Here is a 257400-nt window from a genome sequence, read left to right on the forward strand (position 1 = left end):
TGGCACGTGTTGATATGTGACACAACCTTAATAATTTGCTGTGTCGGGTGGTGGTGGGTTTAACGACGCGTATATTTATGCGATCTAACCCCCAAAATAACCTCTATTATGGATAATATGGATACTTTTTTTAATAAACGTTTTTAAAATATCATTTTATGTAGGAGTCGCCACAGATGAGACTGAGTCACGCGGGTCCGTGTTTGTTTTATTAATGCTTCAGTGTGGACATTCGGGCATTCGCTGCAAGTGCTTTGCGTGCGGTGCATATTTCGTTGTTTGTTTAATCCGCGCCGAGAGCCATTCCCCACTCTCCCCCGTTGACAAAATGTTGCCGCTGTCATTTGCAACTCGCTCTGCTGAAGCCCTCCTCTCGTCGTGGCGAGAGTACCTCTCGACGTAGGAGGGCCATCTATAAGCTCATTGAACATATTGTTGCTGCTGCTGCTGCTGCCATCCTACGCGAGAACAGAATTGCTTGACCGGGCATGTCGAGGAACGACCTCAACAGCTGCTCGGTTCCAAGGTGTCATCGACGTGGAGGATGGTGGGAAATTCAGTGCGTTGAACTTATTTCGCTCCGCACGACACATTTGTCCGCACAGAGGCTTTGCCGTCCGTTATCTGCGACGCACAAATGCTCCACCCGTGCCAAGATGAGACGCACAAAACGCTTGAGCGAGTGAGGCAATTCGTAAGAATCCCAAAGTCCACATTCATAGCAAGTTCACGCACATGTACAGGGCCTGCTGCAGTTTCATTTCAGTTTTTCATTTATTTGGAATAACCCTGTGAGCCATTCGGCTGTTGATATGGGTGCAACCGCAACCAGCAATAAAATTACAAGATACATTTAAAATCTACTGTGCGCAAATTGAAACTTCCCCTACAAAAACAATAACATCTTCCAGAAAAAGCACAATTTGTTTATGCTGCGTACAAAAATGTGCAACAAAATCCCATTTTGATGTGAGATCACAATAACAATCATAATACAATATAGATTAAATGTTTAAGTATAACTCTATACTACATAAAAAAAACATCAGGCTAAACTAAACCTTTTTAGAAATTACTAACATAATGCTAAAAAAACAATGTAACAGTGATCATAATCGATCATTTTGAATGTGTACAGGACACTGCATGAAAATTCAAGTCAGCCAGAGCGCATCTTTTGTTATTTCGACTGATAAGATATTTGTTTACGTGATGTGCTTTCCTTCCTAATTTGCATCATCGCTACAGAATCGTCTCCCTCTGGACATCAGTCGGCCCCTGTCGCTAACCTCGAGATTTCTTTCCAACCGCACAAACCCGCTCGCCCTCTTCCCTCCGCCGAGTTTGGCCTCCTCCTCACCCCACCGATTTCAAGTCCTGCAATGATGGTGGCGAGGTATAGGAAGTCTCGATTTAGAACTCACAAACCGACGTTTAATTCGCGCAGTCTACTTGTAGCGACTCTGACGACGACATAGTAAGAGACACTTTTTATTTGGACACAGCCACAATAAATGACCATAGGCTTCGTGCTTGTATTCCAGCTTCTAACTTCCTTCAAGCGTCCCACTCCTCGTGCTCTCCGCTTTAATATTCATCAGGCCCCCTTTCTGGAACCTTCTTGTCTTTGCTTCTCCCTTAACCAATCCATGTCCTTCCCTTCTAATGGATCCTCTCTGTTTTCCGATCGATCTCGTTCAAACCTCATTCCTCCAAACCCTTTAAAAGTCTGTCTCCTGACCAATCACCGTGGAGGCCTCTTTCTACCAATCGGAGACCTTTGTTTATTTTCAAATATCCGTTTGGATGCATATTGGCTTGGGGTAATGTTTCCGTCATTACATACTCGCGACTGTACATCACACCCAGATGTTGTGCACAGCAGAAGTGAAAGCACGAAGCCTTGGTGGAGAACCAGAGGATGGGACAGTGAAAGAGGTGGTTGGCAGTGGTGAGACCACGACGTGTACTGTGGTGGGCAGGGCATGGAGATGTCTGTTGAGCTTCTTTCGCACCATATATAGCCAACCGTGCTAATCGGAGGTGTGAAATGATGACCCAGAACAGGAACGGGGGGAGAGCTGCTGAAAGGCAAGGGGCCTATGGAGGATGACGTTCGATGTCATTCATTTACCGGGCAATTGTCAAGAGAAGGGTTGTGCATAAGTCTGAACATTAGTTACCGCACACTTCAGAGTCCAGTGCCAATAACGACTCTATTCATTAGAAAAGCCAATGTTAGGAAGCACCTGGATGGGTATTAGGAAGCCCCCTGAGCTATGCACTCTGAAATCTAGATTGAAAACTCATTTCTTGAGAACTGCTTATTGTGTTTAGTTTGTTGTCCTTCCCCGGCACCTCCGACTAGCGCGGTTGGCTACGCAATGGTGTGAACGAAGTTAAACACACTCAGACACTGGACGACCAGTCGTGTGCAAGGGAGAAAATCCCAGCGGACACAAGCAGAGCAGGACTGGAAAGCAGCGGCACTGGCTCGCACATCTAAAGGCGACCACGCGGCCAACGGAGAGGTTTTGTTTTTTTGGCAAAGGGGTTTGACAATCGGGCGTTGTGACTTGAGGGGGCCATCCATTTAGCACGTACGCAAAAATGTGTCAAAACTTTACCCCATCCCCCCTCTCTGTCCGCTTTTTTTACACCCCCTCCCCCCTCCATGCGTACGTACTAAATGTATGGCCCCTTACTCCCGCCCAGCAGGGACCCGAGGCAGCGCAGTGGAGCTGTGTACAAAACGAAATGTGATCGAAAAAAAGTTATCTCCCACGTGCGCTTTACTCCCCCCACGCTGCTGCGGCTCGTAGCCATTCAGGCAAAAGCCTCGTGACTTTAATGGCTTCGTTTTTTTTGTTGTTGCCGAGTTATGAATAACCAGGTCAAGGTGCTTTGTTTTGAGATTTCAGGGTGGGACTGGGACTGGGACACCCCCGCCCCCCCAAGTGGAAATTTACCAGCTCCACAGCTGAGCAGGGCTTGGGTGTTGCCACCGATATTATGGCCTCCCGGCATTTCTCTTGAGATCGTTCCATTCCATACAACCGGGGTGAGTGTTGGGCCGTTCCCACGCGATGCAGCGATAGCGGTTAAGGTTGCTCAGCGGTTTAAATTCCCGGTTACGGGTTCACTCGGCCCCTCGTCCCTCTGGGGTCGATAACATTTATACCACTTTGTGGTTTATTGGTTTCGAAATATTTCTTGCTCAAATCAGCATTGAGGCATTGGTGCATATCCCTTGTTTACAGATCTGTCAGTGACAACATCCCTCATTTTTTTTATGCAAGAGGCGAGTTTAAACACAGGACAACAACTTTTGACTGCCCCGTAAAGTGGTGCTCGTTTTATCGACCCAAAATCATGATGGGCTGAGTCAACCTCCAAAGAGGATTTGAAATCGCAACTTTACAATTGAGAGCTGCTCGCTCGATGTCAGGGGCACGTGGTCGCAACGTGCAATAACTATACACAACACGTGCACAAAGTACCCACCAAAATGATTCTGGAACACGGAGATGGAACCACAAAGTGCACGAGACTCCCCAATTATTGGGAGAGAATGTGCCCTTTTTGGAGGCTGTACAGCGTGTTTTTAGTAAGCTCATGGGTTCGGAGTCTGAGTTGTTTATTCCCACTGAAGCGTAATCGTTTTTTTATTTTATTCTGCATGTCAAAAAAAATCTGAAAATAGGAATTAGCTAACATCGGGCATGTAATGATGTGCCCACTCGGCAATTAAAATGTATCCTAGTGCCCGTGATTCGGGCATGAAATTGCATCTAAGAACCCATTATTTACAACTTTTGCGCATTATACGCTGTTGTATTCAGGGTAATAGAGCAAACAAAAATGGATAAACGTCATAGTTTTAATAGTTATACCACGCCTTCGCGTAGAAGAAATCTATTAGCGCCAAATTGGGCACTTAAGACGATTACAAGCACAGATCTTCCAGCGCTGCCTATTACAATGCTGCCTCTTACAACGCTGTTTCGTTATAACGCTCTTTGTCCTGGAGGAGCATTCCTGCGTGCATCAGCCACTAAATTGAAGTGGGCGTGGGGTTGCCTGTAGGGGGCGTGTATCTGGCCATACGTCGCCTTGTGGAACCGAAATCGAGGTGTCTATCCATTCTGTTCATTGTCAATCCGAGAGCAACGTTAGAGTATCGAGTTATTCACTGAATCGCTTCATTGGCAATCCATGGATCGAGTGATTCCATTGGTTAGTACAACTTCCACGTGGAACGTGTGTTTATGGACGACCGGTCATTAACATACCTGTCAACCCATGCGGTATGGGGCCGTCCATAAATGACGTCACGCACCTGGGGGGGGGGGTTCAGACATTTGTGACGAGGGGGGGGGGTGAGAAATGTGACGTCACGTCAAAATGCGAAACTTTAAATAAATATAGACAACGCGTTCTACTTAATTAAATACACTTTTTAATAAATGTTTTATCCTACAACATCAGAGTGCAGCGCCACATTAAATACGCACTACAATGACAATAGTTTAAAGCGATTTGAAGCATGTTTTATTGGGGGGGGGGAGCAGAACTTTGTGACGTCATATTTGAGGGGGGGTCTGACTTTTTGTGACGCCTTGTGACGAAGGGGGGGGGGGGTCAAAATCGTAAAAAATCGCGTGACGTCATTCATGGACGGCCCCTATACTCCGTGTTCTTGTACAGGGAATTTTAGTTTTCAGGTCGATACAGCGAAGAGCCGTTTGAATACGGGCAATTTTTTTGTCTATTTGTTTGTGTTTCTCCCTTGTGATGGGACTTTGTAGGATGAACGTTGAGATTTATATTGGCACGGGGTGACCAATGAGGTCTGAAGTGGTCTGTAATAAGGTAGGGGCACTGATATAAAGTCAACAGGTATGGGTTTGTTGATTCTGCACCAAACTGGTTCGTCGTGTCGTGCTCGCGGCGGGCGGCTTGGGAAAAAGAAACGAGAGAGCACGTGCTCGTAGAACACACCACACGAACCGCGAACAGAACATTCGGCTCGCAGCGAGGGTTAGCTCGACGTTGATAAGTACGGCGGTGACGCATTAATTAGACCCTTACCCCTTTGGATTTGCCACAATTTACGAGAAATTTCTCGTTAGGATTTTGTATTAAGGAAGAACTTCTTGGATGTGGCTTTGTCGCACGATGGCCTACTGCGCTGGTGAGTGGTGATTTTATATTTTTCGATAATTTTTGAGGCCAGGCTCGCTTGAACCAATGCTGGTGAACTGCTCACATGTCCTTTGGATTGCACTCTCATGCATTTGGATTGCATTCTCATGCTCACATGCCTTTTGGATTGCACCACTCTTCGATTTCACATTAACATGCTAATCTCTCACGTTAACATAGCCACTTCCGTGCCCTAGTCCAGGAGGCCGCTCTCCTCCTATCTTACAGTTACATGCTAATTTATCACATTAACATCACTAGCCCCGCCCACTTCTTTATGACCCTTGGGCTACACCCATTTCAAACCTTTTAAAACAGTCTGCCTCAGCAGCAGATCATGATTTCCCACCTGATGACAGACGCTTGTGTTGCGCCCGAAACGTCGTGATTTATTTTATTTTATACCCACGTGACTTTACCGAAAGAACCAAAGAGTATGGATTCCTGCAGTCACGAAAGCTTCAAATCGATTCTCATATAAAAATGTAGTTCGTTGTCCTTCCCCCACACCTCCAATTGGCACGTGTGCGACAAAAAGTTCGACATACCTACGTGCAATAAGGACTTGACAGCACAGACCCCAAAGTGGCCGTAACTACGCATCGACGAACGGACTTGAGGCACCGCCTGGTAGGTATCCTTTAGTCAGGGCCGCTGAGCAGGCGTCTTCTCTCGCCCGCACGAGTCCTCCTGCGGTGCAGTGGATTTCGACACTTTTAGCAGCAGTGGCGGCGCTGCCACAGCGCTGAACTCTGACGAAGCAGCAGACGCGGCCTCATCGTGGCTGCGTAGACAGCGAGGGCAGCTCTCTCCCCGTCAGGTGACACAGTTGAAGAGACATCTTCGCCCTCGTGATAGTCCATGGACCTGTTATATGATCCTCATGGTGATACCCCGGGGTGCCAAATAATACAAAATGGCCGAGGCAATTAAATATTTTATTTCTGGGACACCATTTTTTTCCAGAGGTGTACTTAAGTCCGCGGCTGGGGTACCAATCAATCCGAACTCAGTGCTATTCCGCGATTTCGAAACGCATCAAGGACGATTACACTGAAACCCTGAACGCTCGTACGCGCCGTAGTGGTGCATTGTGTACAGCTCATTGAGATGAGTCGATTGCCGCATCGCCGACCATCAACAGACTAAAAAATTAACCCGTAAAAACAAAGTTTTTCACTCTAAATCCTTTATATGCGTGGCGGCTAGAGTCCTTTCGTCCTATGGCTTGAGATGGCTGCCACATATGGGTTAGATGATTGTCTGTCAGCATTAAGCAATTGGTAATTAAATATTTTTAAAAAATTCCCTAAACAGTGTCAAATTTTGGAAAAAAAATTTCACGAAAATTAATTGTCACGCACAACGAGTCTGTGTGGAAAATGTCAGCTCGATTGGATCACGGGAAGTGGGTTAAAAAACGACAGAAATATTTGCACGGTCGTAAGCAAGCAAGCAAGCAAGCGAACTTAATATAAAGGATTTAATGGCTGCATCACGGACATCATGCGAGAGCCGGGGTACTATGGTGCCCTGGGGTACCGCCATAAGCCTCATATGAAGTCACGATTTAGCGCGTGTTGATCACGGCCTGTGAATTGATGGGCGCAGTTCTGTGCCAGTAGATGTTGTCTCTTCCTCTCCACTGTTTCTCCTCTATCGCCTTCTACCTTCCCCTCTACGCTGAGTCTTCTTATCTCAGACGTGATCTGTCATCTCGCTCTACTTTATTCTCCAACGACTCTTTACGCAGTTTAACACGTAATAGGGCATTCGCGACCAATTTTATCCATAAGAGGTTTCTCCAGAGTTAGATCACGTAAATATATGTGTCGTTAAACCCACCACCACCCGACAGCCAATTAGTAAGGTTTGTCACGTAAACAGAACATACCAATTCGCTACGACATCAGCACACCAATATGTTGAAAAGTAAACCCACATGTACAATTCGAGCACGAGGTTTCACCGGTAACTAGAACAACCAGCCTCATCTATACCCCTATAGAGTGGGGCCTCTCTCGAGACTTACCATCGCGTGGAAATGTACAGCAGCAGCCATATACTTTAAACGCGTGATGTTGATTCGAAATGTGGAAGGAAAAACAGGAGGACCTGGAGAAAAATCCACGCGGCCACGGGGAGAGACACCGCAAACTGCAAATCTACAGCACGCGTCGTCAGCGTGGGGATCGAACCCACGACCTCCTGTAGACCAGGCGAGGTAGTTATCATATCCTAGCCACTGTGATGATTATGAGAGACACGCACACTCTATACAGCAGGCGTCGTCAGGGTGGGGATCGAACCTACGACCATCCTGTATACCAGGCGAGGTAGTTAACACCTCGCCACCGCGGCGCCCATGCTCGAAGAGATTCGTCAAAATATCGTGGATATGGGATTCTCAATAGCAGCCGCCCTCTCGTGGAGGCCCTCCCTCGCTCCAGCTCCTTGGCCTTGGCAGCTGCGTGGGGGGTCCCCGGCCAGTGGGCGTCGGCCTCTGTGTCCCGCCACACGCGGACACGAGAGGGCAGTGTGGTCACGGCGAGTTCGGTCGTTCGAAGAATACTCTTGAGACTCTAACGCAATTGTCAGTCCAGCAACACTGGCTTAGAAGAAAAGATAAACAGTATAGAAGACGTTACGGACAATGGCCCTTCTTGTGAAAGGGCCATTGCCTGAAATGAGTATATGGGTCCCTGTGAGTCTATGGGTCTCTGTGTGAGTCTGTATGTCTCTGTGTGATGCTATGGGTCTTTATGTGAGTCTATAGGTCTCTGTGTGAGTCTATGGGTCTGTGTGAGTCTATGGGTCTCTGTGTGTCTGGACCTCTGAGTGAGTATATGGGTCTTCGTGTTAGTCGACGAGCCTCTGTATGAGGCTATTGGTCTGTATGTGAGTCTATTGGTTTATGAGTGAATACGGATCTCTATGTGCGTCTATGGGTCTATGTGTGAGTCTATGGATCTCTCTGTAAATCTATGGGTCTCTATGGGTTTCAGTGTAAGTATATGGTTGCCAGCAGCCTCCCCCAGTCTCCTCCACCCCCCAGCGGCTCCGCCTGTGAGGTCGCGCCCTCCCCACTCCGTGAGTCTATGGGTACACGTGAGTCTATGAGTACACGTGAGTCTATGGGTACACGTGAGTCTATGAGTCACAGTGTTATTGATTGAACGTGCTGACTTGTTTTGCTGTGTGTGCTTGTGCACCACTGCCAACGCAGAATCACCAAACGGTGCCTTTAGTCATGTAGAATAGTAGATACACCGATTTATGTTTTTCTATTTTGCTTGTTTACCCAAAAGAGCCGCTGGGTAGTCTCAAGACTTTTTTTCAGGAGGACCCCAGCTAAAGTGTTTTAGGTACGGGCGATGGTTGCCGTGCATCATCCCAACTGAGTCGTGAGCTGTGTAATTTCTTTTGATTTATTTTTAGACAATTTTGAACCGTGACGCCAGCACTCGGCGGTTCACTCTCGCCAACAACGTCACGAGATCTTTAACGGGCACCGTGAAGCAGACGGCGCGGACTCGTAGTTAGTCGTCGTCATGTTCTTACGGTGAATTCGCTCGCAGTGTTAACAGAGCGGCCACTGGAGTCGGATCGTGAACCTCTGGACCAGCGGTTCTTAACCTTTACTGCAGCCTTGTAACCCCTTTGGTTCTCAATCGTTAAATATGAATGAATGTTAATAAACACATAGGGTTTGATGAAACAAAATAGTTGAACTTACATGCCCGTGCTTAATTTGTGTTTCGATTAGTTATTTTCTAAAATAAGTAATATTCTTAAAACAACTTTTTTTAAACACGCTATTAAGAAATGTACGAGTAATGGAAGAACTCCACGACTCCAGGAAGTGGCCCCGAAGCTTGCCATAACGTAAGGGGCCGTGGCCAATTACAGCCAACGTCAGTTGACCGTGGACAATTAGACCTAAGCCGAAATATAACATGTAAAAAATAATTTTTAAAAATATATATATATTTTTATGATAGAATATAGTATTGTCATCAGTATGACATAAGTATACCAATTTTGCAGTCGATACCACATTGGGGAGTGGGATAACATTGAGTTACAATAATTGAGGATACAACAACGACAACAACAGAGTGAGTAAAAAAAAGCGTGTAAAAAAGCTTGCAATGTCTGGCATCCTCAGAAAGGGCATCTCGCACCCCCAGGAGGTGCGTGCACCCCTGTTGCAGGTGACGAAAGCCTTGGTGGGTTCTCAACTGTAGGGAGTTGACATCAACCTGGTCACCAATGAATACTCAATTCAAAGGTCAGTCCCATTCAATTTGCTTTGCCACTTTAAAATACAACTCTCAAAATTCAACAATTGAGTCCATCCGCCATGTGGCAAACATTTTACTCCTTGGCAGGGCTTGTGGGAAAGTGAGGCAGCCGGTTTGGGTGCGGGTACAAATGTTCACTTGAAAAGCTCTTCGAAAAAAAGTTCCGTGAGATCTGCTTCTGCTGGCCATTCTCCGACACGCGAGGTGCTGTGACTTCACTGCCCAGCGAGCGATCCGAGTGGACCTGCTCTGTGTCGTACGGTGACGTGCCAACGCAACGGGAAGGCGACTGGGAAGCGTGGATGATTGGAGAACGTACTCGGGATACAGATGCACCTCAAACTGCTGAGGAGCGCGAGTGGGCCTGGACAGACAACAAGAGTAGTCAAGGCTAACGACGGAGTGGCAGCCCAGGAAGAGAATGCGCCCTAGTGGATGTCCACCCAAGAGGTGGACCAATTGAATCATCTCGTTTGCGGGCGCCAGGTGGATTTTTCGTTTAAAAGCAGGGCCGCAAAAACTATTGACTAAGCTATTTCTTTTTCTTATTTTACCAGGTAAGACCCACTTAGCTATGTGGCTCTATTTCAGAAGCGACCTGGCTATCACAAATGATAGCTCAACGAAGCGGCTTATCGTCGTGTGGAAATGTATAGCAGCTAAATACTAAATGTGGGGGGGGGGGGGGAAATCCGGAAGATCCGTAGAAAAATCCACCTGCCCACGAGGAGAGAGACACGCAGACTTCAAATATACAGCTGTCAATGTCGGGATCGAACCCACAAGCTCCTGCATACCAGGCAAGGTAGGTAACATGTTTCCACCGTGACGATGGCTTCGGGAGGCTTTCACGCAGTAGTAGATTGATCAGGCTGACGATGATGACACATCTGTGGACACCCCGTTCAACAAAAATACGCAGTATTCCTTCGTTATTCACGAACTTGCATTCTGCTATCCCCGAATCGCATCTGGAACTCCGCACGTCTGCATCGAGACAGCGAGAGAAAGAAAGTGATGAGAGAGAATATGATGTGAGATAAAGTGATGAGATAAAGTTAAGAGAGATAATTTTACAAGAGATAAAGCGATGACTTCATTTATAAAGTATCGTTTTATGCTTTAACAAAAAATGTATATACTTAATGAAACACATTCTGATAATGTCCATGTATTTAATAGATTATTTATGTATCTATTTAAGGCAATTCATTTTTGTTGGCCAATGCCATTATCCGCGAAATGCATTATTCACGAGCAAACCCAGAATCTGTCGCTCGCGAATAACGAGGGAAACTGTAAACAAGAATTTTGGAACGCGTCCGGGACGGCACGCACCGCGGAGGAGATGGAGCGAAGGAACCCGGCTCGTGTGCACGTGCCGGGCGGGGTCGTAACATCGTGGGGTTGCGCGAAGTGGCGGCGGTGGCTGCGTGGGGAGGCCGACACCGGTCAGCGGATTGGTCATGACCGACAGAGCCACCCGCTGCGATTGCCCGAGACTGCCACGCGAGACGAAATGTCGCATTGATGTCTTATTTAATTATTATTATCGTTTTGCTCCATTATTATGTTGGGGGGGGGGGGGGGGGTAGGGGATTCATTGTTGTTGCAGGGGCCGAGTGTGGACTGGAACATTTTGATTAGCGAAAGGAAATGTCGTAATAGTCGTATCCATTGTTGTGCAGGGGTTGGGTGGGGATTGTTGTTCACCCTCTCTCTCTCATTGTCCAAACTCCAGGTCGGCTTCTACACCCCTTCAGTGCAGAGACAACGAACGGGGCCCCCATGAGCACTGGGAGTGTGGCAAGAGCCCGAGGTACCGTGCGATGCCGAGGCTTCCAATCCAGCAGGGTCGGAGTCACCTCGTGCATCTTCTACGCTCTCTAGCGCCGGTGTATTCGTGAGAGTGACGTCCTGTCGGCTGTGACTGGCGGGTGTAACCACACGACCTCCAAGCACTCTCCTGCCAGTGACAGAGGTCCGTATGTTGTTGTTGCTGCTGTCAGCCGGTAGCTCCCCACTGCTGGGCAAGGGACTCCCCCATTCGCCTCCACTTCCACCTTTCCTGGGTGAGTCTGCGGGTCTCTATGTGAGTAATTGGGTCTCTATATGAGTCTATGGGTCTCTGTGTGAGTCTATGGGTGTCTGTGTGAGTAATTGGGCCTCTATGTGAGTCTATGGGTCTCTGTGTGAGTCTATGGGTCTCTGTGTGAGTATATGGGTATCTATGTGAGTTATTTGTGTGTATGTGCGAGTCTGTAGGTCTATGTGTTTGTCTATGGATCTGAATGTGATTATATGGGTATCTGCGTGAGTCTGTTGGTTTCTGTGTGAGTCTACATGTGTCTGTATACGTATGAGTCACAATATGAGTCTGTGGTCTCTATGGGTCTCTGAGTGAGTCTATTTGTCTCTATGTGAGTCTATGTGTCTATATGTGAGTCTATTGGTCTCAATGTGAATATGGCTCTCTGCGTGAGTCTATGGATCTCTATGGGTCTCTATGTGAGTCTATGGGTCTGTGTGAGTCTATGGGTCTCTATGTGAGTATGAGTCTCTGAGTGAGTCTGTGGATCTCTATGGGTCACTGTGTGAGTCTATGGGTCTCTATGTAAATCTGTGGGTCACTATGGGTCTCTGAGTGGAGTCTATAGGTCTCTGTGTGAGTCTATGGGACTCTGAGTTAGTCTATGGATCTCTATCGGTCTCTGTGTGAGTCTATCGGTCTCTGTGGGTCTGTGTGTGAGTCCATGGAACTCCATCTGTCTATGTGTGAGTCTTTGGGTCTCTGGCTTTTATGTTTGAGTCTGTGGTTGCCAGCAGCCTCCGACATTCACCTTCATCCCCCCTCCACCCGCTCCACCTCCCAGCGAGCTCCTCCTGCCGCCGTCTCTCCTCCGCTTCTCTTCCCTCCACCTCTCCCGCCTCCTCCGCTCTCAAGGAGTTCGTTTCGGTTCTCGCCAGCGGTTCCCACGACGCCTGCTGCCGCTGCTGCTGCCCGTTCACACATCGGGTTCCCTGCGCATTTAGCAGCGGCAACAGCAGCGGCGGTGACCCCGTTGTTTGCTCGTGATTTTTGATATTCATACAGCGCCTCCTTTATCCAAGGCGCTTTAAAGGGCCGTCCATAAATGACGTCACGCATCTGGGGGGGGTGGGGTCAGACATTTGTGACGATGTGTGACGAGGGGGGGGGGGTGAGAAATGTGACGTCACATCAAAATGCGCAACTTTAAATAAGTATAGACAACACGTTCTACTTAATTAAATTGACTTTTTAATAAATGTTTTCTCCTACAACATCAGAGTGCATCGCCACATTAAATACGCACTACAATGACAAAAATTTAAAGCGATCTGAAGCATGTTTTTTTTTTGGGGGGGGGGCAGAGCTTTGTGACGTCATATTTTAGGGGGGAGGGTCTGACTTTTTGTGACGCCGTGTGACGAGGGGGGTGGTGGTCAAAAATCGTCCAAAATCGCGTGACGTCATTTATGGACGGCCCCTAACAAGTGGGTTTGTAAGTGGTACAACGAGGGTAGTAGCTCAAGGTGACGCGGTGACTCGGGTATGGGGTATGGGGAGGGGGGTTTAGTGGGTACTGGGGGTGGGTTAGAGGGAAGGATTGGCCAGGGAGAAGAGGTGGGCGTCTTGAGGGAGGAGTGGACACTGGACACGGCCAGTTTAACACGTAGACAGGGTGCTTCTCTACTCTTTGGCTCTTTCGGTAAAGTCACGTAGAAATAGAAAATAATGAATTAAATCATACCATAAGACGTTTCGATTGCAACACAAGCAATCTTTGGAAGAACGTAATCAACCAGGTAGGGTGTTGACTGTTATGTTAGCCGACTCTCTTTGTTCTATTACGTTCTATTTCGAAGTTTACTAGGTTTTTTTTTCTCTTTCGTTTGTACCTGATGATGATTGCTTGTGTTGCAATCGAAACGTCTTATGCTAGTATTTAATTTATTCTTTTCTATTTTTACGTGACTTTACCGAAAGAACCAAAGAGTAGTTCCTGCAGTCAAGAAAGCGCCAAATCAAGTTTTTTATATAGGTACCTATATAACCCCTTGTTACAGCAGCCCTTTTGCCCACTTCAGCAATTGTTTCTTGCTGTGGTTGTCCCACCTGATGACGGACGCTTGTGTTGCGCCCGAAACGTCGTCATTTAATTTATTTTATTTTCTACTCTACGTGACTTTACCGAAAGAACCAAAGAGTATGGATCCATGCAGTCACGAAAACTTCAAATCTAGGGCGCGTCTCGCTTCATGTGGAGGGGGAAGTTTCTTCAAGTTGCAAGGGGGCGATCGCGGGAGAAGGAGCGGAAACGGTGGATTGTGCACAAGGAGAGGGGGGGCGGTTAGGGGGAGGGGGGGATTGAGAACGTGCATTGCTGTTGTGATTAGGCGACGCTCGTGCTATTTTAATTTGTTAATTTGGACTTTTTTTTTATTCCGCAGTAAAAGTCTCGGAGGAATTTCATTTCTTTTGGTGGCGCCGGCGATAGCGATTTTGTTATTGTTTTTGTTGTGAAATTCGGCTGCGTTTCAGACGCCAGCCAGGCAGGTCACTTGAAATTGTTTGCCGTTGGCGACGGCGAATACGGGGGAGATCGAAGGTTATCTTTGCACCTTGGGCACTGCGGCCCCTTCACACAACTCTGTGGGTCGTTGTAGTCGGGTCAACTCCGCACGCAGCCTGTATGTGTGGCGACAATGAGGCAACCGAGCGAGCGGTGCAGATTGGCACAACATAAATAAATAAGATAAGTAATATTTAAAAATATTTCTTTTTAAACACGCTTTAATGAAATGTACCGTACGAGTAATGGCAGAACTCCACGACTCCAGGAAGTGGCCCCGAAGCTTGCCATAACGTAAGGGACTGGTGATGTACAGCTAACGTCAGTTGAACGTGGACAATTAGACCCAAGCCGAAACATAAGATATACAAAAGATTGCTTACAAATATATATATATATTTTTATTTTCAATGATATAATATAGTATTGTTATCAGTATGACATACGTATACCAAGTCGATACGACATTGGAAAGTGGGTTAAAATTGAGTTACAAGATGTGAGGATGCGACAACAGACAAGAGTTGAGGATACAAACAGAGTGAGTTAATTAAAAGCGTGTAATCAAAAAGCTTCCGTCTCCTCCTCGACCGCGCCACACCGCAGACTCTTGATTCAATTTCCCAATACTACAGCAGACGCCGCTCTTGAGCGATAGCGACGATGACGATGTTAAAGTCAGCTGGGACAATGCACACGCCCTGTAGTCCAGCACTGCCGGAGAAGTCCTACTCATGGATAAATTCATTTCAATATAATCAACGTGAATCAAAGTAACACACCTGATGGGGCGCCACGGTGGCTAGGAGATGTTAACTACATCGCCTGGTATACAGGAGGTCGTGGGTTCAGTCCCGACCCTGACACCTGTTGGTTATTTGGATTCATAATAAAGGTTTTTGGATTAGTTCGAGCTATTTACAAATGTGGCGTAACCCTCCACCACCCGACACGGCCAATCAGCAAAAAAGTGTCACGTTGACAAAAGACAAATAGTTCACTTCTTTATCCCACCGGTGTGTTGAAGAGTGAATCTACAACATTGACAGTTTTTGAGTACGACGTTTCGCTGGTAATTACATCCAGCATCATCGGGCAATTCGCCAGAATGGTGAAGCCCTCACTTGCTCCGTTTATACTGGTAGGAACCCACTGGTTCTACCAGCCCACAGGGGATTATTGTGTCCGTCGTGCAGGGAGGGGCTGGGTGGAGAGGGAGGGGCTGGGTGGGGAGGGTGGGGATGGGCTGGGTGGGGCGGGGCTGGGTGGGGAGGGGCTGGGTGTGGGCTGGGTGGGGGTGGGAGGGGTGGGACTGGGTGGGGAGGGGCTGGTCACCCCGTGGTGCCCTTATAAAACTCAACGTTTAACCTACTCACGCCGGCTTGTGCCCGCCCTCACAGTCGGGCATATTTGCGGAATACACCACGCCGCCGTTGACCCTGGCCATTGACCGAGCAACCCAACGTTCCTACCAGCTCCCTCCGCAGGAATGTGTTTATGAATAATATTGGTCGCGAAAGCCTACGTGTTAAACTGGTTATTTGGAGTTGGCGTGTTTTCTCTCTCCCCGTGGTCACGTGGGTTTTTCCCCGGGTCCTCCGGTTTTTCCCCTCCACATTTACAGTCAAAATCACGAGTTCAGAGTATTTGGCTGCTCTAAATTTCCACGTGATGGTATCATTTGTTTAATAGGCCAGGTCGCTTCTGAAAAACAACTTTATTGCTCGGTGATAAAGTTAACAAACAAAATAATCGTGAGTTACGATCGTCGCACAAATGTTGTGAAACTCCCTTCCCACGAACAGGCATCGATGAAGGCCCGTACCCCTGGATCGCTAGAAGATGACGGGACATCACAACTGTGGTCTCCGCCTGTTCGATTTGTCTGAGCTGGAGTGTCTCTCCTGGAGTGTCTCTGCTTCGCACGCGTCGGTTTTTCTCGCATCGTTTTGCCGATAACATCTTTACGTATGGAGGACCGCCAAAAGCTTTGGCAATAGTCGATAGCGTTGGTTCGCCGTGTTCCTGCTGCCTTTCTACTCGCTCTCTCTACAAGAGTCGCCCTCTCTCTCTTTGTTTTTACAATCAGAGGAAACAAGAAGATGCTCAGTGTAGTCGGCACTTTGCTTCGTTCATCATTTCGTTACCCCTTCACTCTCTCTGCACCCCCTCTCTCTACCCCCTCTCTCTCTACCCCCTCTCTCCCTCCTCTATGTCTATGTTACCCCTCTTTTCTATGTATTTTTTGTTTACGCTGCGAGAGTCACCCTTTCTCTCTCTGCGAGAGCTGCGGCGCGAGTAGTGTGTGGCGGTGGCGCGGCGTTTTCAAGTCGACATTCTTAACGCCCCCAAAATCGTTACGAAGTGACCACATGAATCAAGCTATCAACTTGCGTGTGTGTGTGTGCACACTGACGGGTGACATGGAGGTGGATGCCTGCCTGGTAGTTGGATTAGAAGTTGAATGCTACGAGCAGAGCGGTGGCGCAGTGGTCAACACCTTGCACTATCGTGGCGACCCGAGTTCGATTCCTGTTCACAGCCATCATCAATCAATGGTAAATATCTGAATCGGACCTGGACCCCTTGTAGATCAACTCAGCCTTAAGCAAGTACCTGGCGCGATGTGCGAACATCAAAATTGTGGAGACAAATTCTGCTGGGCATCGCCCTACTGGGCCACACCACACCACCCACTCGTGGGTGCACTGAGCCGGCCTTTACAGGTGCGCTCGCCACCAGCGACATGCCCCAGCAGCCCCTCCGTGCGAGCTACACGGAGGGCCCTTGTTCGATGCTGTAACAACCCCGTGTAAGCTGGACGTGGGCGACGGCGTTCCCTGGCAACTGATCAACAATCGGCGCGTGTAGACGCCACCGCCGTCGACGGCGGCGTTAGATTTCAAAGCGACAAAAGGAGACGCGGCCGCGGTCCGGTTCTCGCCTTTGACGCCGGATCACCGTGTGCCTGCCGCGAGCGCGCGCCTGCGTGCCTGCGCGTACGCACATACCTTGACGCTGACTCGCCTCCGCTGCAGGTTTGCCTGTCAGGCAGCCCCCGACTGGGGGAGGAGGGAGGGAGGAGGATGATGATGATGGCACGGGTGAAAGTGTTATTGGCGGTGGCCGTCTTGTCAGATGCTCATCGCCACCAGTGCGGCTGCTGCTGCTGCGTTTGGCGGTGGTGTACGAGCAATAGTGAGCAACGACGATCACTCAGCGCAGTGGTCAATAACGCTGGGGCACCAGCAAAACATATAATGTGCGACGTTTTGGGCAATTGTCCTTCACAGCGCACAACGGAGAGAGGCCAGAGAGGTGGAGTGACCTGCCAGAGAGGTGGAGTGACCCTGAGTACGATGTTTCGCCAGTAATTAGAACCAGCTTCATCAGGCGACAGCCATATTGGTGATCAGATTGTAAATGTTGTGGCTTTGCTCTCCAACACACCGGTAAGCTGTACTAGTAACGAATTGGCCACGTTTTGTTAACGTGACAAACCTTACTAATTGGCTGTGTCGGGTGGTGGCGGGTTTAACGACACAGTTATACATTTACGCGATATTGGTCGTGAAAGCCTCCCACGTGTGAAGCTTCTTCGTTGTTCTAGATTTTAAGCTTTCGTGACTGCAAGGATTCATATTCTTAGGTTTTTTCTGTAAAGTCACGTAGGTAAAACATTTAAATTAATAAAAGTAAAATAAAATAAAGTAAAAATCACGACGTTTCGGAAGCAACACAAGCTTCCGTCTTCAGGTGGAACCGTCACAGCCCGACAGCTGTATCAAGTAAATGAGAGATTACAGGAGATACCACTCCGTATATATAATGGTTGAGGGGGGGGGGGCAGGGATGGCCCACTCATTATTATGGTAAGGTGCGGTTTGAGACTATGAATAGACTGCATAACAAAAGACTGAGCCTTTATTATGGAGAGGTTCGGTTCGTGACTACGCCTGGCCTACATAATAAAAGTGTGAAAAAAGAAGAAAGCTAAACCTGGTAGAAAGCTAAACCTGGTGAAACAGCTGGATGTCCATCAGTAACCTGCAATAGTTTTCTGTCAAATAAGATGGTTCCAATAAGTATAGTTAAATCTTTTTTGCACCTTTTAATCATTGGAAAGATGTGATTAACCATGTAAAAAATATTTAACTACACTTATTTGAACCATCTTATTTGACAGAAAACTATTGCAGGTTACTGATGGACATCCAGCTGTTTCACCAGGTTTAGCTTTCTACCAGGTTTAGCTTTCTTCTTTTTTCACACTTTTATTATGTAGGCTAGGCGTAGTCACGAACCGAACCTCTCCATAATAAAGGCTCAGTCTTTTGTTATGCAGTCTATTCATAGTCTCAAACCGCACCCTTACCATAATAATAAAGAGTGGGCCATCCCTGCCCCCCCCCCTCAACCATTATATATACGGAGTGGTATCTCATGTAATCTCTCATTTACTTGATACAGCTGTCGGGCTGTGACGGTTCCACCTGAAGACGGAAGCTTGTGTTGCTTCCGAAACGTCGTGATTTTTATTTTATTTTACTTTTATTAATTTTAATGTTTTACCTACGTGACTTCACCGAAAAAACCTAAGAATATACTTCTTCGTTGTACTGAGGAACCGGAGGAGTCGCATTCATGCCCCCCCCCCCCCCCCCTGATGTCTGGACGCCTCCAGTTTTCTTGTTGGCTCACCGATGTGGCGTCGTCGTTTTCAATGAGACGATTTGTCCACACACGCCAGGGAGTTCGTCGTTGCGGGCGCCATGGCGATCGACGTCAAATACGCATCACAACCCGAAAACGGTGGCTCGGAGATGTTCACTACCTCGCTTGGTCATACAGGAGGTCGTGGCTTCGATCCCGACCCTGGCACCTGCTCTATATTTAGAGCTTGCGTGTCTCTCTCCCCGTGGTCCGGTTTTCCACATCTCGAATGAACATCACGCGTTTCGACTGATTTGGCTGCTGCTATACATTTCCACGTGAGAAGCCGCTTCGGTGAGCGATCATTTCCTATGGCCAGGTCGCTTCCTGAAAAAGAGCTGTTACAGCTCAGTGCGCCTTACCTGGTAAAATAACAACAAAAAATTATAGTTTACATCGGAGAGCCGTACAGCACAAACCCGCAGCACCTCCTCGGTAGCATCCTTCACCAATCATGTTCAAACGAAGCAATCGGAGTGACGCCATGAAGCAGATAATCCTTCTTATGCAATTCCTCCACTCAGTGGAGCATCGCGTCACCTCTGTGAATTCGTTGGGTTGCCACCTGTCCTGGGTTTTCCCAGGGACTGTTCCCTGTTTGAGGCAGCTGCTGTACTGGGAAATCTGCCCGTCTTCCCTGGGCATTAAACGTCCCGATTTGTGTCAGTTGCGTAGCGATGATGATAACAATGACGCCGATGGCGACGATATGCCACTCCAGACAATGTGTCCGTGGTGTGCTTTCCGCCCTCTCCCGCTCTTCTGAGAAATGCCTCCGATTAAATGCCGTGACTTGTTTTGTATCTCGGATGTGGCAACCTGAGGCGAAGTGGCCCAAGATGACACCACGCACACAAAACAAAAACACTTGCAAAGTTACTTCAAGGATGCCCTCTCATGGACGGGTAACTCCTCCCTCAACCCGTAAAGAGCTGTTTGCAGCGATACACTCATCCAGCACGAAACATTTAGCAACGTAGAAATGTAACTGTAAAAATAAAACATCCATAGACACATGTTGTGCGGTCAGCTGTGGCAAGGCTCTCTAGTTTTATCGGTAAAGTCACGTAGGTATAAAATAAAATAAAATCTTATTTTATTAAAAATGTTAATCTTATTTTATTTTAAAATTTAATCTTATTTTATTTTAAAATTAAATCTTATTTTATTTTAAAATTTAATCTTATTTTATTTTAAATTTTAATCTTATTTTATTTTTAAATTTAATCTTATTTTATTTTATACCTACGTGACTTCACGATCAGAGAGTATAGATTCCTGCAGTCACGAAAACTTAAAATCAAGATTGTGACCAGACTGTGCTCGTCAAACTCTCGACGTGGCCTGCGCGCTCCCCGTTGGCTCTCCGGAGTCACACTCAAGAGAATCCTAACCAGCCGCACAGGTGCTGCACTGCACGGGAGAACTCCCCTTATCCGCGACTCCCTTTTGATCCGCGGAGAGCCGCAGGTTTCCGCGACCGTCCCGATCACCCGCCGCCCCGACTACCTCCTCCGCGTGCTTCTACAGGAAACCGAATTCGTGTAGGGGGCCGACGCGTCGGACCTCGTGCCGAACGGCGACCCGAATGACGCGCCGGAGAGCCCCGCTGAGGTCAGCTGATGCTGCGAGCATCGGCTACCGATCCCCGGCTTTAACGTTGGAAGCTTTAAAAACATAATTTCGTCAAACTGCAGCAATTTCAGCGGTCTCTGCCATGTTCACTCGACGTCGGTGCGTGAATAGGGGCACCGACATGCGTCTGGATTTGCCCTGAAGTGGAGCGAATTTTCATCTACCCTGATGCAGATTAGCACAGATCAAGGCGTGCGTACAGCCAAAGAGAGAGCTCCACGTTGGTTACGTATGTGTTGATGGTTAGAGCCGTCCCTCCCAAGTCATTGCGCGCCATGCGACGAGCCTCTTTCGCCGGTTTTATTGCTTTTTGTAGTGGGAGTTACATAGATGTGCACCCATACGGTTTACCCGTATTCTTGTACAGGTAAATTGAGTAAATAACATGTTTGGTCTTTTTGTTTGTCACTTGTCGTGGGACTTCGTAGGGTGAAGGTTGAGATTTCTCAGGGCACGAGGTGACCAATACGGTCTGAATTGGTTTGTAATAAGGTAGGGCACTGATAAGGGATTGACAAGTATGGAGTTTGAGCCTGCGGCTTTGCGTCTCGTGCCCAATGCTCCCCAGCACCCTTCCAACCTCCTCCCTCCCCAGGGTAGAACCGGATCCTTCGTACAATCGTCTCGTGCAATTGCGATTTTGCCAACAGCGCTTCGGCCTCGGCCCCTCAGGCTCGGCTCTGGCTTCCATGAGTCTCTGTCTCCCCGTGTTTCTGCCTCCCCGTGTGTTCCTGCGTCTCCCTGCTGCCTCCCCGTGTGTCCATGTGTATCCCCGTGTGTCCCTGTGTCTCCCCGTGTCCCTACATATCCCCGTGTGTCCCTGTACTTCTATGCCTGATGCCATTCGTGCTCAGGATTTCCTTTAGGCTGAGCATGTGTGATTGAAGCAACTTCATGACTCAAGCCTGAGCTGAGCGGTGTTAGAGACCGAGCCAGAATCTATGGGTTTGTGACTCAGGATATGGACTTATATGGTGTAGTGTTACAGTTACTGCGCTACAGCCAGGGATTAATTTTGAGCGGAACAGTCCAGAACGCCGTTCCATTCATTAGTTTGGCACGTCGCTACCACCTAGCCTCATTTTTTTTCGATGTTTTTTTTTTTTATAAACCTATTCACCGGATTATAGAAGCCAGAATATTGTTTTACCCATGGCACACCACGGGATACGCGAGTAGAGGCAATGATATAACGCATGGGGGGAAAAGAGAAAGGAACGGGAAAGGGAAGAGAGGAGAGAGAGAGAGAGTTGAGGGGGAAAGATGGAAAAGGAACAGAGGAACGGGACCGAAAGGGTCAGGAGAGATGAGGATAGGGAGGAGGAGGAAGAGGCTGCATGAGCGTCTTGACACTGCCGCATGGAGCGGAGTCTGTTTTCACAGTGGGCGGCAGGGAGAGGGGGAGGGACTCAGAGTGGGAGTGGCCACACAGAAGTCACGTGATTGAAAGGAAACTTGGGCTGGTTTAGATATTTTGACACAGGGTACAATAATGTTGGGTCATTATGGATATAGATACCTTGCACTCTCCCAGTAGTGCCTTATGCCAATAGTCCTGCTCCAAGCCGGCCTAGCAGCGTTCCGGAAAAGAGCGAGACATTAATTCCTGGCTCGAAAGACAAGAGAGAGAGAGAGAGGGCGGGCGGGTGGAAGTGAGACGAGTTGTGCAGCGATGAAGAGAAGGTGACAGCAGTGGACGGGTGAAAAGGTTCAGATCCCAGGCCGGGTTACCTCGTCCGCGCGTCTGTAGGATCAGAAGTGAGAGCACATTCTGGTGAAGCTAGCCCCTCCCCCCCCCCCCTTACGGATGGACATCCATTAGTTGTCATGGTTGTCTTCATTCATGGATGGGATGAGTTGCCCCCTGTCCTAGTATTCCCAGATTTGTTCTCTTGATGAAGGAGCTGTTGCTCCTGAGAATGATCTAAGCCAGTTCAATCATGTACTGGATTATAAATGTATTAATATTGCACTTGTTTACCCAATAAAGCCTCACCAAGTCTCACAGTTGTGTATTTCGCAGGGTCCTTCCAAGTGTCGGCAATAGAGGGTGATGGTTATGTACACATCCCAGTTTGGCCAATTTTGACCCGTCAGGCCAGTATACAATGGCCTGCCCTTAAGAACGACGCCACGGGATCTTTACCATCCTCAGTAAAGCTGTGTATATTTCCTTTATCCGTTATGGTCAATACAGCCGCAATAGTAACCAGGGCAGCCGCCTAGATTCAAACCGCGGAACGTCTACAACGTGCGTCCCCTCCCCCCCTCCCCCAACTGAAGATGACGATGCATTCACGGGTAGGGCTTTCCCCTCATTACATAGCGTGAGATGTTCTTCTGACCGTGATGTCTTTTGTTGCTTTAGAATTTGCTTTGAACAAGGTGAGAGTTGGGTCTTTAGAATTTGGTTTAAACTCGGTTATAGCTGGTTAGAATTTGGTTTAAACATGGTTTTAGCTTTCGATTTAAAGCTTTCGTGACTGCAGGGATTCATCTTCTTGGTTCTTTCGGTAAAGTCACGTAGAAGGAAAATAATAAAATAATAAAAATAAAACATAAAATAGACGCTGTCTTTCCGACAGACCTTTTCTTCACCTGAGGACGGCTGCTTGCGTTGTGGCCGAAACGTCGTGATAATTGTATTTTATTGTTTTATTTATATTATTTTATTATTTCCCTTATACGTGACTATACCGAAAGAACCAAGAAGATGGTTTTCGCTGCGTCTTTAGAATGTGGTTCAAACTCGGTTATAGCTGGTTATTTAGAATTTGGGTTAACCTTACAATACGTGACCTACCGACCGGAGACTGTACGATATACACCAAGGCCGTAATTATAATATATATTGGGCAAATATGCTCCAAATGACCCCCCAATATATTGCTATGAATAGATTTCTGTTTATATGAATGTGGTTATGGTTGTAGTTTATTAATCCCTAATCTCTGCCATTACATACAATGAAACAAGAAAAGGTAAAAAAGAAAAAACAGCAATGTAATACAATACACTATTAGACATTGTAAAAAAAAAATCCGTCCTATGCGTTAGTGAAATTTTAATACTTTAAGCAGAAAATGGCAGGAACTCATTTTTCAAATTTAGATTTTTTTTTCTGGGGGTGACCCCCAGACCCCCTGGAAGATTTGGTCCCCCCCCCCCCCAATGTTGATTCCATGGCTACGGCCTTGATATACAGCACCAATTCATACCACACCGTTGTTTCAGTTGCGTGCTCAGAGATCGAAATCGGCCTGGCAACCGTTTGGGTTGAAATCCCAGTGTGCTATGCATCACACAACTCACAGATAGCAACGCGACACGTGTGTGCGCATGTGTGCGTGTGTGTCTCTATACAGTATGCGAAGCACCTTTAGCATTGTGGGAAATTCTTGTTGATTCCAGTTGGGTTGGTTGGGTGGCTGCAATGCTTTAATTCATTGTTTAGCTATTGGGTGAAAGTTTTTGGGTGAAAGGGGGGAGGAGAGGGAGAAGGCGGGGGGGGAGGAGGGGGAGAGGTGGAAGAGGAGGGGGTCAAGCAGGAGGGTGAGGGAGGAAGATGGGGGGAGATGGGGGAGATGGAGGAGAGATGGAGGAGAGGGGGAGGACGGGGTAAAGTGAAGGGGGAGGAGGAGGGAGAGGAGGAGGGAGAGGAGTAGGGGAGGCGGTGGGAGAAGGAGGGGGTGGGAGGAATGAGAGAAAAGGGGGTGTGAGGAGGGGGGAGGGGTTGAGAGGAGGGGGGGAGGAGGAGGAGAGGGGGTGGAGGAGGGGGTTGGAGGAGGAGGGGGTGGGAGGAGGAGGGGGAGAAGGGGGTTGAGAGAAGGAGGAGGAGAAGGGGGTTGAGAGAAGGAGGAGAGTTGGGAGGAGGAGGGGGTGGGAGAAGGGGGTGGGAGGTAGAGGGGGAGGGGTGGGAGCAGGAGGGGGAGGTGGGAGAAGGGGAAGGTGGGAGAAGGGGGGTGGGAGGAGGAGGGGGACAAGGGGGTTTCGAGGAAGAGGGGGAGAAGGGGGTGGGAGGAAGAGGGGGAGGTGGGAGGAGGATGAGAAGGAGAAGGGGGGTGGGAGGAGGAGAAGGGGGGTGGGAGGAGGAGGGGGAGGTGGGAGGAGAAGGGGAGTGGGAGGAGGAGCCCCTGTGGCTGGGAGGAGTGGGGGGGAGGGCCGGGTCCGCAGCTGGGATGGGCAGTTTTGTGTTGATGTCGCCCCAGAGGAGGCGGGGGAGGAGAAGTGCGTGTGGATGATGTCCATCCTGCGGCTGCTGCCTTCCAGGTGCGTGGGACGATGGCTGGGCAGTGAGGAGCACGTGCGGTCAGTGTCGTGCGGTGAGGACTCTCTCTCTCTGCCTTATGATTGGTTTGTGTGTCTGTGTGTGAGTGCGTATGTTGCGTGCGGGGAGGGGAGCGGTGGTGTCGTAGCGGTTATCGCTGCGCTGCGCTACGACCCCGGCCACCCGAGTTCGATTCCAGCTCACGGCCAACACTGGCGACGATTATCTAAACCGGTCCTGTGCCTCTCCCTAGGTCGACTCAGCCCCAAATGATTACCTGGTTCGGTGTGTAAACATCGCCACTGGGGAGACAAAGGCGGCCGGGCGTGGTGCTCGTCACCCAGCCCCCTCGTGTGCCACCGTGCTGGCGCTTCATAGGTGCTGCTCGCTAACAGCACTTGCCCCAACAGTCTGATAAGGCTACACGGGGGAATCTTTGTGTACGTTGAACTTCTTTTGCACCGTACCGTAGCCAACCGTGCTAATCGGAGGTGCCGGGGCGGTGGGGGACAACCAATTAAACAGAACCAGCAGCATCTTTTTTTCGATATTGCTTCATGATGACTCGGCAATAGTCGTCTTTTTGTGTGTGTTCGTTTTCTGAGATTGTCAAACGCTGAGTTTTGGGGCTTAAGATCCCAGCTTGAGTAGGCGCTGCGGTGCGAGCGAAAACGCCCGTGGGTTGAGCGCAAACTTCTGGCGTACGAAGCCACTTTGAAGAGAGACGGATGCCAGGGGGGGGGAAGAATATTCTGAAACCGGAGTTGCTTCCCCACCGGGTGACTCGTTGTGCTGTCAACCGCCTGCGCGCCTTGAATCGTCCTCGCGTCGCTGGTGTCTCTCGGTGTTACAGCGTGGACGGATGATAGATGCGTGGATGGGTGGATGGGTCCGTGGATGGATCCGTGGGTGGATCCGTGGATGCGTGGATGGGTCCGTGGATGGACCCGTGGATGGATCCGTGGGTGGATCCGTGGGTGGATCCGTGGATGGATCCGTGGGTGGATCCGTGGGTGGATGCGTGGGTGGATCCGTGGGTGGATCCGTGGGTGGATCCGTGGGTGGATCCGTGGATGGACCCGTGGGTGGATCCGTGGGTGGATGCGTGGATGGATCCGTGGGTGGATCCGTGGATGGATCCGTGGGTGGATCCGTGGGTGGATGCGTGGATGGATCCGTGGGTGGATCCGTGGATGGATCCGTGGATGGATGGATGGGTGGATGTGTGGATGATGGGTGGATGGATGGATGGGTGGATGTGTGGATGATGGGTGGATGGATGGATGGGTGGATGATGGGTGGATGCGTGGATGGGTGAGACTCGGTGATGCTTTCCTGGGAAACAGACGGAACAGTAACAGACAGAATAGTAACATTACTGTGATCATCATCATTACTGTGATCATCATCATCACTGTGATCACCATCATCATCATTACTTAGACACCCAGAGGGGAGAGTTTCTGAAGAACAATGATTAATGTGTTGCGTGTTTATCTGTCCCTCTGGGAAAATTAAGTTGCTACGGCTAAGAGAATTGAATTATAACAGCTCCATTATGAGTCACGGGTCCATTGTAGTCGAGTGTGTGAAAGTCCTGTCTATCGGCGTGTGCTCTGTACTCTGTCGGGAGCTGTAGTGTAGCGGTTAGATCACGGATATCAACACCGGTGACGATTATCTTCACCGGTCCTGGGCTCCCCTTAGGTTGACTCAGCCTCAAGTGAGTACCTGGTGCGGTGTGTACAATCATCGCCACTGGGGAGACAAAGGCGGTCGGGTGCGGCGATGGCCACCCACCCCCTCGTGTGCCGTGCCGGCCTTCATAGCTGCTGATCGCTGACAGCACTTGCCCCAACATCCCGTGAAAGGCTACACGGGGGATCGTTGTCTTTAGTACTCTGTTCTGCATTGTATTCTCGCGCACAATGGCATCAGCGATGTGTCCATGAGCCAGATGGCAATGTCGAGGTCCTCCTGCTGCTGCTGGCCACGACGAGAGAGAGGGCTTCGGCAGAGAGAGAGTTCGTGTCCGTGTGGGTTCACTGTGCGGTCCGTAGTGTGGGTTTGCATGTCCACAGTCGCATTGTTACTGCGGCTTGTCTTTGACGCGCAGTATATTTACGAGTCTCTTTGTATGCCTATGCGTCTCTGCGTCATTGTATCTCCTATGGGTCGCTTTGTATCTCGAATTCTCTGCGTATCTCTATGGTTCTCAATGAGTCTATCGCTTTGACCGTGTATCTGTATGGAGTACGTATCTCGGAGTTTCTGTCTCTAGAATCAATCGCTGTGAGTCTCTGCCTCTCTGTGTCTCTGTGCATGTACTCTGTGGTGCATAGTTGGAGTGGCATGGCCGCAGTCGCACCGCTGTGGCTTGTCTTGATTTTTTTCCATCGTGCAGGCGATGTGGCGCCCATCGGCCCGTCATTGATGTCCCGATGCGGTTGGTGGTCACACCGCAAAGTGTCTTCGAGGAGGAATGTCAAAGCCACGAGGTTGCCATGTTTGGGCCTCGAATGTCGAGGGTGTTTATTCTGAACGTCCGCGTTGTCCCGCTGTTGGCCGTCGTCCCTCCGGATCTGTACACTCCGCGAGTCCTAAAACGTAGACAAGTCCTTTTCCTCGGCGTTTGTGTAAACTACCAGCAATGTCTCACACTGCGCGATTTGCTGGATGCTGTCGTTTGCTCGTGTGAGACAGTTGCAGAGGCATATATCAGGGCATGTTTTGTTTGCATGTTCACCAGAAGTACTTGTGGTTAATGCAGACTTGCTTCCTTGCAAAAGGTATCCATTTGATGTTTGAATACTTTAACACCTCCTGTTTTATTGCCAGAAAGGGTAAGATCATATTCTTATTCTACACGAACTCTCTCTGCTGAAGCCCTCTCGTCGTAGCCCGCTGCAGACCTCGACATGCAAAATTAGCTCCGGGACATATTTGCCATCGTGTGCTGGGATGGAATGGTTTCTTAAGCAATCAGCCACAGAGTCGTGAGTTAGGAGCAGTCTCATTAGAGAAGCATTGAGTGCACAAAGGCGCAAAATGAGCGTCGGGTTCTACATTTCTATTTTTGATAGGCGCAGTTAATCCATAACTCGGTCATCAGCCCACAGATGTTTTTGCTTACGTACATAATTCGCTGTCTTCTTCCCTGGCTTCTCTTGGTACTAATAATTTCCCAAGTCAAACAGTTACACATTCAGTGTCGTATTTTCTCATTACATCTCCTACAAATCTAACTTTGACTTTCTCGAATAATTCTTATTAATTGCCTTCTTCTTCCTGCGTACCCTGCTGCTATCCATGATACATTTAGCTTATACAGTACTCATCTTGTTCTCGATTTAAAGCTTTTGTGACTGCAGGGAGATTTATATTCTCGGTTCTTTCGGTAAAGTCACGTAGAAGGGAATAATACAATAATAGATTGTATTGTTTTATTATTGTATTACTTCCCTTTAAAGCTTTTGTGACTGCAGGGATTCATATTCTTGGTTCTTTCGGTAAAGTCACGTAGAAGGGAAATAATTCAATAATAAATGTTATTGCTTTATTATTTCACTTCTACGTGACTTTACAGAAAGAACCAAGAATAGTACTCATCTTGTTTCTCCATGAATTGTTTACAATCCTTTTTTTTACGCAATTCTGTTGCTTCTAGTCTCCATATTCAAAACCGTTACATTGTTATTCCTTCTTTTCTCTATCCCTCTCTTTTGAGAGGCTGGCTGAGTCTGCAAGCCGGATAGTCCGCACACGTGTCTCCAAGAGTTCACTCTAAACCGCTTTGCAAAAGGTGAAATTCAAGACGGCGGTTCGGGGAACGCGTGGACTCGCGCCGAGAACCACAGGTCACGCCACTCGCCCGCTGGCCGTGCTCGTTAGCGCGCCGACGAATGAGCTGTAACGATTACTTTTGAAGCCAGTGAAAACAAAACAAAAAATCCTCCGTGACCGGCGGCGTGCGAGAGCCGTCGCTCGCCTCGAGCTGCCCACGCCAAACCAAAAGGCGTGTTTGGGATTCTTGAGATACGTTTCAAAGGTGCGAGATTTTCAAGAGCTCACGAAGGCGAACCCATCGGAAATTCTGACAGCATAGTGAGAGGGGCGTCCGAGCTTGCCCATGCAGGTGTCTCGCAGTGATCACGTTGTCCACTCGCGGAGCCTTGCAATGGGGAACTTTTACTGGTAGGAACCTCCTGGTTACACCAGCCCACAGGGGATTATTGTGTCCGTCGTGCAGGGAGGGGCTGGGTGGTCGAGGGAGGGGCTGGGTGGGGAGGGTGGGGCTGGGTGGGGAGGGTGGGGCTGGGTGGGGTGGGTGGGGCTGGGTGGGGAAGAGAGGGTGGGGAGGGGCTGGGTGGGGAGGGTGGGGAGGGGCTGGGTGGAGAGGGTGGGGAGGGGCTGGGTGGAGAGGGTGGGGAGGGGCTGGGTGGAGAGGGTGGGGAGGGGCTGGGTGGGGAGGGTGGGGAGGGGCTGGGTGGAGAGGGTGGGGCTGGGTGGGGGGGTGGGGCTGGGTGGGGAGGGGCTGGTCACCCCGTGGTGCCCTTATAAAACTCAAAGTTTAACCTACTCACGCCGGCTTGTGGCCGCCCGCACAGTCGGGCATATTTGCGGAATACACCACGCCGCCGTTGACCCTGGCCATTGACTGAGCAACCCAACGTTCCTATCAGCTCCCTCCGCAGGAATGTGTTACTTCAGTAACAGCGCTATGCAGCCTCATCTCGCCGGGTCTCTGAGATTTGCTGCTTGGATGGATGACTCGGGACACGTGAACGTTCCCGCTGATGTAGGAAAGCGATCCTTCCACTCAGTAGATACTCTCTCCCCTCTGGGTGTCTAAGTGGAGACTCTCTCCCCTCTGGGTGTCTCAGTGGAGACTCTCTCCCCTCTGGGTGTCTCAGTGAGACTCTCTCACCTCTGGGTGTCTCAGTGAGACTCTCTCACCTCTGGGTGTCTCAGTGGAGACTCTCTCCCCTCTGGGTGTCTCAGCAGAGACTCTCTCCCCTCTGGGTGTCTCAGTGAGACTCTCTCACCTCTGGGTGTCTCAGTGGAGACTCTCTCCCCTCTGGGTGTCTCAGTGGAGACTCTCTCCCCTCTGGGTGTCTCAGTGAGACTCTCTCCCCTCTGGGTGTCTCAGTGAGACTCTCTCCCCTCTGGGTGTCTCAGAGAGACTCTCTCCCCTCTGGGTGTCTCAGTGAGACTCTCTCCCCTCTGGGTGTCTCAGTGAGACTCTCTCCCCTCTGGGTGTCTCAGTGAGACTCTCTCACCTCTGGGTGTCTCAGTGAGACTCTCTCACCTCTGGGTGTCTCAGTGAGACTCTCTCACCTCTGGGTGTCTCAGTGAGACTCTCTCCCCTCTGGGTGTCTCAGTGAGACTCTCTCCCCTCTGGGTGTCTCAGTGAGACTCTCTCCCCTCTGGGTGTCTCAGTGAGACTCTCTCACCTCCCCTCTGGGTGTCTCAGTGAGACTCTCTCCCCTCTGGGTGTCTCAATAGAGACTCTCTCACCTCTGGGTGTCTCAGTGAGACTCTCTCCCCTCTGGGTGTCTCAGTGGAGACTCTCTCCCCTCTGGGTGTCTCAATAGAGACTCTCTCCCCTCTGGGTGTCTCCTACTGAGACCCTCCCCTCTGCGTAACACTTTGCCCTCCAAGCTCACGTGGGAGACCCTCGGTGTCCCGAAGGCTCAATTTTTGAAAATTGCTCATTATGGCTGCCCCACTTCAACAATTGTACGCCATGAGAAACATATTATCGTCTCGTAGATAATCATCGCTGAAGCCAGCGGCTACAGCTCTTAGCAAAGTAGTCGTCGTAGCTGCAGAGCGACGTAGACTCTGCCTTCAAAGCTCCGGGGCTTTTATCCCACTTGAAATGATCATCTAGAGCGGCTGTCAACGCGTGAGAAAGGGATCCACCACTTTTTTTCCATCTCGTTAGCGTCAATGCGTTATTGGCTGCCGCCATAGGACTGATGTTCGCCTCTCGAGCAGGGATAATGTTTGGATCACGAGATCGCAAATACGGTTTGTGCACGTACAGCCTTGTTGATTTTAACAAGTAGATTTGTGATAGCAATTACAGGAGCACCCCTCTTAACGAGCAACCCCTGTTAACGACTAATCGCTTGACGACGGACGGGCCTCCATTGAGCCCGGTGTGTAGTGTGTAGTGTAGTATAGTAGTGTAGTGTATAGTATTGTAGTGTATGGTAGTGTAGTGTATGGTAGTGTAGTTAATAGTGGAGTGTATAGTAGTGTCGTGTATAGTGTAGTGCCCCCATAGAGCCCAATGTGTTCCTTACCGACCAATTCCCCTGTTAACAACGGGCTGTTGTAGGTACAATAAACATTCATTCATGCATTGATTAACCATGTTTCTTTTAAAATCATGTTTATAATGTTATTAGTATCTCTATGCATTAATATCCATTGATGAAATATTATAAAGTACAATTTTGGGTGAAAAAGGGTAATTCCCTATGCTCGCTTGACGGCCGTCGTTAAGAGGGGTTCGACTGTAATTATGGTTCGGCATTTTTTTTTTCACGCCACGTGGTGGTCTGACGCAGGCAAAGAAGTCGGTTGTCACGTGTGCAAAGTGCGCAAATTTTTGCACGACGCGCCAATGATCATCGTGTCAGCTCGCCGGTGAGTTGACGAGTTTTCGCCACCATAATTGTGGCCACTCGATTAGGCATTTTGTTCGGAACTACGCCACGCAATTTTTCGGGAGCAAAATTCATAAAGCCTGAGGAACACAACCAATCCAGGAAATCAGGGTCACCGTGTCACCTTAAATCGGTGTCATGACCTCACAGGAACAGCCAATCCAATTTAAACAAGACATTAAACCCATTACAAATTAATGGATTATAATCGTATTACAATTTATCTGCACCACTGATGCATGTAACTAACTTGATTCAGTAGAACTACTTTGCTATACACCACAGGGCCCTGACAAAATGCAGTCATCTGGCTGTTGTTCATTTAATCTCTCTGGCCCCTGTCCCCTCTGTTATGAAAAATTGGACATTGCCAAAAAATGTTGCACATTATAAAATGTATCCTTTTTAGGGCCAGTGCTATTGAGGAATGTTTTGGGGTTTTTTTTGTTTGTTATGTGTGCTAAATGGTAAGTTAACTAAAGTGTATGCCTACCGGGCCTGTAAGTATAATTTACGAGCGGGTCCCTGGTAAAGCGGGCAGTGAATCTGAGCCATCTCTTGCCTGGTTAAATAAACAGCATTGCGTGACGCCGCCCCCGCCGATGTCAGGGACACTCTGCAAAGGTTTCTGAAGCTCTGGAAACATCCTCCCGTGCGTTTGTTCCGTCCCAGGGGGGGATGGGCACACGCTCTCCAGAATCGTCGCTTATCATCGGCGGCAAATATTAACTCGTTGTCAATGTGCAACGTCTGGAATCTAGACGTGCGATGGAGCTGTCAATGTGTGACGACAGCCGTGAGTCCGCGATCAATGTGGATTCTCCGAGGAATTCCGCAGACGTGTCCGGGGCTCCGGGGTCACGCAAAAGTCAGCGCAAAGAAGCGAGGAAAAGATAAAGAAACATACCTTTACGCGTGCACAACAATTACAGCTGGAGAGGCATGTTTGTGGTCACCAGCTCAGGCAAGGTTGTTTACCAAATGTTGTTATTTGGCCGGAACAGTTGTGATATCAGAAAGGGTGTCCTGAAGCTTTTGTTAAAAAAAAAATTATTCCCCTCTCGGTTTAAAGTTTCCTGTCCTCATAATCGACTCGTAATATGCAGGCAAAGAGCAGCGCTAGCTGGGCAGTGGGCGGGGATCGCTGAACAGTGGGAGGGGCTAGCCCAGTAGTGGGAGGGGCTAGCCCAGTAGTGGGAGTGGCTAGCCCAGTAGTGGGAGGGGCTAGCCCAGTAGTGGGAGGGGCTAGCCGAGCAGTGACCGGGGCTAGCCGAGCAGTGACCGGGGCTAGCCGAGCAGTGACCGGGGCTATCCTTGTAGTGGGCGGGGCTAGCCTGGTAGTGGGCGGGGTTAGCCAGGCAGTGGGTGGGGCTAGCTAAGCAGTGGGCGGGGCTAGCCAGGCAGTGGGCGGGGCTAGCCGAGCAGTGGGCGGGGCTAGCCGGCCAGTGGGCATGGCTAGCCGGCAGTGGGTGGGGCTAGCTAAGCAGTGGGCGGGGCTAGCTGAGCAGTGGGCGGGGCTAGCCGAGCAGTGGGCGGGGCTAGCCGAGCAGTGGGCGGGGCTAGCCGAGCAGTGGGCGGGGCTAGCCGAGCAGTGGGCGGGGCTAGCCGAGTAGTGGGCGGGGCTAGAACTGGGTGTGGTCACCCAAGAACTGGGTGTGGGCTACAGAAAATATGCATCACTGGGCGGGGCTAGAGGCTGAGTGGGGCTTGTTTGATGGAGGGAGCTTGGTGCTGCCAAGCTCACCTTGTCCCGCCTAGTTGAGCCTCCCGCAAATGTGGTAGTCCTAAGGCTTAGTTCGGAGGATACATTGATGGGCACGTTCACACACAGAGCCAGAACCACTGAGATAATGGATTCGCATTCAAGAGGCCACCTGGAATGAATCCGTGATTCTCATGTGCAGTGAGTGTTACGGTGTCAGCTCGGCTTGGACCTATCCCAACTCTTAGGGCTAATGCAGTCAACGTGAATTCCTGCTCATATGAGCATTGAAATCATGCTTATCTGCTGTTTACAGCCCTGAGTCAGTGGTGGAAATGCCATGTTCCATCGAACACACACCTTGGTACAATTTGTTTGACCCCAGAGGAATGATGAGCCGAGTCAACTCCCCCAACCCCGATTTGAACTCCGAACCTTCCGATTTCAAGCCACTGAGCCACATGGCTCGATGGGGTTCGAAGAGATGGTTTACAACACACAGAGGTGTGCACGCACTGCACGTGCAAAAGCTCTCGGCCTTGTCGAGACCACCAGCTCAAAAGGAACTGGATATGTGGCCATGTTGTAGTTTAGAATCACAGACTCTTCAAGAGTTCAGAAACTGTGGCCACGTCCCAACAACCGGCAGCAGTGAAACAGAGACTCGGCCGTAGAACGGTTTTGTCCTCCTTAGGACTCATCAGTAAAGTAGGAGCACATGCCGGTGTACTGCTGCCAAAATTCCTCTGGGAACCCCATACACAGAGTGGGGTGTTGCCTTCATGCTATTGGGGACCCCCAGTAGCATTTTCCCCAGAGGTGACGATCATTCAAATCTGTAAATGATGAGAAAAGCTACGACAACGGAAAATAGAATGCAACGGACACCTGTGCAGGATCGTCCCAGACGCGGCGTGGATATACAGCTGTGTCGTCTCTGTGCTTTGTGTAATCTCTTCGTTTCCACCCTGCGTCGTCAATTGTTCTGTTCTGACGCTATTTCCTCTACCAATGCGAGACGGACAGCAGCTGTGCGGTACTGCTGATACAGTTAGAGATGGAAACATCCCCCTGCATTGTGAGCGAAACCAATCAAACCTCGCTCCAGGTTGTAATTAGAAAATTCTGGTTTTCTGATTTTTTTTTCCAAGTCCAGAAAATTTTAGACTACGGGCAACGTTTTGGGTCACGTCCCCCTTTATTTGTGTCAGATAAATAGCAAGGTCAGAGAAGACAGAGTGGACCATCTGTTGGTTTGCTATGATGTAGGGCCATTGACCGAAACGTTGCCCATTAAATATTTTCCCTTTCAAGGTTGCGTGGTGTTACTGACGAGTGTTGAGTTTTTGTCTTTGCAATAGCAGCAGCCTGACCAAACGGTTTTTGTATTTGTTTACATGTGGCCTTCAATTTTATGATTGTTAGATTTAGCATTACACTGCAGATACTGTACATACAATATACTAGCTCCTGTTCTCTTTTTAAATGCTTGAATTGGTGCTTTTCTTTTTACAATTAATTGATTATGCTGTTTCTACATATCCGCATGTATGTTTTTCGTCTTGATATTCATCACGGGGAGGCATTCACCAGACAGTGGATGATATCATATCCGCTTAATTTAGATTTCTTGGACATGTAACGAGAAAGACAAGAGACTGAACGTGAATGTTTTTTTTTTACTGGGAATACTATCGGTCCAAGAAGCCAGGGAAGGCGGCCGATGAAGTGACAAAATAAGCATTTTTAACAATTGGATGCAATTGGGAGGAGAGTCATAACCCGAAGTCATTGAGTATGAATACACGGACAAAGCTCGGTGGCGGGAAGGAACGCCGCGACGCTGACCGTCGCCACCGGCGTCTTTGAGATGGGGGCGCGGACTGATTGATCGTGAGACACAGAGAGACTTGTGGCTCATTTCACGTCCTCCGTCGTGGAGGCAGGCCCTGGGAGCTGCATTGTCACTGGGCGAGGAGAGCGCTCCTCACCGAGCCATCCATCTGCGCCCCCCCCCCCCAACTCTGTCCACCGACCTGGACGTGCCGGGGCACGCGGAGACGGTGGAGCTGGCGTGCCGTAGAGCCCTCGCTGGCATCCCGTCACCGCCGCCGCCGTGCGGCGCATTCCTGCCGTGGCGAATGTCTCTTCCAGGATTAATGAGGGCCCAGGCACATGTGGTGTTGCGCATTTGCTTTGGGTTTGAATCCATGTATTGAATACAATCTCTTTCAACTTTATTTTCCAAAACTGATCTCTCTGCTCTGAAAAAGGGCCCATTTTCACAACACGCCACCTATTGTGTGCAGTCCGTACGTTGGTTTTCGTTTGAGGGCCGCAGGGTTATTTAGTTATTTTCCTTTGTGCTTGTGCACCGCAGCCAACGCAGCGTCACGAGTGATGGTCTTCTTCTTCTTTCAAATGGAGTAATAGCAGCAGATTCAAGATGCAATTGTAGATTTGTTATCCACCCAATTGTCTGTTCAGACTCAGAGTGGATCTCGTCCGCGTACCTCCTTTAAAGGAGTGAAGACAGCGATGGAGTGTTTACGATGCGGTTGATGGTTGGGATTCGTATCGCTCACAGACCGCCGAATCTTTGATGGCGTGCCATTTGTGCCATCGGATGGCCTCATTGGCCGCACGCCCAGTCCCGATTCGGTTGGTGATCGACCATTTGCGGAGTGGAAGGTTGAAACGGGGAGGTTCGACAGCAGCAGTAGCGTTCCGTACGAGAGACGTTTATTTTTGAAGAGTGATGGTGATCATCATAAAGCTGTCTGTGGTTTAGCTGTTTGTACATACGCACACAGCTGAAGTTGACTTCATTGATTGCATTCCAGATGACCGAGGGATAACGCTTTGAGGTGGCTCGGCAGCTAGGAAGGATAATAATGGTCGTGTTGCTCTTATACTTGTTTGCCGTATATGGCGGGGAGTTGATGGGGGCATTCACGTGTTCAATATCAAGGTCGGCGAGTGACCAGTGGACGGGTTCTGGAGTCGTCTGTATGATCCAAGCGGGCAGTGGCATGTTTTTTGCTCCGTGGTTTGAGATGTTAGGCTCGCATGGAGATGTCACATACTCACCTAGAAACTCCTAGATTGGCGCAGGCAACCCTTAGACTCGACTAAGGCGCTTCTTTTGCTGCGTGGCGAGGGGCCGATCAGCGACTCGTCTGCGTTCATGTAGAGGTTGGTGGCCAAGGGAGCCACAAGGTGAGTTAATGAAGCATTGCTGGCGATCGATTGAAGCGGCCTGTGGCGTTACTGTGCCACTCCCCGGGTTTTAGGATGGTGACCGCAGTCGTGCTCTGGTGGCGAGATGTTAACTACTTCGCCTGGTATATTGAAGGTCGTGAGTTCGATCCCAACCCTGACGCCTGCTCTATATTTGGAGTTTGTGTTTTCTCTCTCATCATTATCACGGTGGCTCAGAGACGATAACTACCTCACCTGGTATACTGGAGGTCGCTCTCTCTTTACTTCCGCTTTAAGTTTTTTACAGTTCGACTGGGGTTGCAATGCAAATGCAAAAGAATCCGTCATTCGAGCGCATCCGTCGAGCGATCCACACATCGGCGGAATGAGGGCTTCGTATGGTGGGCTTGTTTTCTGCTGCGTTGAAGGAGCACTATTAGTATGAAGCTCTGTTAGACTGAAGCACAATTAGTCAATACCTCATAACATGGCAGCGTGGGGTTTAACAGCAATGCTTTCTCCGTCAGATTCAGAATCATGGACCATGGTACAGTGAGCGGAACAAAACATGGAAAGTGCAGAAAGGGGCATGCATGGGGGAGCGGTGCATGCGTGGGGTGACGCCGAGAGGCAGAGAGAGGAACACGTGGACTAGAGAGCATACGCAATTCGTCGGAGAGATCACTTTGACCGGCCCGACGCGGCGACGGCCGCTGGTCGAGACTCGTGACGGAGTTACAGCTAAAGGAGGGATCGCTCCCCGAGCGAATCCATTCACCGTGGAGATGGAGCTGTGGAATCGGCTCGTGCGCTGGCGCTAGGGGGATCGTGCCGTCAGAATCGAAATCTTCATTTAGATTACGTATCTCAAGAGAAGGCGACGTATCTTGGCGAGGCCTTCATCCAGCAGTGGATAGACCGTGGCCGATGATGAAGATGTGAGCAATGGTTGGTCGCGTTGCTGCTCTGGAGACCGGGAGATCGTTGTTCGGTGTTTGCTCGCCAGTTCGGCGATGGCTTTGGCCGTGATTTCCCACTGAACGGAGCGGGCTCACGTGAAGTCTGCTGCCACCTTTCCACTCCGTGTTTGATAGGAGAGGTGAATGCGTTGTTGCTGCTGTGCAGCTGTGCACACATCGTGCCCACCTGTGCACGGGTGCCAGGTTGCGTGCGTGCGTGCACGCGCTCGATCATGTTAATGCTCACATTCTTATGCAGTGCAAGCCGCGTTTTTTTATTCTCTTGGAGAAATACAAGGGTAGCGTTCGTCAACAAAAGCCATCCTTGCCCCTCCGGTTCCACCCTCCCTCCATTCCCCCTCGAGGCGAAGGTTGGCTGCTGCCACCACAGTAACCCTGCCACCACGGTAATCCCACACATTCCAATCAAATTCCCCATCATCCTCCGTTTCCATCCAGCAACGTCGTCATCATCATCATCATCATAAACAACATCGTCCATGATCAATTGACTACTGGATGAAGACTTTCACGAGCCGTCGCCATCTCTCACGATCTCGCGATATAATAATCCACCCAGCACGAACCGATTTTATCGCTCCATCTCCTCCGTGGACGGTAAAAATGCGCCTCCCGGGCGTTCCGCTCCCTTTCCCGTGCACTAGGGTCACCGCGGTGTGTCGACACCAACGGTATCTCGTACGCTAGAAGCGCCACCATGGATCTAATCGCTCGACCAGCAACGCAGCGTCCCTGTGTCGTGATTGTTACAACAGCGGTCGCCAACCTTTTTGTCGCCAGGGACCGGTTTCGTGGATGACAATTTTTTCATGGATGGGGGGGGTTCATCATTTTGGGTCTTTCCCCCTCTTTCAAAGAAGCTCTCCAGCGACGTTTGTTTTTTACTCATTTTGGCTAGGGGTTAGAGCTTGTGGGCTGACCAACACTGTGACTGAGACAAGTGTGTGCAGTGCGGGAAAGAGGCGCGGATGGAAGTGGTAAATAAGAAAACAATGGGGGCGGGCCACGTGCGGCCTCACCGCTCACCTCCTGCTGGTCGGCCCGGTTCCTAATAGGCCACGGAACGGTACCGGCTTCGGGGGGACGTTTTCATTTGTTAGCCACCTCGCTTGGTGTACAGGAGGTCGTGGTTTTGATCCCGACCCTGACGTATGCTGTATATCTGGAGTTTGCGTGTCTCTCCCCGCGTGGTCGCGTAGACTTTTCTCCGGGTCCTCCGGTTGGCTGCTGCTATTTCCACACGATCAGCCACTTTGTTGAGCTATCATTTGGTGGACAGGTTGCTTCTGGAAAAGAGCTACGTAGCTCAGTGGGCCTTACCTGATAAATTAAAACTAGAATAGTTTTCATTTTAGTTCCCCCCCCCCCTTTCCCGCCCATATTTAATTTCCTGACACTTTTAAGGAAATAACAAAATCGTAATAAATAAAGAGTTCTGCGTAAATATGTAGAGGAAAACCTCGCCGAATGCGGTTTTATTGGAGCGCATGTTTTGGCTCTACACGGTTTACTTTCATGATGTCTTGCATAATATCGCCCTTTGGGGTTAGATCGCATGGATATATAAATGTGTCGTTAAACCCGCCACCAGCCGACACAGCCAAGGGATGTCACGTAAGCAGAACGTGATAATTCGTCACTAGTACAGCACGCCGGTGTGTGTTGGAGAGCAAATCCACAACATTTACAATTTGAGTGCGATGTCTCGCCAGTAATTACAACTAACTTCATCAGGCGACAGCCAGATTTGTGGAGAAGTCCTCCTGTTACGTTCATTAAACCATTCGGTGGCCGGTTTAACGACACATTTATATATTTAGGCGATCTAACCCAAAAAACTATATTATGGATGATATTGGTCGCGAAAGCCTACGTGTTAAACATTCATGATGTTTGTTTTGCGGAACACGACGGCGTTGATGATGTGGCTATGCGAGGTTTGCCGCTGCTAACGTTGTTTGCTTAGAGACAGTTGTTAGTTGGACTTTGCGAGAGGCGAGTGCTGCATTCGTCGGAAGGAACCGAAGGGCGATTTAATCGACTCGACGATGACGACTTATTTGTCTTCCAGGTCGGTTCCTCCGTTTTGTGATGGTTCCGATTGACAAGAGCCTGCATTCGCGACATTTAAACAACGCGTCGGGGCCGGCCTGGTTTCCCCGACGTGATTTAGCGTGGAGCTTTTATTATTCTCGAGCGTTTTGCGCGGCCGATCTTTTTTCTATGAAACCCCATCAACACAACGGCAAAGTGACGCTTCTACCGTTGACCGCCCGTTTTTGTTTTCTGCGCGGCGTTGTAACGAGACGCTGCTCCAATACGCTCAGCAAAATATTCACGCGCATTGCCGTGTGCGTCCAGCCGTCCACTCGTTGAGGACGCTCGTCATGCGGACGTCCACAATAGCGAATCGTTCAAGTGACAGTGCTGGGAGCAAGCAGCAGGCTGGCAATTCAGTGTTAGGGGCCAGCGTCGGGCTGGCAATTCAGTGTTAGGGGCCAGCGTCGGGCATCAGTGCCGTGGTGCGGAAAGAGTGATGCAGACAGGGTTTTGTGTTGAGGTAAAGATAAAGAGTTCACACACACGAGAAATGGAGAGCGACTAAACAACCTTTAGTACAAGGACAAGGGCAGAAATTCTAGATTTGAAGCTTTCGTGACTGCAATGATTCTTAGGTTTTTTCGGTAAAGTCACGTAGGTAAAACATAGCAATCACCACAAATGCAACTCAATTTGTAGACTCCAGGATACTGTAAGTCAGGAACGATTCCATCTGTGAAGGATGTCGTTCCTGACTTACAGTATCCTGGAGTCTACAAATTGAGTTGCATTTGTGGTGATTGCTATGTTTTACCTACGTGACTTTACCGAAAAAACCTAAGAAGACAAGGGCAGAGCTTGTGTAGAATTAGGATGGATGGGAGTGAGTGATGATTTTTTACCCAGGAACTCAACCCTCCTTTTCCCATGAAGTTGATAATTCGTTGAATGCGGTTTTGCTCAACACGGCTTTTCTCCATCAACGTAAACCCCGCGCCTAGCGAGGTTGCCCTGTACTACACGTATCAGCGACCACTTTGCTAAATAATTTTTGGGAGTAATCGGCTTCATAATTTTCCCAGCTCACTGAAATATTTTCCCGACGTGCTATCGGGTCGTGCCCCTCGCATCTCGGCACGATGTCTGACGTTTTTGCTCCATGTGCTGGGCTCATGGCACAGCAGTTGTTATCATTATTACGACTATGTTTTTCTTTATTACGTTTATTACCATCCTCAGGAAGACGACGACGATGATGGTCCGACTGTACAGACCACAGGTGTTCACGTGAACAGTCCGACAATCGCTTGCTCACACCACTGCTGGCGGAAGGACCTCCACCAGAGGACACATGAGAGAGCGTTTGGCCTCCTCTTTCACGCCTGCCAAACGCTCGGCCGTTTTAGATGGTGCCACGGGTGTTTTGTGCGGGGAAAGCAATCGTGTCTTGTTGCGCTGTTGGCTAGATAAGGATACCATGATGTTGCGACAGTAAACTGGTTTTGTGTTGTGCGTTTTAACTTTTTTTCATTTTAATCGGAGAACGATCTCACGGAAAAAAATGAACGCGTTCCTGCCTCTCCTGTGTTATCGTTTCAGAGAATCGAACGTCAAAGCCGCCCACGCCCTCGACGAGCGCCCAGAAAAACACTCCCGAACAGTCCCCATTTAAACCACTTAAACCGATTCGCCAACTCTACAGAATAAAATAATCGCCACACCGCTCTGGCCCTGCCAATCTCATTCATCCAATTCGCTCACCCTCCGCCGTGGAGATGGCAGAGGCGAGAGGTGCGTGCGGAATGAAAACATCGCAAAGTCTTGGCAAAACAGAACGGGCCGCCGTCGATAAGATGCCCAACCCTTCCTCACGTGCCAGCAGAATCGGCGGGATGAGCCAAAATCAGCCCACCGGGCCAAATGGCACACGCGGCGCTCCTGGGCCCCGTGATCAAAAACCAGGGCGGCACCTTCTGATATGCGGAGGGGGCGGCTGTGGGGGCGGTGGCGGTGGCAGCAGGGACGGCTCCATTGCGGACGACGCCCCCGAGGACGTGGGAGGGGGGAGCGGAGTGAGCGGGGTGAGTGGGGGGCCCCGAGGGTCTCCGGAAGATTCGCCTCTCGGCACGTTTCTGCCATTCATCGCGATGGACTGCGTGCTGCTGCACATCGACGACGACGACGACGACGACCACCGCAGTGAGGACAGCGACGTTTGGCAGCCCGACCAAGGCCCTGACGCCGTCACGGAGCGGCGAGCGCCGAGCGCCGAGCTTTCCTCCGCCGCCAGCGAGCGGTCGGAGCGAGCCGGGTGCTGCCTGAACGGTGGGGGGGAGGAGGAGCAGGCAGAGGAGGAGGAGATGGCGGTAGAGGAGTTGGGAGAGGCCCGCGAGACGACGTGGGAAGCGGAAGAAAGCCAGCCGCCGGTCGCGGGGAGCGGCGGCAGCGGTGGCACCTCGAAGCGCCGGATGGATGGGGACAGCCTCCCCATTGTTTGCAGCGCGGAGAAGCTGGTGGAGCCTGCGGGAGATGGGGCCAGCGGCCCTGGCCGGCCAGCGACGGCAACGGTGGTGTCCAGCCAAGAGCCGCAGTCACCCCCTGCCACGGTCAGTGTGCGTGGATCTTCTTGCCGCTCGTGCGGTACCCGCAACAGTATTTGTAATCTCTGCAGTTGAAATGACAAAACGATATTTGTCTTCGTGTGGTTAAACGGAGTGGGGGGGGGGCATAGTGCACGCAGAGTGCACCTTGCCAATAACGTGTGTGGTAACACCCGGGTGCATTTGTTTAACAGGGTGATGAGACACAGATGGGTCGATACCTATCCGGAGGTTTGCTTTCTCCAACAAAAGTGGCTGGGTAATGTTGGCCACCAAAGCCACGATGCCGATGGAGCTAAAGATTTTTTAATTGAGTCCGATGTGGAGACGCAGTACGGGGTTCTCTTTTTCTATCCTGCTCAAGACAATGGAAGACGATGACATACTTACAAACGTGCAATGTCCATCGGATCGCATCGACTTATCATTAAATCACTCGTGCAGGGGTGGAGCGGTGGTGCAGTAGGGTAGCGCACCGCGCTGTGAACCGTGAACCCCGAGCGTCCGGCTGTTCAGCGGAACGCCCAAACGTCTTGGGATCGTTACACGAGGCATGCAAAGTTTTAGACAATTCATTGGAACAAACAACTCGCAACTTGGCTGACATATTGCCTTCGTCGCATGGGCTCGTTGTGAGTGGCCATAGACGCCGCAGCCTGCCTAGGTCGCGTACGGCCGCGATGTCACCGAGAGGTGGCCAATCACTCCGTCAAGCGAGGGCCGGCAGCCAGAGAGCTCTGTAAAGGTCACCTTTGACCCCCCCCCCCCATCCTAGCAAGAGTTCGTGTTTGGCTTTGGTAGCCGAGCCACCACGTTAACGAACCCACGAATTCTCCTTCGCCAGCACCACCGCCTGCGCTTGACCCCACGCCCCCCCTCTACGTCCCGCCCCCCGCGCCCCCCCCACACCCCCTCCCCGCATCCCCCCCCATGCCCCCCCCCACGCCCTCCCCCCCACGCCCTCCCCCCCACGCCCTCCCCCACGTGCCCCCTGTAAATCGATTTCAACCGTTCAGCGCCGTGACGGCTCTCCCAGTGAAACGAGCAGTCACAACGAGAAGTCCCATGATGTTGCTGCTCACCCCGAGCTCTCAATGTGGCATTGTATTTGTGCTGTTCGCCTTTTGGCATTCTCTGGTCTCACACTGTTTGAGACTAGGCTCTAAAGAAAGATGTCTCTGGTGTGGACCAGTTTCAAAGACAATGCATCATCATATGCTACCAGAGCATGTTTTTTTGTTTGCATGTTCACCAAAAGTACTGTGTGGTTAATGCAGACATGATTCCTTGCAAAATGTTTCTGCTTGGTGTTTTAACATCTTAACACCTCCTGTTTTATTGCCATGAAAGTAATTATTTCTTATTATAATCAATAGCGTTGGTGTGATGGGTGCTGTCTCTCGCTCAGCTCACTTCCCCGGCACGCGCTGAGCTGCGCTTGGCAGCGTCGTATTTTTTCGAGGACGGCGTTTCACGTCGCCAGCATGTGTTTGTCATTTGAACGGACGACTGCAGAAATTTGAGGAATCTCAAGATTCTTAAGAATCCTTGATGCCGAGCAGCCGGGGCTGAGACCCATCTGATCGCGGTGCCAGCGGCTCTACTCGGAACAAACGAGCGGACTCTACGTCTCGTTCGCATATCCGTCTCTCCGCAAATGAAATCTAGCGGCATTTTTTTGACACGACCTGTCGGCCACGAGGCCTCTCAAGGGAGTGCGTTCATGTTTTTGTTTTTTGTTTGTTGCGGTTGCACCCGATTCAAGAGCTGAATGGCTCACAGGGCTATACCTAATAAATAAACTTGAACTTGAACTCATTCTGGCAACATTGCTTCAGTGCAAGCGGAACTCTTAGACTGGTCTTTCGACAGACAGCATCCAACCAGCAGTCGAGCCAGCTTAAATCAATGCTGGGGCTCTGCCAGATGTCATATGCAAGGTCATTCTCAGTAAGTTATGGATCTTGCTCAAAGTAGCCTTGCGATCACCTCTATGTGAGTCTATGGGTCTCGGTGTGAGTCTGTGAGTCACCGTTTGAATCTATGAGTCTCTGTATGAGTCTATGAGTCTGTCTGTTGGTCATCGAGTGAGTCTCTGGGTCTTTGTGTGAGTTTTTTTTATCTCTCTGTGAGTATATGGGTCTCTATGGGTCACTGTGTGAGTCTATGGTTGCCAGCGGCCTCCCCCAGTCTCCACCCCCCAGTGGCCTCCGCCTGTGCGGTCGAGCCCTCCCCGCTCTGCGGTGTCGCCCCCCTGCCACTGCTACCGCTGCTTTCACCGTCTCTCCTCGGGTTGTCTCCCTCCACTTCTCTTCCCTTCTCCTGTCGACCTCCACCCATCCCGTTGCATGATTGGCATGCGGTGAATGACTCTTTATAGGCCTTGTGGGAGCGCCTTTACAGTGTTCAACAAGCCTTGTCGGTGTGACAGAACGATGACGGCTCTTGGCACGCTCTGCGAAGCTTACGCTGTTCTCTTCTCCTCTTGCGCACTATTGGCGGAAATCCGTACAGAAGCCAAGTGCCCATGTCGAGATCTGCTGGCCACGACGAGAGGGCTTTTGGAGAGAGTTCGTGTAGCTTTGCCACTCCTCCTCCGTCGAAGGACTCCCAGTGGGTTTACATTATGGTCCATAGTTTGCATCTCTGAGTCAGTGCCATATTAAGCTAGTGCAGAGCCTGTAGCATATGTTCTAAAGGGGTGATACATTAAACAAAACATGTATACAGGTAGTCCCCGACTTACGATGGAGATGCGTTAGACGACCCCATCGTAAGTCAAAAATATCGTAAGTCGAAAATGGCCTAGCCTACCCAGGAGCCTTAAAGAATGGTGATAATTTAGCAAAAGAGAGCAATTTACAGTACCGTACTGTATAAACTATATACTGTATGTATTTATTAATTACAATACTGTATTGCACAGTAAATTTTTAAGTAAAAAACAAGGTAAATTCTTAGCCTACCTTTGAGGAAACAATCCTATCTGCTATAAAAAAAACTTTTAACATGCATTGAACACCGAGAAAACTGAACTCCGTCGACCGCTGGTGAGAGTGAGAGGCATCACACAAGGCGGGAGATGCATTCAGAACATCCCGGTAGTGTCCCAACGTTCAGAATTGTACCTCGTACGCTGCTGCGTTTGCCTGCCGCGCGAAATATAAAATATTTTACAATTTTGTCATATCGTTATCGCCATCGTAAGATCGAAATATCGTAAGTCGGACCATCGTAAGTCGGAGACTGCTTGTATATTAAAACACACATTTTTTACTTGCATAGGAAAGTAATTGTATTTTTTCATTTGCTATACAGCCAGATAATACGACAAATCGCTCACCTTAAACACCCAGTCATTCGTAAAAGTTGAAGGCAGTATAGTACTATAGTAGTAGAACAAGTGCAGAATCACTGAACCGGGATTTATAGCTTCAAAGCATTTAGCGTGGGGCCTGTAGCATATGTCGCTACTTTTGCTACTAGGATAATCCGGTATTTCTCTGAGTCTCTATCAGTTTCTATAGGCGCATCGGTCTGTCGTAGAAGTTTTGATGTGGGATCATGGCTACACCACCGGTGTCTTTGAGGAGGAATGTCAAAACCATTCAGTTATTCACAGGCTGCTGACGTTGATGTTGTTATTTTTATGTGGTTGATGTGGTTGATGTCGTTGTTGTTGTTCTGATGTCGTTGTTGTAATTTTTCTGATGTGGTTGATGTCATTGTTGTTATTGTTCTGATGTGGTTGATGTCATTGTTGTTGTTGTTCTGATGTGGTTGATTTTCTTGTTATTCTGATGCGCTTGACATTGGGTGCGAGGCGGTAGCCTTCTCGCGATGGCTCCACCTCGTCACGTCTTTTCGCGTTACCTTCACATCATTCGGGCGCAGCGGACGTCGTTAACCGGAATCCAGGGTGTGGTGAGAAGCGGAGCCTTGAGCAGCGAGGCTGCACCACACCGAGGATCCCCACTATGGGTGAATTTAGCCTGATGTGTCTGCCGTTCCTGTATAAAACTAAAACGACCACGGCGTCGTACTTGCCAGGCCCCTTCAGAGTTTAAGCGACAGGATGGTGAGTTTTAAACTCTTCTACCATGTAAGGCACTCCTCGACCTACGAACGCCCGCACTTACGAACGCCCGCACTTACGAACGCCCGCACTTAAGAACGCCCGCACTTAAGAACGCCCTCACTTACGAACGCCCTCACTTACGAACGCCCTCACTTACGAACGCCCGCACTTAAGAACGCCCGCACTTAAGAACGCCCTCACTTACGAACGCCCTCACTTAAGAACGCCCTCACTTACGAACGCCCTCACTTACGAACGCCCTCACTTAAGAACGCCCGCACTTAAGAACGCCCTCACTTATGAACGCCCGCACTTACGAACGCCCTCACTTAAGAACGCCCGCACTTACGAACGCCCTCACTTACGAACGCCCGCACTTAAGAACGCCCTCACTTACGAACGCCCTCACTTACGAACGCCCGCACTTAAGAACGCCCTCACTTAAGAACGCCCTCACTTAAGAACGCCCGCACTTACGAACGCCCGCACTTACGAACGCCCTCACTTACGAACGCCCTCACTTACGAACGCCCGCACTTACGAACGCCCTCACTTACGAACGCCCGCACTTACGAACGCCCGCACTTACGAACGCCCTCACTTACGAACGCCCGCACTTAAAAACGCCCTCACTTACGAATGCCCGCACTTACGAATGTCCGCACTCATGAACGCCCGTACTTACAAACGCCCACACTTAAGAACGCCCGCACTCATGAAATATGAATTTGTTTAACGTCGACTTAGAACGCAAACTCGCGCTTGCAAACTGAACTGCGAGAAAATTTTGTTCAGCAGAGCGATCCTCCGTGAGATGTAATGAGTCAGCCTTGCGCGGGGGAGTAAGTGTTTGTGTGTGCATGGGTGAGAGTGCACATGCGAGTGTGTGTGTGCTTGCATGCATGTCCCCGTGTGTGTGTATGTGTGTGGGGAGCGGTAGTGTAGCGGTTAGCGCACTGCGCTACAAACACAGCAACCCGAGTTCGATTCCCACTCACGGCCAACACCAGTGACGATTATCTCAACCGGTTCTGGGCATCCCCTAGGTCGACTCAGCCTCAATTGAGTACCGAGTGAAATTTGTAAAAACATGGCAACTAGGGAGACAAAGGCGGTCGGGCGTGGTGCTGGCCACCCACCCCCTCGTGCGCTGTGCCGGCCTTCATAGGTACTCGCTAACAGGACTTGCTCCTACAGTCTAATAAGGCTTTATGTGGAGGATCGTTGTCTTGTGTGAGGGTGTGCGCGCGTGTGTGCATTGTGTGTGTGTAATTGTGGTGACTCGTTGCGCCCCTTCCCGACAAGCAAGCGAGCATCAGGACTCAAGGGAAGTGAAAATAAAACATAACTTTTTTTCTGTCCATCTTTATTTTATGTTTTATTTGCTCTCCTGTATTTATTATAGTGTCACCTGTAAATGCACAATATTTCTTCTTATTTATGAGTTGAACCATCCTTCCCTTTTTTGTTTATACCGTAAAACATTTCATAACACCGACCGCGCAGGTATTTAAATGTGGTGCATTGTTGTGTTCCGACTTATAATACGCTGGCTCACGAGCCGGCGTTCTGCTACGACCGCCGCTCCCCGGTGATTTTTATGGCAAAAAGAAGCCGTGGTGATGGTGGAGGTAGGGGGGGGGGTTTGTCTCTGCCCCGTCGTCTCAGACGCACGTCGAGCTGCTCCGGCACGCGGCAGCTTCTCACGGTTACCTCCGAACGCCGTCTCGCGATTCGACATTTGGCTGCCTCCGCTGCGCGGCATTCCCCGGAACGAGGAGAGCGCCGCGCTTGCTTGGTTTGAGTTATGTGTTTCTCCCCCCCCCCCTTTCCTTCTTTGCCTTTAAAAAATGGGGATGGAAACGTCAAACGTCCACGCGAGCCCGGCGACCCGCTTCCCGCCGGAGGAAAGCGAATATATATACGCGGCGGCAGAGAGGGGAGGGGGGGGACTTCCAGTAAATCGGCAATCTGCGTCCGCTGCACGCCAGCCGGTCCCGATGACAAACTGCTTCGAATCTGCCGTAGCCACTGCACGCATCCGAGGCCACACAACAATGAGCTCTGTTTAAACTGGAGGGAGCAAAAGGCTCGTGACGGAGCCAGTGATTTGTTTTGGACAGTTTTGGAATGCCTTCGGGCAAGTTACTTAATTATTTACGGAATTTCTTTCTGTTTTGTTGGTTTCAATCGCTTGTTGACCACCACCACCCCACACGATTTTACAAACTTGCACGCGATCGCAGCGGCAATGAGTTCAGGAGCTGGGTGCTAACGACGTGCTCTGCTGGCCACGACGAGAGGGCTTCAGCAGACTTTTGACTTTTAAACAACTTGCATTGCCGCCAGCAGCAACAGCACTGGAAGCGATTCCGATATGAAATACAGTCACCAGCAAACAATCGAATAAACGCTATAAATCCACGCGCTGTGGCGCTAAATGCAGCGCGCACAACACGAAAGAAAAGTCACGTGGTGGTGGTGGTCATCGCGCACGCCACGGTGACGAGAGAGCGCTTCAGAAGGTGAACACCACGAGGGTGCCGTCCACGCTGATACAGAGAGATTGTCCGGCTCCCCAGCGTTCGAAGAAGACGTGCACATCACCGGCATGCGTGTGGTACGCGTGCTCCAGCCGGAGCCACGCCTTCAGCAGGCCCCTGAACACTGGAAGCACAGAGCAGCTGTTGGTGTCACCTTCCAGCATCTTTTTCCTCGTTCTGTACGCCGCCATCTTTGCCTGAGCACAGAGAGTTCGCCGAGTTTGTCTGCTTCTCCGTTTGAGCGCAAACTCCAGTCCAGTGGTATACTGTATGGCCCATAGTTTAGGTCGCATGCCCACAATAGCACCGTTGTGTCTCGTCTGTAATGAATCACGATGCATCCCGATGCATCTCTATGTACCCAGATGTGCCTGTACGTATCTCGCTGGGTCTCTATGTATCTCTATGGGTCTACGATCAGTATCAACATGGGTCTCTATGGGTTTAGTATGCGGCTCATAGTTTGGGTCGCATGCCCACAATAAAGTGCGTTTCTCTTTTTTCATCCCCATGGTACCGCTATGCAAGTGAAGTGGAATATGCTTGATTAATTAATTGGCAGGAGGAATGAACGAGCTGTTGCTGCTGCTGCTCATGATGAATGAACAATATTATTTTGGCCCTTTGTGAATCCACAGCTCACACGCATGGATATTTATCGCCACCGAGGACAGCCGTGGCCGTAGCGCAGTGCACTGACCACTGCACATTTAACGAGCCCAACTGGTCAATGCATTTGTGTAAGCAAGACGCTTTACTCTTTGTAAATAAAAGTGTCGCAAATCTGTGAACTGTATTCGACAATAGTATAATGTAATAAGTAACTTTTTAAAAAGAATAATCGGATGTGTAGCAGCGATTAAATCAACACCACGATCATTGTCAGCCCATGACCTCTCCGCTGATGGATGGAATGCGGTGCTCGATATTTTCACGATTGTGACCTTTTCTTGCCAGTATCAAAGTATGAAAAAATAAGAATAGGTTTTACCCTTTCTGGCAATAAAACAGGTGTTAAGATGTTCAAACACCAAATAGAAACCTTTTGCAAGGAATCATGTCTGCATTAACCACAAGTACTTGTGGTGAACATGTAAGCAAAAAACATGCTCTGATTATGAATATATGGGCATTGTCCTTGAAACTGATTGGCCTACACCAGAGACGGCCTTCTTTAGGGGCTAGTCTCACCAATCTCAGACCAGAGAACGCCAAAAGGCGAACAGGGACGATGCATTTATAATTATCATAGCATTTGTGGTGAGTGCAGACACGATTCCTTGCAAAGGGTTGGATTTGGTGTTTTGACATCTTAACACCTGCTTTATTGCCAGAATGGGTAAAACCTATTCTTCATCATAGGGCCTCCTTTGCCAGTACCAAAGTATGAGAATAGGTTTTCCCCTTTTTCTGGCAACAAAACAGTTGTGTTAAGATGTTAAAACACCAAACTGAAACCACAATATTTGTGGTCAGAATGCAAACAAAAAACGTACTCTGATAATATATGCATTGTGGGATATTTCCCATCCGGAGTGACATATCTGCGCAGTCAAGTGTCTGTCGCTAAATAATAATATAAATTATAATAATAAATAATAATAATAATGCTGCGTCGTTTTCATTGTGCCCACTGATCTGTGGCGGTGAAGATACAAAGCCCAACAGTGACCAGGCATTCACTTTGTGTGTAGCCCCCTCTGCCCGTTTGTAATGAAGTCGCCTTCTCCGTGAGATCGTTACAAAACAAGCCGTAAAAATTCCACGAAGCACCCCCCCTCCCCCCCGAGTTGTTGCTTTGGGAAGAAAGAAAAAAGAACAACAGCAGCAACAACATTCCTAACCGTGCGGCCAGTTACCCAGTGTCGGCCACGCACGCAACCTGAACACTGCTGATGAGATACTAAATGTCGAAACCGGCCCCCGGCGTTTGCCTGTCCGTTCGTGCTCTGCCGCTCAAATGGTGCGCTCCTCCCAGAAGGCCGTGGAGGGACAGATGCGTGAAGGTTGACGGATTCTCCGGTTCTTCACTTTGTCACGTTGTCCCTAATGACACTGAGCGATTACCGTCGCCAACGATAACCTCAAGGGACTGCTGTTGGCCAAGCGCTGTTAGCGAGCAGCAGCGCCTATGAAGGCCGGCACCGTGGCACCAAGCCCGGGCCGCCTTTGTCTCCCCAACGGCGATGTTTACACCGCACCGGTTACTCATTCGAGGCTGAGCCGACCTCGGGGAGGTCTCGGACCAGTTCAAACATTCGCCACTGTTATTGGCAGCCAGAGGAGGGAATCGAACTCAGGCCACCGGGTCCGGGGTGTGTTGCGCTAACCACTACACCGCGACTCCTCCCCCCCACCCCGATTTACAGCAGCGGAGAATGACGACTCGGTGGGCATTCGAATGCTTTGAGGGAGGACGCGTGGTATTGGGCCGAACAACTGCAGTATGAAATGTGCCGATGAAACGGCTTCCTGGGGAAGGGAGGAGGGGGGTCGGTGGTATTCCAAAAGAAAAACGTTGCAACGAGTCCCTATAACGCGCGTGCGTGGGAGTTGATTATGATGATGATGAGAGAGGAGAATTCTTTTAAAATTAGACATTTTTCATTTTTTTTTACCCTTTGATGGCTGTCGGGGTGGGGTGGGGGAGTTATGACATCCTCTGTTGTTCTCCTCCCGCTCGACAATGTTGTGGTCTTGATCCGGGCAATAATCGTTGCGCTTTCATCTTTCCTGGGAAGGGCAACCAGAGCCACGATGAGCGACGCTTCTTTACACAACAACACCACGGCGCTCGTGCCAGGCTAGGTGCACGTTAAGGCCACGTGAAGTGTCTACTGACTGAGATGACACACACACAACGTCTTAACACACACACGCACACACGTCTTCAGACACACACACAACGTGCGCCTAGAGGTTGGGGCTGGTGTGAGGCATCACAGCTGAGACGTGTGGTTTAAACCATGCCCAGTCGCGGGGCCTCATCACAGAGCCTTGCGAGGGGGTCTCGTAGTGGGGCTTCGTTGCGGGGCCTCGTCGTGGGGGCCTTGTCGTGGGCCACATCTCATCACGGGGCCTCGTCGCGGGGCCTCATAGTGGGGCCTCATAGCAGGGCCTCGTAGCGGGGCCTCGTAGTGGGGCCTCATAGCAGGGCCTCGTAGCGGGGCCTCATAGTGGGGCCTCATAGCAGGGCCTCGTAGCGGGGCCTCATAGTGGGGCCTCATAGCAGGGCCTCGTAGCGGGGCCTCATAGTGGGGCCTCATAGCAGGGCCTCGTAGCGGGGCCTCATAGTGGGGCCTCATAGCAGGGCCTCGTAGTGGGGCCTCGTAGTGGGGCCTCATAGTGGGGCCTCATAGCAGGGCCTCGTAGCGGGGCCTCGTAGTGGGGCCTCATCATAGGGCCTCATTACGGGGCCTCATCATGGGGCTTTGCGAGGGGGCCTCGTAGTGGGGGCCTTGTCGCAGGGCCTCGTCGCCACAGACCACATGGGGTTGGTCGCGCGCTCTTTGCCTCCTCTCTCCCTTTTTTTTATCTGAATGCCGCTCCCCAAGACGTATTGACGACGTAAACTATTCCACGCGAGAGAAGTGCACGGTCAAGGGTTTGGCTGCCAAAATATTGCCGAAATCATTGGCGTTTTTGAGTTGAACGTCCCTCGTAAGCTCAAGGTTTTTCGTCTCCGGCGTGTGCTTCACTAACAAAGTGAAAACCAAGTCGTCATTTGCATGCCTTTTGCCAATACGCTGCTGGATGGAGGCCTCACATCGTTTTCGTCGGGGGGGGGGGGGGGTGTTGTTTGACCAAACTTCACCAAGCTGGATCATTGCGGCTCGATGAAGTTGGAGTTGTTCAGGATCGTTTCGGATATCGCTCCCAACCGATGTTAGCCGTGGCGAGGAATCAAACGCTGCTTGATCACTGTGCCGCATAATCACCATGCTCATTGGCGCTCAAGAACTGCGCTGGTCAGCTTTGGATTCAACAGAAGTCCGAAGAGAATAAACAAACGTGGGCATTGCGTGTCTGTGTGTGCACACATGCTCCCAGACACGCGTTTGACCTCGGCACGCATCCCATCAACATTGATGATGCACACATCCGCCGACGTCTCGCTGGCAACTGGGACGTCGGCGGATATACGTGAATAGGTCGGATTTTCTGAACATCTCTAAAAATGTTCGATTTAAAGCTTTCGTGACTGCAGGGATTCATCTTCTTGGTTCTTTCGGTAAAGTCACGTAGAATGGAAATAATAAAATAATAAAAATAAAACATAATAAAATAAGATAATTATTTTATAAATAAGATAATTACTTTATTATGTTTTATTTTTATTATTTTATTATTTACATTCTACGTGACTTTACCGAAAGAACCAAGAAGATGAATCCCTAAAAAAGTAACAGTTGCGTGTGTTGAACTTCTTTCGCATAGTACGTAGCCAACCGCGCTAATCGGAGGTGTTAAACCATCGCGCATACACGGCACTTTTCAACCTGCCCAGGGCCTCCTTGTCTGGACGGTGATCATTAGGTTTGGACGGATGCTGTTACCCAGCCGGTGTGAGTGGCAACTTCCTGCATCTGATATGGTGAAACAAATAAGCATAAGTGTAATAGGATGTATTATAATAATATTCAGCCATTTCTCAATTCACTGCTCAATGGAGGTCGCTTTTATCCTGTGTCAGGCAATATAACTTGATTTCTTCATGAATGGCCTCGCTCGTCGGAACCCAAAATCTGTGCTGGCTCGGGCTGTGCTGGTTAGGGTGGTGGAGCTGGCTCGGGTGTAGCTGGCTCGGGTGGAGCTGGCTCGGGCTAAGCTGGCTCCGGCAGGTGTGGCTCTGGCGGCGGTCCCCTTGCAGCCACCGTGCCGTATCAATTCGTTGCGACCTTTGAGACTCCATCCCCTCCGCCCAGAGCTCACTTCCTGCGAGGAAACAAACGATTTTGGTGGTGGCCGCTACATTGGCAGCTGTGCAAAAGCACCCCGAGTAGTAACAACAACTGAACAAGGTTCCGGGAATACCACCGTGTGTAGCCTTGAAAGGAAAATCTATGACTTGACGTTTCTAGCAATGGGTCTTCTTAGCACATAAGTAGAGAGGCGAGAAAGAGAGGTGCCATGGTGGCGAGATGCTATCGCCCTCACCTTGTGTACAGAAGGTCGTGGGTTTGAGCCCTCCGGCTACTCCGCTTTTTCCCTTCGCATTTAGAATCGACGTCACCACGCGTGATAGCACACTTCGTTGAGCTATCATTTGCGAAAGGGAGGTTGCATCTGAAAAAAAAGCTCCATAGCTCAGCGGGGGCTTACCTGGTAAAATAAAAAGTAGATGTATCGATTGAGATAAAGAGTTGGAGGCTGCCCCTTGTTCACGCCGTGGGGCCCTGATTAGATGCACATTTGAAAACCTTTTGTTTATGATTAACTGTTTTCAAATCGGCTCGTGAACAGGTGACCTTTTGGTTGCGTGCTTCCTGCGAGCATCGCCACCACGGGCGGGCACCACCACCACGGGGCGGGCACCACCTCTGAATCAGAGCGGGGGGGGGGGGGGCTTCCCGGAGTCGCCGCTAACCCCCGGTGTCACGGCCGGCCGCGTGCGTGGCCAGTCGCTCCTCATTTGCGAGTCTCTCCCAGTAGAAGAACTGCTTCCCGCGGCCACACACAATGCGGTGAGATCACCCCGAGAGGAAACGGCAAAAGTGTTTGTGTTGGCTTGTGCCGAGAGTCACCCAAGTTTGTGGGCTTCCTTCCTTGCCTCCCTCTTCGTACGGAGAGCAACAGCTGGGATTGCACGGGGAGGTGGCCGCTGGGTCAGACGATTGTGTCATGAGCAGCGGATTGGTGCAGCGTCATCATCATCATCGTTGTGATGATGCCCTCGGACCTTGAGTCGGTTATCCGTTCCGCCGTTCTGTTCTGCGTGGCTACAGTCTCCGGGCACTGCCGGAGAGTTTTTTTGTTGTTGTAATTTCCGACGTGTGCATCGAGTATTTGGATCTGCTGCTGCCGTGGTTAGTGCAGTAGATGCGGTTCAGTCCGGGGTTGTGGTCCCCATGAGCTTCACTGTGGGAGATCGAAGCCAGCGGATCTTTTGCGTCGTTGGATGTTTTTGCGACTTGGCGCTCATTACACACAAAGTACTTGCCACGAATGAACCACAGTAACCTGCTGACCCCAACACCAAGGAGCATAAACCAACACGCAAGCTCCGGTCATCCTCGCAGCGAACTGGCCAACTCGAACAATTGCCTGAACCTTGACAACATGAAAAAGAAAACCGAAGCAATGATGGGAAAGCCTTTTAGGCCAAGGCAATGATGCCACACGCCATGTGCGCACTTTCACTTTCCCTCCCCGATGACGTCACGCGCGACGTCATCCTACAAAGTCGCCCGCTACTGTGTGACGTCATCACGCCAGTCGACGTATCTGCCGCGAATCGAATGCTGCGTTTGCAAGGAAGAAGCACGCGTGTTGGAGAGCCGTGTGGAGGAATCCACGCACGTGCATGCTTTTTCTTCCCCCGTCCATTTGCGAAACGGAAAGATTCCACCTCGACGCACGATGGGCTCAAAACGGTCAACGCAAACCCAACAAGGCGACGCTCTCGCCGTTGCCTCCTCCTGTCCTGCTACCCCACCACGCGTGGTGTCCGCAGTCGACACATTCCGAGAACCCTCCCTCTGTCCGCGAGCGTTTTCAGCATGGGTGGAAAAAATCCGATTTTTCCAGCGTCAGGCATCGGGTTTTTTCTTTAATACAATTAAACCCGATTTCGGGGAATTAAAACCTGGTTTAATGAATACGAAACTCTGATAGGCTGCTTCCTCGTCGGTGCTGCTATCGTACTCGGGGCTGTCGGGAACGGGGTAGTCGTAGAATGCGGCGGGCAGGTTGGTCTTGATGAACACGAGCTTCTCCACAATCGTGGGCGCCAGTGAGTTCCTTAGCTTGGAATGGATGAAGCCCATCGTTGAGAAGTGCGGTTCATAATTAAAACCAATTAAACCGGATTTCTCCCAATCTCAGATGGTCGGGTTTAATATAAAAAGACAATTAAACCCGATTGTAAAAAAAACCCTACTGTGCCACCCTCAGTTTTCAGGAACATAACGCTGCAGTAAACCTCGTTCCAATGGGGAAAAACGGGGTTACGGTCCCGGTACGAGTGAACACGGGGGAAATGGTAAATTAATAATGCATGATAAAGAACAATGTTTTTTTTGTATTACTGATGATGATTTGACGACGATGAGGAATTCAGGAGGATGACTTCTCGGGAAGACGCGGGGCGTTTGACAACAACGCCGCATGGCTGTTGTCATTTTAGCACTTTGGGGGGGGTGGGGGGGGGGGTAAGCGTTTAGCCGCAACACTTTTCCCGATTGCATTCGCGGTCTTTTTAATGGACCCCCTCGCCCCCTCCACGGTCGACTCGTTCGCACCAAAACGGCACCGAATCGTCGTCGGCGGCTCCGTGGTTCCGCATTGGGCGGTTGACGACCACCGTCTCCGCACGCTGCCGGAGAGTTTGTAAAAAAAAAAAATTTTCCCTTTGTCCATTTATCCACTAGGAGGCAACAGAAGGCCTTTCATTCCTTGCAAAAATACGAGCTGGCTGGGTTGCTTGGAGGTCGCGGTGCCGAGCTTGGTGGTACCCTGTGATCAACCCGTCTTCTCGGTTGGAGTCGGCTTATGGGTCTCATTGAACTGCACGCAAAAACCCATCGCGTTCAATTCTTGATTCCGCGCTTCATCCGTCTCAATTTTGGATCGGAGAATTGAGAATATCAAGTTTTGTGAGAGCACGGCGGACACTGCTCTCAGTGGCAGGGCGGCTGGGAAAGCTTTGCTCCTTCCATGTGCGCACCGGAGGTCAGTTGGAGAAGGGATCTCCGGAGGTAACTCTGTGATGTCCACTTCCATGGGCCGTAAAATAATATGTTGTCTCGAGCAAACAATTAAATTGATGTCCCTTTGTCGGTTTACTGCTGGATGAAGGCATCCCCCCCCCCCCCCCACAGTGTTTATCATGAGAGGTTGTTTGACCATACTTCACCATGCCGGTCGGTGTGGTTAGCAAAGGCATGGGGGGAGCGGTGCCCAGGTCCAGTTCAGATATCACCGGCCTCGAATGTTGGTCGTGCACTGGAAAGTGAACCCGGAGCTCGCGGGGTTCACCGTGACATGCCTTAGCTGCTACGCCAACGCTATTCATAACAGCTATAATTGTGCGTGACAATATACGCACTGTCCTCGCGAGCCCGTGACTTGAACAGCTCAGTCAAATTATTTTTTTCCGCCCCGTTCCGAGGCCGCTCCGTTCCGAGGCCGCTCCGTTAGGCGCGAGTGTGAGCGCATGCATGCACTCACGCTCGCGCGTGCGCCTCTTTGTGGGCTTTGCCGGAATAAGAGGCCGCCGTGTGCATGCGGGTGGAGGAGAGGGAGATTCGGGGGTTTGCGGAGGATGGGAGAGACGATGAGCACCGTACACCGCAGACAGAACACCACGGGCCCTTGAAAATAGCCCCCGGGTAAATTGAGTCTCGTGAAGAATATTGTTGTATGCGGGGGGGCGGGTAGGGGGTGAATGTCCGTGGTGTGGCTGTGAATGGGCTGTGAATGATCGTGGTGAGGTGGTGAATGGCCGTGGTGTGGCGCTACTGAACACCGAGCTCCCTTTTTCGGACTTTCTAGTACTCTGCACAGTTTCGGTGTCAAAATGTGTCCCGTGCTGTTACGTCACAGACATCCGTGGGTCCTCAGCGAGAGCAGTCAGCACAACGCGCCTGGCAACCCTAACGCACCGTGCACGCAAGCTTCTTTGCACAGCGCCGCACACAGACAAAGATCCCCCGTGTAGCCTTAATAGACTTGGTGGCAAGTGCCGTTAGCGAGCAGCACCTGCGAAGGTCGGCACGGCGCAAGACACGTGTGGCCGGCGCCACGCCCGGCCGCCTTTGTCTCCCCAATGCTGATGTTAACCACACACTGCGTCGACTTAAGGAGAGGCCCAGTACCTATTCGGATGTTTGTTACTGTGGTCGAACCAATGCGCCACCGCTCCCCACAACAGTACCATATGCACTCGCCACCGCACACACGCACCACCTCGCACACTCACCACCACGTGTGTGTGTAAGTCTGTTATGTCGAGCGGTGGTGCGGTGGTTAGCGCACAGCACAACGAACGCCCAGCGATCAAAGTTCCATTACCGACCACGGCTGACATCAACGGCGGATGTCCGAACCGGTCCCAGTGCCAGTGGCGTAACGCCCTCGTGCGCCGTGCCTGCCTTCATGGTGCCGCTCGCCAATGTCCCTTGTAAACTTCAAGGCCTCTCCCGCGGTGAGCTGCTTGGTCCGGCCTCAAATGTGCACCTAGCCCGGCACGGGCACCGCAGCAAACTCGGCGCCGATCGGTAGCTAACGGTGGCTGTTGCCTTGGCCATCGTCCCTGCCTGCAGATGGTGGAGGGAGCTGAGCGGTCGTTCTCCAGGCAAGACTCCATGGTGCTGCTCATGAAGAAGCTCGACCAGCTGGACCTGGACATCGAGGAGGCTCTGAGCGCACCGTGCACGCCCAGCGGGACGCCCGTCCTGAAGAGACGCAAGATGCCGGTGTGTACGCTCCCCCCGCCACTACACCCACCACTCCCCCCGCCACCACACCCACCACTCCCCCCACCACTACACTCACCACTCCCCCCACCACCACACCCACCACTCCCCCCACCACTACACTCACCACTCCCCCCACCACCACACCCACCACTCCCCCCACCACTACACTCACCACTCCCCCCACCACCACACCCACCACTCCCCCCACCACTACACTCACCACTCCCCCCACCACTACACTCACCACTCCCCCCACCACCACACTCACCGCTCCCCCCACCACCACACCCACCACTCCCCCCACCACTACACTCACCACTCCCCCCACCACCACACCCACCACTTTCCCCACCACTACACTCACCACTCGCCCCACCACTCCCCCCACCACTCCCCCCACCACTACACTCACCACTCGCCCCACCACTCCCCCCACCACTGCCCCCGCCACTGCCGGGTGGCTCAGTAGTCAGAGACGCTAAACCAGCACCGCTAGGATGCTGGGTTGCAGTCTAGGTTACAGCCGCTGCCTGTGATTGAACCGGGTTCTCAAGTTCGATGGGTCTCAGCCCTGACAGTCACCAACGACCGCACCAAGATAATCATGACAAATTTTTTTATTGGTTCTGCACTCAATTTGGCTAAATTCCCGCTCCGAAAATGAACGCGTGGTTTTGCTGACCGCCATGCGACCAACACTGCTCCTGTGCGGCACAGTGAGTGGGAAGTGCTGTCCTCAACTCTGTCTGAACTAAACCATTTATATTCTTGGTTCTTTCGGTAAAGTCACGTAGGAAGGGAAATATTTAATTATTTCCCTTCTACGTGACTTTAGCGAAAGAACCAAGAATATGAATCCCTGCAGTCACGAAAGCTTTAAATCGAAATTTAAACCATTTATTTTATTCTACCAGGTAAAGCCCCACGGAGCCACGATGTAGCTCTCTTTCAGTTGCGACCTGGCAGTCATAAACGATAGCTCATTTAAGTGGCTTATCGTGCGGAGAATTTATCGCAACCAAATACTCTAAACGCATGATTCTAAAGGTTACTTGAAGAAGAAGGGATCTTCGTGGTAGCCCTGTGATATCCGCTTCCGTGGGCCGTTCTCCAACATAAATGCATCTCCACTGCTCTGCGAAAGATCCCAAAGGATGCTTCATCCCGTGGCGTGACTGCCAAAGCACCCACAAATATCTTAGACCAGACTGGTGTAGACCAGCCTCTTGGGGTTAACTACCTGCTGCCTTCCCGCTTGTCCGTGGTTCTTCCTCTCTTCGAGAGCGAGCGAGATCTGTGCGGCGGTGGGGGCGGTGGCACGTTATCAGCTGAAGCTCTTCGACATCTTAGGAGATTCCCAATGTTTCTACTGAACCGGCGATACGGGGGTGGGCTGGGGGGGGCACCTTAGTACGAAGACACGTACACAATAAAAATGCGTTTGTGGCCTTAATTGACGTAGGGCCGTCCCATCGTCCCACCTGCACCACCCCGGATCGCCGTGCATTCAATCGCACGGCCGTGCCGGTGTTGCGAGCGCTCCCGCACAGTTGACGAGCGGAGGCCACGTGGACGTCGTTTCTCATCGCGGGCCCATCACGTGTCATCCTCCGGCTCTCCCCCTTTCCCCTCTCAAGGTTGCCGTCGAGCAGGGGCAGAACATCCTCCGCGTCAAACAGAAGCCGCCGCCGTCTGCACGGAGAGCCGTGAGTCTTGCTCGCATTCCCTCGCTTGGCGCACCTTCATCGATGTTGTTGTCGTCGTCATCGTCGTCGCTGTCCTCACATTAATATAAACGGTCATCGTCATCATGACAGTCATTGTCATCACATTTGTGTATGCTATCATCATCATCATCACTGTCTCTATTGTCACATGTATATATGCCTGCTGTATATTTGGAGTTTGCGTCTCTCTCTCTGTCTCTCATCATCATCACGGTAGCTAGATTTTAACAACCCTGCCTGGTAAACAGGGGTCATGGGTTCGACTCCGACCATGACGATGGCTGCTGCTGTATATTTGGAGTCTGCATGTCTTTCTCTGTCATCACCATCACGGTGGCTAGGAGATGTTAACTACCTGGCCTGGTGTACAGGAGGTCATGGCTTCGACTCCGACCCTGACGATGCCTGCTGTATATTTGGAGTCTGCGTCTCTCTCTCTCTTATCATCATCACGTTGGCTAGGAGATGGTAACTACCTCGCCTGGTGTACAGGAGGTCGTGGGATCGATCCCGACCCTGACCATGCCTGCTGTATATTTGAACTTTGCGTGTTCTCCCCGTGGTCGCGTGGACTTTCCCCCAGGTCGTCCCCATTTAGAATCGACGTCACGTGTTTCGAGTACTTGGCCACCGCTGTAAATTCCCACGTGGTGACGATGAGCCACTTCGTTGAGGCCAAAGGCGGCGCGGCCCTGCGGCCGCTCGCTCGCATTCCGCCGAAAGGGTCGCCCACAAAGGGGGGAGCCCCGCGCAGTGCCGCTTGCGGGCGGTGCTTTGGCCGACTCGTGCATGCCGACTGTACGTCTAGGGAGCAGTGGGAGCGACCCACGCTTTACCCCACAACACGCGGCCGTGCCGATGCGCTCGCGGCGGCGTAGGACACCCGCACTGCAAGGGCGGATTAAAGGTGACGGGGAGGCAGGGGAGGTTGGAGGGAGGGTTTTAAACTTTTTGGTTTTACTGTCGTAATTTTTTATTTCATTATATTACCAGTCAATGCCCGCTGAGCTATACAGCTCTTTTAGAGAAGCGACCTGGCCAACGAAGTGGCTTATCTTTACGGGGAAATTGAGAGCAGCCGAATACTCCAAATGCACGACGTTGATTCTAGATGTGGAGGGAGAAAACTGGAGGACCCGGAGAAAAATCCACGTGGCCACGGGAAGATAGACCCGCAAACTCCAAACATAGAGCACGAGTCAGGGTCGGGATCGAGCTCGCCACCTCTTGTATACCAGGCGAGGTAGTTAACATCTCCTGGTGCCCCCTTTTTAACAAACTCGCACCGGTGTTGCAACTGCTGCGCCTGGAGATCAAATCGGCGTGTGTGCGTGTCTATATTGACAGTGTTCTGTACTTTAATGACAACAGAACGTGTGAAGCCTTGCACTTTTTAACCAGATGGTATTGTGATATGATACATTTGGCAGCATATCAGCACGTTCATCATGTATGCGCAATGAAGAAAGGCCATTGCCTGAAACGTCGCCTGTTATATGCACGTTTCCGTTTACGGCCGCGGAGTTTTTCTCCGGCATTGTTGATTTGGCACCACCTGTAGCCGCGTCGTTGTCCCTCCTGTGGGTTGGCACAGCGAGTAACATTTTTCTTGTGACCGTTCCCCTTGATGGCCAGGTGTCAGGTTAGACGTTTTTGTTTGATGAGTCATTGTACTTGGCTTAGTGTGACGGTAGAGTTTTGGCAATGATTATCTGACCCACCAGGAATCTTTGGCTTGAATTCAGTTCCGTAATTTTTACACTCGTACGGTTGAAAACTGGCGCCTCATATTTGTCCACAGTAATAATGTTGTTCGGGCCATTGTGAATCTGTTAATGGCGACCAACGCACCACCTTCGCGCTATTGCGAGCCTTTATTTGTCAACAACGGACGTTTCTACGAGCGCGTGCTCTGTTCTCTCCCAGCGTCCCCTCGCCCTTGTGCTTCCCCTTTTTACATCCGTCGAGCCCCCTTTCTCGAAGCTTCCCTCGACCTGTCTCCCTCAGCCAATCCCCGTCCTCCTTGTCCAACGGTTCTTAATCGTTCCCCTCTCAGTCGGCCTTCGTTTTCCCGCCCTTTGCGTTTTGTATCTCTCCTCTAGTCCCTTCAGTTAGGTAAGTGGTCTGATGTGTTTTGGTCTTCACAAATTTACTGCTGGATGAAGGCCTCATGGCATTTCCGTACATTTTTGGTGGGAGGTTGCTTGACCATAGCTTCACCGTGTGACTAGAGTTCAGAGGTCGCTCGGCACCACCTCTGCATACGGCCGACGTTGCTGTGAAGCTGTTAAACAACATCCACCGTCGGTTCACATCGACGTGGCTGCGCCAGATGAACGAGTCGGGAGCTGCGGGGTGACGCGTCGCCACGGCGATGCCTCCTCCGTTTTGGTGAATGGGCCGTTGAGTCGTTGTGGATGTTCACCACAGATGGCTGGCAAACAAACTCAGCCTTGCTGGCTTCGCAGTGTGCCACTTAACCGAATTTGACTTCGGTGGCTGAAGGAAGCGTGGAGTAAAACATGGGACACCGTGCCAAATGGCACGCGGCACAACCTGACGGCGCGTTGGGCGAACTCCTTCTCTGGCTCGTGTCAATGACAACGCTCCGAGCGCAGTTTCACTCGACGGTGTGCGGTGACGACGAAAAGAGCGACAGAAGCACGCAATTGGGAGCCATGTCTCGAAGCGCGGACGCCGTCAACACTCGCACGCCACTTCCCGCTGCCGTGCGCAGACACGCAAAGTCGGGCAGCAATCCCAGCGGCATTCCTCAAATGCTTTGCGTACAAGTTTTCACGGACGGCACATTCGTCACCAAATCACTTTTTAAAGGCGGTGAAGTGGTGGTGGCCGCCGCCTCTGAGCGCAAGTGCACTCCCCGCACAGCACGCGAGGCGTGGATAATGACCCCACTATTTGGCATCAGAGGGAGGGGGGGGGGCGGAGGTGCCGATGGCGGTGGTGGGGGGGGGGGCGTGGACACTGAGCGTCCTTTGTGCGGGGGGTTGATGGCTCCACGGTGAATGGCTCCCTTCACCGTACCAGTGGCCCAATGGCCCTCGCTCCCCCGCATAGCCGCGAGCGATCGCGGTCCGGCATCCTTCGCTTCAGAGATCTGCGGCGGGGCCCAGATGGGCCGCGGCTAGGAGGGCACTCCGGGCGTCTCGTAGAATCGAGGTGGCGGTGGTGACGATGTCATAAATGACCGCCTCGTTTTACAGGCTTAGTCGAGCCCCCACCACCTGAAAACTCAAGTTTGTTTCTGTTAATTCCCACGCCTGTGGGTTACTCAAAAAAACGTCAATAATATTTGGGCCAAAATGTAAATCGTTACTTGTTTTTTTTCTATGGTTGCTTGGCAACGTCCGGCTGACGCGCATATGGCCCCGCTGTCGGTAAACGCCGATCGACCCGGCGCCATTCAATGACCGCCGTCGTTTCACGGGTGGCAGCACGCGACCGTCGAGAGGTGCCCCACTCAGGGGCAGCGACCCTGTTCTGTTCGCCTCCCGCTCTCGCCTCCGTACACGACGGCTGGCCCTCTACGTCGTTCCTGCGAAAGTGCCGGATTTTGTGTGCGCGTCCGCTGACCGCAAACTAGCCGGCTCGGATCTCTGCCAGTGCCAGGAAATGAACTGCGGTGCCTTTGGCCAAGATCTCGGAGATCTGATGTTGGACCATTCGTGCAATTGCCTCTTTGGACTGAAGGTAAGTTCACTTTGAATTTTCGTTATCTGTTAAGAATAAAACGCAGTCGCACACACGCGAGCGACCGTTGTGGAGGAGTGGACGAGCAATGAAGCGTGTTGGGTCTCGTCTAAAGGCCGACATTGAGGCCGGCCCGTTTGGGTCGTAGCGCGCGCCGTTCGGCACAACACCCGACAATTCGCTCAGCGTGTCCGGGAACGACTGCGGCAGCCGCAATTGAGCTCAGTCGTTGGTCCCGTTGTCCAAATGCCGCATCACCAAAGGCTGGCCCGGTTCGTGATTTTGTGAACAGATCCCATCTGAGGTCGATCTGTCTGTCTGTGGCTTTCTTCCCCACCTAAGACTTGTCTCTCAGTCCGTGTAAAAAAAAAAAAAGTCAAACAGAATCTGGTCTTTGAGTTTCTTGAGTAAACATTCCATCAATGGCCAATCTCTCTGTGTTTTACTGTATGCTAGTATGTATGTTGAACTTATTTTGCACCAATACGTAGTCAGCCGTGCTAATCGGAGGTGCGGGGGGAAGGACAACAAACTAAACACCAAAAACCAGTTTACAATCTAGATTTAAAAGTGCATAGCTCCGGTGGCTTCCTAACATCGGAAGGAAGAGCGTTCCAGACGGCCGCAGAAGCGCATCTGAAAGCGTCGCGCGATGATGCGGTGACCCTCCTCGTGTACCGTGCCGGCCTTCACAGGTGTTCGTCAACAGCACTTGCCCCAAAAAGTCTGCAAGGCTATAAGGAGGATCTTTGGCTTTGTGGCTAACTTCATTTCGCACCGAATGTAGCCAAACGTGCTAATCAGAGGGATTGTAATATTGTAATGTTTCCTCATAAACCAAGCAATTGGTTTTACTTAATAAAACTGCATCAAACGCCGATAGTCTGTCTATAATTGATTGTTAATATTTATGCTTGTTTACCTCAAGACACTTTCTGCCAAGTTTTCGTAACAGGAGGTGATGGTAGCTGCTGCTGCTGTGTAATTGAGTAATTTGCAGGTAATGTTTCAGCATTCGGATGTTTGGCCAATGCCGATTCCACTGCGTGTGGGCTTGGCTATGCGAGGAAGCCAGAGAAGTCTGAAACGGGGGAGAACGTACACACACACTCACTCACACACTCACTCACACACTCACTCACACACTCACTTACACTCACTCACACACACACTCATTTACACACTCACACTCACACACTCACTTACACTCACTCACATACACACTCACTTACACACTCACACTCACACACACACTCACTCACACACTCACACACTCACTCACACACTCACTCACACATTCACTCACACACTCACACACTCACACACACACTCACACACTCACTCACTCACACACTCACTCACACACTCACTCACACACTCACACTCACTCACACACTCACTCACACACTCACTCACTCACACACTTACTCACATACTCACTCACTCACACTCACTGACACACTCACTGACACACTCACTCACACACTAACTCACACACACACTCACACACACACTCACACACACTCACACACACTCACACACTCACTCACACACACACTCACACACTCATACACTCACTTATACACTCACTCACACACCCTCGCACACACTCAATTACACAAAGACAAAGATTTCCCGTATATCCTTAACAGACTGTAGGGGCAAGTGCTGTTAGCGAGCACCTATGAAGGCCGGAACGGTACACGAGGGGGTGGGTGGCCAGCACCACGCCCGACCGCCTTTGTCTCCCCAGTGGCGATGTTTACACACCGCACCAGGTACTAGTTTGAGGCCGAGTCGACCTAGAGGAGGCCCAGGACCGGTTCAGATAAACGTCACCGAGATTGGTGGCCGTGAGCCGGAATCAAACTCGGGTCGCCGGGTTCTTAGCGCAGAGCGTCGCGCTCACCGCGACTACACTAACCCACTCACTCGTGTGCAGCACGTTCGTTCGCTCACTCGCCCCATGCGTGTGTGTGTGGGGGGCGGTCTCAGCAGCGAAGCGACGAAATCGTGCGGATGCTCCATTTGACGCCGGTAAACCGAACCTTTAAGCAGCGCCGGAGAACGGCGGGGCCCAGCGGCCACGTGCGTGAGGGTCCCGGTAGTCGGGTCGGGGTCCAGTGACTGGGGAGTCCAGCGGGAACTCCTCTCGTCCGGGAATCTTTGCGCGTGTGGCCGACCAAGAGCAACTCTTAAGAGATTCGGTCCTAAGGGATATCACCGCTTCGTCTGAGAGTTGGGTGGACTGCTGCTTGGCCCCACTCGCTCACTCGCCCAACCGCTCGCCCACCCGCTCACCCAACCGCTCACCCAACCGCTCACCAAAACCGCTCACCCAACCGCTCACCCAACCGCTCACCCAACCGCTCACCCAACCGCTCACCCAACCACTCATTTGTCCCAGTCACCGACTCTCCCACTCACATAATCACCCACCAACTCAATCACCCACTCGCCCACTCATTCGCCCACTCCCACTCACTCGTACAAATACAGAGATCCCCAGTATAGCCTTGACAGACTGTAGGCGCAAGAGCTCTTAGCGTTACTCTTTGGTTCTTTCGGTAAAGTCACGTGGGTATAAAATAAATTAAATCACGACGTTTCGGGCGCAACACAAGCAATCATCATCAGGTGGTAAAACCACAGCAAGAATTGTTTTGCTGAAGTGGGGGAGAGATGCCGTGGTGAGAGGTTATATAGGTAAGAGAAACGTCGTGATTTAATTTATTTTATTTTCTACCTACGTGACTTTACCGAAAGAACTAAAGAGTATGGGTCCCTGCAGACACGAAAACTTCAAATCATGATTGAGCTCTTAGCGAGCACCTATGAAGGCCGGCACTGCGCACGAAGGGGATTGGTAGCCAGCCCATACCGTGTCAACCCACACGGTTTACCCCGCATTCTTGTACAGGGAAATTGAGTTTTCAGGTCCATACAGCGTACGGCCGTTTCAATACGGGCAACAAGGATGACATAATTTGTCTCTTTGTGTTTCTCCCTTGTGATCGGACTTTGTAGGATGAACGTTGAGATTTACAAGGGCACGGTGTGACCAATAAGGTCTGAATTGGTCTGTAATAAGGGAAGCACTGATGGCACCACGCCCGGCCGCCTTTGTCTCCCCAGTTGCATTGTTTACACACCACACCAGGTACTCATTTGAGGTTGAGTGGACCTAGGGGAGGCCCAGGAACGGTTCCGATAATCGTCACCGGTGTTGGCGGACGTGAGCGGGAATCGAACTCGAGTCGCCGGGTTCGTAGCACGGTGCGCGAACCGCTACTACACTACCGCTCCCCACTCACGCTCGCTCAGCCGACCCACGTGTGGATGTGGGGGCAGCATCAAGCTATGAGGCCCCGCGCTTGTGGAGTCCGTAGCCGCAGTCGCATGAGGCGTCGGCGTCTCCCCTGGTACGTGCCGATCCGGCAAAGCGCTGCCCATCGTTTGCGCTTGATATCGAAGCCGAGCAGTGGCTGTGGTGGCGGTGGTTGTGGTGGGTTCGGGGGGTGGGGGCGGTCTGGGGGGTGCGGTGAGATCAGGGGGATTGCTGCTCACATGTTTGCTGGGCCCCGTTGAATGATCCACAGTCAAACGGGGCGAACTTCACAGCATCCTCTCGGCAATCTCAACCAAAGTAGCCACCACAGTCCTGCCAAGCGATGCCTACACCCCCACCCACCCCCCACGTCTCGCGCTGCGCCAACAACAATGGGCCTTGGTTGAGCCGTGATGGCTCAACAATGCGCAACTGTGTCGCAACACAGCGGCAACAAAGTTGCAGTGTTTTATAAACGTGGCGCTGCGGCGCTCGGAGGAAGGAGGAGGGTGCCCTGTGCCCGAGGAACATTGCCCCATTGTACAGGGCCATCCACTCGTGGCCACGCGTGTGGGTGCACACGCGCACACACGCGCGTCCGAGTTGCGCGCACACACGCACGTCCGTGTCGCACGCACGCACACGTCGCGTGTCCGGCCCCGTTTCGTGAATCTACTGCCAAGCGAGGGACGCCCAATTCCTTGGGACTGTTTCGACCGTACTTCACCACGCTGGTCAACGCGTGAGGGTGGATGGGGGGAGTGTTGAACAGCAATTGGTGTGTCGCTCTGCTGCTCCTGTCCCTTGCGTACGGCGATCGCCCATCCAAGCGTTGCCCAGGCTCCACGCCGCTTAGCTTCTGGGATCTTGACGGGATGAGTTGATTTCCAGGTGTTATTTGGTCTTCGGGCGGTTTTAAAGACTTGCCGAGCAATGAGAGAGTTTAACGGGGCTTTGTGCAAATCCTCTGTACGTGTCGACCACCAAGGCTCCGATCCCAATGGACCAATCAATTTTTTTCCCGCTCTCCTGTAATACTTGGAGCCATTTGTTTCACAAGGGCGCCGCATCTCGCTGCGTGTGGTGGTGTGGAGGAGTAGACCGAAATTGTCGCTCTAAAATAATATTAATTACACAGCCCTTTGTGCAACCACTGCTGAATGAAGGCTTCCCTTTGGCATATCACCGTGGTGGCGAGATGTTAACTACCTCGCCTGGTATGCACGAGGTAGTGGGTTCGATCCCGACCCTGATGCCTGCTGTATATTTGGAGTTTGCGTGTGTCTCTATCTCATCATTATCACGGTGGCTAGGAGATGTTAACTACATCGCGTGGTATGCAGGAGGTCGTGGGTTCGATCCCATCCCTTTAGCCTGCTGCTGCATATTTAGAGTTTGAGTGTTTCGCTTTTCTCTCCGTTGTTGCATGTATGTTTCTCCGGGTCCTCCGGTTTTCCCCTCCACATTTAAAAACGCGTGCTTAGAGTATTTGGCTGATATAAATTGCCACGTGATGATGATAAGCCAACTTCGTTGGGCTACATCATTTGTGATGACCAGGTCGCTTCTGAAAACGGCTCAGTGGGGTCTTACCTGGTCAAATAAAAACAATAGTTTAGTTTAGTGGAGTCCTCTGACCTGGGGCACTGGTCTGGCTGTCGGTGGTGATGTTGGCTGTTGTGTGGAATCCCAATGGAGTAATGTAGAACTTGTCAAATAAATGGGCGTAAGTCGTCAAACAGGCAAAACATGGGATGACAGTGCAGCGGTAACATTTGTGCCTCGTGTCAAGGAAATCCTGAGTTCGAATCCCGACCTGCGTGCAGTTTGTGGGTTTATCCACCTCGTTTTCAACAATCGGTCTCGCCTGGGCAGTCTCTCTTTTCCTCCCAAAGCCAACCTCCCCTTTCCCCCGCCCCCTCATACTAATATATCGGTTATTGATCAACCATCCCGATGGCGAAAATTAACTGAGAGTTATTCAACTCGATGACGCTCCGTACCATCACTGCCCCCCCCCCCCCCTGGCCTCGACGTACCAGCTGCGGTGTCAATTCCGCGGGGGCTGTGTGGGTGAATGAATGACGGCGGCGTGATTTTATATAGACGATAATTATCGTGATTTGAAATAAAGTTACGATCATTATCGTCATCGTCGCGGTAGCAAGAGGGTCATCGATTGGCCGCACCCTTATTGATCGGAGCGGCAGTGTGTATTGTTGTTATCCATAATAGAGGTGTTTGGGTTAGATCACGTAAATATGGTGTAGTGGTGGGGGGAGTGGTGGGGGAGTGGTGGGGGAGTGGTGGGGGGAGTGGTGGGGGAGTGGTGGGGGAGTGGTGGGTGTAGTGGTGGGGGGAGTGGTGGGGGAGTAGTGGGTGTAGTGGTGGGGGGAGTGGTGGGTGTAGTGGTGTGGGGAGTGGTGGGTGTAATGGTGGGGGAGTGGTGGGTGTCGTGGTGTGGGGAGTGGTGTGGGGTGTAGTGGGGGGAGTGGTTGGTGTAGTGGTGGGGGAAGTGGTGGGTGTAGTGGTGTGGGGAGTGGTGGGAGTAGTGGTGTGAGTAGTGGTGTGGGGAGTGGTGGGTGTAGTGGTGGGGGGAGTGGCGGGGGCAGTGGTGGGTGTAGTGGTGGGGGCAGTGGTGGGTGTAGTGGTGGGGGAGTGGTGGGTGTAGTGGTGGGGGAGTGGTGGATGTAGTGGTATGGGGAGTGGTGGGTGTAGTGGTGGGTGTAGTGGTGGGTGTAGTAGTGGGGGAGTGGTGGGTGTAGTGGTGGGTGTAGTGGTGGGGGGAGTGGTGGGTGTAGTGGTGGGGGGAGTGGTGGGGGGAGTGGTGGGTGTAGTGGTGTGGGGATTGGTGGGTGTAGTGAGATGCTAGAAGTGAGAGGTGTAGTGGTGTGGTGTGATGACAGGTGCAGTGAAATAAGATCATTGTAGGCGAGCGTGGAGAAGCGGAGAGATCTTCTTACCCTTTCGTACGGCTGCTGATGTAGTTGCAGAGACAATGACTAAAATTTCACACGCCGGTGGTCAAACCAGCAGATGACCGCGTCAGGACCAAGCCAAGTGTCACAGCCGCGATGCCTCCTTCGTATTTGTGGATCGGGGCGTTCCGTCGTTACACGTTGTACTCAGGTCTGTTCTGGATAACCACAGTCGCACCACTACGACTGGAGAGTTTTTAATTTTCCCATTTGTGCATCAGGCATTCCGCATCTGGCATGGTTTGTGCTGTGGATGCGGTTTAGGGTGGACCACGAGAAGCTTCGTGGAAGATCAAACCCCCAGAGATCTTCTTCGTTGGGGCTTTCATAACAAGGCGGTGTTTGTGAGTTGTTTTCAACTCCATTCAGCTCACCAAGTTTCATCGGGGGTTGAACTGGCATGGAGATGAGAGATGCGGACACGGAAGAGATGGGAGAGATTAATTGGCGTCCGTGAATTTGGGATCCCCTTGAGCTGCTTACAGCTCCAAAGATTTTGATAACTTGGCTTATGCCTAGCGCGGCCACCACGAAGTTGAGTTATCAGCTCCACACGCATGGTACCGTACATCGGTAGATGCGTGCGTACGCGTGAATCCGTGTGTCTGTGTTAAAGCCTTGCGTCCACGTGTTGTAGACCCCGTGTGCGTATTAACGCATGAAATTATGAGACATTTCTGCGTTAAAAAGTGCCGTGCAAGGCATTTCAATTTCATACATCGGCGCTTGTGACCAATGTTATGATTCATAAGTAGTCGCCTATATTGGGTTAGATTGGCGTGTAGGTAGCGTATATATTATTATTATTACACTGGTCAACACACTTTTTCTGGCATAAGGTATTCCAACGGTTTTAAGGTAATTTTGCGGTGCTGATTCCAAATCTGGCGTCTATCACATCAGGTTTTTGAGATATCAAATATTGCATTTTCAATAAAATCTGCAGAAGAAAAATATTAAATAAATGTGGATATCTACATAAAATTATATTATAAACACACTATCCTAAAAATACAGCACCATATTACAACACTAAAGCAGTCACTGACTCGCAACAACTTGCAATCATAAGTGACAGAGTTAATTTCAAGTAAAATCAATGAAAATGGGGTATGCCGATAGCATAAAAATGAGATGTGATAGAGTAAATCTGAGATCAGATTTGGAATCATCACCCTGAAATTAGTCGAAAACATCTGCAAAAGTCCAGGCCAGGAAGAAAAAAATTGTTGACCAGTGTTATTTTTAACGGTAGCCCTCCACCACCCAGCGACAGCGCTAATCGGATCGAGTTATCACGTCATTGGCAAGTGGGACGTATTGGCGGTACCGCACCGGTGCAGCATACGAACTGAAACAGTCGGACGATACTCTTTGGTTCTTTCGGTAAAATCACGTAGAGTATAAAATAAAATAAATTAAATCTCACGACGTTGCTGGCGCAACACAAGCGTCCGTCATCAGGTGGGACAACCACAGCAAGAAACAATTGCTAAAGTGGGCAAAAGAGCTGCTGTAACAAGAGGCTGCTGTAGCAAAAGGCTATATATATGGCCTCTTGTTACAGCAGCCCTTTTGCCCACTTCACCAGCTGTTTCTTGCTGTGGTTATCCCACCTGATGACGGACGCTTGTGTTGCGCTCGAAACGTCGTGATTTTATTAATTTGATTTTCTACCTACGTTACTTTACCGAAAGAACCAAAGAGTATGGATCCCTGCAGTCACGAAAACTTCAAATCTAGTCGGACGATGTCGCTGTTGCCCCTTGAGTGAGCTGCAGAACTCTCCGTCAGAAGTTGCCACTTCGATTCAGCGGTTGCTTTCCCATTCGAACGTACGGTGGTGACCAATGGCAGAGCCAGGATTTTCAGGTGGGGGGGGGGGGGCAACCCCTCCAGCAATGAAAAATGATCGAGGAGTTGTTAGTAAGTAAGGACTTGTCCCTTGCTTTTTATTTGACGCGTGTGCGGCGATGGCGCAGCCATCGATCGAGGGTCGAATTTGCACCGCGTTGTGTGATCGGCATCGCGCTCGCTGAAGGTGTTGATGCCTTCAGGGAAGTCGTGTACTATATACGCAACTGCGCACAATTTTGTGAGTCTCTTATCACTGATTTGCCACCACTTATTGCCAATTATGGATTCAGACTATTGTCCTATCATCTCATAGAGTTCCTGGTACGTAATAATATGCTACACAGTGGCAGTGGGGGTCGCAAAATGCCGATTTATTGCTAATAAACCCCAATGATCCAATCTAAATTAGGGATTTCGATCGGGGAGGCATGTGCCACCCCACCACCCCACTGGCTCTGCCAGTGGTGGTGACACCACCACGAGTCGTAATCTTTGTGACGCCACCGTCCCGCCTTAAAAACGATTCCGGAAAGGAATCGAGGAACCGATTCTCGGGCAAGATGAGTGAATTCTTGCCTCTGGAACACGGAGGCAGTCAATGGTCATCAGGGCTGGGCGCTGCTATACGGCAACAGACTGGGAAGCTTTGTGTTCAGCCGCTCCTCCTTATAACACGGTTGGCTACGTACGGTGCGACAGAAGTTCAACATACATACGTAACATTCGTCTTGCGACTGCTTCGACATGACGAGAACTGATTTTGACGCACCACCACCACCCCGCAAGATTTTCTGACCATTGGTTGCGAATCGCCGTGGGAAAATAAATAATCATTGCTAAAAAAATGTGCCTTTTTAATTTTATAAAAACCGCGATACGTTCAAACGTGCCCCAATTGAATTGGCTCATCATCGAAAACCGGAGGAGGGAGGAATGTTGGAACGGCTAAGAACCTGCTGCTTGCCCGAGCGAGCGCTGAGCTTTGTGAACACCGCATGGGGCCGGGGGGGGGGGGTGCAGTGGAATTCAGAAACGTGCCGAACGTTTCAACAGCCGCGCCGGGAGATGGCATCGAACCGGCGATCACCCCCGGCCCCAGGATTGCAAGTCTGGTGATGCTACTGACCGTTAGTCCACGGCAGCCGGTCTTAACGAGATCTCCCCTGACAGGGCTTGCCCCACCAGCCCTGGCAGGCTGAATGGTGGGGGGGCATCATCGTCACCGCTGGTTATTGTCACACTTTTATACAGGGCGGCCCAGAAATTCAGGACACACGGGGTTATTATTTATTTTAGCGAATGACGTATGGGTTATTTACTTTGTTTTAACAAATGTTCAAAAGTCACGTAGAAGGGAAATAATAAAACTATAAAACAATACAATTCTCACGACGTTTCGACTGCAACACAAGCAATCGTCATCAGGTGTGAAATCCACAGCAAGAAAATTTAGAAAATTTTCTTGCTGTGGATTTCACACCTGATGACGATTGCTTTCACACCTGATGATGATTACTTGTAAAGATTACAGCTGCCTTCCTTGAGCACGTATGAAAGTGAATGGAACTCATCCCCCCCTGCGTACATTTTCTTGCCATTTCGAAACTTCATCTGAAAAGGAGAAATAAGAAAAACGGGGGTATATTGAGAACTATAACAAATAAAGTATTCGCTTACAGGTAAAACAATTAAAGCGTGTCGATGGCAGTGTTAAAAAATCAATGAAGTAAGCTGGTGTGTGTCGACAATTGGGCCACCCCGTACAGGCCAAGCGGACTGCGCTTTGTCGTCCGAGCACGTTGCGTGCTCGCTATCACGAGCCATCGGCAATTAACGGTGCCGGAAGCCTCTTTGGTGTGACCGAGTGACCTGGAGAGGGCGTGACGCCCCGATGGTGCCGGAGCGCTGATGCTTCCGGAGCGCCGGCCCTCCCCGGCAGGCCGACAGGGGTCCTCATTCACCCCCCTGGGGCGAAACACTCGGGAAAAAAAAAAGTTTCCCCAGCGGCGCAAATCCACGCGGCGAATAGACTGGCCATCTCCAGCAACTGGCTGTCTCCTGAAAGGACTGCCCATCTCCCCAGCATTGATATTTGGACACCGCACCTGGCGCTCATTTAATGCTGAGTTGACCTAAAAAAGAACAGATTCAAATCTCAATTGCCACTGGTGCTTAGCAATAGCTGGGAATAAAACTCGGGTGAGCAGTCCCCATAGCGATGATGATGATGATCCGGCAGCGGTGGTTGGTGGTTAGCACACTGCGCCATAAATCCCCCGGGACCTGGGTTCAATTCCTGCCCATTCCTAGACCGCCATTAGGTCATCTCGGCCTTAAATAATTATTTTATGCGGAGTGTGAACGTCAACACTTCGGGGCCAGGCACCAGAGGACGTCCACGGTGGAGATGGAGTGATGAAATCAGTTGGTGTGTAGATGCTCGGCGGATTTTAACATTGCAGGGCCGTAAGAGAAGGCACGATCATCCAGCAGTGGATCGATTTTGGCTGATGCTAATGATGAATGGATAAAACAAGCCATGATTAATACCATTTATAAACTCTAAAAGACTGTAGCTCTTTTAATAGCCAAAGTAGCATATTTTAAATCTCTAGGGATCAGATTTCCTAGGGAGTGTCGACGGCGTAGCATGTTACGAGCAGCTGGAGTTTAAACTCAACACGGGGAAAAAATCTAAAATCCGCTCGGTACAATTTCACGGCAGATTCCTCACATTTTTTTCTCAATATTTTACTCAAGCGAGGTTTTTATTTTATTTTTAAACGAGAATTTCCGTTGCAATAACGGATTCTGGGGGAAACATTCGAACGACAACGTTGCAGTGATCACTTTGGGCCGACGAGAGGCGTCCGTGCCGCAACGTACGAGGTCGCCGCACGTCCGCCCGTCGCGCGTCCGTCCTGACCGATGAAGCCGCCGCACCGATGTTCACAAATCTAACCTTAGCAGGTTCCCAGTGTGCACGTGTTGCAAAAGCGAACGTGGGGCATCTCTCGTGCCAAGCCGATCGGAAACGGTGACTTAAAATGTCGATTCTCACCGGAGTTTCAGTGATTGCGGTAGCGTGGAGTTCACACCTCGTGCACACGTTCCGTTTCGTTACAAGTCCTCGTGAACGATGACGACCTTGGAATGATTTCTTAGTTGCTGATAATTCTTAAACATCGCACCGTATGTGTGTACGTTGGAACTTCTTTCACACCGTACGTAGCCAACTGTGCTACTCAGAGGTGCGGGGGAAAGGATAACAAACTTAACATAAAAATCAGTTCTAAACAAATGAGCCTTCACTTTAGTATAGTGGAGCAGTGTATGGTAGTGTGGTGTGTAGTGTAGTGTAGAGCGTAGTGTGTGTAGTGTAGTGTGTGTAGTGTAGTGTGTGTAGTGTAGTACGTATCATGGGACCTCCCTTGCCAGAATCAAAATATAAGAATAGGTTTTTCCCTTTCCGGCAATAAAACAGTTGTGTTAAGATGTTAAAACACCAAACAGAAATCTTTTGCAAGGAATCATGTCTGCATTAACCACATATACTTATAGTGAACATGCAAACAAAAAACATGCTCTGGTAGCATATGATGCATTCTTTGAAACTGGTCCACACCAGAGAGCCTCGTCTCAAACAGTGTGAGACCAGAGGGTGCCAAAAGGCGAACACCACAAATACATGTGGCTAATGTAGACAGGATTCCTTGAAAAGGGTTTCTGTTTGGTGTTTTAACATCTTAACACAACTGTTTTATTGCCAGAAAGGGTAAAACCTCGTCTTATTTGTAGAATGTATGTTGAACTTTGTTCGCACCGTACGTAGCCAACCGCGCTAATCAGAGGTGTGGGGAAAGGACAACAAACTAAACACAAAAAGCAGTTGTAAAGAAATGCGTTTGTCAATTTAGATGATTTAAAAGTGCATAGCACCAATGGCTTCCTAATATCGGAAGGAAGAGCGTTCCATACGGCCGTAGAAACCCATCGGAAAGCGCGCAATGTGGTTTGCGATACAGCAGTGACACACAAAACCTGACTCTTGTAAATGATGTCACAGGCTCTTTAACCATCCACATTACAGATTATTGGATTGCAATGCACTTTGGGTAATCGCGCACTGGTAATGAAAACCTGTCAATGACTAATCACCCGGATTGCTCGCAGTCCCATCAGATCCTGAAAGCTAAGCAGGCTTGAGCCTGGGTAGTGCTTGGATGGGCAAGCCCCGTGCTTAATAGGTGTTATAGGCAGCTTCAGCAGAGCGACATTTTCATCAAAGGGCTGTGCAGCAAAATCCATTGTACTGTACTCCGCTTCAATGTCTATGCTGCCTACCTTCATAAACTCGCGCTGATCAGCGTGCTGAAGTATGGTAAGGAAAAAGCCATGACCACACGGCATGGGGAGGCCCTTCCTCATCCAGCAGTGGAGTGATTTAAGGTCCGTAGTGTGCAATCTGGCCTGGTGGGGTGACCATCAAACGGCTTGATTCACAATCGCCATTCAAACCCTGGCTAGGGATCAACTCAAACCCCGTCACTCCTCCGGGGATCGACGAAGTGCCTATCACTTTGTGGTGAGTCGAATCAAATTCAGTGCCCAAGTCCCTCCCCTGACGCAGCCAGAAATTGCGCCGATTGCCGTTCGTGTCCTTTGTGGTGAAACAAAGTGACCTTCGACTCGCGGGGATGCGGTGACGTGGTGACGCGTCAACTCAGCGGCCCGTCCACGTGCGCGTTGGCCTCTGCCCCGTTGCCCGGTTTCTCTCTGCCCTGGGACCATGGGACATCGGACTCGGCGGTCTGGCCTGTGCGCCGGGCAGCTCTTAAGACTTTGTGGAAACACGCCAGAGGCTGCACACACGAAAAAACAACGCCGCGGTTCCACGTAGCCTGGGGGTGTTCAGGAATGCAGCGTTTTTAAACGCCTCGTGCGTTTTCGTCCTTATGCAACGAGGGTCAGAGTTACGTAATAGGAGCTGAGTACCTCGGGGGGGGAGCCATTCTACAAAAGAATAGCCGAAAGTCGGTTCACAGCGACGCAAGATCACCCGTGGCGCACGTCGCTCGTAGGGGTCGTGCTCGCGGCACTGCCGGGGAGCGTGGCTGTTGGTGCGGCCGGGATCACCCGCACCTTGCCACCTTTGTCTCCCCCATAGAGCATTTTTTTCCCCTGCATTAAATTGGGTCCCGTAGTTTATATGGAGTTGCTGTTGGTAAAACAAAACAATGATGTCTGGGCCTGAACACCAGATTCTTTGTGGGGCGGATGAAGCAGCAGATTGAGAGTGTATGCCACAAAACAAAAACCCAAAGATTAGTTTCACAAATCGACATCGTTCATTCAAACCGCATCTCATGACCGCCGAGGAGGAACCGCAGGCCAAGCTGGAAGGCCGCCAGGCGATGGAGCTGGCGCCAACAATTTGACCCGCAAAGTTCTCTAATTCGACCGTTTGCCGCGGCTGGCTGCGTGCGTTCGGTGCGAGAGGAGGAGGAGTTCACCGTTAAGATGTCTTTGTGGTTAGTTTCCCCGACAGCGCTTAGCAACGTCGGCAAGGTCTCATACCACGAGAGATTAAACAAATTAACTGTTGCAGAAGGGCCATACGTGGAATGGTGAGAACCCCCACACTGTGTTGCCAAGGCCACAAGCTCCCAAAGACGTCGCGTGGTAAAAAAATCTGCCATTCCTAAACGGCGAGGTGACGTGCCAGGTAAGTGTGACCTTTGCCGCGTGTGGAAATGTCACCATTCTAGGGCTGCCTTTCGCTCAGTCACTCTCTTTACTCTCTCCCTCTGTTTGCCCCCGCTTTATTCCGACGCTTTGTTGCAACAAGTAACACCTTCGCGTGCCGTTGCACAATAAGAATGTAAATTGTACTCGCCTGTTTCGCAGAAAAAAGGGTAACAAGCGGCGATTGAGTACAGTGCGGGCCCATGTGCGAACTTGGCTCAAAACTAAACTAAACTATTCTTTTTTATTTCACCATGTAAGGCCCACTGAGCTATATAAAAAAAATTCTAAATCAACCTGACCACAAATGATAGCTCAACGAAGTGGCTTAAATTCTTGGTTCTTTCGGTAACGTCACGTAGAAGGGAAATAATAAAATAATATAAATATAATTTAAGGTCCGCTGTGAACCAAAAGAACCAAGAATATTAATCCCTGCAGTCACGAAAGCTTTAAATCAGAAGTGGCTTATGTAGAAATTTATAGCAGCCAAATACTCTGAACGCGTGATGTCGATTCTGAATGTGGAGGGGAAAACCGGAGGACCCGGAGAAAAATCCACGCGACCGCGAGGAGGGAGACACCGCAAACTCAAATTATACAGCAGGCGTCGGGGTTGGGATGGAACCCACGACCTCCTGCATACCAGGCGAGGCAGTTAGCAATCTCACCACCTCGTGGAGGACAAAATTAGAGCAAGACTCTTAAGCCGATTATGTAAATAATCGGATCACTCTACCGATTATTGGTTAATATTTTTTGGAAATTCATCGATTAAACCGGATTCGTATGCTTGCCGATACACGCATAAAATTGCGAGCGTGAGAATCAATTGTTATCAATTGCCAGTCGAATGGATATTGCGTGCCGGTGTTACCAGTACGCTATTCGGACGAACAACGTTGCAGAAACGATGCAGAACAAATAAAAATAACAACTAATTTTTATCATTGAATCGTGACAATTCAATGAATAACACTGCCAGTCATTCATTTTCAACAACGTCCACACATATAACAAATATTCCCATTGGGAATTCCGTATGCTTTCTACGAGATTTCTCCAACTCCGTTACGTTTGGAGGGCGTGGCTGCTGCCGCGGGGTCTATGGGAACGCGCGCCTGCCCCCGAAGCAACGGTGCCGGTCTCTTACATCCCCCGCCGCCGCCTCCTCTGTCCAGCCAGCGGTGTCAATGGGTTCAACCGTGGCTCGTTGAATGGCAGGTCTTGCACGGCTGGAGTAAGGCGTGGGTGCTCCCAAGACGTCTGGCCTGTGCGGAAGAGTAGGCCAAAACCACCCTGTCGAGCTGCTTACACTGAGCCCTTGCCCAAAAAAGCTTCATAGCTCATCGGATTTCTCCTCCTACAGTCTAAATCAAGATTCTGATACCCCATTAATCGCTCTATGTATGTTGAACTTCCGTCCTGTATACTGCATCGGAATTGCATCAGCAGTACAAATCTGCACACCAGATGGATTGATTCACGGTATCTATGCTGCATTTATTGTGAGATGCTTAAAAAACCACCACCACCAACAACAACCACAACCGTGCCTTTTTTCGGTAAAGTCACATAGGTATCACTTGATACAGCAATTTTGCTGTGACGGTTCCACCTGAAGACGGAAGCTTGTGTTGCCTCCGAAACGTCGTGATTTAATTAATTTATTTTTTTACCTACGTGACTTTACCGAAAAAACCAAAGAGTATGGACCCTTGCAGTCACGAAAACTTCAATTCTAGAACCGTGCATTTCTTGACGAAACCCAAATTCCTACATATTCAGGGCGAAACTCGACACTTTGGTGGGGTCATACTGTAGCAGCAGCAGCACCCTGCTGAGAGTCACCTCTCACCGATGTTGTTGTCTCTCTCTTTGCTCTGCTTGTAAGTAGGGGCAGGCGGACGGGGCAGTTGCAGCCTGTGTTTGACCTGAGGCTTAGCGGCTGCATACACAACAGGGCAGCAGTGTCCCTGAGTGGTGGGCGGGCGCTGAGCTGTGATTGGGAAGGGAGTGTGAGGTTCGTCCGTCTGTCCGTCCGTACAGCAGCTCCTTTTGTTTGGGAAGGCAGGAAAACGCTGGCCGATGATAAGAACAAGAAAAAGTAGCGGGCAAACCACGCTCGCGCACGCGCACGCTTCCTTCCCGTATATTCGTCTCCGCTTACCATAATCAATCAACAAAAGTGATTCTTTGCACTTCTCGCCAGCCACACGGCGGCGTTCCGGGAGTGCGCGGTGTCAGTGGCGTTGGTGCGCACGCGGCGTGGCGCGAAGCAAGCCCAAGGCCCGGTTTTGACAATTCATTGTCTCATCGTTAGACAAGACGCGCTTTGGCGCTGCTGCTACTGCTGCCACCGCTGCTGTTGAGCTGGGCAGTGGTGCACAAAGCGCGATTGACGAAGCGGCTCGCCACACGTGGTTCTACATGCCATGAAGAAGGCCCATTGCCCGAAACGTCGCCGATTTGATAGCATATTTTTTGTTGTTGTTGTTAATTGTCTCGTCAGCAGAGCAATGTCTTCTGCAAGCATTGTGTGTATGTGTGGGGAGTGGTGGTGTAGCGGTTAGCGCCCTGCGCTATGAACCCGGCGGCCCGAGTTCGATTCCTGCTCACGGCCACTAGCACCGGTGACGGTTATCTGAGCCGGTCCTGGGCATCCCCTAGGTCGACTCAGCCTAAAATTAGAACCTGGTGCTGTGTGTGGTAAACATCACTACCGGAGAGACAAAGGCTGCCGGGCGTGGTGCTGGCCACTCACCCCCCTCGTGTGCCGTGCCGGCCGTCATAGGTGCTACTCACTGACAGCACTTGCCAACAACAGTTTGTTGAAGGCTATACGGGGGATCTTTGACTTTGGGCCGTCTAGGCACGGAAAAAAGACATCACAGCTACGGTCACAGCCGTAACGATTTGAGTGGCCACTAAGGTCGTGAACCTTAGTGGCCACTCGTGACTTTCGGGGCACGCGAAACCCATTAAACTATAAACTATAACCGAAAATATTTGTATTTTACTAAGTAAGGCCCGCTGGGCTGTGTAGCTCTTTTTCAGAATGCGCGACCCTGGCTATCACAAACGACAGCCCAACGAGAAGTGGCTTATCGCGTGGGAATTAGTAGCGGCCAAATACTCTGAACCCACGATGTTGATTCTAAATCCGGGAGGGAAAAACCAGAGGGCCCGGATAAATGTCCACGCGACCATGGGGAGAGAGACACGCAAACTTCAAATTTACAAGCATCAGGGTAGGGAACTCACGACCTCCTGTATACCAGGCGAGGGAGTTAACATCCCACCATCATGGAAGATTAATATTTGCATACAGCGAATGTGAATCTAAGCCATGGATTATTACACACGTCACTTCACTACCTGTGCATCGACAGCTTTAAGAGCTTAGACGAATATATTAATTTAACGCGACATTAAATATCCACAACCGCTCGTCGACTGGCAGGTCGCTGGATGTGGTTGTGTAAAGTGCGGGTACACCTCGAACAAGAAGTCCGGCCAGTGTGGAAGAGTTGATCGAAGTTCTCACTCTAAAATAATATGAATGCGCAGCCCTTTGTCCAACCACTGCTAAATGAAGGCTTCCCTCTGGTATATCACGGCTGTGGCGAGATGTTTACTCCCTCGCCTGGCGTGCAGCAGGTCGTGGATTCCGACCCCAACGCCTGCATATTTGGACTTTGCATGTCTCTCTCCACGTGGTTGTGTGTGTTTTTCTCCGGGTCCTCTGGTTTTTCCCTCCACATTTACTATGGCTATCATTTATGATGTCATTTATGGTAGCCAGGCCACTTCTGAAAAATAGCTATATAGCTCAGTGGGCCTTAACTGGTAAAAAATGTAACCAAAAATGTTTTTAGTCGTTTAAAATATCGGTCATGGGAGCTGTTTGACCATACTTCACCACACTGGTCAGGGCGGGTTAAAGTGGCTTCTCGAGCTGTCTCCAGGAGAGAGGCCCCTCCCGTCGGCAGTGGCCTGAGCAGGGAATTGCAGAGCTGCGCCTTTACCTCTTAGATTTGCTGTACAGGTACCGTAATAATGATTGTTTTTTGTGTTGTTGTTGTAACGTTCTAACCCCGTGTCCCCCTACTGGACATGTGTGAAATAGAGCTTCATAGCTCATCGGATTCCTCCTGCAGTATAAACACAAGATTTTGATTCAGAATTCACGTTCCCCTGTTCGTGATTTGCAGCCGCCACGCAAATCGGTAACTCCCCCCCCCCCCCCCGGCCATTTCCCTTTGAACAGGAAAATGTATTGACATTTCTTAAACTGATCTGTGCGGCATTGTTTCGAATGTTATGCACCCAAATGAGTCTGTTTCTCCCTGGGCCCATCAGGGTTTTTTCCCAGATGATGACGTGATTTAGAAATTCAATTTATTTGCTCTCGCAGAGCGAGAGAGGCGAGGGATTACAAAGGGAATTGGGCAAACATCCCAACTCGGGCTCCTCCTGAAGATGACTCCAGAGGCCCAGGACAGGCCTTTCCTGGCAATACAATTTTAAAAATAAAATATATTCTCATAATGTCCGTCAGCAACACTGTGGCAACACGGGGCTAGAAGACTAGAAGACCTCAAGCCTCTCTGGCAGGGAAGGCGGCAGCAGTACTCGTGGCTTGGGGAGACCTTCATCTAGCAGTGGATTGACCATGGTTGATGATGATGATGATGATGAAATCTTAATGCCAGCTCATGGCTCTGTTGTTTTCAGGGTGCAGGGAAACTCCCGCAGTTTCACTTTGCACTGATGGCACGCAAAGATCCCTCCCTGTAACCTTCGCAGACTTTTTGGGGCAAAGTGCTGTGAACTTTACGAAGGCTGGCACGGCACACGAGGGGTTGGGTGGCCCAACACCACCCCCGGTCGCCTTTATCTCCCTCATGGTAATGTTTAGTACACATCGCACCGAGTATTCATTTGAGGCTGAGACGACCTAGGGGAGGCCCATAACCGGTTGAGATAATCTTTACGCCGGCGTTGGCCATGAGCGGGAATCAAACTCGGGACGCCGTGCTCGTAGCGCAGCGCGCTAACCGCCACACCGCCGCTCCCGACTGGTAGCGGCACGCGGATGCATGCGCTCATGCCTCTATAACCACCCACTCTTATCACTTGTCACAAAGCGACGCTTGTCATAATCGTTGGAGTGGGCGCGAGTGTTATCATAACGCGTGCGCAGGTGCACGGCAGCTGGTCTGTTGAGTTTAAAGAACAAAAAAATCTTGTTCATTTTCTTGCGGAGTCTCGGAGGTGGGGGGGGGGGGGGGGCGCGGGTGGGCAGGGGGGGGGAGTCTGGGAGGTAATGGAGTCGCACGCCAAGAGACCTTCATCCAGTAGTGGATTGACCATGGTTGATGATAATGTCGATGATGAAATCTCAAGCCCAATGTCGTGCTAGGGGGTTGGCCCCCACCCATAGCAGATGACGAAAAATCCCTGACCCGGGCAACTCGCACATAACTGGCTCAACTCTGGTCAGATTACTGCTCCATGCTAGCCGATTACCAAAATCGAATCGACCCAAACGCCCCAAACTGCTGCCCTTTGTGCCAAGCAACGCCAGAAGACATCTCCCATTTTCTCAGTTGCCCAAAACGCGTACCAAAAATGTAATCGATTGATCTCTGGCTAAACCCTTCCAAAGTGGCGACACAACGCCACCTATAAACAGAAAGTGCGAGGAAAACAACAACATGATGAAATCTGAAGGCCAGCTCATGGCTCTGTTTTCAGGGTGCAGGGAAACTCCTGCAGTTTCACTTTGTACTGATGGCACGCAGATTTTTGGGGCAAAGTGCTGTGAACTTTACAAAGGCCGGCACGGCACACGAGGGGGGTGGGTGGCCCAACACCATGCCCGGTTGCCTTTGTCTCCCCCGGATGGTGGTGGTGACCGTGAATTTTCCCGGCCTATCCGCGGATCGCAACGTGGCTCAACGCCGCACGTAAGCTGGCCCCGACAGTCGTCATCAGCAGTGGCCATGGTCGATCTATTGCTGGATAAAGGCCTCCCCGCGCGTTCCTGTGATTTAAGATTCAAGAACATTGCCCGTGGTGAGCAAGGCCCGTGGCACTAACCATCGCGCCGCGGCAGCGTTCTCATAATTTCAAGCGGTCGGAGAAATATCCCACGAACCTCTTTCACGGCCGCCTTGCTTTCAAATCGTCTCGTGGGGTCGGACTTCATTTGAGACATCTGAACAAGCTAAATATGCCCTGCGTGGCATTTTCACCGCCGTCCAAAAAAAAAGAAATGAGCGGAACGCAACTCCAGTTGTGGCTGAGAGTGGGAGGAGTGCGCGCGTTTGAGCACATCGTGAGTGACGCGCAGCTTGCATGGGGATGCGTGGCCCTGGCGATCGCTCATGGCCCAGTGTTGACTGAAATATTACCCCACTGTTTTGCTCCGTTCAGCTGTTCACATCATTCCTCTCCGCGTGCCTCATCACCGTGTCCACACGCTGTTGTTTCAGTGTGCAAGTGCGTGCCTGCGCGCATGTCCTTGTCTCTGCGTGGAGGGCGGTAGTTGTCTATGTTGGCGCACTGCGCCACGAAACTGGCAAACCCAAGTTCAATTCCTGACTCGGCCTTTAAACCAGTACCTAGTGGGGTGCATGAACATCGGCATTGGGGAGACAAATATGGTTGGGCGTGGTGCTGGCGACCCACCTTTCTGTGTGCCGTGGTAGCCCTTAATAAGTGCTCGCTAACAGCACGTGACCCGACATCCTGTGTAGGCTACATCGGGGACCTTTTTCTTCGTGTGTGTGTAGAGAAGGCAGTGGCACATTGAATAGTCGACTCCGAAAGAGCAAACTAAGTGGTACTTCATCAGGCCGAGGAGCGTTTCATCACAAGTCGGTGCTGCATCACAGCAGCACCTGTACGCACACTCCTTAATTGGCTAAACACATCTGAACGTCGAGAAGACAGCAGAGCTCGCTACTTGACATTCTCGCCTGCACTGTTATTTGATTATTATTATCCTGTTGCAGCGGGGATTTTTGTTCTCGTTGTTCAGAGATGTGGTTAACCCCATGTACGCGCCGCTGCGCGTGCACGGTTCATCTCCGCCATGACCTCACGGGAGCGGAGACGATCATCGTGGTCAGTGTAACACGGAGGCTTTCGCTGCCGTGGATCATCGTGGTGTTTGTGTCGGTTTGTTTTTTGTCGTTGCAGGTGCTGCCGGGAAAGATGGACAAGGACAAGGCCGGTAGGTCGACTTTAATTTCTCGTGTCAATAATTTATCGGACGTATTGCAACGTAATTTTTTTTGCCCTTCGCGGCTTCTTGCCCCCCCCCCTCACACTCCCCCCCCCCAACACCGTGCCCGAAAGGTCACGCGACTAGCGAGGCACGCTTCACGTGACGCGTTCTGTTTGAACGAGGAAGAAAATAAATGTTGCTAGCGCGTGGTTGCTGCAGAACGTTTGTTCGGCGCGTCCGTCACCTCGGGGGCGGTCCCGGACAGCGGCGGAAAACGCCGCGGACGTCGCGCGCGATGCCGTCACCGGATGGCCAGGTCACGTCGCCACGTGACCTCATCGCACATTGTCAAATGATGACGACGACGATGACGACGATGACAACGATGACGACGATGATTATGACGTCACCGCGAGTGCGATGAGGTCACGTTGCCACGTGACAATGAAAACGACGACGATGATGACGATAACGATGACGATTGCGACGATGACGACAATGATTATGACATCACTGCCCTGGCTGGCAAAGCATGTATAAACGCTTGTTAATTTGTTAAAAGCATCTTGATGTATAGAGGACTGCCGAGCGTGGACAACATTTGGTGCCAGCTGACTGCCTGGCCCACTGCTTTTCATCTTGTCTGTGGTTCCTCAGAGATTGTGCGAGAGAAGCAAGTTGCATGAAGGATGGCGTAGCTCTAGATTCAAGGTAGATTTGGACCGATCTTATTTGTTAATGGCAAGAAGGGCTCAGTGAGCTGCTACGCTCTATTTCACAGTAGTGTCGTGTGATGGTACAGATGGTAGACGGTACACAACGTAGCGACACGAGCGTGGTTACATAGGTTGTGATACTAAACAGTGAGTGTCGGTACGTGCTCCACATGTTATATATATAAAAGGGAAATTTGTGAATATGTGTGTCTGTTCAAAATGTTTAGCATACTTCCCGACATGCAAAAACTTGAAATGTGCCATGTGGGTACTTTCCAGACTGTACACCATGAAAAAATTATAAAAATACACTTTTTTATTTTTTTTGGGGGGGGGGGACGCAATAATGCATATATTTTGCACGGCAAGTGAGCTGTGACGTCACATCTGTCATGTGACCCGTATGCGGAAGCGTAACGCAGTGTGCCTGCTCATGTCACCCCCCCCCAACCCTCCGCGGGTACAGTGCCATACAAATGTGTTGCAGGCCTAAGGCATTCTTCGCGCAGCATTGCTTTATTATTTCAGTCGTTTACTGCCGTACCCACCCTGAAAGTTGTGTGTGTCTGCAGCAAGCGCGTTTGTGTACCTATGGACGCACGCGTGTGTGTGGGGGGAGCGGTGGTGTAGTGGTTAGTGCGCTGCGCTACGAACCCGGCGACCCGAGTTCGATTCCCGCTCACGGCCACCACCGTTGACAATTATTTGAACCAGTCCCGGGCCTCCCCTAGGTCGACTCAGCCTCAAACGAATAACTAGTGTGGTGTGTGAACATCGCCACTGGGGAGACAAAGGCGGTCGGGCGTGGTAAATTCAAGTCCCGGGCGAAACCGGGTAGTAAAGCTCGTACATATATATACAACTCAACATTATTTTTAAGGCGAATACTTTTAGCGTTGCTTTGTGTCACCAGATTTTTGGGGCGCAACCCATCATGGCAGACGTGAAATGGTCGTGGAAATTCCACATTCCCATGGCAGGGGGGCCACGTGTTCACGGAACATTTTTCTTACAAAACAAATAGCTATTGTATTCGAGAGCCGGACCTTGGCTGAGAGTCACGCGTCTTTCAAAAGTCAGCGAGAGTTCAATTACCGTGACCGGGAATTGAACTCTGGCAGGTTTAAAGCGCAAGTGCGCCGACCACTGCGCCGCCACTCCACTCACCCCTGCCCAGCCAAATCCCCCCATCCCTCGAATCTCGTTGCACTTGGTCGATTCAGCCTCTCGAACGGCGGGCACCGAGGTCCTCCACGGGGTGGGTGGTGACGGGTGGGGGGGACGGGGGAGGAGGGGCGAGGGGGCGAGAACGCAAACACAACATCCAGACGACTCTGCGAGTGGGTAACGCGACGACTGGCGGTGGGAAGGCAATCTCGGCGGGGAATCTCGGGGCGGTCGAATAAAAAAATCCGCTCGCCGTCTTTTCTGCCCATCGCGCCGTCTCAACGGCACCCGAATCAAAAGCGGTTGCTGGAAAGGCACAACAGTGTGGCGGGCGAGCGAGCGGCAGGAGAGATGAAAGGTGCCGGGTGGCGCACCGCACAAAGGTGGCGTGCGGCGTGACGGCCGTCCGCCCGTGACGGCGCGAATCAGGTGGGGCCACGGTAGACAGCGAGGATTCCTCCCGTGCCATGCATCCTGTTTGCGGCGAGCGCGGCCGCGATAAGGAACCGGTCGGCGCGCTGCAGCTTTGGCGGCGGCGGCGGCGCCGTAAGCGGGTGGGCAAAAATATCACCGCAGCATCTTGGCAAAGGGCGAGGCGCCGTTCAGCTTCACGGAGATCCATCCTGGAGCGCGAGGTGAAGTTGGGAGAGTAACCCATCCGTTGCCATGCCGCTGCAGCTCGTCGCCGTGTCGACGGAACACGCCGGGTGTCGTTGCGCTGTTCGGCACGTGCTCCGAGAAAACAGCATCTCGGTGGCTCGGAGATGTTAACTGCCTCGCCGGGTGCACAGGAAGTCGTGGGCTCGATCCTGACCCTGACGCCTGATGTATATTTGGAGTTTGCGCTTCTCTGTCCCTGTGATCGCGTGGATTTTTCTCAGTGTCCTCCGATTTTCCGCTCCTCACTGATTTATTTGGCTGTGATAAATTTCCACTCGATGATAAGCCACTTCGTTGGGCTCTCAGTTGCGGTCCGGTCACTTGCGAAAAAGAACTACATCGCTCAGTGGGCCTTAGTTTAGTTTAAAGTTCAAGATTCAGTCAGCGCTCGGAATACTCCATTCGATCACCCGTTGAGAAGAGATTGAGGATGGTTGTTGGGAATGAGTGTGGCTCGGTGCGGGGGGCGGGCAGAGTGGCAAGGGCAGTGTGGTGACACTCACGCGCCTCACAAGCAAGAAGGGCGTGGGTTCGATTCCCGACCGCTGCATGGGTTTCCTCCCATAGCTCAAACAAACACGACGTGACTGGCATCGGCCAAAACATCTCGGCAAACGCTAAAACGCTACTTGCAAATGGCTCGCTTGGGATCGCACGCGACAGCAGCGACATCGGCCCCCTGCCGCTGCGAAAAGCGGGCAGGGCCCTCTTGAAGTCGAGTCCTGAGACTCTACGAGCCCTGCCTGCGTAAACAAGTTGGAGTCGAGATGAATGTCTTGAGTTCTGCAAATTCCACTTTCCTCCCACGCACAACAAAACGTGCCGAGCCATAACCCTCCTGAGAGCAGACCGGTGAAGCTGTTCCCGGGTTACATAACTTGCCGTTGAAATGCGACTCAGAAATTGCGTGTCGTGACACGCAGGGCTCGCGCCGATTTTCGTGAGCCGCCGGGCCAGTCTGCGGACTCAACGTGGCCCTGTGTCAGCCTGCTCGTATCTCACGCAGGGAGAGGTCAAGGGTCGCAGCCCTGCAATTGCCCACTCACTCCACCGCTGGCCGAAGGCGCCTCCGCTTGAGGGAGCGGGTAGACGGCACCTCCAGCGGGTGCTTTGGCCTACTCTTCCACGCTGGCCCGGTCGTCTTGGATGAGGTAGAGGGGGGTAAGCGCACTCTGACCCGTCACACGCGACCTGCCGGCCGACTTAACTGGGGGGTGAACCCATTCGCAGCGCTGCCGGGTGGTGGACGGAGGCGGTGGGGAAGGGGGATTTAAGGAACGTCCACCGTCGTTTCAACCGCCGCACGGGGAGATGGAGACGAACCGACGACCTCTGGAGTCCGACTGCCGCCTCCTTCGCATCCGGTCCAGCTTCTGCTGCGTCGGTGAATTCTCCCGGCACCTGCGGAGCTAATTCCACGCATTCCACGTGCACTGTTGCCCATTGCACTTGGCTCTCCTCAAACACGGCACAGTCTGTCCTTAAATAGGGGCGCCTTGGTGGTGAGATGTTAACTACATCGCCTGGTATACAGGAGGTCGTGGGTTCAATCCGGACCCTGACGATGCCTGCTGTATATTTGGGGTCTGCGTGTCTCTCTCTCTCTCATCATCATCACGGTGGCTAGGAGATGTTAACTACCTCGCCTGGTTTACAGGAGGACGTGGGTTAGATCCCGACCCTGACGATGCCTGCTGTATATTTGGAGTTTGCGTGTCTCTCCCCATGGTCGCGTGAAAATTTCTCCGGGTCCTCCGGTTTCTACCTCCACGTTTAAAAACAGCATCGCGCATTTCGAGTATTTGGCTGCTGCTATAAATGTCCACGTGATGATGATGATGAGACACTTCGTTGAGCTATCATTTGGGATGGCCAGGTCGCTTCTGAAAAAGAGCTGCATAGCCCAGTGGACCTTGCTTACCTGGCAAAAGAGAAAGAAAGAAAAGTGTGGTGCGTGGTGACCAGCTAATTGGCATTCCGCGCTGTGACGGCTCTGCGGAGCTGCGATGGCTCCTCGGGCTGCGGCCCCAGAGGCTGGTGAACCACAGTGGGCAGCAGCAGGAGGCGGCGGCCCTTCTGCCAACAAGTGGCAAGAGCAAGCGGTTGCAGGGCTGTGCCTTCGTACCGCCCTCCCTGTTATCCTACACTGCAATTCGAACCCTGTAGGATTCGATTAAGAAAACATTCTGTCGGGAGCTAATCCGCCGGTGTTGGAGCCGCTGGAATGGAACGCGATACCGGCGGAGGCCATAGTTGTTGCCGGCTTCACGAAGGACAAAATAATAACTCCGCGAAAAACCCTTTGGAGTCCTTAATAGCTATTTAGGGAAATCCTATAGGACTGGGAAAGAGAATGGCGCAGATCTCGTTGGGGAATGCGCTCGGAATGTTAAACTCTGTCCTCGTTGAGTCTGGGAAGCTCCTCTTGTAGGGTAAGCCGGTTACACGCCAACCCCCCCTCCTAATGTTCATTGTTGCCGGCTTACTCTTCGGCTTATTCTTTCGCTTCGCATATTTTCCACATCCTCTTCCTCTTTTAGCTCCAAAAGACCCCAACCCCAGCAAACCCACACGGGTCACGGCCCCGGCCTTGCATTCTGAGCAGGGGGGGGAGAGGGGGGGGAGAGGGGGGGCAACCCTTATCAGCCAGTCCTTATCACTAAGAAGGGCACAGATACATTTTTTTTGAAGGCATGTGTGTGTGTGTGGGGAGCAGTCGTGTTGCAGTTTGCGCGCCGTGCTACGAACCCGGCTACCCGAGTTCGTTTCCCGCTCATGGTGACAGCTCTGACGATTATCAGAACCGGTCTTCGGCCTCCCCTAGGTCGACTCAGCCTCAAATGAGTACCCGGTGCGATGTGTAAACATCGCCACTGGGGAGACAAAGGCGGCCGAGCGTGGTGTTGGCCACCCACCCCCTCGTGTGCCGTGCCAGCCTTTACAGGTGCTCGCTAACAGCACTTGCCCCAACAGTCTGTTGAGGCTATAACGGGGTATTGTTGTCTTGTCTTTGAGTGAGCGAGCGGGGAGTGGGTAGTGTAGTGGTTAATGCCCCAGCAGTCTGTTTTTGGCTACATGGGTGATCTTTGCCTGTATATGTACAGTATGCCGTATCTATCGGCCACATACCAATACATTCCTATGCCTTGGGCAAGAAGGGGTGTTTCCTCTTTCACTTGGTGGGCTAATTGTGTTTCATTCACCAGAATTGTTGTGGTCGTTTACCCAGGAACGCTTCGGCGAGTCTCACAACTAATTTTGAGGAGGATCCTGCCAACCGTTCGCAGTAGCAGGAGGTGGCGATGCTGCTGCTGCTGCGTAACTCCAATTTGGGCCATTTCCAGGTACATTGTTTCAGCATTGGGATTGTTTGGTCAATATGGGTTTTTCTCTTTTTGTAGCCATGGGAGGAAACTCATCCAGAACAAGGGGGGAGAGCGTACAGACTCCGCACACGCACCAAGGTGGCCAAGTTGGGAATTGAACCCAGCCCCCCCCCCCCTCTGCTGCCCTAATGATGCCGCAACCAATGAGACCGAGGTTTGAGTTCTGGCCATCGCCCAGGTGACACCAGGAGGTCCGTTCAGTTATTCTGAAGCACGATTGGGATTTCACGGGGAAGCTGAATGGCGTTCAAAAACAAGTCGCAAGCGCCGTCACGTTGTGTGAGAGACCCCATTCGCAGAAGATCCCCCGGGGGTTTCGATCGTCCACGGAGCTGCCCGTGGTCGCCACCCCTCAACTGCATCCACTGCACAAACCACGGCAGCGGCAGAGGCGGATACCCGATGATGCACGAATGGAAAATTAAAAACTCTCCGGAAAGGGGCCGTCCATAAATGACGTCACGCACCTGGGGAGGGGGGGGGGGGTGTCAGACATTTGTGACGATGTGTGACGAGGGGGGGGGGGGTTTGAGAAATGTGACGTCACATCAAAATGCGCAACTTTAAATAAATATAGGCAACACGTTCTACTTAATTAAATAGACTTTTTAATAAATGTTTTCTCCTACAACATCAGAGTGCAGCGCCACATTAAATACGCACTACAATCACAATAGTTTAAAGCGATTTGAAGCTTTTTTTGGGGGGGGGGGGGCAGAGCTTTGTGACGTCATATTTGAGGGGGTGGGTCTGACTTTTTGTGACGCCGTGTAACGATGGGGGGAGGGTCAAAAATCGTCCAAAATTGCGTGACGTCATTTATGGACGGCCCCTTAGCCCAGTGCCTTCTTGCACAAGAGAGGGCCTCGTAACAAATCTGTAAGCAACGGGGCTGTGTTTTGTTGTAATTCCGATTTTCGCGGTTGCCTACGTACCGTGGCGGAGGAGCGTACGCGCGTGCATTGTAACAAGCGCAAATTATTCTCCCCTCGGGTCAAGGGGTCTTTAGTGTTCAAAAACCAAAACAAAAATTGGGATATTGCTTTGGATGTCGCGGATCGGTGGGAGGGAACGGTCCGAGCCAGACGGCGAAGCTTCCTCGTTTCCAGCCGACAGGGAGGATATTTTTACTGGTTGGAACCTGCTGGTTACACCAGCCCACAGGGGATTATTGTGTCCGTCCGTCGTGCAGGGAGGGGCTGGGTGGGGAGGGAGGGGCTGGGTGTGCTGTGTGTGTGTGCTGTGTGTGTGTGTGCCCGCTGTGTGTGCGCTGCAAATTGCCCCCCCCCCCCAACTTCAATATTACGGGATGCCTGCAAAATACCCCCAGAGGCTTGAGAGCCTTCCGGGAAAAGGTGGCCTTCTCTTTGTTTTGACGGGTTTTGGTTCGCGATGAACGGCTCCGATTCTTTCTTTTGATTGCGACCGTTTGAATTTTCCTTCCCTCATTTTTCTCTTTCGTTTTTATTCGTCGCATTCCTGAACGTGACCCCCCCGAGCACGACAAACAGAGAAACGCCTTTTCGTGAGCGCCCGTTCGAAGCGCGGTGCACGGGGTGGGGGGCGGGGTGGAAACGCTTAAAATATTTGAGGATTCTAAAAATAATACGTTTTAAGGGATCCCCGTAACGAACGTGCTTGTGACGAATGTCATCTCCACGTCGCGCTCGCTGCCGGCTCTATTAACTTTTGGTGGGGCGGTGCTATTAATCCCGAACCGCGCGGACGCCCTAGGCACCCAACTCTGTCTCTGTGAGCCACAGGCAGTATATTCTTCGGCTTTTTCGTTAAAGTCACGTAGGTAAAAAATTTAAATTAATAAAAGTAAAATAAAAATAAAATAAAAATCACGACGTTTCGGAGGCAACACAAGCTTCCGTCTTCAGGTGGAATCGTCACAGCACGACTGCTGCATCAAGTAACAACACAGGAAGTGTTGAACCCCTGAAGCACGACGGATCCTGGACGGTGCCTCGGTCACCCAGAGGTCACCGCTTCAACGCGACCTCCCCGGCACGGCAGTTTGAAGCGACTGTTCAAGTTTCTTCGTGTTTTGATTCTCCTCCCGACGTCGTCCACCCCATGCACCGAGTGCCAAACGACGCACGCCGCATTTAGTTCGCCGGCTGGTCGCTTGCGATGGGTGGAAGCATGGGGCTGCTGCCACCGCTTCAAAGACGCAATGCTGTCTCCAGCAGGTGCCTCTGTCTCTCGAGCTCCCTGCGGTAAAAACCCTTCCGCCCATCGTGGTGCAAGCAGGTGTGTCTCCCTGTGTCTCTCCGTGTCTCTCTGTGTCTCTCCGTGTCTCCCTGTGTGTCTCTGTGTGTCTCTGTGTGTCTCTGTGTGTCTCCCTGTGTCTCTCCGTGTCTCTCTGTGTCTCCCTGTGTGTCTCTGTGTGTCCCTGTGTCTCCCTGTGTGTCCCTGTGTGTCCCTGTGTGTCTCCCTGTGTCTCTCCGTGTCTCCCTGTGTGTTCCTGTGTGTCTCTGTGTCTCTGTGTCTCCCTGTGTGTCCCTGTGTGTCCCTGTATCTCCCTGTGTCCCTGTGTGTCTCTGTGTGTCTCTGTGTCTCCTGGTGTCTCCCTGTGTGTCCCTGTGTCTCTGTGTCTCCCTGTGTGTCCCTGTGTCTCCCCTGTGTCTCCTGTGTCCCCCTGTGTATTCCTGTGAGTCCCTGTGTCTCCCTGTGTCTCCCTGTGTCTCCCTGTGTCTCTCCGTGTCTCCCTGTGTGTCCCTGTGTGTCCCTGTGTCTCCTGGTGTCTCCCTGTGTCTCCCTGTGTGTATCTGTGTGTCTCCGTGTCTCCCTGTGTGTCTCCGTGTCTCCCTGTGTCTCTCTGTGTCTCTCCGTGTCTCCCTGTGTGTCCCTGTGTGTCCCTGTGTCTCCCTGTATCTCCCTGTGTCCCTGTGTGTCTCTGTGTGTCTCTGTATCTCCCGGTGTCTCCCTGTGTCTCCCTGTGTGTATTTGTGTCTCCGTATCTCCCTGTGTCCCTGTGTGTCTCTGTGTGTCTCTGTGTGTCTCTGTGTCTCCCGGTGTCTCCCTGTGTCTCCCTGTGTGTATCTGTGTGTCTCCGTGTCTCCGTGTCTCCCTGTGTGTCTCCGTGTCTCCCTGTGTCTCTCTGTGTCTCTCTGTGTCTCCCTGTGTATTCCTGTGTATTCCTGTGAGTCCCTGTGTCTCCCCTGTGTCTCCCCTGTGTCTCCCCTGTGTCTCCCAGTGTCACCCTCTGTGTCCCTGTGTCTCCCGGTGTGTCTCTGTGTCTCCCTGTGTCTCCGTGGTCGCTCCGCATGATTTGATCCACGCCCAGGATTTCCCCGAGCCGAGCCGTGGCTGAGCCACTCCGTGCGTCTTCGGAGGCGAGCGATCGGCTTGAGCCCGAGCTGAGCCATGACGATGAACACGAGTGACCGGTCGCTGTTCGTAATCTCAGGCGGTTTTTTTTTCTACCAGGAACAAAAATGAAACTTACTCGTGGATTCTGCAATGCTTCACGACATTGCGTTCGTATCCTTGGAAGCACGATTCTGCTTTTAATGAGCAGCAGCAATGTTCCCTTACGAAATTACAAAATAAAACGACTCCGCCGCCATGCAATCGCCACGCATGATGGCGAGTTGGACAAGGGCGTGTGCCATCATCGCCTTGGCCAAATATAACGCTTACACCCGCTGTCGCTGAGATTCTATCACCAAAGTATTCCAGTTTGTCTTCTACCAGCAAAACTTTAAGCAAAAAAAATCATTCATATTCTAGGATCATCTTCGTGAGACCTTTAATAAACTAAAACCAGAAACCAAACAATTTTATTTTATATTAACATGTAAGGCGGCCCATTAAGCTGTATGGCTCTTTTTCAGAAGCGACCTGGCGATCACAAATGATAGCGCAACAAAGTTGGCTTATCATCACGTGGACATTTATAGCAGCCAAAATACTCTAAACGCGTGATTCAAAATGTGGAGGGAAAACTCGGAGGACCCGGAGAAAAATCCACACGACCACGGGAAGAAAGAGAGAGAGATGCAAACTCCAAATATACAGCAGCAGTCGTCAGGGTCACGATCGAACCCACGAACTCCTACATACCAGGCGAGGTAGTTAACATCTCCCCGCCACCGTGATGATGAGAGAGGGAGAGAGAGACACGCAGACTCCAAATATACAGCAGGCATCGTCAGGGTCGAGATCGAACCCACGACCTCCTAAATACCAGGCGAGGGAGTTAACATCTCCTAGCCACCGTGGCGCCCGCAATGACACCGTGTGGCAGACAGACACATTTACGGGAGGGAGAGACGGGGACGGACTTTGATGCGTGAATGCCCTCAGCCTCTCAACCCCTTAGCCATTCACTGCCAACGATTAAGTGCAATATTTGTGGGGCATTGAACGGATTTTAATTTTCTGTCAATAAAATAGCGAATCATGCACCTGTGTGCCAAATTTACTTTCAAAAGGGACACTTGAAAGGCGTTGTAATTGTCAGTTTACGAGGGCATTTCTGTGGCTGTTGGAATTTGGTGGCGGGTTGAACGACACATTTATATATTTACGCGATCTAACCCCCCACAAGAACCTGTATTATGGATGGCGTTTTAGTCTTCAATAATTGCTGTTGTCAATAAGTCCCAAATTCAGTGACTCCACTGCTGGCTTGATGGCTTTCCCACGTGTGGCGAAGTTTGGTCAAACAACCCGCATGGGTGTGACGAGGCCATAATCCAGCAGAGGATTGACATAGGGTTGAATACCCATACAGTTTCTATGAACATTGTTATTATGAACTTGGGAAATAGGTACATTTTTTGGTGTTGACTTGACGGTCCAGATATGACTCTTCTTGGAAACGATGAGCTGTAACGAATTGAGGAAGAACGGCGGACGGGGAACTGGGGGTGTGGTGTGCGCTGCGCGCGGCGCGTGATTGGGGCGCTGCGGTGGCGAGGAGGCGTGAAGGTCGAAATCGACGCCACGACCTCCCGCATCCCGGGCGAGGGAGTCAACATCTCGCCACAGCATGCAGCATCTCATCAGATTCCTCCCGTCTGAATTCTGATTCTGAAGAAACCAAGGAAGAAGAATCCCAACACCTTGCCACAACTACACCATTGGAACCTCCTTTGCCAGTAGCAAAATATGATAATTGGTTTTTTTACCCTTTTATCTGGCAACAAAACTGAAACCTGTGCGCCTTTTGGCGTTATCTGGTCTAACACCATGTGAGACTATGCTCTAAGACAAGCTGTCGCGGGTGTGGACAAATCAATTTCAAGGACAGTGCATACATTATCAGAGTTGTGCTTTTTGTTTGCATTCTGACCGCAGGTATTGTGGTCAATGCAAACATGACTCCTTGTAAAAAAGGTGTCAGTTTTGTTGCCAGATTAAAGGGTATAAAAACAATTATCACCTTGCCACAAGATATACCTCTACATGGGGCCTTTCAAGTGTGCCATTCGACGAAGGGCCCTTCCACCAGCAGTGGAGTGAGCGAGCAATTGCAGGGCTGCGCCTTCAGCGCCGCCACCTTGCGGTGGCCGCGAGCTGTTTTCTGACCGTGGTCCCTGCGCCCCGTGCGTCGTGGTGGAATGTCGAACACCTCTTGTCCGTGTCCTCTTGCACCCGGCAAAGTTGTCCTTTCACCAAAAAACAAACACCGGCATTTTTCTGTTGTTGTTTTTTTCCAACGCGTGTGTATAATAATAATAATATCGGCCAGTCATCTTAGTCGGTCGACCCCACGGCACTTGGGTCTGCCCCGTGACCTCTTGCCAGCGGGCGTTCGACACTTCACGTGGCCTGAACGTGAACATAGCCTGGCACAAGCGCCGTGGTGACGTCACCACCAGACAATGGCCACAATGTAATTGATAAACATGTTGTGCTACCTATTGTAACTGGATGCGCTCATCATGTCTATCATGTTACCCATATTTGTCCAGTCATTTCTGGATGTCGCTCAAAAGTGGACCCACAATGCAACGTGCTGGCATTGTTATAAGGACATTCATTTTTCGCAGAGTGACCCAGATGTGGCAGGAATATCCACCCTAACGCCCCCCCCCCCCACCCACCTGTTTTCTAAAAATAAGAACAGGTTTTACCCTTTCTGGCAATACAACAGGATGTGTTAATATGTTCAAACACCAAGTAGATATATTTTTGCAAGAAATCTAGTCTGCATTAGCCACGCCTACTTGCAGCGAACATGCCAACAAAACACGCTTTGAAAAAAATGTCTGCATTGTCTTTGAAACGGATTGGCCTACACCAGAGACGGCAGCCTTCCTTATGGCCTCGTCTCACCACCAATGTCAGAGCAGAGAACGTCAAAAGGCGAACAGTGCAAGGACAATGCACGCAGCGGAGCATTTCTAGCTTGTGGTGAGCAGCTCCATCATGGATTCCCTTTTTGCCGGGATAAAAGTATGAAAAATAAAAATGGGTTTACCCTTTCTGGCAATAACGGTCCCATGATTATAGCTGCTCACCCCGAACTAGAAATTATCTGATACGTCCACCTGTGCTCATCTGCATACCAAAGCCGTAGCCATGTAGTCAACATTGGGCGGGACCAAATCTTCCACGGGGTCTGGGGTCCCCCCCCCCCCCCAGAAAAAAAATCTAAATTTGAAAACTCATTTCCTGCCATCTAAAATATTAAAAAATTCACTAACACATAGGATGGACTTTTTCTTTATTTTGTACAATAATGTCTAATAGTGTATTGTATTACATTGCTCTGTTTTTTCTTTTTTTTTACCTTTTCTTGCTTCATTGTATCTAATGGCAGAGATTAGGGATTCATAAAATACAACCAAAACCACAATCATATAAACAGAAATCTATTTTATAGCAATATATTGGGGGGGGGGGGACATTTTGAGCACATTTATATATATTACAATTACGGCCTTGCTGCATACAGCCGCGTGGACACCACGGATTTCACGTTAGCGGAGAATGTCCCACCAATAGCCACCACTCTGGTGACAAATGGACCGAGCGCGACGTTGGCGTTGAACTCGGTCGCGACGAGTCTCAATGCATTGGCAACGTACAAATGAACCTCATGGCGGGACCCCCCTGGGGTCCCATAAGCCCCCGGTTCTCGCATAAACTGCGTTGCGACGTCATTTTATGTCTGTTGAAGGCGACACGGCGATCTCTTCACCTCGACTAGCTCTACACGATGCGCTAATCAAAGTTTCACAAAGTTTTGTTTCATCTGCGCATTAGTCCTCGCTGCTGCGCTTGGACACGACACGACAACAGAATGATCCGCGCAAGGCGGGTCGTGGCGTTTGTGAGACGGAGTCGCCAAAAACAAATGAATGAATCACGATTTTGACTTCGGGACCCCGGGGTCCCGCCATAAGATGAAAATGTTGCAGCGGGTTTACTCTACAACACACAGGCGGTGTGCTGAAGTAGTAACGAGTTGGCACATTTATATTTACGCAATTTAACCCCCTCCCCATCCAAAAAAACCCCACCTTTATCTCCATATATATAAGGCAAAGTTGTAATTATGTGTGTCTGTTCAAAATGTTTAGCGTACTTCCCGACATGCAACAAACTTGAAATTTCCCATGTGGGTACTTTCCAGACTGTACACCATGCAAAAATTATAAAAAATACACTTTTGTGTTTTTTTTTTTTGGGGGGGGGGGAGGGAGCTCAATAATGCATTTATTTTGCACAGCAAGTGAGCTGTGACGTCAAATCTGTCACGTGACCCGCGCATGTGGAAGCGTAACGCATTGTAGTGTAGTGGTTAACGCGCCGCGCTAAGAAACCGGCGACCCGAGTTCGATTCCCGCTCATGGCCACCACCGGTGACGATTATTTCAACCGCTCCTGGGCCTCCCCTAGGTCGACTCAGCCTCAAACGAGTAACTGGTGTGGTGTGTGAACATCGCCACTGGGGAGACAAAGGCGGCCGGGCGTGGTGAATCCAAGTCCCGGGCGAAGCCGGGTAGTAAAGTTAGTTATTCATATAAATTATATATTTGTGAACGTCACAATCTCGTCAGTTGAGAAGTGTAACGTTTATGACCTTACTCACAAATATAGCTCATGGATTACGGTACTTTTGGATCGCACCATTAAAAGTATCATGCGTGTGACTATTTCGACCTCGCGTTTGTATTTTGAATGATCGCTTTGGCATTTATTAACTATTTACACATTTATTAACGGTGTTAAAGCCTTAAAAGAAACTCGGGCAACCTTTGTTTACTTGTTTATTTAAATCCTATTAAGTCCCCGTGTGTTTATTTACATCTTACGAGTCTGGTGCCAGGGCAGTCCAGAGTCGCGGGGGGGGGGGGGGTGTAGCTTTTGTTGGAATGCAAATAACAGGAGTCGGCATTCAACATTCATGCCTTTTAGAAAGCCAGGCCAAGGTAGATTTCTGACAATCTATCTGCGCTGTGTGTGAATGTTAATCCCTCGTGCGATAAATGTTTTTTTTTTCCTGGGCAAGTTCAGTTTCCTTCCAGTTGCCAAAAAACGACTTTAAATGAGAAATTACCGACAGAACATTGAGTCTCGGATGATTGTGCGTTTGGTTCTCGAGACTCAGAGAGGCTTTTCTGGGTAAATAAAGGGACATTATTAAGATTTGTGTTCGTAAAGTAATTGTATTTTTTCATTCGCTATCCAGCCAGAAAACACGACAAATCTCTCGCCTTAAGCACCCAGTCGTTCATAACAGTTGAAGGCGGTATAGTACTATAGTGATAGAGCAAGTGCAGAATCACTCAAGCGGAATTTATAGCTTGAAAGCATTTAGCGCGGGGCCCTTGAAAGTGCGGGGCCCGTAGCATATGTAGCTACTACTTATGTAGCTACTACTACACATGTAGCTGCTACTACACGTGTAGCTGCTACTTTTGCTACTAGGATAATCCGGCACTGGGAGTGGCGCTTTCTCGCTAACCCTGGCTACCCAAATGTCCCACTGGGCAGCAGTCGGGCACCGAGAGGGCAACCAATCGGAACGTGTGACGTGGCCACCCGGTGATGTCGAGCGGTTCAGCACTGCCTCGCAATTCAGAATGCGCTGGTTGGTGTTGGTCATCGCTGTAAGCCGAGAGCAGTGGCTCTTCACCTGGGCGTGAAGCGAGATGCCCTTTCTGAGAACCAAAGGGAGCAGGCTGCAGTTCAGGTTAAGGACCACTGGCGGAGACTTTCCCACTCCTAGGCCAAGGCCTCCCCCCCCAGCCATACTCCTCAAGTTGCTCGTGTCCCATAGTAGTCTCGGAGCATTGTGGTTTCATCTCTTCTGCCCGTCTTGCCAGCTGCTCTTTAATGTTATGTTTCTAACTGCATCTGTTTTTTTTTTATATATGCGTGTCAAGAAAAGTCACTGTTCAGGCAATTCACACTTCAGCATCCTGCATTTGTATACATTTTTAGATGTTTTAAAAATGTATATTTTATAAAACAAAAAATTGTGCGTTGGAATGCATTTGCTATTTGTACTGCATTGAAGCCCCAAGTCTCCACCGAGGAGCGGTGGCGCAGCGCTTTACGCCGCCGCTTTGTGACCACGGCCAGCATCGGCGACGAGCGATTTCTGAACGAGTTCTTTCTCGGGTGCCCCCAACAGCCGGGGCTGCACTCGCCAGCGTGGTGAAGTATGGTCGGACAGAGTCCTTCCCTCGAAGCGCGGACCCAATTCCAATGGCACCCATAACTGGCTAGAAGGCTCGCCCTGCCAACAAGTGCGTGGTGTTCAACCATCGCCACCATCGGCACGCGTTGCTTACACGTGAACGCAGCTGGGCGTAATCGAGAATTATTCGTGACTGCGAATAATTATCGGTAGAGCGAGCGGCTCGCAAATTGGTAGGTTGCAAGTTCAACTCCCGGTTTGGGGTTGACTCGGCCCATCTAATCATCATCATCCGTCTGGGGGTCGATACATTTGGTACCACTTTGTGGAGAAGTCAACGGCGGTTGTCCTATGGTTAGACTCGCCCCCTTCCCCGGCCATGGAAATGTGGAACTTCCAGCACTGGCTCAGGATTGTAAACGCATGAGCAACCGATGCCCCCAATGCTGGCTTTGAGCGAAACGAACAAAATCACCTTGGATGTTGCCTTGAATCATCGGCACGACAGACGTCGCTGGCTTTGAGTGTGATAGGTGGTGGGGGTGGGAGCTGGTGTGTGTGGGGGGGGGATAGGGGAGACACTCCGCCCACAATGGGGAGAATCGAGAGCGAGTTAAGCCCTTGCCTGTTTATGATTAACTCTGGGAGGTCAATCCCAAACACAATGCATCGGGAAGCTCCAGTGGGCCTCTCAATCTCGCGTGCGTGGCAAGCTCCCGCCCCCCACGAATAGCCTCGTCCGTGATTCAACACACACACACGCGCGCACGTTATGTACGTTTCTTAAAACATTAGCGTCGACGAAAACACGACAATAGCCGGAGCACGCCTGGGATGGCGCTCGGCTTGGACCTCTACCCTCTGGATTACCCTTGGAGTTGTTGATGTCGTCGGCCGTGCCGAAATTTCGAGGTCGTATCCAGCGGATTAGAAGAGGCGGTGGGTGAACCCGTGCGGGTCAGTCACCTCCGTTTTTTGTTTTTTTTAAACAACAAGCGCGGGGGGTTACCAGCGGGTGGGACAGGTCGCGGTGCGTGTCCTAAAATAGTCAAATAGCACCGTTACCACGTTCAATTTAGTTGTGGTTGAGGTGAAGGTTTAAAGGGAAGGGTTGGCTCCGGGGGGTTGTGGGAGCTGTACGTGGCAGGGGGAGGGGGGGGTCCCTGACAGCCCAGTCAGGCCGGGATGGAGAGCCCAGGCCCCGCAGCGGCAGCAGCAGCGAGGAGGAGGAGGAGGCCGCCACTGCGTCGCTCTTTCAGTGACCGCGTTCGCACAGCCACGACGCGCGCCTGGAGGAGCCTCCTCTGTGGCATGCCCAGCAGCAGCAGCTACAAGGCCACGGGTAAAACACCACCGCCGCCGCTTTGCTACGGGGCAATTCCTCTCGGTTCATTGTTCGGCCGATCGATTGTGCAACCCCCTACACCGGCGTTGCTTGAGTGTCTATCGGCCACGAAATTAATTCAACTGTGTTCATAATATAATTGTGGGGGTTTTTTTGTGTATTCTGAGTGTCTGCTGCTGTGTTCTGTACAGCGCTCTTGAGATCAATGATGAAAAGCGCTCTATTAATGGATTTATTATGATGATGAAGACGACGTGATTTGGTGATGTTGCTGCTGCGTGCTCTTCGTCTGGCTGATGTGCAATTGCAAGTTTACATCGACGCGGTAAATGAGCCCCGTGATTGCGTCAGGGGTAGCGGAGTGTATCGCTGTGACGATCCCTCCTCCATATATAGAAGGCATCTGCGTGAGCCTTGGGTTGTTCTTGCACGTGAATCTATACATCTGTTCGAGTCGTAGCTTCTCAGTGTATGTACACCTGTAGGTCTATGTATGGGTCTCTGAGTCTCTATGCGAGTCCTCGGTTCCCAGTGTAATATACGTCTGTAGGTCTACGTGTTGGTCTCGAGTCTCTATATTTGCAGTGTGGATCTATAAATCACCGTCTTCGTCTCACGACTGATGTTAATATCGATAAAGAACCACTCACCCAACCACTCACCCACCCACCCAACCACTTACCCACCCATCCAACCCATCCACCCAACTAACCAACCACCCACCCAACCACTCACCCACCCAACAAACCACTCACTGACCCAACCACTCACCCATCCAAGCACTCACCCAACTAACCACCCACCGACTCACACACCCACCCACTCACCCACACACTCACCCACCCACTCACCCATCCACTCACCCACCCAACCACTCACCCAACTAACCACCCACCTAACCACTCACCCACCCATCCAACCCATCCACCCAGCTAACCAACCACCCACCCAACCACTCACCCACCCAACCACTCACCCACCCATCCACCCAACTAACCAACCACCCACCCAATCACTCACCTACCCAACAAACCACTCACTGACCCAACCACTCACCCATCCAAGCACTCACCCAACTAACCACCCACCGACTCACACACCCACCCACTCACCCACCCACTCACCCATCCACTCACCCACCCAACCACTCACCCAACTAACCACCCACCAAACCACTCACCCACCCATCCAACCCATCCACCCAGCTAACCAACCACCCACCCAACCACTCACCCACCCGCCCGCCCGCTTGCCCCGGGAGTGTTATGTGGACCGCTGATGTGGTTGGTTAGCGCACTGCGCTACGCATGTGTGTGCGGGTGTGTTGAACTTATTTCGCAGCACCGTACGTAACCAACCGCGCTAGTCGGGAGCGCGCGATGGGGAGGGGAGAGGGAGGGAGGACCACGACAAACTGATAGACAAATAAACTCGTTGTAGAAAGTTTTTAAAACAACTGTTTTATTAACATCTTCGTCTAACTCACGGTCGATAAGTACGTCAATGGCTCCTGCGTTTTGTGGGAGACAATTCCACCGTTTAGGGACCACGGAGTTTTTTACCTACACAAATATATAAATAATGCGTCCATACAAAATGTTAATTTCTTTAATGTAGCGAATTAATTGATGCCGATTTTTTTTAACAGGCATGCATTGTCACGGGATCTGAGTACGTGGGCAAAATGTGGAATTGATTGGACAACGGGAAGTGGACGAAATTTTAATTGCAAGATTTGACCCAGACAGACAGAGAAATCAAGTGAAGTGAAACCGTTGAATAAGTAATATTTGTATCAATGTTTTTTTTTTAAACACGCTTTAATTAAATGTACCGTACTAGTAATGGAAGAACTCCACGACTCTAGGAAGTGCCCCGAAGCTTGCCATAACGTAAGGGACTGTGGTGATTTACAGGCAACGTTAGTTGAGCGTGGACAATTAGACCCAAGCCGAAACATAACATATAAAAAAGATGTTTTAAAAATATTTTTAACAATATATATGTAAAAAATATTTTTTTTATGATAGAATATAGTATTGTCATCAGTAAGACATAAGTATACCAAGTTTGCAGTCCATACCACATTGGGAAGTGGGTTAAAATTGAGTGCCTCTCCCTAGGTCGACTCAGCCTCAAATGAGTACCTGGTGCGGTGTGTAAACATCGCCACTGGGGAGACAAAGGGGGTCGAGCGTGGTGCTGGCCACCCACCCCCTCGAGTGCCGTTCCGGCCTTCATAGGTGCTCGCTAACAGCACTTGCCCCGATAGTAAGTTAAGGCTACACGGGGGATCTTTGTTGTGCGCGCGTCGAGGTTAATGGGCCATGGAATCGCCTCGGCTTGCAGGCATCAACCTCGCCCCCCAAACTCCCCGCTGGCCTCGTGTAATGGATCACGATCTCCCACGTGTGTGGATCACGATTTACACGTGAATGGATCACGATCTCCCGCGTGTATTTATCACCCACTAAACATAATTGGTTCATAGACGCGGAGTTCCCGCCAACGGAGAGGGTGGTGTTTAGATGCAGACGAAAAAAGACCCCCGTGTAGCCCGTACCAGACTGTCGGGGCAAGTGCTGTTAGCGAGCACCTATGAAGGCCGGCACGGTACACGAGTGGGTGGGTGGCCAGCACCACGCCTTTGTCACCCCAGTGGCGATGTTTACACGCCACATCAGGTTGCCCATTTGAGGCTGAGTCTACCTGGGGGAGGCCCAGGACCGGTTCAAATAATCGTCACTGGTGTTGGCCGCGAGCGGGAATCGGGTGCATAGCGCAGTGCGCTAACCACTACACCACCGCTCCCCATCCCCCCCCCCCCCCCAACCGAGAGAGGAGGAGTGAGATTATATGCAGATCACACACACACACAATTGCTGTCTCGCACCCTTGTGAGTCACACAGACTTTTTTTCCGTCTGGACGTTCGAAAATCAACGTTCCCATCCAGAGACCCACACATCACACGGCTCCTCCTACTCGAAGCCTCCGGGTGGTGTAGCCCATCATCAGCCGCGTCAGAACATCAACAGGCAGATGCTCGCGACCATCCCCCCCTTCGTGAATTGAAAATTAAAGACACGGTGGGAGGGGGGAGGCCACAGTGGTGTGATTGTGTCCTTGCAACCCAAACTTGGGGCTACACAGTAAACCCACAGTGGTCTGTGCTGCTTCAACAGAGGAGGAGGAAGAGCAAAACCACACAAACTCTCTCTCTCTCACTGCTTAAGCCCTGCATAAATTTGCTGCCCGGCGCAATTACTCGATGGAATAGCGTTGCCCCGTCTGGCAACGTGCTGATTGGCTCGGAGTGTTCTTTATAGCTGCAGCCGGGTCCGCCCTGGCAGGATCATTGGCAATCCACAAACACGGGGAGACGTTGTTGCCTCCTCCCGACTGCCCTCCGCCCATCCGTACAGACTTGACTGGTGGGCTGGCAATTCACACACTGCACCTGGTGTGGCGACACTTGCTTCTGATTCTTACGCTTTCTGAATTTAGTCGGCAGCCTCACCTTGGTTTCGAGGTGTCCTTGTTGTTGTGTGGTGACGCGTTGTGGGCGCTCTGTTTGACCTGTGCGATTTGGAAATCAAACTTGTGATTTAGCTCAGGGACACCCTTGCCAATGCGATCATGTCCAGTCCTAACGGATAGTTTTCCACAACACTTCCTCGAACCATACTCTTTGGTTCTTTCGGTAAATTCACGTAGTTATAAAACTAAATAAAATAAATCACGACGTTTCGGGCGCAACACAAGTGCCCGTCATCAGGTGGGACAATCACAGCAATAAACAATTGCTGAAGTGGGCAAAAAAAACAAACGTGATTTAATTTATTTTGTTTTCTACCTACATGACTTTACCGAAAGAACCAAAGATCCCTGCATTCACGAAAACTTCAAATCTAGACTTCCTCTAACTATTACCATATATTTTAAATTAACAGTCGTAATTATATATACAATTCGCATTTGTTATTTTCCTCTGTGTGTGTGTTCTTCCCCTTGCTGTCCATCGGCGGAATTCCAAGCGTGCTCTTCTCCACGCTGCTTTTCACACTTTTCTTCGCCAGTGCCCCCTGTATCTGATCCACGTGTCATTGGGCGGCGGCTGGGTGGTGGCGCAGCGTGTAAGGCTCTTGCCTCTCACGGCAATAAGGGCCTGGGTTCGATTCCCAACCTGAGCCCCTAGCCTGTGTGGAGTGTGTACGTGTTCCCATTCTCTTCTGCGTGGGTTTCCTCTGAGTATCTCCGTTGTGCTCCACACGGTGGAACTTGTATCGGCCAAATATCCCCGTGCCAAAGCATTGCCTGCCAATGATTCGATTGAGATCACAGAGCGGCAGCAACATCGACTCCTGACTGCGGCAACTTGGCAGGACCCTCCTGTAAAAGAGTCTTGACACTCTGCGAGGCCTTGCTGGGTAAACGTTACGATTGTTATTTTCTCAGCTGAAGATGGCCGCTTGTGTTGCGACCGAAACGTCGTGTTTTCTTTTATTATTTTATTTCTAACCACGTGACTTTACCGAAAGAACCAGACAGTATGGATTCCTGCAGTCAAGATTCAAATCAAGAATAGTAATACTAATAATCATTAGTCGATCCATGAGGCCAGAATACTTTCAACCGGGACGAAGCTCCGATCTTCACAAATGCTTCCAAGGGGACAGATGGAACCATCGAGGACGGTTCTGGCCATGCGAGGACGTTTGGTTCATCCATCACAGTACCTGCGTTCATGATGCACCAGTCTCACCACCTCAGAATCTGAATATTTGTTTATACTGCGAGGAATCCGATGAGCTATAAAGCTCAGAGATGTGCAGTAGGGCCACGGGGTAGGAACGTGACAACAACGAACAGTACACAAACACAACATGAGTGCAAAGTACAAGAAAGGTCAACAAATCACCCACACACATTCAAATACGACACTAAACCATCCCCTATCATGGGACCTCCTTTGCTAGTATTTAAATTTAAGAATAGGTTTTACTCTCTCTGGCAATACAACGTGTTCAGATGTTAAACATCAAACATAAACCTTTTTGCATAGACTATCAAACCATGTTTTTGTTTGCATGTTCACCACAAGTATTTGTGGTGAATGCAGAGATGATTCCTTGCAAAGGATTTCTGTTTAGCGTTTTAACATCTTAACACCTATTTCATAGCCAGAAAGGGCAAAACCTATTCTTATATTTTGATACTGGCAATTTAGGTGCCATGATCCGTACTACACTATACACTACACACACTACACTATATGCTACACTATACACTACACTATACACTACACTATACACTACACTATACACTAGACACACTACACTATACACTACACACACTACACTATATGCTACACTATACACTACACACACTAGACTATACACTACACTATACGCTACACACACTACACTATACGCTACACTATACTCTACACACACTACACTATATACTACACTATACACTACACACACTACACTATACTACACTATACACTACACACACTACACTATACACTACACACACTACACTATACACTACACTATACACTACACTATACACTACACTATACACTACACACACTACACTATACACTACACACACTACACTATATACTACACTATACACTACACACACTACACTATATACTACACACACACTACACTATACACTACACACACTTCGCTATACACTACACACACTTCGCTATACACTACACACTACACTATACCTACACTACTACACACTACACTACACATACACTATACACTACCACACTACGCTATACACTACACACACTATGCTATACTACACACACTACACTATACACTATGCTATACACTACACACACTACACTATACACTATGCTATACACTACACACACTACACTATACACTACACACACTATACTACACACACTTCGCTATACACTACACACTACACTATACACTACACATACTACACACTACACTACACACACTACACTGTACACTACACACACTACGCTATACACTACACACACTATGCTATACACTACACACACTACACTATACACTATGCTATACACTACACACACTACACTATACACTATGCTATACACTACACTATACACTACACACACTATACTATACACTACACACACTACACTATACGCTACACACACTACGCTATACACTACACCATACACTACACACACTACCCTACACACACTACACTATACATTACACACACTATACGCTATACTACTACACTACTATACACAACTCTACTATACACTACACTACATACACTATCAGAGCATGTTTCTTTTTGCACGTTCACCATAAGTATATGTGTTTAATGCAGACATGATTCCACGCAAATGGTTTCTGTTTGGTGTTTAAACATCTTAACACAACTGTTTATTGACAGAAATGGTAACACCTATTCATATAAACCATCCCCATCCTACCAGGCAACCCCCACTGAGGGCATTCACGTCTTTCTCATAAGCGACCTGGCCACAAATAACGACATCTCAACAAAGTGGCTTATCGCGTGGACATTTACAGCAGCGAAATACTCGAAGCAATCTCAGGGCACGTTTTCCGGATTACCATTCCTGGAGTTCGAGACGTGCACCCCGGCACCAAGGTGCCTTCACGAATGTGTCGCTGTCGCAGGTAAAAGAAACAAAATTCCCAGTTTAACAGGTCGGCTTTCGCAACCAATATTATTATTCATGATAAAGGTTTTCGAGCCAGTACGCGTTATTTATATGAAAAATCCCAGCATGCATTTTTTTTCATGAAGACTCAGCTCAACCTGCTGCGGTCGCGCACAAAATTTTGGCGAGTTTCACACGAACCCCCCCCCCCCCCTCCCCCTGGGCTACTCAGGCCAACATGTCCCAGCCTCCAATCTGTCAAAAACACGGAGATCGACTGAAAATAGTCAATGATTGATGTGGCGTAAACACGCAGAACTGGTGCGGCTCACACACCTACACACGCCCGCTCGCCCGCCCGCCCACGCCACTCTCACTCTGACACCGCGTGCTTCTCAGCCGTGTCACACGTGTGGGCGTTTCCCGGGTTCTCTCTGCCCGCTCCCTGGCGCTCTGTGGCACCGCGATTGCGAAGCCGCCGCTGCCGTTTGAGCAGCCGAGCTCCGTGCTCCGAGCAACCCGGTCCGTGTTCCGTGCGCTCCGCGCCTCCCCCACGATGCAGCGGTCGCGGAGGAGTTTCCAGCAAGGGCAGCGGCGGGCGGCGCGTCAGGCATGGATGGCGTACGTTTGGGCAGGTGCGTCGTCGGACCCTGGACCACACACCCACCCAACAACTCACCTAACCACTCACCTACTCACCCAACCACTCACCTACTCACTCAACCACTCACCTACTCACTCAACCACTCACCTACTCACCCAACCACTCACCTACTCAACCACTCATCCACCCAACCACCCATCCATCCACCCACCCACCCAACAACTCACCTAACCACTCACCCACCCAACCACTCATCCACCCAACCACTCATCCACCCAACCAACCACTCACCCAACCACTCGCCCACCCACTCATGCCCCCAACCCTTCACCAAACCACTCACCTACTCACCCAACCATTCACTGAAACCACTCATCCACTCACCCAACCACTCACCTACTCACCCAACCACTCAACCAACCACCTAACCAACCACTCATCCAACCGCTCACCCAGCCACTCACTCACTGACCCAACTAGCCACTCACCCACCCACCCACTCACCCACCCACTCACCCAACCACTCACCCACTCACCTGCCTCCCCGCGGAAGTATGTTATGGGGAGCTGCAATGTGGTGGTTAGCGCACTGCGCTATGTATGTGTGTTGAATTTCTTTTGCAACCTACGTAGCCAACTTCGCGAATCGGAGGTGCGGGAGAAGGACAACAAACTAAACACAAAAAGCAGTTCGAGGGAAACGAGATTTTCAATCTCGGTGATGATTAAAAAGTGCAAAGCGCCGGTGGCTTCCTAATTTCATAAGGGAAGAGCGTTCCAGACGGCCGCAGAAGCGCATCTGAAAGCGCCGCGCGATGCGGTGACCACCGCCTTTGTTCGATGGCCGAGCCAAAAGCCGCTGTTGCTGCTGCGAGGATGACGACCGGAGTTCGCGTGATGATGCTTTATGTCCCTTGATTGGAGAGGTATCGTGGTTCAATTTGTGTGTCGTGAGTGCGACCTTAAACTCTTGAGGGGCTACCTCCTGCTATCTGTGGGTGTTCTCCAGGCACTTGCCACAAGAGTGGTGGAATTCTTGCTCACAATCCGCCACAGGACTCTTCTAAAATAAGATTTATGAGACTTGTTTGAAGCTTTTCCAGATAATGAAAGGCCATTAACATTGTTAATCGTCACCACATTTTCCCCATAAGGTCTAGCTGGAGGTACAATATGCCAGCGTGTTTCAATTACATTTTCCAGCGAGGCCGCATACTATACATTTCGGGTGTCCTGGCGGGCATCACCGTGTCTCATGTACAGATGATGTGATGACGTCTCTAATCTGCACGTCTCGTCTCCAGCTCTGTCGTTTTCTCTTGTTTATCTCTCTCCTCACGCCCCTCGCTAATCTTAATTTTCTCGTCTACAGCTCTCTCTAATCTCCATTTTGGTCCCTTTTCTTTATCCCCTCACTTTCACCTCCCACTAAGTGAGGCCTCTGTCTCTCTCTCTTCGTCTCGCTGGGCCATCTCTGGTCAGGCCACTCCAAGAGACCTGCGCATGCACGGGGGACGGCGGCAGCGGCGTTTGGCCCGTGGTGGGCTGCCGGTTCAGAAACCCAGCAATTGGCACTGCACTTGGTTGACCCACGCCACGCAATCGCGCCAGGTGCAATTACGATGCCAACGCAGAGTGACCTATAGACTGCGTCAGTCTATGATAGGTCACTCTGCGAGTCCACGGAATCTCTATGGTAGTCTATGGGCCTCCGTGCGAGGTCTATGGGTCTCCACGTGGCTCTGCGGGTTGCTATTGGTGAATCATTACAATGTTGGGTGTGCTGTACAGTGACTGTGGTGGTGGTGGTAAAGCTGCTGTTAAACTGAAACCACTTTAAAGTAGAAACTATTTTTATTTTTCCAGATGACGCCCACTGAGCTTATGCAGCTCCTGTTCAGAGGCGACCTAGCCACAAATGATAGCTCCAACGAAGTGGCTTATCACGTGGAAATGTATCGCAGCAAAATACTCTACCGCGGGGACAGACACACGTAAACTCCGAATGTACAACAGGCACCGGGGTCGGTATTGAGCCCCACGACCTCACGTCGGCGAGGAAGTTAACGTCTCGCCACCACGGCACCTGCTGTTGCTGCATAGCGGTTGTGGTGGCGGGTGGCGTTGCAGGCATCGCAAGCCACCCCTGTCTGTGGCTGTTGTTGTGTTTGATGTCCCGTGGCTGCAGCTTTACCCGAGTGCTGTTCAACAGCTGCTGTACTTCTTCCTTTGGTCCTCTGATGGTAGCCGTGGCCGGGAATCAAACTTTGGTCAGTGGGTTCACAGCAAGGCCGTAATTAGAATAAATATTGGGGGGGGGGGGGGGGGGGGGAACACATCCCCTCCAATATTCAAATATGCTCAAAATGTCCCCCCCCCCCAATATATTGCTATAAAATAGATTTCTGTTTACATGATTGCGGTTATGGTTATACTTTATTAATCCCTAATCTCTGCCATTACATACAATGAAACAAGAAAGGGTAAAAAATAAAAAACAGAGCAATGTAATACAATACAGTATTAGACATTATTGTAAAAAAAAAATCCATCCTATGTGTTAGTGATTTTTTTTATTTTAGGCAGGAAATGGCAGGAAATGAATTTTCAAATTTAGATTTTTTTTTCCTGGGGGGTGACCCCGAGACCCCTTGGAAGATTTGGTACCCCCCAATGTTGACTCCATGGCCACGGCCTTGGTTCACAGAGCAGTGAGCTAAGCCACTGCAATGCCACTCTCGCTTCCTCTACGCGTCTTTCAGCAAGCTATCTTCGTACGGTATATGTTTTCTGTCTGCCTATTGGTTGCGGTTTATTGTTGGGCACTCGTACACTGTTCAGTAACCTTATTTGAACTGTTAAATAACGTTTGAGGCATACATCCCGTGAGTGTGAATGTTTAAGCCACACCTCTTTGTTATGTATTGGTACGTTCCATGAAAACGTTTAACTGTATACTTTTGAATATTAAATAGTATTCTACAGGGACTCCTCTACTTACGAACACTCTACTTACAAACATTCAAAGATATGAACAAACCTGTCCATATGTCCAGTTGCCTGTTCGGACCGAGATTCGTAAGTTCATCCGCCGCGCAATAGATGGCGGTGGTGGCATCTACATCTTGCAGAACGTGCAGAACCAGTGGCATCTACGTCTGCAGAACGTTAATAACCAGTGGCATCTACGTCTACGGGAGATTATACAATTTGTAAAGCCATTCCCCGTGTTTAGTGTACATGCCGTATACCATGTTAGGAATCGACAGAAGTAAAGTTGGACTTTGCGGACAAATTGACTTACGAACAGACCTGTTGGAACCTAACTCGTTCGTAAGTAGTGGAGTCTCTGTATTTACATTTACACGTGATAAAAAAGAAAATAAATTACATTAATTGACACTTTGGCTGATCCCTGAAAATAATCCTTTTAAAGCGCTTGAAAGTAGTAAACGAAATAATTGTATTTACCAGATACAGCCCACTGAGGCTTTTTTTTAGAGGGAAACTGGCCACACGTGACAATAGCTCATCGTCAAAGTGGCTTTTATCATCATTATCGTCATCATCGTCGTCGGGAATTTATATCAGCGACCGAATAATCTTGAACGCACGTGGATTCTAAACGTGGGAGGTGGAACAAAAGCAAAGGAATCCCCGTGGAACAGTCCACACGACCGCGGGGAAAACATGCGGCCTCCAAATATACAACGGCAGGTCATCATCTTCGGGGTCAGGATCGAGCCCATGATCCTCTTGCGTAGCGGGCGAGGGGGATACGCGTGCGTGCGGGTGGTTTGGTAAACGATGTCGCAGGGCTTTGGCGGCCTGGCGAAGGTGGCCGCGGTTTGCAACGCCGCTCCTCTATTCACCTGAAATTGCGGTTCTGTCGGGATGAAATGTTTGCGCTGAAAGCAACGGGACCTGTGGTAAAAGCCCATTAAAGCGGATATGAGTTGTCATGATACGTGCATATCCAGGGCATCATTTTAGCCGCAGCTGCCCAGGACCGAGTTCTGTAAAATATCTCCGTGCCGACTGGGGGTGTGGAGTGCGATGGGTTGTGGGTTTGTGGGCTGGGAGACCCCGGAAAATATTCCACGAGGAATGAATCCTTGCATTTATCCGTATCACTGCAATCAGGGTGCTTTCTGTACGCCCCACTGTGTGATACTGAAATTCCCCTTGAGTCATCCCAAAAGTCACATCGTGTGCAGTCGTCCGACATACATTTCGAAAGTGTCACTGGTAAGTGTGGGTACGTTCCTTTTTTGAGAAGTGACAAATGAGGAAACGTGTTTTTTGAGTTGGCGGGAGCCACGGCTTTTTATGGACTGCGGAGATTTTTTTTTTTTACATTCGGCGTGCGTTGCATCATGAGCTCGGAAGGTCAAGGTGCCGGAGATCAATAAACGGTGAGAATCGACGGTTTTTAACGACCAGGAAACACGCAAGGACTTCTTTCTTCCCTCTCTACCTTTTGAGCAACTTTCCCGTTGTCTAAACTATTGAATTGTAACGCGCCCCCCAAGCCCCCACCATGAATAAAAATATGCGTGCCGCAGGCTTCGGCCTATCCCCACCATCCTCGATCTGCCACGTTCGGAGAAAGCGTCCCTTTGTCCCATCGATCCGTCACCGACATTCCTTCGAAAGCCCTTGCCCACCGCTGCCGCCACCGCGCCCTCGCCAGTCGCCCGCCGCACCCGATGGATTTAAGTCGCACAACGCGTTCCCTGTGAGCGGCCGTGACCTGCAGTGTCAAGGCTTCTCCTGTAGCCCGGCGGCATTTCGCGTCGCCCTCCCCTCGGGCGGCCGTTGCACTCTTGGGTTGACGATGCAGGTCTCGGCACCAGTGCATTTTGGGAGAATTGAACGTGGAAAGAGGGGGGGGGGGGTGGAGGGGCCCGGTGCCGCAGCATCGGGACCCTCAAGTTCACGTTGATTTTTGGTTGGTCCAGGTGGGAATGTTCGAGGGGGCCAGGGTAGAGAATGTGTAAACAGCCACGGATATATCCGAAATACAATCGCCCTGATTTCTTTTGGCGCCCTGCGGTGGCTCGGAGATGTTAACAACCTCGCCTGGTATACAGGAGGTCATGGGTTCGATCCCGACCCTGACGACGCCTGCTGCTGTATATTTGGAGTCTGTGTGTCTCTCATCATCATCACGATGGCTAAGAGATGTTAACAACCTCGCCTCGTATGCAGTAGGTCGTGGGTTCAATCCCGACCCTGACGACGCCTGCTGCTGTATATTTGAAGTTTGCGTGTCTCTCTCTCGCCGTGGTCGCTTGGATTTTCTACGCTTCCAGTTTGCAGTGAGCCCTGGCGGTGGGTTTTGTGTAAATAAGAATCGGTGTTTTACCCTTTCTGGCAATTAAACAGAACACCAAATAGAAACCTCTTGCAAGGAAGCAAGTCTGCATTAACCACAACTACTTGTGGTGAACATGCAAACAAAACATGCTCTGATAATATATGGGCATTGTCTTTGAAACTGACTGGCCTACACCAGAGACAGCCTTATTTATGGCCTAGTCTCACCAGTGTCTAATCAGAGAACGCCAAAAGACGAACAGTACAAGGACAATGCCACTATCAGAGCATTTACAGCTCGGGGTGAGCGGCTACAAAATTGGAATTTCTTGCCGATATCAAAGTATGAAAACATGAGAATAGGTTTTTTTTCCCTTTCTGACAATACCACGGGAGGTGTTAAGATGTTCAAACACCAAATAGAAACCTCTTGCAGGGAATCATTATCAGAGCACGTCTGTTTGCATGTTCATCACAATTACTGTGTGTTGTTAATGCCAATATGATTCCTTGCAAAAGGCTTCTATATGGTGTTTGAACATCTTAACGTCTCCTGTTGTATTGCCAGAAACGGCAAAACCTGTTCATGTATTTTCATACGTTGATACTGAGAAAAAAAGGTTTCCATTTCGTGTAAACAAGTTGTTGTTTTTTTTTGCTCTCTTTAGTCCGTACGTTCTCTCCGGCCTGCGATGCTCTGCCGTGGTTCTGTGACTGCCGTCACTGTCACAGGCTGTAGACATCCCCTCGCGACACAGATCTTTGGGGGGCCTCTCTTGTAACTCTGAAAATACCGCTGTCACTCGGTGAATCTCTGTGTGACTCTGTCGATCTCTTTGCAGCTCTGTGTCACTCTATGAATCTCTCTTTGAGAGATGCGGGGGTTGGGGATTGGGTGGTGGGGGGGAGGATTCAACACGGGACACTGGTCCATAGGCTAGCGTCGAACTCGCTCGGCACAGCGTATGTAGGTTGTGGTGTATGTTGTATATGATGTTGAACTTCTTTTGCACCGTACGTAGCCAACCCCGTAATTGGAGGTGCGGGGGAAGGAACAGAAGAGCGTTCCAGGTGGGCCGCAGAAGTGCATCTGAAAGGGCCGTGCGGCAACTGGATCCCTGTAAAGTGCGGAATCCACTTTGAGATTCTTCTTCTCGCATGCAAAGGCCTCAAATGAGTTGCCTCCTCTAAATATCTCACCACCGACCTGCATAATTTGTCTACTCCACTGTAAAAACTTAGATCTGCTAATTCTGGTCCACCGCCACACCCTTGCAGAACCATAGAGACCTGTAGAGACCCATACAGACCCACAGAGACCCATACAGACACACAGAGACCCATACAGACCCATACAGACCCACAGAGAACCATACAGACCCACAGAGACCCATACAGACCCACCGTGATCCATACAGACCAATACAGACTAATTGAGACCCACAAATACACTTAGAGACCCATACAGACCCACTGTGATCCATACAGATCAATACAGACCCATAGAGACCCATACAGACCCACGGAGACCCACAGAGACCAATAGAGATAGATAGTTTCCCAGTGTCAAGTGGATTCTGTGTGACCAGAGTGAGAACTCTAGAGAGAGGCCAGGATAGGGAGTCTCGTTTGCAGCGAGTGACCGGGCATCGAACCAGCGAACCTCCTGATTGCCGGTCCAGCATGCTACGCCGTCACAACCCAGGGCAGCTTCTCTCTCAGCACAGTGCACACACTTCAGTGTCCGGCGCTGAGCTCGGCAAAGTGAAGTGAAAACCCGAGTTGAATATAAAAGGGTGTACGGCCCGTTGTTGTTTTCATAGCGCGGATTGGATGCAGCGCGACGATGAATGTGTCGGGGGACACATTTTTTTTGTTATAACCTCTGGATGCGAATTGGATACGATGCGATCGAGCGAACGGAAACCACGTCGCAGCGCGAGTAGGAATAAGCGGTCGTAACGGCTGCCTCGGCGTAGCATCGCACGACAAGGAACTGGGATGCTGCTGGATGCTTCTAGATGTTACCCACGCGCCTCGGGCCTTATTCGGCCTGCGTACGCATCTCGTGTGCTATCGCGGACCGCGCTTTACTTCAAAATGATGTCTTTTTTTGTTACAACGCGATATTTACATAACGCCGTGTTCTTCAGGAACGCAACTGCCACCACCGCGGTACAGGAGAACAACAGACTCTGTGTGTAGCCTTTGGTGGCTGGGCTAAGTTTTGGATGGATTTAGAAACTATGGTTCTGAGCCAAGACGTGAGCAATGCCGCATGGCCATTCTTCACACGTGCCTCACCCCTCAGCAGTCTCCCCCTTCACATTCGTTGACTGAGTCACATTTGCATCATTGTTTCTGTTGCGGCAATATTGCATAATTATGACCGCCGTGTCTTATCGAACATTGGAAGCACAGCAGGTGTTGAGCCTGGATAGCGATCGGATGGGTGACCCCCACCCCCCGAGTGCACAGCAGGTGGGCGCAGCGGTGGCGAGATGTTCGCTACCTCGCCTGGTATGCAGGAGGTCGTGGGTTCGATCCTGGACCCTGATGCCTGCTGTATATTTGGAGTCTGCGTGTCTCTCACTCATCGTCATCACAGTGGCGAGGAGATGTTAACTACCTCGCCTGGTATACAGGATGTCATGGGTTTAATCCTGGACCCTGATGCTTGCTGTATATGTGGAGTCTGCATGTCTCTCTCTCATCGTCATCACAGTGGCGAGGAGATGTTAACTACCTCGCCTTGTATACAGGATGTCGTGGGTTCGATCCTGGACCATGATGCCTGCTGTATATTTGGAGTTCGCTTGTTTCTCTCTCTAGACCCGTGGTCGCGTGGATTTGTCTCTGGGTCCTCCGGTTTTTCCCCTCCACATTTAGGATCAAAATCACGCATTTAGAGTATTTAAACTGCTGCTCTACATTTCCACGTGATGATGACAATAATGAGAAGCCAATTCGTTGGACTATCATTTGTGGCGGCCAGATCGCGACACAGCTCAGTGCGCCTTGCCTGGTGAAAGAAAAAAATATATATTTTACTTGAGGTTGTTACCCAGGCTCGAGTTAACGCAGGTGGCAACAGAGGGCAGTGCCGTGCACTCGCGTGATCTCTCGCGTCTACGCCGCCCCGCCTTCGCCGACCGGCGCTGAGCGGCGCGGGTGAAGTACGGTGCACAAGAGCCCCCCACGACGACCCGCCAAGCGGCGGTGGAGCAGTGCCCTCGTCCAGCGTTGGAGGAGACGGAGGGCCGTGTGCGTGTGACTGTCCAGCGGCGGAAGTGTCGCCGACTTGGGCGCGGGGCGGTCACCGGAACGGTCGCTAGGTCCGCGCCGCCGGTGCCCCCCCCCCCCCCCCCATGGTTGCCAGGAGGTTTAACCCTCCTGGAAATCTGTGTGTGGACAAAGAGCTTCATAGCTCATCGGATTCATCCAATCTAAATCAAGATTCTGGTTACTCTGCCCATCCCAATCTTGCAGTGGGCGATACAATAAATAAAAAACTAAACTATTTCAATTTTTCGCAGATAAGCTGAGCAATGTAGCTCTTTTTCAGAAGCGACCCAGCTACAAATGACAGCTCAACAAAGTGGTTTATCATCATGACGTGGACATTCACAGCGGCCAAATTACTCTAAACGCACGACGTTGATTCTAGATGTGGAGGGCAACACCGGAGGGACCCAGAGAAAAATCCACACAACCAAAGAGAGAGAGACACGCAAACTCCAATTATACGGCAGGCATCGTCGGGGCCAGCATCGAACCCGCGACCTTCCGCATACCAGGCGAGGCAGTTAACATCTCGCCACCTCCCACAGTCGCCGCCAATCGACCCGCCAGGAGGTGTCTCACACCGAAGCATGACGGATCGCCCGTTTATTGGCGGGCATTACGGCCACCGCTGGCCAACAAACCTCCACCCGTCGTAGTTCGTTTACTTTGGGTGACGGGCAAGGGGGCGGCCCGAGTGTTTGTGTGCGCGCGTGTGTGGGCGGGAATGCCCCGTGTGACGCGAGTCCTCGTGTGACGCGAGTTTTATGAATGGGGCGGCACCAGAATGAGAAGGGGGGGGGGCGCTCGCTCGGTTTGGCCCTTTAACCCCGGACCCCCTCCGCTCGTAAGCGGCAAACGCGCGAGGACAACGGCGGGAGAGAGGCGCGAATGAATCGTGCCACCTCCGCCGGCATTTACGACCGTGAAACGTGGGATAATCGTTTCACCTTCACTTTCGGAGCCTTGCCACTTTCTGTCTCCTCCGCCGCGAGAGTTCCGCCGGCGGTGCGGTCGAAGAGGGGGGCGGCGCTGCTCTGCGGTTGCGTGTTGCGCTCTGCCGGGTGAAGGACCACTTCGCTGGACGCTCGCGCCGTCGCCGAGGGTAAGGCGCGCCGCCATCGTCACCGCGGCACGCACCGAGAACGTCGCGGTGTCTAGGAGAGATGTTCGATCTCGACCCTGAAGACGCCTGCTGTATATTTAGAGTCTGCGTGTCTCTCTGTCTCTCTCATTATCATCATCATCACGGTGGATAGGAGATGTTAACTACCTCGCCTGGTGTACAGGAGGTCGCGGCTTCGATCCTGACCCGGACGACACCTGCTGCAAGTGCCCCTCTCTCCCCGTGGTCGCGTGGATTTTTCTCCGGGTCCTCCGGTTTTTCCCTCCACAGTTAGAATCGTCACATGTTCAGAGTGTTTGGCTGCTGTCAATTTCCGCACGATAATAATAATCCGCTTCGTTGAGCCATCATTTGTGGGCAGGTTCGATTTAAAAAAAAAGCCTCGTATCAGCTCAGTGGGGCCTTACCTGGTGAAATAAAAAAAAATTGTTTCGTTTCAGTTTAGAGTTTAGATCTTGCACCGCGGTGCTTCACGCCGCCTGATGACGTGCCAGAGTGAGAGCCCGCTCTGCCGGCACCGCCGGGATGCGTCGCTTCTCAAACCCTGAGGCCCGAGTCTCTCTCAGCAGACATTAATACTTGGCCATGTCAGGATGCTCAGTCGGCACCGCTCTCATATTGGTTGCGTCATTGTGGCACGAACCAGCAGCCTCTGGCTGTTTTTTGCTGCCGATTTTTGTTTTGTGCACGTTGAACTTTCTTCGCACCGTACGTAGCCAACCGTGCTAATCGGAGGTACTAATGGGGAAGGATTACAAACTAAACACAAAAGGCAGTTCTAAAGAATTATTTAAAATTGCATAGATCCAGTGGCTTCCTGATATCGAAAGGAAGAGCGGTCCTGGACGGCCTCACTGATGTCTTTTCTTCATGGGACCTCCTTTGCCAGTACCAAAATATGAGAATAGGTTTTCCCCTTGTTTCTGGCAACAAAACAGGTGTTAAGATGTTAAAACACCAAACTGAAACCTTTTACAAGGAATCATGTCTGCATTAACGACAATACTTGCGGTCAGAATGTATGTTTTTTTTCTGTTTATCAGCCGGTGGTCGTGCAGGAAAGGCGCGCTTTCCCAGCATGATGGCTTTACTCGGATAGCGGAGCAACAGTAGACCTTGATTGAACTTGATCTTTTCACGGACAATTTTTTTTAGAAGCTCGAAACATTTGTCAGTAACGCCACACATGGCCTGAAAAGCAAGTTTCCACAGGCAGTTTTCTCCAATTACGAACGCCCACACTTACGAACGCCCTCACTTACGAACGCCTGCACTTACGAACGCCTGCACTTACGAATGGCTTCCACTTACGAACGGCTTCCATGAAATATAAAAAATGAACGTCAACTTAAAACGCAAACTCGCGATTGCAAACTGCACCGTGGAACTATTTTGTTCAGTGGAGCGGCCGTATGGGCAGTTAAACGCGCAGTGCATTACCACGTTCCAACTTAAGAACCGCTCTACTTACGTACGGCTCTCGGGAAGGAGTTAAGTTCATAACCTGGGGACTGCCCGTGCTCATATAATAGGCGACGTTTCTTCACAGCACGTGCGTGATTGATTTATGTTCATTTATGTTGATGTATGTGCTGTGAATATGAAGGCCCATCGCCCAAAACATCGCCTATGATATAGATTTTTTTTCGTTTAAAGCCTACACAGTGTTATTGACGAATGTGTAGATACGTTCCTGTTGTTGTTGTTGCGGTGGTTGTTGTGTTCACCACCACAACCAGCGTCACCGGCTGATTCTTAAAGGAACGCGCGCACTTATAACATTTTCTCCAAAGCCGTTGGTTTACATTGCAACTCGTATACAGGAGTTGTTATTATATCCAGAACGTGTGTCTATGCGAGTGGAACGACCGGTTCGGTGATCACGTTGGTTTTCCACCATCTGGTTATGTATTATATGTTTTTTTACCCCTAGTGGACTTTAGACCCAACATTTCTGGAGCCGCTGGTGCCAAAATAATTTATCGGTACAACTGAGGGTGGGCAACAGCTCACAGTGATTTTCTTGAACACGTAGTTTCATCCCGCGAACACAGATACGTACGTCTAACACGTCGGCTTTCGCGACCAATATTACCCATAATAGAGTGTTTTTGGGGGGTTAGTTCGCATGAATATAAATGTGTCGTTAAACCCACCACCACCCATAAGGTCGTATCACGTAAACAGAACGTGACGATTCGTTACTAGTTCAGCACCCCGGTTTCGTGTTCCAGAGTAAACCCACGTGATCTAACCCCAAAAAAAACACTTATTGACAGATACGTATGACAGCAAGGTCGGCGTGGTAGCTGGCGTGTTTGAGATTATGATGTCGTTAAAACGTGTACCATCTTATAATTGATATAAGTGGGGAATGCTTTGGGAAAACAAAACAAATGGACGTGTGTTGCGAAATGTCTGCGGAGAGCGAAAAATTAATCAGAGGAGTGTCCACGCACGGCAGACACGGTGCTGATGCCGCGATTTCTGATACGCGGTTTGAGCCCTCCCACGCTACACATTGGGAACATTCCCCTCGACCTCAAAGCGGTGCCGAACCTGCGCTAGCGCTGTAGCTCACCTGCCTGTGTAAGCAATCATTCGTGGTTCCCCCTCGGCCGTAACCACCGCAGAGAGCTCTCAACGAATCCATGGTGCCCACTCCGTGCGGGGGGACGGCGGCCGTTGATGCCGTCCCCAAACCTGCTCGGCCATCCTCTCGCATTTGTCCAGGAGCGCACGCTTTTTGGCTCTCGTTGCCATGGCAAGCGGTCGTTACGGTGTGCTCGCCGTCGCCTGGAGAATCGGAATCGGGGATCTATTATTTATCCTGGGGACTATGATGAAGCTCCGTCTCTCTTTCACGGATGTCCAGTAGGGGCGAGGCCAGAAGGGTACAGCAACAAACGGTACAGAACCGCAAAGCATAGGAGAGGTAAGCAAAGTTTGTCCTCCGTACGTCTGCCTTGGGGAAGGCCACGTGGGCAAAACATCGAGGCCTTCTCTGTCTGTCGATCTTCATCGTCGTCAATCAATCCCTCAAGCCGCCTCCGATGCAGCAATCCGCTCATGGCCCAACCCGCTGCACAGCGAGCCGATTCCATCGGCGGACGTCCTCCCAGGGTTGCCGCTGCCATCGTTTTTTGTCGGCCGTAGTAGTCGTCGGCCCGGTGTGAAACGTCTACCACCGTCGTGGTCGGGGTTCGGGTGGTGGGCACAGGACCCTGTCGAGGGGAGGAGGTGGGGGGGCGGGGGGGTCGGGGTGGTGGCCATGCTGACAGCAGCGTAATCCACAGTCTGACCACAAAGCCCAACTGTGGTAGAGACAGCCGCCTTCAGATGAGCCTGGGACTTGGGGCCTGTGCGGGGCGAGGGGTGGGGCGAGATGGGGATGTGTATTGAGATATTGAGAAGAGACGGGAGTGGTAAATGCGGGGGAGAAAGAGGATCAGCTTTCTAAGTGCAGTGGGTTAGAAAATGGAGCCACGTGAATTGCTGGCCACCTTCCCCTCCGTGGGTTGCGTGCTCACTGAGGCCGTCACTCCGGTGAGAAATTACAAAACTACCCATCGGTGCAGTCTGCCACCCGTGGATCTCCACGGCGTCTCTCAGGCTCAGTCAGAGACTGCCGTGTCCACCCATGGCATCTGTCCGGCTAAGTCAGTTAGAGGTTAACGTGTCCACCCACAGCATCTCACCGGCTCGGGTCAGAGGCTGCCGTGTCCACCCACGGCGTCTGTCCGGCTAAGTCAGTTAGAGTTTGCCGTGTCCACCCACTGCGTCTGTCCGGCTAAGTCAGTTCAAGGTTAACGTGTCCACCCACGGCATCTCACCGGTTTGGTTAGAGGTTGCCGTGTGCAACGATGTCACGGCAGTAAGAGGCCTGCCAGTCTAAGTTTTGCCATCAAACTAGAGTTTAGATAAGTAGCATTTGTCTGAAACTGAGAAGTAAAATCACGAGCATGAATAGCCTCCAGAAAGTGACATGTTGAGAACATCACACGCAAAGTCATTTGCCGTGTGGGGTACATAGTAGTTCGTCGGTACGTCCAGAATAAACACCTCATCCAAGACGCAAACATCGCACCCTCCCGGCTCCGACATTCCTCCTCGAAGACGCCGCGTCAGAACGTCAACGACGCGCCGATGCATGTGCACCCCCTTCGTGAACGGGAATATGAAGAGACACACAAGCCCCATTGGCGCGATCGTGGCCACTCAAAACCGGAGTCGCCTCGTGCGGCGGCCCTTTAAGGGTGGACCGCTCCCTCCGTGATGTCACTCATTAAGGGCCTTACCGTGTCTCGTCTCGTACATCACACGGCAGCGCATTGCGGCTTCATGAAAAGATACTTTTTTTCCTGTCAACGAATTCGAACAAAAAAATAAACGGCTGCCCTCCGCTTTGTGACGTCGGTCGCCGACCGCTCAAGCGGAAGGCCACGTGGCCAGGAAGGGCTTTGGTTGAATCGTTGGGTGGGCCACCCAGGTCCACGCAGGCCGCAGCGTCTCCCACGTGGCCAACCCTGGCGCCTTGCAAGCCGGCCCCTTCTTGGCTGTGAACGTTTTTTCAACGTCAAACATCCCACGTGTTTGTAACAGGAGAGGAGACAAATAATATTTTTATATTCTTATAAAAATAAAAATAAACACCCCCCCCCCCCCTCCCCACGTACTTTTCTTAACAGCTGCCAGTCATTTAATATACGACAGGAGCAGATGGTTCAAATTTGTCCCCCGGTTCTAGGATTAATTTACTACCTCCCGTTTAGCTATTGTTAAACACACCCAGACGGAAACACACAGTGTGCCCTGTCTGACCGACCTGGCTGCTTCCGGTTAATAATTAACCGGCCCATGACTCTTTCCGAATAAGTCCTGAAACACAGTTTTACCCCTCCCGTGATGTCGCCCAGGTTACGCGGCTTTATCGTGCGTGGCGTTAGTTTCCGGGCGGTTGGTGGTGGCTGCGCTCGCACCTCCCCACCTCTGATCTAGCGCAGTGCGGAGGCAGCGGGCGAGGGTTGGTGGATCACCGCAACGAGTTTTGCCGAAACTCCCTCCTAGCCCGCGGGCGTTGGAGTTAGTCCTGTACCCTGGCGCGCCGGGCGGTCCGGCAAAAATGTGCACTCCACCTGTTCCTTCTGGTGGTGATTGAGCGTTTTGCCCTTGCGTAGTCGAGCTGCCACTGCCTTAGAAGATTGGAAGTTCAGGGCGAGGGTGGTCGCGGTGACACGTAACGTTTCCGCAGCCGGTGTTGTTATGGTTGATCTTCGTGTCAATCATCGCAGGTCAGCTCACACTGGCCACATAATCTCTTGGTACACGCAGCAAAGTGGCGGCACGGTGGTGAGCGCACCGCGCTCCGATCCCTGTGACGGGGTCGTGCGTGTGTCACGATGAAACAACAACAACAAGAATAACAGGACAAAAGCGGCAAAGCAGAGGGAACAGCGGGCGATTTGCAACGATCGCAGGCAGTTGACGTGGTGGCGTGTCTCGCAGGGAAAACCAGGAACCAGCCCCGGAGCTTGCGCTGGGCTTCGTTGTTGGAGCCGATTCGCAAGCGGCATTTGCAAAACCGCAGGAGGTGCAACTGGCTGCAAGGTGCTGAGCGAAGAACGGGAAGGGGGGAGGTGGTTCGTGTTTACAGAATCTCGGGAGCCAGTGGGCGAAGTTGGTGATTGACGCGCCACGCTACAGACCCGGCAGCCCGAGTTCGATTCCCGCTCGTGACCAACACTAAGTGGCAATTGTCTGAACCGGTCCTGGGCCTTCCGTAGGTCGACTCGGCCTCAAATGAGTATCCGGTGCAGCGTGTAAACATCGCCACTGGGGAGACAAAGGCGTCCGGGGCTTGGTTCTGGCCACCCACCCCCTCGTGTGATGTGCCGGCCTTCATTAGGTGCTCGCTCACAGCACTTGCCCCAACAGTCTGTTACGGACTACACGGGGGGGGGGATCTATCGATCTATCTGGTGCTATTGGGGCGAGCGGTGGAAGAGCGGTTGGTTGCACTGCGCTCCGAACCCGGCGTCCCAAGTTCGATTCCCGATCACATCAAACATTTGGTGGCTGGCGAGCGAGTGAGCGAGCGATATCCGAACCGGTCCTGAGCGACTTCACCACCTCGCGCTGACCGGCGTGGGCCAAACGAAGCATGGGGAGGCCTTCATCCAGCAGGGGGGGGGGGAATGATAACTGGCTGCTCACCGGCGTGATCGTAAGCAGGCCCTGCCGGGCGGGTGATGCGCCGAGCGAAGGGTGAGAAGTCACCGTCGAGGTTGGTTGCCGTGACGAGCAACAACCCCGCAACAGGTGCTCATTTTAGGCTGAGCAGAGCCAGATGGCCAACGGGGAGAGGGGGGCGGGGTGGAGGTCCATGTCCGGATTCGGGGCTTGGTGACGAGGCCCGGTGCCAGGCCGGCCGTCGTTCGTTGCCGAGGTTGCTCGTGGCTCTAGTCCAGCGGCCGTCCTGGTTTATGGCCGTGGCGCGGTATCGATCCTGAACAACGACGACAACAATAACATTCCATGTGCTTCGCTCGCAGCGGACGCTAAAGAGCCCGCGGCGTCATTGGCAACGAGTCGGCTGCTTTGAAGAATCGTGCCGCAAATTGCTCGATTGGAGCCTCCCCGGCAATGAACAGTGCGCACGTTGAACTTCGTTCGCACCGTACGTAGCCCACCGTGCCCATCGTGGGGTGCAATCATCGCTCCCCCCTACGGCGACAACTTGGGGCGACAGGACCCCTCCTGCAAGAGAATCACGAGCCTCGGCTGACACTTTCCCAGTTAAACGAGCGCAACGATTATGACGATGATGCTCACCGAGCGATGGATTGCCCCACGGTTTGCCAGCGCGGGAATCAAGGAGGCGACACATTTTGGCGAGGTTGGGCGAGCCGACGGCTCGGCACTGCGCTATATTAACACGCCCTGCGCCTGTCGGGTCGGATGCCTCCGACCCACAGGTCCCGTCACCCAATCCCACGGGGAAAAAATAAAAAACTAATATTTAGCACGCGGTGAATTTTCCCAATGCCGTGAACGCGTGCAGCATTGCGAGCGCGCGATGGCACCGCTACGCGCGCGGCCCGATTATACGCACGCGTGTGTGTGCGTGCGAGCGTGTGTGTGTGGGTGTGTGAGCGTGTGTGTGTGCGTGTGTTCGGGGAGCGGTAGTGTAGTGGTTAGCAGCGACACGACTTCGATTCCCGCTCACGTGCCGATTATCTGAACCGGTCTTTGGCCTCCCCCTAGGTCGACTCGGCCTCAAATGAGTACCTGATGCGGTCTGTAGTAAACATCGCCACTGGGGAGGCAAAGGCAGCCGGGCGTGGTTGCTGGCCACCCACCCCCTCGCTAACAGCACATGCCCTGACTGTTAAGGCTATATGGGGGATCTTTGTCTTTGTGCGTGCGTGTGGGGGTGTGGGCGTGCGATGCCACGGCTTCCGACAATGGGAGCCGCTCCCCGCTCGGCGGCGTCGCGTTTCGGAGAGGGACAAAACATTTATAGACGTGGATCCGTGACGGCTGGAAGAGGGCTGCCTCGCGAGCTGCGGCGGCGGCGGGAGGCACCTGCCACCCGAGCCGCTCACCCACAAGCGGCCGCCACCCTACGCGGGCGCCACGTGCCACGCACGCTCAGCTGCCCCTGTAGAGTGCCGCCCGCATCATCACCTACCACCTACGCCACTACCAGCACCATCACCTGTAACATCACCCACCACCTACACCACTACCAGCACCATCGCTTGTAACATCACCCACCACCTACACCACTACCAGCACCATCACCTGTAACATCACCCACCACCTACGCCACTACCAGCACCATCACCTGTAACATCGCCCACCACCTACACCACTACCAGCACCATCTCCTGTAACATCACCCACCACCTACACCACTACCAGCACCATCTCCTGTAACATCACCCACCACCTACACCACTACCAGCACCATCTCCTGTAACATCACCCACCACCTACACCACTACCAGCACCATCACCTGTAACATCACCCACCACCTACGCCACTACCAGCACCATCACCTGTAACATCGCCCACCACCTACACCACTACCAGCACCATCACCTATAACATCGCCCACCACCAAACCCCCCCCCCCATATAGCCTTAACAAACTGTTGGGGCAAGTGCTGTTAGCGAGTAGCACCAACACCACCACCACCAGCAGCAGCAGCACGATCACCTGCCCTACCACCAACGCCGCCTCCAGCAAAATCATCGGGGCTGGCAGCGACATCACGCAGTACACTACCTCCCATCACCATCGATGCCACAAACACCATCGCTATCATCTCTGCCGAAGGCACTATCGGCGCTACCCATAGTGCTACCACCGACACCACCTCCAAGTGTCACCAGGACCACCAGCACCCCCGGCAATACCGTTAATACCACCACAATTACCACCACCAAATGCAAAGACAAAGATCCCCCATATAGCCTTAGTGCTGTTAGCGAATAGCACCGATGAAGGCCGGCACAGCACACGAGGAGGTGTGTGGCCAGAACCATGCCCGGCCGCCTGTGTCTCCCTACACACTGCACCAGGTACTCATTTAAGGCTGAGTCGACCTAGGTGAGGCCCAAGACCGGTTCAGATAATCGTCACTGGTGTTGTTCGCCATGAGCGGGAATTGGACTCCGGTTGCTAGCGCAGCAAGAGCACCACCCGTGTCACCAGCAGCACTACAGTGCTCCGCAAACACCGCCCCCTACATCAGCAGCGCCACCGCTAATGCCGGCGCCGACACAAGGAACCCCGCATCCACGCAAATGCTCGAGAATCGAAAGAGACTGACGGACGGAGGGGCGGGGGTGACCGAGCGACGCCACAGAAGCAGTTTGAGACGCATGGCGGGCGGGCGGGCAGCGCTGCTTGGCTGCCCTCACGTTGTTTTTCTGCTCTCGCTCGCCGGCTCGCTCCGGCTGAAACCGAGCGTCGCACGCCGTGGCTGGAGGAGTCATTCCACCTGTGAGCGCAGAGCCGGAGGGAGTCAACTCCCTCCAGCGCTGAGCAGCAGCAGCAGCGTTCAAGCTGCTGCTTGCAGCTGGAACTGAGTTGCCCTGCGGATTTTTCCCCCTCTGGTTTCTGATTGTGCTTCTAAGGAATCTGTGTAATTTCGTAACTAAATATCCTTCTACAAGTTGCGGTGTGAGTCTCCGCGTGAAACCCAAATCGTTTTATATGGCCCCATCGTCCGGCGTGCCTCGGCGGCTAATTTTACGCGGCGGTGATCTCTCCGCTATTGGCGCGGTGGTCTCCCGTGCGGTGCGCCTCGACGTGCCGCAGCCGGAGGCATTTGAGAGACCCGCTGGCCCGGGTGTGGGGGGGGGGAGTGATTGCCAGACCAACAGCAATTAGCGACAGCACCGCAGCGAGCGACGTTACGCTTCGAGCGACGCGTGGCAGCGTGTAGACAGCAGCTCCGGCGTTTGCTCATCGTACGGAGGCGATTTGAGCGTTTCCGGAAGAACCGCGTTGTGCCATGGTCCCTCTTGTCTGCAGTCTGAGCAAACGTTGTCCGACCGACGGGCGATGCGCAGACGGTCGACTCTGAACTGGTTGGAGGGCTAAGGTAGGAAGGATCACACATTTTTCGGTTCTTCAGGAACTGCTGATGGGGGTTTTTTTCCTCTTCATACGCAAAGGCCGAGCTCTTTTGTGATCATCGTCTCACCCCAGGCCTCGCGTCACGCCAGTGAACGTGCTTCAGGGGGTGCCGCCACAACCGTGAGATTTGGGTAACTTCAGCAGGCCCCTGTTTCTCTCTATCACAGTACGCCAGGCCGCACCGTTCTCTGTCAGCAGCGACTTTCCAACGTACCAGTCATCTGATGCACTTTATTTTATCGATACATTCGTGGAATTGTTTTTTGATTGTGCTGAGATGATCGAAGATAACCTCCATTCAAGACATCGCACGCCTCTTGGCGTTGCCAGTCCTCCTCCCTCCCTCCTCGAAGGCGCCGGTGGTGGAACCATCAACCATGTCAGAACATCAACAAACCAATGTGCACACCTTCATGAATGGGAAATTAACAACACGATGTAAAGCAGTGTGAATGTGGCCATGCTATCCAAACTACGGACCGGCATAGTGAACCCGCTGTGGTCTGCGCTCCTTCAATGGAGGAACAGAAACACAATGTGCACTCTGTGGTCGTGGCCAGCAGCAGCAGCGGTTCTCGACACTGGCTCCTGAACAAATTGCTGCCGTATGCAAAACATTGAATAGAATAGCGATCAGCAATGTGCTGATTGGCGCACTCTTCCACTATACCTGCACAATAATAGGGTGGAATCGAAGAACTTTGCTTAACATTGTGTGCAGCTGGGAAAATCTGTCATGAGTCCTGGCTCAGTGGGCCCGGGGGGGGGGGGGTGGGGGCTCCTGAGTTGCGCCGCGCGTTTGTGCCGTCTCTGTTGCTCTGAGTGGCGATGTTTCACGCCACACCGCGGGTACTCATTTGAGTCGGCCTCGAGGAAGCCAGCCAGGATCGTTTCAGAGAATCGTCACTGGCAAGATTTGAACCCGGGCCGCTGGGTTCATAGCGCAGCGCGCTGAGCCGCTGCGACGCCGCCGCTCGCCAAGAGACTACACGGAGAGAAGGCGGCACTAACTGCGAACGCCCGCGCCATGGTTTCAACCTCATTGCGCTCACAATCTAAACGCAGTTTTCGCTCCCTGGAATCGCGGCGCCTGCGCTAAGCGGATTCACCCGCCGGACGTCGGGCGGCTCCAGAAGTGCCGGTGTTCGCTAAACTTCCCCAAACACGGCAAGCGGGAGAGCGGGTTGGTTGGGCACGAGTCGGCAATACTTCGTCAGACCACGCAGTGAAGATGAACTCCACAAACTACTAAACTATTTTTTATTTCACCAGGTAAGGCCCCACTGAACTGGGTAGCTCTTTATTTCAGAAGCGATGCCGACGCTTTACGAGGCTCGCGGCGGCCGGCAGCTGCCGTGGGGTCGCCGGGGATCCCAATGGCGTCCGGGTTCCGAGTGCGGCGTCTACGGCGCAATTGATGGCTCTCCGCGTGTCAAGAGGGAGCGTGGCTGTGTGAACGCCCCAGCCGGCCCGCGATGCCTCTGCCCTTCGAATTAGAGGCAGCCCCGCCAACCGAGGTCATCAATGGCACGCATTGTTCACGAATGCTCGCTCGCGCGCACACAAGCATGCGCGTGTGTGTGTGTTTATTAATGAATGGACAATCGACCTAAGTGATTGTACTTTGGTAGCTTGAATTAGTCAGCTCCCCACCCCCCCGAGTGAAACCTAAGCCGTGTTGTTTAACCCGGTGACCCGAGTTCATTTCCCGCTCACGGCCAACACCAGTGACGATTATCTGAACCGATCTTGGGCCTCCCCTAGGTCGACTGGGCCTCAAATGAGTACCTGGTGTGGCGTGTAAACATCACCACTGGGGAGACAAAGGCGGCCGGGCGTGGTGTCGGCCACCCACCTCTTCGTGTGCCGTGCCGGCTTTCATAGGTGCTGCTCGCTAACAGCACTTGCCCCAGCGGTCTGTTCAGGCTATACGGCAGATCTTTGTCTTTGTCAATGAATGGACGATTCAGCGAAGTGATTGTACCTTGGTAGCTTGAATTAGTCAGCCCCCCCCACCACCCCGCCAGTGAAACCAAAGGCGCGTTGTTTAAGCGGCGCAGACGTTCGGGAACGGCCCTTTCTATCTTTAGGAATTTCGCTAAACAAAATAGCGTGCGCCCACACGCTCGCCCAACGTTGATCCTCGCACACGGTCGGTCGTGGGGAGGTGCAGTTCGGGATTGCCTATTAAGGCCGGCACGGAGACGCACGAAGTCTGGGGGTGGCGGTGGAGCCGGCACAACGCCTCACCCAGCCGCTTCTGTGTGTTGGTGTTGATTATGCCACATTCACTGGGTACTTAAATCAGTCTCACCGCGATATAGATACAGATGCAGCGGTTCCTTCATTTACGATGCCATCGATATTTCGAGTAGCGATCCGCCTCCCCGTAGGGGTCCCCGTTGTTTCTGTTCACGTTACATTTTCCATTGACGATGTGCGGTTTACGCTATAACGCGGACCCGGCTATTTGGGACAATCGGAGCGCTCCTAAAGTGGACTCAGAAGCAGACCTTGGCCAATGAACGACGGTGCCCTTCTGTGAGCATTTTGAGAGCAACCGGCTGCTCGCTTTTCAGTTGTTTGATAGCGTGCATTGCTTATGGAAACAGCTCTCTTGAATACTTAGTGGGGGTTTTTTACTCCAAATTTTAATGAGATCAATAATTCATGTTCTCCCACCCCAACTTCTCCATCAACCCCTTACGCCATCCATCGTCTTCGGCTAAGAAATTATACGCATGTGTGTGCTCTATTTATTAATTATTTATCCCTGTTCATCTTAACGTGAATGCTTTAATAGGTTATTATAACGTATATTTATTAAGATTGCGAGTTTAAATATTACAAGCTGTGTTATAAGCGAGGTGATAGAGATTTGAAGTTTTCGTGACTGCAGGGATCCATATTCTTTAGTTCTTTCGGTAAAGCCACGCTTGGCTCTGATTTAATTTATTTTATTTTATACCTACCTAGCTTTGCCGAAAGAACCAAGTAGTAGGTGATAAAGGGCAACTTCCGATCGCTTTGGAACACACTAAGCCCTTTAACACGCATCTCCTACGTGCAATTGACAATCATTTCAATGAACGACTTTTTTTTCATGGAGCCAATTAACACCTTCTTGGTTCTTTCGGTAAAGTCACGTAGGTATAAAATAAAATAAACTAAATCAGAGGAAGTAGGGTTAGCAGTAATAAAGGGAAGGAATTACTGCTAACCCTACTTCCTCCCTTTGTTGCTGCTAATCCTACATAATGCACGAGCATAATATGACTTTGAGACCCCCCCCCCCCCACCTCCTACGCATTCCACAAGTAGTGACTAATCCCATATCTGCATTTTCCATAAATATGCTAAATTCCTGGTGATATGCAAATTCCTATGTCAAGGCTCCCTCCTCCTCTAACCCAGCTTAAATAGACGCTGCCAAGCTTGGCGGTGTTCATTCAGACGCTGTCTTTCCGACAGCCCTCTTCTTCACCTGAGGATGGCTGCTTGCGTTGTGGCCGAAACGTCGTGAGAATTATATTTTATTATGTTTTATTTTCATTATTTCATTACTTCCCTTCTACGTGACTTTACCGAAAAAACCAAGAAGATGAATCCCTGCAGTCACGAAAGCTTTAAATCGAAATCCAATTGACATCGTTAACCGTACACAAGATCGAGGATCCCTTGCCTCTTACATCTGGCAGTTTAACCGGCATTGATTCCCTGAGTCACTTGAGCATCGAAATCGGCCCCGGGGGTTGTTATTTTTCACCTTGAACTCAATCAACGGCCACCGGCAATGAACGCGCACCGCCAGAAAGACCGGCGGGGCTGATTGGTCGCGGGAAAGATGGGTCTTTGTACGAGTCGTATCGTCTGCTTTGCTGTTTTGTTCTTTTAAGTTCATTCGGCCGGCTTAAGATGCCAATTGCCATCGGTACTGCAGCGCGCTAACCGCTACACTTACGGCTCCCCATTATGCTGAGGAATTGGGCCCAGGTTGGCAGTTCCCACAGAACAGAGTAGCCCTCTCAGTAACTAAACACAGCTGCGCCACACACACGCACGCCACGTGCGTCCAGGGATTCAAAGCCACGACCGGCGAACGAATGCTCCCGACATCGCTGCCGTCACCACGACGATCGCCACGCTGTGTCCGCGATCTTTTAAGGCCGTGCTTTTTCTTAAGGAAATGTTTGCCGAGTCGCGCTATCGTCGTCATTTTGGGCCCCATTTTGGGACGATTTTTATTGGGCCCAAAGATGGCAGAGAATCCCCGTTGTTTGACGATTTGTAGGCCATATAAGAGAGATATATAAAGATTCATACAGACTCATAGAGATACATAGAGAGCCATAGAGATACATAGAGATAGATAGAAATACGTAGAGACCCATAGAGGAACATAGAGACTCATAGAGATACATAGAGATAGATAGAGACTCACAGAGAAACATAGAGACTCGTAGAAATACGTAGGTAGACATTAAAGGCAAGCTGCATGAGTGCAATTGTGGCCAAGCAACCCAAACTACGGGCAGCATGGTAGACCACTCCCCATGGCCAACGGAGGCGGAACAGCAATGCTCCACCAACTCTCCTCTCTCTCTCTGAAGCCCCACGGTCTTCTGTCGCAATCGAGATCGAAGACTTAAGTGCGCTTAGGAGACCACATGACCCATGAACATTTCCAGACCTCGTGGTGGGGACAAGATGTGGAGAGAGCCTCCCCGGTGACACGGCGCGACCTCAGACGCGTCCCGAGCCTGTGACCTCACCCCGGGCCAGCGGGATGGCGCCAACGCACGCAGAATTAAAATCTCGTCTTCGGTTGTCAACTTCACTCCTCATCTCCCCCCCCCCCCCCTCCTCTCTCCTCTTGCTCGTCGCTGCGTCGTTCACTCTGTAAATTCAACTCTTTTGGAAGTTGTTTTAGCCGCCGCCCCAAGGCGTTGTTTCTGGCGCCGTCTCTCTGACAGTGACCACAGTGGTGCCATCACTCCAGCGGTGACCACAGTGGTACCATCACTCTAGCGGTGACCACAGTGGTACCATCACTCTAGCGGTGACCACGATGGTACCATCACTCTAGCGGTGACCACAGTGGTGCCATCACTCTAGCGGTGACCACAGTGGTACCATCACTCTAGCGGTGACCACAGTGGTACCATCACTCTAGCGGTGACCACGATGGTACCATCACTCTAGCGGTGACCACAGTGGTGCCATCACTCTAGCGGTGACCACAGTGGTACCATCACTCTAGCGGTGACCACCGTGGTACCATCACTCTAGCGGTGACCACAGTGGTACCATCACTCTAGCGGTGACCACGATGGTACCATCACTCTAGCGGTGACCACAGTGGTGCCATCACTCTAGCGGTGACCACAGTGGTACCATCACTCTAGCGGTGACCACAGTGGTACCATCACTCTAGCGGTGACCACGATGGTACCATCACTCTAGCGGTGACCACAGTGGTGCCATCACTCTAGCGGTGACCACAGTGGTACCATCACTCTAGCGGTGACCACCGTGGTACCATCACTCTAGCAGTGACCACAGTGGTACCATCACTCTAGCGGTGACCACAGTGGTACCATCACTCTAGCAGTGACCACAGTGGTACCATCACTCTAGCGGTGACCACAGTGGTACCATCACTCTAGCAGTGACCACAGTGGTACCATCACTCTAGCGGTGACCACAGTGGTACCATCACTCTGACAGTGACCACAGTGGTACCATCACTCTAGCGGTGACCACTGTGGTGCCGGCTTGTTGGCTCTCGCTGCGCCGGCGTTTATGAGAACGGACCGGGAGGGAAACGTTTGCGCCGTGCATGTCCAACTCGCTTGGGAATGCCGCCTCCAGTTCGTGGGAACTGCGGCGAGGACTGCGGTAAGGGCTGCGGTGAGGGGCTGTCCCTTTCACCCAGAGCCGGGGAGGCACGCCGTGCCGTCACCGCGGCGACGTGACACCTGCCCGGTGCGTCGTGGAGCGATGGACGCGCCGTTTTTATGGTAAACACACAAATGGGTCGGGCGTTGTTCCACTCACCGGATCACCGCAAGACCGTAAGGGGCTGAGCCCGTGTCTGTTTATGGCCCGTAATGTTCGCTGTAAATTCCGGCGTTGCTACGGATGGGACTTATTGATGCGCGAGAAGCCTTCGCGCATCAACAGGCCGCTTTGCACATCTGAGTGACTCGCGGTGCCCACATTTTCGCTTCGAGCGTGCTCGTGCGCTGCTGAGCCGCACTCAGCACTGGGCTGCTAAAAAAATGGGCATCGGTGTGCCAGTCGTGTGCGACGTTGCTTTTGTGTTTTTTTTTTCTTTACCAGCTAATCAATCTGCGAGCGGGTCATCGAATTTGGCGAAGTGTGGCCCAACTACGACGTCACGCGATCTCGTTTAGCCGGAAATGCCTCGCCAAAGTTGCCCAAGGCGCATTCTCAGAAGGGATGTTGAATGTTTGGCCAATTCACGATTTTTATAATTATGACGAACAAAAATTTTAGTGCAGCGCCACATTAAATATGCACTGCAATGACAATAGTTTAAAGCGATTTGAAGCATGTTTTTGTTTGGAAATATGGTTTTGGGGGGGGGGGGGGGCAGAGCTTTGTGACGTCATATTTCAGGGGGGGGTCTGACTTTTTGTGACGCCGTTTGACGTCCAAAATCGCGTGACGTCATATATGGACGGCCCCATACCAGGCGAGGTAGTTAACATCTCCTCGCCACTGCGTATTGCACGCGTACGTCACGAGGCCACGCGGGCCCGTGAATTGTTGTTTGTTGTTGCCTCGTCCGTCGCCAAAAAGAAAAATTAAATCTTCCATCCGATGGACTCGCTCGCCTCGTTGAACTTTAAACTCTCGGGCCGGAGCGGCGAACTGTCTGACGTCGGTGGGCCCCCCCCCCCCCCCCCGCGTTGCCACGGGCGATGGCCTGGTCCGGATAAGCGTGGTGCGGATAGGCGAATGTTCACACTCGACTTCCTCTCGCCGCCAGATGCTGCGATGTAATCAATGAAACGACTGCCTCCTGAGATAGAGTCACAGGAACTCTGATGAGTCATCGACAATGGGGTCGTGGCGGCAGAGTGGAGGGGTGTCTGTGACGTGCAGAGTCGTGGTGTCTGTGACGCGCAGAGTCGTGGTGTCTGTGAGGTACAGAGTCGTGGTGTCTGTGAGGTGCAGAGTCGTGGTGTCTGTGAGGTGCAGAGTCGTGGTGTCTGTGAGGTGCAGTGTCGTGGTGTCTGTGAGGTGCAGAGTCGTGGTGTCTGTGAGGTGCAGAGTCGTGGTGTCTGTGAGGTGCAGAATCGTGGTGTCTGTGAGGTGCAGAATCGTGGTGTCTGTGAGGTGCAGAGTCGTGGTGTCTGTCAGGTGCAGAGTCGTGGTGTCTGTGAGGTGCAGTGTCGTGGTGTCTGTGAGGTGCAGAGTCGTGGTGTCTGTGAGGTGCAGAGTCGTGGTGTCTGTGAGGTGCAGAGTCGCGGTGTCTGTGAGGTGCAGAGTCGCGGTGTCTGTGAGGTGCAGAGTCGCGGTGTCTGTGAGGTGCAGAGCGATCTGTGTGGGGAGCGCAGAGCGTGAAGGGCGGCAGCGTTGGAGGGTGTCGGGTCGCGAGCGAGTGAGCGGCTGAGGCGCTCCGGGTATTTGTGGTGTGTGGGTTGGCGTTTGAGAGCCACGCCGGTTTCAAGGCCGACGGAACCCATCCGGCATCTCCCGTTGCCGGCGCGCGGCGTATGCGCCCCCCCCCTTCCACCCCCCACTGGCACGGATTGCGCCGTGTTGCCCTTCCCCGTCCGCTGATCGAGCGCGGATCTCTCGACCGTCGTGGCTCCCGAGTGGCGATCCGCCGACGAGAAGACGTCCCGCGGTGCGTCCGTTGCGTTGTGTTGCAGGTGAGCGTCTTGCGTGCAGGTGAACGTGTTCACACGCACGTTGCACGGTGCACTGTGCGCGCATTGCCGGTATCGCGTTGCTTGACTTTTGAACGGGACGAATTCGTCCCGGGTTCCATCAGAAGGACATCGCATCCACGCCGCCTATCAGGCATTCGCGACCAATATTACACATTCGAGGTTTTTTTGTGAGTTGGATCGCGTAATCATGTAAACGTGTCGTTAAACCTGCCGCCACCTGGCACGGCTAATGAGTAAGGTTTGTCACGTGAACAGAACGTGGCAATTCGTTACTCGTTGCTAGTAACCGTTCGTTGCTAGTAACATGTTGGCGTGTTTTGGCGTATTCTTGGTTCTTTCAGTAAAGTCACGTAGAAGGGAAATAATAAAATAACAAAAATATTAAACAATCAAATTATCACGAAGTTTCGATTGCAACTCAAGCAATCGTCATCAGGTGTGAAAACCACAGCAAGAAAATTTGGAAAAAAACGCCACTTTTTTCTATTTTCGTCGTGAGAATTTTATTTAGATTTTTTTTCTTATTTCCCTTCTACGTGACTTTACCGAAAGAACCAAGAATATGAATCCCTGCAGTCACGAAAGCTTTAGATCGAAATGTTTTGTTTACGTGACAAACCTCTTACTAATTGGCCATGTCGTGTGGCCGCGGGTTTAACGACACATTTACATATTTACGCGATCTCACCAACAACAAACCTCCGCTGTGGGTCGTTGCTATTATTATCGCCACCGTGCGCGCATACCCAGGAGACCCCTCGCTCGTGAGTCTCAATTTCCTCAGGAGGGACCTGCCAAGTCTCTTTTTGCGGCAGAGGGCAAATGTTGCAACGTGCAAAAAAAGCCAACAGGCAATTTGCGGGCGAACTTTTCCCAGCATTGGGAATGTTTCGATTTAAAGCTTTCGTGATTGCAGGGATTCATCTTCTTGGTTCTTTCGGTGACTTTACCGAAAGAACCAAGAAGATGAATCCCTGCAATCACGAAAGCTTTAACTCGAAGGTGAAATCGTTTGCACTCCGAGGACCAACGCGCGTGTTGGCTGTCCCGTCTCGTAGCTGGGACAGATCTGAGTTGGTTTTCTGCGGGAGCTCGTACAAAGTGGAACACCTCCTCAGCCGAAGAGGCTTCTTTAGAACCGCTCGTTGCGTTTAGTTTGTCGTTGAAGGTTGAGTGCGTGGGTACAAAAGGGCTTGCTGTGTGCGACTTCGTGCGGCGGTGGTGGTGGTGGTGGTGAGGGACGTTGTCGAGATCCTGGTGGTGGGTGGGGAGATTCGACGTTTCCCACGATTCTCTGGACTGTCCCGGAGGGTTGCGGCAAGCGAAGCGGCGGCCAACTGGATGGGGACATTGACCCCCACGCCGACCCTCTGACCCATGCTGACCCTGGCTGACCTTCTCTCACCCACGCCGACCCTCTGTGACCCATACTGACCCACGCCGACCCTCTGTGATCCACACTGACCCACACTGACCTCGCTCACCCTCTGTGACCCACACTGACCCACGCTGACCTCGCTCACCCTCTGTGACCCATACTGACCCACGCTGACCTCGCTCACCCTCTGTGACCCATACTGACCCACGCTGACCTCGCTCACCCTCTGTGACCCACACTGACCCACGCTGACCTCGCTCACCCTCTGTGACCCACACTGACCCACACTGACCTCGCTCACCCTCTGTGACCCATACCGACCCACGCCGACCTCGCTCACCCTCTGTGACCCACACTGACCCACACTGACCTCGCTCACCCTCTGTGACCCACACTGACCCACACTGACCTCGCTCACCCTCTGTGACCCACACTGACCCACGCTGACCTCGCTCACCCTCTGTGACCCATACTGACCCACGCTGACCCACGCCGACCCTCTGTGACCCACACTGACCCACGCTGACCCACGCCGACCCTCTGTGACCCACACTGACCCACGCTGACCTCGCTCACCCTCTGTGACCCACACTGACCCACGCTGACCCACGCCGACCCTCTGTGACCCACACTGACCCACGCTGACCCACGCCGACCCTCTGTGACCCACACTGACCCACGCTGACCTCGCTCACCCTCTGTGACCCACACTGACCCACGCTGACCCACGCCGACCCTCTGTGACCCACACTGACCCACGCTGACCCACGCCGACCCTCTGTGACCCACACTGACCCACGCTGATCTCGCTCACCCTCTGTGACCCACACTGACCCACGCTGACCCACGCCGACCCTCTGTGACCCACACTGACCCTCGCTGCGGGGCTCATCGTGTCCCCGACGGAGAGTGACCCCCAGAGCGGGCGTCGTCGTTCTTGCGCAACAATTTCCCAATCGGGAGATGAGATCCTCCCCTGGCCGCCGGCCGCGGCTGCCCCCGTCGGCTCGCTGCCGATTTCCCGTCTCGCGTTACGTGGCGGATATTTCACCCCCGCGGCAACACTTTTGCCCGTGCCATGACAACACCTCCCCGCCGCACTCAACCCGACGCCTCGGCGCTCGCCGCCGCGAGCCGAGCGGCTTCCTTCGGCGGGACGGGGAACCGGGATAGAACCTCGGGCTCCCACGTTGGGCCCCCGACGGTTTTCCGACCGCGTGCCGACGTTGGCCGAGGCCCAACCCTGAACTTGTCGCCGACTCATTTGATTTATCTTGTAGCGCTTTGATTACCGAGGCAAACGTCACGAGCCCCTTGTCAGGAGCGTCCTACCAACATCCGCGCAAGCGTCCACGCACGCACGTGCACGCACCCACGCATCCACACACGCGCGTCAGCTGCGGCAGTTCGCAGCGCTGGGATGCCCAGGCCCCCCCCCCCCTCCCGCGAGATTGACGCGAGCAGCTGCGGCCGATAGCAGAGAGGAGGGGGGTGGTGGTGGTGGTGTTGGGAAGTGGGGAGCGTTTGGCGGCCGCGAGCGCCGTTCTGGGCAGTCGCGGCACCACGGCGACACGGTACGACACGGTACGACACGGTACGGGGCGGCGGCGGTTCGCGCGGCGACGGAGCGAAGGGCGTGGGGGGGATTGCTCCCCGATGCCGAGTGGACGTCTCTTGAGCGGCTTGCGGCTCGAGGTGGGTGTCGTGATCCGTGCCGGGAGGAGGAGGAGTGGGGGGAGCGGGAAGGCGAAGCGCGGTGGAGACGGGGGGGGGGCCGCAAATGCAGCGGCACACGACGGCGGGGTGAACCGTGTGTGTGTGGTGCGTGTGGTGTGTGTGTGTGGTGTGTGTGTGGTGCGTGTGTGTGTGGTGTGTGTGTGGTGCGTGTGTGTGTGCGGTGTGTGCGGTAGTGTCGTGGTTAGCGCTGCGCTATAAACCCGGCGACCCGAGTTCGATTTCCGCTCAAAGCCAACACCAGTGACGATTATCTGAACCGGTCTTGGGCCTCCCCTAGGTCGACTCAGCCTCAAATTAGTACCTTGTGCAGTGAGTAAACATCGCCACTGGGGAGACAAAGGCGGCCGGGGGCGTGGAGCTGGCCGCCCACCCCCATCGTGTGCCGTGCCGGCCTTTGTAGGTGCTGCTACTCACGAACAGCACTTGCCCCAACAGTCTGTTAAAGGCTACAGGGGGGATCTTTGTCTCTATGTGTATGTACGTATGGGGAGCGGTGGGGCAGTGATTAACACCGCACTCGAGTGGTGTGGGTGGCCAGCACCACGCCCAGCCGCCTTTGTCTCCCCCAGTGGCGATGTTTACACACCGCACCAGGTACTCCTTAGAGGCTGAGTCGACTTAGGGGAGGCCCAGGACCGTTTCAGATTATAATCGTCACCGATGTTGGCCGTGAGCAGGAATCGAACTCAGGTCGCCATGTTCGTAGCGCAGCGTGTTAACCGCTACTGCACTACCGCTTCAATGTACACACACGCACATGTGCACGCGCGTGTGCGCACATTCGGGGTAATTAAACTGGACTCGCCTCCCCGATGCCAGGACCCCGCTGACACAAAGTCCTGAGAGACCCCCCCCCCCCCCCCCCGCTTAATGACGGTGCGTCACAGTATCATTCCCTAACACAGCAACTTTGCGTGAACGCACGTTGGGAAGAGCGCATCACGGCAACAAGGGGGGACCTGGGTTCGACTCCCCATTCGGGAGTGCCTTGTGCGTGCGCTGTGCGCGTTCCCCGCCCTTTGCTCTGCGTGGGTTTCTCTCGCGTTCTCTAGTTTCTCTCGGCTGCTAAAAATAAGCGGTACCGCGCGATGGCCAAAACAATCGCCCCAAAATGCTGAACAGATTCCCTCGCCGCGCGACGACGACGACACCGCGACTACGGCACCACCACCTCGACTGCGGAAACTTTGCAGGACCCTCTCCTGCAAGAGAGGCTTGGGACTCGGGCCTGCCTGGGTTTGGTTGTCACATAGTTAAACATACTAAACACGTGATCATCATCATCATGATGGAACCTCTCGTCTCTTGCAGCCTTTGAAGTGGCACCCACGTTTTGTACTTTGGTCCCGTCGAATTTTCTCGGCAATCTACCCTGACCATCGATGCTTTATAACTCGTACAACCTCCCTCCTCCTCCTCCTCCTCAAACCCCCTCCGAGTGCACTTTGTCAGCACGAGCAACATTGTAAACACTGCCCGCGCGACGTGACTGAGAGACGGAGGGACACGAGGATTTGAGAACATGCCCACGCTAGCGATGCCGCACTGCTGTTGACTCTTCAGTGGGCTTGGGTAGGACACATCGTACACACACACACTCATACATGTATTAGTATTCTGTTTGTGTGTACGTTCAACTTCTGTCGAACCATACGTAGCAAACCGTGCTAATCGGCGGCGCAGGAGGGGGGGGGGGGCAAGGACGATGAGATCAAGACAGAAAGTGGTTCTAAAAGAAATGAGTCTTCGATTTGCATTTAAAAGCGCATGGCTCCCAGCGGCTTCCTGTTGGAAGGAGGCATAGCGCATTCCAGACGGCCACGGCGGGTCGCGCGGGCTCGCTTTCAGGAGTGGGAGGCCCTGTCACGTTGCCTCAGTCGGTGCGGTGGGGGGGGGTCTCTGAATTCTGACCGGGGTTTATTTTGTACTAGCTTTACTACCCGGCTTCGCCTGGGACTTGAATTCACCATGCCCGGCCGCCTTTGTCTCCCCAGTGGCGATGTTCACACCACACCAGTTGCTCGTTTGAGGCTGAGTCGACCTAGGGGAGGCCCAGGACCGGTTCAAATAATCGTCACTGGTGATGGCCGTGAGCGGGAATCGAACTCGGGTCGCCGGGTTCATAGCGTGGCACGCTAACCACTACACTACAATGCGTTACGCTTCCACATGCACGGGTCACGCGACAGATGTGACGTCACAGCTCACTTGCTGTGCAAAATAAATGCATTATTGTGCCCCTCCCCCCCAAAAAATACCAAAGTCTATTTTTATAATTTGTGCATGGTGTACAGTCTGGAAAGTACCCACATGGCAAAGTTCAAGTTTGTTGCATGTCGGGAAGTACGCTAAACATTTTGAACAGACACACATAATCACAAATTTCCCTTTTTTATATATATAGATTTGCGGTGTCAATCTTTCGTTTTTCTTTTTTTTTGGAAACGACAACAACAAAAATGCGGAGCCACGGCGCCGCCGGCACGCCGCGGCCGTCGACGCGGGGTCCTTAATGCCTCGCCGTGAGCCAAGCGGACGGCGCTTGCGATCTGTTGCAACGATTGCCGCGGCCACTGCGAACGTTCAATGTGCGCTGACTTCACGATCAGCTGTGGATTGTCGCCGGGGGGGCGGGGGGGGCTACGCGGGAAGGGATCCGTGACGCGGATGAAACCGAAGCGCCAAGTCGGGGCTCTGCCGAGGCTTATTTATCGATAGCCACGGAAAAACCGGAGGTTGGCTGGAGACGCAGAACGCACCGTTTGTGTGCTGATTGGTTATTGGAGCCATCGGTCATCTCGCGGTAGTTTACCTTCACGACGGTGCCTGCTGCTGTACATTTGGAGTCTGCGTCTCTCGCTCTCTCCCTCATCATCATCACGGTGGCTAGGAGATGTTAACTACCTCGCCTGGTAGACAGGATGTCGTGGGTTCGATCCAGACCCTGACGACGGCTGCTGTATATTTGAAGTCTGCGTGTTTCTCTCATCATCTTCATCACAGTGGCTAGGAGATGTTAACTACCTCGCCTGGTAGACAGGATGTCGTGGGTTCGATCCAGACCCTGACGACACGTGCTGTATATTTGAAGTCTGCGTGTCTCTCTCGCCATGGTCTCGTGGATTTTTCTCTGGGTCCTCCGCTTTTTCCCCTCCACATTGAGAATCGACGTCGCGCATTCAGAGTTATTTGGCCGCTGCCATGAGTGACGACGACGACGATGTTATTCCGCCACTTAATTGAGCTGTCATTTGTGACGGCCGGCTCGCTTCTGAATGAAGAGTTACACAGCAGCTCAGTGGGGCCTTACCTGGTAACATAAAAACTAGTTTGTAGCGTAGTAGTTTAGAGGTGTCAAGTTAACTAGTCGTCTGTCTGGTTGTTAGTTCGTCCAGCGCGGTTAATCCACAACCTGTTCCCTCCCACTGGGATATCCACACCACGAGCAGGGCACCTTCACCTGGAGTGAGCACGAGGGGGAGTGAGTGAGTGGTGAGTGAGTGGGTGGTGAGTGGGGAGTGAGGAGTCAGTGGTGAGTGAGGGAGTGGGTGAGTGAGTGGTGCCGTGAGTGACCAACACACACACACACTGCGTGGTGGGGGGGGGGGCCGTGAGTGACCAACACACACACACTCCGGAGCCGGGGGTCGAGGTGGGGGCAGTGGAGCCGTGTCCCCACCGCCACCAAAAAACCAAAACAACCGAGAGCCACTTTCAAAGTGGCGGTCAGCCGGCTAATGCCAAGATTCCAACTCTCAAATTACCGCGCCGGTCTCGAGGTGCGGCCCCGCCAGCATCGTCTTCTTCTCCCTCTCGCCACGCTCTCCGGCGTTATTACTTCCATCATTGCTTTTTCGTTCTGCTGCTGCTGCTGTTGATGTTGTTGCTGTTTTGGGGTCCTCCCCGCGTCGCCGTGTTTTGTCTATCGCCGAGGTACAAAGACAAAGATCCCAACCCCCCCCCCCCCTCCGGCATAGCTCTAACGGACTGCTGGGGCAAGTGCCGTTCACGAGCAGCGCCTAACAAAGAGAGCGGGTGGGGTGGCCGGTGACAGGGCCCGGCCGCCTTTGTCTCCCCAGTGGCGATGTTTATTGTCCACCGCAGCCGCGCGCGCCTCCGGATGAGCACGGTTGGTGGCTACGGGTGGTGCGAAAAGAAGTTAAAAAAAAAATTCGACATAAACATCCTCACCCGGATAGCCTTGTATATATTATTACCGCATGTTTGTGTTAGGGTTTTTTGACCATACTTCACCATGCCGGTCAGTGTGGGTTGGCGAAGGGGGTAGAAGGGGGCACGAGAGCGGCTCGCAGACATCACTCGACAACTTCCCTGGCCGTGGCCAGGAATTGAACTTGGCTGTCCGGGTTTCAGAGTTCAGTCACGGTTATAAACACCCCGCATCTCCGCTCCCGCACGCACGCCAGGAGATGATTAACGATCATGTTGGCTTGTGGGCTGCATCCTTGACGCACGCCCTCTTTGTATCTCCGACGCCGCTGTCGATGCCACTGCGAGCACGGCCGTAACTAAAAACTGCATATCTCAGCAGGAGTAGCAGAGGCGTTCACGGGCAGGATCAGAGCTAAATATTACCGTGGGAAATTAAAACTAACACTAAAACTATTACTAACACTGTTACTAAAACTATAATTGAAACTATTACTAACGCTATTACTAAAACTATTACTAAAACTATAACTAAAACTATTACTAAAACTATTATTAAAACTATTACTAACACTATTACTAAAACTAACACTATTACTAAAACTATTTCTAAAACTACGACTAAACTTGTTTTAAATTTTACCAGCGAAGGCCCGGCTGAGCTGCTGTGTAGGAGCTCTTCTTTCAGAAGCGACCTGGTCATCACAAATGATAGCTCAATGGAAAGTGGCTTATCATCGCGTGGACATTTATAGCGGGCAAATACTCGAGACGTTGACTCCACACGTGGAGGGAAAACCCGGAGAGAAATCCACGCGGCCACGGGGAGAGAGAACACGCAAACTTTTAATTTACGGGCATCAGGATCGGGATCTATCCCACGACCTCTTGTATACCAGGCGAGGTAGTTAACATCTCCTAGCCACCGTGGTGATGATGATGAGAGAGAGACACGCACTCTTCAAATATACAACAGGCATCATCAGGGTCGGGATCGATCCCACGACCTCCTGTATACCAGGCGAGGTAGTTAACATCTCCTAGCCACCGTGGCTAAGTTGAATCGGGGGAGGAACAGGTCCGGCTGCGATGCCGGTTATCACCGTTGTCACGCATCGCGGTTGACGAGTTTCCACAGTTCGGCCACACGTCCATCCATGCACCCACATACGTCCGTCTGTGCACCCGCACAGCCCTTTTGCCGGACGAGGGTCGAACGATCGCCACGAGACGTTTGCGGCGTGGTCAGGCCCCTCGTCCAGTGGCGGAGTGACAACCCAACGGGTGGCGCGGCGATCGGGAGAGTCTTTCGCGTCATCACCGCCCCGTGCGGGTTGGTGGAGGCGGGGGGGGGGCGTTGGGAGCGATGCCAGGGACGCCGCGCGCCGGTCGCCCGCGCGGGCAGCCCCGCGAACTCCGTCGCCTCGCGGGCGCAGCGGCGTAGCTGGAGAGGTTTTTTTTGTTTTGTTTTTTAAAGCCTTGGCGGCTTTCCACCCCCCGCTCTAGCGCCACGGCTTTCTTCCTCCGCCCGCCGCATCGCTGCGTCTCAGGAATGGATGAGGAGGAGGGGGTCGGTTTCAATTTGCAAGACGTAATCACGGCGGCAATCGCCACGAGAGGTGGCCTCCTCTCGCGGTCTCTCGCTGGGATCTCGCAACGGACCCGTGCCGGAGCCACGGAGCCGGCACGGCCGCCGCTCGTGACCCCGGTAGCTGCCAGAGGTCGCAAACGGGTTTTGATTCCTTACCCGTACCCGGCCGCACAAGGGTGGCAAATGGGTACCCGTACCCGTACCCGGTGGGGTACGGGTGCCCGTTCCCTACCCGTACCCTACCCGAAATGAGTGACAAACGGTGACTCACCAGTGACTCACAGCCTACCCGTACCCGGCCGCACCAGGGTCGCAAACGGCTACCCGGCCGGGTACGGGTAGCCGGGTATCAGGTACCCGGTTGTGACCTCTGGTAGCCGCCGATGATGAGGAACGGATTCGTAGCCAGTGCGGTGAGCTTTGGAGACTTTGGCCCAGTTTGGGGTAATGATGACCGCTCGGAAGCCACATCGTCGTCATCAGCCATGGTCCAACGCGCACTGGTGGATATGAAAGGCGCTTTCCAAGTGGTTGTGAATATTATCAGATGCATTCTGTTGAATACATTTATAAACCAAGAGGTGGGGGGCTAAGCTGACCCGACTCGCGACACGGCAGCCGAGGTTTCGAACCTTTAACCAATTTTTGTTTTTACTTTCTTCAAGCAGAACGGTGAGCTTTGAAAATCGTCATGCGCGGTTTAACACAGCGGAGCTTGAAAGAGTGGCAGCCTACAGCCAGCAGGGTCAGGGTGACGGTTTCGGGGTTAAGGTCACGCCACCGGCTACCGCAAGGATTCGGGTTGGGATCGTCTCAGCTATGGCTTGTTCCAGTAAACGTGTACGCATGTTAGTTCAATACGTCGTAGTAGTTAGTCGTGGTTTTCACGACCAATATGATCCATAATAGCAGTGCCGGATTATCTTCGTTGTAAAAGTAGCGACATATTCTACGGGCCCCGCGCTTTCAAGGTCCCCGCGCTAAATACTTTCAAGCTATCAATTCCGGTTTAGTGATTCTCCACTTGCTCTATTACTATAGTACTATACCGCCTTCAACTTTTACAAACGACTGCGTGTTTAAGGTTAGCGATTTGTCGTATTATCTAACTGTATAGCAAATGAAAAAACACAATTACTTTACCATGCAAGTTAAACATTTGTGTTTTAATATTAATGTTTTTTATTTATTTAGAGCCCATTTATAACACATGCTACAGGCCCCGCACTAACTTAATCCGACACTGCATAATAGAGGTTCGAGATTTGACACACGCTACAGTAATTTTACTGGAGCAGTTACACCTGATGACAGAGACTTGTGTTGCCTCCGAAACGTCGTGATTTAATGTAATTATGTTCATTTATTATTATTATTTTATTATTAGAAAACTTTTTTACCTACGTTACTTTACCGAAAGAACCTAAGAGTATAATAGAGGTTGTTTTTGGGGTAAGAAAGCGTAAATATAAATGTGTCCGTTAGACCCGCCGCCACCCGACAAAGACAATTGATTAGTAAGGGCCCCTCAATGCCAACGCGGATTCCTGCTCATCTCCTGTTGACAGCGCTGAGCCAGTGGTGGAAATTCCACGTTACTACGACGGGGGTGGGTGTGGGTGGGTGGGGAGGTGGCGAGTCGTGACGTAGGTCACGTGCCACGTGTCGCCCACGTCTGTGTGCGGCGCGGTGTCCGCTCGCGCTTCCGAATCCCTTTGGAACTTTGTTTTCGTAGCGTGCGCGTGTGTGTGTGCGTGTGTGTGCGTGTGTGCGCGCAAAGCGCCACTCGTGTGTCGCTGTTGGCAACGTATTCAGGAGCCGGATGCGAACGTCGAGGTCTGCTGTTGCTGCTGTTGGCCCCGATGAGAGAGAGAGGGGAGGGAGAGCTTCAGTTGAGAGAGGGTGAGAGGGATAGGTAGAGAGAGAGAATCTTGACTTTTAAACAACTTTTATTGCCGCCAGCAGCAACAGCACTGGAGGCGATTCCGATACGAAATACACAAAGTCACCAGCAAACAAACGCTATAAATCCACGTGCTGTGGCGCTAAATGCACCGCGCACAACACGATAGAAAAGTCACGTGGTGGTCATCGCGCACGCCACGGTGACGAGCGAGCGCTTCAGAAGATGAACACGAGGGTGCCGTCCACGCTGGTACAGAGAGGGGCTTGTCCGGCCCCACGGCGTTCGAAGAAGACGTGCACATAACCAACATGCGTGTGGTACGCGTGCTCCAGCCGGAGCCGCGCCTTGAGCAGGCCCATGAACACTGGAAGCAGCACAGAGCAGCCGTCAGTGTCACCTTGCAGCATCTTTTTCCTCGACTTGTACACCGCCATCTTCGCCTGAGCACAGAGAGAGGCAGAGAAAGAGAGAAGTAGGGAGAGAGGGGGAAGAGAGAGGGGAGGGTTCAGCGTCGTGCAGCCGCTCGCGACGTGGAAGAGGGAAATCCGTGAAGTGACGAGGAAAGCGGCACTCGTTTCATCAGCTCCCCCCCCCCCCCCGCCGGGGTTGAAGGATCAGGTGGGGACGGCACACGGCTGGGAGAGGTGGCGTGACCGCATCCTCACCCCTGGGGAAACAAAGGCGGTCGGGCGCGGTGCCGACCACCCACCCACCCCCTCGTGTGCCGTGCCGGACTTCATAGGTGCTGCTTGCTGCTACTACTCGCGAACAGAACTTGCCCCGACAGTCTGTTGCAGGCTACACGGGGGATCTTTGTCTTGTGTGTGTGAGTGCAGTGTGTGTGTGTAGAGAGAGAGGCGAAAGTAAAAAGAGTTTCGGCCACATTCCTAACCCGGACCCCGACTCCGAGAGGAGTTGGATCGTCAATAAATGCCTCTGTGGGCCGCTCCACTGTCCCATGTTACGTGGGGGTGTTCGTGTGGCTCTCGGTGGGAGGGGGAGTGTGTGGGTTTGGGGGTTTGGGTTGGGAGGGGGGGGGAATCCCATAAAGGACTTTGCCCCATTCGTTCCTTTAAGTTCGTTTCTTCTCTTTACACGCTTTATTTTAACTCACTCTGTTGTTGTCGTTGTCGTATCCTCAAATCGTGTAACTCAATTTTAACCCACTTCCCAATGTGGTATCGACTGCCAACTTGGTATACTTATGTCATACTGATGACAATACTATATTATATCATCAAAAAAAATCTATATTTTAAAACATTTTTTTACATGTTATGTTTAGGCTTGGGTCTAATTGTCCAAGCTCAACTGGGAAGGTGCGGTGTTTGGCTCTCGCGATCCGTAACGCAAGAATTGATCTATAACGCAAAGATTGATCTATAACGCAAGGATTGATCTATAACGCGAGGATTGATCTATAACGCAAAGATTGATCTATAACGGAAAGATTGATCTATAACACAAGAATTGATCTATAACGGAAAGATTGATCTATAACGCAAGGATTGATCTATAACGCAAGGATTGATCTATAACGCAAAGATTGATCTATAACGCAAGAATTGATCTATAACGGAAAGATTGATCTATAACGCAAGGATTGATCTATAACGCAAGGATTGATCTATAACGCAAAGATTGATCTATAACGCAAGAATTGATATATAACGGAAAGATTGATCTATAACGCAAGGATTGATCTATAACGCAAGGATTGATCTAATAACGCAAGGATTGATCTATAAACCCAGCTATGAAGGCCGGCACGGCACACGAGGGGGTGGGTGGCCAACACCACACCTGGCCGCCTTTGTCTCCCCAGTGGCGATGTTTACACACCGCACCGAGTACTCATTTGAGGCTGAGTAGACCTAGGGAGAGGCACAGGACCGGTTGAGATAATCGTCACTGGTGATGGCCGTGAGCGGGAATCGAACCCGGGATCGCCAGGTTCATAGCGCAGCGTAGCGCTAACCACTACACTACCGCTCCCCACACCACATACACACAGTCACACACACAGACATACACACACTGACACACAGACAGACACACACACAGACACACACAGACACAGACACACAGACACACACAGACACACACACAGACACACACACACAGACATACACACACAGACACATACACACACACATACACACATACACAGACACACATACACAGACACACACACGCACAGACACACACACAGACACACACACAGACACACACACACAGACACACACACACAGACATACACACACAGATACACACACACAGACACACACAGACAGACACACACAGACACACACACACAGACACACACACATACACACACACACAGACACAGACACACCCCACAAACCACACCCCCCTCACCGACGCGCCCGACTTGGACTCGTCCCTTCCCCGGGCGGTGCAGGGCGAGGGGGGAGGGGGAAGGGGAGGAGGCGAATGGAGTCGCCGTCAATTGGCCGCTCGCGTTTAGCGGCCGTGGGGCAGTGAGCGGTGGAGACCCCCAGCCGACAGATCGCAACCACCCCCAGCGGACAGGTCGCAGCTACCCCCAGCCACCCCCAGCGCCGTGCGAGTGATCACTCGACCCCGGGGGGGGGGCTGACGGACGAACGCGAGGGGTGAGGGGGGGTGGTGCCAAGCTGGGTACTGCCGCTAGTGGGGATTTGTGGGAGTCTCTGGGATGCGTTGATGGCTCGTGGCGGCGGCGGCGTCTGCGTCGTCGCTGCCGAGGAGGAGGAGGAGGAGCGCCCCCCTTGCCCCCCTCCATGTGGGCTCCCGACCTGCTGCGGCCCGCGCCGCTGGCGTGCTTCTGCGTGCACCGCTGGGACCTCGGGCAAGGTGGGGGAGGGGATGCGGCATCGTGATAATCATCATCATCACCATCGTCGTGATCGTTGCCATCATTATCATCATTGTCATCGTCGTCATCGTCATCATCATTGTCGTCATCGTCGTCATTATTGTCATCATCGTCGTCATCATTGTCATTGTCATCGTCATCATCATTGTCATCATCATTGTCATCATCGTCATCATTTTGATCATCATCATTGTCATCATCGTCGTCATTATTGTCATCATCGTCGTCATCATTGTCATCATCGTCGTCATCATTGTCATTGTCATCGTCATCATCATTGTCATCATCATCGTCATCATCATTGTCATCATTTTGATCATCATCATTGTCATCATCGTCATCATTGTCATTGTCATCGTCATCATCATTGTCATCATCATCGTCATCATCATCGTCATCATTTTGATCATCATCATTGTCATCATCGTCGTCATTGTCATCATCATTGTCGTCATCATCATCATCGTCATCATCATTGTCATCATCATCGTCGTCGTCATCATCCCCCCGAGGTGGATAGAGGGGTACCACTTTGTCGGAAAGTTTAAACAGGCGGTTGTCCCATGCATGGACGCGCCCCCGCCATAGCAACGTGGAACTTCCACCACTGGCTCAGGACCGCGAGTGGGAGGTGAGCGAGCGTCGTTACCTCTGCGGTCGTGTGGGCAAGACGTGGGGGGGGGGGGGGGTCGAGTTTGCTCTGGGCACCGGACTGGCACCCGCCATGGGAATGTGGAATTTCTGACGTTGGCTCTCTAACCCGTTGCTTGTTTGAGCCGCGAGGAAGTTGTCTTTGTTATTTGTTTTAAAATCTCTGCATCGTGCCGTGCGTAAGCGCAGCAAATAAATCGATGATTGCATAGCCGTCAACCCCTTAGCAGTGCCGAACGTATTACATTTAACTGTACAAGTATACAGGTAAATCGTATGCGACTATACACTACGCTATACACTACACTATACACTATACTATACACTACTCTACTATACACTACACTATACACTACTATACACTACACTACTGTTCACTACACTATGTACTACTATACACTACACTACTATACACTACACTATACACTACACTATACACCACACTATACACTACTATACACTACACTACTGTACACTACACTATACACTACACTATACACTACACTACTATACACTAAACTACTATACACTACACTACTATACACTACACTACCATACACTATACACTACACTACTACGTACCTGTGTACCCTTATCAGTGCCTACTTTATTCCAGTTAGGCACTGAGAAACACAAACAAATAGACACGGGGTTTTTTTCGCCCCTTATTGAAACGGCTGTACGCCGTATGGAACTGAAAACGCACTTTCCCTGCACAAGGAGGCGGCGTAAACCGTCTGGGGTAGTGGACACGGCGCGTTTACTGCCTGTGGGGTGGCCCGGCTCTGGCGCACAGCAGCAGACGCGGCGCTCGAGTGTAGCAGGGCACGTGTGTGTGTGTGTTTGTAGCAGGGCACGCGTGTGTGTGAGAGGTTGTGTAAAGCTGGAGTGATATTGAAATCACATTGTGTGTGTGAGAGGTTGTGTAAAGCTGGAGTGATATTGAAATCACATTGTGTGTGTGAGAGGTTGTGTAAATTCTGGAGTGATATTGAAATCACATTGTGTGTGTGAGAGGTTGTGTAAAGCTGGAGTGATATTGAAATCACATTGTGTGTGTGAGAGGTTGTGTAAATTCTGGAGTGATATTGAAATCACATTGTGTGTGTGAGATTGTGTAAATGCTGGAGTGATACTGAAATCACATTGTGTGTGAGAGATTGTGTAAATGCTGGAGTGATATTGAACTCACATTGTGTGTGAGATTGTGTAAATGCTGGAGTGATACTGAAATCACATTGTGCGTGAGAGATTGGGTAAATGCTGGAGTGATATTGAAATCACATTGTGTGTGCGAGATTGTGTAAATTCTGGAGTGATATTGAACTCACATTGTGTGTGAGATTGTGTAAATGCTGGAGTTATATTGAAATCACATTGTGCGAGATTGTGTAAATGCTGAAGTGATACTGAAATCACATTGTGTGTGAGATTGTGTAAATGCTGGAGTGATACTGAAATCACATTGTGTGTGAGAGGTTGTGTAAAGCTGGAGTGATACTGAAATCACATTGTGTGTGAGAGATTGGGTAAATGCTGGAGTGATATTGAAATCACATTGTGTGTGCGAGATTGTGTAAATTCTGGAGTGATATTGAACTCACATTGTGTGTGAGATTGTGTAAATGCTGGAGTTATATTGAAATCACATTGTGCGAGATTGTGTAAATGCTGAAGTGATACTGAAATCACATTGTGTGTGAGAGATTGTGTAAATGCTGGAGTGATACTGAAATCACATTGTGTGTGAGAGATTGTGTAAATGCTGGAGTGATACTGAAATCACATTGTGCGTGAGAGATTGTGTAAATGCTGGAGTGATATTGAAATCACATTGTGTGTGAGAGATTGTGTAAATGCTGGAGTGATATGGAAATCACATTGTGTTTGAGAGATTGTGTAAATGCTGAAGTGATATTGAAATCACATTGTGTGAGAGAGATTGTGTAAATGCTGGAGTGATATTGCAATCACATTGTGTGTGAGAGATTGTGTAAATGCTGGAGTGATACTGAAATCACATTGTGTGTGAGAGATTGTGTAAATGCTGGAGTGACATTGAAATCACATTGTGAGAGATTGTGTAAATGCTGGAGTGATATTTGAAATCACATTGTGTGTGAGAGATTGTGTAAATGCTGGAGTGATACTGAAATCACATTGTGTGTGAGAGATTGTGTAAATGCTGGAGTGATACTGAAACCACATTGTGTGTGAGAAATTGTGTAAATGCTGGAGTGACATTGAAATCACATTGTGTGTGAGAGATTATGTAAATGCTGGAGTGATAGTGAAATCACATTGTGTGTGAGAGATTGTGTAAATGCTGGAGTGATACTGAAATCACATTGTGTGTGAGAGATTGTGTAAATGCTGGAGTGATATTGAACTCACATTGTGTGTGAGAGATTGTGTAAATGCTGGAGTGATATTGAACTCACATTGTGTGTGAGAGATTGTGTAAATGCTGGAGTGATATTGAAATCACATTGTGTGTGAGAGATTGTGTAAATGCTGGAGTGATATTGAAATCACATTGTGTGTGAGAGATTGTGTAAATGCTGGAGTGATACTGAAATCACATTGTGTGTGAGAGATTGTGTAAATGCTGGAGTGATACTGAAATCACATTGTGTGTGAGAGATTGTGTAAATGCTGGAGTGATATTGAAATCACATTGTGTGTGAGATGTTGTAAATGCTGGAGTGATGCTGAAATCACATTGTGTGTGAGAGATTGTGTAAATGCTGGAGTGATACTGAAATCACATTGTGTGTGAGAGATTGTGTAAATGCTGGAGTGATATTGAACTCACATTGTGTGTGAGATTGTGTAAATGCTGGAGTGATATTGAAATCACATTGTGCGAGATTGTGTAAATGCTGGAGTGATACTGAAATCACATTGTGTGTGAGAGATTGTGTAAATGCTGGAGTGATACTGAAATCACATTGTGTGTGAGAGATTGTGTAAATGCTGGAGTGATACTGAAATCACATTGTGTGAGAGATTGTGTAAATTCTGGAGTGATATTGAAATCACATTGTGTTTGAGAGATTGTGTAAATGCTGGAGTGATATTTGAAATCACATTGTGTTTGAGAGATTGTGTAAATGCTGGAGTGATATTGAAATCACATTGTGTGTGAGAGATTGTGTAAATGCTGGAGTGATACTGAAATCACATTGTGTGTGAGAGATTGTGTAAATGCTGGAGTGATACTGAAATCACATTGTGTGTGAGAGATTGTGTAAATTCTGGAGTGATATTGAAATCACATTGTGTGTGAGAGATTGTGTAAATGCTGGAGTGATACTGAAATCACATTGTGTGTGAGAGATTGTGTAAATTCTGGAGTGATACTGAAATCACATTGTGTGTGAGAGATTGTGTAAATGCTGGAGTGATATTGAAATCACATTGTGTTTGAGAGATTGTGTAAATACTGGAGTGATATTGAACTCACATTGTGTGTGAGAGATTGTGTAAATGCTGGAGTGATACTGAAACCACATTGTGTGTGAGAGATTATGTAAATGCTGGAGTGATATTGAAATCACATTGTGTTTGAGCGATTGTGTAAATGCTGGAGTGATACTGAAATCACATTGTGTGTGAGAGATTGTGTAAATGCTGGAGTGATGCTGAAATCACATTGTGTTTGAGAGATTGTGTAAATGCTGGAGTGATATTGAAATCACATTGTAAATACTGGAGTGATAATAAAATAACATTGTGTTTGAGAGATTGTGTAAATGCTGGAGTGATATTGAAATCACATTGTAAATGCTGGAGTGATAATGAAATAACATTGTGTGTGAGAGATTGTGTACATGCTGGAGTGATACTGTAATCACATTGTGTGAGAGATTGTGTAAATGCTGGAGTGATATTGAACTCACATTGTGTGTGAGAGATTGTGTAAATGCTGGAGTGATATTGAACTCACATTGTGTGTGAGAGATTGTGTAAATGCTGGAGTGATGCTGAAATCACATTGTGTGTGAAAGATTGTGTAAATGCTGGAGTGATACTGAAATCACATTGTGTGTGAGAGATTGTGTAAATGCTGGAGTGATACTGAAATCACATTGTGTGTGAGAGATTGTGTAAATGCTGGAGTGATACTGAAATCACATTGTGTGTGAGAGATTGTGTAAATGCTGGAGTGATATTGAAATCACATTGTGTGTGAGATGTTGTAAATGCTGGAGTGATGCTGAAATCACATTGTGTGTGAGAGATTGTGTAAATGCTGGAGTGATACTGAAATCACATTGTGTGTGAGAGATTGTGTAAATGCTGGAGTGATATTGAACTCACATTGTGTGTGAGATTGTGTAAATGCTGGAGTGATATTGAAATCACATTGTGCGAGATTGTGTAAATGCTGGAGTGATACTGAAATCACATTGTGTGTGAGAGATTGTGTAAATGCTGGAGTTATACTGAAATCACATTGTGTGTGAGAGATTGTGTAAATGCTGGAGTGATACTGAAATCACATTGTGTGAGAGATTGTGTAAATTCTGGAGTGATTTTGAAATCACATTGTGTTTGAGAGATTGTGTAAATGCTGGAGTGATATTTGAAATCACATTGTGTTTGAGAGATTGTGTAAATGCTGGAGTGATATTGAAATCACATTGTGTGTGAGAGATTGTGTAAATGCTGGAGTGATACTGAAATCACATTGTGTGTGAGAGATTGTGTAAATGCTGGAGTGATACTGAAATCACATTGTGTGTGAGAGATTGTGTAAATGCTGGAGTGATATTGAAATCACATTGTGTGTGAGAGATTGTGTAAATGCTGGAGTGATAGTGAAATCACATTGTGTGTGAGAGATTGTGTAAATGCTGGAGTGATATTGAAATCACATTGTGTGTGAGAGATTGTGTAAATGCTGGAGTGATATGGAAATCACATTGTGTTTGAGAGATTGTGTAAATGCTGAAGTGATATTGAAATCACATTGTGTGAGAGAGATTGTGTAAATGCTGGAGTGATATTGCAATCACATTGTGTGTGAGAGATTGTGTAAATGCTGGAGTGATACTGAAATCACATTGTGTGTGAGATTGTGTAAATGCTGGAGTGACATTGAAATCACATTGTGAGAGATTGTGTAAATGCTGGAGTGATATTTGAAATCACATTGTGTGTGAGAGATTGTGTAAATGCTGGAGTGATACTGAAATCACATTGTGTGTGAGAGATTGTGTAAATGCTGGAGTGATACTGAAACCACATTGTGTGTGAGAAATTGTGTAAATGCTGGAGTGACATTGAAATCACATTGTGTGTGAGAGATTATGTAAATGCTGGAGTGATAGTGAAATCACATTGTGTGTGAGAGATTGTGTAAATGCTGGAGTGATACTGAAATCACATTGTGTGTGAGAGATTGTGTAAATGCTGGAGTGATATTGAACTCACATTGTGTGTGAGAGATTGTGTAAATGCTGGAGTGATATTGAACTCACATTGTGTGTGAGAGATTGTGTAAATGCTGGAGTGATATTGAAATCACATTGTGTGTGAGAGATTGTGTTAATGCTGGAGTGATATTGAAATCACATTGTGTGTGAGAGATTGTGTAAATGCTGGAGTGATACTGAAATGACAATGTGTGTGAGAGATTGTGTAAATGCTGGAGTGATACTGAAATCACATTGTGTGTGAGAGATTGTGTAAATGCTGGAGTGATATTGAAATCACATTGTGTGTGAGATGTTGTAAATGCTGGAGTGATGCTGAAATCACATTGTGTGTGAGAGATTGTGTAAATGCTGGAGTGATACTGAAATCACATTGTGTGTGAGAGATTGTGTAAATGCTGGAGTGATATTGAACTCACATTGTGTGTGAGATTGTGTAAATGCTGGAGTGATATTGAAATCACATTGTGCGAGATTGTGTAAATGCTGGAGTGATACTGAAATCACATTGTGTGTGAGAGATTGTGTAAATGCTGGAGTGATACTGAAATCACATTGTGTGTGAGAGATTGTGTAAATTCTGGAGTGATACTGAAATCACATTGTGTGAGAGATTGTGTAAATTCTGGAGTGATATTGAAATCACATTGTGTTTGAGAGATTGTGTAAATGCTGGAGTGATATTTGAAATCACATTGTGTTTGAGAGATTGTGTAAATGCTGGAGTGATATTGAAATCACATTGTGTGTGAGAGATTGTGTAAATGCTGGAGTGATACTGAAATCACATTGTGTGTGAGAAATTGTGTAAATGCTGGAGTGATACTGAAATCACATTGTGTGTGAGAGATTGTGTAAATGCTGGAGTGATACTGAAATCACATTGTGTGTGAGAGATTGTGTAAATTCTGGAGTGATACTGAAATCACATTGTGTGTGAGAGATTGTGTAAATGCTGGAGTGATATTGAAATCACATTGTGTTTGAGAGATTGTGTAAATACTGGAGTGATATTGAACTCACATTGTGTGTGAGAGATTGTGTAAATGCTGGAGTGATACTGAAACCACATTGTGTGTGAGAGATTATGTAAATGCTGGAGTGATATTGAAATCACATTGTGTTTGAGAGATTGTGTAAATGCTGGAGTGATACTGAAATCACATTGTGTGTGAGAGATTGTGTAAATGCTGGAGTGATGCTGAAATCACATTGTGTTTGAGAGATTGTGTAAATGCTGGAGTGATTTTGAAATCACATTGTAAATGCTGGAGTGATAATGAAATAACATTGTGTTTGAGAGATTGTGTAAATGCTGGAGTGATATTGATATCACATTGTAAATGCTGGAGTGATAATGAAATAACATTGTGTGTGAGATATTGTGTACATGCTGGAGTGATACTGTAATCACATTGTGTGTGAGAGATTGTGTAAATGCTGGAGTGATATTGAACTCACATTGTGTGTGAGAGATTGTGTAAATGCTGGAGTGATATTGAACTCACATTGTGTGTGAGAGATTGTGTAAATGCTGGAGTGATGCTGAAATCACATTGTGTGTGAAAGATTGTGTAAATGCTGGAGTGATACTGAAATCACATTGTGTGTGAGAGATTGTGTAAATGCTGGAGTGATACTGAAATCACATTGTGTGTGAGAGATTGTGTAAATGCTGGAGTGATACTGAAATCACATTGTGTGTGAGAGATTGTGTAAATGCTGGAGTGATATTGAAATCACATTGTGTGTGAGATGTTGTAAATGCTGGAGTGATGCTGAAATCACATTGTGTGTGAGAGATTGTGTAAATGCTGGAGTGATACTGAAATCACATTGTGTGTGAGAGATTGTGTAAATGCTGGAGTGATATTGAACTCACATTGTGTGTGAGATTGTGTAAATGCTGGAGTGATATTGAAATCACATTGTGCGAGATTGTGTAAATGCTGGAGTGATACTGAAATCACATTGTGTGTGAGAGATTGTGTAAATGCTGGAGTGATACTGAAATCACATTGTGTGTGAGAGATTGTGTAAATGCTGGAGTGATACTGAAATCACATTGTGTGAGAGATTGTGTAAATTCTGGAGTGATATTGAAATCACATTGTGTTTGAGAGATTGTGTAAATGCTGGAGTGATATTTGAAATCACATTGTGTTTGAGAGATTGTGTAAATGCTGGAGTGATATTGAAATCACATTGTGTGTGAGAGATTGTGTAAATGCTGGAGTGATACTGAAATCACATTGTGTGTGAGAGATTGTGTAAATGCTGGAGTGATACTGAAATCACATTGTGTGTGAGAGATTGTGTAAATGCTGGAGTGATATTGAAATCACATTGTGTGTGAGAGATTGTGTAAATGCTGGAGTGATAGTGAAATCACATTGTGTGTGAGAGATTGTGTAAATGCTGGAGTGATATTGAGATCACATTGTGTGTGAGAGATTGTGTAAATTCTGGAGTGATACTGAAATCACATTGTGTGTGAGAGATTGTGTAAATGCTGGAGTGATATTGAAATCACATTGTGTTTGAGAGATTGTGTAAATACTGGAGTGATATTGAACTCACATTGTGTGTGAGAGATTGTGTAAATGCTGGAGTGATACTAAAACCACATTGTGTGTGAGAGATTATGTAAATGCTGGAGTGATATTTGAAATAACATTGTGTGTGAGAGATTGTGTAAATGCTGGAGTGATATTTGAAATCACATTGTGTGTGAGAGATTGTGTAAATGCTGGAGTGATACTGAAACCACATTGTGTGTGAGAGATTATGTAAATGCTGGAGTGATATTGAAATCACATTGTGTGTGAGAGATTGTGTAAATGCTGGAGTGATGCTGAAATCACATTGTGTTTGAGAGATTGTGTAAATGCTGGAGTGATATTGAAATCACATTGTGTGTGAGAGAATGTGTAAATGCTGGAGTGATATTGAAATCACATTGTGTGTGAGAGATTGTGTAAATGCTGGAGTGATACTGAAATCACATTGTGTGTGAGAGATTGTGTAAATGCTGGAGTGATATTGAAATCACATTGTGTGTGAGATTTTGTAAATGCTGGAGTGATGCTGAAATCACATTGTGTGTGAAAGATTGTGTAAATGCTGGAGTGATACTGAAATCACATTGTGTGTGAGAGATTGTGTAAATGCTGGAGTGATGCTGAAATCACATTGTGTGTGAGAGATTGTGTAAATGCTGGAGTGATGCTGAAATCACATTGTGTGTGAGAGATTACGTAAATGCTGGAGTGATACTGAAATTACATTGTGTGTGAGAGATTATGTAAATGCTGGAGTGATACTGAAACCACATTGTGTGTGAGATATTGTGTAAATGCTGGAGTGATACTGAAATCACATTGTGTGTGAGAGATTGTGTAAATGCTGGAGTGATATTGAAATCACATTGTGTGTGAGAGATTGTGTAAATGCTGGAGTGATACTGAAATCACATTGTGTGTGAGAGATTGTGTAAATGCTGGAGTGATATTGTAACCGTCCATCCGTGGTGTGTGTCACACTTGCAGCAGCATTGCCTCCAGGGTAGTGCCCTGTGGGTTGACTGCGTGCACTCTCTCTCTCTCTCTGGGTTCACTGTATCCGTGCGTGCACTCGAGTCGTGGATTTCCTTGCTGTTATCTAAAAAAAAAGTTACATCTTCATATATTGCGGCCTTCCCCCCTTCCCCGTTTATCCCTCATGACCAAAAAGCCAACGGTTAGATTTGCTAAAATGAGACCTTTTTGTAAGAACGATTCCTTGCAAGAGGTTTCTATTTGGTGTTTGATCATCTTAACACAACTCCTGTGCAATCTTGATTTGAAGCTTTCGTGACTGCAGGGATCCATACTCTTTGGTTCTTTCGGTAAAGTCACGTAGGTTCAAAATATTGCCAGAAAGGGTAAAACACCTATTATTATTTGTTGATACCTGGTTAGATTTTCTCTCACTCTGCGCGTTGGCCATGATTGTGTGAATTTTCACCCTGTAACAACAACAACAATAATCATTATGATTATGGTGCAAGTCGGCATGAGGGGATGTCCTTGCGTGCTCCTTCTGCGTCCTGCGAGGCCTCTGCCCGGCGTCGCTGGAACTGTTTTCCCGATCTGCGTCGTCTAATGTCGTGTAACGTCGCTTAACGTTGTCTACGTCCCCACCACCCGCTCCCCCGCCTTGTCTCCCGTGAGCATCTGCCGCTCGTTCATTCCTCGGCGCTCGGTCGGCGCGATAAGAAGAGGAGGTCTGAGCGGGTCGCGGCGTTTGAAGCGACGCAAAGGACCGTGGTTTTTTTTGTTTTCGGCCGGGGGGCTGTGCACGTGGGGGGGGAGGGAGCTGGAAAGGAAACGATGAAGGCGGGACGAGCGGAGAGGTGCCGGGGAGAGAGCCGGAGGTATTGAGAGGGGGGCAGAGAGAGAGGGGGGGGGGAGTGCAAGGTCTGTGTCAAGTTCCCCGGGCCGCCCCTCTGCTCTCGAACCCGTGAGCTCTTCACGAGGCGCTCCGATTGGATGCGGTGGGACACTGTGGCCTGTGCCGTGGACACGAGGAGACGTTTGCTTGAAATTACGCAACTGAGTCTCGGCCACGCACGTGGATGCACTGTGGTGAAGAGATGTTAACTACCTCGCCTGGTATGCAGGAGGTCGTGGGTTCGATCCCGACCTTGACAATGCCTGCTCTATATTTGTAGTTTGCATGTCTCTATATCATCATCATCATCATCACCACAGTGGCTAGGAGATGTTAACTACCTCGCCTGGTATGCAGGAGGTCGTGGGTTTGATCCCGACCCTGACAATGCCTGCTCTATATTTGTAGTTTGCGTGTCTCTCTATCATCATCATCACCACAGTGGCTAGGAGATGTTAACTACCTCGCCTGGTATACAGGAGGCCGTGGGTTCGATCCCGACCCTGACGATGCTTGCTGTATATTTGGCGTCTGCGTGTCTCTCTCTCATCATCACCACAGTGGCTAGGAGATGTTAACTACCTCGCCTGGTATGCAGGAGGCCGTGGGCTCGATCCCGACCCTGACGATGCCTGCTGTATATTTGTAGTTTGCGTGTCTCTCTCTCATCATCATCACCACAGTGGCTAGGAGATGTTAACTACCTCGCCTGGTATACAGGAGGCCGTGGGTTCGATCCCGACCCTGACGATGCTTGCTGTATATTTGGAGTCTGCGTGTCTCTCTCCCTCTCATCATCACCACAGTGGCTAGGAGATGTTAACTACCTCGCCTGGTATACAGGAGGCCGTGGGTTCGATCCCGACCCTGACGATGCCTGCTGTATATTTGGAGTCTGCGTGTCTCTCTCTCATCATCACCACAGTGGCTAGGAGATGTTAACTACCTCGCTTGGTATGCAGGAGGTCGTGGACTCGATCTCGACCCTGACACCTGCTGTATATTTGTAGTTTGCGTGTCTCTCTCTCTCTCCCTGTGGTCGCGTGGGTTTTTCTCCGGGTCCTCTTTTTTTTCCCCCTCCACATTTAGAATCCACATCACGCGTTTTGAGTATTTGGCCGCTCTACATTTCCACGTCGTGGTGATGATGATGATGAGCCACTTTGTTGGGCCATCATTTGTGGTCCAGGCCGCTTCTGAAATGAAGCTACGTAGCAGCTTGGCGGGCTTTACCTGGTAAAATAAAAAACATAGTTTAGTTTAAAAGCGTTAGTTTAGGCAGGAGATGAGATGCGTGATGCGAAGTCGCTCCTTTCGCGAGGGCGACGCGAGTTTTACATGGAGCCCTGCAGCCCCGAGAGACGGCTCCACTCGCCACCACCGCAAGAAAAATCGAACCGCGACTACCGTATGGTTCGGCTTATAAACCCTATCGTCATTGTCGTCATCGGCCACGTCTATCCACTGCTGGATGAAGGCCTCGCTCCCCCACCACACCGTCACCACGCCTCACGGTCCGTCGCCGCCGACCGCGTTTTCCTCGCGCCGAGAACACAAGCGACAAAATAGATACACGCAGACGCGACACCTCCCTCGCACGAGGAGAAGAGAAAAAAAACTTCTCGGCGGTTTACGCAACCCGTCGACCGTGCAGTGGCCCTCTGGGAGTGCGCGATTTCAGCGCCGTTGGTACGACGCTCACGACCGATCGTCGGCTCCCCAACGCTCCTGCCCTGGCCCGGACGCTGCCGCTCGTTGAGCCGCCGGACCTTCGACCGTTTTCGACGGCCTTCCGGAGATGGGACGGAAGAAACGCGCTCGTTAGGGGACGGAGGGGGGGTGGGAATTGCTCTGAGCCCGGACGCGCTGAACGGCGGGGGCCGCCAATTTTTGTCGGAGCGGTTTTTGTCGCCGTCGTCGCTTCGATGCCCGCGCCGTCCGTTCTCGTCGAGCGCCAGCGGATCCCACGGCACGTCCACGCCGGCGGTCGGCCGCGTCGCGTGGCCCCGCGCCGAGGGGGACGCGGCTTGGGCCTAGTTCAGCGAGAAACGCAGTCACCCCCTTTCTCGACCCCCTCTCCGTGTGAAAGACGTTCTCGACTATAAAACTATGAAGCTGTCTACGTATGTTACCGGGCGTGAGGCCCCACGGAGCCGCTGCGTGGCTCTGTTTCAGAAGGGACCCTGGCCGTCGCGAGTGACGGCTCGACAAAGTGGCCCATCATCATCGTCATCATCATCGTCATCATCGTCATCATCGTCGCCGTCGCGAGTGACGGCTCGACAAAGTGGCCCATCATCATCGTCGTCATCATCGTCGTCATCATCATCGTCATCGTCATCATCATCATCATAATCGTCATCATCGTCGCCGTCACGAGTGACGGCTCGACAAAGTGGCCCATCATCATCGTCATCATCGTCATCATCGTCGTCATCATCATCGTCATCATCATCATCGTCGTCGTCGCGAGTGACGGCTCGACAAAGTGGCCCATCATCATCGTCATCATCATCGTCATCATCATCGTCATCATCGTCGTCATCATCATCATCGTCATCGTCATCATCGTCATCATCGTCATCATCGTCGCCGTCACGAGTGACGGCTCGACAAAGTGGCCCATCATCATCGTCATCATCGTCATCATCATCGTCATCATCGTCGTCATCATCATCGTCATCATCATCATCGTCGTCGTCGCGAGTGACGGCTCGACAAAGTGGCCCATCATCATCATCGTCGCCGTCGCCATCGCGTGGGAAATGTCTCGCGGCAGGCAAATAGCTCTCGAACGCGCGACGTCGTCGATTCGGAATGCGGAGGGGGGAAACCCGGAGGACCCGGAGAAAACTCCACGCGTCCAGAGTGGGGGGGACAGGGGGGAGGGGGGCAAGGTGGTGGTGGTGGTGGTGTTGGCGATGATTTGTTGCGCGCGATCCCCAATTGAGGAATTTGTCACTTTCTAGTTGTGGCACGGCTGGGCCCTGATGGCGGCGACACGCTGGCATCCTCATTGACGGTGGCTCCACCGGGGTGGGGGGGGGGGTGGAGGGGGGGGCTGCCTCTCAGCGCCGGACGGCGCTGAGCCGTCGCGTCCTCACCGTCGAGATGTATAAGGGGCACGGGGTCACCAATACGGTCTGAATTGGTCTGTATTAAGGTAGGGCACTGATAAGGGGTTGATAGGTATGCTCTATACACTACACTATATATTACTATCACGTCTCTCGTTTGCCGCCCCACGGGTATGTAGTGGTGAGTGTAGTGGTGAGTGTACTAGTGGTGAGTGTGGTGGTGAGTGTGCTAGTGGTGAGTGTAGTGGTGAGTGTGCTAGTGGTGAGTGTGGTGGTGAGTGTACTAGTGGTGAGTGTACTAGTGGTGAGTGTACTAGTGGTGAGTGTACTAGTGGTGAGTGTACTAGTGGTGAGTGTACTAGTGGTGAGTGTAGTGGTGGTGAGTGTAGTGGTGGTGAGTGTAGTGGTGGTGAGTGTAGTGGTGAGTGTACTAGTGGTGAGTGTACTAGTGGTGAGTGTACTAGTGGTGAGTGTACTGGTGGTGAGTGTAGTGGTGGTGAGTGTAGTGGTGGTGAGTGTAGTGGTGGTGAGTGTAGTGGTGAGTGTACTAGTGGTGAGTGTGGTGGTGAGTGTGCTAGTGGCGAGTGTAGTGGTGAGTGTGCTAGTGGTGAGTGTGCTAGTGGTGAGTGTGGTGGTGAGTGTACTAGTGGTGAGTGTACTAGTGGTGAGTGTACTAGTGGTGAGTGTACTAGTGGTGAGTGTACTAGTGGTGAGTGTACTAGTGGTGAGTGTAGTGGTGGTGAGTGTAGTGGTGGTGAGTGTAGTGGTGAGTGTACTAGTGGTGAGTGTACTAGTGGTGAGTGTAGTGGTGGTGAGTGTAGTGGTGGTGAGTGTAGTGGTGGTGAGTGTAGTGGTGAGTGTAGTGGTGAGTGTAGTCGTGATGATTGTCTATTGTGATGGAACTTTGTAGGATGACCGTCGAGATTTCTAAGGGGCACAGGGTGACCAATACGGTCTGAACTGCTCTGTAATAAGCTAGGGGGCACTGGCAAGGGGTTGACAGGCACCACGCGCTCTGTCTTCCGATTGCAAATCCGCGCGTCGCCAAGAACCCCGGCGCCGGGCAGCGGCGCACCGGCAACTGGTCGGCACGGCGGTGGCCACCGGCGGCGTGGCTCTTCGGGGCACCGCCTAGCGAGCGCTCTGTCCCTCGGCAGGAGCCGCTTTAGATAGTTCGCGGAACGCAGCCGACGCTTGGGAACGCGCTGCGCCACTCCGAGCAGAGCATGGACTCGCCCCCCCCCCTCTCTTATCTCATTTCCTTCTATGCCCCAAGACGCCGCTCCAAGTGACAAGCTGCCCATCTTCTCGCTGCCCCTCCACTGCCCTGCGCCTAGTCTCGCTCCACCTCTCTGCTTGCCACCGGCACAAACTCCCTCTCCACATGCGACTCTCTGCCCTCGTTTGCCTCTTATTCCCACTGCTCCTCAGGTCCTCTTTTCTCTACTGCCTTTTCACCGTCCTATACCCCCCCACCAGCACCACCCAGCGCACCTAACGCCTCCCCAGCCGCAGCTTCCACCTCGCTCCTTCCACCCCTACTCACTCCTCCCCCCACCACCACCACCGCTTATTTTGCCATTTTGTACCGTAGTCGGTTAGCATTGTCAAGCGCCTTCGCGAAAGGCGCTTTATGAATCCCAAATAGAAGAACGGTCCCACATCAACGCGTGCTCCGCGGGTGCGGCGGTGCACGCCAGATAATAACTATGGTGGTAATAATAATGGCTATTGTAATTGTTAAGTTACTCGGGAAAAACAAATACCCTCGCGGCCAGCGTGTATGATTAAGAGCTGAGGGTCACCACTCGCAGTCTGAGCCAGATGTTTAAGATTTGTAAGGTTTTGTGAAAATGCCCAAACTCAGAGCCAAAAATTAATGAGATGTTAACTCCCTCGCCTGGTATGCGGGAGGTCGTGGGTTCTTTCTTGACCTTGACGCCTGCTGTGTATTTGGCGTCTGCGTGTCTCTCTCACCGTAGTCGCGTGGTTTTTTCTTCCGGTCCTCTGGTTTTTCCCTCCACGTTTAGAATAAACATCACGCGTTTAGATTATTTGATTATTTGGCTGCTATACATTTTGTTGATATTCCGCTGTTTAAATTTTTATCGCGGATGGATGTGCCCGGAATGTTTGACTCTCGTTTTCCCGTCGTATCGGGAGTTTCCGTCTGGGAACCGAGGCTTTTTATTTTCGTTCGCCACGCAGATAAGGGGGAGCCGGTTTTGGCCAAATATTTAGACTCTTTTATTTTTTTCTGCGAAGCCCGCTTCAAGCTTGAAAAAATAAACACTGCGACGAATTCCTTCCAGGTTCCGTATCTGTCAAAAACGTGACATCAAATTTGGCCTCCTCACTATCCGCGTGTCAATACACGCGCTCGCTCGTGTTAAAACGCGCAAACACACTCAGGCGCGCACGCACACTCAGGCGCGCACAAAGACAAATATCCCCGTTATAGCCTTAACAGACTATTGGGGCAGCTGCCGTGAGCGGCCACCTCGGTAAACGAGGCGCGGTTGGGGACAGCACCACGCCCGTCTGCCTTTGTCTCCCCAATGACGATGTTCACTACACACCGCACCAGGTACTCATTTGAAGCTGAGTCGACCTAAGGCAGGCCCAGAACCGGTTCAGATAATCGTCACTGATGTTAGTGGCCGTGAGCGGGAATCAAACTCGGGTTTGCCGCATGCGCACACGCGCACACACGCACGCGTACCATGCGTGCTACGCGCGGGCACACATGCTTGGCTCGCGCGCCGGCAATGAATAAAAACTCACACTCGGATCTTCGTGGTGGTGGTGGCTGGGAGATTTAAAGACAAACGGGAGAAGTTGGTCCGGGCAGGCGGAGGGAGGGATGGATGGAGGCTGGTAATGGCCTCTCAGCTATCCAGCGCCTCTCAGTCATCGCCTCGCTTCCAAAGGCGGGTTCCTCAAGTGACGCCGAGTTTGATCGTCTCAGCTCGCCAAGTCTCTTGTTCTAAAAAAACTGCAAACGGCAACCCCCCCCCGATTTACGTCGTCACGCAAGTCCGTCATCACGTTACAGTTAACGCGACGTTATCATCAACGCCGCTACCGACTCGCGTCGCCCTCAACCCCCACACACACGCTCACGTCGCTGACGGTATCATCGTTGTGTTTTATTCTTTCTCGTTATCCGTCGCCTCTTAACCATCGCCACCACCACCACCACCCACCACTACTACCCTGTACAGACATTATTTCGTGCGTCGTGCGTAAAGACACGTACCGCACCGTAGAGCGCAATCTATTATTCACGTGCAGTGTTTCGGTTTTGTCATGTAGTCTACTGAAATTGAACGCCAGTCTAATTTGTGTTCAAGTTGACTGCCGTTGCGCGGGATGCTTAGTAAGTTCACGTAACGTCGTGGGTACGTCTGCGATGAAGACACGGCTCGTCCCACGCTCCCCCTCCGCTGTCCGTGTTTGTCTCTCGTGGGGAAACGTCGCTTCGGTTTGACGCCGTTTCAGGAATTCGCCCTCGCGCCTTTCAGGAACGCATCCTCCTCCGGAATTAAAAACTGGTTGTTTATCAATCAAAAATATCCAAAAATGTCAATCGATTGGAGGTTCGGTTCATTTCCTGGCCTCACGATCCCCGCCCCTTTGCCCGATGATTCGCTCGCGGTTCGACTGGAGAATCGACGCCGTTTGATCAGTCGTACCTTTTGCAAGCATCCAAATAAAGTTATTTTTCATACTTTGAAACTGGTAACAAATGAATCCCGTGATAGAGCTGCTCACCCCGAGCTGTAAGTGCTCTGCTAGTGCATTGCCCTTGCACCGTTCGCACTTGTGGCGTTCTCTGCTCTGACACTGGCGGTGAGACTAGGCCAATCAATGCCCATATATTATAGTAATTATCAGAGCATGTTTTGTTGGCATGTTCACCACAAGTGTTGTGTGTGGCTAATGCAGACTCGATTCCTTGCAAAATGTATCTATTTGGTGTTTGAACATCTTAACGCCTCCCGTTTTTACTCCCTTTTATTTAACTCACTCTGCTGTTGTTGTATCTTCAAATCTTGCAACTCAATTTTTACCCACTTCCCAATGTGGTATCGACTGCAAACTTGGTATACTTATGTCACACTGATGACAATACTATATTCTATAATTAAAATAAAAATATATATATTTTTGTAACATTATTTTTTCTATGTTATGTTTCGGCTTGGGTCTAATTGTCCATGCTCAACTGACGTTGGCTGTAATTCCGCTGCCGGGATGAAGGCCTCCACATAGTTGCGTCGGTCATGGGGGGGGGGGGGTTGATTAATTAAGACTTTGCCAGGCTGGTCCAGTGTAGGTCGCTGCGAGGTCCGAGACCGGTTCAAAATGTTTCTCTCGCCGCTCGCGTTTGGCCGCGGTGGCGAATGGAACTTTGGGTCGCCGGAGTTCAAAGGGCAGTGCGACACCCACACTGTGCCACCAACTCTACCCGAGGGCACCGTAGGCCAATCTTGAGAGGTCATGCCGTCGTGGCCTTCAAGTTTTAATTGCGGAAAGATGTCGTCATGTACTCCGCCATTGTCGTCATTTTCGTCGTCATTTTCGTCGTCGTTGTCGTCATCATCCTCGTCAGTCGTTGTGGTTATCTTTGTCGTCATGGTAGTCATCTTTGTTGGCATTGTTGTCATTTGTCGTCATTGTCATCGTCGTCATCGTCCTTGTCGTCGTCATCGTCGTTGTCGTTGTTGTCAGTGTGCTGTGCGCGTTGTTAAGGTGTTGAAGTGGAACCACGGTGTTTTTCACTGCTAACTTATTCAGTTACTGCCATAATAATAATGATGATAATATTAATGTCAGATGTTCAGTCAAAGCAATTGCCCCCTCTGTGTTAACCTCCTGGCTTTTAGTGCGTGAGAAGGGGAAGTAAAGACGAGGAGAGACGCTTGCCAGGTGCATTCACGCCACAGTGGCTAGGAGATGTTAACTACCTCGCGGTGGAAACGCGGCTTGCAGCGGCGTCTGTATTGGGTCGCGCTTGGTTCAAACTCGAGCTTTGGGAGTGGCGATTGACTTTCAACTTGTCACCAGTCCGTGTCGTCACCGTCTCGTAGAAGCAGGTCTTGTCGTGGTGATTTAAACGTCTTTCCGGAGCTCCCCCAGTCGGCAGAGACTCGCAACTCGTTCTCGTGCGTGATGATGGCAGTGGCAGCAGCAGTGTGTCCAGGAGCTAAGATGCCAATGTCGAGGTCCGTGCGTGCGTGCGTTGAACTTCTTTCGCCACCTTGCGAGAGAGTCGGCGTCCTCTTCCGCTGAAGGAGCGCCGACTTCTAGCAGTCCGTAGGGCCTCCTCGTCTCGCCGAGGAACGGCTGCTCGTTGTCCGCGGTCCATGCGAACAGCAGCGAGCCGACCTCCAGGAATGCATTTGCAGGAATTCGCTAAACGGTCATGGTGCAGGCAGGCCCCTGAACTTGTCAAAAAGACTTGTTGATTTGGCTGCCAGCGGGGGCCGTTCATCAGCGAAGAGATCAACATTGTCTCCCGCGGCCCATTCTCGAATGACCAGGGGCTTTCATTTCTCGCCGGAGCTGTTTGGGGTTTAGCTGTCTGGGTTGTTGGGGGGTTCAGGCTCACCCTCCCCCAACCCCCCCCCCCCCCCTCCCGAGACGCACTGCAAAGTCGTGGGTGTCCCCGTTCACCCACGTGTGCAGTTTCAGTGCAGTATCCTCCCGCGGTACATCTTCCATCTTTCCGTCTTCTGTGTTTCCGTCATCGGAATATGAAAAAGAAATAACTGGTAACGTACACACACGTACGATGACCTACGCGCACGATGATCTACGCGCACGATGACGTACATGGACGTACGTCATCCGGATGGGAAAGAGTTAAGTCCCGAATATGAGCCACCCATGCCATTCTCTCCGCAACTCCCGCGCCGTGCATTTAGGACCATTTCCTCTTCACCGGAGTGTCTTGCAAGGAGGCCAGCCAGTCGGCAGCAGCTCCTTGAGATGTCGAAGTAGCGGAGAACGCCCAGCACGAGAAAAAAAAGTTTTTAAAATGTTGGACTGCGATTGTGACCATGGGGACCCATAATGCCGTGCACGTCACGTGACATCGCCACGCTGAGCGGGAGACGCGTTTGTTGTCGAGGCAAAAGGCAAGCGAGTGAGGGGGGTCTTAAACGCAGGCCCGGGGCTCGACTCGTCGCCTTGCTGGTGTCAACAAAATTCGTACCGCGCTGTTGGGATATCAACAGCGGTGCCGTGGTCTTACGGGGGAATATGCCCCCTTCCATCGGAATGTGGAATTTCTACAACTGGGCCATTTTAATAAAAAGTGACTTACCTTTTTTTCTGCTGTAGGAATATGCAATTTCCACTGCTGGAGATGATAATGCATCGTTTGAGCTTTTTAAATACCTTAATTATAGCAACAACTATAATTTTACACGGAGGTGGTTGAGCCAGATAATTATAATTTGTGGCAGGAGTGGCGGACGCTCCTCCTCCTCCTCCCGCCTCCCTCCGTATTTGTGAACCGGCCACCCGAGTTGTCGTACGCTCCGTGGTTCTGCTTTGGATGGTGACGCACAGTCTCCACACACTGCCGGAAGGGTTTGTAATGTCCCCATTCGTGCATTGAGTATCAGCGTCATTGTCAGCTGATGCTGCTGCTGTGGTTTCTGCAGCGGATACAGTTCAGAGGTTGTGGCCCCAGAAGCTTTGCAGGAGATCAAAGCCGGGTATCGTCTGCCTGGGGTCTTTTGTTTTACATGTACTGTGTGCTTTATATATATATATATGCAAATAACTAGCTGTTTATTCTTCCTATCGGAGAAACTTAAGAATTTAGTTGACATCGATGAAATGTTTCAAAAGGTCGTTTAACGCCATGTAGTCGTAGGAGTCTTTCACGACCAATATCATCCATTATAGAGGTTTTTGTTGGGTTAGATCGCGTAAATATAGAAATGCGTCGCTAAACCCACCACCACCCGACACATCCAACTAGCAAGGTTTAGTGTCGCGTAGTACAGCACTACACCGGCTGTGTGTTGGAGAGTAAATCCACAACATTTACAATCTGAGTACGACGTTTCGCCAGTTAAATTCGACCAGCATCGTGAGGCGACAGGCAGATTTTGCAGGAGAAAATCGGTTGATTCCGCTCCCAGTTGGACACTGATAATGAATTTATCGTGACGTTTGCACTTTTGGTGTTGGTGCCATTTCTTGACTTGTTTAATAACTTTAGATTTAGCTTGGTAGTAGTAGTAAGGTGTTTATTTGCTTGGCAGTGGCTGTATGTGGGATTTGGTCATTATATACAATTAATGTACAGTGTTACGGGATGCTTTGAGCATGAATGAGCCGATATAAGATTTAATTAGACTCCATTATCTGCTTGCGGTTTATCGCGAGCCTGAGATTTTGACACAAATTTTAAAAACTCGTGGATTTTTCCCTGAAGCCCAAATTAATAATCTAATAACAGTTATACATTTGTTATTCTTGGAAATGTTTATTCCAAGTCACACGGTGCTCAAAGCGAACAAATATGTTAAACTGAAGTCCACGTGAATCGCCTCTACAGTGCAGTAGTTGCAATCTCTTTATAACGGTGGGGTGGAGTTTGATTGATTTTGATTGGCTGTGGCTCTGCTGCTGTCATCCACTTAGTGGGGCCGAGTCTTCTGCTGGGCGGGAGCCAGGAAAGTGTCATCACTGAGCACGCGCATCATCTATTGTTCGTTTTTGGCATAGAGATCCGTGGAGAATGATTATATTCTTGGATTATCCACGAATTTGAATTTGACAATCGACTGGATTAATTATTATTGTCGGTGAATCGGCGCAGGGAGAGAGGCCCGTTCAGCGTAACCGTGGGGCGTGGAAGGCGGTGCCGGTGACGAAGCCGGCACCAGTCTTTGGTTTTCACCCCTCACTGAGATTCCTCTCTCGTCTCCCCTTTTTTGTCTCCCTCGCCTTCACAGAGATCGAAGCCAAGGAGGCGTGCGATTGGCTGAAAGCGGCAGGCTTCCCGCAGTACGCCCAGCTCTACGAAGGTGCGTGCGACAAACCGTGCGCCTCGCACGCGACGCACCCTCTTGATCCAAGCTGCCCCTATGGTTACCTGCTGCTCGTTGTTGTTGTTGTCGACCGGTAACTCCCCTCTCCCGGGCAAGGCCTCCCCCAGTTTCCTTGACCCCCTCCATCCACTCCACTCGCTCCACCTCCTAGCGGCTCCTCCTGTGCGAGCGTGCGTGTGTGTGGGGAGTGATAGTTTAGTGGTGTGTGTGTGTATGATCGTGCGTGTGTGCGAGCGTGTGTGCGTGTGAGCGTGTTTGCATGTCCGCGAGTGTGTGTGTGTGTGTGAAGAGTCCCTCTACCTCCTCGACTCCCACCGGTAGAAGGTTTCACAATGTCTGTGTGCCATCCACCAACCCTCGCTGCGTAGCCACCACCAGTGTATGATGCATTCAATGTTATTAAATGTCTACATTTGCTTCTTGCGATGAGCATGGTTGGCTACGCACGGTGCGAGAGAAGTTCAACATAAAACAAAGATCCCCCGTGTAGCCTTAACAGACTTTAGGGGCAATTGCTGTTAGCGAGCACCTATGAAGGCCAGAACGACACACGAGGGGATGTGTGGCCAACACCACGCCCGGCCGCCTTTGTCTCCCCAGTTGCCATGTTTACACACTGCACCAGGCTGAGTTGACTTAGGGGAGGCCCCGGACCGGTTCAAATTATAATCGTCACTGGCACACTTTCACACACACACCGACACACGCAATTGCACACGCGCACACACACGAACAGGCTAACTCAGTACATCTCACGGAGGATCGCTCCGCTGAACAAAATTGTTCCGCGTTTCAATTTACATGCGAGAGTTTCGCGTTCCAAGTCGACGTTAAAAAATATTTCATGGAAGCTGGATCGTAAGTGCAGGTGTCTGTAAGTGCGGGTGTTCGTAAGTCGAGGACTGCTTGTATATACAACTACACATTATTGTTTCAACCATGAGGTTAAGAATTGATGTCAATCCATAAACCAGTGCATCGTTAAGCAGGTAAGCACGTGCGTCTATAAACGCGCAACCCTTTTGACCTGCATTGTCACGAGTGCACAACTTCTGGATGCTCGTGCAGTGAGCCACACATTCATCGTCGTCGTCCTCCCGTTTTGCAGATTCGCAGTTCCCCATTGACATCGCCGCTGTGGAACGGGACCACGACTTCCTCGACTGGGATTCGTTTGAATCTGTGTGCAGGTGAGAGCAGCCCTCCCATCATCGCCCGGTGCACCACCACCACCGCCACGCCTCGGGGACGAAAGCTCGGGTCGGGTGCGGGACGCGATTTCGCGGGACGCGACGCCGTATGGTTGTAATGCCATGGTGGCAACGACGTGATGGCCATTCCGTGGCGGTAACGCCGTGGCGGTAACGCCGTGCGAAACAAAAGGCACGATCGCAGCCTCTCGACTCTGCTTCCAACGCCGCAGCGGGAGCAGAGGAAGAGCGCTGTGCGTTGTTTTTTGGTTTTGTTCCTCTGGCATCGTTCCTCCCAACATCAAAGCGCTTCCTGAGCGCTTTCCAGACGAAGTTTTTTCGAGGGTTTGTTCATTCGCGCTCTCGTCCGTCCTCGTTAGACCGTCCGCATTAGTTCACGCCGGGGAGACAAAGGCAGCACCGGATGTAGCGGCGCCCGCCCCCAACAGCCCCTCGCAGGCGACCCGGCGCCCTCCCTCTGCGCCGTGCGTGAACACAAAGCGCACGGCCTCCTCTTCCGTTGTGTGGGCGGCCCGCTTGTGGAGCGCGAGCGTGCGGAGCACACCGTGCGTGCGGCGCTTCATCCGCATTGTTCATTAATTCGCTTCACCCGGGCACCCCCGGCGGCAGCGGTTCCACGCTGCGTCGGAAGTTCGTTCAATAATTGCGACCGCGCACGCCGCTAACGAGCCTCCCTCCGTCTCCTCCCTCACTCCATCCCCTCCCTCCCTCACCTCCCACCCTCCCTCACTCCCTCCCTCCTTCCCCTCCCTCTCCTCCCTCTCTTCCCTCTCTTCCCGCCGCCTGCCCCGCCGACTTCCGTCGTGCGGTCGATTGAACGGCACGACGCCATATACAGATGTGTGCGTCGCGTCGTGTGTCAGAGTGCTCGGCCTTATCCAGACCACCGGCTCAAAGGAACTGTGAATGTGTGGCTCAGCTTCCTGAGATTCGGTGGGGGGAACCCACGGACGAGCCGCATGGCAGCTGCCAACAAGCCCTCTGGCCCTCTGCTGGGATGTGTTTGCGACGAGTACGAGCGCAGCTCCGGCATAAGAAATACGTGCTCACGTTACACTGGAGCGGGGCGGGGGTGGGAGGGCAAGCAAAGGGAAAGTTCTGATACGAGCACACGACTTCTAGTACTGCTACTGCTACTACTTTGGATATAAGCACGGGCGGGCGTGCCCGCGAGGGATGCCGCCGGTAGACAAATGTCGGCTGCTCGGCGAGCGACGGGCAGGGCGGCTCCCCGCGGGAGCCTCCCCGAGCGGAGCCCGAGAGCTCGGATGTCGGTGAAGCTCTGGCTTCACGACGCAAAGTGGACGCACGGGGCCCATCGGACGGCTCCACTTCTCAAATCCGTCATTCACCGGCTCTTGGGGTTCGCTCCCCTGGGGTCCATGGGTCCGCGGCGTCATTGGACGCGACGTCCGACGTTTCGCTGCGCGTGCCCCGGAGCTTCTTCGGGGACTGGCCTCCGCCGCCGCAGTGGATTGGCTGCTGCTGTTGTTGTTTGTTGTTGTTTGTTGTTGAATCTCACCTCCTTCGTTTGTGTGAATTTTGGTCTGCAGACGGCTCAATGCCCTTAACAAGTGGGCCTCGATGAGAATCGACACGACCCCGCTCAGGAAGAGAGTGAGTCTCCCATGCGTCCCGACACCCCACCCCCCCCCCTCCCCGTCTTCGCCGCTCACCGTCGCTAACAACCGCGGAGCGACGTCACCCCGCCCGAGACCCCCACGTACCGCCGCAGCGGGGGGCCCCACATCACCACGGTCGCCCCTCCCCCTCTGGTCTCCCCCTCACCAGAGTAACCTCACCGCCCTGTTAGGGGCGCTGCGATGGCTAGGAGATGTTAACGACTCGCCTGGTATGCAGGAGGTCGTGAGTTCGATCCCGACCCTGTACGATGCCTGCTGCTGTATATTTGGAGTCTGCGTGTCTCTTTCTCTCATCATCATCATCACCACGGTGGTTAGGATATATTAAATACCCCACCTGGTATACAGGAGGTCGTAGATTCGATTCCGACCCCTGGCTCCTGCTGTATATTTGAAGTTGGCGTGTCTCTCTCCCCGTGGATTTTTCTCCGGGTCCCTCCGGTGTTTCCCTCCACATTTAAAAAAGTGCGTTTAGAGTTTTTGGCTGCAATACATTTCCACGTGATGATGATGATGAGCCACTTCCTTGAGCTATCATTTGTGATGGCCAGGTAGCTGCAGTTGTGCACGCTACTCCAATACTGAATTCTAAAACGACATTTTTTTATTACAACTGGTAAAGTTTAACCGTAGCGTCTGTCGGCGTTATATGTATGCGCTGTAGCGTTGCATCTAAACTCGGGATAGGTCAACATTTATATTTTTCCCTCTTTGAGCTTCGGCGGCACGATGTAAACGTTGCGAGGGTGTTGCAGCTCGACGCGTTTGTGGCGCCCGCGGCCTCGGCGCATCGTTCCCGTCGCCGCGATCCGGCACCGCCACGGCCGTGCCGTTAATCCGGTGTCTCTCTCCACCGATAATCCGGTGTCTCTCTCCACCGATAATCCGGTGTCTCTCTCCACCGATAATCCGGTGTCTCTCTCCACCGATAATCCGGTGTCTCTCGCCACCGTTAATCCGGTGTCTCTCTCCACCGTTAATCCGGTGTCTCTCTCCACCGATAATCCGGTGTCTCTCGCCACCGTTAATCCGGTGTCTCTCTCCACCGTTAATCCGGTGGCTCTCTCCACCGTTAATCCGGTGTCTCTCTCCACCGTTAATCCGGTGTCTCTCTCCACCGTTAATCCGGTGTCTCTCTCCACCGTTAATCCGGTGGCTCTCTCCACCATTAATGCGGTGTCTCTCTCCACCGTTAATCCGGTGGCTCTCTCCACCGTTAATCCGGTGGCTCTCTCCACCGTTAATCCGGTGGCTCTCTCCACCATTAATGCGGTGTCTCTCTCCACCGTTAATCCGGTGTCTCTCTCCACTGTTAATCCAGTGTCTCTCTCCACCGTTAATCCGGTGTCTCTCTCCACCGATAATCCGGTGTCTCTCTCCACCGTTAATCCGGTGTCTCTCTCCACCGATAATCCGGTGTCTCTCGCCACCGTTAATCCGGTGTCTCTCTCCACCGTTAATCCGGTGTCTCTCTCCACCGTTAATCCGGTGGCTCTCTCCACCGTTAATCTGGTGGCTCTCTCCACCATTAATCCGGTGGCTCTCTCCACCGTTAATCCGGTGGCTCTCTCTACCGCAGGGCGACGACTCCGACGAGGATGAGCAGTGCGCGCTGAGCGGCAAGTGGACCTTCGAGCGCTCGAGCCGGCGCTGGTCGCGCGTCGACCAGCCGGGCACACCGGGTGTGCCGGGTGTGCCGATTGCGGCACCAGTACCGGGCGGCCGCGTGAGCTCGCCAAGCGAGCCGCTCAAGACGCTGTCGGTGCTCGCGGAGGGCGGCGGCGGCGGCAAAGCCGCGGCGGACGCCGCCCCCGGAAGGACGGCGCGACCCGAACGCCCGGCGGGCGGCGCAGCGTTCGGTTCGGACCCCGGCGGCCTCGCCGCCGAACCCGGCCCCTCCCCGGCGAAATCGTCGTCGTCGTCGACGTCGTCGACGGCGCGAGAGAGAGACGGGCGAGCCATGCGCGACCTGGGCGCGAGCACGCTGCCCGCGGCGCTGGCGCGCGAGGTCCTCGGCCGCAAGCTCCCGGACGCCTCCCCGGCGGACGAGAAGCACCGCTCCAAGGCCAAGAGCCTGCTCAAGCGCGTCGAGAACCTGCGCCTCCGCAAGCAGCAGCAGCAGCGGCGCAAGGCGGCGGCGACGCTTCCCTCGCGCAAGGAGCCCCTCGTGATCAGCGGCCCCGTGCCGAGGCCGGCCCCGGACCGCGCCGCGGCGCGGCCGGGCCTCGCCGACGCGGCCGGGGACGGCGACGGGAGGCTCGCCGGGGTGGCGGGGGGGGGCCGAGACGAGCGGGGGGACGACTCCAGCCTGGCGGCCATCGCCGAGCGCAACCGGCGCAACGGCGCGGCGTCGCGCTCGCAGGAGAGCCTCGCGTTCCACCTGCCGCGCGACCACAAGCCCGGCACGTTCCCGCGCGCCCTCTCCAGCGAGAGCCTCTCGCCCACCACGGGCCGGGGGCCGGGCGGCGCCGGCGGGCGGTTCGGCGACGGCGGGTTCTTCCTCGGAGGCCGGCTCGGGGACGCACGCTACGACGGCGACGACGACGGCACGGACGCGTCGCGCGAGTCCCTGCCGGCCGCCGGCTCCCGCCACGCCCGGCACCCCTTCCAGCACCAGCACGGCTACGGCAGCCTCGGCGGGCAGCACCGGCGATGCCACCGCCAGCGCAGCAGCTCGTTCGGCTCCACGGGCAGCCGCCTGAGCCTCTACGACAACGTGCCGTGCGGCGGCGGCGGCGGCGGCAGCAGCAGCGCCGGCGACCTCTCCGACGCGGACGCCGGTGGCGCCGGCGGAGGGGCGTTCAGCGGCTTCGACGCGCTGCTGTCGCACGTGGCCGACATGCAGCGCTCGGTGGACTCGTGGACGCGCCAGGTGTGGAGCGAGCTCGAGGTGACGGAGAGCGCCGGCGGCGGGCGCCGGCTTCTCCGAGGCCCAGTCCGGCTCGGCACCGTCGCTCGGCTCGGCGGCGGAGGGAGCCGAGCCGGGCGGGGAGAGCGCGGGGCGGGGAGACGACGCGGTGGCGGCGTCGCCGGTGCCGCCGGCGGAGTCGCTACCGGAGCTGGACGACGCGGAGGGCGGCGCCGCGCGGGAGCGGAGGGACTCGGGCGTGGGGGCGTCGCTCACGAGGCCAAACCGGTGAGCGGCTTCGACGCGTCCCGCGTGCGTGAGCGCCGCGGTGCGGGCGCCATCGTGTGTCGGTGACGGAGATTTTGAACGGCGTGCGCACGGAGCTCGGAGTCGCCGTCTCTCAGGAGGGATTTTGGGGGGGTTGGGATCGAGCGCAAGCTCCGAAATAGTCTGCATCCTATCCTGAGGCACGGTGTGAAACCAAACCAAACTAGATTCAAAGCTTTCGTGACTGCGGGAATTACTCTTTGGTTCTTTGGGTAAAGTCACGTAGAAAGAGATGAAATTAAATAATAATAGAAGATGACGTTTCGATTGCAACACAAGCAATCGTCATCAGGTACGAATGAATAAGAAAACAAACCTAGTAAACTCAGAAATAGAACGTAATACAACACAGAGAGTCGGCTAACACAACAGTCAACACCCCACCTGGTTGATTACGTTCTTCCAAAGATTGCTAAATTTCAGAGAGAGAGACACACACTGTGTGAGTCTCTCTCTGCTTGCGTGTCTGTCTGTGTGTCTCCGTGTCTATGTTTTGTCTTTCTCTGAAATATAGCACTCTTCGGAAGAACGTAATCAACCAGGTGGGGTGTTGACTGTTGTTAGTTGACTCTGTGTTGTATTGCATTATATTTTCAAGTTTACTAGGTTTGTTTTCTCATTCATTCGTACCTAATGATGGTTGCTTATGCAGCAATCGAAACGCCGTCTTCTATTATTATTTAATTTCATTTTTTTCTACGTGACTTTACCGAAAGAACCAGCACCGTGTCGCACGAGTGGGGAGTGTGGCGATGTTTACGACACACCGCACCAAACTCTTGTTTTTATTTTGCCAGCTGAGGCCCCACCGAGCCGCGTAGCTTGTTTTTCAGACGCGACTTTCAGAAGCCGCGCAAACGACAGCTCCACAAAGTGGCTCATCACGCGGAAATGTTTCGGCAGCCAGATAGTCTGAAGGCGTGACGTTGATTCTAAATGTGGAGGGGAAAACCAGAGGACCCGCAGCGTGTTCGTGTGTCACTGTGTGTGTCACTGTGTGTCACCGTGTGTGTCACCGTGTGTGTCACTGTGTGTGTATCACTCTGTGTGTGTCACTCTGTGTGTGTCACTGTGTGTGTGTCACCGTGTGTGTCACCGTGTGTGTCACTGTGTGTGTGTCACTCTGTGTGTGTCACTCTGTGTGTGTCACTGTGTGTGTGTCACTCTGTGTGTGTCACCGTGTGTGTCAATGTGTGTGTCACCGTGTGTGTCACTGTGTGTCACCGTGTGTGTCACTCTGTGTGTCACCGTGTGTGTCACCGTGTGTGTCACCGTGTGTGTCACTGTGTGTGTCACTGTGTGTGTGTCAATGTGTGTGTCACTGTGTGTGTGTCAATGTGTGTGTCACTGTGTGTGTCACTGTGTGTCACCGTGTGTGTTACTGTGTGTCACTCTGTGTGTGTCACCATGTGTGTTATTGTGTGTGTCACCATGTGTGTGCGTTACCATGTGTGTCACTGTGTGTCACTGTGTGTGTCACCATGCGTGTCACCATGCGTGTCACCATGTGTGTCAACGTGTGTGTCAATGTGTGTGTCACCGTGTGCGTCACCGTGTGCGTCACCGTGTGCATCACCATGTGTGTGCGTCACCATGTGTGTCACCGTGTGTGTAACTGTGTGTGTCACCATGTGTGTGTGTCACCGTGTGTGTCACCATGTGTGTCACCATGTGTGTCACCGTGTGTGTCACCGTGTGTGTCACCGTGTGTGTGCGTCACCACGTGTCTCTCTGTGTCTCCGTGCCGCCGTGTGTGTCACTGTGTGTCACCATGTGTGTCACCGTGTGTGTCACCGTGTGTGTCACCGTGTGTGTGCGTCACCACGTGTCTCTCTGTGTCTCCGTGCCGCCGTGTAGGCGCGCTCGCCTGCGCTGGCCGAGCTTCCAGCGCTCGCACTGCCCCCGCCACGCCGGCTCGGCGGCGCTGCAGCTGCATGCGCAGTCGGTGGCGCAGCTCAACCTGCTGCAGAGGTTCGCCCTGCTGCGACTCACGGCGCTCATCGAGAAGCACTCGCCCTCCAACAAGCACGGCTGGAACTGGTGAGAGAGCGGGCTGCTACACCCCTCCGGCCACGAGCTCGCGCGTGTGTGTGTCCGTGTGTGTGTCCGTGTGTGTGTGTGTTTCCGTGTGTGTGTGTGTGTCCGTGTGTGTGTGTGTGTGTTTCCGTGTGTGTGTGTGTCCCCGTGTGTGTGTGTCCGTGTGTGTGTCCGTGTGCGTGTCCGTGTGTATGTGTGTGTCCGTGTGTGTCCCCATGTATGTGTGTGTTTCCCCGTGTGTGTGTGTCCGTGTGTGTGTGTGTGTCCGTGTGTGTGTGTGTGTCCATGTGTGTGTGTGTCCGTGTGTGTGTCCGTGTGTGTCCCCGTGTGTGTATCTGGCACACACGGTAGTGTAGCAGTTAGTGTGTTGCACTACGAACCTGGCGACCCGAGTTCCATTCCCACTCACGGCCCAGACCAGTGGCGATTATCTGAACCGGTCCTGGGCCTCCCCTAGGTCGACTCAGCGGTGTGTAAACAACGTCACTGGGGAGACAAAGGCGGCCGGGCGTGGTGCTGGCCATCCACCTCCTCGTGTGCCGTGCCGGCCTTCATAGGTGCTTGCTGACAGCACTTGCCCCAACAATTTGTTAAGGCTATATGGGGGATCTTTGTCTTATTTTCGTTGTGTCTGGCAAGCAGTGGCACTTCCCAGAAATGCACGCACACACGCACATGAACCCGTGTGCGTGTGTCTCTGTGTGTGTGTCTCTTTGTGTGTGTCTCTGGGGAACGGTGGCTCTCCCCAGGCACTCCACACACACACACAGAGACACGTGCACACGCAGGCAGCAGCGGTCAGACATCGGTTGGTACCGCCACAGCGTCGCAGCCGTGGCAATGGCGCACTGCCCGCTTCACGGGCAGCGGGGGCCTTGCTTGACCCCCCTGACCTCGTCCCAGAGGTCGCAAACGGGTTTTGTTTCCTTACCCGTACCCGGTCGGGTACGGGTACCCGTTCCCTACCCGTACCCTACCCGAAATGAGTGACAAACGGTGACTCACCAGTGACTCACGGCCTACCCGTACCCATACCCGGCCGCACCAGGGTCGCAAATGGGTACCCGTACCCATACCCGGCTGGGTACGGGTAGCCGGGTATCGGGTAGGGTACGGGTATCGGGTACCCGATTGCGACCTCTGCCTCGTCCGTAGCGAGTCGAACCGTTGCGTGATTCCATAGTGACGCCGGTGGGATGACGCACGCACGCAGGAAGCAGGGTCACCCACCGCCTCCTACCGGGCGACACGCGGACGTGCGGCCTGAAAGCGGCCATCTCTCCCTCTCCCTCTCTGCGCGCGTGCCGCAGGGCCGTGCCGCGCTTCATGAAGAGGGCCCGCGCCCCGGACTACCGCGACAAGGCCGTGTTCGGGGTGCCGCTGCTCGTCAACGCCCAGCGCACGGGCCAGCCGCTCCCCCAGAGCATCCAGCAGGCCATGCGGCACCTGCGCAACCACGGCCGGGACCAGGTGAGGGGGCCGGGTTCGCGCTCCCCAGAGCTTCGGCTCGACCCGAACGCGGCGGTCACGCCGGGCTCGGTCGACGTGGAGACGCTGCCCCCTGACCCCTGACCTGACCCCTGACCCCCGACCCCTCCCACCGGCCCCCCCGCAGGTCGGCCTCTTCCGCAAGTGCGGCGTCAAGTCGCGCATCGAGGCCCTGCGGCAGATGAACGAGGCGTCGCCCGAGGGCGTCGACTACGGCGAGCAGTCGGCGTACGACGTCGCCGACTTGCTCAAGCAGTACTTCCGCGACCTCCCCGAGCCGCTGCTCACCAGCAAGCTGTCCGACACCTTCCTGCTCATCCACCAGTGTGCGTGGCGCGTCGCGACGCCGGCGGGCGGACGGGGGGGCGCTTTGCGGACGAGCGTCGGGAGCGTCGCGAGTGTTGGGAGCGATCGGAGGGATGGGAGCATTGGGCGGCACGCAGAGCCGCCGCGCGTCGTGCCAAACGCCGTGCGCGGCACGCACGGCACCGGCGGCGGTCGGCGGCATGCCGGTCACCCGTTGATGGCACGGTCGTGGTGCCTGGCGCCAGTGTGTGGAGTTCACGTGCAGTCAGAGCCGGCCGGTGATCGCCTGCAGATGGATGCACAGCTTAAACGTCGGTAGTGCAGGGGCCCTAGTTTTGGCCGACGCCGGTGATACGTTGCGTGCGTGCATCCGTACGTGTGTGTGTGCGTGCGCGTGTGTGTGTGTGTGTGCCTGCGCGCTTGCGTGCGTCCATTTTTTGTCGCTATGGGGTGAGGAGGAAAGTGCCGGAGATCCCGGCATGAAACCCGTTGCAGAGCAGGGGCTTAGAGAATGCGAAACTCCCGAGTCTGGAATCGAACCCGGGCTCCTTGTTGCCGTGAGTCGCTTTCAGTGTCGCCGCTGCGCTGCCACCCGTCCGCTGCCCCCCTTCCCCCCGGCCGCTTTGCTCAAGTTACAGAAGTCCTTTGGACGGGAAGAAATCCGGGCTTCGTCTGACACCTCGCGGGTCGTCGGGTTTGGTTGGGCGCCGTTCCATCAGATGCAACGTAACTCCTCCCACGTCGCGCGCTCGCTCAGGAGCGGAGAATGCGGCGTCGCGACGAGTTCGTACGTCCGGCGGGAGCGTTGCTTAAAAATAATGCGTTTTATTTAAAATGTTAAATGGTGCGACAAGTTCGTTGGGCGCCCGACGCAGGGATGGAGGGTCGGCCGTGCCTGGGCCGGAGCGTTTCGGTGGCCACCTGTGAAGAGCGACGCGAGTTCTAAAATCTAGTTGTGTGTTTGCGTGCGTGTGTGTGTGTGCGTGTGTGTGTGTACTCGTGTGTGTGTGCGCGTGTGTGTGTGTGCGCGTGTGTGTGTGTGCGCGTGTGTGCGCGTGTGTGTGTGCGCGTGTGTGTGTGCGTGTGTGTGTGCGCGCGTGTGTGTGCGCGCGTGTGTGTGCTTGTGTGTGTGTGCGTGCGTGTGTGCGCATGTGTGTGCGTACGTGCGCGTATGTGTGTGCTCGCGTGTGTGTGCGTATGTGTGCGTCCCCGCGCAGTCGTGCCCAAAGAGCAGCGGCTGGCGGCCGTGCAGGCCGCCGTGCTGCTCCTGCCGGACGAGAGCCGGGAGGCGCTGCAGTCGCTCCTCTTCCTGCTCAGCGACGTCGCCGCCTGCGTCGCCGACAACCAGATGACGCCGGGGAACCTCGCCATCTGCCTGGCGCCCTCCATCTTCCACCTCAACACCGCCAAGCGCGAGCACTCGTCCCCGAGGTGAGCCCCCCCCCCCACTACCCCCCTGCCCCCTTCCCCCACACGTCAGGCCCGTTCATCGAGCCGTTCGTCCGTGCCTCCGTCTATCCTTCCATTTGATGTCCTCTGGCTTCCCACATGATCGTGAAGCCTTCAATGGCTGTACCGGAGGAATTTCCATACAATGGGAGGCTGATCGATGCCCGGGTGCGGTCAAGGGATGGCTCCCTATTGCTCAACCATGTTATGTATGCCGATGATCTGGTAATTGCTGCTCGCTCAGAGGAGTTGGAGGTGCTGCTGCTGAACCTGGAGCTTGCCACTAACAGGTGAGGACTTACCATCAGCCCCACCAAAACTAAGCACCTGCCTGGGTATTTTGTGCCATCGGACACTCCACCCCCACAACTCCCAATCGGTGATGGGGCAGTTGTGGAGAGAGTGGAGAGTTTCCCATACCTGGGCAGTGTGCTCATGACTGGCTCCGGTTTGACAGCGGAGGTCTCACTCCGAATCAGTCGAGCGGCATTATCTTTTCATCGGTTGCGTAACGCTGTGTGGAAGCTACATGGTCTGTCGCTCCGCACGAAGCACCAGGTCTTCTCGGTCACAGTCATTCCCTCCCTTCTCTATGCTTGCAAAACGTGGACACCCCAAATTGAACATCTTCGCCGGTTATAAACATTTAGGCTGGCCTGCCTACGATCCATCCTGGGTTTAAACAGGCTGGATTGTGTGAGGAGCTCACAAATCCTTGAAAGATCTGGGTAAAGTCCCATCGGTGAGCTCCTCCGGCAGGCAAGGCTGCGTTGGCTGGGCCATGTAGCCGGCATGCCCAGTCACCGAATGCCTAAACAGCTTTTGTTCGGCCGGATCGAGTGGGCTGAATGGGCGCGGCACGGGCTAGAGAAGAGTTGGAGTGATGTGGTACAGGAGGATGTGGAGCTGAGTGGACTTGCCAATGACTGGTACCAGCGGTGTCAAGATTGGCCTCAGTGGAGGAGGCTCGTGAAGGACGCTACTGGGTAGTTGGAGGCAGTCGCTCTCCAACAGCAACGGAGGGGGGAGGAGTGACACTCACAACAATGAGCAGAGCGCCGGGTGGCTAAAGCACAGTAAGTTGGCACAGTAGGGGGCATCAGCCAGTCATCTCGGTCATCTCACTCAGTCGACCCGTGGCACCTGGGTCTGCCCCGTGACCTCCTGCCAGCGGGCGTTCGACACTTCACATGGCCTCACAAGCATCGTGGTGACGTCACCGCCACTTAGTAGCGAATGGCGGTTGTTGTTGTGTGTGTGTGACTGTGGGGAGCAGTCGTGTAGCGGTTAGCGCTACTCTACGCTACGAACCCGGCGACCCGAGTTCGATTCCCGCTCACGGCCAACACCCAGTGACGATTATCTGAACCGGTGCTGGGGCTTCCCCTAGGTCGACTCAGCCTCAGATGAGTACCTGGTGCGGTGTGTAGTAAACATCGTCACTGGGGAGACAAAGGCGGCCGGGCGTGGTGCTGACAACCCTACCCGGGCGCGACTGCTCGCTTGACAGCACTTGCCACGACAGTCTGTTAAGGCTACACGGTGGTCCTTTGTCTTTATGCCGTGCCCCCGTGCGTAACATCAGATCCATCCAGCGCAAGCACAGCATGGGCAAGCCCGACCACAAGGACCTGACGGAGAACCTCGCTGCCACGCAGGGCCTCACGCACATGATCTCCGAATGCAAGAATCTGTTCCAGGTGCGTGGAGTGACGCTCGCAGCTTGCCGTGAGATGCACCGGCGAGCAAACCGGCGGCCGTCAAAACCCGAATTGTGGGAACTAACAACGTCAATCGACGTCGTTAGTTCCTGCACTACCAGTCTCCCCTGGCTCCTTCGTATTCGTCTCTCTCCGCAGAACAAATAAAATAATAACAAACAAAAAATAAGAATTCCCGCAGAGCCCATCGGCCACGCGCACGGCCCCCTGGGAGTCGTGCGACCTTTTCAGCGGCGATGTTTCATGACGAGCCAAACTCCGGACCGGTTTTTTGATTCGCGGTGCCAAGTCGGCGAGTGCCGGCGAAATTGTCGTCTTTACCGCATGGGCTTCCAATTCGGCACTAATTTGTCACCGGTGTCGTTGTGGAAAATGAAAGCGACAAAATAAATACGCCAATGAAACGTAAAGCAAATAAACAGAAAATCTTTTTTTTTGTTTAAATAATAATATTAAAATACAAACTTGTTTTGAAGCACATCATTAACTTGTAACTCGAATGCAGAAGCGAGATTTTAAAATCCGAGAAATCCAATAACAACACCCCCCACCCTTCCCCCACTCCCCCCCCCAGGTGCCGCCGGAGATGCTGAAGCAGAGCCAGGGCTCCGGCGAGCCCACCGCCCGGCCCCGCCGCTCCTCCCTCCCCTCGTCGCCCTCCTCCTCCGCCTCCTCCACCTCGTCCTCCTCCTCCGTCGCCTCCTCCTCCTCGTCGTGCGAGGGCGACGCCGACAGGGAGGCGGAGGGGAGCCGGCGGTGGCCGGCGGCGCTGGCGCCGGCGCCGTGCGACCCGGCGGAGCTGCGCGCCGCGCTGGACGAGCGGATCGAGGGGCTGCTCAAGGAGGCGCGGGACAAGTTCAGGGGCTGGACGGCCGCCCAGAGCCACGAGCACCACGTGGAGCTCTCCTACAGGAAGGTGCGGGCGGCCACGCGGGAGAGAGAGAGAGAGAGACGGAGAGCGGCCGGGCCGCGCTCGCTCCGTAATCGTCGTCTTGATTGCGCCCGCCTGGACATGCGTCCGTCAGTCAGTTCATTCATCAGTGAGTCAGTCAGTCCATCCATCAGTCAGTCAGCCATGTGCGGCCGTCCATCCATCAGTGAGTCAGTCAGGCCATTCGTTAGTCCATTCCGCTCCGTCCTCCTGTCCATCCCGACGATCTGTCCATCTTTCTGTCCGTCCGGTCCACCCTTCAAGCTCTCTGTCCGTCAGCCCACCTGTCTGCCCGCGCCCCGTCTCTTTGCCCGTCGGTCGTGCGGGGGGTAAAGGGCACGGTTATTTATTTGTTAATCAGCCGCTGGATGGAGACCCGCTGGACTTGGTGTCGGATATCGTGTCCGGTGAAACTGACTATCCTGAAAGCATTCAAAACATTCTCGGCAATGCGGAACGCTCCACCGATGTTAGCCGTGGCCTGCAATGTGAACCTACAGCTCGCCGGCTTCACAGCCTCGGCGCTAAACCCACTGCGTTGTCATCGCTGATTTTGCTTTACCTTCAGATTTACCTTCAGATTTACCTCTAGCTTAACATTCCTCTGCCTTGCACTCCTATCGTGTTTGTCATCGTAACTTTCCTACTGGACATACGTGGGGGGGAAAAAGAGCTCCATCGCTCTTCGGATTTCTCCGATTCTGATCCGCGGTGGTGGCGGTGGCGGCGGCGGCGCAGGTGGAGGACGGCGCGCCGCTGCGAGCGTGGCGCGCCAGCGTGGAGGTGGAGGCGACGGTGGCCGAGGTGGTGCAGCGCGTGCTGCACGAGCGGGCGCTCTGGGACGACGGGCTGGTGCAGGAGCGCCGCGCCGTCGCCGCCGCCGACCGCACCGACCTCGTGCAGTTCGCCACGGACGCAATGGCGCCCCAGCCCACCCGCGACCACGTGCTGATCAGGTGCGGCCCCCCACTCGCCGTCGATCCCACCCCTCCGTCCCCGCGCCCGCCCTCCCCCCGCCCCCGACGTCGCCGGTGCTGACGACGGCGTCTGCGTGGTTTGCCGCGTGCCGCAGGACGTGGCGCTGCGACCTCCCGCGCGGCGCCAGCGCCGTCGCCGCCGTCTCCGTGCCGGCGCCGGAGGCGCCCCTGGCCGGCGGCGTGCGCGCGCACACGTACGACGCACGCTACCTCGTGGAGCCCCTGGCGCCCGCACGCTGCAGGCTCACCTACGTCTGCCGCATCGACATGCGGTACGCCGTGCCACCCGCCGTGCCACCCGCCGTGCCACCCACCACCCCACCCACCACCCCGCTCCCCACCCCACCCACCCCACCCACCACGCCATCACGCCACCCACCACCCCGACCCCACCCACGATGCCACCCCCCACGCCACCCACCACACCGTCACGCCACCCACGATTCCACTCACCACCCCACCCGCCACACCGCCCGCCACACCGCCCTATTTAGAAAGCTTGAAACAGTTAATAGCTTGCAAAGTTCGGGCCGGCTGTGCGCCTCGCGTCACGGCAGGTCTCTCGATCCGCCCCGGCTTCAGCTCGGCGGCCGCTATTCGTGCCGGGCGATGGTAGCGACCGCGCTGCGATAGCGCCGAGTGCTCGCGCATTTACCTGCTCGCTGTGGAGCTTCGCGGTGTGGGCCTGGTGGCCGCCCCGGTTAATACCGCGGGGCGTTTTATAACAACATCAAAAAAAGGATACCGGCGCCGGCTGCTTTGCCGTCATTCGGCATCACGGTTCCAAATTTGCCTTACTTTGAGAAATGATTGGGCAAATCCACGTAGCAACATCGCGTCTGACCGTGAAATTACGGCAGGCTGTCTGTGAAGCATAGCGCCTTCCTGACTGCTGTGCACGACGGGAATGGCTCCATCGCCCCATGTGACCGTGGTCGCTTACGTCACCCAGCACTCGTGTGTGAGTGTTTGTGAGTGTGCGAGTGTTTGTGAGTGTGTTTGTGAGTTTGTGAGTGTGGGAGTGTTGCATTTGTGAGTGTTTGTGAGTGTTTGTGTGAGTGTTTGTGAGTGTGGGAGTGTTGCGTTTGTGAGTGTTTGTGAGTGTGTGCGAGTGTGGGGAGCAGTGGCTTAGAGGTTAGCGAGCTGCACTATGAAACCGGTGACTCGAGTTCGACTCCCGCTCACAAATAAAAAAACAGTGGCGAATATCTGAGCCGGTCATGGGCCTCAAATGAGTACCTGTTGCAGTGTGTAAACAACACCATCCGGGAGACAGAGGTGGCCAGGCGTGGTGCTGGCCACCTATCCCACCGGGAGAAATTTGGCAAACTCGGCGAGGCCCAGGGTCCGCCGTGATGATGGCAGGCCTCGCCTTGCCAGTAACCTAGTACCCGTAGCCGTGTCGTGCACAGTCGATCCAGTAGGTAAACTAGGCAAGGCCCAGAGTCCACCGTGATGATGGCAGGCCAAGGGTCCGCCGTGATGGCCTCGCCTTGCCGGGAGCCTCTAAGGCCCACCACTGCGCTGTGACGAGGAGCGTGGTCCTTGGGGGCGGCCGAAGTCGGGGGCCGTCGCTTAGCCCCCGCGGCCACATCCCTGACCTGTCTCTCCCCTGCTCCGCGCCCAGGGGTCGAACCTCCGACTGGTACGTCAAGGTGTTTGGGCACCTCTGCGCGTCCGAGGTGGCACGCATCCGCGACTCCTTCCAGGCGTCCGACGGCCCCGAGACAAAGATTTGAGCGTTCTCCACGACGACACCGCAAGCTCCCAAGTGAGGTGCGCAGCTCGTTGAACCACGCTCGCTATTCTTAACTATTTATGAAACTGTTAAAAGTATTTTTTTACGTTACCAGGTAAGGCCTCGCTGAGCTACTAAAAGCTGTTTTTGTCAGAAGCGACCCTGGCTATCAGGGTCAATGAAGTGGCTCATCACCGTCGTCGCGTGGAAATTCACAGCAGCAGCCAAAACTCTCTTCAACGCGCATTGATTCTAAATATGACTAAGAATAGCTGTGATTGGCCAGCAGAAATGGCTTCATGCTTCTGAGATCGGCTGTTTCAATTGTAACGTTTTTTTTTTCTTTTTAGTTTGAGCTGTGTAGCTCATTTTCATGAAGTGATGTGGCCACAAATGATTGCTCAACGAAGTGGCTTATCACGTGGAAGCTTACGGCAGCCAAATACTCTCAACGCACGATGTTGATTCTAAATGTGAAGGCAAAAACCGGAGGAGCTGGATAGAAATCCATGCGTCCATGGGTAGAGAAACACGTAAATTCCAAATATATACCGGCGTCATGGTCAGGATCGAACCCACGACCTCCTGTATGCCGGGCGAGGGAGTTAACATCTCGCCACTGCTGCGCCTCGGTGTGGTTTCAGGTCGATCCAGACAGCGACGTCCCATCCATCGAGAGACACGAGGGGACACGAGAGACACGAGGAGGACACGGGCGGCGATTTCCGCCCACGCTGCTGCCGCTGCCTCGGGACCGCGACGGCCGATGGCCCAGACTCGGACTCCCCGCGTGGCGTTGAATGACACCGAGAATCCCCTCCCCCCCCCCACCGTCCCGTCTCAGGGTGTGAACCGACACCGCGCGAGGTGACGCCGGCGCCGGCTGGGCGCCTGCACTTCAGGAAGGCCGCTCCCGTCGGGGAACCGGAGTCTCTCCGCACTGCATTGTGGTCAACGTCGCCGTTGCTGGCGTCCTTTTACTCCCGGGCCCGCGACGAGGTGCCACGGAAGGCGGTGATTCACACGCCACGGAAGGCGTTGATTGCGTGACAAAGGAAACCGCTGGACAATCCGCCGTGCAATAATAGTGGTAATGGTGGTGATGGGCGGTGAGGAATCGCGCGTGTGTGCGTGTGCGCGTACGTACGTTTGTGTTACGGTAGCGGTTAGCAGCGCTGCACTACCCGAGTTCGATTCACGCTCACGGCCAACGCCAGTGACGATTATCTGAACCGGTCCTGGGCCTCTCCCTAGGTCGACTCAGCCTCAAATGAGTACCCGGTGCGCGGTGCGTAAACATCGCCACCGGGGAGACTAAGGCAGCCGGGCGCGGTGGTGGCCACCCACCCCATCGTGTGCCACAATGCCGGCCTTCATAGGTGCTGCTCGCTAACAGCACTTTCCCCAACAGTCTGTTACAGGCTATACGGGGGACCTTTGTCCTGTGTGCGTGGAATGGTGACTCGGTGGCAAGCGCAATGCACTATGAACCTTCGGGACCCGAGTTCCATCTTTGACGATCCGGTTTCTAAACCCGGCTCGAACCTGCTCTAAAACCAATACCCGGTGCAGTGTGCAGCGTGCAGCGTGCAGCGTGCAGCGTGCGTGAAACGTCTGCATCGGGGAGACAAAGGTGGCTCTGCGTGGGGGTTACTGTCCACGTGGCTTCCGCATGTGCCGTGCCTCACCTTGACCGGCACTCGGTCACTGGCGCTCACCCCTACAGCCCCGTAGCGGCGATGTCTGGGGGATGTTTGTATGTGGGTGGTGTGTGGGTGTGTGTGGGTGATGTGTGGGTGTGTGTGGGGAGCGGTAGTGTAGCGGTTAGCACTACGCTGCGCTACAAACCCCGTCGAACCGAGTTCGATTCCCGCTCATGGCCACCAACACCAGTGACAATTATCAGAACCGGTCCCGGGCCTCCTCTAGGTCGACTCGGCCTCAAACGAGTACCCGGTGTGGTGTGTAAACATCTCCACCGGGAAGACAAAGGCGGCCGGGCGTGGTGTTGGCCACCCACCCCCTCGTGTGCCGTGCCGGCCTTCATAGGTGCTGCTACTCGCTAACAGCACTTGCCCCAACAGTCTGTTGCAGGCTACACGGTTTGGATGTTTATGTAATTGGGTGGTGGGCATTCAACCTCGATAACCTTGAGCCACGATGTCTTTTTTCCCGAAGAACTCTTGAGAATTCACGCAAACCGATGACGAATCGCACCGGTGGTCGCGTGGAAGCCTTCCCGTGAAAAACGGCCTCGGAGGGGACTTTCCAAGCATCCTTTCTTTTTTTGTTTTACGGAAGTGCTTTTCATTCGACCCCGTGAGAGTGTGCGTGTTCTATCGAGCGTGGCTTCACGGAAGCAACGGTGACGATGTCGACGACGAGGAACGTTTATTTGAAAACAACCAAAGATAGTTTTTTTGTTCTCTTCGTACAAAACTGTTCACCTTTTCGACGGAGCGGCGAGTCGGAAAATGCCACTGCACATTTTTTATTTTCTATATATGTGTGTGTGTACATATAATATATACTAGCGCGCGTGTGTGTGTGGGTGTATAATTATTTACGAGTCTTATTTGGCGGCGAAGCACACTGGGTTTCAAGGGTGCAAGCCGAGCGATCGCAAGTTTCACTTCCTTACCGTGCAGCTGGGCATAAGGGGGTCACAGAGCGCGTCGGTGGAAGGCCGCCGGGTTGCGCTCCCCTCCCCCCCCCCATCTCCACCGCCCCTCTGTCCACCCCCAGCGGCGTCACCGGGCTCACGGCGGCGGGTCGATCGGCGGGTCGCCCACTCTGAGAACCGCCTCCGATTAGCACGGTTGGCTCGGTGCGGTGCGAGAGAAATTCAACGCACGCCGCTCCTCCGTGCGGCTGCCGTGCCGAAGATCCTCCTCCTACCTCCCCCCACCGCCACCACCGCCCCGGTGTGGTCCAGTTTCTCCGTTGCTTTCACCATCGCTCTCGTCTCTCGCTCTTGATCTTCGTCCGGTCACATTTCGTCATTTGTTATTTCCCGCCCTCCCCTCCTCCCCCCCCATGTTACATCCTTGACTCGCTCCCCCTCTTGCTCGTTAAGCGCCGTGATTGCCGGCGGCATGGCGGCGGTTTCCGGCACTGGCAACATTGTCGCCGTTGCGCCACCCCCAGCTCGTAAGTTGACCGAGGCTGAGCCAAGTTGCACCTGAGCCTCGTCAGCCTGTAACTTCTTTTTCTCTCTCTGTTTTATATTTTTAAAATGGTCTATTTAAAACAAATACCATAGAATGTAATAACATTTAATATATGTGTGCGTGCGTGCGTGTACAGTGGTTACAATTAATATAAAAACTAAAAAGTAAAAAAAATAACTCTGAACCGTTGTTACAGTTGATTGCAACTTTTTGCGTCTATTGAAAGAGCCGATCTCGGAAGCATGAAGCCATTTCTGTCGGCCAATCACAGCCATTCTTATTTATATTTAGAATCAACGCGCGTTTAAGAGTATTTTGCCTGCTGCTATGAATTTCCACGGGACGGCGGTGATGAGCCACTTTGCTGGGCCATCAAATTGTTTGATTGTCAGGGCCGCTTCTGAAAAAGAACGCTGCAGATTATAGCTTTTTATGATTTTCATCTCATCGACGTGCCCTCAACTCGACGAAGCGTCCACCGAGGATCCCTCGCAGGGCAGCGCAGCGCGTTAGAGAAGTCGGCCGATGGAAGCGCCTCGAATCCCTCCGAGCGACATCGGACGTACGCGGTCGAGGGGGAAGGGGGGCGTGCTTCCTCGCCTCCTTGGGAGCGATGTTCAGCTGCTCTTAATCCGCTGCTGGACGAGAGCCCCCTCCGTTCGGAAGTCGCCTCGCTCTGCCAGGACGCAGAGCCATCGGCAAAGGCGTCCGTTTGCCACCGGTTCGGCCTCTGTCAAGGCCGCGGCTACTAAGCCCGACGGCCGTGTCGTTACACGCATCGGCTCACATCCTCAACAGCCATCATCTCAGATGCGCTGATGCAGTGGGGACGGTACAAGGAGCTGTGGGCCACCAACGCCCGTCTCAAGATTCGCGTGATCGGAAACGTGTCTCGAGGATTAGCCGATCGGAACGTGTCTTAAGATTCGCCAATGGGAACGTGCCGTAAGATTTGCTGATCGGAATGGGTCTAAATATTCGGCGATAGGAACGTGTCTTAAGATTTGGCTGATCGGAACATGTCTTATTAAGATCCGCCGATAGGAATGTCTTAAGATTTGGCAATGGGAACGAGTATTTTTAAGATGTGCCAATATGAACGTGTCTTAAGATTCGCCGATAGGAACGTGTGCGTGACTCTTACTGCGAAGCTCTCACAGTCCCCGCTGGTGGTGCCACGCACGGCAACACACACGGTGATGTGTATTGGTACCCGCAGCGCCACCACCACGCTGGGAGACCAGAATGTAGAGAGTGTGGTGCCGACTTTTGCTACGAACGGGCACACACGCACAGTAACTCTGCTACTTACTAACGGGTTCGGTTTCAGAGGTCTGTTCGTAAGTCTAACAAATTTTACTCCCGTCGATTCCAAACATGTTGTACGGCGTGTACACTAAACATGGGGCAAGGTTTTCGAAGTTGTATAATCTCATGTAGATGCCACTGGTTCTTCACGTTCTGCAGATGTAGATGCCACTGGCTCTTAACGTGCTGCAAATGCAGATGCCACTGGTTCGTCATGTTCTGCAGATGTAGATGCCACTGGTTCTTCACGTTCTGCAGATGTAGATGCCATTGGTTCTTCACGTTCTGCAGATGTAGATGCCACTGGTTCTCCACGTTCTGCAGATGGAGATGCCACTGGTTCTGCACGTGCTGCAGATGTAGATGTCACTGGTTCTTCATGTTCTGTAGATATAGATGCCACTGGTTCTTCACGTTCTGCAGATGTAGATGCCACTGGTTCTTCATGCTCTGCAGGTGTAGATGCCACTGGGTTCTTCACGTTCTGCAGGTGTAGATGCCACTGGTTCTTCACGCTCTGCAGGTGTAGATGCCACTGGTTCTTCACGTTCTGCAGATGTAGATGCCACTAGTTCTTCATGTTCTGCAGATGGAGATGCCACTGGTTCTTCACATGCTGCAGATGTAGATGCCACTGGCTCTTCATGTGCTGCAGATGCCACTAGTTTATGTTCTGCAGATGTAGATGCCACTGATTCTAAACGTGCTGCAGATGTAGATGCCACCACCGCCATCTATTGCACAGCGGTTGAACTTACGACTCTCACTCCGAACAGGCAACTGGACATACGGACAGGTTTGTTCGTATCTCTGAAAGTTGCTGGATGAGAGCCTCCCCCTACGTTATGGCGGGGCCGTGTGGATGTGAGTTGACCATCCTTCAGCATCTGAATCTTTTCAGCAGCAGGAGGAGGAATAATCTGATGAGCTATGAAAGCTCTTCTATCACCGACGTCCAAGCCTGGGGCACGGGGTCAGTGACTTGGTGAAGGTGAGCGGCGTAGACATCGCGGGCCTACGCCGCCTCTAGTCGTAACGCAGCTGTGTCAATGCGTGGCGGTGGTCGCCCATCCAAGGCGCTAGCCAGGCTCACAACCTGCTTAGCTTGTGAGATGTGACGAGACGGGTCCCGCCGGTGCGTTGTGATGTTGTGGTGGGGCGCGAGCCTGTGCAGAACGACGATCTTCATGGGGTCTTCCTGCTCGGCTCATCCTCCACATCTCATTCCCAACCTCACTGCCTCCCTCACTATCCCCACTTGGGAAAAAAGTACAAACGCAGAAAGTCAAGCCAACCACTTTGTGTGTTCACCAGCTCTCTCGCGTGTTCACCAGCTCTCTCGCGTGTTCACCAGCTCTCTCGCGTGTTCACCAGCTCTCTCGCGTGTTCACCATCTGTCACGTGTTCACCAGCTGTCACGTGTTCACCAGCTGTGTCGCGTGTTCACCAGCTGTCACGTGTTCACCAGCTGTCACGTGTTCACCAGCTGTGTCGCGTGTTCACCAGCTGTCACGTGTTCACCAGCTGTCACGTGTTCACCAGCTGTGTCGCGTGTTCACCAGCTGTCACGTGTTCACCAGCTGTCACGTGTTCACCAGCTGTCACGTGTTCACCAGCCCTCTGGCGTGTTCACCAGCTCTATCACGTGTTCACCAGCCCTCTTGCGTGCTCACTACCATTGTGGCTGGTGATTACCTTTGTTGTGTGTACCTCCAAAACCGCCTTAAATCCAGACCGATCGTATCAACACCAAAGGGCGACTGGCTGTCAGCGTGTTATTGTTCCTTGACTGAACAATGCATCCAACCATGCCGGCTGATAACTTTGAAAGGGCATTGACGGTGAAAATTCAGCCCGGACCGGCCAAAACCTGTCGGGCCTTCATTCACGTATTGTTGGTGGAAGGGAATTTTCTGCCGATAATTTTCCATGCAAATTCAAAGTATTTATATTCTTAGCAATCCAGCTTGGATGTTTTCACCGAAATATTACTGGAACCTTCCGCGCGCTCTATCTCTCTCTCCCCCACCAAACACTGCTCATCTGCGATGCCCCCTGCTGGTGCGAGTTGCTTCTGCAACATAAATAACATCCCAGCCCAAGTGTGTGGAGCCGTGAGGTCACTTCCCCACAGACCAACGTAGATGTCATGGGAAATGCCCAAGATGAAAAATATCCTGTCGCTTGAGAAGAGGAATGGTCCAGGCTGACCCACGTGGCCGGCTTTGTTTTAGTCATGTCGCCCCGCACAGCGGATTTCGGATGCCCAGATAGATTTCTCGGATACCGGGTTTTGTCTCGCTTTACGCCAGGGGTGGGGAACGTCCGGCCCGCGGGCCGTATAAGGCCCACGAAATAATTTAGTCTGGTCCTGCCAAGGCAACCGCACAACTCGAAATTCAATAAATCTAGGAGCTTTTTTCACAGCAACATAAATTTAATTTTGTATGGCCCGCCAATGATGGTATAAATATCCAAATGGCCCTTGGCAGAAAAAAGGTTCCCCACCCCTGCTTTACGCGGTCGCAGTGGCAGCAGTCGTGGTCGGAGTAGTCGATGCGTACGGCACGAGACGGCTGGCGTGCCGAGTGGCGCGTGCAGTACGTCACGGCACGCAAGGCTGTTCAACTTCCGACCGCATAATATCCGCACATGGGTGAATTCATAGGGGCAACACTGGCATGGCGAATTTTGTTTATAAATAGGCAAGCCTCATCATGGGACCTCTTTTGCCAGTACCAACATATACTAATAGGGTTTTCCCCTTTTTTCTGGCAACAAAACTGACACCTTTTGCAGGGAATCATGTTTACATTAACCACAATACTTGCAGTCAAATGAAAACAAAAATAATACTCTGGTAATTTATGCATTGTCTTTGAAACTGATTGGTCCACACCAGAGAGAGCTTTCTTTGGAGCCTCGTCTCATATGGTGTTCGACCAGATGACGCCAAAAGGCATAAATTACCAGAGTATTGTTTTTTGTTTGCATTTGACTGCAAGTATTGTGGTTAATGTAAACATGATTCCTTGCAAAAGGTGTCAGTTTTGTTGCCAGAAAAAAGGGGAAAACTCTATTAGTAAATTGGCAAGCCGCTATATATGTGTGTAGTGTGTACACGCGAAAACGCACGCACACACTACACCGAACCCACGTACAGCGAGGAAAGCCTGCATTGGGAATTTTTGCCACGCCGATGGGATTTCGTGCGGCTGAACATGGCGCGCGCCATCCCTATTCGTCCGCCGTGCGTTTGAATCATTCCCACGCTGTGCGTTTTCTCCGCCCACCCCACCCCACCTACTCCGAGCGAGCGTTGGGAGATTGTTCGGTCGCTTTTAAAAGGAAACTGGAATCGTTTTTTTCGTGTCGTCGCGTTTTTCGGCTTCCTAAAATGTCATTCATTTCATCGGAGCGAAAAAAAAGTATTACCATTTTTCTGGAATTATACGGAGCAAGCTATGTATTGGACTCATCAGTGTTACGAGTTGTTAGTATCGATTGGCGATAAACGACCGGTACGAAGACACCGTCGCCGCGTAGACAAAGTGCGCTGTACGCGGTGTGTGTGCAACAAACCGTCAGAGTTTCACATTGTGGGTTTTTATTTATTTAGATACGTAGAGACCCAGAGATATATGTCGAGGCCCAGAGAGATACATAGAGACCCGTAGAGATACCTGGAGACTCGGGAGAAACGTAGAGACCCATAGAGATTCTTAGATGTTCATAGAGATACATAGAGGCTCAGTGATATGTCGACCCATACAGGAACGTAGAGACTCACAGAGATACACAGAGACTCGTAGAGATACGTAGGTAGACATTACAGGCAAGCTACAGGAGTGCGAGTGTGGCCATGCAACCCAAACTACGGGCCACACGGCAAGCCACAGGAGTTTGCGCTGATTCAACGGAGGAGGAACAGCAAAACGACACGAACTCTCTCTGCTGGCAGGCGTCAACGGTGGCATTTGTCTTCTCCGAACACAATGTGCAGTACGCAAGCAGAAGATACACGGAGATGCACCGATACGCATAGATACGTAGAGACCCAGAGACCAACACAAGACGAAGCCAGAGCAAGATTTTGGCCATGCAACCCAAACGATTGGCCACGTAGTAAACCCACAGAGACTCGTAGAGACCCGTAGATATACTTTAAAGGCGAGCCACGATAGTGAGACAGTGGACTGTGCAGGTCAACCACCGTAGCCCCCCCCCCCCCACGCTCCTTCAACAGTCGGGAGGGGGAATGGCGAAGCTCCACCACCAACTCTCTCTCTGCTGAAGTGCTCCCGTCGTGACCAGCCGTAGCCCCGTGGACATTTAGCTCCCTGAATGTACAGGGCGCTTAAAAAAAATGTTGACATTTATTTGGCACGCTCGTTTTTAATGGGGGAAAAGAATGGATAATAATACACCGTAACGTGCTAACAAATGTCATGTTCGTAGCTTCAGAAAGTCAAATAGTCTCTTAACACAACAGTTTTATTGCCAGAAAGGGTAAAAATCTATTCTGAGTCTCCACTTGTTCGCCATCATTGTCAACGCCCACGCCTGGAATCTTCTCCAGGTTGGTCTCCAGAGCCAGGAGGAGGCACACTGCTTGTGGTCTTGTTGCAAATTCTCAGAAGTGTTAAACATTGTTTTGAAGCCCCCTCCCTGTATAACGCAGTCCCACGTCCTGCTGCCTCCCGCAGGAGGGAAACCTGAGCAAGCCACGCCGCCCAGCGCGTGACGCATTTGTGTTTCGTCAGTTCGTTGTGACTTGGTGTGGTAGAGGTCAGCGCACCGCTTGCTACATAGGCAAGAGAAGTGGAGTAGCCTGTGTGTGTGTGTGCGCCAGAGGTCGCAAACGGGTTTTGATTCCTTACCCGTACCCGGCCGCACCAGGGTCGCAAACGGGTACCCGTATCCGGCCGTACCCGTACCCTACCCGTATCCAGCCGGGTAGGGTACGGGTATCGGGTACCTGATTGCGACCTCTGGGATGAAGCCATGTTGCAGGCGCGGGTGGGTTGATTCTAGGAACTTGAATTGTGAGAAGAGACAAGACGTTGGGAAATGAGTGTCAAACAGTTACTCACCAGTGACTCACGGTCTACCCGTACCCAGCCGGGTATCGGGTAGGATACGGGTATCGGGTAGGGTACGGGTATCGGGTACCCGGTTGCGACCTCTGGTGTGCGCGCAAGGAGTGTGGGGGACCTCCGGCCACCTCCGGCTTTGCGAGGTGCTCACGTTTTGCCTCTCGCCGTGAACTTCGCAGCATTGCCAGCTCACGGTCCGGTCAGCGACACGTTTTGCCAATTGGGCAGCAGTTTGACAGCAGCGCAAGAACCAAAGGAGTCGTCCGCTGATCTATCAAATAAAAGCCAACATGTGAAACTCGGTTTATTATTTTTTAATAATTTTAAAAGAATGATTGCGTACGTCACAGGTTCCCGCGCGTTGCACGTAGGTGCTGTGCACGTGCCGGGGGGGGGGGGGGGGCGGTAACGCGGCGGTGAGCGCTGATTATCTGAACGGGGTCCCCTCGATCTCGAGTGAGTGCCTGGGGTGCGATTGTTTAAAACATCGTCACCCCCCCCACCCCACCTCGTCGTGCCGTGCCGGCCTTCATAGGTGCTGCTCGCTAACAGCACTTGCCCCTGACGGTCTGTTGAGGCTATACGGCGAGGGGGGGATCTTTGTCTTTGTGTACATATGAATTCAGGAACGTTAATCAAGACGTCAGCTGTGCGATGAAAACCCCAGCTTGTAATCTTAATATATATGCAGCTATTTATGTCGCAATTATATCTCGAATGCCGTTGCATAAATCGTGATCTCGCTTCTGTATGTTTGTGCAAGCCGAGTTGTATTACTGCCTTTAAAACAACAACAGAAGAACGATGACTCGGCTCACGTATTTAACGTCCGACCTTTATTGCGTATACCTCATTCATGTAATCGCTATATTCAGGGCCGCTTAAAATTGTAAATACATGTACCACTTAAATTTCAGTATTGAAACAAATGTAATTAATCTGCGCCGTACAAATAAAGATCTTTAAGTCGTCTTTGTCCGCGGGTCGCCTTCCATTTCTTGAACAATGAATGCATTCCTGCGGAGGGAGCTGGTAGGAACGTTGGGTTGCTCGGTCAATGGCCAGGGTCAACGGCGGACGTGGTGTATTCCGCAAATATGCCCGACTGTGAGGGCGGGCACAAGCCGGCGTGAGTAGGTTAAACGTTGAGTTTTATAAGGGCACCACGGGGTGACCAGCCCCTCCCCCCCCAGCCCCTCCCTGCACGACGGACGGACACAATAATCCCCTGTGGGCTGGTGTAACCAGGAGGTTCCTACCAGTATTATTGGCTCCTGGATTCGAGAGAGAAGATTCCTTCCCCCCACCACCACCCCCTCCTGTGCGGCAGATGCACGTCGTGAAAATCGGCGATGGCCGCCCGCTGCGTTCATCCAGCAGTGAAACCGAGATATCGATGTCATGTTCGTGGCGCGACTCGGGGGACTGCCTTTAGGCGCGTACGGCAGTCACGGCTTGAATTCGATGCGCGGTTTTGCTTCACCGAGATTTTGAACAAAAGTGCAGAGGCGCAGTGTCGTGTTTGTTGAGGAAAGGTTTCAATCTGCGTGCTTTTTAAATCCTTTATATTAAGTTCGTTTGCTTGCTTGCTTGCTTACGACCGTGCAAATCTTTCGGTCGTTTTTTAACCCACTTCCCGTGATCCAATCGAGCTGACATTTTGCACACAGACTCGTTGTGCGTTACAATGTATTTTCGTGAAAATTTTTGTTCCAAAATTTTACACTTTTTAGGAAAAAAATTATTATATTTAATTACCAATTGCTTTAATGTGGTGGCAGACATTTATCTGACCCATAGGTGGCAGCCATCTCAAGCCAGAGGACGAGAGGACTCTAGCCGCCACGCATATAAAGGATTTATAGTGAAAAACTTTGTTTTTACGGGTTAATTTTTTTCTTAAACCTGCTTATCGGACGGATCGGACGCACGGACGCGGGCGAAGGAAGCCGAGAGAGCGCAGATATCCAGGCTCGAGTTGCAATAAAAAACAGAAGAACACGTGGCTCGCGATTGCCAAATTAGACGAATCATTGAATGTTAAAGGAAATAAGTGGCACGTTGTTGAGTTGTTAACTACCTCGTCTGGTATACAAGAGGGTCGTGGGTTCGATCCCGTCCCTGACGTCTGCCGTATATATTTGGAGTTTGCGTGTCTCTCTCCCGCTCCCTGTGTTCGCGTGGATTTTTCTCCAGGACCTCTGGATTTTTTTCCATCCACATTTAGAATCAACGACACGCGCTCAGAGTATTTGGGTGCTATAAATTCCCACGTGATAATACAGCCACTTCGTTGAGCTATCATTAGTGGCCAGGTCGCCTCTGAGCATTACCTGGTAAAATATAAAATTTTCATTTAAGTGGGGGCTTGGGAAAGCCACATCCCGAGAGGGATGGCTGGCCAATAATGGACGACGCTGAGACTGCTGACTGAATGACAAATGATCGAACGTGACCACCGCAGGGACTGGGCACATTCGAGTTCGGCTCGCGTCAGAGTGTGGGGATGGATTGTGGCATCGCAGGGACCGTGAGAATGGTGGCGACGGCGTGGCGGAGACCTTGATCGGACGTTGGGGAGGGGGTCACAGGGTGAGGAGTCCTTCAGCAGTGGATAGACCATGGGCTCATCGTGAAGGTGGTGATGGTGGAACGTTGGGGCTGGGTTAATTCAATGGAAATTGCTTTTTTACAGGTAGGAACAAGAGTTCCACACTGCCCACCAGGGATTATTTGTTTGTCTGTTTGTCGTGCATAGCCACGTCCTCGATTTGTATTTCATACAGAGCGCTTCGGGCGGGCTCAGCACCACGTGACGCGCCGCCCCACGCGGCTTGCGCCGCGTGACACGGATCGCACGAATGCGCCGTCCAACCAAGTTCCTACCTGCCCACTCCGAAGGAACGTGTTTCACCAAAACCAAATTCTCGACACAAATCAGAGGCCCGCCCCCACGCAATACCCAACTTCCTGAACACGGGAGCGGTTGGTGGTAGGCGTGGGCAGCCGAGGGATGCAGTGTCGGGGTAGGCGGCGTGCTTCCTGCGCGAGTCCACGTCGTCACTTGAGTCCACCGAAGAGCACGAGCTGGAGCAGCGGCACCACCTTGACGGTGGACAGATCGGCGAGCACGGCCTGCGGACGCCACGGGAGAGACCCCCGGCCACGTAAACAACTCCAGCCGTGGTCACGTTGCGAAACCCGCAACGGCGTGGCCGACCGTCAACACGGGCGCGGGGCGGCACCGAACGACTCGAAAGAATTTTTAACAAGGTCGAGGTTGTGACTCGATTCGGGGGCGAGTTGTCTCGACTGCGTGCAGTCCTCAATTGTGTCGGCGGTCAAGCATGTTACTGTCTCGCTGCTTTTGTTTCGTTGAGCCCATTACCCTGAATGCAATTTTTCTCCTAATTCCTGAACAGATGGTCCGCAGACGAATTCACAGCGTGTATCATGAGCGTAGGAATATTTTTCGGAATTAAATCGTAACGTGTCCACTTTGCGACAAGATCCAAGAGTTCATGGTTGAGTCTTTCCTTCAAGGCTCCAGTCTACGACACACCCACTGCGGTCGATCGCCCGCCCCACAAACCACAAAGATTCCCCCCCCACCACGTGTAGCTGTTTACAGGCTGTTGGGACGAGTGCTGTCAGAGAAGCACCTATGAAGGCTGGAATGGCGCACGAGAGGGTGGGTGTGGCCAGAAGCCATGCCTGCCCACCTTTGTCTCCCCTATTGTTGATGTTTACACACATCACACCAGGAACTTCTGTAAGGCTGAATCGACCTCGGGGACGGGTTCAAATATCCGCCACTGTTACTGGTAGTGAACGGGAAGTGAACTTGGGTTGGCAGGGTTCATGGCGCGGGGGGCTGACCAGCAGCCAAGCACGCACCTCGGCGGACGCGAGAGAAGCAGCCTCCATGAGATTCTCCGCTCTGAGCACAAAGATGGCGACCGCCAGCACTGGGGGAGACACGCACAGTGGGAGCGGCGTGCGTCACAGCGCCGCAACGTCCGCACAACGTCACAGAGACAGCTCATCGGATTCCTCCTTAAAAAAAAATATTCTGAACGTCTTGATTTGAAGCTTTCGTGACTTGCAGGAATCCATACTCTTTGGTTCTTTCGGTAAAGTCACGTGGGTAGAAATATCAAATAAATCACAACGTTTGGGGCGCAACACAAGCGTCCATCGTCATCAGGTGGGAGAGCATGGCCTGCTGCAGACCGAGTCCCTTTTGGACCACCGCAGTTGATTCTCCTTTGTGGCGCATCACCACCACCACCACCACTGCTGTGGGCCCCACACAGCACAGCAGCTCTACCCCCGAGCGGAGCCGGCGCGTACGCACACACGCAGGTCATGGACACGCAGGTGACGGACACGCCGCACGCTACACCACCACCACACGGAGGGGGGTGGGGGTCCCACCTGCCAGCAGCTCGAGCGAGTTGAAGCCGAGCAAGCGGTCCCAGAGCAGCAGCAGCTGGTCCGTGGCCAGGTAGCCGGAGAAGGCCCTCACGAGCCACTTGAAGGCGATGCGCAGCCTGCGCACAAACAACAGCGCGGGGCGCGGGTCGGCGGAAACGTCCAAATGGCGTCTCACGGGGCGTCCCGTTTGGATCCCGCGCACGGGAGCGGTCAGGGGAGCAGCTCACGGAAGCGGGTATCACAGAGCTACCTCGGAGATCGCTTGCAGCGACCCCGTTTGCACGGTTGAGGGCGGTGCCGTTCCCACTCACCCCGGCCGCGGGCGGTCAAGCTGACGTTTTGAATTTAGGGTTTGGGATTCAGCCAAATGAAAACCAAAATGTACGGTTTGAGGACGCGGTTTAACAAAACGGGCGGCCGTCCGGATTTCGACTCTGCGGCGTCGGCGCAGCGCTCCCGGCATTTTGAGTCACCCGACCGCCTCGAGGAGGATTCTTTGAGGCAGGCGGTGAGGGATGGGAGATGGACGTGGCGCGCGGTGGAAGACCCTCGACGGAGCGAGTCGTTCAAAAGGCGGAGAGAGACCGGCAGGGGCGGGAGTCTGGACCGTTATCAGGGTGAGTTGGCAATGCGGGTGGCCAGGGGGAAGGGAGTTCCAGACCAGGGTCAGAGGGCACGGTTCACAGCCATGTGACTCGGCAGGCCGACGCATTGCGAGTTGCGAACTCGGCCGGAATGAGTTCGCCGAGATCCGGCGTAAGGCCACGTGGGTTTGGGCCGCCCCAGTTTGGACCTGTCGTGTTGTTGTATTAGTTGTTGTAACGTTCTGACCACGTGCCCTTACTTGGACATATGTGCAAAAAGAGCTTCATCGCTCATCGGATGCCTCCTGCAGTAGAAATACAATATTCTGATTCTCATTCAAGTGCAGCGAGTTCATTGTCTCAGCCCAGGCACCAGTGAAAAACAAAAACATCATCATTAAATGTGGTTTATTACATAGTTTGGCGTATTTCAACGCTGATGATTCAAAATATTGATTTCATGGCCAGGTGACAAACACTTGTTTTGTTTCTCGAGGCGTATGAAGAACGCGGTCCCTTGTGTGCACGAAGCGGCCCACTCATGACATCGTCTTTCATGGATGTTCACGTACCACGAGGAATCAGAGAATTGAAAAACGAATATCTTTAGATCTGCTGCTCGTTGCTGTGTTTAGTTTGTTGTCCTTCCCCCGCACCTCCGATTCACGCGGTTGGCTACGTATGGTGCAAAAGAAGTTCAACACACATACACACTATACACTACACTATACACACTATGCTATACACTACAATACTATAAAATATACTATAAAATACACTACTATACACTACACTATACACTACACTACTATACACTCCACTACTATACACTGCACTATACACACTACGTTATACACTACACTACTATGCAAAAATTGAAACTAATTTCCCTTTAAAACTGCTTTTAGTGTTTCCTTTGTTGTCCTTCCCCCGCACCTCCGATTAGCGCAGTTGCCTACGTACGGTGCGAAAGAAGTTCGCTTCTGGTAACGGTGGTTGTGGTGAGGCTGATTCTGGTAACGGTGGTTGTGGTGAGGCTGATTCTGGTAACGGTGATCGTGCGGCGACTTACGGTTGCGCGCCGATGTCCCGGAGATGGTGGAAGAGACGCGGCTGGAGCCTCTGCAGAGTCGTCTCAAAGAGCAGGCACAGCGCCACGATGCCCTGCACACAGAGCGCCGGTGAGCGAGGGGTCACGGCAACGACCTCAGCCTCACTTCTCCTGATGGCAAGGAAGCGTGGTTGCTGCATCACGCCAGGAGAGTATTCTCGGCTGTGATCTTAAAAGTCTCATTGGATTGTCAGAAGACGATCAGAATCAGAATATTGTTTTCATGTTGGAGACATACAACGAGCTGTGAAGCTCTTTCTTACAGATGTCCAGTCGGGGCACGGGGTATAAAGAGCGTCACAACGACAAACACAGAAACACAATAGCAGTGCAAAGTACAAGAAAGGCAACACAAATCGCCCAAACAACTACAAACAAAACTAAACCATCCCCCATTCCATCAGTTTTGTTTAAAGGAAATGCTGCTCCGGGGCACCTGGCAATGCCCACGAGCATTATGTTGACGAATTCATTACCTCCGAGGACAAGCAGATTCCTCGAAAGCACCACAGAATCCGTGCACGTGCAGAATCTTCCGCCCTTGTTCGCGACATTGCGCAACGCGGAAAGGGCGGTCGAGCGAGCGAGCGGTCCTGGTGCGAGCGACAACGAGCGGTGAGCAACTAGCGACGACGCTCACCGACGGGTGGGAGGAGACCGAGTGAAGCCGGAAGAAGTGGCGCACGTACATCTGGCGGAAGGCGTAGTAGAGGGTGTGCGGCTCGTGGTAGAGGAAGCACAGCGGAGCCACTGCCGAGGGGGAAAACACAAACCTCGCTCGCGCGCGTACGCACGCGGTAGCCTCGGCATCGCGCAACGCAGGTACCGGCCGGCAATGTTTACGGGGTGGCGGCGGTCATCGCTTACCGTACATCGTGAAGCCGTGGAAGGGAATGACACCTGCAAGGCGGCAGACACGCGTTAATGTCACTCCAGAGACCCCGAGTTCACTTGACTGAACTTGAATTGTGGCTGACTCCCCCCTCCCATCCCCTCTTCCTTCCCCGAAGAAAAGGGACTTGACGACACAACGCTATGGGCCAACACATCCGCGTTGGTGTCTGTCAATGCCGCCTATCCCCACTATGCACCGCTCACCTGGCCGCACATCATCTGAACGGAGAACACTCACTCGTGCTAAATCATACATCTCCGAATACACGTCGCGATGTTGGCTCACCGCTGGGCGGGTAGACGGTCGCAAACTCTTCCACGCCCATTTTCCCTGAAGCGCACGGCACACACAGACAATCGACATGAATACTCGGCAGGACATATTGATACATCCATTGGGACCCAACACGTTGGGTGAGTGGTGCTGTGGACGGCACCGTCGCTAGAGGCCGACCGAAATTCGGTTTCGGCGTCGAAAGTTGAAAAATGGCCTCTTCCGGCATAGTTTCGGTTTCGGCCAAAAGTAAATTTTTTACTTTCGGTTTCGTTTAGTTTTCGGCCGAAACCAGACAATCAGTTTCGGTCGGCCTCTACCATACGCATCTTTCGTCTCTCTAGGGCTATGGATCTCAGGCTTCGTCAACTGGGGGGAGACCCCCGGAGAGGCTGACACACCGATGTTCAGCGAGTATGTAGCGCAGCGGCGCATGAACAGCTGTGCTGGGGGGCGCAATAATGTAAAGCAAGTGGTGACGCCACATCTGTGATGTCGCCCGCATGCGGCAGCGTCACACAGTGTGCCTGCTACATGACCCAGCCAACGCAGCCTTGCCTGCCGATGGGACTTTGTCCACATCTTTCAAGGATTTGTGAGCTCCTCACACAATCCAGGCCAGGTTAAACCCAGGATGGATCATAGGCAGGCCAGCCTCAATGTTTTTAACCAGCAAAGATGTTCCATTAGGGGGGTCCACGTTTCGCAAGCGTAGAGAAGGGAGGGAATGACCGTGGCCGAGAAGACCTGAAGCTTCGTGCAGAGTGATAGACCAGGTAGCTTCCACACAGCGTTACGCAACCGATGAAAAGATAATGCCGCTCGATAGGATCGGAGTGAGACCTCTGCTGTTAAACCGGAGCCGGTCATGAGCACAATGCCAAGGTATGAGAAACTCTCCACTCTCTCCATATAACTGCCCTATCACCAATTGGGAGTTGTGGGGGTGGAGTGTCCGATGGTACAAAATACCCAGGCAGGTGCTTAGTTTTGGTGGGGCTGATGGTAAGACCCCCACCTCTTGGTGGCAAGCTCCAGGTTCAGCAGCAGTGCCTCCAACTCCTCTTCTGAGTGAGTAGCAATTACCAGGTCGTCGGCATACATAACGTGGTTGAGCAATAGGGAGCCATCCCTTGACCGCACCCAGGCATCGATCAGCCTCCCATTGTATCTGTACCAAATGGAAATGTATCTCTCATACAACAACAACAACCGCCATTTGCCACTAAGTGGCGGTGGCGTCACCACGACGCTTGTGCCAGGCCATGTGCACCTTGAGGCCACGTGAAGTGTGGAACGCCCGCTGGCAGGAGGTCACGAGGCAGACCCAAGTGCCACCGGTCGACTGACTGAGATGACCGAGACGACTGGCTGATGCACCACCTGTGCCCCCTACTGTGCCAACTTGCTGTGCCTTAGCCACCCGGCGCTCCGCTCGTTGTTGTGTGCACAGATGCACACGCACACAGACGCGCACGCACACACACGCACCTGGGGAATACGTCTTGGGCGGAGTGGCGCTGTTGTGTTCAAAGTGGCTCAGCACTTTTGTGTCTCGAGAGAAACACAACAGCACCTAAGACGGGGCACGCGCAGGTTTCAGCAACGCGCTCACAAATCGCCCGATTCCAACCTGGTGGCTCTTTACCGAAAGCCGTGCCAGAGCTGCCTGCAGTGAAATCAAGGTAACGCCGTCGTTAAAAAATGCAAGGCTCTCGTTAACACACACGCCATAGCTTACCATGAAAGATGGCATGGTATTAATTGACATTGCTTGTAACTGCACGGTAATGTTGCATTTTACCCCTTGAAAATACATTTTACTCACGGTGGTAAAATCGGAGGGTATATTACTCAAAGACCAAACACGTTATCTGGAGCGTTGATTACATCCTTAATATTCCAGTTTCTGATCTAGCTTCTCATCTCCAAGAGAGGTTTAGCATTCACTTTGCAGAAGTGAGATGAGAATAAAAGTTGAATCTAATTCTGCTGGACGGCTGCTTATGCCACCCCTCACACTTCAATGAACATTTTAATCACACGTATGTATTATGTATGTTGAACTTCTTTCGCACCGTACGTAGCCAGGAGGACTACAAACTAAACACAACGAGCAGTTCTGAAGAAATTAGTTTTTAATTTAGACCTCAAAGTGCACAGCTCCAGTGGCTTCCTAACGTCGGAAGGAAGAGCGTTCCAGACGGCCGCAGAAGCGCATCTGAAAGCGCCGCGCGATGATGCGGTGACCACCGTCCCAGTCCGACGGTTAGCCTAAAGCCGCTGTTCCGAGGATGACCGGAGTTCGCGTGATGACGATTGAAGCTTCTTGACGAGAACAGCTAAGGTAACGCAGTTCATTTGCGGCAAGCGCTTTGTGCGTGTAACGAGCGCGACCTTCTGACGTATACACACCACACACACACAGACCACACACACCACACACACGCGCAGAGGTAAGTAAACGCGCGTTACCTGGTAAAGGAAGTCTTCAAACACGAAGTAGTAGTCATCATTGCTGGCCGTCAGCTTCACATCCTGAAACAAGCAGATCGACAACAATGCCACCGACGCACAAAATGTCAAAATGCTGGCCCACAAAAGGGAGCGTGGCGGTGCTCATCTCCATTGCTGATGGCAATTCCACATTCCAATGACGGGTGCCAGTCTATCCACAGGATAATCCACTTGTTGGCTTCCCAACAAATTGCTACTCAATTTATCGAGCACACCCCTCTCCGACCCCCCCCCCCCCCGAAGGGATGGGGGGTGCTAAGTGGACGGCCAGCAGCAACCACAATGCAGCAGCAGCAGCTCAGGTGATGGTCCATGTGGTCTGCTTCTCCCGACAAACACACTGGTGATAATTGGTTCTTTACCCTTTTATCTGGAAACAAAACTGACACCTTTTTTACAAGGAGTCATGTTTGCATAGACCACAATACCTGCAGTCGTAATGCAAAAAAAAACATACCTCTGATAATGTATGCACTGTCCTTGAAGTTGATTGGTCCACACCCGAGACAGCTTTTTGGCGTCATCTGGCCCAACACCATGTGAGACTAGGCTCTAAGGAAAGCTGTGTGTGGACCAATCAACTTCAAGAACAGTGCATACATTATCAGAGTTATGTTTTTTGTTTGCAATACGACTGCAGGCATTGTGGTCTATGTAAACATGACTCCTTGTAAAAAAGGTGTCAGTTTTGTTGCCAGATAAAAGGGTAAAAAACCAATTATCATATTTTTTCTTCTGGCAAATGAGGTTCCAAGCACACTGGTCTCGGTTGCGTCGCAGCCGCCCTCCTCCTCACCCCGACTGAGCAGAGCGAAAGTGCTCAAAGGCAGCCGTGATGAAGAGACTGGCATTTGAGGTTGGTTCGTCGTGGACTTTTCAAACCCGGCTGATGATGATGAGAGAGAAACACGCAGACTCCAAATACACAGCAGGCGTTAGAGCCGGGATCGAACCGACGACCTCCTGTACACCAGGCGAGGTAGTTACCATCTGCTAGCCACCGTGATGATGATGAGAGAGAGAGAAACACGCAGACTACAAATACACAGTAGGCGTTAGAGCTGGGATCGAACCCACGACCTCCTGTACACCAGGTGAGGTAGTTAACATCTGGCCACCATGACTCCACCGTGACGCACTTGGGCCCACCTTGTAGATGAGGTTGTCCACAAGCAGATCCTGCTGGACCACTGCCGACTTGAGCTGCTCATACATCTGTATTTCCTGCGGGGACCAAGACAAAAAAGCGGGCTCAAGCTGGCAAAGCCAACACGTTCAGCAGGCCTGGGCATACGCAAAGACTTTTCATTCATACAGGGTGGACATGTTCCTGGAATGGAACACTAAACGAGTGAGGCAAAAATCCGACATTCCTATGACCGGGGCATGTATATTCATAATACAGCCACTGCTGCATTCCCACAGCATGCTTCTAATTGTATTGAAAGTAGAGGGATGATAAGTTGAGTTGACCTTTGACTGGAATTCGAACTTGACCTTTGAGCCACCTGGTCACCTCATCACAAACCGGGCGATTGTCAATGTCAGCTTTTGTGCAATACGGTCTGCCCTCGTTATTCAGGAACTCGCTATCCACGATTTTGGCTCTCCGTGAATCGCATCTGGGACTTTACACGTCTGCACTGAGAAAGAGAGAAATAAAGTAACAGGAGAGAAAGTGACGAGAGATAATGTGATGAGAGAGAAAGTCGTGAGAGAAAAAGTCGTGAGAGATAAAGTGATGAGAGATAAAGTCGTGCGAGAGAAAGTCGTGAGAAATAAAGTGAGATGGAAATAACTTCTATAAGTTTCAGAAACATCTGCAGCCGTTTTGCACGTACAATATCCGCAGGCCAATATCATTATCCGCTAAATCTGCTGTTCACGGGCATCTCCGGAACGTATCCTTCGCAAATAACGAGGGAATATCGCTGTGCATATGCACTTTTTCTTTGAAGGCACTGTTGTTATTGACAAAAGTGTCGAGTTTGTGCGCAATAATTTGGTGACCCCGCTCAGACCACAGTTGAGAGTCCGGATTAACCACGTGGCGCCTGAAGCCTGGAAAGGGAACGCTGGACCTCAGGCGGTGTCGTTGCGAGCGCTCCGACCCGCCACGATCCCCTTTTACGTCCCTCGGCCATGCCGTGCACACCCCCGAATCGGGGTTCTCGGGGGGAAGGCCCCCCCCCCCCCCACTTCCCTCCTCCCGCTCCGAGCCAAACGCACGCGGCACCACGTTCACCTCGGCGCCCATGGAGACGTTGAGGATGAGGAGCCACAGAGCGGCGCGCTGGGCGTTGGGGCAGCCCTTCCGGGCAAAGTGCTGGGCCAGCAGACTCTCATCTGTCTCCAGCACTGGGGAAACATGGCCACCAATCGGTCAACAATTATCAATCATCCCCCAGTGAAGTCCCAATGAATTTCGCACCACGCTGACCTTCCCCCCGGCTGCCCCTAGAGATCGTCATCATCGTTGCTGTGGTTGTGGTTGGTGCTGGGACCCATCGCTTCATCCTGGCCTTTGCTGTGGCCTTGTTCTCTCTCTCCTCCCTCTCTCTCGTGTTGCCCTGCCTTGACCCACTCCCGCCCACCAAACCTCCTTGTACCCAAATGTATTTTTATTTCACGCTTTTATTCAACTCACTCCGTCTGTTGTCGTATCCTTAAAAAATCTTGTAACTAAAATTTTACCCACTTCCCAATGTGCTATCGACTGCAAACTCTGTATACTTATGTCATACTGATGACAAGACTAAATTCTATCATAAAAAATTATAAATAGATTTTTAACATTTTACACGCTTCTATTTAACTCACTGTCTGTTGTCGTATCCTCAAATCTTGTAACTCAATTTCAGCCGTCTTCCCAATGTCGTATCGACTGCAAACTTGGTATAGGAATATCATACTGATAGCAATACTATATTCTATCATAAAAAAAATTTAAAATATATACTTTTAAGCAATCTTTTTTACGGGTCTAATTGTCCACGCTCAACTCACGTTGTCTGTAAATCACCAGTCCCTTACGCTGTGGCAATCTGCGGGGCCACTTCCTGGAGTCGTGGAGTTCTGACATTACAAGTAGGGTACATTTCATTAAAGCGTGTTTAAAAAAAAAATCTCCTTTTCATTTATGTGAAGCGTCTTGCATTGATAAAGTGCTTAGATACCATAATACTAGGGTTTTTCCCCTTTTTCTGGCAACAAAACTGAAACCTTTTTACAAGGATTCATGTCTGCATTAACCACAATACCTGCAGTCAAATGCAAACTAAAAACACTATGATATGATAATATATATATTATCATAGTGTGTTTTTAGTTTGTATTTGACTGCAGGTATTGTGGTTAATGCAGACATGAATCCTTGTAAAAATGTTTCAGTTTTGTTGCCAGAAAAAAGGGGAAAAACCCCCCGATTATTATATTTTGGTACTGGCAAAGGAGGTCCAATGATGCTTAGATACCATTTCAATTATTTGTGTTTTTGTTGTGACCACAGGTATGGAGGCAGTTAAAGTACTGTGTGCATAAAACCCAGCCGAGCAAAATTACTGACAATAGTTTAAAACGCAGGGACGTAACCCACCTTTCTTTGCCAGCTTCTCTCTCTGCACTTCGAATGATTCTAAAAGGCAATTAACACCACGACAAATGTTAGTCCACGCTGCTTGCATACAAAACCCACAGCGCTCATCGTTTTCACGAAATACAAACAAAACACAGCCTCGCCATCCCTCGATAACCCAATTCTCCTTCACCCTCGTCAAATAAAAAAATGTTTAGCGCTCAAATTAGGCGAATTAAGAGATCGTTTGTTTTGTGCAGGCAATGGTGTCCAGGTTGAAATCGTCAACGCCTTTGCCTTGAGAAGCCAGTTTAATGACAGGCAATTTAAACCTTAATTTAGGGTCTCAGTGGTAATATTATATAACGGACTCTCGATTTTCAGTAGACTTTCGATTATCCGCGCTAATGACGGGGAGGACGGCCGTGGATAATTCAAAATCGCGGATAATCCAAAAATAGAACCCTTTTCCGCGGATCTCTATGTCAAATACCACGAATATCGGGGTATAAATTAAAACCCACTAAATAAATGATCGGCTAAACCACTCAAAATGAAGCACATCTGACGATATGGATTGTTACTCTTAGAACGAACATTAACGATCGTCCGATCGATAATGCACGTGCTTCGTGATGACACTTTCCTGCTCCCGTCCAGCAAAAGACTCGGCCCCACTAAGTGGATGACAGCAGCAGAGTAACAGCCTATCAACATCAATCAAACTCCGCCCCAACTGTTGTAAAGATTTCGATTTAAAGCTTTCGTGACTGCAGGGATTCATCTTCTTGGTTCTTTCGGTAAAGTCACAAGCAGCTGCTTGCGTTGTGGCAGAAACGTCGTGAGAATTATTTTATTATGTTTTATTTTTATTATTTTATTACTTCCCTTCTACGTGACTTTACCGAAAGAACCAAGAAGATGTTGTAAAGATATTGCAACTACTGTACTGTAGAGGCGATCACGTGGATTTCGAATTAACCGGAGCAACATACTTGTTCGTGTATCTTGGAATAAACATTTCCAAGAACAACAAATGTACAACTCTTTTTAGATTATGAATTTGGGTTCAGGGAAAATCCACATGTTATTCATTTTCATGTTGAAATCTCAGGTTGTGCGGGTCATCCGCAAGTTGGATAAACCGTACGCGGATAATCGAGAGCCGACTGTACGAGTCGACCGATTTGGAAATATCATCCCAATGGAGCATTGAGCGGTCATGCAAATAAATCCGTACCACTTATTGTTATTACCCCTCAAACAGATCGGTGTGTCTGGGCTGCAGCAGGATTCTTCGACCGTATTGTCCGGTGGACATTAAAGGAAGGTACCGGCACGACGCGTGACATCGTATGCGATGGCGTTACACGGTGCCGCGATGTCACAATGCCGCCCGTGCACGTGACCACCAATTTGCACGTCTCGTCCCCAGGCCTCTCATCTCTCCTTCAATTATCTCGCCAATCTCCACTTCATGCGTGCAGCTCTTTCAACTCCTCCGTCTCTCGCTGGTCTCCCGTTTCACCTCGCTAACATGCCTCTCCGCCAGCCCTACCTCTACGTAGGCCACAAATCTCAGTAGGGCCCACTTCAATCGAACCGTCGCGGGCCAAATGCGGCTGACGAACTGTGGATGAGCGCGGTGGCCAGGATTACTCGCCGGAGGTAAATGGAGTGACGTCTTCCAAGCCAGTCTGCTGCTCGTACAGGGCAAGCTCCTTAAAGTGCTGAGACTGAAAAGAAATTGCAGTTGATCGTCGATTATCCGCCACCGCGCGATTATCCGGCTTCCCAAACATTATCCGGCGGTCCCGGGCCAATCCGGCGAAACCGGAAAAACCGTTCGAGAGGCTGTGACCCGGTCCGGCGATCGGCACATTGTGCGTGGCAAAAAAAAGTATCTACGCTTGATTTCAGTGTTAAATATTCTCTACGGTACACGATACACTACATACAACAACTTAAACAATGACAAGACTGCACGTGTATACATCTTTCATGACTAATAAGTACGGTGATAAAAACAGAAAATATACAGATGTGGAGAAAAGTGCGTTGTGTTGTTCGGCATTTGCCGGAGAACCGGTCTAAAGGCTGCATCAGTCTGGCGATCGTCAAACTCATGGTTGTGTTGAAACAAGAGCGTAGTGCCGCTACAGTGGTAAATACGGTGCAGTAAATAGTAACTTTTTACATTTTTTGTTGTATATTTTTATGTTAATTCATGCCAAATTAAAATAGTAAAACACATTAAAAACACAAAAAACTAAAAACACAACACCTAAAAACATGTCATATAAGAATGTGCAAAAATAAGCCATTAAAAAAAATTACGTCGTGATTATCCGGCGTTTTTGAAAATCCGGCCCCCACCCACCAGAAGCCGCTGGATAATCTACGATCTCCCGTACTCAGATATCTCACTTGTTGTTAGCGTTGGACAGATGCTGTTACACTTTGGGGCCTGTTAGGATGAAGACGCTGCTAGCAACAAATCTGGGCGGTGTTGAGCATTTAGAACGACGCTGGCGCGAAAGTTCAGATTCTAAGTATCAACAGAAATGTCAAGAGTTTTCAGGCATCAGTGATTATCCAAGTGCAACGACTTAAGGTCAATCCCATTGCTTGAGGCGAGGCTTATTGTATAGGGTTTAGCGTAAGACCTGGGACAACTGCTGGCATTATGATTGAAGCGATCGGGGCTGCGAAGGATTTAAGGAAAAGGATTTGCTTTGATAGGGTGCTTAAACGCCTCGGCAACTTCAAAGCGCCTGACATCATTACCTCATCTCAACTATTCCAATGCCCTGCGGCACTCCGAGCCAAGAGGACCCCATCGCCAACAAACCTTGCACGGCGCCACGGTGGTTAGGAGATGTTAACTACCTCGCCTGGTCTACAGGAGGTCGTGGGTTTCATCCCAACCCTGACGATGCCTGCTGTATATTTGGAGTCTGCGTGTCTCTGTCATCATCATCACGGTGGCTAGATGTTAACTACCTCGCCCGGTATACAGGAGGACGTAGGTTCGATCTCGACCCTGACGATGCCTGCTGTATATTTGGAGTCTGTGTGCGTGTCTCTCTCTCTCATCATCAACCTGGTGGCTAGATGTTAACTACCATGCCTGGTATACAGAAGGTCGTAGGTTCCATCCCAACCCTGACGATGACTGGTGTATATTTGGAGTTTGCGGTGTCTCTCTCATCATCACGGTGGCTAGGAGATCTTCACTACCTCGCCTGGTATAAAGGAGGTCGTGGGTTCAATCCCGACCCTGACGATGCCTGCTGCTGTACCTTTGGAGTTTGCGTGTCTCTCTCCCCGTGGTCACGTGGATTTTTATCCGAGTCCTCCGGTTTTTCCCTCCACATTCAGAATCAACGTCACGCGTTTATATTACTTGGCTGCTATGAATGTCCACGTGACAATAATCCACTTCGTTGGGCTATCATTTTTGATAGCCAGGTCACTTCTGAAAAAGAGCTACATAGCTCAGTGGGCCTTGCCTGGTAAAATACAAATTTTATACTCTTTGGTTCTTTCAGTAAAGTCACGTAGGTATAAAATAAATTAAATCAGTCTGCCTCAGCCTCAGCAGCAGGCCACGCTTTCCTACCTGATGACGGATGCTTGTGTTGCGCCCGAAACGTCGTGATTTAATTTATTTTCTACCCACGTGACTTTACCGAAAAAACCAAAGAGTATGGATTCTTGCAGTCACGAAAGCTTCAAATCTATAATTTTTGTTATATTTAGGGTGAACACAGTACCGGCCTGCTAATGGGCAGAGTCTGATCGTCCGGGGCGATCATCATTGCTCGATAGAGACCAGGTGTTGTCGCCTGCTGCTTCAGGGCCATGCTACTCTACTTCTGGCTGCCCCACAAGGCGACGCCTTCAAACTCGAAGACGCACCGATACAAGTGATTCTGTCCCAACGTCGTGCGTGTGCGTCATCGGAACAGGATGGGAATTAACTGATTTGGAGTTTTCGTGACTACAGGAATTACTCTTTTGGTTCTTTCGGTAAAGTCACGTAGAAAGAGAAAATAATCAATTAAACACTAGCATTCGACATTTACGTGTCTCCGTGTCTGTGTTTTGTGTCTCTCTCAAATTACCAATCTTTGGAAGAACGTAATCAACCAGGTAGGGTGTTGACTGCTATGTTAGCCGACTCTCTGTGTTGTATTGCATTACATTTCTAAGTTTACTAGGTTTGTTTTGTCTTTCATTTGTACCTGATGATGATTGCTTGTGTTGCAGTCGAAACGTCGTATGCTTTCATTTAATTCATCATTTTCTCTTTCTACGTGACTTTACCGAAAGAACCGAAGAGAATGGGAATGATGACACGTGGCAGGAGTTTCTCCCCATCGTTATTGAGCCACCATCACGCCCTCCTACAAACCCTTCAACATTCTACTCAGAGAGGTCATCTTAGCCAACTGGACAGGACCACGATCCACCTCGCACGTGCGGGCCTGCTGTGAGGGCCTGCTGTGAGGGCCTGCTGTGCGGGCCTGCTGTGAGGGCCTGCTGTGCGGGCCTGCTGTGAGGGCCTGCTGTGCAGGCCTGCTGTGAGGGCCTGTTGTGAGGGTGGCGGTTGGCCCGTGAGTGTGTGGCTCACCCCGGACCTCTGGCCGCTCGTTGGCGGGACATCCTTCCCACCGGAGGACAGCTTCTCCCGGCCGGGCTTCAAGACGGTGCTCACGCAAATCGCCAAGAAGGGCTTCTGTACTTTTAGGTTTTTTTGGTAAAGTCACGTAGGTAAAAAATAAATTTATAAAAGTAATAATACAAATAAAATAAAATATTATACAATTTAATTATATTATTTTATTTATAATATAATATTATTTTATTTTATTTCTATTATTACTTTTATTAATTAAATTTTTTACCTACGTGACTTTACCGAAAAAACCTAAGAGTATGAATCCTTGCAGTCATGAAAGCTTCAAATTTAGGGCCTCTGTACTTTAACAACCACGGATTTGCCTACTGCGGCTCTTTCCAAGAACCTCAACTCTACGTTTTGGCGTGGGATTGCTGTACCGTGAAGATGGTGTACGGTGCTTTTTTTTGGAAGACTTTGCAGTTTTTACCTGGATTTTTCTGTTTGCGCATAGTCACTTTAAGATGTTTTCTTGATCATGTTTCTGTTTTTTGTTTGTTGCGGTTGCACCCGATTCAAGAGCTGTAGTGTATAGTGTAGTGTATAGTGTAGTGTATAGTGTAGTGTATAATAGTGTATAGTGTAGTGTATAGTATAGTGTATAATAGTGTGTAGTTTAGTGTATAGTGTAGTGTATAGTAGTGTATAGTGTAGTGTATAGTGTAGTATACTAGTACAGCACCACACCGGTGTGTTGGAGAGCAAAGCCACAACAATTACAATCTGAATAACGACGTTTCGCCAGTAATTACAACTCAGCTTCATTAGGCGACAGCCATATTTGTGGAGAAATCCTGTGATGACGTCACTATGTGTGCCCTTCTTGCGTGAAGTGGGGGAGGGATTAATGAATGCATATAAATGACTATGAGTATCCATTGCCATTCGGGTGATTTATACGGTAATCAACGTACATTATGCATGCGATCTAACCCAAAAAACGCCGACGTGTTAAAACAAAAAAACACATAAATGCATCAACTATGGCGTGCACGCCATCGGCACGGGAAGGGGTTTAAATCACCAGCTGCTCGGAGGTGCTGATCTCGAGAGGCACCTGCACCAGCCCCCACGGCCGACACGGGTGTCCCGGGTCAAAGTTCAACACCTCGGGGTCCTGAAGATGCACAAGGACCTAGACAGCAAGGACAAGGCAGCGGTGACAGCAGCGATGATATCGGCATCAAGAAACAAACTGAAACTCGCGACGGAACTACGGGCAATCTATCGGGGTGGCGAGGTGGAAAGTTCAAAGTGGACATGCTGGAGTACAGTTCGTTCGCCTACAACGCGGCGGTGGTAGCTGCGTTCCGCAAGAACACCGGGTTATGGAAAAGTGGCGTCATTATCAATAAAATAGAACATCGGGGTATAAAGCACGGTCTGCGATAGCGCATGAGACGCGTCACGCAGGGCGAACAAGGCCGGAGGCGCGTGGGTAGCGTCTAAAAGCATCCAGCAGCATCCCAGTTCCTTGTCGTGCGATGCCTCGCCAAGCCAGCCGTTACGACCGCTTATACCTACTCGCGCTGCGACGTGGTTTCCGATCGCATCGTAATCAATTCGTATCCCGAGGTGATGAGAAAATGTGTTCCCTGACAAATTCATCGTCGCGCTGTATCACACCCGCGTTATGAAAACAACAACGCAGCGTTAGCGTAGAACGGGCCGTACCGAGACTGCGAGTTTGAACCGAGATGAGGCCCTGTAGGTAAATCTGGCCTCTCAAAAGGTAGTTTTATAACGACTGCGAAAAAACATTCCCACGCGGTGCTTCTACATTAGGATTAAGGGTTGGGGCGAGGATTCAAGTTTCGGGTTTATTTTGTTGATTCAGGCGAAAGCACAGGAGGCCAGCATGAGTCTCTTCAACACGTAGCAGGAGGGGTTCACGACCAATATTATCCACGCGGTGGTTTCTTTGGGATTAGGTCTCGTAAATATTTATGGCTGTCGCCAAGACGACGCAGGTTGTTGCAATTACCGGCGAAACGTCACGGTTACTCGAATAGTGAACGTTGCGGTGGGTTTACTCTCCAACACACGAACCGGCGTGCGGCTGAACCAGTAACAAATTGCCACATTTTGTTCACGTCACACAACCTTGCTGATTGGCCGTCCTCGGGTGGTGGCGGCTTTAACGACACGTTGATAGTAATAGGTTTTTACCCTTTTATCTGGCAACAAAACTGACACCTTTTTACAAGAGATCATGTTTGCATTAACCACAACACTTGCGGTCAAAATGCAAACAAAATATTATCCACTGTGTGGATAATATTATCAGAGTTGTCTTTTTGTTTGCATTTTGACCGCAAGTGTTCTGGTCAATGCAAACATGATCCATTGTAAAAAGGTGTCAGTTTTGTTGCCAGATAAAAGGGTAAAAACCTATTACTATATCCTGCTACTGGCAAAGGAGGTCTCATAATATGACACGTTAATAGTTACGTGATCCAACCAAAAACAACCTCTATTGTGGATGTGAAGGATGATTCACACTTGCAAGAGTCACCTGGGTTCGGGTCAGATCAATTAGACTTTTTTTTACATTTTGAATGTTTAAACAATATAGTATAGGAAAAATAATAGGTTTTAGCCTCGATTTGAAGCTGTCGTAACTGCAAGGATCCATCCTCTTTGGTTATTTCGGTAAAGTCACGTAGGTGAAAAAATAGAAATAAGTAAATTAAATCACGACGTTTCGATTGCAACACAAGCAATCATCATCAGGTGTGACGACAGCAATAAATAAAAAATGACAGTAAAAAATGTCTTTTTTTTTACAGTAAAAAATTTATTGCTGTGGTTGTCACACCTGATGATGATTGCTTGTGTTGCAATCGAAACGTCGTGATTTAATTTTTGATTTCTATTTTTATTTGTTTTCACCTACGTGGTGACTTTACCGAAAGAACCAAAGAGTAATGTTTTTAGCCTTTCTGCGTGTTCACCACAAGTCCTCTGTGTGGTTAATGCATTACAACTGGATTCCTTGCAAGAGGTTTCTATTTGGTGTTTGAACATCTTAACACAACGCCTGTTTTATTGCCAGAAAGGGTAAAATAATCGTTTTTTTTACCCTTTTATCTGGCACAATACTGACACCTTTGTACAAGGGATCGTGTTTGCATTAACCACAATAGCTGTAGTCAAAATGCAAACAAAAAACAGCACTCTGATAATGTATGTATTGTCCTTGAAATTGATAGGTCCACACCAGAGACAGCTTTTTTTAGAGCCCAGTTTCACATGGTGTTGGAACAGATGACGCCAAAAGGCACACAAATCAAGACAACGCAAACACGATCCCTTGTAAAAAAGTGTCAGTTTTGTGCCAGTAAAAGGGTAAAAAACCTATTACTATATTTTGCTACTGGCAAAAAGGGTAAAACCTATTCTTATTTGTCATACTTTGATACTGGCAAAAAGGGGTCCCATGATAAGAACACACTATTTTAGATTTTCACTCATTATGACATGAAACGAAAGCTAAAATGTATAAATGAAGTGGATATATAATTTTAATTGCGACGACAAAATTTATTTATATAGTTTTTATTAAATGGCCTTGGCTGGCAGGACCTTCCACAATGAGTCTCGGCGCAGAGTGGAGATTTTCTGCACGGGTGTATATAATTATTATTTTAATATCAGTCAACTCAATGCGGTTACTTCAGGCATGAGGCCAGCCTACTCAGCAACCTGACGCACCCATCTAGACATGTTTTTCAAGGCACCTCCCTGTTAACTGCGGTCACCAGTGATAAGCCAGCCAATCGGTTTGCACAAACACAGCAATTGTTTCTTGCTGTGGTTGTCCCACCTGATGACGGACGCTTGTGTTGCGCCCCAAACGTCGTGATTTAATTTATTTTATTTTATACCTACGTGACTTTACCGAAAGAACCAAAGAGTATTAGCTAGCCAATCGGTCTGCACTCCCTCCGCTCCGAAGAAGGGCCACTCACGTAAACTTTCGCCTGCTCCGTAAAAAAAAAAAAAATTGTGTCAAAAGGGTCGATGTTCACGGTGAGTTGACACTGCCAACATGGCCTGTTGATTACGTGAATTTTCACCTTGCGTGCGACTGGTCGCGTGACCAAATCGCCAGAGATGCACTTGAAAGTGGCACACCTCGAAAGCTGAGCAGTGTGTGAGCCCGAGTCGTGCTCGGATGTGCGACCACCACCGTGCACAAATAGGTTGTCACAGGTCGTTGAACTTAGACAGATAGAGGGCCGTGCCGCAAAATCCACTGTTGTACTGTACACATGCGTGTATTTACAGGGACTACTTCTGCTTACGAATGAGTTAGGGTCCAGAGGTCTGGTCGTAAGTCCAACTTTACTCCTGTCGATTTCAAACACGTTGTACGGCGTGTACACTACACACGAACGAATGGATTTCAAAGTTGCATAATCTCCTGTAGACGTAGATGCCACTGGTTCTTCACGTTCTGCAGATATAGGTGCCACTGGTTTCTTCACATTCTGCAAATGTAGATGCCACTGGTTTCTTCACATTCTGTAGATGCCACTGGTTTCTTCACGTTCTGTAGATTAGGTGCCACTGGTTCTTCACATTCTGCAGATGTAGATGCCACTGGTTTCTTCACGTTCTGTAGATTAGGTGCCACTGGTTTCTTCACGTTCTGTAGATGTAGATGCCACTGATTTCTTCACGTTCTGTAGATTAGGTGCCACTGGTTTCTTCACGTTCTGCAGATGTAGATGCCACTGGTTTCTTCACGTTCTGCAGATGTAGATGCCACTGGTTCTTCACGTTCTGCAAATGTAGATGCCACTGGTTTCTTCACATTCTGTAGATGCCACTGGTTCTTCACGTTCTGTAGATTAGGTGCCACTGGTTCTTCACATTCTGCAGATGTAGATGCCACTGGTTTCTTCACGTTCTGTAGATTAGGTGCCACTGGTTTCTTCACGTTCTGTAGATTAGGTGCCACTGGTTTATTCACGTTCTGCAGATGTAGATGCCACTGGTTTCTTCACGTTCTGCAGATGTAGATGCCACTGGTTCTTCATGTTCTGCAAATGTAGATGCCACTGGTTTCTTCACATTCTGTAGATGCCACTGGTTTCTTCACGTTCTGTAGATGTACATGCCACTGGTTTCTTCACGTTCTGTAGATGTAGATGCCACTGGTTTCTTCACGTTCTGTAGATTAGGTGCCACTGGTTTCTTCACGTTCTGCAGATGTAGATGCCACTGGTTCTTCACGTTCTGCAGATGTAGATGCCACTGGTTCTTAACGTTCTGCAAATGTAGATGCTACTGGTTTCTTCACATTCTGTAGATGCCACTGGTTCTTCACGTTCTGTAGATTAGGTGCCACTGGTTCTTCACATTCTGCAGATGTAGATGCCACTGGTTTCTTCACGTTCTGTAGATTAGGTGCCACTGGTTTCTTCACGTTCTGTAGATGTAGATGCCACTGGTTTCTTCACGTTCTGTAGATTAGGTGCCACTGGTTTCTTCACGTTCTGCAGATGTAGATGCCACTGATTTCTTCACATTCTGTAGATGCCACTGGTTTCTTCACGTTCTGTAGATGTACATGCCACTGGTTTTTCACGTGCTGCAGATGTAGATGCCACTGGTTTCTTCACATTCTGTAGATGTAGATGCCACTGGTTTCTTCACGTTCTGTAGATGTAGATGCCACTGGTTTCTTCACGTTCTGTAGATTAGGTGCCACTGGTTTCTTCACGTTCTGCAGATGTAGATGCCACTGGTTTCTTCACGTTCTGCAGATGTAGATGCCACTGGTTCTTAACGTTCTGCAAATGTAGATGCCACTGGTTTCTTCACATTCTGTAGATGCCACTGGTTCTTCACGTTCTGTAGATTAGGTGCCACTGGTTCTTCACATTCTGCAGATGTAGATGCCACTGGTTTCTTCACGTTCTGTAGATTAGGTGCCACTGGTTTCTTCACGTTCTGTAGATGTAGATGCCACTGGTTTCTTCACGTTCTGTAGATTAGGTGCCACTGGTTTCTTCACGTTCTGCAGATGTAGATGCCACTGGTTTCTTCACATTCTGTAGATGCCACTGGTTTCTTCACATTCTGTAGATGTACATGCCACTGGTTTTTCACGTGCTGCAGATGTAGATGCCACTGGTTTCTTCACATTCTGTAGATGTAGATGCCACTGGTTTCTTCACGTTCTGTAGATGTAGATGCCACTGGTTTCTTCACATTCTGTAGATGTAGATGCCACTGGTTTCTGGAACTTACGACTCTCGAACGGGCAACTGGACACATGGACAGATTTGTTCGTATCTCTGCAAATTCGTAAGTCGAATGTCCGTAAGCAGAGGAGTCTCTGCACTTCCACGCATATGCTATCCCCCTCACCGGCCCGCACTGACCAGCGCGGTGACGCACAATTAAACAACCTTCTGACGACACAACCCTGGAGAGACACGGGGTGAGGTGGGGGGAGGGAGACCCCTCATCCAGCAGCACACGAGCTACTGGGTAACAATTGAAACGTGCGTTTCCGTCAACTCCGGTCTTACCTCGAGGAAGTCCTTGGGCGCGTAGACAGGCCGGAACCGACTCAGATCTACGAGAGAGAGAGAGAGACGCGTACGCACACACGCCCGTGAGGTCGTACAAAATTCACGGGCGGAGAAAATCCGTCCCTGATTTGTTGAGCTGCAGCGATGGTGTCGCTTCTCATCTCAGGTCGCTCTCCTTCCTACCTGGTTCGTCGGACCCCATCTCACTCCATTTGCTCAGCAGCCCTTTCTGCTCTTCGGGCGAACGCTGAAGGTCACGTGGGAGCGGAAAGCGGGGGGGGGGGGGGGGGGGTCGCAAGCAAGCACAACGCGAATCAGTGCGGCAACAAAACACACGCAGTTGTTAAAAGTAGATGAACAATAAGGTACTGCCCTCTGTCAATCCGCAGCTGGGTGAAGGCCGCCTCTCCCCCCCGTCCCATGACACGTCAAAGGTGCCCAAGTGTTGTTCAGTATGTGTGGCTTCCTGTGATGTCGCACCTTCGTAGAAATCCGAGCCGTTTTTATCTTTTTGGACCATCCCAAAGTGCATATCCAGGCGTGAATTTCGGATTATTTGGGATGAATTAAAAGATCATGCACTGCCTCAAGAAAAATCAAGGTGATATTGATACCACTGCGCTCAGTTTCCGGCTGTACCTACCCTTTAAAGGGCATCACGGTGGCTAGGAGATGTTAACTACCTCGCCTGGTATACAGGAGGTCGTGGGTTCGATCCCGACCCTGACGATGCCTGCTGTATATTTGGAGTGTGCGTGTTTCTCTCTCACGGTAGCGAGATGTTAACTACCTCGCCTGGTATACAGGAGGTCGTGGGTTGGATCCTGACCTTGATGCTTACTGGATATTTGGAGTTTGTGGTGTCTCTCCCCATGGTCACGTGGATTTTTCTCCGGGTCCTCCAGTTTTTCCCTCCGCATTTCGAATCAACGTCACGAGTTTAAAGTATTTGGCTGCTATACATTTCCACGTGAAGATGATACTCCACTCTGTTGAGCTGTCACTTTTGACAACCAGCTCGCTTATAAAAAAAAACGAGCGATATAGCCCAAGATGGCCTAACTTGGTCAAGTAAAAAAGTAGTTCAGCTTAAGTTTTCCACCGTGCCTCAAGCTTGAGCTCGATCCAAACCCCCCAAATACCTTCTGATAGAGAGTGACTCCGAGCTCCGTGCACATGCTGTTCAAACTCTTCATCACCCGCTTCTCCCACTGCGCCTGCCGATGGGGGAACAAACGGAGGAGCTGAAACCAACGACCATCGCGGCGGCCCAGTGGTGGGTACGCGCGCCACGCCGTGCGTGCGTGTGTCGAACTTGTTTCGCACCGCCATACGTAGACGACCGTGCGAGGTGCGGGAAGAACGAACGATGGCAACGCAAAAAAACAGCTTTAGAAAAACGAGTTCGTCGATCCAGGCGATGATTTAAAAGTGCGCAGCTCCCGGCGGCTGCTCCCGGGGACGCGTGGTTGCGAGTGGTCGACGGGAACCACCTGTGCTCGCCGCATGTACGCCAGGGGCTCCTTCCTCAGCTCGGGCGACAGCGCAGCGCTCGGCAGCCTGGGCAGGATGGGGCGGGCCGCGCGACGTAGGTTAAGCGTGAACAAAGGGAACGTAAACAGAAACGAATCGTGCACGCGCATTGACTCTACAACGCTTTCCGGCAAGCGGTCGGAAGTTATTAATTCGTGAAAATAATGGCAGTGGCATGGCCAAGTCCCCTGGAAGCAGCATTTTATTTAAACTATAAACTATATATTTTAAACTATCACATCCCAATGATTTTAAACAATTGTTTTTTTTCTACCACGTGAGGGCCCACTGAGATTTTTTTTCAGAAGCAACCTGGGCCACAAATGATAGCTCAATGAAGTGGCTTATCGCGTGGAAAATGTACAGCAGCCAAATAATCTAAAAGCACGTTTCTATATGTGGAGGGAAACACCGGAGGACCTGGAGAATAATCCACGCGACCACGGGGAGAGAGACACGCAAACCCCAAATCTACAGCAGCAGGTGTCAGGGTCGGGACGAACCCACGACCTCCTGCATACCAGGCGAGGGAGTTAACATCTCCTAGCCACCGCGAGATGGAAATAATCTTTGGTAAGAATGGAACAGCAACACAACTTAATTACCAACTTCTCGCACTCCGCTACTCCCGATGCAATCATCTGCACGCAGCTTTGTAATAAGTTTTTTTTCTGGAAGATTTGCTGGAATTGTAATGTAAAAACGAGATTGCAAAAATGAAGCCGTCACTCACACGCTCATCTCTCTGTAAACAGCATTCTGGAGTTTCGCTTTCCAACCTGCAAACAGAATGCACACACAAACCGACCTCGCTCCACGGTCAAATAACGCGCATGGCCGACGCGCACTTAATACGCAGACGACAGAAATCCCCTATGCGACCGCTGTGAGCGGGTACACGCACACGTGGAACCCTTGTGTTGATCCACTGTTGGACGAGGGGCCTTCGCGCACCGTGTGGGTCACGGGGGTTCAAGCCGGGGATCGCACGCGGCGGGAACGTGGCAATGGGGGGGGGGGGAAGGTATGGGGGTCGTCACACGCTGGCCGCTCGCCACCACGACTGGGACCACGAGTTGTTCCAACACTTCAAATGTGGGACGAGAGTTGTGAGGGCAGGTGTTGGGAGGGCAGGTGTTGGGAGGGCAGGTGTGGTAAGGGCAGGTGTTGGGAGGGCAGGTGTGGTAAGGGCAGGTGTTGGGAGGGCAGGTGGAGAGAGGGCAGGTGTTGGGAGGGCAGGTGTAGAGAGGGCAGGTGTTGTGAGTGGAGGTGTTGAGAGGGCAGGTGTTGTGAGTGCAGGTGTTGATGGGGCAGTTGTTGGGAGGGCAGGTGTTGGGAGGGCAGGTGTAGAGAGGGCAGGTGTTGGGAGGGCAGGTGTTGAGAGGGCAGGTGTTGTGAGTGCAGGTGTTGAGGGGGCAGTTGTTGGGAGGGCAGGTGTTGGGAGGGCAGGTGTAGAGAGGGCAGGTGTTGGGAGCGCAGGTGTGGTGAGGGCAGGTTTTCCCTTGCTTCATTGTGGGTTCGGTTTGTGCGATTTTGCGTAGAAGCGACTAAACTATTTCGACTCAAAATTCGCGGTTCGGCAAGTCCTCGTTTAAACTAAAACTATTCAAACTAAACTTGTTTTTTATTTTACCAGGTAAAGCCCACTGAGCTGTGTAGCTCTCTTTCAGCAGCAGCCTGGCTATCACAAATGATAGCCCCACGAAGTGGCTTATCATGTGGAAATGTATCTTCTTGGTCCTTTCGGTAAAGTCACGTAGAAGGGAAATAATAAAAATAAAATACAATTCTCACGACGTTTCGGCCACAACGCAAGCAGCCGTCCTCAGGTGAAGAACAGGTCTGTCGGAAAGACAGCGTCTGAATGAACACCACCAAGTTTGGCAGCGTATATTTAAGCTGGGTTAGGGGAGGAAGGGCGCCTTGACAAAGGAATTTGAATATCAACAGAGGAATCTAGCATATTTATGGAAAATGCAGATATGGGATTAGTCACTACTTGTGGAATGCGTAGGAGGTGGGGGGGGTCTCAGTAAAAAAATGTGGAAATTTATAGCAGCGAAATACTCTAAACGCGTCATGTTGATGCTAAATGTGGAGCGAAAAACCGGAGGACCCGGAGATAAATCCACGCGATAACGGGAAGAGAGACACGCAAACTCCAAATATACAGCAAGCGTCAGGGTCGGGATGGAACCCACGACCTCCTGCATACCAGGCGAGGTAATTAACATCCCACCACCGCGGTAGATGTGTTCATCGCCATTTACAAATATGATCCCTCCCCCCTTTGAGACACGATATAAATATATGAATTATACAGCAATTGTAAATCATTGCAAGCCCACAGCGCAGGGAAACCTACTGACAACTCATACGCCCCACGCAGGCGTGCGCGTCACCTGACTTCTTCAAGGCGTTCCTGAGGTCTTCACTCAGAGTGGAGAGTCGGACTTCGTCACTCTGAACCTCTTTCTGAAATCAAGCAGAGACAAGATGCACCTCGTTAGTTTCTGGCCAAAAACGCCGGCGACAATGCAGCACAAATAAACGCAGAGCTGTCAATCCACACGGTTTACCACGTATTTTTGTGCAAGGAAATTGAGTTTTCAAGTCCACACGGCGTACAGACGTTGCAACACGGGCTTTGTAGGATGAATGTTGATATTTAGAAGGGGCACGGGGTGAGCAATGAGGTCTGAATTGGTCTGTAATAATGTAGGGCACTGATAAGGGGTTGACTGGTATGCTATACACTACACTATACACTACTATACACTACTATACATTACTTTACACTCCACTATACACTAAACTATACACTACACTATACACTACAATACATTACTATACACTACACTATACACTACACTATAAACTACACTATACACTACACTATACACTACTATACACTATTATACACTACTATACACTACAATACATTACTATACACTACACTATACACTACACTATAAACTACACTATACCATACCTGTCAACCCATACGGTTTACCACGTATTCTTGTACAGGCAAATTGAGTTTCCAGGTCCACTCGGCGCACAGCCGTTGCAATACGGGCGTTGTAGGATGAACGTTGAGATGTATAAGGGGCACGGGGTGAGCAATGAGGTCTGAATTGGTCTGTAATACGGTAGGGCACTGATGAGGGGTTGACTGGTATGTCAACGTCTTCGGGAATACAGCAGAATGAAAGCAACTGCAGCAGCATGAGACGTACTGAATACACAGAGTCTGACTGCTGATCTCTTCAAGGAACAGGAACCATCATCACGCCAACTCCGGTAATCCTCGCACCAGCGGGTTTTGGCTCGGCCATCGCTCGCACGACGACGGTGGCCACTGCATCGCGTGGCCCTTTCCAACGCGCTTCTGCGGCCGTCCGATATGAGGAGGCCACTCAAGCTTTGCACTTTTAAATCGTCGTCGTCGAGATTGAAAACTCATTTATTTAAAACGTATTCATCTTCTTGGTTCTTTTGGTAAAGTCACGTAGAAGGGAGATAATAAAATAATAAAAATAAAGCATAATAAAATAATACAATTCTCACGACGTTTCGGCCACAACGCAAGCAGTCGTCCTCAGGTGAAGACCAAGTCTGTCGGAAAGGCAGCATCCGAATTCCGACAAACCTGTTCTTCACCTGAGGACGGCTGCTTGCGTTGTGGCCGAAACGTCGTGAGAATTGTATTATTTTATTGTTTTATTTTTATTATCTCCCTTCTACGTGACTTTACCGAAAGAACCAAGAAGATGAATCCTTGCAGTCACGAAAGCTTTAAATCGAAATTTAAAACGCATTGTTTCGCTCAGTTCACCGTCCTTTGCCCGGCCCTCCGATTAGCACGGTTGGTCCAACGTGCGTGCACACACACGAGACATTGCAACTAGTACAGCGGTGTGAACTTCTCCACGAAGACGAAATGCCGAATTGCGAAATGCTAATGCCACGTGGCATGTCTGCAGACAGGCAGCCCGAATGAAGAGATTGAGGCTGACCGTGCCAAGCTATGGCACTGAGACAAGACATCACGACGATTGCCAACCAAGTGGCATTAGTGGACACTGTGGAGGTGTGGGACACGGTGTGTTGCGCCAACTATGTTCGAATCCAGCCACGGCTAACATCAGTGGCAAATGCCACATGAGCCAGTCTTGGCCATCCTCCTCCTCTGCTCCCTCCCCCCCGCCTCACCAACCCGCATTGACCAGGGTGGTGAAGTATGGCCAAACAAACGGCAACCACAACAAACGTCCATTTAGATCTGGGGTTGGGGAAGCTTTTTCTGCCAAGGGCCATTTGGGTATTTAGAACATCATTCGCGAGCCATACAAAATTATCAACTTAAAAATTAGCCTGTTATATTTGGTCAAACATTTAATTATCTCACCCCTAATGCGATGGCTGGAACTGCTTCTCTTTGGTGAGGCATGTGATGTTAGCTGGTGTTGATGATGTTGCTACTCGTAACTGCTTTTCCAGGTTTGCTCCGAGATTTATTGAATTTCGAGTCCCGCCTGCGGTTGCCTTGGCAGGGATACATTAAATGATTTCGCGGGCCTTGTACGGCCCGCGGGCCAAACGTTCCCCACCCCTGGTTTAGATTATACTGGTAGGAACCTCCTGGTTCCACCAGCCCACAGGGAATTATTATGTCCGTCCGTCCAGTCGTGCATCCAAAAATGGGAGAGGTGGGGCTAGGTGGAGAGAGGAGGGTGGGGAGGGGCTGGGTGGGGGGGGGGGCTGGGTGGGTAGGGAGGGGCTGGGTGGGGAGGGGAGGGGCTGGGTGGGGAGGGGCTGGGTGGGGAGGGTGGGGAGGGGCTGGGTGGGGAGGGCCTGGGTGGGGGAGGGAGGGGTGGGGCTGGGTGGGGAGGGGCTGGTCACCCTGTGGTGCCCTTATAAAACTCAACGTTTAACCTACTCACGCCGGCTTGTGCCCGCCCTCACAGTCGGCCATATTTGCGGAATACACCACGCCGCCGTTGACCCTGGCCATTGACCGAGCAACCCAACGTTCCTACCAGCTCCCTCCGCAGGAATGTGTTTCCTCCAGCTGTGGATTGAATGTGGACGATGATGATGATGCTTCTCAATCTCCCTCTACACCCACAACATCCGTGACCCAACCCAACAATTAGAAGATTAACACAATTTACATGAACGGCATGCCACGTAGCATTATTCATGTTGACTAACTGTGAATGACCCAACTAATAATAGATATCCATTGTCACTTACATGGCTACATTGACCACCACTCTGGTCTTCGCACCCTATTGGGTTCCGTCCATAAATGACGTCACGCACTCTGTGTGTCTCTCTCTGTGTGTCTTTCTCTGTGTCTCTCTGTGTGTCTTTCTCTGTGTCTTTCTCTGTGTGTCTCTCTCTCTGTGTCTCTCTGTGTCTCTCTCTGTGTGTCTCTCTGTGTCTCTGTGTGTCTCTCTGCTTGTGTGTCTCTCTCTGTGTCTCTCTGTCTCTCTGTGTCTCTCTCTGTGTCTCTGTGTGTCTCTCTGTGTCTCTCTGTCTCTGTCTCTCTCTGCTTGTGTGTCTGTCTCTGCTTGTGTGTCTGTCTCTGTGTCTCTCTGTGTGTATCTCTGTCTCTGTGTGTCTCTCTGTGTCTCTCTGTGTGTCTGTGTCTCTCTGCTTGTGTCTCTCTCTGTGTCTCTGTGTGTCTCTCTCTGCTTGTGTGTCTGTCTGTGTCTCTCTCTGTGTCTCTGTGTGTCTCTCTCTCTGTGTCTCTCTCTCTCTTTGTCTCTCTGTCTCTCTGTGTGTATCTCTGTCTCTGTGTGTCTCTCTGTGTCTCTCTGTGTGTCTGTGTCTCTCTGCTTGTGTCTCTCTGTCTCTGCTTGTGTGTCTGTCTCTGTGTCTCTGTGTGTCTCTCTCTCTGTCTCTCTGTCTCTCTCTGCTTGTGTCTCCCTCTGCTTGTGTCTCTCTCTGTGTGTCTCTGTGTGTCTCTCTGTCTCTGTGTCTCTGTCTCTCTGTGTGTATCTCTGTCTCTGTGTGTCTCTCTGTGTGTCTCTCTGCTAGTGTCTCTCTCTGTGTCTCTGCTTGTGTGTCTCTCTCTGTGTCTCTGTGTGCCTCTCTCTCTGTCTCTGTCTCTCTCTGCGTTGTCTCCCTCTGCTTGTGTCTCTCTGACAGACAGACACACACAGAGAGAGAGGAGAGGGGGGAGAAGGCGACACAAGACGCGGGCCACCCTCTCGACTCTCACCGTGACGGCGCCGTGCAGCCTCGAGTAGAAGTTGGAGTCGGCCAACTTGCACACGATCTGGGCCGTGAGGAGCGCCGTTGCCTCCACGTCCATTTCTATGATTTTTTAACAAGTTCAAGTTCATGTATTAGGTATAGCCCTGTGAGCCATTCGGCTCTTGAATCGGGTGCAACCGCAAGAAACAAAAAACATGAACAATAAAACATCTTAAAGTGAATATGTGACTGAGTGCAAACAGAAAATCCAAGAAAAGACAGCAAAATATTGCAGAAAAAAACACCGTACACCAACGCTGTGTGCAAACATCCCAGTGGGATGCAAGTCAAACAACAACAACCACAAGATAACTTAGATTAAGGCCATCAGTCTAACTCTGTACTACAACACACAAACATGGCCAAACCAATACACTTTTCGAAATCACCAAAATAAAGCCATGAAAGCAATGAAAAAGCAATCATAGGAACTGTGACGGAATTTTCACAATAAATGTCATAAACAACATGTACTACCACAACCCTGCAGCCATAGCTGGCTGCATGAGCCACTCCAATCGGAGTATTGTAATTTTTCAATGCACAACAACAACAACCACCACCACCACCACCCACCGCGTCCTTTCTTCACACGAGATATTGACAATCGTTGATGATGATTATATATATTCGCACGGGCAGCGCGTGTTTGTTTAAGTGGGTGAACGCGAGGTGGGAGCTGGCGACACACACGAGGGCGAAATCGCGACTGACACAAATTTTTTTTTGCCGATTTCAAGGCCGCGTCGCCACGGCAACGCCGGCGCCGCGGCCGCCATGTTGGTAAGGGAGGCTCGACGCCGATTGGCACGTGGGCAGCGGCGGTGACGTCACAAGGGGCATGCAGTAGAAGAATTGGAATTTTTCGATTTTAAGGTTTCGTGACTGAAGGCATTCATATTCTTGGTTCTTTGGGTGAAGTCACGTAGAAGGGAAATAATTTAATAATAACAATTCAACAATTAAAGTCTCACGACGTTTCGATTGCAACACAAGCAAGCATCATCAGGTGTGAAAATCACAGCAATAATTTTTTTTTTAAAAACGCCACATTGCGGCTATTGAAATGTTGAGGATTGCTTTTTGTTTATTTGATTTACTACCGAATTCGAACAATAAATGGCTCTCCTTGTTATTTTGGTTGCCGACCCCTCACCATAGGCATCAAGTTTACCAGGGAAATATAGTTTACCATGGGAGTCCAGTTTACCATGGAAGTCCAGTTTACCATGTGAGTCCAGTTTATCATGGATATTCAGCCTGCAACCTGCAGCTCAGACCGCTGGGTGGTCCAGATGTCTTGTGACACCCCCCCCCCGCCCCATTTCATTCTATGAAACGAAATATATATTAAGTAAGGTTATTTAAAACAGAAATGTACATGCAAAGGGAAAGAAAAAAATACTTTTGGGCTAATTAATTGTGGGGGGGGGGGGGGGGGGTCACAAGACATCTGGACCACGTTGTACAGTAGTAGAGCATCAACAGACCTGGGTTCTGTGCGTGTCTCCACGTGTAAACAAAGCAATTATTAAATGTTACACTTTCTTTCCAGAGGCCAATATCACCAAGCAGCAATGCTGCATGCGTTGGTTGCAGCCGCCAGACCAGAGACCGCTTTGGACTTTCTGATGTATTGGGTCCCACGGCTGTCTGAGACGGGAGGGCGTGCCTCTTGCCGGAAAGTAACATGTGGCAATTCGGAACAACTCTTACTCTGTGTGTGTTTGTTTAGCGAGCCCTGTTGCTGAGAGCCATAAAGTCAGAAGAGAGTTGGACTTTAGACATCCTGAAAGTGAGGCACACATACGTGTTGTGTGTGTGTGTTGTGTATTTGTTCCCACGTGTGCAGACACGCAGAGAGGAATTGGCACGGTATATGGGAAGGCTTTTGGCAAATTGGAACGTGCAGTTTAAAATTAAGTTGCCGTTAATTACATTTTACGGTTTATATTGTGGTGAAAAAGCTAGCACTGTGTGTACGCAAAAAGCTGTTTTAAGGAAAGACAACCCCCCAAAAACTAGGAATTCATCTTCTTGGTTCTTTCGGTAAAGTCACGTAGAAGGGAAATAATACAATAAATAAAATAAAACATAATAAAAATAATAAAATAAAATGTTCTTGTTTTATTTTTTATTACTTTATTATTTCCCTTCTACGTGGCTTTACCGAAAGAACCAAGAAGATGAATCCCTGCAGTCACGAAAGCTTTAAATCTATAAAATAGGAATTGTTAAGGCTTTCCACATTTACAGATAAAAAAAGCATTAAAGTTTGAAGTCTATCTCCCTATCGTTAGAACTGGGCAAAGTCGAACAATGAAACCGCTACGGTATTCTAATCGACTATTTAGTTTTTTTGCGTGTGGTTGTTTACCGGGGCCACTTTTATATAAAAAAACAGGGCGCTTCAACATTTTTTTACACTTATATGGGACTATCGTTTTTAACCGAAAAAGAACGGATAATACACCGTAACATGATAACAGATACTCTACTTTACTATCAGCTCTCTCGTTGGATCAGCAGTTCCACTGCTGGATGATTTTTTCTGCCTGAGGACGACCGTCGTGATTTATTTTAAATTTTTTTTATTTTATTTCTATCTACGTGAACCAAAGAGTCCGGAATTGTAGGTCCTTGTGCAACTTCCTATTCGGCACTTAATGATTTATTCATGACGACTCGCTCGCAATGCCTCGCTTAACTTGCACCGATATCGTCCCCTTTTTTTATTTCACGCTTTCATTGAACTCACTCCGTCTGTTGTTGTCGTTGTTGTATCCTCAAATGTTGTTACTCAATTTTAACCCACTTCCCAATGTGGTATCGACTGCAAACTTTGTATACTCATGTCTTACTGATGACAATGCTATATTTTATCATAAAAAACTAATATTTTTAAACAATCTTTTTATATTTATTTTCGCAGCATCACCTCAATCGCCTCCTTCAAGAGACACTTAAAAACTCACCTCTACTATCATGCTTTTGAGCGACTCTGAGCTTGGCTCCGCGCCTCTGAGTTGCGGCCACTACGTCTGCAAATTTGCGCGCGTTACAAATTGTACTATTATTATTATATGTTATGTTTCGGCTTGGGTCTAATTGTCCGCGCTCAACTGACGTTGGCTGTAATTGGCCACGGTCCCTTACTAGGGGGCCGTCCATAAATGATGCCACGAGATTTTTGACGATTTTGACCCCCCCCCCCCTCGTCGCACGGCGTCACAAAAAGTCAGACCCCCCCCCCCCCTCAAAAATGACGTCACAAAGCTCTGCCCCCCCCAAACATTTTTTTACATGCTTCAAATCGCTTTCAACTATTGTCATTGTAGTGCGTATTTAATGCGGCGCTGCATTCTGATGTTGTCGAAAACATTTATTAAAAAGTCTATTTAATTAAGTAGAACGTGTTGTCTATATTTATTAAAGTTGCGCATTTTGATGTGACGTCACATTTCTCAAATCCACCACCCCTTCGTCACACATCGTCACAAATGTATGACTCCCCCCCCCCGTCCCCTAGGTGCGTGACGTCATTTATGGACGGCCCTAGTACATTTAATAAAAGCGTGTTTTTTAAATAGTTTATTTTAAATTTTACTAATTCTCGCATCGTTCGTTCGCCGTCGTCGCTGTGCCGTTGCTGGCCAGTTTCGACGCTCCTCGTGCCGTCGAAATGTCTGCTGCGATGACGTCACAAAGGCCCGGGCCCACAACGAACATCCCCGGTTCGGCGGCTCACAGCTTTTGCGAGACCTTTACTCAACAACAAACAACAACAACAAAAAAACGACGTTCTTGCCCGATAAGTCGAGTTACTGAACCGATAATCGATAGGAGTTATCGATTACGTAATCGATACTCGGATATTTCAGCACTCATTTTAAAAAAATAGCAATAAAACCAATCCCTTATTTTGCTCACTAAATAAATGTTAATTCATGGCAATGTTAACTTAGGTTTATTTAAACGCCTCAAAAGACCCGAGGCCTCATACAAAAGACAAAGCCCTCCCCGTATAGCCTCAACAGACCGATGGGGCAAGTGCTGTAAACGAGTCGCACCTATAAAGTCGTGCACGGCACACGAGAGAGAGAGAGCGGGTGGATGGCCAGCACCGCCTTTGTCTCCCCTCGTGACGACGTTACCACGCCAGGTACAGTACTTTCTGCTAGAATTTGAAGCTTTCGTGACTGCAAGGATTCATACTCTTAGGTGTTTTTCGGTAAAAAGTCACGTAGGTAAAAAGAAATAATAAAAGATAAATATTAAAAATAATAGAAATAAAATAATAAATCACGACGTTACGTTTCATTTATATTATTTATCTTTTAGTATTTATTTTTACCTGCGTGACTTTACCGAAAAAACCTCAGAGTACAGTACTTTATTCTCACCACTGTACATACAGTCCGCGTACAGTCAACGGCCTCGCTCCCTCACCCAACATGGCCGCCGCCCGAGAGATTAGAGCTGTGACGTCACTTCCGTCCACGTGACCTCGCCCCTCCCCCCTCCTCCCCTCACAGTGAAGACGATGGCGGCCTCCGAGATACTCCAGGATCTGTTGACGAGCCCCCTGAACCTGGCGCTGCTCGCCCTGTGCGCCTACCTCCTCGTCAAGATCGTCAGAGGAAGCGGCGGCGGAGGCGGCGGCGGCGGAGACGGAGCGGGAGGAGACGGCGGAGGGGAAGAGCGGCTGGCCCGACTCAAGAGGCGCGACTTCAACGTGGAGCAGCTTCGCGAGTTCGACGGCGTGCGGAGTCCGCGCATCCTCATGGCGGTCAACGGGAAGGTGTTCGACGTGACGGAGGGGAGGCGCTTCTACGGGCCAGGTGAGGAGGCGGTGCGGTGCGAGCGCGCCGGCGTCGATGTTGCACGCGCGTGAGGTGTGGGTGTGTGTAGGTTGTGTGGTGTGTCTGGGGGGTTGTGTAGGTGTCTGGGTTGTGTGTGGCGTGTGTGTGGGGTGTGTCTGGGGGTTGTGTAGGTGTCTGGGTTGTGTGTGTGTGGTGTGTGTGTGTGGGGGTTGTGTGTGTGGTGTGGGGGTTGTGTGTGTGGTGTGTGGGGGGGGGGTTGTGTGTGTGGGGGTTGTGTGTGTCTGGGTTGTGTGTGTGGGGGTTGTGTGTGGTGTGGAGGTTGTGTGTGTCTGGGTTGTGTGTGTGGGGGTTGTGTGTGTGTGGGGGGTTGTGTAGGTGTCTGGGTTGTGTGTGTGTGGGGTGTGTCTGGGGGTTGTGTGTGTGTGGGGTGTGTGTGGGGGGTTGTGTAGGTGTCTGGGTTGTGTGTGTGTGGGGTGTGTGTGGGGGGGGTTATGGAGGTGTCTGGGTTGTGTGTGGGGGGTGGGGTGTGTGTGTGGGGTGTCTGTGTTTGGGGGGGTTGTGTGTGGGAGGGGGGTTGTGTGTGGAGGGGGGGTTGTGTGTGGGGGGGGGGGGGGGGGGGGGGTTGTGTGTGTGGGGGTTGTGGTGTCTGGTTGTGTGTGTCTGGGTTGTGTGTGTGTGGGGTTGTGTGTGTGGGGGTTGTGTATGTGGTGTGGGGGTTGTGTGTGTCTGGGTTGTGTGTGTCTGGGGTGTGTGTGGGGGTTGTGTGTGTGTGTGTGGGGGTTGTGTGTGTGTGTGTGGGGGTTGTGTGTGTGTGTGTGGGGGTTGTGTGTGTGTGGGGGGGTTTGTGTGTGTGTGGGGGTTGTGTGTGTGTGGGGGTTGTGTGTGTGTGTGTGTGGGGGTTGTGTGTGTGTGTGGGGGGGTTGTGTGTGTGTGGTGTTCCAACAGGTTGCAATAGACAAGCAGTGATACTGTGTCTGTTCGACTACAGCTGCACCGTCACACAACACCCTATACACTGCAAAACATATTGCACAATATACACCACACACCACATAACCACACCACACTAGCACACCGCACACTACACTACGCCACACACTACACACTACACTACACACACCACATACCACAACCACCCCACACACCACACAACTACACTACACACCACACCGCACTACACACCACACTGCACACTACACACCACACATTACACTCCGCACTACACACTACACACCACACTACCACACTGCACACTACACACACACTACCACACCGCACACTGCACACACACTACACACCACACTACCACGCCGCACACTGCACACACACTACACACCACACTACCACACTGCACACACACTACACACCACACTACCACACCACACACTGCACACACACTACCACACCACACACTGCACACACACTACACACCACACTACCACACCGCACACTGCACACACACTACACACCACACTACCACACCACACACTGCACACACACTACACACCACACTACCACACCGCACACTGCACACACACTACACACCACACTACCACACACTGCACATTGCACACCACACACAGCCACACAGCACACCGTGAACACTGTGTCAAACTGACTTTGTGGACACTTGGTGTGGGCTGTTGCCTCCTTCCGCACCGGGCCACAAGACGCGTGCGTCCCTCCCACACCCCCATGCCACAGCACCAGCGTCACACAGCTGTGCTGGCAATCTATCACTGGACCAGGCAAAGGCCTGTGTGCCCATCGTCATCATCATCGTCCACGGCCATGGTCACTCCACTGCTGGACGAAGGCTCTTCCCAGCCGCTGCCATCTCCCGCGGCGGTGTAACAGTTCAGCCCGTCACCTCTCCCTCTGTTTCAGTTTTCAGTTTCACTCATTAGGTATAGCCATGTGAGCCATTCATCTCTTGAATCGGGTGCAACTGCAACAAACAAAAAACTTAAACATGAACAGGAAAACATCTTAAAGTGACTATGTGACTGAGTGCAAACATAAAATCCAAGAAAAGACGGCAAAATATTGCAGAAAAAGCATTGTACACCAACGCTGTGTGCAAAAATCCCAGTGGGATGCAAGTCAAACAACAACAACAACCACAAGACAACTTAGATTAAGGCCCTCAGTCTAACTCCGTGCTACAACAACACAAACATGGCCAAACCAAAAAACTTTTCGAAATCACCAAAATAATACGTGAGCCGGCCTCATCGGGGGGGGGGAGGGGGGGGAGCGTTCCATTCCTCGGCCGCCGCCGTCCCATCGTAACCCCGTCGTGTTCCGTGCCTAAAAACAAAAACAGCAGCAGCAGCCGCCGATCGGCACGCAACGGCGGGGACATCACAAGAGGCGCCTGTGCCAGCCTAGGTGCACTTTGAGGCTGTCACGTGAAGTGTCGGATGGCTGACTGCTGGCAGGAGGTCACGGGACAGACCCAACAGGCGCCGTGGGTTGACTGCTGTGCCAGGCTAGGTGCAGGAGTTCACGGGATAGACCCAACAGGTGCCGTGGGTTGACTGCTGCGCCAGGCTAGTTGCAGGAGGTCACGGGACAGATCCAACAAGTGCCGTGGGTTGACTGCTGCGCCAGGCTAGGTGCAGGAGGTCACGGGACAGACCCAACAGGTGCCGTGGGTTGACTGCTGCGCCAGGCTAGGTGCAGGAGGTCACGGGACAGACCCAGCAGGTGCCTTGGGTTGTACTGCTGCGCAAGGCTAGGTGCAGGAGGTCACGGGACAGACTCAGGTGCCATGGGTTGTACTGCGTCAGGCTAGGTGCAGGAGGTCACGAGACAGACCCAACAGGCGCCATGGGTTGACTGCTGCGCCAGGCTAGGCGCAGGAGGTCACGGGACAGACCCAACAGGTGCCGTGGGTTGTACTGCTGCGCCAGGCTAGGCGCAGGAGGTCACGGGACAGACCCAACAGGCGCCGTGGGTTGACTGACTCGGGTGACTGGCACCAGCTGTGCACACGCTCCTGTGCCCGCTCTCTCTTTGTGTCGGTCGCCTGCGTGTGTTCTCGAATCCGCGTTGTCCTGTCTCTCCCTCGGTGTGTAATTGAAACCGAGCATCTCGCTCTCTGACCCCTCCGTTTTTTTCTTCTTGTTATTGACCCGAACCAGGCCACACATGGCAGAGGCAGCAGGCACTGATCACGTACACGCACGTGCGCGTGCATGTACGGTGAACTTCGTTTGCGCCGCACGTAGACGACAAGCACTTCTCAATAAACGAGTTTTTCAATGGAAAAGATTTTAAGAAGTGCAATTGCCCCAGTGGCTGCCTAATGTCGGAAGGAGGAGCGTTCCAGACGGCCGTCGTAGTACTTTGGACACTGCGCGTGTCCTGGTGTGCTTGGGGGGGGGGAGCGGTGTAGTAGCGGTCAGCGCGCTGCGCTATGAACCCGGCGACACGGGTTCGATTCCCGCTCACGGCCAGCACCGGTGACGATTATCTGAACCGGTCCCGAGCCTCCCCGAGGTCGACTCAGCCTCCAATGATTACCTGATGCGGTGTGTAAACATCGCCACTGGGGAGACAAAGGTGGTCGGGCGTGGGGTTGGCCACCCACCCCCTCGTGTACCGTTCCGGCCTTCGTAGCTGCTTGCTAACATCACTTGCCCCTACAGTCTGTTAAGGCTATACGGGGGATCTTTGTCTTTTGTATTAATCCTCCTCCCCTCAACTCACGTGCAGCTAGGTCATCAATCCACTGCCGAATGAAGGGCTTCCCATGCCGTGTGGATCATGGGGGGGGAGTAGGGCAGTGTTTTTATTACTTCACGCTGGTAGTGCGGGTTGGTAAGGGGCCATCCGTTTAGTAGGTACGCAAAAATCTGTCAACTTGACCCCCCCCCCTCCCTGTACGCACGCGGACTTTTTACACCCCCCCCCCACCTACGTACGAAAGCCTGACGCACCCCCCCCACCCCCCCGAATCCTTTAGAACGGCCGATATTGAATCTGCGCAGAAACGATTAAGGAATCCTAACATTAACGTGTTTAAGCAAACAGATAGGCCACCACCGGACTATCCCATTTGAAGGCCAATGTCGACAAATTATTGTCGAGGCTTCACACCCCCCCATAAGCAAGCCTACGCATTTGGGTTAACCTTCCCCCCTCCATGCGTACGTACTAAAGGGCGGGGAGTATAGGTGGAGAGTACCACCCCACCCACAGCCCTATGGCAACCTGTTAGTGTGCGTTGATTGCCCTTCCAAGAAATATCCAGGCTCAAGTCCCACTTAGCTTGTGAGATGTGCAGAGATTTGGGCGCATTCCGGATGATGTTGTGCCCATAGGGCTGCGTGTACAATTAATGTCACGCGTTGACCGCGCGTGTGAGCGTGCGTGTGCGCGCGTGTGTGTGCGCACGCGTGTGCGTGTGTGCGTGTGTTTGCCCTCTGACCAACGACTAGTCATTTGTAAGATGCGCCTGCCATTCTTCCACTCCAGTGGTGGGTGTACACCCAAGACCCCATTCCAACCTAAGGTCTCAGCTGATGAAAGTTGCAAGCGAGAATTTCATCATCGCTTGTGGCTGGGGTTGGCATCATCCCCCACTCCTCCTGATGTCGCATGTAAATGGGCGAGGTTTAGGACTGTGACTCATACAGCTGCAATGGCTGGTTTGGGTATGCCTCCAGACCTCCCCAGAGACCCTGGCTGACAGAGGAGGTGTTAAGGTTAGTTGAGAAAAAGCGACAGGCCCACTCTCATCGGCTACAGCATCCCACGTCAGAGAATGAGGAGGCTTACCGCAGCCTTCGCTCGGAGGTTCGGAGAGCCGTGAGGCGCTGCAAGGATGGGTGGTGGTCGCGGGTTGCTGAGGAGATGGAGTCTGACTCATTGGCCCACGATCAGAAATCCCTATTTAACTCCATCAAAAAAGTAACCTGCAGTGCCACACATTACAATCAGGGGAAAAAACAGTGCTCCAATCTCCGACCCCCAGGAACAGGTTTGCAGATTTGCTGAGCATTTCTGTGAGGTCCGGGTGGAGGGAAATCCCTCAGCCAGGAAATCATCATGGCATAAAGTGGGGGTGACCCTGCCGAGGCTGCGGTGCCTCAAATATTGGAAGAAGTCACCCCTGTGAATGGCTGGCTGAGGTGCCATCTGTTGAGGAAGTACTGAGGGCGATCCAGAGTCAGACCAGGAAAGGCACCGGGCAGAGATGATCTCCCAAGCGAAATGCTGAGGGAGGGTGGCGTTTGTGCACAGACTGCCCTATATGATATCATAACAACAGTCTGGACCACTGGACGGGTTCCGCAGGATTGGAAGGATGCCCTGGTGGTCCCCCTCTTTATAAAGGGGGACCGCACAGACTGTAACAACTACAGGGGCATCTCACTCCTCGGTGTGCCGGGAAAGGTCCTGGCAAGGATTATTCAACATCGCCTTGCCAGGCACGCTGAGGAGAGGCTTGCGGAGCCCCAATGCGGTTTCAGGAAAGGGCGGTCTTGCACAGATGCCATATTTTCTGTCCGTCTGCTACAGCAGAGGTGTAGGGAATTCCAACAAGACCTACATCTCTGCTTTATTGACCTGGTCAAGGCCTATGATACCATCAGTCGGCCTGGGCTCTGGGTTGTTCTTCTTGCTTTCGGAGTCCCTGACCCTCTGCTCACGATCATTAAGGACCTTCATGATGGTGAGTGGGCCCAGGTAAAACTACGTGGCCAGGAGTCAGAGCCATTCCCTGTACACCTTGGGGTGCGACAGGGATGTCCTCTGGCTCCCACATTATTCAACATCTATTTTGATCACATAGTTCGTGAAGCCTTCAATAGCTGTACCGGGGGACTTTTCATTTGGTACAGATATAATGGGAGGCTGATCGATGCCCGGACGCGGTCAAGGGATGGCTCCCTATTGGTCAACCACGTTATGTATGCCGATGATTTGGTAATTGCTGCTCATTCAGAGGAGGAGTTAGAGACGCTTCGGCTGAAACTGGAGTGTGCCACCATCGGGCCCACCAAAACTAAGCACCTGCCTGGGTATTTTCTACCATTGGACACTCCAACCCCACAACTCCCAATCGGTGAAGGGGCAGTTGTGGAGAGTGGAGAGTTTCCCATACCTGGGCAGTGTGCTCATGACCGGCTCCGGTTTGGCAGCGGAGGTCTCACTCCGAATCAGTCGAGCGGCAATATATTTTCATCGGTTGCGTAACGCTGTGTGGAAGCTGCCTGGTCTGTCGCTCCGCACGAAGCTTCAGGTCTTCTCGACTACAGTCATTTCCTCCCTTCTCTACGCTTGCGAAACGTGGACCCCCCCTAATGGAGCATCTTCACCGGTTAGAAACATTTAGGCTGGCCTGCCTACGATCCATCCTGGGTTTAACCAGGCTGGATTGTGTGAGGAGCGCACAAATCCTTGAAAGTTCTGGGCAAAGTCCCATCGGTGAGCTCCTCTGGCAGGAAAGGCTGCGTTGGCTGGGTCATGTAGCCCGCATGCCCAGCCACCGTATGCCTTAAACAGCTTTTGTTCGGCTGGATCGAGGGGACTAAACGGGCGCAGCACGGGCTAGAGAAGAGATGGAGTGATGTGGTACAGGAGGACGTGGAGCTAAGTGGACTTGCCGATGACTGGTACCAGCGGTGTCAAAATCGGCCTCAGTGGAGGAGGCTCGTGAAGGACACTACTGGGCAGTTGGAGGCAGTTGCCCTCCAACAACAATGGTGGGCGAAGGAGCGACGCTCACAACAACGAGCGGAGAGCCGGGTGGCTGAAGCACAGCAAGTTGGCACATTAGGGGGCACAGGTGGTGCATCAGCCAGTCATCTCAGTCAGTCGACCCGTGGCACCTGGGTCTGCTTGTGACCTCCTGCCAGCGGACGTTTGACACTTCACGTGGCCTCAAGGTGCACATAGCCTGGCACAAGCGTCGTGGTGACATCACCGCCACTTAGTGGCGGATGGCGGTTGTTGTTGTTGTGTGTGTGCGTGCATTGTGTGAATGTGGGGAGCGGTAGTACAGTAGCGGTTTGTGTGCTGCGATACGAACCTGGCGATCTGGGTTCGATTCCCGCTCACTGCCCGGTGGCGATTATCTGAACCGGTCCTGGGCCTCCCCTAGGTCGACTCGGCCTCAAATGTGTACCCCCGTGTAGCCTACACAGAGATTCTCCGCGAAAGTGCCAGGTCGCCTTGCGTGCGCGCACACGTGCCCAGCAGGGCAAGGCCGGTGCCTTGAAGAGGGGACGATGACCCTCTACGTACGCAGGTGGCTGCGGGTGCCAACTTGGCCTACCAAGTGGTGTGACACACTTGGGCTGGCCCATTGCTTGCGCGGCGCGTCCAGCCCGGCCGCCTCGCCACTGGACCCCACGGGCTCACGCTGCCGCCACTGTTTCAGATGTTCGCCACTCCTGGCTCGCCAGTGCCGACACGCACAAATACTCATTGCTGACTGACTCAACACCATACCAACTCCCCACACCACACCAACTCCCCCGCACCACACCAACTCCCCACACCACACCAACCCCCCCACACCACACCAACTCCCCCCCCCGCCCCATACCAACTCCCCACCATACCAGAGATGAACGAGGTTTGTACTGTGGACACACCAGAGCCAATTGTGTGTTCTACTTCATGACCTGTTTCAGGGGAGGTGGTTAGGAGAGCAAACAAATGTTTGGGGGGAGACTCTGAACCTTCAGCCGTTGAGGTCAAGGGTTCAAATTCCAGCCACTGCTTGAGATTAACAAGATTTGTTTTGGAGGTCACTGCCTGTTGGCCGTTGGCCGCACAGCGGCTCTGCACAACCCACCGTGTTCACCCGCTCGGTCCGTGCCAATCGAGCGCATGTGGCAGACGAGCAGTGAGCCTGTGCTTGCCGTTGGTTACGATGATGATGATCACGGGCATGTTACTGATGGCAGTGGTTAGTGGGGTTGATAGCCCAGCAGGGCTAGCGGCGGTGTAGCGATTAGTGGTGGTGTAGTGGCGGTGTAGCGGTTAGTGGTGGTGTAGCGGCGGTGTAGTGGTTAGTGGTGGTGTAGTGGTTAGTGGTGGTGTAGTGGTTAGTGGTGCTGTAGTGGTGGTGTAGTGGTGGTGTAGTGGTGGTGTAGTGGTTAGTGGTGGTGTAGTGGTTAGTGGTGGTGTAGTGGTGGTGTAGTGGTTAGTGGTGGTGTAGTGGTGGTGTAGTGGTTAGTGGCGGTGTAGCGGTGGTGTAGCGGTGGTGTAGCGGTGGTGTAGTGGTTAGTGGTGGTGTAGCGGTGGTGTAGTGGTTAGTGGTGGTGTAGCGGTGGTGTAGTGGTTAGTGGTGGTGTAGCGGTGGTGTAGTGGTTAGTGGTGGTGTAGCGGTGGTGTAGTGGTTAGTGGTGGTGTAGCGGTGGTGTATTGGTTAGTGGTGGTGTAGTGGTGGTGTAGTGGTTAGTGGTGGTGTAGTGGTTAGTGGTGGTGTAGTGGTGGTGTAGTGGTGGTGTGGTGGTGTAGTGGTGGTGTAGTGGTTAGTGGTGGTGTAGTGGTTAGTGGTGGTGTAGTGGTGGTGTAGTGGTTAGCGGCGGTGTAGTGGTTAGCGGCGGTGTAGCGGTTAGTGGCTGTGTAGCGGTTAGCGACGGTGTAGTGGTTAGTGGCGGTGTAGTGGTTAGCGGCTGTGTAGCGGTCAGCGGCGGTGTAGTGGTTAGCGACGGTGTAGTGGTGGTGTAGTGATGGTGTAGTGGTTAGCAGCGGTGGTGTAGCGGTTAGTGGCGGTGTGGTGGTGTAGTGGTGGTGTAGCGGTTAGTGGCGGTGTAGTGGTGGTGTAGTGGTTAGCGGTGGTGTAGTGGTTAGTGGCGATGTAGTGGTTAGCAGCGGTGGTGTAGCGGTTAGTGGTGGTGTAGTGGTGGTGTAGTGGTGGTGTAGTGATGGTGTAGTGGTTAGCAGCGGTGTAGTGGTTAGCAGCGGTGGTGTAGCGGTTAGTGGCGGTGTAGTGGTGGTGTAGCGGTTATCGCACTGCGCGACCCAACCCGGCAACCCGCATCCGATTCCCACTCGCAGCCAACATCGGTGACGGATATCTGAACCCTTCCCGGGCCACCCCTACGTCGACTCGGCCTCAAGTGACGACCTGCTGCGGCCTGTAAACATCAGGCAAAGTCAGCCAGGCGTGGCGCCGGTCACCCGCCTTAGCAAGTGCTTGCCAAAAGCAAGGGGCTGTTGACGGCTATGTGTGGGGGGGATCTTTGTGGAGGGTTGCTTGATGATAATGGTCGTGTTATCCACTCAGTTGTCTGTTCAGAAGCAAGAGTGTGTCTCGGTCCGTACCTCCACAAGTAGTGAAGACGGCGGAGCGTTTCGCGATGCCGGTGGACGGCTTTGGGATTCATGGCGGTGCCACTCGCAAGCCGCCGAATCTTCGACGCGCCGTTTCTGGCATCGGGCGGCAGCGATTCGGTTGATGGTCGACCGTCGGTGGCGTGGAAAGTTGAAACCGGTAGAGGTTCAATGGTGGGGGACGCTCCCGCACGAGAGACGTTTAGTTTTGTAAATGTTGTGGCTTGGCTCTCCAACACACCGGTGTGCTGTACTAGTATACTACACTATACACTACACTACTATACACTACACTATACACTACACTACTATACACCACACTACTATACACCACACTACTATACACTACACTACTATACACCACACTACTATACACCACACTACTATACACCACACTACTATACACCACACTACTATACACTACACTACTATACACTACACTACTATACACTACACTATACACTACACACTAGTGCTGTACTAGTGACGAATTGGCCAAGTTCTGTTGACGTGACAACCCTTACTAGTTGGCCGTGTCGGGTGGTGGCGGGTTTAACGACACATTTATATATTAACGCGATCCCACCCAAAGAAACCTCGACTATGGACGTTTAGCTTTGTCGTGGGCCGCCGTCCAAACTCTCACGGTGGCGGCGACGGGGTCGTGTGTGCGTGCGGATTGCAGAGGGCCCCTACGGGGTGTTTGCGGGGCGCGACGCCTCGCGCGGCCTCGCCACGTTTTGCCTGGACCGCGACGCGCTCAAGGACGCCTACGACGACCTCTCAGACATGTCGCCCACCGAGATGGAGAGCGTCCACGAGTGGGAGATGCAGTTCACGGGTCAGTCTGGCGCCACCCCCCCACCACACCCCCCCCCGTAACCCCCACGCACCCCCCATAACCCCCCCCACACCCCCCATAACCCCCCCGCACCCCCCCCCCACACCTGTGGTTATCATCAACGTGACGTTATCGTCAACGCCGCTACCCGACTAGCGTCGCCTCAGCCCCCCTCATGCGCTCACGTCGCTGACGCCGTCGACGTCATCATCATCGTCGTCATTGTCGTCATTGTCGTCGTCGTCATTGTCGTCGTCATTGTCGTCGTCGTCGTCGTCATTGTCGTCATTGTCGTCGTCGTCGTCGTCGTCATCGTCGTCATCGTCGTCGTATTCCATCCTTTCTCTTTACCCGTAGCCTCTCAGCCTTCGCCGCCACCATCACCACCAATACACTACGAATCACTTCAATTGACGTGAATTCGATATTCGTCGTCAAATCCTTCAGGGATGCATCCCTCCCGCCCCTCCCCCGCCGACATGAACTAGCGGCGGCTGGGGAGGGGCGGTACCGCCGTGGCTTGCTGCCAGCGGCACACCAGGCAGGAGGCTCGCAGCGAGGGGGGTACACAACACAACAGGCTGGGGCACCACACCGCCCTACGGACACGGGGATAGCTCCCTCAATGGGGACCGGCTTGTCGGGGGCTTGTCGCGTGGCGTTGTGTCGTTGTAGTCGTGTGGTGGTGTTGTTGTCTTGTGTGGTGACGTGGTGTGGTGTCGTGGTGTTGTTGTCTTGTGTGGTGACGTGGTGTTGTTGTCTTGTGTGGTGACGTGGTGTTGTGTCGTGGTGTTGTTGTCTTGTGTGGTGACGTGGTGTTGTTGTCTTGTGTGGTGACGTGGTGTTGTGTCGTGGTGTTGTTGTCTTGTGTGGTGACGTGGTGTTGTGTCGTGGTGTTGTTGTCTTGTGTGGTGACGTGGTGTTGTGTCGTGGTGTTGTTGTCTTGTGTGGTGACGTGGTGTTGTTGTCTTGTGTGGTGACGTGGTGTGGTGTCGTGGTGTTGTTGTATCGTGATGTTCCGCGCGCTCTGCTGCTGCTGCCGCCGCCTTACAGAGAAGTACCACCACGTGGGCCGGCTTCTCAAGCCTGGTGAGGAGCCCAACGAGTACTCGGACACGGAGTCTTCGAGCGAGCGCACAAAGGACGACTAGAGACAGAGAGAGAGAGGAGACGGAGAGAGACGCGACGCAGCCTCGCTCCACCCCGACTCGGCAAACCACGTACCCCCCGCCCCCCCCGCCACGGCCTCCGCCGCGGCGATTCAATACTCGGTTAAACGATTGGGCGTGCCGCGAATTGTTCCTTATTTTTTTGTTGTTTAAACGTCGTCGTGAACGTCCGCGCCTCCAGCGGTCCCCCTGCCCCGGGGCCACCTTGGTCAGTCCGCTGCCGGGGTAGAGGCCTTCCGGTTGCTGTGGGTCGGTCGCGTGGATCTGTAAAACGATCCGTTATTGCGCGCCATTCCGACGCGTGCCAGCGGGGGAGCCGATGTTGACGGGTTAACCGGTGCAACGTTCGACGCCCCCCCCCCCTTCCCTCTGCGGTAAAGGCGAGAGTCAACAGATTCGAGTGTCGCAGCGTCGCCGGCGTCGACGTAGTCCTCGGTCAAATCATGCGTGGGGGAGGGATGGACTCGCTCGCCGGTTCGTTTGACGCCTGCGGCCACTGGGCGCCCGCTCTGTGCGCCACCGCAGCTCCCCGATTAGCACGGTCGGCCCACGTGCGAAACAAGTTGGACACGCCGCGCGCATCGCTAGCAACTCAAGAGAAAAAAAATCGTCCATAGTTATTCAACCGAATCATGGCAATTAATCGAGCGATGGTGGATGGGGAGGCGATTTGACACGAAGCCTTCGGTTCCACAATGCCTCGGGCCTATCCCTCCACCCCAGACTGCCGCAATCGATCCGACCCAACCTTAGCCCAGCATCCTCCTCTCCACCGCAGTCCCCCACCCCCTCCCCCTACAACCCCCACACCACCAGGTCCCACCATCGAACCCTGCCCTCGTCACGCTGCGTCAACCGCATCACGCGCTCCCGGCCGTCACGGCCGCCCGGCTATCCCACATCACGCGCTCCCGGCGCGGCCGCTACCCTTTTCCCCCGGGGACTCTGATCGCACTGGCGAGCGAGCAGCAGTTCCGTGGCTCGGAGCAGGGCACAAGCAGTTTGCTGCTGGCGCACCAACGTTGAGCCTTCTCTCCCTGGTGCGCATCGTTCGGCTTGTTGGGGGGAAGGGGGGGGGGGTGTAATTGAAAGTGTCCGGAGAAAGCCACGCTCCCGTACGAGGGGAATACATCCAAGCTCACGGGATGTCACGGTAGCGAGATGTCAACTACCGCGCCTGGTGTACAGGAGGTCGTGGGTTCGATCCGGACCCTGACGACGCCTGCTGTATATTTGGCGTTTGCGTGTCTCTCCCCGTGGTCGCGTGGATTTTTCTCCGTGTCCTCCGGTTTTTTGCCTCCGCGATTAGACTCGACATCGCTATGCGTTTAGAGTTAGTTGGCTCCTTGAAATTTCCATGCGACGATGAGAAGCCGCGTCGATGAGCTGTCATTTGCGTGGGGCCTTATCCGGTAAAATAAAAATAGTCTAGTTTAAACTCGGCTATACAGATCCATCAGAAACCCACTTGGTGTCCTGTCTCCCACGAGCACTCCGACGTTGGTGTCTCGCACACAGTGACAACTCACGCTTGCGCGATCCGTCCGCTGGATTCCAGGCCGTAGTCGTAGTAACTCGGGTCTGACGTGGCTCAATGGAACGGAGTCTTTCCTGCTCTGGGAGGTCACCAAGGCGTTCCATTGTGTACTTATCGCCAGCCGACAGTGGACTTGAGGAGGAAGTGCTTTAAAATGACAACATCGGGGGGGGCTCGTAACGGTTGTCGGGGCATTGTACCGGCATCGTAAGTTGCGAGTCCTGGGATTGAGTCGTCGGGATTGAGGTGTCCACGGTCAAAGCCGGTTCCAAAGCGCATGGGAGAGGGTTCTCAGCCGAGGTCACTCTTGTGAAAGACCCCAACGCAGAAGATCCCCCTGGCGTGTCGACCTTCCACGAAGCTGCTCGTGGTCACCACCCTCGGCCCGCATCCACCCCACAAACCACGGCAGCGGCAGATGCGGATGGAAAATTAACAACTCTCCGGTAGTGGTGGTGTGCGACTGTGGTCATACATACATCCAGAACAGACCGTACAATGACTCAATGCCCCCCGATCCACAAATACGACGTAGGAGACATCATCGCGGCGACAGTACCCTCCACCGCTCCTGCTCCTCCTGACGCGGTGATCTGTGCTTGACCACCTGTGCATGTCGTTGTCTCTGCATCGCCATCATCGGCCGCACGAAAGCAGAAGCCTGGTGACCGTGTAACGAAGCCACCCTGGCTGCTGCTACTGCGGCTGCTGCATCTTGCACTTCCTACCGCTTTGGCTGTGCCCCCAGTTGCCCCGACTGGCTCGCAACGGCCGTCGACCGCATGCCCCCGACGTGCAGCGAAACCGCTTTTGACAAAGCGCGACAATAGATCGTCGGGCGACTGGTCCGCGCGGGGGGGGGGGGGGGGGTGCTTGGATCCTTTTTGATTTGATCAATTTGTGTCACGCAATGGGTTCGCGTCTAATCCCCGCGGCCCTCTGGGAGGTGCTGCACCTGGATCCCAACAGCGGCGACGAATGTCCCTGAAATGTTCTCACCCCCCTACCCCCCCGTGCCCATTACTGGACTTCTGTGAGGCTGTGAGGGAGAGCTTCATCGGATTCCTCCTCCAGTCTGAAATAAACATTCTCATTTGCATTTTGGCCTCTTATGCCACCTGCTCATTGCCCAATAGAGAGTGGCTGTGGTTTCCCACCCCCCCAATACACGATTACTATTGTGGCAGTTTAAACAATTTTTATATTGGATACACCAGTTTTATATGGACACTGTGTGTATATATATACGATGATCGAATCGCTTTCCTGGGCGTCCCAAAGTCGCTTCTCTCGTGTCGGTCACTCGGCGCTCCTTGTGCGCTTGGCGAAGGCGCAGCACCTGCAATGATTGCCCATGCCACTGCCGGCTGAATGTTCATGCCCGCTACCCCCCCCCCCCCCCCACCGCCGCCAAAGGGAGACGTGGAGATCACTGACAGATAATCGCGACAGAAACTCAACATGCCCGTCATTAACGCTGTGGCCTTAAAAGGTTACGGGGCGACTCTTCTACTTGTGAACGTTCGAATTAGAAACTTTCAGAGATACGAACAAACTTGTCCGTGTGTCCAGTTGCCCGTTCGGATCGAGAGCTGTAAGTTCAACCGCCGCGCAATAGATGGCGGCGGTGGCATCTACATCTGCAGAACGTGAACAACCGGTGGCATCTACGTCTACAGGAGATTATTCAACTTTTAAAGCAATCCCCCGTGTTTAGTCTTCATGCCGTAACAAAGTGTTTGGAATCGATGGGAGTAAAGTTGGACTTGCGAACAGGCCTCTGGAATCTAGCTCGTTCGTAAGTAAGGGGAGTCCCTGTACGTGTCTATGATGTAATATGCGACGTTTCAGGCGATGGGCCTTCTTCACAGCCGACGTGCGTCACAACGCGCAGAATAAAAACGTGCAACAGAGCATGACATTGTGGGAGACGGGCCTTGTTCATGGCGCTGTGAAGAACGTCAGCCACGATGTATTATTCCTCTCGAGGCCCCCCACGGTGTTATCTTACGAAGCGTTGAGTTTTTTTTGTTATTATCGTGTAGGGTACTTGGCCTACTCTTCCACGGTGGCCAGACGTCGTATAGGAGCTGTGACATTGTGAATATAAAAGTTCTACATTCGTATAAACGCGCATGACAATTATTTACTGCAACCCATTTAAAAATACAAAAGCCGCCACCGTACAGCAGCGACGACAGCAGCAGAAGCGCAGCGTGGTGAGATGTTGAGCAGTGGGGCCTTGAGGGCGGAGCATCGGGGAGCATGACCACATCACGGAAGGGGTCACTGAAGGGCTCACTGAAGGGGTCACGGAAGGGGTTCCATGCCGCGTCACCGCTCTGCTCCGCTGGTGCCCCAAGCCGTGCGTCCCTGCGCCCCCCCTTCCCTTCTAGGCGCTCCGACACCAAACGTGGCTCTGTTGTTTCGTTGTCTGCATGACGATAATGACGACGACGACCTCGGTTACGCTGGTCTGCTTTGTAATACGATGAGACCCGCACGGCGCGACGGGGAGTTAGAAAAACCTGCGCGCGTGCAACGTTTGCCGTATCAAGCGGCTTCGAAAACAAAAGAGACTGAAATATTTTGCCCGGTTTCAGATGAAGCCGAGTCGGCGGGTCGTGCGTTGACCCCCTGAGTAAGTCGATGAAGTGAGCGACACACCACGGCGTATTTAACAGGCGTCGTAGCCCGCCGTTGACCAACGTCACCGTCAATGATGATATGTTTTTGGGTCGGATTAGCACGTGAGTGAATTACCAATGGTGGCTTGTACCACCACCACCACCCTCCTCCATCCAAAACAGCCGAGTAAAGTCGCGCGAAGAGAGACGTGCCAACGGCATTCGCCATCTATCGCTTCGGCGCCACCGCTGTTGCCGCAGAGCGAGATCCATAACATTGTAGCAATCGGGTCCCTACGCGCCGTCAGCGCCGGGCGCTGGCGAACCGCGCCATCGGGGGCGATGGCCAGACTTGTGGCAGCCTCTGTCTTGTGTGTCGCGTGGACTCGGGGCTGTACGACACGCGCATCGGCAATTGTGCTTGCGTGACGGGACCCCAGATTTCTGTTTAAAAACATCGAATGACGGATGCGATCCTGGTGCGTTGATGGTTTACGAATCGCCCCGGCAACGGCTGTGACATTTGCACCTTGCTGGGAGCAGCCTGCGCGTCTGGATGCCGTATCCCATGAAGCGTCGATGCATACAAGTGCTGCGCCAGATGACATGCATTTATATAATCTCGCATTTTCTTTTGTCTTTTTTTTCCTTTCTTCCTGTGCTCCGTGATACAACTTTTGATGATTTTTGTAATCTTTGACTGTTGGAAATGTAACAGCAAAATAAAAATACATAAACGTATTAGAGGTAATTTGAATATGAAATGTGAAATAAATAAATAAACATTCTCGCTACGAACGTCAGTTGTGCCCTGAATTCTTTTGGGAGATATCGACTGAGTGCTGGGCGCAGCGCCGCCCTGCCCTGGTCGATCCACTGCTGGATGAAGGCTCTCCGCAGGCCGACCCCACCGCCCACGACTCCGTGACGCAATTATCCGCCCTAGCACCTGCACAGGAGCGGAGTTCACTCCTCCATCTCCGCGGTTGGAAGTTCCTAATTCGCGAGTGCGGAGCATTCATCCGGGCAAGTTGTGGTGTACGCACTTTGAACATCTTTCGCGCTCCGTACGTAGCCAACCGTGCGAATCGGAGGTGCGATGCATGAAGGCGATTCTGGTCTCGTTTCAACTGACCTCGCGTGTGCCGTATGTTGTGTCTTGTTCTGCGATTGTCTCTTCCCTTGACCATTTTCACACATCGTAAATAATCGGTTGTTCCAAGAGGAACGATTCGAAGTAGCGTAAAATAATCGATTTGGAGCGGTGAGAGGTGGAAGAAATGAACTTGCAGGGATTCATCTTGGTTCTTTCGGTAAAGTCACGTAGAAGGGAAATAATAAAATAATAATAACAACATAATAAAATACAATTCTCACTGAGAATGTTTATTGTGTCATGTTTTATTTTTTTTATTTTATTATTTACCTTCTACGTGACTACCGAAAGAACCAAGAAGTTGCAGGAGGAAGCCGACAGTCAGCAGAGCCTCGGATCATTAATTGTGGAGTGACTCCATCAGGCCTCCCTTGCCCAACGCTGGACGTAAATCTGTAAAACCGGGTCCCCCCCCCCCCCACACCCACACCTGAGCCATTGGTTGCACGCAACCAAATCGCTTCCGTTTTGGACGTCTTCTGCAACCAGTTGCTCGCGGTAGAGACGGCCTCGGACTCGACTGCCGCGCATCGATCCGCTCGGAGATTTTGTCGGGCGGCTGCATTCCGTCGCGCGCGCACGGACTACGATCGGTCGCGACGGATCCTGATCGCGAGCCGATGGAACAAATCTCCCCTTTCGCCGCAACGACTTCCTCGCGTCGAAGGACAAATCGGCAATCGCCGGGCGACGATTTACGCCGCGAGGTGGGGGGGGGCGTGTGGGAGTGATCGCTCGCAAGAAGCCGGAGTTCAAGCGCTTTGCCCAACGACTGCCAGGGTTGGGCTCGTCCCAGTTGCCACCGTTTCTCCTCGGGGGTGGGGTGGTGGGGGGGTCAGTGACCGCACCAGCGGGTCGAACGAGACTTTGTGGCTGGGAGCCACGGTGAGAGAGATTGGTTGAACTTGGTAGAAGTTGGTTTTCGCCACCGATATTATTCATAATCAAGGTTTTATTTGGGGGGGGTTTAGATTGCTGGAGGGGGGGTGGGGGGGCACTGCGCTTGTGGTGCGGGGGCTGTTGGGCGTATTGCTTCACCAGCCTTTACAGACCTTGCTAATTAGCCGTGTCGGGTGGTTGTGGGGTTAACGGCGCATTTTTTCACAGAGATCGATTTGACACGCTGTCCCGTGTAAGCGTGCACATGGGTGGGCACCAGAGGGCAGCGCAGCAAAACGCCATTGTTGTACAGTACTCCCGGCATATATGTTTCCCTCCGATTAGCATGGTTTGCTACATACGGTGCGAATTAAGTTCGACGTTCAAACATTCACCAAATCGCAATCACCAGCCTGGTGAAGCATGGGTCAGACAGCCCGCATGGCATGCGTATGTCCCTCATGCAGCAGCAACAGAATGGCAGCAGGGCCGTCACGTGTAGGCGAGCACACGTGCGCTGTATTATTGGTGTGGAGAGGTTGTCGGAGTTGCTTAGCGCACCTCACTGTGAGCCCCAGAGACCCGAGTTTGACTCCTGGCGGAAGAAGAGCCCATCAAAGGAGCGAGCGATGGCTGAACCCCGGCCCCTCGGTGGGCCTCCCTTCAAGCAACCTGCATTGACCATTGTGGTGAAGAGTCTGTGGTTTCTTCGGTAAAGTCACGTAGGTCAAAAAAAAAATGAATGAAAACAACTAAATTACATCACGACGTTTCGGGCGCAATACAAGCGTCCTTGTTCAGGTGGGGACAACGTAGCGAAAGCACAACTGCTTAAGTGTGTCTAAGACACGGTGTCTTAGACACACTTAAGCGCTTGTGTTGCGCCCGAAACGTCGTGATTTAATTGAGTTGTTTTCATTTATTAAATTTTCTACCTACGTGACTTTACCGAAAAAACCAAAGAGTATGAATCCTTGCAGTCACGAAAGCTTCAAATCTAAATCTAGACATCGTGGTGAAGTATGGTCAAACAAACCTTACAACTGGCAATGGGGTCTGGAGGACTTCATTCAAAAGTGGATGTACATTAGTGACTTGTGTTTTCATTGAGAGCATGAAAACGGTTGCGAGGTGTTTGTGACCTCTCGCCCGCTATTCAGGTTGTGGGTTCGATCCCAACTCTGACGCCTCGATATCTGGTTTTTCCCCAGCACATTTAGAGTCAACATGCATTTAGAGTATTTGACTGCTTTACATTTGCACGTGATGAGCCATTTCATTGGGCTCTCATTTGTTGATTGCCAGGCTACAATAGTTTAGTGGGCCTTGCCTGGTAAAATGTAAAATAGTTTAAAGTTATTATAGTTGATAGTAAAACGAACGAGCGGTTATTTCTGAGTGGAGAGTGGGTTGTGGATTAAACGTCGAGACACGGTGATGATGTGCTCTTGCGAGTGGGCTTTTAACATCGCAACTGCGGTTTGATGGTACATGGAGTTTGAACGGGAGCCGGAACCCACGCGACGGCAGAAAGTCTCTGTCCACCGATGTTTGGTGTGAAGCGGCTCGCTCAGCATGTAAAGTGGCTCACTGGTGGTACTAACCACAGCAAACCAGCCAGTGGTGCCACTCACAACAGACCCAGCCACCAGGTACACCCACAACAGACCCAGCCACCAGGTACACCCACAACAGACCCAGCCAGTGGTGCCACTCACAACAGACCCAGCCACCAGGTACACCCACAACAGACCCAGCCACCAGGCACACCCACAACACACCCAGCCAGTGGTGCCACTCACAACAGACCCAGCCACCAGGCACACCCACAACAGACCCAGCCAGTGGTGCCACTCGCAACAGACCCAGCCACCAGGTACACCCACAACAGACCCAGCCAGTGGTGCCACTCACAACAGACCCAGCCACCAGGTACACCCACAACAGACCCAGCCAGTGGTGCCACTCACAACAGACCCAGCCACCAGGTACACCCACAACAGACCCAGCCACCAGGCACACCCACAACACACCCAGCCAGTGGTGCCACTCACAACAGACCCAGCCACCAGGCACACCCACAACAGACCCAGCCAGTGGTGCCACTCACAACAGACCCAGCCAGTGGTGCCACTCACAACAGACCCAGCCAGTGGTGCCACTCACAACAGACCCAGCCAGTGGTGCCACTCACAACAGACCCAGCCACCAGGCACACCCACAACAGACCCAGGCATCAGGGGCACCCACAGCAAACCAGCCACTGGTATCACTCACTCACAACCTTGAGACAGTAAATTCAGCTGTGACGGTCCCACCTGATGACGGAGACTTGTGTTGCCTCCGAAACGTCATGATTTATTATTTTATTTATATCATTATTTCTATTATTTTTTACCTACGTGACTTTACCGAAAAACCTAAGAGTATGAATCCTTGCAGTCACGAAAGCTTCAAATCTAGAACACACAACAGACCCAGCCATCAGGCGCATCCACAACAGACCCAGCAGCCACCAGGCGCACCCACAGCAAACCATCCATCAGCACCACACCCTCAGGTGGAAATTCGTTTGTGGTACGAACTTTTATTCAAACGGCCAAGTCAATTCTGACATCGCGCCAAAACGGCCGCAGTACAATTCCGCCCTTCCCGTCCATTTCAAACGAATCGAATTGCTGCGTGTGGCTCCCAGACCGTGCGATGCCGGAGTATGCCAACTCAGAGCGGATTGTCTGCGTGTCGTGGTCCCGATCCCGGCTCTTGACACGTGTGCCAGGCGACAACGGGAGGGAGGCGCTTTTCCGCAAACCCCGATGAGTCAAACAAACCCCAGGGGGTGGCGGGGGAGCTGAAATTTTTCGCAAGAGCAAAGCGGCCAGGAAAATCGGGCTGCGAGCACGATCAGTCGGATCATTATTTGAAGTAGCTTATTTTTTTTACATTTCGTGGATGACGTCATGTTTTTCGGTGTTGTGCGTTTGCTTTAGCGTTGTATATTCTGTGTACTGTATGAAATTGGCGTAATAAAACCACACGGAAAAATAAGGTCCTGTTAAAAGTAACTTTACTGTACCGTACTTACTACTCCGATCTCGAAGATTCTGCATCATGTGGTGATGTACGTAGCACCACAATGCTCTTGTTTCAACACAACCACCAATCGTGTTTGATGATTGGTGGACTGATGCAGCCTTTAGACCAGTGCTCTCTGAATTACACGCAAATTTTCGCCGGATTGCACGGTGAATATTTAATGTATCTATTGCCGTAGTTATTAGTCATGAAAGATGTGCACACACACGTGCAGTTGTACGTAGTGTATAATGTACCACATGTATTTGACACGGATATCAAGCATGAGCTACTGTTCTTGGCCACACGCCTGGTGCAGATCGCCGGACTGGGTCGCGGCCTTCGGAGCGGTTTTTGGCGATTTCGCCGGATGGGCCCGGGACCACTGGATACCAATCTTGATTAGAAGTTTTCGTGACTGCAGGGATCCATACTCTTTGGTTCTTTCGGTAAAGTCACGTAGGTAGAGAATTAAACAAATTAAATCACGACGTTTCGGGCGCAACACAAGCGTCCGTCATCAGGTATAGAGGCTATATATGGCCTCTTGTCACAGCAGCCCTTTTGCCCACTTCAGCAATTGTTTCTTGCTGTGGTTGTCCCACCTGATGAGGGACGCTTGTGTTGCGCCCGAAACGTCGTGGTTTATTTTAATTTATACCCACGTGACTTTACCGAAAGCCAAAGCGTGCCCCTGGATAATGTTGGAAGCAGCCGGACAGCCGCACGCGCCGGATAATCGATGATTGACTGTATTCACCCAGGCGGGTGAAGGGTAATCGATGTTGGGGGGGTGGAGGCGTTGGCTTCCGTAGAATCGACTTGTTTGTGGGTGGCCCTCTCTCTGCAACAGAAGCCGGCCGGAGCGAAATGAACGCTCCCAACGCGGGTCAGTTTAAGACGCAGGAGGCTTTCAAGAACCAATGTCATTTTAATAGGGGTTTGTTTTTTTTGGTTGGAACGCGTAAATGTGTCGTTAAACTCACCACCATCCGACACAGCCAATTAGTACAGGTTTGTCACGTAAACAGAACGTGGCCATCTTCTTGGTTCTTTCAGCTTAAATATACGCCCCAAGCGTGGTGGTGTTTCATTCAGACGCTGTCTCCCCGACAGACCTGTTCTTCACCTGAGGACGGCTGCTTGCGTTGTGGCCGAAACGTCGTGAGAATTATTTTATTATGTTTTATTTTTATTATTTTATTACTTCCCTTCTACGTGACTTTACCGAAAGAACCAAGAAGATGAATCCCTGCAGTCACGAAAGCTTTAAATAGAACGTGGCCAATTCGTTACTAGGACAGCACACCGGTGTGATGGAGAGCATTTTACAATCCCGAGTACGACGTTTCGCCGGTAATTACAACCGGTATCCTCAGGCGGCAGCCAGCCACACATCTGGCTGCAAGCGGCCAGATGTGCGAGCAAAACAACAACATTTCGGCCAAAATGTTGACCTCGGCTGGGTTTCATCCCACGCGCGGAGTCAACCCCCTCGCGCGTTGGAACCGTCCAAGCGATTTACTAACAAGCGGCGTCCTCGTGAAGGGGGCAGCAAGCCAGCGAGTACGAACTTCGCGGGGAGGAGGAAGAAGGGGGGTGGTGGTGGTCTGCCTAATTACTCTTTGGTTCTTTCGGTAAAGTCACGTATAAAGATAAAATAATACATTAAATACTAGCATTTGTGTTTCTATTTCATTTATACCTGATGATGATTGCTTGTGTTGCAATCGAAACGTCGTATGGTAGTATTCAATTTATTATTTTATCTTTA

General features: G+C 51.6%; 3 protein-coding genes across 3 annotated transcripts; 2 read left to right on the plus strand and 1 right to left on the minus strand.

The window, feature by feature from the left end:
- Positions 1–24654: 24654 nt before the first annotated feature.
- On the plus strand, positions 24655–188992 carry LOC133357678 (stAR-related lipid transfer protein 13-like). Its single transcript, XM_061575768.1, is given in 20 exon segments — positions 24655–24774; positions 40919–41925; positions 58023–58175; positions 59816–59884; positions 84734–84767; positions 171451–171522; positions 172655–172736; positions 174311–174374; positions 175980–177323; positions 177325–177536; positions 179433–179615; positions 180923–181082; positions 181228–181426; positions 182624–182837; positions 184441–184555; positions 185151–185492; positions 186246–186463; positions 186580–186756; positions 188112–188260; positions 188867–188992. Coding segments are annotated over 18 exon segments (4581 nt in total). The 5' UTR covers positions 24655–24774; positions 40919–41094; the 3' UTR covers positions 188224–188260; positions 188867–188992.
- A 9625-nt stretch (positions 188993–198617) lies between these two features.
- TBC1D19 (TBC1 domain family member 19) lies at positions 198618–234714 on the minus strand. Its single transcript, XM_061575769.1, is given in 24 exon segments — positions 198618–200813; positions 200816–200870; positions 200872–200931; positions 201694–201764; positions 202234–202349; positions 203890–203981; positions 204569–204678; positions 204796–204828; positions 205109–205153; positions 206588–206672; positions 207572–207634; positions 208763–208837; positions 209859–209971; positions 211209–211247; positions 212851–212923; positions 216896–217006; positions 222417–222463; positions 222603–222666; positions 223562–223636; positions 223913–223979; positions 224686–224731; positions 226355–226427; positions 230185–230279; positions 234669–234714. Coding segments are annotated over 24 exon segments (1695 nt in total). The 5' UTR covers positions 234676–234714; the 3' UTR covers positions 198618–200733.
- A 34-nt stretch (positions 234715–234748) lies between these two features.
- On the plus strand, positions 234749–251314 carry LOC133357680 (membrane-associated progesterone receptor component 1-like). Its single transcript, XM_061575770.1, has 3 exons — positions 234749–235060; positions 245028–245183; positions 246237–251314. The coding sequence occupies exons 1-3, from the start codon at positions 234763–234765 to the stop codon at positions 246332–246334; spliced, it is 552 nt and encodes a 183-aa protein (XP_061431754.1). The 5' UTR covers positions 234749–234762; the 3' UTR covers positions 246335–251314.
- Positions 251315–257400: the final 6086 nt, after the last annotated feature.

This window comes from Lethenteron reissneri, chromosome 59 (genome assembly GCF_015708825.2).
Source record: "Lethenteron reissneri isolate LAM-NWPU_2019-01 chromosome 59, ASM1570882v1, whole genome shotgun sequence".
In the NCBI taxonomy this organism is placed as follows: Eukaryota; Metazoa; Chordata; class Hyperoartia; order Petromyzontiformes; family Petromyzontidae; genus Lethenteron; species Lethenteron reissneri.

Bases quoted from the DNA above. Each gene is read 5' to 3' on its own strand.
- LOC133357680 (XM_061575770.1), top strand. From the start codon at position 234,763: ATGGCGGCCTCCGAGATACTCCAGGATCTGTTGACGAGCCCCCTGAAC. The intron at 235,061-245,027 runs GTGAGGAGGCGG...TGCGGATTGCAG, and splicing joins GAGGCGCTTCTACGGGCCAG to AGGGCCCCTACGGGGTGTTT. The intron at 245,184-246,236 runs GTCAGTCTGGCG...GCCGCCTTACAG, and splicing joins GTGGGAGATGCAGTTCACGG to AGAAGTACCACCACGTGGGC.